Genomic DNA, 288,358 nt, shown 5'->3' with positions numbered 1-288,358 from the left:
TAAATGCAGCGAAACTGTATAAGTTGGCCGCTTTGGGGAAGAGGGCTGTACAGAGATAAACAACATATGTAGGTTTTGTATATTATTCATCACGTTATAAATTATAATGAAAGTAAAATTCCACACCTTAGTTAATTTAGAGATGCATAAAATAATAAAAGAAGTAAATACAAAGAAAAATTGCGCTGTAAAAATGAAAAATGAAAAATTAAGAATAATTGAATATGCTGACCTATAATCTTACCAGCAGAAAATGAAGATGATCTCTAAAAATTACTAAATACATTCAATAATGCAGCAATTAATAAAGAAGAGAAATCTGAAGATATTAACAGAAAAAACTAAAGCTATGACAGTTTCTATAGCATCCATAGGATGTAAATTACAAATCAAAGGGAAAATAATTTAACAAATTAGTAAGATAAAATATTTTTGGACAGGAACTAAATGATTACTGCATCACACAAAATAAAGTACAAAAGCAAGCAATAAAAGCTACTAGAATATCTGGATGATGTCTCAACAGCTTCATCTGAAAGAACATAAATAAAAAAAAAAAAAAAAAAACGAATGTACAAAGGAAGTCACACCAACTAACATACGTAGTAGAAACACGTGCAACGACTACAAAAATTAGACAAATTAATGAAACCACTCAGATGAAAGCATTAAGAAAAACTGAAGGTGTAACAACATTAAACAAAATCAGGAACTCAAAAAATAGGGAAAAAAATACAGCCAGACTGGATCCAAATACAGAAAGAAGAATAGAAAAATCATATAGTAAGAATACAGAATAACAGATGGGCAAAAAAAAGTAAAGAACTAGATAATACCAAGGGAAGGCGAAGCAGAAGAAGACCGAGACAGAAGAAGTAGTGGGTTGGTCTTGAAAACAACGGTATCACAAGCAACTAAGCTTAATGACGAAAGAAGAAAAAAGCAAAATTCAACCGCTAAGAGTTGCTAATGCAGAAATACCTTAATCATTGGTTACTAATTCTGAACATGTACAAGCCTAATATTACTACATGCTGGAGGAATATTAGATGCTGCACAATACTGTACATTTCTTGTACAATGATATAATCCAAAACGACTTCGTCACCGTACGTACGTACCAACCTGCTTGATGAAGTTATCTTCCGCTAATTCGATCTCTATTCCCATGGCTAAAATCGCTTTTGGTAGAGCAATTAGTGATCGCTGCTGGCGCAATCAAATCCTCAGCAATTCGTATCCTCCTTACTAGAATCACGCATCGGTTGTGCCGTCATCAATTTCCGTCTCGAGTGTCGGAAGACGAGCAACGTTACGCCTGCAAATCATCTTTAATCAGTTTATTATATTATGGACAGCAGAGCGTTAAGAATAGGTCTCTCAATTAGATGATGAGGCATTATTTAGCGTTTCTGTCGGCTAGATATCGTTTCTAGTTATCGATGTAGTGAATTATCCATGTCTTTAGACTGGCAAACCCCAATTCTGAACAGATCCGAAAATTACACTGAATTAATTGAAGTTTTCATCTGTGAATAGTGGATTAATAATAAATTATGCAAAGGCATTTGGTGGTCGTTTCTTTATTTGTATAATTAGAGTTTTGTCTGAAAGATAACGCTCAAACAGAGCGTTATCTTTCAGCGCCAATTTTTCAGCGCCGTGTTTTCAGCGCCCTTAGCAACTTTTGCAATTTTGAAGTTTTGATGGCATTACATTAAATAATCTAATGCCATCTAGCGAGCAGAAAGAGAATAAAGCATGCGAATATATTTTTATTATTAATGTCGAGAGAGAGAGGGAGACTTAATTCTCACGTGAACAGATTACACGAGTCTATTAAACCATTGATTAAAATTAATTCCAAATGAAGTTATATTTAGATTCATAATATTTTATATCGCAACAATGATTTAGCTATTCTATTCAATACTTTAGCCCGTTATAAGTTATTGCTGCATTATTTTGTCAGGTTTCACAAATGGAATGATAAGTTTTTTTTAAAAAAAGTAAAACGTTACTATTCTCTTTTTAAAAAATATTAAAAGTCTATTTCCTTTTTTTAAAAGAAACATCGTTTAGCAAAATTTCAAAAATAAATGGTAATATTAAAAGTTATTAATAGTCACTGTAATTATGATATTTGAATTGCACAGCAGTGGTGTGTTCCAGCATTAACTAAGGGATCGATATCATCCGTCCAAGTTTCATGCGTTAATAATGTGTGCGTCAAACTTCAAACTCAATACTTAATGTAGTAAGCTAACTTACTACATTATTAGTGAAATGAATGCAAGTAAATAATATATAAACTCTGTGTTCTTTTATCTAACATGCGGTGAAAAATAAGTAGTATAGGTTAAGGATAATTGTTATGCATTAGGAATAATTTTTACACTGAATTTTTAGAGTAGTCATTTTTATATTTTTACATTTCCTGACATCATGTGGAGGTGGGAGAGTATTCTTCAAGTGCTTTAAATCCGGTAAAACAAACCAGCTGACTATGAGAATACACGCAATTAACATACAAATATAAATATCCATTTTAAGTAGTTTCCTCAAACAAGCTTTGCCTGGACTACTTACATATCACGGTGAGTGTAATAGGTAATACAGTACAACGTTAAACACTTTACGCATTACTAATTGATACATCTTAGTGATATACTTACGCCATCTATCGTTTTGACTACTCATTAACTGTAGCATGTTCGTCTGTTGCGAGATACGAAACATAGCATGTAAAACAACTATTTTAACGATTTTATTCGAGTATATTAAGCAAGTCTACAATATTTTGTGAAAAATCTGTAAATGGTAGTTGCCACCCAACGTACTTTTCAGATCCAAATAGCTTATGTAGGTCCCGTGTAATTCCTACTTTTTTTTTTTTAGCATCTCGATCTTAACGGATAAAGTTAAATGTCTTACACGTTTATACTCTTGCTGAAATTTAAAACTTGAAAATTGTAGTTAATTATTTATTTCTATTTATTTATTGTAAGTACATATCTTGTTTTTATTAGCTAAACTTATATTGAGAATTCGATATCTGACCATATGTAATTTATACGCATTTTTGCCAGGTACAGCACTCATTCAAAGGACTCGATCCTCTATTAAAGAAAAACCATACTATTCTCAACACCCAGCTGGACTCTAAAGGATTATTTACGCTGAGGATTTATGTGCAGACAAGTCAACAGTCTGAAATAAATATGTTCACACTTTACTTATATTTCGAATATTATACGTTGTTTCATGAGCTTTAACTACAACAAAACATTTTTTCTTATATTTTTCAAGAATTCGAAAATTCATGAAGTGGTGAAAATTTGGAAAGGGTTGATCATTTTTATTGATAAATGGCAGCGTTATTTTAAATTGGCGCGTCCCCATCATCCAATCAATAGTGGCAACACCTTTGGTTAGGACTTTTCAGCTAAAGGAGGATTGGTTGGTCTCATACAAAGGTCGAAGAGTTTTTCTTTCGGAATCTGAAGTTGCTCGATAATCTATACCCGCTTCTCCTGGTTCATAATCCCAGGTGCTTTGGAGCACACTAAAATAACCAACCAAGCTTCCTTACCAAATGGAAATACAATGAATGGAACATTATATTTTAGCTATAAATAATTTAGTTAAAATACAATTATGCAAATATGAGTTAACAAAACACTTTTGGAATTTCTTCCAGAGGTGGAAAAACTCTTCGGCTGTATCTCTTTTTCTGAATCTTCAACGTGTGTGTGTGTGTGTGTGTGTGTGTGTGTGTGTGTGTGTGTGTGTGTGTGTGTGTGTGTGTGTGTGTGTGTGTGTGTGTGTGTGTGTGTGTGTGTGTGTGTGTTACTTGGCAGATTCAAAAAACTTGCACGATACATAAAATAATTGACATACTTCATAGCTTATTTCATGTTTTTTTGTTTGTTTTGTTTTAAATAAACTGATGATTTTTTTATAAACTGATCCTCATCTTTCTCTGAAATACTCAATTGGATATTTGCAGCACATTTATCATAACTAACCTTTTTATTTTTAAATAATAATAAAAAAAATTACAAAACTCATTGCAAACAATTTTAGTTTTGATTTTTTTTCCCCAGAATGTCCGACGTCTGTACTTGTTTGCTAGTTTAGAGAAATACACTCACATCTCGTTTTATGATTTATTATTCTAGCCAATAGAACAAACCGTACCTTATTGGTTTTCATTTTTCAATGCGCTAAAAAAATAGCATTTTGTACTGGGAAGCAACGTGGAAGAAATGATGAAAGAGAATTTCTACAATTGAAAATTTGAGTGCGAACTCCAGTTCATGGAATGCATATTATCAAGTGGATTTACAGCGGATAACGTGATTTGGGAAAGAGACGGAATGATGTACGCATGCAAACGTGATCTGAGTGGAAAAAGTTCTCTCAAGAATTCCCAGCGCTACTTCCAAGTGAATGAATAACACCGTGTTGAATCAACCATCTTAAAGTCGGATTCCATGGAGAATATGAGAAATGTTTTCATACTTTTTTTGTTATAGGAATTGAATTTTGTCAACAGTCAAATCAGATATAACCGAAAACAATCACAATTTCGAGGAAGACAGAAAAACTAGTAAGACAGACATTCCGATTACAATGTGAAATAAATTATGTAATAACTTAATCAAAATAGATGAAAAGCGAAATAAATAATTTCAATAAATAAATAATTTCACCCTTAAAGTACAAGCTATTAGGAAAAAGAAAACCAGGACGTCCTCTTAAACGATTCAGATGACTTCTAAGGCCCGAACAGGCCAGGCTAGGCCTAAATCCTTGATATCATGATGATGAAATAATTTTAAAATTTTAATTGTATTTAGCGATTTAGTTTTTAAGCAACACCTTGGTTCTTCTCATTGTGTTCCAAATTTCCGAATTGTTTCAAAGAATACATTTGCGGACATTCATAGTGCATGTTAACAGTAATAAGTAATGCAGATGGCGCTAGCGTTCAGAGAGTTAAATAGTTCCACGACGCGATTTTATTTTTATTTTTATTTTTATTTTATGGGGGAGATAAATGTGGTTAAAAGTTGTGTATTTGACATTTCATGTTTCAGGTTTGTTTTAAAAAAAATAATTTTCAACCAAAAACTTTGTTTGTAGATTATTTAAACTCTTCCAATCAATTCTTGTTTTTATCGATTCATATAAACTTTCTATTAATAGGAAATTATAAGGATTTTAGGTTTGAAAGAAAGGGAATCACTATCTGAGAGAGGATGGCGTTGAAGAGATCCTGCAACAGATAGCAAGAAAAATTGCACATTTTGTGGTTTTGTGCAAGCGAGAATCAAATTGGTACCGAGTGCTTAATATCAGCAAAGGGCTGTTGGATAAAATATTCAATTATAACATTTTCATATTAGCCTCACGCTTATTAGAATGTATCTTACTCACAGGCATGGAATAGAACCGATATAACTACAACCTATACAACATATAACACTACTGTTCTATCTCCAGTCAAATGAGAACGTTCTTATCTTTACTACGATGGAGTAATACTACGTCTTGAACTGCTGTACTTGGGAAAACAACTTACTGTATGTCAAGAGACAAGCCACAGAAACTTCCGTAATTAAAGTCTCAAAATAGTTTGTCACTGATTTATTTCTGAATATGAGCGGAAATGTCAGACAGGATAACCTTGAACTAGCTAGAAGATTATCCTACCTGACATTTCCGCTCATTCTCAGAAATAAACCACTGATAAAGTATTCTAAGATTTAATTATGGAAGTGCCTGTGGGCTATTTCTTAACATACAGAAAGTTGTTTTCTCAAGTACAACAGTTCATGACTTTTTTTTTGGGGGGGGGGGGGTATTATACGCCAATAAATTATCATGATACCACATACTGGAAAATAACAGAAATTGGGGGGGGGGTTATAAATACATCCTTATATCATAGCCAAATGAAATGAAACTCAGAAATGTCGAAAATTAATCAAAGAGCTTATGAGAATACAACCTTCGGCGTCGGAACCGCCTTGGTTTACACTATTTAAAGGACACGAGCTCTACTCAGCAGCTCGTATATTTGCCTTTTATTCCCTTGGTTGCTGAGGATTGTATTCTCAATAAGTTTCTTTGATCTATTTTCGAAAGTTTCTAAATTTCGATTCATTTAGTTACGAAATAAGGATGGTGTGATAATATCCTCTATTTCTATTATTTCACATCGCTAAATGAAGACTTTTAGAACTCTTCTTCACTGGTCACTATACCGGAATATTTTTTTAATGTTTTAATGTGAATTTCATTAAAACATTAAACCTATCTTTTATTTAGCATCGTGGAATGGGCTAAGAATTAGATACTCTGGGAATTCTGTTCGACAAGCCAAACATACAACTTTTTTCAAGTCGCTTCCGTACTCAATTAAGCAGAGTGATAATCTCACACTAGGCGAACATATCATATCCATATCTATTTGAGGATTTGAACCTATAGACTACTAGTAGGAGAACGGCGAGGTATCCGTAGAGTTCATCGAAAAGGCAATTCATCGAAAGACAATTCGTCGCAAATGCAATTCATCGAAAAAACAGTTCACCGAAAATTTAAAATTTTCGAAAATGTTATGAGGAAATTGATCCATTTAGAACAAAACATGAACTCTGAATAAGGAGATTATAATGCTACTTTCATAGGGAAAAATTATAGAACAATATGGTTCTTATAGTCTTTCTTGTCCGATAACTGTTTCATGTCTGTTCATGGGACTGATTTGCCTGTTTTCGGAAGAAAAGCCCAGCCGTATCTATATTATGCCTGCTAACTTACCTTTAGCAGAACAGGACTGATAAAAATTATCCGTAAATGGGATCCAAATACCCAGGTCTTTCTAACTAAACGCCTTCGTTTTTACCGACTGAACTATGCGGGCTTCATTACTATTATTGTTGCTAGTAGTAATATGCGACTTCAATACAGCAATTATTATGGGATGAATTTTACTCAGATTCGCTATTTGAAACTTTTACAAGAAAATGTCGAACCGTTCCAGTTTTCAGTTCAGCTATATTCGGGGCGACAAAGAAATAATGTGTCCAAATTATGTATTACAAAAACTCTCTGACTTAAATGACTTGGTAGAAGTTGTGGTACAAGAAGCTGTCTGCACGGTTCAGTTTTTGTTCTAAATGGATTACTTTTACCATAAAATTATCGAAAATTTAAAATTTTCGGTGAATTGTTTTTAGATGAATTGCCTTTTCGATGAATTGTCTTTCGATGAATTCGCTTTTCGATGAATTTTCCTGTAACCGAACGGCGAAGTTGTTAATACTAGTCAAACAAGCTGAAAGTTGTGACAGCAAGGAAATAATTGAATGAAATTTTAATTGGATGTTTTAAAAGAAGAGCTCCAGATGAGGAATATTACTTAAAAAAGACGAATACATAATGACTACATCTAGTCATTTTTATTTACTATTATCTACAAAACAAAAAAAAAAAAACCTACCTACATCCATTAAGGGAACATCGGAGCAGAATTAGGCATAAAGAGATAACTAATCAATTTATCTTCTTAAAGGCCTGTTCTTATCAATGATCTGTTGGTCTCATGTTAGCATTAGGAGAATGTTTTAGTGCAATAAAGAGCTTAAGCATATAATTTGCATATCGGCCAACTTTCGAAACTTAAAAGATTAGCAGATAGCCTTATTTAGAAAGAAGAAAGTCTGGAGTTTGTAAGCCCGTCTTTACCAGCGTTTCCCAACACATCCTTAGCTAAAACGATAATTTTGAACCACTGAGTGCATATTTTCCTAATTTATCTCGACAGGCGCGGGACGGATACAACATTCGCTATCTTACTAATGCATTAAACAATTCTTCAAAATATTACGCAAAAAAGGTAACTTTGCCTATAGATTATAGGATGTGCTTGTGTTGATTTTTCGCCATAATCCAACCCAAAAAATGTTGTGAAAGCGGGAACTCTGCTCCAAACATGGAACTATTTTCAGTGCCACTTCACACCTCCATTAAGAAAGACAGTAGCCTCATTCGTCTCAACCTCATCGGTAGATAATAACAGTGTTGTCAGGAGTTGGAACTTCCTGAAGTACAAAAGAAATAGGTCTTCTTGGAGGGTACATAGGATTTCTTCGCGATCTCGAAGAGCTTATAATTAATCTGATAGTTACATGCATACCTCATCAATATCGAGAATAAACCATTACGACCAAGCAGTAATTGTTTTGTGACAAATCGAGAGGAAGCTAATGATTGCATAAGTGGAGGAAAGAATAATAATAAAACAAAACAAAACTGGGAGTTGTTACCCTGAATCAAAGATCTAGCACATATTAAAATCGTAATAGGCCTTTTAAATATAATGAAACTCAAAGATTTATGCATCAAATAAGTTATATTAGATTAAAATTCTGTTTAGATCCTCAGTTGAAGAACTCTTACGGTAAATACTTGCAGACTAAATGTACCTAACGAAATTGGCTCATCAATTTCAATTTCAGTAAACGTATGTCCTACAAAAAAAAAAAAGGGGGGGTCGCCCGCTTCAGATCTCAGTCGTAGTTAAAATTTAAATAATAATAATAAAAAAAAATTGTAATCAAGCAGTTGGAAACTTACTTTTTAAAACCACTTTATATATATTTTCGCACTCTCGCAATTTGTTCCTAATATTTTTTTGAAACTTCACTACTCGTAAGAATAAATAAACACTCTCTCTCTTTCTCTCAACTTCGGCATGCTATACAAACTACGCAATATAACAGACCGTGGCTTTGAGAGAAGTTCCAAACAAATATAAACGTTAAGATAAGAAGACATATACGTTACAAGAGAAAGTATCTTTAAGAAATGAAAGCATAAAAATTATTGAAAAAAATTGTTAAAATTTTTTTAATTTGTTAAAAATTTAAAAATTTGTTAATAATCTTACAGCGACGAATCTTGGAATAAACTGGTATTCTGAGGCATATACTCAAGGATATATCGATATCTGTCACTTTTTTTTTTATTTGACATATTGTAGTGCCATTTTAAATATTTTTTTAATATTTTTCTGGCAATAGTGTGGCGATATTGCGCTGGCTGGTATAAAATTAAAAACATGGCGACAGTCCGCGTTAGAGGAAGAACATACTCGTAGTACTGTATTGTGGAAGAAACGCTTATATCTGTTGTAGTCTGAAGAGTTTGTGATTAATAGCAATGCCTGTGTGTGATTTCGTCACTGTCAACAAGAAGACTCGGGAAAGTTACCGGGAGCTACGTCAGGACAATAAAAGGTGCTAGAACCTTCCTCAACGATAAAAGGGTTCTCGAACCAGATTGGAGAACTCGACATTTACCTTCTAATTAGGAAGTGTGAGAATCCGGTCTAAGACATACTCGTTTCAGGGAAGAAGAGTGCTTCTTCCTTAAAATTCGTTTTTTTTTTTTTTAATCGCTTTGCGCGATCCATCCGAAGAATCCGCCTAACCCATTAATAGACAATATACTATCGTACCCTTAGTCTGAAGTAATTACAACAAATTACAACAGTAATTACAACAAATTTAGCGATTTCCATTCGTTGTTCGTTGAATAGGGACCTTGCAAATGACGCAGTAAAATCAGCCGTTTGCCGACTTTGTTGGTAGCCAGCCACATTCTGCGATAGAGATATTGATAAATTCGTTGAATGATGGGACAAATGTCAACACGTTTTGTAGGTAATATTGAAAGATAGTTTAAGGATTTCTCTTTCATTTTTATCACTTATTCTGACATTTCATTCTCCAGAGAGAGAGAGAGAGAGAGTACATTGCTGCAATATGTCATCTTAGTACAGTGAACGGTAGAAGTTAAAATTTGCAAAGAAATAGGAAAGGGAATGCGTCTCACCAATTAAGTGTTCAAGTAAGGCGGAGAAATAGCCTCAGGCTGATATAATGCAGAACACGAGATGAGAAGCGTTACAGACATCGTCATAAGTAGTTAAACAAAGAGTAGAAGATCCTGCCAAAGACTCCGGCGCGTGTTAGCAGAGACTAGAACACCTAATTAAGAATTTTGTAAGAGAGGATGACCTGGAAAGGAGAAAATATTAAGTAAACATACTTTGCAAGCCATGTTGAGAGTAGCATCGCAAGAATTAGACAAATATGAAGCAAGATACTTCAGCGAGTAAGAATAAGATTTTACAATCAAAGGACTACGTAAAATGCTGTGCATACCGAAATTACCTTGGCAAACATCAGCCAAGTACGTGGTAGTCGAGCCACAGGGGGTTATACTCAAGGATCGATCGAAGAGTACAAATCCTCTTTCACAGTGTAAGTTCTACGACATAATAAAGAAAACAAAAGAAAGCAATTTCTCTTTGTAATCAAGGGATAAGGTAGAGAGTGCACTTTATTAGGAACTAATTAAAGTACTAGTTTATTAATGCGAACAATATGTAGATTAAGGTAGGTAGAAATGACGCTAACAAGATACATAAACTGTCCATCAACCATAATGAAAGCGGAAAATTATTAACAAGGAATTACTAGCTTAACATTCTGTTTTGAGTAATTCTAAATTGAGAGATTATGTTTTGTGTGTGTGTGTGTGTGTGTGTGTGTGTGTGTGTGTGTGTGTGTGTGTGTGTGTGTGTGTGTGTGTGTGTGTGTGTGTGTGTGTGTGTGTGAGTGAGAGAGAGAGATTTTGCTTTAACACTACATAATAGACGATGTTAAGTGCCAAAGAAAGTGAGGCCATGTAGACTATTTCAGTCCCTAAGCTATAGCAGAAACCAATGGTGCATAAGCAGTGAGGGGCTTGGTCTGAATTTGTCTTCTTTTCGCAATGCGATTACATTGCAGAAATAAGGCTTGGAAATAATAACTTCAGGCTCACTAATGTTGACAGATAATACAGTAGTATCAAGATCCGATTTTAGCAAAACGTACTTGACATGACTGTATTATTTGTGAACATTAGTGAGCCTGAAGCTAATAGAGTTAGCCTGCAAATGGTCGACGTGAGAGAGTCAATTGTTAGCCGAAAAGTGAAGTCAGCAGGTGCTACACTTCATAATCTGTTGTATATAAAATGATGTGTAGAATTTTGCTGTTATAAATAACCATGAAAGAGATCGAAACAACAATTAGGTATCACAGCATGTTATTCAGTAGTTTGATTTACTGATTATGATAAAAAAAAAGTAGAATTAGGATAATAATAATAATGATTACCGAAAACAATATACTTTCAATGAACTGCATAAATTAACACAATAAACAGTGTTATTTATGGAAAAAATAATCACTTTTCGCGAGTAATAAATTTTACAACAATAAGTAATAAGTAACGATTTTTTTGACTTTTTAAACATTTTCGGTAAGTTATGCAATAATGAACAGACTGCTTGGTGATAATATCAAAACCCACGAAATGTGATACACATATTTAAGGCGAGTGGCTGATGATTTAGATTACTTCAAGCAAACCCAAAGTTATCCGGCAAGTGCATTATGTCTGTAAATGAGATGTGTTCTAAAGCCAGGTCGTCTTATTGTCAGAAAAAATATAAACACTTTTCAGTGTTAAAACTCCTGATATCTATGTATGAGACTAATTTGTTTTCGGTTTAAAAGGCCTAATAAAGATTCGTTTCGTTCTAAATGGGATTAGCACCCTAGTCTTTCCAACGAAGGGTATGCATCATCATCATTTCCGACTTCGCTATGTAAGCGCTGATACATTCCCAAGTTTCATTTCCAACATCAGTTTAAGGATGGAGTTGGATGGAATGATGGTCTAGGAAAATCGTCTTATCTATTAAGTGCGCCTTCTGGGGGTGATTTGTCTGTTTCACGGAGGGATAGGAGACTAGGTTATAGCGAGAAAAACGATCTTATCTACGTATATGAGACCGTCTAATTTACCTTGAGATAGCTTAAAAGTTCATATATGATATGGACTTTTTCTTGAAATGTTCTATGCAGAAGCGTTCCAAGTAGAAATAATGATTCACTACATTTATAAGTAATAGTATTCTTAATGCGTATTTAGATTAGATAACTGTGAATTTACAAATTTTTTTCTGGGACCCTAAATTATAAATCTGATAGGTGGACCTTATTTTGCACTCTTCGGATAATAAAGTGCACTTCGTTATGGTATATGTTTTGTTTATTTAGTGATACATCTCTGAGATATACTTTAGGCGAATACTAAGAGGTTCCTCTCATTGTTGCTGCACATGCAAGCCTCCACAGCTGAGTCGGTGATGATCTTTCGTTGGAAGCCTAGGATTCGGGTCCCTTCTAGGATGTGATAAAACACTTATAAGCGTTTTTCTATTGTAATTTATCTGATCTCATATGTAAGTTGAAAGGTTTCCCCAATCAAACCACCCAGAATTACAACAAATTACAGCACAGCAAATTGTACAGATAGGACTAAACTTCCTAATTAATGCTAAGACTAATTATGATGGCATTAATTAGCTTTCCATAAAGCCAAAGTTGGCTACCACAGGCAATCAAATTTAACAAGTTAAAGAGAAGATGAGATTTCAGTATTTTAATATACACAGCTCTTCATTCAAATCAATAAAAAGCTAAAATTCAATGTTCTATATGTATAACATACTGAATTTTTATCTAAGTTGCTGACTATTTCTTCTGGCGATCACGTCTATTAAAACTTCCCTAGACGAGCCTAAAAATTACTATTTTCAGGATTGAATTAATTAGAAATAAGATAACACAAACTTACTTCATCACTTTGTCAAATTTGCATTCGTCCTTCACACGCCAAATTTTCCGAGACTGAGAGTATTGAAAGTTGGGTATACACGCATCCCAACTTTCATGACCTTTGGCATTATTTATCTTGGTATTGAATCACTTAAAACACAATCTCAGTTTGAGTGTATTATCTAGCAAAGCAAACACTATCCATGCTGGCAGAATAAATGCGACCGTTCATTTAGAATGTCGTATTATTTATTTTTTTTCTTTTCGCGCGCCTGTTTACCACCCTGGCAAAATAAATGACTGCTTTGTCCATATGATATATAAGACAGAATAATTATCTTCGGTTTACTCTTTGAGGGGAAAATTCCCTCGAAATTTCCTCTCAAACATTCCAGAATTAAATTGGCACCAGTAAGTTAAACTGTCACAAGATCAGTTATATTATCTTTCATGCAAGCATTCATTTAAATTTGTAATGTAATAATCTTCATGTTGGTGACAGCGTGGTTATCATTAAGCAAATAAAGAGAATAAAAAGACGAAAACGCAAGAAAGCGAAAATAAAAATACGCATATTGTATAATTAAACTTACTGCTAAAAGATTAAGAATTTAATCGCGGAATAAGTCATCGTCAGAAAAATATACTGTAAGATATATCTTTGAAAGCAATGAAATGTAAAATATATTCGTTTTCTCAGTGATAGGTAATCTCTTCAGAAAGAATAAAAAATACTTATGATAGCCTTGTTTTAATAATAATCACGCAGGTAAGTAAAATGTCACATAAAGATTACCGCATTTCTTTATTTGTCTATTTACTGACTGCAATATTTGCAGAGTATAAAAGGAATGCAGTTGCTGCATTTTTATGAAATTCTCAAACCTCGTACAAAAAAATCTGAGGCCGAAGTAATGTACAGTGTGTAGATTAAGGGTTAAATAAACTGGCGATTCTTATATCTAGGGAATAAAATGATCTTCATGCATGCTATATAAACAAAAGCATGGTGGCAGCCTCACTTAACTAATTAGATTACAATAATATCTCTAAGAAATGTGACGCTCTTAAGCAGGAACTTTATAGTAGTGAGAACTCTAAAATACTGGGATGAACTTCTCCATTAGGGGAAAGCTTTTATTTCATGGTTTTTCGACATATTTCAGTTGTCAAGATCATCATTTTCTGCCTTTGATTACAGATATCGTTAGAGAAAATAATTTGAATGTTGAGATACGTGTGAATTTGAAATCCTTTGATTTTACGAAAACATATTGTACAAACACATTCCGGTGAATGGAATGAAAACGGAATAAAACATTCATTTTACGTATGTATTATTTCACACTTAGGCGATAAAATTCACTGTAAACCAAATAAATTTTATCGCATAGTGTGAGACAAGCTTAAACATACACAGTAAATACTGTATACGGCTTGAGAATATTTCATGCTTTTTTAAAGATTGTTTTTGAACAATCTTTTAAAAAAAGCACACACACACACACACACACACACACACACACACACACACACACACACACACACACACACACACACACACACACACACACAATATGAAAATGGGCATGGTAATATCCTAAGAGAACATTATCATAGCTAATTACTGGAATTAGAGAGAACGAAGTGCTGCAGAACCTGCACATATTAAAACTGTTTATAATCTTCGTACAGTTAGGTATGTTAATCATTCATTGTAAAGACAGTATGAATAATTTTCTGCTCATTTACTGGATTAAAAATTGTACCAGTTGTCTCATTAACATAAATTTAATTAGCTCAAACGACATTGCTTCTGACAATATCCATTTTTGAGCATAAAAGGAACAAAGTCAGCTTAGGTTTTTTCGGTGTCTTTCAAGATGTCTGAGGTCACACTAAGTGGTGCTAATATTTCTTACTCCCCTCTGTTTATAAAATTGAAAATGAAGATAAAAAAACTAAAATAAGAAGATAACTTTGATGCTGAAAGTTAGGCATAAGTTCGACCAAATATAAATGCTGAACAAGTGCAACCGTGAAGAAGAAATAAACACTGAACTTTGCAGAAATAGCAGCAAATAAAATCTAAACACAATTATTCCATTAAATGATGAGTATTTAGTATAGAAAGGAAGGTTTCAAAACCGGAAAAAAAAACGGCTTTTCTGTTAGATTTTTATTGTCAATTCAAACGTAATGAACAGAGAACTTTTTTAACTCACCATACTGAGTTTTCTTTTTCATATTTATAACACGTGGCATGCCAGAAATACCAGCGAAAGATTTCCCGTTTTTTTTTTTATTTATTATTATTATTTTTTTAATATTGCTGTCTGCTCGCTGATATTAAAAGTAGCGGAAGACTTCCGCTATTACACGAGATGTTCAATAATCTAGAGGTTTTTGTTTCATCGTCAGTAAAAACTTTTTCTTTTACTTTCTCAAAAGTCGATAATCTCATGACAAAGGATTTTGTCGTTATTACAGGAAGATAAAAATGTTATCAAATATTCTAAAATCATTAAACAAAAACCAAACGAAAATCGACAAGCTGAAAGAATACAATGAAACTGAACGGAAATACTACCTGCTTACGAAACCACTAGTAAAACGGAAGCATTGGGTAGTGTTTTCGCAAAGTAAAAAAAAAAAATTATAAAAATATTATGCTAATTTAGATAAAAAAACTAATAACAGTCAATAAATTAATATAAGATTCTGTAATATGCTGATAACATATTTGATAAAAAATTCTAATAAAGATGTTTCGTTAGAAAAAAAATAAAAATAAGTATATTCTCAGGAAATTAATTATTTCTCAAGAAATTAATTATTTCTCAAGAAATTAATTTGCCTAAGTAGTCTATCATAGGTTCAGCCTTACTTTCTACTCCTGTAATCGCCTTCGTAGAACAAAAGCACTTAAGCAATTGTAAAGACATTTGCTCTCGTTGCAAATTAAATGAATGTTCATGAAAATTCTCTTTCAAAGTGTAGCGTGTTTCGACTGAAGATAGAGACGACCATTGCAGATGAAATATTTATTTCGCCTTCTACATGAAATACGAGTAAAGCAATCTTCTTCCAATGAAAGCATAATATGAGTAACCGCTAAAATAATACTAGACAATCCATTTTTGCTCTCAACTGCCATTCAGAGGATTTATTATACAAGCTTTGCTGATTAATATTCAATGACAGGAAATGTTTCTCTTGGTGACGAAACACAGTTCTGTTGAATTTTCCGTGGCCTTCATTTTCACTTTGTGTGCTTCATCGAACATTAATGATCTTATTAATCATTTCTGTGCACTGAAGTCCATAAAACTTTAGTACTTTTTTTTTTTTTTTTGCTTCACCTGCTCTTACCACAGAAGAAAGAAAATAAACCTTTTTACTGAAGTATAATTCTATAATACTAGCTTTTTGGTGCACGCTAAAATATCGTTTATAGTTTTTTTTTTAAATTCAAACAGTATTTGAATTGTAAATATCATACTGTAATAGTCTGCATCTTGTCTGTTTACTGACCTTGCGTATTGGCAATGAAACATACACTGATTATATTTTCCATAAGCAGTCCGCTGATGCCATGTTTCCATGGCAACATTACATAAGGAATCATTACGACGCATCCGCTCAACTGCAGATATGTGGGATAATTCTATCCACGAAAGCAAAAATAAAAAAGAAAGTATCAAGCATTAATCAAGATGTGCAGTTATTTCAACTTTTTTATTTTTTATTTTACTGGTAAAGCAATAAGAAAAATGACTTCCATTCAGGTATAGTTTCGTTAGTGATATAACAATATAACTAAAACAGCACTTTTATAGTCTGAACTATAAAAGACTATAAAGATATAGTCTTTTATAGTTTTTAATCCTTAAAGGTTAATATGTCGAAGTCGCTGTTTCTTAATAAGTGAAAGCTAGAAAATATATTTTAACGAGGAAATTATTTTAAAAAAAAGTTGGAGAAAATTTTAAGCAGGAATATAATTCAAACATCGCTCGTTCTCGCTCTTTCTTTCCTTCCGTTTTTCCATATGAAAACTAAAATTCGCGAAGTATATTGCAAGGAATAACTAAATACAACACAGTACAATGTTTATTTAGTGCTGCTGAACGATGTAAAAGCAAGTATTAATATTTTATACAAAACTGCCTGAGGACTAGCGATGGGCAGCTGAGTGTTCTTTGAGTGTATTTATATATTTGATATTCTTTCAAGATTTTTGCTTTAACTTTTTCTTGCTTATTTGCTTTCTCTTCATAGTCTGTCGGAGGCGTACTTGAGTGCGTTTCACAGGAATGAGGACAATTCCTTCCTGTCAGCAGTCTACTTACGAGTACTCCAGTAACTCACAGCATTCTTCTTGACCTCTAAACAATCTGTATGCAGTAAGAAGCAAGAAACGCTTCAGAAGGACAAAAGAATAGAAAACGAATACATTTTATTACATTTCGTTAGTTTGGAAGTAATACTTCCAAACTAACGAAAAAGTACATAATTTTGGATTGCGAATACGGACGTAAACTATTTCATTTCATTCCGAGTTAATTACTGGAATTTCATTTTAGCCTACACTACTTTAAATTTTTATAGTAAGTTGTTTCCGCACGTAACGTTTTGGATGCTAAATACTTTCTGAACTATAAATTGTATTCCCAAGAATACAGTTCATGGTCCAGAGACAATGTATAAAATTGTTCCAAATTGCTCCAGCTGTTTCAGACCTTCAATAAACAGGGTGGTAGTCTCAGACCGGGCAATGAAATCCATCTCCCACTTAAAGACAATATCACAAACACCCATGCCCACAAGGATTAGATCCCGTACCCTGTTGGTTGGAGAGTAAAAACGCTAACTCATCTGACAACACAATGCCGACAAATAACTAATTTTAATTAATAATCCATCTTGATTACCAAATGAAGAGGAAGCGAAAATTAACGAAAACAGTCCGAGGTTCGTACAAGTAAACGAATAGTAAAGAATACCATACTGGTTTCAAAATAACTAATATTTCGCACCTTTCCTTGATGAGCTTATCCTGAAGACATGCACATGATAACTGATAGAAGGAGAGGGCCAAAATTGTGTGCGGTGTAAAATTTTAATGCCTGTTCTTCATGCTAATCAATATACTATTAAATTAACAGATAGAGTTATGTCAATCTGATGAACTATTCAGACTAAACAAAAATAAACTCAATCTTAATGAAATAACTAATCAAACTCTTAACCAACCTAAACAAACTGTTTTAATTGTTGCTAAACCAATATTGCGAAACAGGTATTCAGCCACTACCTATTTTTGAATAAAATATACTTATGTATATTCCTGTAGTCCACATAACCTATACTTTTGTACAATAGAAGCAAATATAACCGTTAATTGAAGGGTTGAAGAGGTGTAACAGCTGTTGCTTTTTCTTCTGAAATGAAAGACGAAAGGATATGAACATTTCTGTATAACGTCATGCTTCTTTATGGCAGTCGTACAAAACAGTTTCATGTTGTTGAAAGCACCATGAATCTGTTTTGAAAATGATGTGGAAATAGTGACTAGCTTGTACAGATTCCCGATCGCAATTCAACAAAATATTTTTTTGGGGATGAATCGGAACGCCAGGCTAGTGCGTCAAACAACAACAATACTATAGCCTAATCGTTATGCTGAAGGAGAAACAAACTAGTGGAGAGCGTGACGAGAAAACGTCAGATAGACTGCTGATCATGTTGATGGAAGAACAGTCCAAAATACCTGAGTCGTATTATATTATCGCAGACTAGTGTAGATTATGCCCGGAAGAGGTGAAAGCCTGATAACAGCCGAAAGTGGGTCTATACGTCATTGTGTTTAGGTTTCCCAAACGTAGTGCTATTCTAATACTTATTTCAATGTTATGTATTTTACTCTACTCTGTTTGTCTATAGGCAGTCATGTACGCAATATTACAGTTTTCAATTGAGAACTGGATTTGGTTTTGCATTAGATTTGTAGAAAGTTTCATTGGAATTCGAAACATGAATTTATTTTGGATTAGCTGGAGAGTAGCTTACGATCTAATTCTTTTGAACTAAATATACGCTTTCAATGCTAATCGCATCACCTTAATGGGGCTATAATGTATTTTTAACAGAAATAAATCATTGCATGAAAGAAAAAGAAATAATAATTTCGTTTTATTATGAATTTATAAAAGACTTACTTTTATTTAAAGATTATTAAACTTAACAGGTTTATGTACAAATGTAAAAACAGATGGACACACAGTGGCTACTGAAGACACTATTCTAAATGAACTTTCTCAGTACATATATAAAAAGGCCGTGCACTGCTATCAAGAGGATATCGGTGTAATGAAATGTGTTATAATATGGAGTGACCGCGAAGAACCCGAATGAACTGGAAAGAGAGAAGGAGAGAGAGAGAGTATATCTGAAACCGTTTCGTCTACTCTGGTGACCACGTGTGACGATGCCTCGAGTATACTCACAGCGATGTGATGAACAAAAAAAAAAAAATCGATGTCATGCATGTAGTCAGAAACAGATAATCGATAAAAGCGACAAGCCAAGGACTGATAGGATCGCTAAGTCCAGTAGATTTGTAACAATTGATCATATTGACGCTTACATGTACGAAATGCTAGAAAATGTATCTCAGCGCACTCTTCTGAATGGGATATAAGTCAAACACTCTACCAAATAGGGAGAATCATAGAAGACGTCCATTAAGATTGTCATGCCCGTAGAAACACATTGAACACTAGAAGAGCGGAGAGAGGAAAGGAGAGGAGAGGAAGGAAGAAGAGAGGTTGCGTGGATCGATGAATTTCTAGAAATCTCGGTTGCTGCTATTTCATGCGGCCCAATCTTGGTCACACCGGTGGAGAGATGGTTTTTAGAAATGTTTTGTGATATTCTTTAGGATCCAGTGGAGAAATGGCAGAATAGAGAAGCTTACCTGAATGGGTTTGCGCGTGGTCGACAATTACAGTTGTCAACTATGCACACCCATTCATGTGATGAATAGAACACTTTCAAACAAGATGACTCTCCATGTCATGGAACATGTGTCGTCCAGAAATGGTTACAGAAACACGACACCTTAATGGAATTATTTTCCCCCTCAAGTCATTCAATGGCAATCCTAATGAGCACCTTTAGGATCTTTTTCCTGACAAATACCCACTGCCAGCAAAACTGACAACTACAGGAATTCATAATGGAGTATGTGAATATGATGAAACGCTCCAGACTGATAGACTATTCAGGGAAGTACATGGACTCATTGTTTGCTCTGGAGTATCGAGGCTTTTCCACGGTGGTTTTCACCATGGTATCAAGTGGTCGGCTCTACTGAAATGCCTACTCATTATATACAAGAGAAATAAGCATGGAAAAGATTTGACCCATGATAAAAAGGTGTGTTTCATAATAGCATTCTTGTATGAACAGGCTATTCTTTATCGCAAATTTTTAACCTGGAGACATTTTGACTTATGCAGCGTAATGTAACTCTTTTTCTATGTAATTTAAGTCGCCGAAATGTAGCCATATAGTCGTATGGCTCTTACTTTATTAATTACTTTCACTTACCAAAAATACATTTCTCTGACATTGGATTTCTTTAGTATTGCATGGAAGTTTTTCCTCTCTTAAGGTCTCTGCCTGGTCTCTGAAGAGAACCAACAAGTTCGAAACAACTGTCAGACCAGTGAAACCTTATCAAATGCACTAATAAAAGCCGAACATACGGACGCTTGCGCAGCGGTTGTGTTCTTTTAAGTAATACAAGCTAAGGCAACTCGGATACCGAGGATTGTATTCTCGTAAGCTCTCTGGTCAATTTTACGAAACTTGCATAGTTTCTGCAAACATTGAGCTTTGAAATGATACCGGATCTTTAATATCTATTGTTTCTATGTAATACGAAATGAATCCGTATGGCTCTTACTTTATTAATTATTTATCGTCATGTGTAACATATAACTGTAATAGTTCCAAATAATTTTTGCACAATATCACTGAGCTTTCATTTGTAATTTGTTTTCCAAATATCGGATCGCAATCCTGTTTACAAATAAACTATTCATTAGACAGAACATTACAAAACAGCAGTCCAACTGCATACTTGTTGTAGTTTCAACGCAATGACCGCCTCGTTACATATGCTTACTTTTAGCGTTTATCTCTTTTACACAATTGTTCGTATGTCTAATAATATTTGAAACGATTATGTACATTTACATAATTGCACAGCGGGATATTAAAACAGACGCGGTTATTGGAAGGAAACAAATTAACGTAAACAGTAAAGTATTTACATAAACTTCGGCTACTCATCTATCACATAACATAAAACTTTTGATTCATGAACACTGCTTGGAAAGAAGTCAACAGAGACTCTCTATGGGCAATGTGCATCGTGTCATGTAACTAGTCACGTGTTTGTAACCGGCATAAATTGGAGGAATATGATGTACTCAAATCAGTGCAGCTATGTCTGGGTGAAACGGCTGCGAGAAGGGAACGAGACGGAGTTTGAAAGAGGCGTTGTGATAGGAGGCCATGTTGCAGGCCTATCAGTTCCGCAAGTTGTTGACAAATTGGGTCATCCCAACTCAACAATCAATGATACCATACGGAGATGAAAGCGTACGGAGTCCACTGCAAGTGCTTTTCGTAGTGGAGACGACCCGCCACACTCATCGAACTTAACCGTAGAGTGCTGTGAAGAATAATATGTAAAAACAGCCATTCGTCGGCAGACACGCTGAACGTAGAGTTCCTGGCATCGACTGGAACACAAATCTGCACAAAAACATACAGAACCAGGGCTCACAACATGGGTTTCCATGATAGGAGCACAATATGCAAGCCACGCATAATACAAACCAACATGCACGTCGTATTCAGTGGTGCAAAGAGCGTGTACAGTGGGAAGTGGAAGCTTTGAAAGCTGTGTTATGAATCGATGAATCATGCTAAACGTTCTACTGAGCAGATGGACGTGGATGTGGCGGATGCCAGAAGAGCACCCCTTACCAGAGTGCGTAACACCAAACTATGAAATTTGGAGGTGGTTGTGTGATGGTATGGTCCTGTTTTTCTCGGAGCTCGGAGTTCAACAAACGTTGAACTCCGAGCGGTATCTGAACATTCTGGATAATGCAACGCTTCCTACTTTGTGGCGCGTCTACGGAACGGATGATTGTCTCTTTCAGCAAGACAATGCACCGGCTTTACGCACTTACAGCAACAGCCTTATGTGTCATCAGACTGTTGCTGTAACTGCGTGGTTTGTGGACAAGAACTCCACCACATTTGACAGGTCTCCACTGATCCCTGATCTCAATCAAACCTTATTGGTTATTTTGTGAAAGTACTAAGTACTTTCACAAAATAACCAATAAGGAAATATAACAAAAGCAAAAATCGCTGCTTGGTTTTTCGCGACTTTTATATAGAATTTGAGAAGAAATGGGTGTCTTATCTGATCTGAGTTTGGTTTTTACTTATTAATAGAATGAATATTTACAATTTTATTTGTTTAATAAAATTCTTTCCTAACACTTTCCTAACGCCTCATGAGGTGTTTACTGATTACACAGGTGACCCTAAGCCTCAATAGTTCTAGATAAAATTTAAAATGATATTCATCACAAATTATTCTGCAGATAAATAATTAGTGCTCATCTATACTTTGTTCATCTATTTTTAAGAGAGAGAGAGAGAGAGAGAGAGAGAGAGAGAGAGATCAGAACTTTATTCAACGCCTTCCTAACGCCTACATTGCACCCAATTTAATATAGTAGTAATTGTCTTCACTGATCGCTTGTTCCTGTTAGTTTTCTCCTTCAGCAAACTCTCTGAGCTCTACAGTAGAACCGCTTCTCTGGCAATGCGTCCATAATTCTCTCGATACGGATGATTGTATGCGGGAATATTACCTCTAACTTAGCCTATCGCAGACATCTTTGCTTAATTGGGTTTCGAGAAACACCAAGTCCCATCGGCGACTGCAGAACTTCTGCAATTGCACACGTAATGGAAATGGAGGGAGGGAGGGAAATTGATATACAAGCATGCGCAAAAGACAAAATTGGATAATGCAAGAGCGTAATAATCACAATGATTCCCTATGGTACATATGAAGCCCATTATTTTTATTTAAGTCATATACTGTTTGCCAACACTTTTTTTTCTGTCTGCTTTGCCATTTTTATGACACTATTTTATTTAAAAATCTCCTAACTTATTCAAGAAATTCAATAGAGTATGAGATCTTTCTTAAATAAAGAAAACGTTTTTTCAAGAGCAAAACACAATTAAAAACGATATATTTCGTTTTTAATTCTCTTTCCTTTATGTAATTCAATTAATATCGCTTCAGGGAAGTTTTCGACTGTTTAATCCTTCACATTAATCTTGAACACCTTTCCGATTAGTGCTGAGAGAAGGCAATTCAATGTAAGGCACTTTTAATCACGAACTCATTTGTTTATCGATTTTGTCACTTGCAGCTAAAGCATCCACAACTGTCCGTGAGCTCATTATTATCCAGAATTGGCTCAGTAAGTGTCATGCTTTTCTTCTTATTACGTACACGAAAGTATTAAATTAAATTCTTGAGTCGGTAGCTATTTAAATCGAATAATTCCCGTTTCTTGAGGAGTGCCATTTCTATAGTGATAAGTGGCTTCATTTCAAGAACTTCAAATGCATTGGAATGCTCCCTTTTATTTCCAATTTTAAAAATATGAAAGGGAGTTGAGATGATGAATATATAATTTTAGAAGTAACGTAAACAGTAATCCGTTAAACTACTGGAATAGAAGCACACTACACAATATTACGAAAGGGAAATATCATTACTAATTTTTATATTTATTAGAAGAATTAAAAGTCAATATCCGAAGCGACATCTATTGTGAAGATTTTGAATATTCAACTTATAAATGAAATAATCTCTTAGAGTATTTGCAATTGCATATAATGATTCAAAAACGAACAAACAAACAACACATTACTTATTTTTTTTAAACGGGTTATGAGAGAGAGAGAGAGAGAGAGAGAGAGAGAGAGAGAGCACGAAAATATTGCTTACAAAAGCAACTCTTGTAATTGTCGTTATGATATCCATCCCTTCACCTGCAAGGGACAAAAGAAAATGAACCCATTTTAATGCGAGCTGAAAGTCAATTTGTTTGAACTACTTCGAATGCAAACATATCATTTTAATAGCCTCTTAGATAACAATCGAGAAAAGGAGTCTAATAACAACAACAAAAAAGGACATCGTTAACCGATGCCCTCCAGGAGATTCCTGAGAATAACGGAACAGAAGCGTTTGTTTTTCACAGCATCATCTTTCTAGCTTTGCCAATACTTGTCTTAATTAGTGGCATGCATCGTCTTTAAGGAACAGGAACGTTTCGAGATAACAACGTATTCGAACTTACCTGATAAATGGTTCGTGTATTTTTCTCGTTAACATGCAGTCAACTATTATTCCACCAAAGCGGCCGACGCTAACGCGTAATTAATAAGTCCTAACAAAAACTTTTTGATTCACATTAGTAATCCATGATTCATGGGTTAAGCAATGAGCAATGACATAACGTTATATCAATACGAAACAATTCCAAAATTGAAGTCTTCTAGTTTGTAAAATTACTGAAGCTTTTAAATTGATTTTTTGTATAAAAAATGCAAAGAAACTTGTTGAATCAAATACAATGGCTAGACAAGAATGAAGAGAATGGGATTCTGTGAGACTTCTCTGCTATGATTTCCGATAGAGATTCCACCAGAATGTACAAGTCGTTTCGAAATGTATGCGTGTTCGTTTGGTAAAGCTGCAGCTGCATAACAGATATGGTTACACTAACATTATTTCGATATCTTGCATATCATGAGATGCTATCAGTACGATTATGGTTCAGAAACAAGAGAAAGAAAAAGGCATGAATCTTATCATTCTCCGCACCATCTTATGGACATACATCAGTAACGACATTATGAAAGCCTTTAATACGACAGTGGATTTTATTTCTTCATCAGATACTATACGTCCATTATTGAATAAATAGCATCAGATGAAAAAGGATACAGATTGCGATTATCATGTATATAGAATCTCCTCTCAGAACCAGCGCTAGGGTCTTTGTGGCCCGCATGCAATTTCTATCTAAGCGCCCCTGTAACGATCCAATTATAAAAATTTAAATTATTTGAAATTTCTTAAATAAATTTTGACAGAACAGCCACACGTTGGTTCGCTAAATGTAACGAACCGGGGGGGGGTGACTAGGCAGGATAATCGTTAAAAACTTGAATATTCAAAAAATTCTCAAACGTTAAAACAAATTTTGATAAAGCCACTTCACTTTAATCGTTGAATATAATGACACAGGGATTATAGCCTTCTCACCGACCCGAATCGCTAACAAAATTAAATTGAATTTTAATTAAAGTTAAAATTTATTTGAACTAAAGTTTAAAAAATTCTTGCATTTTACAAGTTATTAAGAATTTAGTAACTTGTAAAAATTTTTTAATAATTTTTATAAGTGGAACTATATTTTAGGAAAATAAAAGAAACTCAAGATAGATGAGAAAATAAGAAAAGAATTCGGAAATAATTAGAACATTTAATATAAGTATTCAAAAAATAACATCTTTACAGAAAAACACAAAATAAATTAAATTACATAAATATACTTGAAATGTTTTAAATTAAAATTTTAGGGTTTTTGATTGCATATTCATAAAATTAGAAATAATGGTCTTAACGTCTAATTCCGCACATATATCATTTTCAATAGCTATTAACGCCAAACTAACAAGCCTTTTTTGTGCCATACTTGTTCTTAAGTAGGTTTTAATCAATTTCAACTTGGAAAAGGAATGTTCACCGCTCGCTACACTAACAGGTAAGGTTAATAGCAGTGCTTTTTTTCTAGAAAAAAAGGTGCCGGAACTCACATATTGTTAAGCTTTTTATTAAAGAAAATGATATTCAAATCTTAATTTAAATGAAATATAAAGCAGCTGTTGCTGTCACGGAGTTGCATAATGAATTAAATATGATTTATCTTCGGTATTTTTTTATTTTAGACATTTCAATTCCAATTGAAGTTGAAACTTTGTTTCAATTCCAAGAGTTCTAACTTTTCTGCAAGGCGTACAGCCAAGTTTCTTTTTGCAAATATACATCCATCCATTTTTCGAGCAAAAATCATTTTTTTTAATCTAATATCCAGCAATTCGGCCAGTCATTTTCAGTTTGGCCTTGCTCCTCAAGATTAGCTTGCGATGATTCGGAAACATCAGCTGGCACCATTATTTCCATATTTTTTGACGTCGTGTCTGTTATTATTCTGGACTTTTTATTAATGGGACCGGTGGTTGAGAAGTAATTGGAAATATTTTTCATTTTCAAACTTGGGGTCAGACGTTTACACTAAAAATTAAAAAAGAATGCTAAAATGATATGAAAATAATGACGTTAAATTTACTTCAAATTCAATAAAGATATTTTTTAGATAAGTGTTTTACAAAATCTTTCAGATGTTGTCAATCACACGTCCATACAGCCATAAACATAGATGCTAATGGCGTGCGCATGCATGCATGCATGCCATTAGTAACACGCATGCGCACGTGTTATGTATGCGCGAACATTATTTCAAAAATGACTTTTGAAAAATTGAAAAAACTGTAAAAAAAATAGGCGCCGGAACGCCGTTCCAGTGCGTTACGCCAGAAAAAAAGCACTGGTTAATAGTATTCTTAAAGCAATTGAAAATTTGGGGAAAGATAAATTATTGGACACAATAAAATTAAGAATATCGAAAGGGTTTTGAATATTTAAATTATCCTTCTGAAAAATATCCTGGAAAGTACATAACTCGTCATGTAGTTCTATTGCATTTACATCTTTATTGTCGCCGTCCTTCAAGAGAATCTCTAAATCGTCACAATTTTTTCGTAAATGTTCGTTATTAATTTGTAGTAATCTATATAAGAAATTGATATCATAATATGTTTTTAGTTGTTCAAAACGTTCTATTAACGAACACGTTGTAACGTCTAGAAGTGTATAACACACATTCACTCTAAATTTATCTTCTGGCGATTGTGGCGTTTCGTCATGATGCTCATAGTCAAATTGTCGTGTCTTCTTTCGTCGTCCAACTTCCGTACCAGTTTTAAATTCTTGTTCTCCATCCACCTCTTTACTCAGTTCTTTTGCCGTTTTTAGAACCTTCTTTAAAATTTGTATCTGATCGATACAAATTTTACTCTTGTAAGAATATTTTTAAGTTTTCGATAGATTCTAAAGCAAGTGTAATGTTCATATTTTTGTCTTGAAGCATTTTACTCACAGGGTTTATTCTGTTAAGTAAATCATGCCAAGTTATAAGAGAACAAATAAATTTGTAGTCCTTTATTTTAGCAGATAATGTTTGTGCTTCATGCTGAGTTTCTTTATTAAAATTTTCATTATTTAAAATTTCAAAGAGTGCATCGTAAATTTCTCCTAATTGATATCGTAGAGGGCGGATTGCATTAATTTTACTTTCCCATCGCGTTTCTGATGGCTGTTTCAATGTTAATTTTTTACGAACTTTAAAAGGATTGCCCAACGTTTGTAAGAGAATGAAAATAAATTGTATATTTATTGAATAATTGCAAAGAAACTAATTGCATCTGCATTCACTTTGGCTGCATCGTTAATGATTATATTTAGAGTATGAGCAGCACATGGCACGTAAACAGCTCGAGGAGTTTTGTTCAAAAGCAAATTTTGGAGCCCATATTTTTCCCCTTTCGTATTTACTCGATTGTCATACCCTTGACCTCGCATGTCTTCAATGGGAATGTTCCAGTCTTCCAGTTGTTCCATTATTGTTGCACATAAACCACGTCCTGTGGAATCTGATTGATATATCTGCAAAACCTAAAAAGTTTCCCTGATCTTGACAATTCCATTGTCACAGGAAACAAAGCGAATAATAATGGTCATTTGTTCTGTTTTACTTGCATCAGGTGTGCAGTCTAAAATTATGGAATAATATCTAGATTTTCGAATTGATAATAAAATTGTATCCCTGATTGCGTTACTTAAAGTTTCCAATATTTCATTTTGACTGTCTTTACTCAAATAGTGTACTCAATTATTTCGTTGTATGGCCATTTCAACATGATTTTCCATAACGGGATCAAACTTCGCAAACAGTTCGACTAATTTTAAAAAATTGCCGTTATTCCTTTCATATAATTTATCAGATGATCCACAAAAATATAAATTTTGGCTACCAAGGAATTTTATAATTTCAATCAAGCGTTCCAAAACACTCGTCCAATGTTTCTTTTCCATTTCATACATGCTTTGAGTCTGGCAATCAATAGTAGTTTTGTTTTTTAAATTTTTATCAAGTTCCTTCCATTTTAAGAAATTTTTCATGTGAGGTAAACTAGTCTCATGCCTGTGCAAAGTTGTACTTACATTTCTCCAATCGTTATAACCTTCTACAAGACTACTTGATTCAGTAGGTGTAAAAAGTTTGCAACAAAAGCAAAAAACAGAATTTAAAGTTTCGAAATAAATGAGCCATCTTCTTGGCATGAGCTCCCCGTTTTCCATTATAATGTGTCGCCAAATTTACAACCACATGTATCTCCGGGATATATTATATTTTTCTTTTGAACAGGCCCCATTTCAATTAAAAAAACTCCTAATTTTTCATCAATATTTCCCCATTCACCTGGATCTTCTAAATTTACAGAGACTAACAATGTGTTAGTTTCCTGGTCAACTACATCTAAATTTTCTCTTAACTGTTTTTCACTTAAATCATGCATCTTGTTATCTTGTTCAATTGTTGCAATAGTACTTTCATGCAAACTGGATGATGTGTACGGTTCTTCAACTCTGATTTCTGATGTATCGAGTTGGTTACAATCTGCATCAGAATATTTTAATATTTTAACAAATTTATTAAGAGCCCCAGTTTGTTTCTTAATATCTGTTTCTTCCGCAGCATGACGCTTACGATTTTATGAACTTTTTATAACTTTTTTTAAAATTTTTGATTCCATTTCTATTTTATACCCACAAGAAATTATTACACAACACGACACAGAGACGAAATAATAGTCCGCACTGCGCTACTATCAGTAGCTTACTGAGATGCTTACCATATGACTGATTAACTAGCAACAAATGTTTTGTACGAAAATTCGTTTCTGCGCATAAAAACCGTTCACCGTTTCACTTTAGATAGACAGCAGTAGACACAACATTCTGCAGGCAAGCATTTAGCCTGCTCTCGCTGCAAAATTGTAAACAGCCGGCTGATCAATGAGGCGGCAATATATAATTTTTTTAAATTTTTTATTCGGTGTATCTGGCCTTATTTATTTTAATATTGATCATTCTAAGAATTTTTTATTTTTATGATAAAAATTTTGTTTCTTAAAAATGAACTTATGAACCGTTCCCCGGGGGAGGCACCCCCTTCGTAGCGACGCCCACATGCACTGCATGCTGTGCATGTCCGCTTCGCCGGCCCTGTCTCCTCTCATAGTGTTTTTTTTTTTTTTGCATAATCATTTAAGTATGATATTATATGATGTACAAATCTAATAGCATTTAGCTTTAGCTAATTGTTTTCGAAGTTTTGTGAGTTTTGGCTTATTCTATACATATGCACTAGTGTTATGTATTTAGTAATAGTCAAAACGTTATCTACATTCTTTGATTCTTATTAAGGGTGTACATTTAGGAAGCGCAAGAATTTCATTGACAGGTGTAAAATTTCTATTCGGTTTATTAAAATTCTGAAAGGGCTTAAAAAGTATCATGTTTTTTTTTTTACTATACCATAACTAAGGGTTTATAACATTCTTCGGAAGGATTCACATAAAGATACTGCGAAAGAGGAAAAAAAATAATTAACACAGCGGATTTTATTTTCACGTGTTTGATTTAACAATGCTAGAATCTTCGGCAATTACAAATACTACATTATGTGTCATCTCCAAGCGACTCCGAAAGTAATGCCTCCATTGTGATAGCGTCCCACCCAAAAGAGATATGTCAGTAAAATTCAAAAACGTTTGAAGTTGCCACTTTATTTTTGCAATATTTTTCTTGTGCAAATGAAGGTGAGGTAGCCGGTCTCATACCGAGCACACACCATTTGCACAATTTCTTTTGACTTTAAACAGTGAGTATTTTATAGGACAAAGTTAACTGGTTGAACGGCCAATTCTCCTTCTTTTGAAGTGTAACTTCTAGATGGAGTTTTAATATTTTAACCGAAGTTTTACTAGATAAATAAATAAAAATTACTAAATTACTTCATTTTCGGTACAGTACCATTGATTGTATTACTTATTTAGTGTTTTTTTGTTTCATTGCTTCACTTTTTAACTAATGCAATCGCACAATTCTATAGTTTTCTTCATTTAAGGCTTCTTCTGGTATTAGCAATCAACACGTATACTATTAGTTAGTACTTTTTTAAATTGAACTGTCAGATTTTGCTAAATTAAATACTCCAATTTAACCTATATTTATTATAGGTTTATTTGTAGTTTCCTTAGAGATAGTTACTAAACATGACGTGTCTGTAGCACAGTTGTAAGGACGACAAGGATGTTTGCCCTTCACTTGCAAAGACATGTTGGAATCCCGATTAGAACACGAAAAATTTATAGACTTGAATAGCTGAGGATGAGTTAACTGGTCTGTCATGGAAGTGGAAGGGTTACGTACTGCAGACGAAGGATTTTAATCCTTCAAAGTAGACAAACTGGTACAGAACATACGCAGTTTACATAATATATTTATTGTGTTTATAGCCTCAGTTGCTCGTTCATATTCTAAACTAAGAATGTGGGTTACTAAGTTGCCGGTAAATTCCTATCACCTTAAAGTCGACAATACATCTATAGGTGAGTAGGTGACAGCAAGCGTTAAGAACACAGACAAACATATCTATGGATTACATAGCTTTAAAACCTATTTAATAACAGTTTTACATTTACGATGAGTGATGACACGAATGAAAAGAATTACAGCGTTCGCTGAATTAATTATACATCTCAAATACGACAATAGGTAAAGGAATACGCCTCGTTCACGGACCATAACACTGGCTAAATTATATTTTCAGTTATAATTAGATTTCTTGAATGATCGAGTATGACACAAAGCTATTACGTGTGATAGATTACGAAATGGACGAACCGTAGATGCTCTTTCTATCTCTCACAATATCTCTCCTAATGTATCTTCGGAAACTGGTGTAAACATTAATCCTCAAAAGAAAGAGAAATAAATTAAAACGTTTTTTGTTGTTCAATCCAAAATTACCATACAGAATTACATCTATGTAAACGTCAGCTGAATTGAAAACGATCATCCATCTTTATGGACATGAAACTTGAGAAATTTCTCATTCTTTTGGGAAAGACACGGAGATCATTACACAGAATGGATATTCTTCACTATCTCTGTTACAGAGGTATTCCTTAGCGTCGATTATTCGATTAAAGTTTCGTTATAATTTTACTACCATCATTTTGCGATCTATAAGCAACGTTCAAATATTTTACAAGTTTTTATATTTTCGGATGTTTTTAGTTACGTTTCATTTTATAAATCGTATTTAACGCAATTATATTTAATTTTAACTGTAGTCGATTTGGGATTTATATTTCCAACTTGTTATCTTCATCTGATTTTTGCGAGCTAAATCTTATTTTAACAACTTAACTATAAATTAAGGAGACTACAGATTTATAAATTAGACAAAAATGCTTATGAATTGTGAATTCGTCTATTATGGCTAATTTGTCCTCAGAAACTAACGGTCAATTTCCTCTAAGGAAGGGACACCTTTCTTTGAATTTTAATATTCTTCTTTTCTTTTAACAAATTTAACAGATCTTAAATTCCAGATTTCATTAAATTTTATCTGGAGCTGAGTTACTCAATTGTAACATATCGAAATTGCTTTGTTCATTTTGCAGTTGAAAATGGCCTTTTAAATTCAAATAGAAATACTTCGAAAAATTTTAGCAGAAATTCTAAATATAAACTGTCATTAAATTTTTTTTCAGCAAGAGATCAGTTGTTCTTAAGGGAAGATACATAAAAGGAATCTACTAACTGTTTGCACATTTTTTGAAAAGCGACTAAAATTAATAGTCTTTTATCTTTTCTTTTTATTTAAATTGCTTTCTCGCTTATTTGTTTACTTTCATTAAATTAATGTACACCAATTTTATATTTGCAACCAACTCTTGAGTCTCCTTAGATGAATTACAATTCACTTTAATATCCTTCCTTTCATTTTTTTAGTTTCCTGTTTTCATCTTTTGTTTCTAGCATTTTAGAGTTTTATGAGGTTATTGGCTATTGTTTAATAACAAAAAATATTGTTGTGATAATGCATAATCTGCTATAGGTTTTCATCAGGGTAAAGCTATTGCACTTGCATTCATTACCCTTAAGCACGAAGTGTGTGATTAAAAAAAAATCATGATTAGGAACATTAGTAATGCGGAATCGTAAGCGGTTTAGCTAAAGCAAACGCAGAAACATAAGAAAAATCGGCTGCGTATGAAAAAAAAATCAATGGTTTAAGGAGAAAAGTAGTGGAGAGAAGGGATATCCGTTATTGTAATTCTAGCATTAACTGCAAACCGCTCTTATTTACATTTGAAATAGAGAAATAATTTAACCATCTTAGAGTCATTACTATTTTTTTTTTAATATTACTTTTAAAATGGCATCATTTATTTTATAATCTTCAGAATATGGTGCTGCGGGTATTATTTGGTGCGATTACTTCGGTAGAAAACAAAGATTTGTCTGGCAATTTGAAAGACAAAATTTCATTACATTTATTTTAATTATTTATTTATTTTAAATTTGTATCATGACATGAAAGAGCGAGAAGGAAGCTGTGTAAATTTTTGTGCAAGATGGGAGAAGTTATCCAAAAGTTCTAATTGGATATTTGTTTTCGATTTATGGTTGAGACTAAGACTTTGAAGCCAGTGCTATAAATTATAACTGCGTATGTCTGAAAATTGAGTGTTATTCTTCTGTCCAGTTTGACTGATTCACGGGATGAAAAACAAAAAGCTCTGAAAAAAAAAGGTATGATGTCATCTGAAGTGACACAAAATGCTTCCCAAGTAAGTATTGAATAATCCATGTTTTTATCTTATTCATTTCATCTACTCCAAAATTATGAGTATACATTCGCAGCGCAGTATGAAGAACGGTCTACCCTTTGCTTGGAAAGACCCACTTTCACATCCTCTCTAAGAACGGGAGGAATAGTGATAAGAGCTTTTAAGCTGAGTTAGCTAATCCTAAGGATGTAAGGGTTTCCCTCTGTCTCCCGAAAAGTCAGATTATAACTTTGGCAAAACAAGCTAGACATACGCATCTATATATAGAATAGACTAAAGAGATAGAGTTAAATCGCTCTGTTATTACTAAAGAAGTCATGTTATTTGACTGTTATTAGACCTTTAGGCTTAATACCTAAAGGAAGATGCAATTGTGAATTTAAGTAAACATCAAGCGTGGTCTTTTTTTTTTGTTGTTGTTTTGGTTTTTTTAACCACAGCGAAACAGAAAGTGAACAAATAAGTGCTGTAAAGTGGAGAGGGAGGCGGTGGTTAGAACATTTGGGATCTAAAACTATCAAGCTTAATGCCGTTTTGATGTTATTCAGTAAGACAAACCAAACAATTTAAAATGAAAAATGACAGACGAAGAGCCTTTACTACGATTTGGATTGCCAGAGGAAGGCAGAGAAAGAAGTGGGGAGATAAGGTCATAGAAATAGCTGGAAACAAATGAATGCGGATGGCCTGTGAAGAAGTAGAGAAATGTAGAAGAAGACTTTGCTCAGCAGCGTGATTCTACAGGGTGACATCATCATCATAATCCCTGGTGACATCTTTTACTTGACAGCTTCATGACTTCATGGGTAAGGCATAGCGAGAGCTCTGTTAGAAATGAGTTTATTCTGAAATTCATTGAAATTTAGTTCATCCAGAAAGCGCATGTAAACGATAACGACTGCATCATATGGGTTAAAACAGCTTTTCATTAGTACGTACATAATGAATATGATATTTTTCATTATAATTAAATCTAGGCTTCGCGCTAAATACACGAAAATCACAAATTTACTTCTGCTACTAAGAGTAGCCATCAATGTCAGACAATCATGTTGAAGTATGGTATATTACGTGTGGACTGTCCAGTTCTTTTAAGAAGGACACAGACGGAGAAACTAGTAGACTGATCATGATTTAAATTATAAATCTCAATGCAATTGTGCATAGTCTTAAAGATCAAGGTTAACAGAATGTATTTATTAGATTTTACTCATTTTAGCCATAATTATTGAGGGATTTGATTATCCGATGGCTATGTGAAGCGTTTACGTTCTGTTATAAATATTTTATCCGAACCACTCAGTTCAGATTGATGTCGTAAACTATTTTTTTACCTCTTCAGAGATCAATTCAGGAAAAGAAAAAACGAACTCGCCTGAACGCTGCATTTGTTTCACAAAATCTATTACGATGATGTTACAATGAGCAACTTCCCTTCTCTTTCATGTTCTTTAACTACTAATAAAGTTCAAAAGGTTTTTTCCTTCATTTTTTTCTAGCTAGAAGGAAAACTTTAACATTGCAGTTAATTTAGTTCGGCAAGGAAGCAATTGAGAGTTGGAGAAAATAAATTGAAAGAAAACTTTTTTATAGGATTCACAAAGGGCTGACATGAAACGAGAGATATCTATTTTATAAATTAGACTTTAACTTACTCATGCAATCTTTTATAAGGCGATTTATACTAAAAATTTACTAATTTGTTTTCAAAAGTAGCAACACTTAAATATTAATATCAAAAATATTTCATCATGAACTGCAGGTATTCATTTACTACATTAACAAAGCTTTATGTAAAACACACTAATTTTTTTAAACATTTACAAGGCTTCATATATTGGGAAATAAGTGCATTTTCTCTGGATTATAGAAAATATTTTATCCATCATACAGTATAAATGTGTTGTTATAATTAATATAAAACAGGTTGAAGTTAATGCAAGATAAAAAAATAGAAACAAAATAATTTGCTATCGCGCGTATATAATATAACGATCACATTTCATCGTATGATATACTACTAAAACAGCAGTTAATTAGGAGGATAAACCGAACACGATATTTTAGAGGCATTTCTTCAACACTGAGGTTATTTTTGAATAAAGGGGCGAAGTATTGTTATAGATATCGCTGCAGTAGGATGTCATATCCGATTTTGAATAGCGGCTGTCTTCAATTTAAGTTTATCAGATCGTTCGATAGGAGGTAAATCTTTCAAGCTCTTATATGCGGAAAGAAACTTCAGCAAGGTCGTAATCCTCTCACAGTCTTGTTTAGAGAAAAGCAGCCAAGTTTCTACCCTAGTAAGTAGATTGGATTCCTTTATACTCATTCTTGTTAAGGTGTGGAAATAAGAGTGCAGCTTATATATTTCCAAGTAGAGAAAGTCACAGTGTATATATCTGCGTGCAAAAAATTATGTGGACACTCAGTTTTTATCGAATACTGAATATCACTGACAGACCACCTGTGATAGCAAGAATATACACTGAGATTTGTGTAACTCGAAACGGGAAGTACAGTTCATCGAATTTAAGCGAAGTCTTATAAGCTTGTTATCAAATGCAGCAAAATTAAAGCATCCGATATGAAAGCATGGATGGCGTCATTAAAGATGGAAACACAATAGAGAAATAAATCTCCAAAGAATCAGTGAAGACTACATATGTTGATGGAAAGGGATACGAGAAATGTTCAAAAGGGTTGTATATTCTCCCTTGTGGATTACGTATTCAGATTTTCTCCACCAGAAATTTAGACCATTCACAGATGTAGAAGTTTCTGACAGAATATTATGTACAGAATTCCGCATCTTCGCTATCCTAAATAACCTAATAAAACCTGATAAAATCATTAGTTTGCTTGTAATAGTTTGAGTTATAAACCTCTGAATTTTAGATCTTCATTCCTGTAAATTATCATCACTATCATATTGCTTTATCATACTGCTTTAGAAGAAGGTGGTCACAATGGGAATATTTTAACGCTCATATCTACGTAGTCATCGTAGCATAATCGTAAATTTTCTTTTATATCTCGTTCTTCAACTATCTTCGTATTTCTCTCACGTTCTATTTGTCACACCGCATATTGGAAATTTCCGATGGAAGTCTGCTTTCATCGTATCACTTGCAGTCACTGCTTCGAAATGAGGTGACTGCAGGTCTCGTCACTGCAGTCAATCTTGTGCCTTTGCCGTTTCGCTCCCATAAATCAATATCGGGAAGCCCATCCTTCACCCCTAAGCAGGCCTGCTAAGATCCCACCATGATTCGGCTGATTCTGGCTTGTCATCTATATTCAAAATAACACTGCTGTTGATATGTTTGAGATAGGTGCCATTTAATTTCATTTTACTATGAGTGTTCTCTCTCTCTCTCTCTCTCTCTCTCTCTCTTTCTCTCTATCTCAAATATAATTATTTTCGTTTCCCCAGCGTTGATTCCAAAATTCTTCGATGAAATCTCCGAACAAGCGTAAAGCCAATATAATTTGCACACATTTATATGAGAATTAAATAACCGTAGCATCATGAGCCTTTATCTTTCTAAACATGCTGATTTGAAACGCCTGAAATTCTGAGTCGCACTTGTTGCCATATAATACCTTTCAACAAATATTCCATAAGAAACTACAACTGGACTATCCATTCGCCTACCCTTTTCCAAGCATGAAACTGTAGCACATTTTTTTTTTTGTTAAGTGATAGTAATTTTCATTGTTTGTATTAGGATTTGTTCGCACATCCTAAGAAGTACTTTCAGTTAACGATATGACACTTCTTTGCTACTGAATTTCCTACTCTTTCACTTTTCTTTTATAAAAGAAAAAATACACACTACTCCAGTTCTAGAGAATCAGTCTCTTTTATATTTAATAATAATCCCTTCCATTCCCCATACACACATGAACATCTTTGATATCCTTGTAAGAAGGTTTTCTATTCTTTTAGTTCTGATATCGCATTTGCTCCTACTTTCATATTCATTCTACTCACTGTTATTTATTCCACTTCTCTCTCTCTCTCTCTATTTCTCAACATTTAGATGGTCTTATTTTATTATAATAAATCTTCTTTTCATTCGACCCCATAAACTTCTCATTTTTCATCATCAAAACTCCTTATTATCAAATTTCATTTTTTTCTCTCTCTCCCTCTCTTCTGTGTGTGTGTGTGTGTGTGTGTGTGTGTGTGTGTGTGTGTGTGTGTGTGTGTGTGTGTGTGTGTGTGTGTGTGTGTGTGTGTGTGTTTCTCTGTGTTGTGTTGCGAGAGAGAGAGAGAGAGAGAGAGAGAAGGAACAGTCACATACAATTCAATTAACATACGCATCCTTATTATAGTGAGGATGCTAATAGGAATGCTTCTTTTCTTTTTTATTTCTTGTTTTCTTTAATGAATATTCCCCCCCCTGTTGCTTAGCACTTATAATCAAAATAACAGATGTTCTTCGGTTGGAAAACTCTGGGTTTGAATTCCTAATAGGAAGCTAAGCACCTTCATAAAGGTATTGCAAATAAAGCAACTTGCCAGTCTTCTACAGAGATGCCATGATAGAACTCGAGTATCTGATATGCATAATAGACGTGGCCCATAGTTTTAGGTCGAAGATATAATATTAAACAACCACAATCTATGCTGCTTCTGATACTTATTTCAAAATTTATATTTCTCCCGAATAAGGATAATGACACTCCGTCCTGCAGCAAGCATATCAACTATTAATTCTCTTTCGATTTCGACTTTCAGTGTAATATTTAGAGCAATCTCCAGGGCCACGAAATGTTTGCATTCGACTGGAAGGACCTAGTTGCGAATCCCGTGTAACACGCGAGGAATCTTGATAGGGATTTCAGATGAAGGTCAGTTAGCCGGTATTATACAGATAAAGAGGTGGAGTGTTTCTCCTGAAAACGTAGGTTGCTGCTCCTGCAAGACACACGCACCTGAAAAGAGCATCCGAATTAAGAGATATAACTGGCCTTAGATGTTTGGATTATAATTCCCACCAAGATCAGCTTGTAACCTACACAGTTCGCTCTTTCTTCAGTCTTTCATGCTATCTCAGGAGAGTAGCTTTACCAACGTGGTTACTGAGTGGTTAGCTTATCCGCTCTTCAACCAAAGGGCGAATCCCATCGTGAGTATGGATGTTTTGTGAACGTTCTTAGGTGGTCCATCTAAGATGAACTTCATCGCCTACCTGTGAGACCGCTGCGACACTCTCATTATTGGAGACTCGAAAGGACTTGAAAAAGTTCAATATTTAGTCTATAGAGCAGGATTTATCGGATTATTCAACCATTAGCACATCTACAATAATAATAATAACAGCAATGCATTATGGGCTAATAGCCTTTCGTTTCAGTGAGATTCACATCAAACAAACTGGTGAGGAATGGACTGGGAAAGTCTATCTTTCCCAGTCCATTACTCACCAGTTGCTAATAATGCCATCTCTTTCTCATTCTGTAACTTCATTTATTTATTTAAGAGCAGTACGTAAAGTTTTAAGTCTTGTAGGACAGCAGTACGGGAACAGGCCAAGGATTAGATAATCTTGTTTTTCTCTCTAGACACCAAGCATGGAATTTCGTTTAAGCCATTTCAAACTTCAAAAAAGCAGTGGTCTCGAGATGGCTGTCTCCAGAGGATGAAAATAATCTGCCATCTAATTTTATTTATCTACATAAACGAAGAAACCTTATTATTTGTAACTATATCTGATCTCTTTTCCTATCTGCATTACACTGTTCTTTTACACCATCACTTTTATTTATAACTCATATATTTTTTATGTTTCTTCTTAATTTCCTTAATATCTATATTCATTCACATTTCCTTGTTTCTAAATAGAGCTATCTTCACCATCAGTTGGCAAAAATATTCTGCAGAGTTAAATACAGGTGTGTACAAAACGAATGAACGAACTCCACTAATGCAGCCATCTGTGAGCTCTCCACAACTATGGCTTTATGCTGAAATGCTTGTTTTATAATTTTTTTAAAGAAAATGCCTTCGCATACTATGCCAAAGTTATCTTATAATTAAAGAAAGTAGTATATTGTTACCTTAGCGAACTCGCAAAACCACCATCTTTGTTTTTCAAATTCAATTTGTGAATGAAAATTCGAGTCACAGTAGACCTAATGTGATTAATGCTATCGCTTTAATATAAGATAAACTATTTATATGAGAAACTGACTATGGTGTATTTATATTTATAAATGTTGAGGTGTAGTACAGTCTAACGCAGGGGTTCCCAACCTTTTTTGTTTCCTAAAGCACATTTTAAAATACCGGCATCATCTATTTTTTCAAGCAAATTTTTTGAATTCTTTTGTTAAATGAATACATACAAAGTTTACATTATAATCAAATGTTTTATTACTTAAAAGTTTACATTATATAAAAATTTAAATATATATATGTAAGTTAGTGTGATCTTTGGTATTGCATCTCATTGGCCAGTGCTTCATAATTAGGAGAATATGATGATATTCCAGTTCTTAAACAATCATCAAGATGCTCATCAGTGAGTCGTGATCTATATTTTGATTTTATGATATTCATGGTTAAAAACAGTCCGCGTTCATTATCCGTCATTGAAAAGAGTCCGCGCGGTTAGCCTAGTGGCTATGCACTTCGCAACCATATGCCTGGGGAAGGAGTGTCCTAGGTTCGATTCCCGTCGGTGATGTGAGGAGCTGAAGGATCTTCCTCAGCCATAGCCAAGTTAGCCAGTCTTAGGCGTGGACAGCAGGGTTTTTCCCCCAGTTTATTCTGGGGTTTTTCATCCCGCAAAGCAGGCAAACTGGCCTTGAGAACTTAACACTACAGGCCATAGGATACACCGGGGCATGGGGCTGACCACCTTATCCTGTAAACGGAGTGAGGTCCGATGATCAATGGACTCTCGACACTGCAAGGTAAAAGAGGGTATAAAGAAGATGAGATGAGATGGTTGAAAACAATGATTCGCTAAGGTATGTGGAACCTAAAAATGATTTTATCTTGTACGCTGCTCTTTTTAAGAATGGAAACGTTTTTTCTATCCACTAGATTCCAAAAGTTTTCATCTGTTATATGGGATTTTAGCGTAATGTCATTCTGAAGATCCAAAATTTCTACCTCCAGTTCTTCAGCATTTACTAGAACAAGCTTTGCAATGCATGCAGCTATTTCCATTATATTTACTTGGCAAGTAAAAGGATTGATAAAAAAAAAGGAGATCATTGGCTCGATGATAGTAAATTCCTGAAATCTCTTTTCAAACTGTTCTTTAAGCACTTGAAGATGTTTAACATCTTCGAGTGCTGATTGATTTCTAACAAACGTTAGATTATGTCAGCAATACAAGATTTGCAATTGTCAAATAACACCTTCACAAGAAGAATACATGTAATTTCAACGGACATACAAACTCAGTTAAAAAGTGACTTGGAAATATGTAACTGGTTCTCTTTACAATTTGACGAGTCAACAGATGTATCAGACACAGCACAGTTAGCAGTTATGGTGAGAATGGTATTTAGTAACTTCGCTGTAAAAGAAGATCTACTAAAAATATTACCCATGAAAGGACAAACAACAGGTAAATATATCACAACAAACAAACAAACACAATTATCTTTAAAATTAACGAAACAATATGTTTCCTCCCAGTCAGTGTTAAAATTATAGGATTGATAAAATTCGTTGTCTTTTACTTGATTCACTCATTTCAGGATTAAAAATCAAAATATTTCAAAAATTGAAGTACAGGGCACCGTTAAAATTATACGCATATAACTAGCAACGGATAATGAACAACTTCGAATGCGCGTCTACTTTACATTGTATGCGTTTAATACTCGTCATGTGTCATTAACTCATGCGTCATATAGCATGCCATGAATTGTTGCGTGATGTGCACGTGATTATTTCAAACTATACGGCACACGGTTGAACAGCGGCGGGCACACACAAATTGGTCGACGGGAGCCATGGTACCCGCGAGCAAAAGGTTGGGAAGGCCTGGTCTAACGGAACATACAGCTTGAAAAGCTAAATTCTGTTTACAACGATGGCTGGGTTTTATATCATTCTGCATTACTAATTTCGGTTTAATTATATGGACTTTAAGTCTAATTAGACATAATTATTCGCGGCTCAAGTTTTCAAGAAATTAAGATACAAAATAGTTACTATTTTTCTAAATTAATTTTTAAGACTCATACTTTTCAAAACGTATTTACGTGCTTTGAATACAGCGAAAGTTAATATCTTTTTTTATTGAATAAAATTGTATGCAATGCGGATATTTTTTTAAAAAAAAATATTTTAATCGATATTAACTCGAGAGTTAATCTAGTTGTTTATATATTTATAATGCGAGATATGTTTGCGAGGATCAAAATAGCAATTAAAACCATATTTCATTATAAGCAGTGTTTCGAAGTATTATATACAACGTACTGAACTCGAAATTAGATATATTAATTCATATTGCTCTTTCTTGAAAGAAAGCATGGATTGACATAGATATTTATTGTTTTTTAAATATTTTTTTTTTTTTTTTGTACTTTTAAGTCGTTTTGGCAGGTCAGGAAACCCTGCTTTAGAGAACCAACATGGATTTTTTTCAACACTTCCAATAAGCAAGGAAGTGGTCTCACATCGGGTAATGAAATTCATCTTCTACCTACAGACAGCCACAAACATCCATATTCACGGCGAGATTCAAACTCGCTGTTTGTTGGTTGGAGAACGGATACAATAACTACTTAAACAATCAGGCTGGCAATTTTGAACCACCTTTTTGCAAGTGTAAATTATAAGTTAAAATAAAAAAATAAAAGTATAGCAAAATGACTATAAGTCAATTAAGGGAATAAGGAAAAGAGCTAAGTCTAGTAATTACATTGTATTGTTTGTTTTACACGACTGTTTTAGTGACCTTTTCGGTTCTTTTTATGTTGAAATTATCAAGCAATTGGAATACGGAAAGCAATCCGAACAATCAAGCTACGAAATAAAAAAAATTTGAAGTCTAAATAAAGCGAGCTAAAGTTGGAGATAGAATGACTGTTTTCTGTAATTTAATTTTTTCTAGTATAATTTTAGAAACTGTCATTTTGTTTTCATGATGAAAATATACAAATCCCCATTTACAATGTTTAATTTGTCATCGCTCTAGGAAAGTCAGGACATAACAACGGTATTAGCAACAAAAAGTGTAAGAAAATTAATTCCGAGTGGGAAAAACAGCACCGCATAAAAAACAGATGCTAGCAAAACAAGCGCTTCAGTTAAAAAATAATCAAAAAAGAATTGCAGAGCCAACGTTCTCTACAACAAATCACACTGTTCCGCAAGAGATAAGAATGCAATCAAACTGTCTTTTAGTTTATTTTTTTTTAATTATTTTTTTCTTTTTCTTTAAGTTACATTCTTCAGAATTGTCAATAATTTGTATGTTGTAAAGGGAGATTACGTTGACTTGTTTCAGGATGAAAGTTTATGAATGTTAAATTTAGAGATCTGTCTATCATAGCGGAAATAACGTTAAAAAGTTCGAGAAGGCTGGGTAAGAGTGAATTAATAATCTGCTCACAAAAATAAGAATGAAACACTATGGCCAGGTGAGCATTAAGAAATTAATATGAAATGCAAAGCATAATGCAGGCTTTCATATTCTTTTTTTCTCATTTCTGAAACTGAATAGCAAGAGTCATTTGATGAAGAAACATGGTTTCTTTCATTATGCATGAAAACAGAAAGAATCAGATCAAAACAGTTTAGCGAAGTGACAGCTTGGTGCAATTCAAATAGATTGCAGGAAAGTCCCTGTAGAGAGAATACACCTGAATCCTAAGCCGTATTATATTTCTTTTCTCATGTGTAATAGAATTTTTTATGATTATTAAAATGTAATGAGTTAAAAGTCATACATTAAGAAAGGTTTCTCTAATTAAGTCCCTCTGTAGCGCAGAACGAAGGAGCATTGCCTTTCGAGTGGAAAAGACTTGAACTCGATTCTCGTCATGACAAGTGGAATCTTTATATGGAATTTTCAAATGAATATAAGTTAGCCGATCTCCTAAGGGGTTAGCAGAGATTTTTCTCCGGAAAATTTGTTTTTTCATCCCTCAAACAGGCTAATCGGTTAGAGGAACACACCCAGTTAAGAGATGAAATACTATTAGTTGGCTGCAGAATAGCACAGTATGTAGATGGTGGATTATGCAGTGTATTACTGAAAAATGAATGGTGCGGTGTGAAACTCACACCGCATTATGTAGTGGGGACGACGGATTGTGTGGTGTAGCCACAACGAGTCCTCCAAGGACTCATCGCGGGAGGAAAATTTACACAACGCATTTCACCGTTATGCAATAATAATAAACCGTGCATTCATTGTAATATGCTCTGTCTCTCTCTCTCTCTCTCTCCGCAGTTCTTTGGGTCTGTGCTCGTTCAGTGTAATCTACTACTCCTCACAGTATATGATACATATAATTAACAAACTAAATTATTTTAATATATATAGATTGAAATCTCTCTCTCTCTCTCTCTCTCTCTCTACATATTATGCTAAACTTTTTTTTTGTTAAAAATGTATTACTAGTGCTAAAAATGCAGTATCAGCAATTCTGCTCAGTGTACGAAATGTCAATTGTGAATAAGAGTAAAAGTAACATTATTTTGAAAGTACAACTGCTCCATAACATAAAAAAACAACAATTAAAATAACGTCAAAATCATTGGCATATATGTAATCTTCAAGAAGCAAAGCATCTTGTAGCCGAATGGTTGATACATTTTGTATTACATTAGAACGAAATATTAAACGAAATAACATTCAGGTTTATAAGAATACAACATTTCATGACCAAATTGTCGTTTTTTTTTGTTTCCACAGTATTCCTTGGATCTTGTGCCTCTATTACAGTATCAAAATAGCAAGCTGGAAAACGAATTTTTATTTTTACTTAATTACGTCTTTCATCTTGCTATGCGAGTATCTCCAGTCGGTATCAACCCCTTTAACTGGAAAAACCTAGGTTTGAATCCAATCTAGTAAGGGAAGAACCTTTCTTGCAAAGAGAAAGATTCTTCCCGTGAGTTAGATTCTCATGATGTGTGACAGAGTTTTTAATCCAAAACAGGCAAAGAATGTGCATAATTAATAGACACTATACTGGCCTCATATTTGCTTCGGCTAATTCAAAAGAACCCAAGCTAATCCTATTTTCGTCTTCATCAAATACCATTACCATCAATTATCAATGAGATTAAGTTCAGTCTCTTACTAGGCTATGAGAGAGCCGTATAATTTTTTGAACGTGTAGGTATCAAAATCTTTCGTTAATCTCAATTTCACTCTGAATGTTCCCTTTTCCCATTTTAAAAGGAACATATTTTTTAGATTTTTTTTAACCCGAAACAGGTATGCACACAGTTCGCTCACCTTTCAGTTCATTTGCCACGGCCTTACGATTTTATCGTGATAATGGCTTCAAGCATCCTCTGCTTCTTTATAGATAGTCTATTCCTTTCACTTCCAGGTTTCTTCTTCACCCTCACCTGTCCTACGTTTTTCCTTCAAGTGACGCGATACCGTTAAATGATGGCAATCCAATTTTTTTTTACTGTGTCTCGCAGTGCACATCCTTTACCAGGAAGAGCAAGATAATGATAAGCAAGTGGACGATAATGTTAACAGCTGCAGGCTTTATACTCTTCAATGATGTATTTTAAGAATGCAATACCATATGTACACTATGTTGGAATAAGTAATGGGGCAGTAGTATATTTCAGAAAAAACTAAATAACAAAATTTCGGATGTTATCATACTTTCCACATATATCGGCATATTCTTCGCCAATTTCTTATAATAGTAATCAGGTATTTTTCATTCCTCTTCTTTTATCATGATCACTAGTATATATACTCTGTTGGCAATACTGGCGTAGACAGACTTTCTATTTAGTGCATTTCCATTTTGTCAGGTTCAGATAGGATTCAAATCATTGTTTCTCGAAGTATGTCGAAATAAATTGCAGTATGACAGGGAAAAAGAAGCACAATTCTGTTCCGCATTCAAAGATCCGAATCCATATCAGTAGAAATGGTTTCAGATAATTACAAATTTTATCACCAAACTTCACAGTTATTATGATCCACTCGGAAATGAAGCATTTCCCGGGTATTCACCACAGCAAATTCTCTAGTGCGTTATGGATCATGTTTTTTATCGATACAGTATGGTATGTTCTGTTGATTTCATGACTGATGCTTGGATTATGTGCAGCAGACCTTCCTTAGAAATGGAATGACAACTGTGCATTTCTTTCTTATTGTCTTGCTAATAATAATCTGAACCATTCTAGTGTTTGAACGTGTGGTTCATAGTTGTCACATCGGGCTACAAAGATTTTTTTGCCATTCTTTCGAGCCCTCCCAGAAGATAAGTAAAGGATAGTAGTGTTAATCTTCTGGGTCTTCCTCTCCGTTTTTTTTTTTTTTTTTTTTTTTTTTTGGCTGAAGAAGTAGCCTTACGTTTTCACTGGCGGATAATTTTTACCTTTCTTTGAATTTAGTTAATGCAGCCTTTTATCTATTACAAATGGATAACCTACTGATATGGCAACCTAGAATAACACCTATTTCAAACTGTAAGTTCCTCTCCATCAGTCGCTGATATTATGCTGATGTACAGTTGAGTGCACTGTACACCCTGTTTACTTTATGTAGCAGTATAGTCCACATCTGACCACAAGAATATGCCTATTATTACACTTCATTTAAAATAGGAAAGGGTCTGATGATTTATTTTCGACAGTGTATTATGCAGTCAGCTGTTATTGAATCGCATTCGCGTTAGCTGTTGGGATATATCTAAATATATTGATTCCAATAAAAGCGAAATAGATACATTTTATGTGTGTTGTGTGTTATCATCACGACTGTAACACGGCGATGGCAATGGGGAATATGCTATTTGAATTTCTCAATTGTTCTATCGTTTCCAATTATCATACAATGCCACTCTTTTGTGACATCGGTAGTCAAGTAGATCATTGTTTTTTCGATATCACACAGGAATTCGTATGAATATTTTTTTACCAAACATAATGCTGAATTTTAAAAATTCTAAAAAAAAATGAAGTCCTGCTAGTTAATAGCAGGAAAGAAATTTAAAATTACATTTATATGTGACTATCTTTATTCCTAAATATGAACGACTTCGGAAGAAAAAATTCGCAAACATAATTGCAAATTTTATAAAAGCATTCACTTCCTTTGTTCCCTTCTTTAAACGCAGTGGAATGCGTCACCTGTCAAGCATGTAGTGTATGTGCGTGAGAGAGAGAGAGAGAGAGAGACGATTCAGATTTTTATTCCAGACAAGATAGACTACACCACTGTACCATATTTAAGAGTTCAGTCAATAGAATTTGCAACCTACAAAAGCATAAAAATCTAACCGGAGATCTCTTTCGCGCTGCTGTGTGTAGTTGTACGCAATTTTCATTTACGACATGAAAAAGAAAATTGCAATCGTGAAAAGTAACTCGAGATTTAATCCTCTCCTTCTTTTTTTTTTTTTTACTACGGAGCGCCCTTTAGTTTTTTTTTATGCCGATTCAGTGGCTTTATCTCGATTCTGTATTCGACGACATTTCCACATTTGCCATTCAATTGTAATATTTCCTTATGATATTGTGAGTTCTTCAATTTGGAAAGTATGAATGATGTGATGTTTTTTTATTATTTTTTTATTTTATATTTTTTTAAGATTACAGAATGCGTTCCTTTTGGCATACTATATAACAGCTTCTCAACAGGCGGAGAACTTATCAAGAGAAGAAGAGTTTAGTTAAAAAGAACCATGTTCAATATTATAATAATATATTTAGAAAACTAAAAACAAAACAAAAAAAAACTATATTTCTCTCTCTCTCTCTCTTTCTATTGTATACTATACCGTATACGGAGTCCAAAATACCGAAGATTGTGATAATAAAGTAGTTGTACTACTTACATGGACACTATTTACACTATTTCAACTAATCTATTACACTAGTTACACTATTTCAAGGAAACATAACTGAGATCAAAATAAATCTACTCTTTCATTCAACTGATTTGATGAGATATTTCATTCATTTTGAAAACATATATAAAGTTATATGAATAAATGAGTTTCAAGAAGATGTGAGATTTATATATTTACAGAAGGGAGGGATATGGATTAAAATAATAAAGATCTGAGGGATGGTCATGATATCGTATCATTTTGTCTGACAATCGAATATAACCTAATACACACGTGTTACATGTCTCAATTTTTCAGTAAACAAATTCACAAATGGCTCTGCCGGGAGCTCTTTAATCACACATCTCTGGCAGTGATGTGTGATTAAAACATTTAGAATAATCGCAAAGTAATGCAACAAGTAATGTAATGTAATATAATGTAATACAGCATCGATGCAGTATCTCTGTGAACTGGTGTGTGTGTGTGTGTGTGTGTGTTCTAAGGCCGGCTTGTCCGTTATTGAGAAAAATTCGCCTTATAAAATCTTTCACTTACAGGTAAGGCAGACTAACTTAGGTTAGCATTAATTGAAAAACAAAATATAGGAAAATTCTCTGCTACAGTAAAGAATGTTCATCAACGTTTCTTTTCTATGCAAGCGAATGGTCAAACCACCTAGCTACGGAGAAATCAGGAAAAAAGTATCCAAGATACTCTTTAGTTGAAAGGACTTGAGCTGGAATTTCCACTAGGATGAGAAAGGTTTATTTATTTCTGCCGAGTTTCAACGTGGCCATACCAGCCTTGAAGATGATCCACGTCAAGGACGTCCAAAAAGTGTAACAGCACCAGAAATTATTGATCAAGTGCACGATATGGTACTGGATGACCAGCGAGTCAAACTGCGTGAAATTGCTGAGACTATAGGCATTTCAAAAGAACGTGTAGGATATATTTTGCATGAAGGATTTGCAAATGAAAAAGAATGAAAAAGCTTTGCGCAAGATGGGTGCCGCGCTTACTCGCAGCGGATCAAAAACGCTGGCATGAAAATCTCTGAACAGTGCTTGGAGCGTTTTATCAAGAATAAAACTGATTTTGTGCGTCGATTTATTACTATGGATGAGACTTGGATTCGCCATTACACACCAGAATTCGAACAGTAGTTAAAACAGTGGACAGAAGCCGGTTATTCAGCGGCCAAAGAAGACAAATTCGGTTCCATCAGCAGGAAAGGTCATGGCATCGGTGTTTTGGGACGCTAAAGGCATTTTGTTTATTAATTGTCTTGAAAAGGGTAAAACAATAACCGAGGAATATTATTCCGATCTTTTAACCAGACTAGATGAAAGCATTCGTGAGAAAATACCCGGTTTGCAGAAGAAAAAAAATCATCTTTCATCAGGGCAATGCACCTGTCCACAAAGGTATTTTGGCAATGGGAAAAATTAAGGGATCTGCACTATGAATTGTTGGAACATCCACCCTATTTCCCAGATTTGGCTCCCTCTGACTTATCTCTTCCCACAACTAAAACTCTTCCTCGCTGGTCAGCATTTTTCTTCGAATCAAGAGGTGATTGCGGCTGTAGAGGGGTATTTTACAGATCTTACTGAGAACCACTACAGGGATGGGATAATGGCGCTGGAGCATCGCTGGAATAAATGTATTAGTCTTAAGGGAGATTATGTTGAAAAATAAAATTAATTTTTAAATTATAAATTCGTTTTTTCAGACCACCCTTGTATATATATATATATATATATATATATATATTTATAGCAACGATCATGTACGAATAGTTTAGTAAAGCACGAATCTCAGTTGGTGTAGAAACTCTGCCAGAAGCGAGGATTAAACAACATGAATATGATTGCACTCTAATAACTGTTTCATGGTAACTTAGAGCATTCACTTTAAAATTAGAAAACGCTGCAGAAGAATCGAAAACTGAAGTAAACGAGTTTTTATTAGTTGCTCCAGGAAAGCGTGCATATTGTTGCAAACCATGAACATAATTGGTAATAAATGTAAAGTTTTAATGGGCAAAAAGGGTATTTATTTAAGTGCAGGTCTTTGATCATTTGCATCATCTATAACGATGTGCAGAGTATTATCAACTTAAAGATTGGCAAGGAACACGTTAGAAGTATACCTGTTTTTGTGAAGTTTCAAATTATTGTTAAAGCATGAAGAATAGAAGTATTAACACATCGACCAACTGAGAAGAGAATGGTGAATATAAAATGCTAAAAAAAGAAATTATGACCCTCTCTAGATATCTTTAGAAGGGCAGTCATAATTTCTTCAGTAAATTCAGATCATAATTAAAAAGTAAACAAAACATACAAGAAGTGGCTAAAATGTTGCATAAATGTAATGTGTTTACTTAGAGAAAGCAAGGATTGCCCAAGCAAACCATTTTTATCAGGCTCACCAGTGACTCGTTTATTAAATAGAAATAAAAAGATTAAAAGATCGACACACCTGTAATTTATTATCAAAATGCCAATTTATCCACAGTGTTTTTCAATCGGAAGATTGAGAACCGATGCAAAATGGGAAATTCTGAAACAATAGTCACCCAAACTGTTAGTCGAAATCCATAAAAATGAAATGTGTATTCGATTTTTATTTCATCATTAGTCTTTGTATCAAGTGCCGGAGTGCCTAAGTGCCGGCACGTATCGATTGGAAAAACATAGGATTGGCATTCCCTTTATGATGCAATGAAGGAAATTTTAAAAGGGCATTATAATTATAAGGTAGGATAACCTGCTGATACAAAAATAACAATTGTTTTTTACCTTCCATAAGCTCAAGTTTGACCTCTTCTCCCATCCAAAACCAAAACAAAGCCGAATGCTAAGCGTATAACGTAATTGACATATAATGCGCTCATAACGTGTGGCCTCTGCAGCCTCGACATGATCCACTTTAACTTATTAGCATCTTTAACTCGTATTAATATATAAGAAAGAGGAAAATAATTTTTGACAATGTTTCAAATATGAAATAATCATAGTTAGTGTTACATTTCTCAATTTTCCTTTATTATTAGTTTGGCGAATCTTTTCAAACATAAAAATATTTATATTAAATGCATTTTGCATTTTTCCCTTGGTAGTCATAAAATTTGCTTAAACGTTTTGGAGTGAATGGCAGTAATTTGCAATGAACGAAGGAGATGAAGCTGGAACTGACAGGCTTTTGTAACAAGTATCAGCAAAAGTAACTCTTCTGAGTAGAACATGCTGGTATTAAATATCCATAAATGAATCGATTTTAATATTTTTTTCAATAAATTCTACTGATGTTAGAAGGAGGCAAATATAATCGTGCATATTTAGTAGAAGTCCGCGCGGTTAAACGAGTGGCTATGCGCTTCGCAACCATATGCCTGGGGAAGGAGTGTCCTAGGTTCGATTCCCGTCGCCGACGTGAGGAGCTTAAGGATCTTTCTCAGACATAACCGGTCTTGGGGGTGGACAACAGGTTTTTCTCCTCAGTTTATCTGGGATTTTTCCTCCCGCAAGCAGGCAAACCGGCCCCATCACACGCAGCTACAGTCATAGAATATACCGGGAGGCATAGGGGTATCTACCTTATCCTCGGGACGGGTACGGCTTAGAAGGGCTAAAGATAGAACCGTAACAGGCCAGTAGGCTTAATACCTGAAGGGAAGAAGAAGAAGAAGAAGAAGAAGAAGAATATTTATTAGGAATGAAAACGTTCATCACGAACCAAAATCATAATACAATGATGAATGAGAAATTAAGAAATATTTAGCATCCTTTAATATAAACTTAGAAACGAATCTCTTTGCGCTTCCTTCCTTAACACGGAATCGTGAAATTCCCTTTTCAAACTATCGCAACAACTAACTTTTTGAGTTGGGTTGTTTAGAAATGACAGTACAGTACTGTACAGTACAGTACATTATAGTGTGAATGCAAACAGCAACTTTCCAATGGGCTGTCACTCTGGGAAATATCAACCCAAATTAAGAGACGTTGATTTAATTGAATGTCTCATAGCATTTCGAGATTAGTTCCTAAACAACCTGACTTTAAGAAAGACCACTGAGTATTTATACTGGTCACAGCGAAATCTCGAAAATTAATAATAAAGCTGAGAAAATTAAGCCAGGCATAAGGACGCACAGGGGACAGGAGTTAAAAACGGAACTTGTAGTGTGCTTGAAGTTTATTCTTAACACCTAATTTCTGTTGTATGTGAACAAAAATAGTATATTTAGAACAATAAATAATTATATTTTTTTATCAATACACGTCCTTTATGTAATAAATAAGGCATTCTTCTTTCTGCATTGTAGATTTATACATCGGAAGTCTACAAATTCCACGAAAGACTGACTACTAAAATGAACAGCTTTTCTTGTATTGTCATTGTAGAATAAAAACGAATAAATCAGAAATAATATTGAACAAAAATCACTTGAAATAAGTCAGTTAAATGGACTGTATGGCGCTGAAAGTTAAAATTCATAGCAAACTGCATGTTTTCAATGATAAGGCTTCATGAGACCCGAGTGTGTGAGATGCCTGGAATAGATTATCAGCTGAATTAAGTACTGAAATACCTTTAAGATAATATGCAGCCAAAACACTCGAGTCTCATGTAGCATGATCATTGCAAATGTGTGGTTTGCGATGAATTTTAATGTTCACTGTAATTCACAGCAACATGGACCGTTTAAATATTCCAAGTGACTTTTTTTTCAGTCTCACTGGCTTGCTTGTCTTGTGGACACAAAAAACCAAACACGCTTTTTTTTCTACCCCAGCGACGAGTAGTCTCACTTCTGAAGTAATAAATACACTATTGGTTTTAAATGTTCCCTTGGAAAATTAATTGTAAACCCCGTGAACGCAACTTCACACTAACCTTCCTGTCTATTGTTTATTAAGTAACACTCTTTAAGAAAAGTATCTTACTATCGCGAAAACAATTCAAGTGCTGTATATTTTAAGTAGATTTTATAATCAGTTTAGTTTTATGCTTATTTAAAACTCTTGCTACTTCTCTCTTTATTGCAAGAAATATCTACGGCACTTCCGCTTACTTTTGATAACAGTTAGATCTCTAAATGTGGAGATCTGAGTGTTATCTCTCTCTTTACCAAGGTATTTTGGTAAAGAGAGAGATAACTCTTTTTGGGCTATCTGATTTCTCTACTCTTTTCTGGCACAAACAGATTTCAGCCGAAACTTCTTAAGGACAAAGATGGCGAAGTGTTTTCCTTCCAGAAACACCAGTTTTTCATCACTGAAAATCGGTTCGTCTGATCGGCAAACCGGCCAGACGAACACGCACGCAACAGGCATAACATCGGGGGGGGCGTATATTCAGAGTGTGCTAGGTGTGTGGTGCACACCTACGGAACAGCAATATCACCGATATTATATTTTTTGCATTTATTCCTGCTAACAATCCTAATTGTTTAGCAGGAATAAATACAAAAATCCTAACAGTTTCCCAGCTTCGCGTGATTCCTAAAATCAAACACATTATACTAATGCTTCACGAAGAGACCACTTTTCGACGAGTAAATATTACATCACATCCGCATTAATAGCCTGGGTGTGCAGTCACAAATATGGACACCTTTGAGCCCTTTAAACAGACGTGCAGATGAGGCAGCGTGTCAAATTCTTAGCGTTCCATGTTTTAAACCACCCTGAAAGCGAGACAGGGTGTGCGCTGAGACAAATGTACCCAGAAATCATTGATTGGTTATGTGTCAACCAATCCAATTGAACGTTGTCACGAGTTGCTGTTTTTGTTTTCGGAGTTTCATCCTGTTTTGCGTGCGTGAACTGAGGTATTTAGGTCACCGATATAGACAAGTTTTTAATATATGCTTTTCTATAACTCTTTTGCCCATATTTACGATGGTAAACAGAGTTGACGGTAGACTGAACGTCCTGTTTTCTGCAGAACTTTTGCAGATTGCATGATTGCAGAAAAATAGGAGATAATGTAAAGATAAGATGTGGAGGAAAGATTTTAGAAGACGTGGGTAGATTTCAATATTTAGGTAGCTGGATCTCAGAGAAAGGAACTTCAGAGTTGGACATTAGAAATTGAATAGGCAAAGCTAAATCAGCATTTATGGAAATGAGGAGAATTTTAATAAACAAGAGTATTAAAATAGGTGTTAGAGTTGGAATAGTTAAAGCAACAGTTTGGAGTATTGAAAGTTATGGAAGTGAGTCATGGACACTCAGAAAGAGAGATATGGAAATAATTAATGCATTGGAAATGTAGAGTTATAGAAAGATGGAAAAGATTAGCTATACAGAGAGAATATCAAATCAAGAAGTTTTAAGAAGAGTTGGGATGGAAAGATCACTGCTCAAAAATATTATGCAAAGAAAGAAAGACCAGATTTGCAGGACAACTTCTGAGAGATTCTTCGGGACACCTGACAAGAACTATATTACAAGGGAAAGTTGAGGGGATGAGAAGACGTGGAAGACCAACTAGAGAGTGGTTCAATGACATCGTGAAATAGAATGGTTTAAGAATGACGGAGGCGACAGACAGAGAGAAATGGAGAAGAGCTGTTCATCCGCTGCAGCCCTCTTGCCAGAGGATGCTACCGGACGACGACGACGACGATGATTGTAGTCAAAGGAATAAGCCTCGTCCTCCTCTTCCAAATTTCCACCTTTGAGTAATACAAATATACCAACCTAATATATCATTCTCCTCCATTATTGTTTTCTAGTACATCTTAAAACAAACACATTTTCCCCATTCTACGCAAATTTATCATTAATTGATACATTTATTAATTTATCAATTAATTGACACAATTAATAAATAAAAGTATTCAAATCCTGCAATTAATTGCATTGGACCAATTAAGATGAGCGCTGATGCGCTATGCATTCTTAAAGCTATCAACATCGATAAAATACAATCATACGGTCAAATTGACGTGAATTTTGTAGCACCTGTAGCAAATAAAGCCTATGTAGGGCATGTTGCCTAGGTTACACGACAGCACACCCAACCAAAATGGGCATGCGACGCCACTGCACAACACACTGGCCTATTAGTCTCAGTTGCTTCGTTCACAGTTCCAAAAAAGAACGACAGTTTCTTCACAGAAGTATCATACTTCACTTGGCATTGCCGTGGTATTTGGGTCGGAAAGAGCTGAGTTCAAATCCAGGTCTTACTTTATAAGCGTTGCAAAGTAAGGTTTCCAACTCTTATAAGATCCTTTGTACCCCATCTCGGAAGCGAGGAACCTTTATCAGAGGATTTTCAACTGCTGGGGAGTTAATATGTCTCATACGGAGATGGAAGGACTTTTATTCTACAAAACAAGCGAATATAGAGGAACATACATAATTAAGAGATGTGGTATATATACTGGACTGACCGCTTTAGTTCTTTTGGCTTCAAAATAGATTCAGCTACCTTTAAAAAACTAGGCGTACATGTTCACTCCAAACACAGCTTCTCACTACTATAAGTGCTTACACTATATAAATCCCAAATCCGCCGAACATTGGAATATTGGTTTCACATATGAGTTTGATAAAAAAAAGAGGAAAAAAGTTTTTAATACTCTAAATCTATTTTATTTTTGTTAGGGTAACTGCAGGTTGCCATTCGACCTTCACACGCTCCAACAATTGATGGTGGCCAGTGACAGGTGGCTTTCACAGGTGTATGCGACGCTCAAGAATATCCCACATCACTTCAGTCGGATTCAAATTGGGATTCTGGGCTGGCCAAGGCAACAGACTAATGCCAACTTTTGTGAACCACCTTTGTGTTGTACGCACAGCATGGCATGGCGCATTGTCCGCTGGAAGAAACAATCAGTTGCATTCCCATAGAACTCTGCCACAGCCCCAGGAAGATAATTAGCCAGCACCTCCTAGTACCTAGAGGCATTGAGTCTCGTGCCCACACCATATATGAGCCCCACACTTGCAGAACAGAGGATAGTACATTATATCTAGGGGTGTCCGGATACTTTTGGAAGGGTAGTGTGTGTGTATATATATATACACACTGACTCGTTATTTTTTATTTATTTAAAAAGCTTTTTTTTTTGAAATCTTAGGAATGGAGATAGTTCGAATTAATGTTAGAAAAAAAATTAAAGGTGGTTAGTCCTGAATTATTAAATAACTTTATTATTTTATTAAATCGATGTCGGTGAAGCGCATTGTGCTGTTCATATAGTGTCCTCCTACCAAGAACTTTCAATTTCAGAGAGCCAACATTCACTTAAGAATGAAGATATTTAATGAAAGAATCCTGACATAAATAACTTTCAACGTTGCATTTTATGAATCTAAGAAGCACCTCATGTACAGGCGCTTAATTTAATTTTATTTATTTACTTATTTACGATGGAAATGAAATGTGAAATTTAGTATGCGCATAGTAGATCGCAAAAATAAATAAGAAATATTAGAAAAGCAGGTGAGCAACATGCACGCTATTTCTTTTTTAAGCATGTTCAGTTGAAATTCTAATCTAAAATCCACAACAGTCATATTTTTTAGGCAACTCAATACTAACCAGCAAAATGCAATATAGCGCTCGCAGATATCAGCAAGTTTCCATGGGATCAAAAAGTGTCAAAGAAGGCCAGAAGAGTGTATTCTGTGAGAAGTCACAAATTTACTTAAAAGCGAACGAAAATTTGCACCATTTCTCACAAAATCGAATTCTTACAGCATTACTGGCTCAGTCACTTTCCCCCATGTTGGGATTGACCATTATATGTATTTCCCAATCCCTTTTTAGATATTTTCACTTTTCCTTCATTTTTTTACAGGCTTCACTATAACGGAAGCAAAAATTAAAAATACCAATAGGGTTGCTTTAGTTATAGTGATGCATACCAGGGGGGATTCCATAATGAACACGGAAGTAGTCAAAAATCAAAGTATTTTCTTAGATGCTTTGTCAGAAATATTTCTTAAATAAATAAACTTATTAAAAACAATGACACACAACATTAATATAATCTAAACGAAATTAAAACTAATCTATGGAATTAATTAAAATGATATCTTAAGTTAATTTTGAATAAAGCGAAATAAACAGACTGAATAGCCAGTATTTCTTCATGTGTGTGTATTTCTTCTGTAAACTTTCCTAGCGAATAAAGGGAAATTTAAATCATACTTGCGTGCATGTGATCAATCATCTGCAGATTTTTTTTTTTACGTTCCATGAATATAAAATGAGATTTGATCAATATTCCTTCTTAAAGAACAGGGACGTCAAGCTAAGTTGCAACTAGCGTCAAGGAAGGGCAACATAAAAGACGTCTCCTGTCACAGAGTGGATGAGCATGGAAGCGTAATATATTTTTAGCATTTTTTTTCTTCAGATACTGCAGTATATTTGTTAGTTGGAGAATTAGGGATTTACCATACAAATTGGATTTTATTTTTTTCCTCTTCACTCACTCCGTTAATGTATTGTGTTGTTTAAAGAAAAATGATGACATCTTATTTACCCTTTAAAAGACTTAGAGATGGATGATAAATTTATGTCGTACATTCTGTTGGAGCAAGGAATCTCCGGGCTGTGATCTCTCCTAAAACCCTACCTGATTTGAAAAGTTGTCTGGATTGACCTTGAAAATTTACAAGTAATAAATGTGATTATGGTGCATGTGTGCAGTTGCCTAATACTTTTAGAAAACAGAATCTGACGATACCATTCCCATCTTCCCTTTCGTGTTAGTCTCGCTAGCCTGTCACGGCCAAGTAACTTAGCACCTTAAAAATCTTATACTGCATACAATGGGGAGGTTAATCCTATTTTCGTTGCCTTTTATGTTGGTAAATTGCGTGTATTCGTCTGACCAGTTTTCCTGTTTTGCGGTACGAAAAATCGAGTTTCTGTGTTTTTTTTCATCCCGCAAAATAAATCTTCTACTTGAGGGGGATTCATGTCATCTCTTATTTGCCATTCTAAATGAAGTATTAGATCGACTCAAAAATATATATATAAAAGCACTAGCACTACTACTACAGGCAGAAATAAAGGGATGGAAATGGCTGTTGGGTGAACTTCTGCATACAAGGTTAGATGATCAACTGCTTGGATATAGTACTGCCGTAAAGAAGGCATACTCATTTCTCGTTAAATTACAGTTAGAAAGAAAAAATCTATTAGGAAGCGGCAAACTTCTATAAAATAGACTGTGATATGATTTCAGAATTAGAATAAAATAAAAAGAAATTCAACAATAATTCACAGTTGGAGCACAGGACTGTGTTTGAGGTGAAATCACTGCAGTATGCTTGTACATATCAAAAATGTTTTTCAGTTAGTGAAACCGATGGCATCGCTAGGTGGCAGCAATGTTTTCGGTAAGAAGCCAGATAATTTGTTCATACCTATGCAAATTAAGAGGGAGTCTTCGTTATTAATCATTACGCAATTAGAGGTGGATATATTACCTTCTCAAAGGTTTCTTTCCCAAAGGTAACAGATGAGATAGAAAAATTTTCAGTTACTATGCAGAAAAATTAGTTTATTGAAAGAATAACAATTTCTTTAGGTCCGTCTGGCAGCAGAATTAATAAAATCTCGTTGCTGTAGTAACGACATCGATATTAAAAACGGGGAGGTGTTAAATATGCATACGTAAACTGACAGTTGAGATTATTAAAGAAATTGTTATGGGGAAAGAGAAAGAGCTGCATCCAGACCTATTTGTTTCCTCCGCATAGGTCATTCTAAGTAAGAAGAAAAGACAAAGTAAATAAGTCGACGTTTGAAGATTGATTGAGGAGAAGTTTCTTAGTAGCTTGGAATTTATTAACTGTGAATGTTACTACAGTAACGTCTTTCATGATAAAAACTTACATGTAAGACTGGTTTGGTTTTCACTTTTATATAATACTCGTAACATGATTAGAAGCTCTGAGTCCATGTCCTTGATCTGGTACTTCTCAGGTTAGGCTGGAGTTTTATAAACATCACTAAAATGAACACAATTACTTAATATTTCACTGTACAATTAATTTCTTCTTTTCCATTGCGTTTCCAGTCTGAAAGTTAAGTGCTCCGTTTTTTTTTATTTAACTTAAATTATAACAAAATTAAATTAAATATAGAAAGAAGAAGAAAATAACGAAAAGAAACCAGACACAAATATCAAAAAGAAAACTAAGAAATAAATGATATTAAAAAATTGAAAAGCAAATGAGTTCTGTTCAAGAAAAATAAAGAAAAGGAAACGAAATCAAAGAAGGAAATTAGACATTGTGAATTCTTAATTTAGTCACAATACACGGATTTCTAAAATGCTGGGAAAAAGTACAGTTCTGCACCACGTTTTACAAATGAGTGAAGTCACGTGCGACTCAACACTCAATGTTATTTCCGATATCGAATTCCTCTTTAATTCCATTAGTTGAGGTACTGGAACGTGTAGCCAGTTGGAAATTAACAGTGGAACAAAGAGGCAAGACGAGTGAACACGAAGTTCCTCGAAACTCAGTTAACAATTTATCGGCTGTCTTTTTCGGTTGCCTTGACCGTTTGGAGAAAGGATAAGTTTGACTGACGACAACTAGTCCTGGGAGAGGGTCACTGGAGAAAGCGTAATCACATTTTGTGGCAAAGCGGTGCTTGGCACTTTCAGCTTACGGGGGTCTAATAGAGAACGTTCTTCAGAAATGGGAGTTAATTCCCATTGCTTTGCTGGAAACATGGACTTCTGAGGAGAAGGAGGAAGGAGGACAGCTACACTGGAACTGGCTTCGTCTGTCACAGAGAGTCGATGAGCTTTCGGAACATTTTTCTTTGACGCCACCTGGTGTGATGCAGCCATAACCTGAAGGAGATAGTTAACAGTTTAATTCAGGTTTCTGTGATGAAACACCGAAACCAATTAGTTCACAGAAATAAACATGACGTGCGTTTTCCATTTATAGCATATTCTGAAGAATCTCGAAATAAGGATTATTGTAGAATGAAAGCAGCTGGACAACAAACATTGCAACAAGAATTGTTAATGCTAAAGGAAAGTATCAAAAACAAAGTATTTACATGCATAAATTGAAACATTTATCAGGCAAATATAACACATACACACTAGGAACATTAATAAAGTAGAGAAAATGTTTCAAAAAAGCAGGAAAGTATAGCCAAAACACACTGATGAATCAATCAGGCAGACAGACACGCTAGGTATACGAATTAAGCACAGACATGCTGAGTTATTTATTATAAAATAACTGTAGGAATTAATGAAACTATATGCGTTTAATTAAGCAAAGTGCAAATTTATGGATGTGAGAAAAAGAAGATAAAGCTTTCTTCAAGTCAATATACGAGAAACCAAATATTGTAACTTATACGATCTGATCGGATCATAATATTAGAGTGCGTTGTTGTCACTGTCATAATTTATCCGCTTCGGTTTTCCATGAGACTGAGTAAAAAAAAAAAAGTATTACGAGAAGTAAGTAAGAGAAGATCAGAGATCTGTCTAAGAAGGACTAGGAAAGCTTTCCGGCCGTAAAAGAAAGGTCAACACATCATTAGGGTATACAGACGATGGTTTCATTGTTGATATAGGCAGTCTGGGAACTAACCATAGGAAAAAGGAAGCGATGCCAATTACTTAAAATGTTTCGGTCCGAATATCAAGGAATTTGTTATTACAAGCACATTTTCAGCACATTCTGAAGAATCTCGAAACTATAGTTCATTAAGATTTACCATTACTTATTCTCTCTCTCTCTCTCTCTCTTCTCTGGCTCTTTAATATATTCAGTTTAATACTGGAATTTATTTGTTCGTTAAAATAATGTTAAAACTTAATGTTACAAATTACACTGAACAACAATTACATTAATAAGAATTCCTAGGCACAAAATGCAGTTCAGTACTGACAAAGAAATTGCGTGATATCATTGAACAACTGCGTCATCAACGTGCAGACAAGTCATGCTTTAAATTTTGTAAAAAAATAAATAAATAAAATATAAAAATATATAAAGAAAATAAATAATAATAGGTTCGTTTAAGAAATTTATTCTCATAATTCAAGTTTTCGCAAATGCAGTTTCATTAATATGACTTCCATTTGATTAACTTACACTTCCGAAATACTGATCATCAAACGGGATTTCTTATAAATAGATTTATTAGTAAAATGCAGCATGCATATTGACTTTTTAAACTACTGGAAATCACCAACATCGTCTTTCGATTAAGCGGATAATTACCTTACGACCGCATAGAGGATTTTTCGATTTTTCACTTTCGATGAAACTTAATTGGAGAGTTTAACGTCCAGATGCCGTTATGCCTCGGAGTATTATCTTAATTTTTAAATCTTATTTACCATTTGATTATCTTAAATTAGCGATGGACTTTCGAACAATTACACAGTACACAGACATTCCTATTATAAATAAACATGCTATATTAATCACTTAAAACAGCCGAACAAATTCTATTACTTACTTGTATCTGTTGGCGTGTGCTAACCATCCTCCCAAGTCTGTAATCCTGATACTGAGACAGTACACATAGTAAGCAGTATACCTGAAGAAAAGTAAGGCGAAAAGAAGTTGTAACATAATAAGTTGTGAAATAGTCTAATTTAAGTGCTGACACTGCATTCAGTTATCTTTAAAGATCAAACGGTGAGATTTATTTATTTTTCAGAATTGTAGATTGTATCACAGTGATTAAAACATATGGAATAAACCATAAACTGAAAAATAGTTTATTTGTAATTATCTTAAGAGAATTTCATGCATACATGGATTTATAAATTTGTATTACTTATGGACAGACGTATATATATGATATGTGCACATAGTAATTTTTTTTTTTATTTTGAAAAATAATGTATACTTGGGATTTTGATCTTATTTTATAAATATAACACTTAAGTTAGGTACTAATTTATGAAAAACTACATTTTGATTCTCTAGTATCTATAAAAAATTAAATACACGGAGTTAGCTGTGCATTAGGAACCCCCCCCCCCTCCAATTTACATATTCGATAAAGAAGTACCACGTAATATCAACGTCACGTGTGGCTACTATAAATGGGCACACTTATCCTCTACACATAATCAGTAAACGTCTGCCAGTAATTGGGAAACGTGGTGATGTAAGCCAGTTTGACTGCGGGAAGATAGCTGAGGCCCGGAGGGCATGTGCCAGTATTTCGGAAAAGCCGCACTTGTTGGTTGCGCCCGTACTACTGTATCAAGGGTGTACCAGGACTGGATTAACCATGAACAAACATCCAGCAGAAGGGGCTCACATTGGTCAGCCACGAGTGGTTGATCCTAGAGATGAGCGTCGGGTGTCACGACTAGCATCTCAGCAACGACGTGCAACAGTCACACAGCTCACCCACCAGTATCACAGCAGGGCAATTCGACCCATTTCCACATGCACCAATGTGACGTACCTTGCTTTACCTGGGGCTCCACAGCCGGAGACCAACAAGGGTACGCATTATCACGGACAGGCATCGCAAACAAAGCCGGTGGAGGTGGTGTTATGGTCTGGGGAGATTTTTCATAGCAAGCCCTGGTTCCGTTGGTTATCATTCCCACAAACACCGAATGGTGGTGGATGCTACAGGGACCTGTTAGCCGACCATCTCCATTCCTACTGCAGGATGTCTACGCAGGCACAGTACCATCTTTTAGCAGGACAACGTACCTTGTCATCGGGCTCGTACAACTACTGAGTGGTTGGTATGAATTGCATGGCAACGAATTTGCTGCATTGCCTTGGCCCCAAACTCCCCTGATTGTAACCTATTGAATTGAACATGTGTGGGATATGTTAGAATGGGGAGCGAGAAAACTACTGATTCTCCTCCACGAAATGAGTCTGAACTGACGGAGTTTCTGCAGCGGTCATGGGTCGAGTTTCGCATGGAGGATGTTCGACACCTTGTGGAATCTGTTGGTAGGCATCTGCGGGCCATGAATGCAGAGAGTTGGACCAACGCGTTATTAGTTAAATGTTCCTACTGCAAAGTTAACTCAGTGTATATACAAATGCACTGCTGCAATGTGTGAACAGGATTCCGAGTTAAATTATATAACAATCCCCTCCATATCCTCGCTGCAAATTCCGAGATATTTTTTGTGATGCCCTGCATAAATATCGAAAATCATCATTCATTTTTTCCATCTGTTTATCCTTTCTTAAAGGAGTGAAGCAAGTAATGACGACAGTTAGGATAAGAATTTATTGACTTGATGTTTTTGATTTAAGAATTATCATTGTCACTATTACTAGTGGTAATTTTTCCATCAAGGATGATTTTCTTTTCATAGTGGGCTTGTCGCTCTCAAAATAACTTCTAATTACAAATTACAGTAAAATCATTGCTGCCCAATGGTTGCTCCATCAGTCAATGTTTTGTGGCGAATACCAAGCCAGAGGACGAGGTCCAGCACGAACTCAATCTGGTCATGTATTTTAAATAATCGGTGTTTGTTGTCATGAATACTTCAATTGTACTTAAAAGTTGTGTTCAGAAGTAATATCCATTCTGTATCGTTTCTACACTCTTCAGTAGTCAGCAGGAATCTATTCAGCCAAGTTTTTTAAAAAAACGTGATAAAAATCTACCGAATCTATTGTCGAACCACCTGCTCATGGCCCTCGCTTCAGTCATGTTCTCACTTTACCCCGTTAAAATGATGAAGAAAGTTATCACAGTTAACTTCTTCACTATTCATTGCTCGCTAGTTAATCAGTGATCACTAATCACCAATATGAATTCTACAAGACCTCCTAGTATATATCACACATTTCTGAACACATGCAATGGAAAGGTTTGGAAAACCTATGCTGTTGATCAACAGTTGCACCACAGTCTTTGAACCCTTCTGATCTACCTTCTGACATTTACCATCCTTCTGATCTAACGGAATGACACCCTTCTGATCTAACGGAATGACACCCTTCTGATCTACCTTCTTCTCTGTAACCTAGTAGCTAAGTCTTTGCATTAGGTCTGACACAAATATATCAAATAAATAGCCTTTCCAGCCCCTGTAAAAAAACTTGGAATCATTTTCTGTCCTGCACTAATTTTTACCCCCCCCCTGATCTTTCAGTGGCTAAGAGATCTTCTCTCCCTCCGAAGGAAATTTACACTTGGCCTTTGGCGTATGCACAGATGATACAAGGTAGTATCTAAATTTCATTATTTATTTTCATTTTATCGTGTGTAGTTTTCTCAGCTGTTCGAACCGAAAAACTTAAAATTAATCAGTTTCATCAAAGGAAGTGATTATTTGTCTCGAGATGGGCTGTTAACGATTTAACAGTGTCATGCGGAACTGACAAGTGTTTTATTCTATAAAACTGTAATGAGAAAATGAGAGCTTGGTAAACATAACAGTAATGCGGTGTTAATTTTCTCAACGATAATCCAAACTGTCCATCCAACTATCGTAGTACTGATGTTGATGGATTGAGGGAACAAAATGGATTTCCTCGGTTACGGAATAAATCGAAGAGTAAACGCAGAACATAGTTTATAGGTGTTAGCTAGGAAAAAACTAGATCTAAATCCTGAAATTTTTCTTGGTGCATTAGAACATACTAAAGCTTAAATTAATTAAACACAACATTCGTGTCAATAAATATTTAAAGAAGAAGAAGAATTTCAGTGTGCTACTCTTCTATTTAAATTATTGGTACTATGAGTACTGAACGCCTCAAGAGGATTAAAACTCTAGAGGTCTCCAGAGAGCCACATGAGTTTAATGTTACTGTAGTAAATCTCCTGATTCTTCACCTGCTCACAATGGTAGTGTATTTACAAGTATTTTATAAGCGGTATTGAACATACTGTGAAAATCCGTGTATTTTTCTTATATATACAATTTTATGATTTTCATAAGCCAAAAAAAATTTACGATTTTAGAAAATTCTTTTGGTTGTTTTAAATGAAGAATATCATTCATTCATTCTTTCATGTACTTACATTTAGGGCGCAGATGAGGACGTCAGTTACAAAAAATACCGCAAGAAAGGGATCAGTTATCTAAAAGAAATATAAAATAAAATATATTAAACACCGATTAAAAGTAAATGCATTTAACTCTCTCTCTCTCTATGCATGTGTGAGTGAGTGAAAGAGAGAGAGAGAGAGAGAGAGAGAGAGAGAGAGAGAGAGAGAGAGAGAGAGAGAGAGAGAGAGCATGTTTTACACCGTAAAAGGGAACAATAGGCCACATCTTTTATTTATTCTACACCAGAATTTCGGGAGACTTCTTTAGAAGAGTCATTAAGGAGATCACTAGCACATAAGCGTTAATGAAAGTATTACTTGACAGAGAGCGTGGAGTTATCCATTCTCTGTGCACGTTGTTATTCTTAAGATCATGTCCTGCTATCTACTACAGTACCTGTATCATTGATGAATAACAATTCCGGCACCTTAGAAATGGAATTTATATTAATTACACATTTCGAAGTAAGTGCGTGTTAACTGTTTATGTGGAATCCCCTTTCCCCTCTCTCTCTAGCCACCTAACAGCATGTAATAGCGGGAATTCCAGTAGTACTTGATGCTTGGATGCATTATGATAAGGCATTAACCTTTAAGTACAAAAGATCCGATCATGTTTATCATTTGCTTTTTTTTTTAAGTTTAGGCATGACAGGTCACAGTCACCTCAAACCTCGTAAATGCTTAAGAATATTAATTTGTTAGCCTCGTTGGATGAGAGAAAAATACTCCACTTTACAATACCTTCAAGACGTATATTGGAATGCTACTATGGTATAGACGTTTGTAAATGCCGTAATGTCCAATTGGTTGGAAAGACTGGGTTCGAATCCTGTCTAGGACGCAAAGAACTTTTATCAGGACTTTTCAGTTGAAGGTGGGATAGTCAATCTCAGATGAAAGTGACAGGGTTTTTATGCCCGTAAACTCGAATTTTTTTTTTATCTCCAAAGAAATAGGCAATCTGGGTAGAGAAACAGGCGCCATTTACAAACACCATTATGTGATCTCATAGACTTAGGTGCTTCGGCCATAAATCCAAAACAAACAAACAAGCAAACAAACAAACAAACACACTTAATGATGTGCTTGTTAGAGGATGGAGTATTTTTTATTTTTCAGTGTGAGATCGCCAACAGCTTGCTTATTTGGAAGCTTGACGCGGCTTCAAAAGTGCCATTTATGGTAAATGATAGCAATTGGTTGTCAGATTATCTAACCATTAGTCTGCCCATGACACTAAAATGTACTAAGATTTACAACCATCCATGAGGGGACCCACATTTAAAACAAACAAACAAAAAAAACTACAAACTCTTCTTTTACATATAGTATTAAAGCACGGGAGGTTGTACAATCTAATGAAAGGATCAAAACTACACTCATTCCTTTGATTATATATTCACATTTTTCTCATTTAATTTCATATTACCTGTACTGGTACACACTTGGAAAAATGTCAACAGATACCATATCGTAAGAAACAAGCAATGAAGCCGATCTTAATAAGACGTAAGACCTTCTTTCGCAGCGAGGAATGAGCAATCCTACAGGGCATACTTTTCAAAAGCATACGAAAGCGTACAGGAATTCTTCCTGTAGGCATGAAATGAGATCCTGGATCGTTGTAGGGCGGACATCACTTGACCTCACTCGAAGCTTCAGTTCATCTCACAGATGTCAATAGGGTTGAGATCAGGACTCTGTTGAGGCCAGTCAAGTGTGGCAACGCTCATGTCCACAAACCACGCAGTTACTGCAGCACCAACCTTATGACAGGTGCATTATATTGCTAAGTTTAGTTCCACAAAAACGCCACAAATTAGGAAGCGTTGCATTGTCCAGAATGTTCAGATACTTCTCGAAGTTCAATGTCGTGGCACCACAAACAGAGATCCAAAGCTAAACCAGGAAAAACAAGCCCATACCATCACATCACCACCTCCGAATTTCATAGTTGGGGTTATGCACTCTGGTAAGAGACGTTCACTAGGCATTTGCCACACCCACACCCGTCCATCGGCTCGGTAGAGGGTGTAGGGTTATTCCTCGGTCCATAGCAGAGCTCTTCAAGCTTCCAAGTCCCACTGCACATGTTCTTTGCACTACTGAAGACGACGCTGCATGTTAGTCGGTTAATCTGGAGCTTGCATATTACGGCCCTACCATGAATATCCATGGGAGTCTCGGTGCTGATTGTTTTTGTGCAGATTGGTGCTTCAGTTGATGCTTGGAACTCTGCCTTCAACGCGTCGGCCGGCAAATGGCATTTTTGTTTAACATATTATTCTTCGGGTGACGTTCGGTTAGTGTAGTGAGTCGTCCACTGCGAGTAGCACTTGCTGAATTTGCCGAACAGATAGGCCCGCAACATTGCATTCTATCACAACGCATCTTTCCAACTACGATATTTTCCTTCTTACAGCCATTTCACCCAAACAAAGTTGCACTGATTTAGGAGCATCATATTCGTCCAATTTGTGTCGGCTACAAACATGTGACTTGTTAAATGACAAGATGCACCGTGCCATGGGGGCGTGCTTGATTTCTTTCCAAGCAGTGTATGAATTCCATATACGATTAATATCTTGTTCTTTGGATTTTTCTCTGTTAATCCACTATACGTGACGGACTATTACTCTAGAAATGGATATGGCAGCAAGTTTTTATCTCGTCTTTGATGTAACGGTGCACAGAAGTATTGGTCTATGAATTAGCTTCTTGCGTGAATAGCTGATTCTTTCTTGTTATTGATATCGGAATTTGTGTTCAATTCCGATATCAATGATTCCAAAATATAATAGAATCATGAATTGGTGTTCAATTCACGATTCTATTTTGGAATCATTTGGAATCTGAAATGTATTCTCTGATCGCTTTTCCTATAAGCGGGAAGAATCCATACGAAATAGCCTAACTTAACCGAAGAAAGCCCATAAAATGATTCTCCTCGTCATGATGAGAATAGAACTAAGGTCTTTTCCAGTCGATGGGTACAATGCCCTGTCGTTCTTCCACTGCGCCAAGCAGCCGTGAATATATGCACATGTAGAGTCGGTTTTTATTACAGTTGTAATTAGATGATCAGCATGAAAAATTACTGGATTATGGTAAATTATAAATTTGTTATTTGCTGGTGAAAGCTACATGATCCGTAGATGAAAATGATATTCCACCTGAGAAAACCGTGTTGTAATTGTTTTAAGAAAACCAGATAAATCTGAAACCAGTACTAGTTTCAAGTACTCGCTACAAATTTTAAATTCGAAATACAGTTCCAAAACTTAAGGAATGCTTAATCACAAATTGTCAGGAAGAACAGAATAGAAAATAACTTATATACATATTCAGGAGGATATAATTTTCCTATTCTCTAAGCCAGGAAACATACATCTAATGTAGGCAGTTGTTTTGACTGATCAAAGAAAGGGATTCGATGGTGCATCATTAAGAATTCATATGTTTTTGCCTGATTTGGTGATTTAATTCCAAGAAAATGTGAATCTACTAAGTAGAGAATAAAAATTCAATCCATTAATGTAATAACCAGATTTTCATGCATGACTCAGTAAGTTAATTTATTATACTAGAATTGAAATGAAGTAAGAACCTATTTTGAGAGGACATGCCACACGCGAACGGACGTGAAACTAGGGCATGATATATTGTATGGGTAAGGAGCATAGTAGCAATTGCTCATTGAGTATGTATCAGTGCAAATATAAAAATCTAGATATCCCTTAAGAAAGGTATTTATCCTCTCTACCGAGAGTCAATACCAAAAAAGCATTTGTCCTTCGACTGATTGGAAGGGTTTTCCTCTGGGACTGTTTTTGTGCTCTGAAGATGCGAGATAGAATATCAGCGAAATATTAGCAAGTTAATAAATAGTTTTCTTATAAGTCTGTGTTCTCATCTATACAGTTAAAATTAATTAATATTTATGTACTTTTGCAACATTCTCAATCAATTTTAGAGACATTCATAGATAAAATCTGTACAGATTAACACATTTATACATTTTAGATCCCTTGCTTTCGAATTTTTCAGTACTACTTTTGTTTTCTTTCTGAGGCCTGTTTTTTTTCTCTCATATTGCATTTTCTAGTCCAGGCACGGTCAGTACTTGAGTTTCAGATTCTTGCGATCGAATCATCATATATCTTTAAGAAGCCAAACTGTTAGCTTCAGCTTCGTAATCATAGTCGAATGGAGCTAATTGGTCTCACAAGATGAGCTTTAATTACCTTACTGGAAGAGTTTATAGGCAATACATGTGTTTTACCAGCTGCTGGACAGTGATACGGGACTTTTTTTTTTATTGTATATTCGCAACTCTTCTCTGCATAATACAAAACCCATGAGATGGAATTTCCAATGAATTTTAAGGAAACATTCCGCACGCATAAAACTGCGTAGCATTTCCAAATGTTGATTCCATGTTATATTTAAGCAATATGAAAAATTAAGTGGTATTATTTTATGCCTCGAATTGCTCACCATTCTGATTTTTTTAATGGTAAGAGACAAGTGTCTGGTGAATGTTTTCAACAGGCGAAAAAAACAATATCCATCATAAAGGTTTAAATAATGATACCATGAATTGGTAGACATAGGAGTCTCACATCACTGTCCGAAGCTGTCAGGGAGCTGTAAGCCAAAATAGTGAGACCGGATAACCATTAAGACAAACAGAACCATTCCAGGTTCTGCCGACCATCACAGCTTCAAAGTTTTCATCTTGCACTCCATATTCAATCTACTTCTTTATTTCCTTTAAAATGAAATATATTAACAGGAATTTTCTTTAAGTATTACAGAAGATAATCAGATTCACAGCTTCACTTACTCCGTTGATGTTACATGAAGGATAGGTTTACTACTTTTAATTAAAATAAATTAAACCATTTCATTATTTAATTACAGACCATATTCAACCATAGCAGATTTTCAAGGCGGTTATCGATTTTCTATCTCCGTGGAATATCACCTAGATGTCATAGGTATATAATCGCATAGGGTCTTATTCCATATGCACTGGAGGAGGATGATATACAGTAGAAAGTATACAAGTATGGTATCTATACTGTAGGTAACCATGAAATAAAATTACACTTAAAAGTTGTTCAAATGTGTCGATAGACTTACAAATAAACCTATTTTGTTAGCGTAATTAATTATTAATATACTTTGTATTTCAATATATACGGAGGGGACAGGATTATTCATCTCGCAAAATACTGGCAAACCAGCAAATGTATGCAATTAGCAAGGATAAATACTCCACAGTTTAGTTGCTTCGCTCTAATTGAAAAACAACAATAACAGCTTTCCATTTCATCTACTTTGGTTGATTCTGTCCGTAATCCTCCTATGCATTGTAAAACATGCTGTTTTTCCGAGAAGATTGATTTATTATTATTATTATTTGACACCTCCAGTGAGTCCGAAGACTCATTGAGGGAGAGTGTGCCAACAGCATTGAACGAATGGTCCCCTTCCATATTTTGGAATTGGATTCTCTCTCTCTCTCTCTCTCTCTCTCATTATCAATATTGCCAAATATTTATTTCGATTTACATATAGTTATAAACAGCATATATTATTATTATTATTATTATTATTTAAAGAAGGAAAAATATGACTTTTTGGATTTTGCATTCATATTTCTAAGAGAAAAAGGAAGTGTCAAGCTCATTCTCTCAGCTGACCATTTCAGCTGTCATGTTAACCTAATTACTATCTAACGTTAAACACACAAACACTAGAACTCACAGCATCTCTGATGAGGCAGAAAGACAAGATGACATCAGCAAATGTTGTTATGGAAATTGCTCCGATCCAAGGTAGCAGAAGCAGCCGGTTATCCTGCAAATTCAATAAATTTATTTGTCACGTGATATGTACAGCTACTGAAGAAGAAGGGATGGAGTAAAGGAGATGAGAAAAACAAGAGAAAATGATATTAAAGGAAGAACATCAGTAAGCTATGTAGAACATTTAATTACGCGTAAGAGAGTCATGTCAAGTTCACTGGGTTTACTGAGAAATGCAATTAAGTCTGACAAACATGATTAGGTAAAAGCAGCATACGGTAAAGTCACATACATGGAGTCATCGAAATAACTCGAATAATGGGAAGGCCAATAAACCTTTCCGAAGACATGTAGGTTCATTCTTATGCAAAACAGTTCTTCAGAGGAACATAAAAATGTGCCTTTTAACGTCATGAGGCTGAAAATGGATTTAGTAAAGCAGGAAACGTGCACTAAATCGTAGGAGAGAGTTATCACTGAAAGACTTTTTTTTTTTTTCATTTATTTATTAGTAATCCTACTTAGTGGAACTTGAGACATTTACAGCACTTCTTTGAAGGAAGGAAAGATTCATGCACCATATGGAATCTTAGCCATTTCGTCGAAAAGAAGATGCAGAAGGATTAATTACACCATATTACTTCCCATTACTCCTGTGGCGTTCTCTGTTTATGATCAGAACTTAGTTTAATGCACGACGCTCTTAGACAGGCGCAAATCTCCTCCAAAACGTAATGTTCTGCAGGTCTAAACACACCGTTGATGTCAAAATACGGAGCTCGGATGCTTAGTTTTGCACTAAACCGAAATTTAACTTGTCCAGTGTGCTTTCTATCCATTTTCGGGATTAGCGCTCGACTGCCATTACTAGACGACATTATCTCCAGGCTTCAGTTGTTCCATGTGAATTGTGCGCATGCTCATTTGTTCCGATTAGAGTAACAGAAAACGCAACTCGGTAAATTAGGTATCTAAAAGCTGCATAAGTCCAAGTGGCACTCAACTGACTGCGATAATAATGGCAACGAGAACTTGCAGATACCGGCTAAACAACTAGATTATCAAGCACGTCTTTGAAATAGCAGTTAAATCAGTGGTCCCTGATGATTCTATGGTTCTATGGATTCCAATATTTAAAGGCCATGCAGCACCTTATGATAACGGCAAATTTTTTATTTTTTGTAAGAAAGAAACAGCAACCTCAATTTGGTTCTGCACTTTTTGTATTGATTTGTGTACAATATAAACAAATTCAAAATTTCATAACTTTTTTCTTGCTGTTAATAATTTTTTTTTCTATTTTTTCTACTGTCAACTTATCTATGACATTATTATTGACTGAACAATCATTTGCTAGTGACTACTATAAAATGTTCAAATTGATAGTTATTACATCTAAATATTTTAGAGAAACTGATATGTTTTATATTTTAAAAATTAGATTAGCAGAAAATTAAAAATAATATCCTGTACGCAGGCATTCTGTATGTCTAGCTGTTGTCGAAAGGAAACAAACCGAGGTTGTCAAACCTAGGAAGCAATCAGAAAGGAAAGAAGGCCTTGGGGGAATAAGAAAGTAAAATAAGGAATGCAATGCTGGATTGTCTTTATATTCTGCATTCTACACATACTGCTTCGATGTTATTAAAATTAACTGGAATAAACTTCATGTTTAGCAAAATTCACTCATATTACCAAGCCGGCTTCATTTTCATAAGGACAGTATTTAATAAATTTAGTTTTGACTAAATTTATTACATTTAGTGAAATTTTTTCCCCCATTACTTACGCGAATAATTGATATAAAGCTCGTTAATGCAGAAACTATTATTATTGAAAAGTCTTTGCTAGATGCCGTTTTAACAGCGAGCATATACATATATATATATTTGTAGTTGTTCTCTCCTTTATATTTTAAGCTGATGAATTTATTTTCATGAAATCTGACGAAACTGTTCTTTGCTGAACTATATTTCCCGAGTTCCAATTTTTGGTACAGAATTTATGAAAAATGAGCCTAAATACTTCGACTTGAAGTAAACTTATTAAAAGAAATAGTAATAAATATCCTATATTAGTTTATACTAATAAGAGGCAAACAAGATATCCTTCCTTTTTCACAGACTCATTTCAATAACTTTCCAGTGAACGCTCTACTTATGCATTACACCTTTCCTTCAGGTATTTTTTATAAGCGCACCTCCGCAGTTGGCCATAACGAATCTTCTAACTTTCTTTCACAAAGCTAGGTAAGATCACAAACCTCTGCTGGTCAACATCCATTATACTGTTCAACTTGAGACTTATTTAACTTCTCACTACCCTCCTCTTTCATTCTATCTATGGTCTTTAAAAGACCATAGATAGATAGATAGATAGATAGATAGAATGAAAGTTTGTCTATAATAAAATGATAGATAGAATGAAAGATTTGTCTATAATAAAATCATAGATAGAATGAAAGATCTATCTATAATAGAATGATAGATAGAATGAAAGATCTCACATCATTTTTCTGCAGCACTGCAATTTCCAAAGCTGTTCATGAAACTTATCAACCGATTCCTCCTTTTTCGCTAAACCAGTTGCGCACACAAGCCATTGTGTTATAGCTTTATGATCATTCGTGTGTGGTTATATATATATAAGATTTTTTTACCTTGGGAGTAATGTATATTAGGGTTACCAAGTAATTTTATAAACTTGGTTATTTTACTCCTAATCCCAAGTAAGCAAACTGTTAAGTTTGCGCCTGAAACGTAGTTCAAGTCTAAAGGTAGTGCAACACCAGGGCAACTCATTGTAAAGGTGGTAAAGCTCTGATCACTATTCTTAGTATTTTCCATAATGTGAAGCACATCTCACTAAGAGATGTATACTGCAATACATTATGGGTCGGGTCACTACCCAGACCGGTTTCAACCTTTTTTTGAGGTCTCCTCAGTGAGTAGCTAGACCCTAAATACCAAGGTTTTAGTAATACAGAGCCTTATCAACTTTACCTATACAAGTTGCTACAAGGTGTTTTTATTTTTAATAATCTCTGGAGGAGATATAGATGTAAATAAGATTTTTTTTATTCCCAAGGTAAAAAAATCTTATTTACATCTATATCTCATCCAGAGATTCTTATTCAAAATAAAAACACCTTTTAGCAACTTGCATAGTAAAGTTGAAAAGGCTCTGTATTACTATAACCTTGGTATTTAGGGTCTAGCTACTCACTGAAGAGACCTCAAAAAAGGTTGAAACCGGTCTGGGTAGTGACCCCACCCATAATGTATTGCAGTATACATCTCTTAGTGAGATGTGCTTTACATTATGAAAAATACTAAGAATAGTGATCAGCGCTTTACCCACCTTTACAATGAGTTGCCCTGGTGTTGTACCATCTTTAGACTTGAACTATGTTTCAGGCGCAAACTTAATTGTTTGCTTACTTGGGATTAGGAGTTAAATAACCAAGCTTATAAAATTACTTGGTAACCCTAATATACAGTATATCCCCAAGTTAAAAAAAATTATTACATTACATATATATATATATATATATGTATGAAAAAAAAATATATATATATGAAAAAATTACAAAGTATCGCGATTTGCAAGTCGAAGTTGAACGAATCTGGTAAAAGAAAACGAAAGTTGTTCCGATAATAATAGGTGCTTTAGGCGCCATCCCTAAAACATTGAAAAAACATCTAGAAGCACTCGAGTTAGATGGATTAAAAATTGGGCAGCTGCAAAAGGCCGCTTTGTTCGGCACAGCATTCATTTTTAGAAATTATTTCCACAACTCATAGGCGCTTGGATAGGGCTCGAATTAGTGGAATATAACCAGCCTTTTACTCAAGACTGAGGAAGCAAATCAAGCTTTGATGAAATAAATGAAAATTTCGCTGCAGATATAAAAGTTTCGTGAGCCATCCAAGGGTGATGAAAGTGTGAATCTTCGCCATCAATTGACTTGGTACTTAACGAATCAATTCAACTACTCATAAGCCCATACAGTTGTCTTTTAACAGGAGTTTAACAGCTGTATATATTGTCTCTTCACTGTTACCAGAAACGTTATAGAATTCCCCAACCCCATCCCCGAATATCTGCGATTCTCTGGTGAGAACCAAATTTGAAACATCTGTTGGCCAATGAAACTGTTAATAAGGACCACTAACAAAAGGCAATTATACAACGATTAGTTTTTCAGTTAATAATGAGCCTTTTTGCTTTAATGGAATAACGTAAACAGTGAATAATATTTCGCCAAAACAACTATTAATAATAAGTGTATGTTAACAACATTGTTTTTACATGTAGCACGTTAAAGTTTAGGGTGTTCCATTTAGGAAGAATACATTTTTCTTTCGTGATATCTAAAAGTAATTGATAACAGAGAAAAAAAATTACATTGAACTTCATCATTAATTAACATCGAGCGAGAGTGTTTTTCAATAAGTGGGCTCATTCAGATTGCAGGGTTTAGCCGTTTAGCCTCTCGAGACTTGTTATGAACGAAAGACTGCAATATTGTTCGGTTGTTTACAAACTAAAGATAATTAGTACTCAATGAATTTATAACTAGGTCACATATCATGATGTTTCAGGCTTTTCGATCTTTAATTTGAAATCACTAACCAGGAGAAACGTAGCTGTTAGTAACCACCGCTATCAAGATTTTTTAGTAGTGAGATTGAAGAGGTCTTATAACGCGTGTGTGTGTGTGTGTGTGTGTGTGTGTGCGTGTGTGCGCGCGCATGCAGGCACACACACACACACACACACACACACACACACACACACACACACACACACACACACACACACACACACACACACACACACACACACACACACACACACACACACACAATGTTGTGGAGAAGTAAAAGAGAAAACCTGCAATGTGAAGAAGAGACATCAACGGTTCACTGCTCGTCATCTGATGCATACGGCAAGCAATAAAAGAATAAATGAAATGTCGTACGGACGTATCTCAGCAAAGTTCTTATGTTTTATTAAATTCGGATGATTTACTTTATTAAAAAAAAAAAAAAAAAAACGTCGTGAAATAATTTAGAAGGCAGCATTGAAATTTCCCCAAAGAAAAAGTTTTTCTGTCTCAAGTTGCTCCATCTTATCTTTTTCGGATTTTTTAAATAAAACTTTTAGTCATTATAGAATTTGTACATAGCAATAATTATTTAACATGCAAAGATCTGCATGTTAAATAATTATTGCTATATACAAACTCACTTTATTGCATTACTCTAAGGTAAGTAAATTATAGCATAGCTATGTCAGTATCGTTTTTTATATTTATTTATTCATTCGCCTTTGGCGTGTGCCGTATTGATTTCCTCAATGCATTAAATGTACAAAGCTGTTATTCTACAAACAACTAGAGAGGTTGTTTAATTTTTTTGTACCCGTCTCTACTTTCTGAAAATTTAACTAGATACTCGGATGATGTTTTTGTAGGATGTTCTAATCAATAAGGTTAAAACACCTTATGGTAACTTGTTCTGGTAAAATACTTATAAGCTCTGTATTACTAAATCTTGGTATTTCTAGCATGGCTCCCACTGATGAGACCTCAATAAAGGTCGAAACCGGTCTGGGTAGTGGCCCCTTGCCTTTAATACAAAACATCATACATCCCCTTCTTGGAGATGTGTTTTGGCATTAAGGGTAAATATTAAGATTAGTGATCAGAGCTTATGCCACCTTTACCACGAGTTGCCTTGGTCTTGCACTACCTGTAGAATCAGCTAGACTTGCATCACTTGCAGGCGCAAACTTGACTTGTTTGTCTGTTTGCTTGCTTGGGAAATAGAGTAAAACCAGGTTTAAAATTGCTTGGTATTTTTAACAAATATAATATATATATAATATATATATAGCACGCCACTCTCACAGAAAGTGTCCTGAGGGGATCGACTAGACGACAGACTAACATCCATAGGCGGATGCCAGGTTCCACATGATCCCACAAATGTTCCATGAGATTCAAATCAGGAAAATTAGGCTGTGATGGGGGACAGGAAATGCTCTTCGAACCATTCTTGCACGATGCGATCTTTGTGACAAGGGGCGTAATCCTGCTGGAAGTGTGTGTATGTGTGTGTGTGTGTGTGTGTGTTTGTGTGTTTGTGTGTGTGTGTGTGTGTGTGTGTGTGTGTGTGTGTGTGTGTGTGTGTGTGTATCCATTGTCACTATGGCAATACCCGATCCGAAGTAATCTCCAGGTAAGAATTAGTAGTTGACATGTGTTCAATGGGAATGAAGAAACCCAGTTATGTTCACAAGAACAATCCCCATACCAGGATACCACTACCAATGGCCACTTTCTGACCACCTGTGCAACCTGGTTACAGCTATTCACTTGCGCGGATGCGAATGTCGATCCGTCCGTTTAGCATAATGGAGCAGAAACTTTGAGACAAGGAGATACTCTGCCAGTCAACCATTGTCAAGTTAGGGAGCTCCCGTTCCTATTGCAGGCAGAGTTATCGAAGTCTTAGAAATAGGAAACTTGTGCACATGCACAAGTTTCCTATGCATGTTTAGGAGTGTCCCAGTTTAAATGCCATTGTCTCTTTTCTCACGGATTCTTAGGGCATTGTAGATGTATATTTATCAATAAATACAGGGTGTTCGGGATAAATTTGACAGTTTCGTAAGGAAAAAGAAAATCTTCTTTGTATCTATTAAATTTAATGAATTGACAAAAAAACATTACAGGCAGAGTTAATTACAATACTATCAACAAGATTTACTCAAAATAACCACCATTAGCATCGATCACAGCTTCAATTCTGCTTCGGAACCTCGAACAAGCTGATGCTACAGTCTCCCTGGGAAGGGCCGCAAAAACTGTTTTAATTTTATCCATTAACTGGGCTTTTGTATTACTGGAAGTGCGATTGGGGTCTTTTTCAACTGCGCCCCATACAAAATAATCCATGGGGTTAAGGTCTGGGGAGTTTGGAGGCCAAACATTTGGACTGGTGAAGTCGTAGAAATTTTCAGACAACCATTTTTGACTTTTCCCAGAGGTGTGGCAAGGGGCCGAATCCTGCTGCCATACATACGGCCTACCATTGGCTACCCTTGTTATCCAGGGCTTGACTACAGTTAGCAACTCCACGAACAAAGCCCGAATTCCAATGCCAGGGTTCTTCAACACCTGTTCCTGCAGATTTGCGAGGAATTCTGCTGTACGAACGCAATCAGATCGTCTGCTAGGGATCTTTCTTCTTGCTACATCCTCGTAGTCACCATTGCAAGTCTCTAGTTCATGCCTGATTGTTTTTACTGTATTCATGGAGCATTGGGCAGCAGTCGTAATATCCTTATTTTGATGGCGGGCACGAATCATCATGATACAAGTTATTCTCTTCCATGATTCAGGTGGGTTCCAGCTATCCATCCTTTCTGACATCTTGTATATGAATGAAGAAGGGGCCAAACTTTTAAATGAAGAGAAGTGTGTGTTAATACATGTAACTTACGGAAAAATATAATTAATTATAAATATGTCAAATTTATCCCGAACACCCTGTATATGTTGCACAGAAGACAAGAAATTTGCACATACCTTTTTCTGGGTGTTGTGGCTCTTCTTCTTTCGCGTTGTCCAAACTACTGTGTGTGTGTGGGGGGGGGGAGAGATTTTGGCAAGTGGGAGAATTGAAATAACAAATGCAAAAAACCCGGTTTTTTTGAATAACATATATATATATATATATATTATAAGGTATGGGCGGAGCGTTTTTTATACATTTATATGAGGTGGAAAAGGGTGAAAGGGGTTGAAAACAGCAACTGATTTTTGGAGGGGGGAAAGGGGGTTGACGGGATGCGGTCCGTTTCGACTATTCGTGGTCGTCGTCTGAACACATGGAAGTGGATGCTATGTCAGGTCGGGTAGGTGCTTCTGCTTTTGAAGTGTTTGTGTTATCGCCTATTGGTCGGAGTTGTGACCTCAATTTTATGTTGTGTAGCTTCCAAACCTCGGAGATTATGTAGGGCCTGTGTACGTTGATAGAGTTCGCGTCACACTTTATGGCTATTGTTTCCGATATTCTAAGCATTGTTTCATTGTCTTGTCTGTCTACTATGATGGCCTTGTCGATCTGCGGGGTATGTTTTGGTTCAAAGGCGTGGACAGCTATTTCCGTTTTTCCTGTGCTTTGTATTCGATTTTTCTTTTTCGATCTTGCGTTTTTTAGTATTTAAATATTCTGGAATAGGGATGTTACAATCGCGGAAGTGTTCTTGTAGTCTTGCCCATAAAGACCTGATGGTGGAACCTGTGTAGGTGTTATCACAGTCTTTTTGGGAGGGAAATTTATAGACTCCGTTATATTGTTCAAATATTTATTTTTGTGTCTGAGATTTAGTGGGTTTTAGGAGATTTGCCAATTGTTGGTTTGTGGTGAATACCAGTTTGTAGTCAGTATGTTTGAAGATGTATTTGTAGGCTTTGTATGTGTTTTGGGTGTATGGTAGTTTGATAATTTTTTGTGTAGGGAAGTTTATTTTGGTACTTGGGTTGTTTTGGCAGTCTTGTTTGCGTAATTTATTAGTTGTATAGGATAGTTGCGATTTTCGAAGATCTGTGTTAGTTTTTTTTATTTCTGCGTTTAGATTACTCTGATTGGTTGAAAATTTGTATGCATTTATGAATTGTGATAAGATGACAGATTTTATAACGGAATATGGATGGTATGAGTGGAAATGGAGGTAGTATAAATGTGAGGGTTTGTGGTATACTTTTGTGACTATTTTGTTGTGTGTTCTGGTTAGTGTCAAGTTTAAGAAATTGATGGATTTGTTCTGTTCGGTTTCTATGGTGAATTTTAGTCTGTTGCTGTAACTGTTTAGAGACGCTTTTAAGGTGGTGATGTGTGTAGGATTTCCAATGCACAGAATATCGTCCACGTATCTGCCATAAAATGTGATGCGGGGGGGGGGGGGAAGGGTGGAGTAGGAGTGATTCTATGTGTGCTAGGAATAATTCCGCTAGTTGTCCGCTATTGTTTTGGCTCATGGGGAGTCCGAAGATTTGAATGTACATGTTGTTGTTGAACGTGAAGACGTTTGCTGAGATTGTTAGTTTTATTAGGTTAATAATGTCATTGGGCGTTAGTTTAGTACGAGAGTGTAGGGTGTGATCTTCTGTGAGTAGTGTGTGTGTGTGTGTGTACGATGTCTAAAGTTCTGGGGACATCCACGTTGGTGTATAAAGAGGCTGCATCCAATGAAGTGAGGATATCATCTTGGGATAGGGGTAGGTTTTTTATTTTCATGAAAAGATCGTCCGAGTTTTTTATCATGAAGTTAGATGCTGTAATTAATGGTTTGAGAAGTTTCACTACGAATTTCGATAAAGCAGCTGTAGTGGTGTTTTTGTAGGCGACTATTGGCCTCATCGGGTAACCGTCTTTGTGGGTTTTTATTTGTCCGAACATACGAGGGGTGCGTGTGGTTGTGTTTTTCATTGTGATTTTCTCTATTTTGTCTTCATTTCTTAGGGTGTGTAGGGTACTGTTGATTTGTTTAATGAGGTCGGGGGTGGGGTCAGTTTGGTTTTTTTGGTAGGTGTGTTGGTTGGATAAGATGGCTGTTATTTTGTTGTGGTAATCGGTTAGGTTTGTGATGACTACTGTATCCCCTTTGTCAGTTTTATTGATAATAATGTTCGGATTCCTTTTTAGCGATAATAGACATCCTCACTTCATTGGATGCAGCCTCTTTATATACCAATGTGGATGTCCCCAGAACTTTAGACATCGTACACACACTACTCACAGAAGACCACACCCTACACTCTCGTACTAAACTAATGCCCAATGACATTATTAACCTAATAAAACTAACAATCTCAGCAAACTTCTTCAAGTTCAACAACAACATGTACATTCAAATCTTCGGACTCCCCATGAGCCAAAACAATAGCGGACAACTAGCGGAATTATTCCTAGCACACATAGAATCACTCCTACTCCACCCTTCCCCCCCGCATCACATTTTATGGCAGATACGTGGACGATATTCTGTGCATTGGAAATCCTACACACATCACCACCTTAAAAGCGTCTCTAAACAGTTACAGCAACAGACTAAAATTCACCATAGAAACCGAACAGAACAAATCCATCAATTTCTTAAACTTGACACTAACCAGAACACATAACAAAATAGCCACAAAAGTATACCACAAACCCTCACATATATACTACCTCCATTTCCACTCATACCATCCATGTTCCGTTAAAAAATCTGTCTTCTTATCACAATTCATAAATGCGTACACATTTTCAACCAATCAGAGTAATCTAAACGCAGAAATAAAAAAAAAACTAACACAGATCTTCGAAAATCGCAACTATCCTACAACTAATAAATTACGCAAACAAGACTGCCAAAACAACCCAAGTACCAAAATAAACTTCCCTACACAAAAAATTATCAAACTACCATACACCAAAAACACATACAAAGCCTACAAATACATCTTCAAACATACTGACTACAAACTGGTATTCACCACAAACCAACAATTGGCAAATCTCCTAAAACCCACTAAATCTCAGACACAAAAATAAATATTTGAACAATACAACGGAGTCTATAAATTTCCCTCCCAAAAAGACTGTGATAACACCTACACAGGTTCCACCATCAGGTCTTTATGGGCAAGACTACAAGAACACTTCCGCGATTGTAACATCCCTATTCCAGAATATTTAAATACTAAAAAACGCAAGATCGAAAAAGAAAAATCGAATACAAAGCACAGGAAAAACGGAAATAGCTGTCCACGCCCTTGAACCAAAACATACCCCGCAGATCGACAAGGCCATCATAGTAGACAGACAAGACAATGAAACAATGCTTAGAATATCGGAAACAATAGCCATAAAGTGTGACGCGAACTCTATCAACGTACACAGGCCCTACATAATCTCCGAGGTTTGGAAGCTACACAACATAAAATTGAGGTCACAACCCCGACCAATAGGCGATAACACAAACACTTCAAAAGCAGAAGCACCTACCCGACCTGACATAGCATCCACTTCCATGTGTTCAGACGACGACCACGAGTAGTCGAAACGGACCGCATCCCGTCAACCCCCTTTCCCCCCTCCAAAAATCAGTTGCTGTTTTCAACCCCTTTCACCCTTTTCCACCTCATAGAAATGTATAAAAAACACTCCGCCCATCCCTTATAATATATATATATATACAGTATATATATATATATATATATATATATATATATATATGTTATTCATAAAAACCCGGGTTTTTTGCATTTGTTATTTCAATTCTCCCACTTGCCAAAATCTCTCCCCCCCCACACACACACAGTAGTTTGGACAACGCGAAAGAAGAAGAGCCACAACACCCAGAAAAAGGTATGTGCAAATTTCTTGTCCTCTATGCAACATATATTTATTGATAAATATACATCCAAAATGCTCTAAGAATCCGTGAGAAAAGAGCCAATGGTATTTAAACTGGGACACTCCTAAACAGAAGCAGGCAAATAGCCGTAAATATAATAGTTTGTTAAGAGGAGTAACATGGGATTTTTCCCAGAAATAATATCCACAAGTTTCCTATTTCTAAGACTCGTCCAGAAGAGCATCCATTGTATGCTCGGACACATTTCTCTGATTAGCCCTGGTTATATTCTGCTTTTAAGTGAGGTTAAGTTAGTCCTTCTCTGGCTCGGACGGCATGTGCTAACCGAAACTGACCTCAACTGTCAACATTGATGGTCTCCCTTTTCTGGCTCGTTCAGTGGACGTCTGCCATTTTTGGACCATTCCCACGACACATTCATTAACAGCCCTAGAACAGTCCACAGTGCTGGCAGTTGCTAAGATGCTGGCACCTGCCATCCTCTCACAACCATCGTTCCCCATTCAATGTCATTCCCTTTTCCAATTGACTGGCTTTGTACTCACGTACTGATACGTGTGATTCGTGTAGTCTATATATATGTATTCTCCGTTGTGTTGCGTCATATCTTTGTGTTGTAGGTCGCATCCATTCGCGGCAACAGGGTGGTCGTAATGTTTGGGCTCACAAACGTATTTTATTACACATAATTTTCTACTGGTGCTCTGCAACTCAATTTAGCGTGCGCGTGTGTGCGTGCGTGAGTGTGTGCGCGCGCGCGAAAGAGTCATATATCATTTTACACCAACAGTGAATCACTATGATCTAGTCATTATCTAGACATTTGATGCTAGGCGTAGAAGATAAATCACCAACGAGCATAACAAAAGGAACTTGCAAAATATCCAGGGAATAGGCACTGTTCCCTGAATACACATTATGTTATATGCATTAGCTCGATCTTACTGAAACAGCTTTTAAAACTAAGATCCAAACTATCTTTAAGCCTGATATATGATATACTGGAAATAATTATAAATTTGAAATAAATTTTGAGATAAATGTGAACGTCAATGACCATCTTTAGGAGACTTTTTTTTCAATTAAGCAAGGTATACGAATGAAATTTTGTTTAAAAGACAGCTATTGAAATACTCTTAAACCGCTCGTTATTCCAAAGTCATAAATACTACTGATTGAGAAACACTAAAGGATTATGGCATCATATACTTTAACAGCAACACACAAACGACGTCTCAATCTTACCTATTTAGTATTCATGTCCCGATGTTAGCGATAAAACCATCGCATAAATTTGATACTTCTTAATTTTGTTAGGAGTAGCACCAAGTCACTGATGCATGCTCATACACATCGCTGTAATGTTAAGTCATTTGTTTTAATTACACTACCAAAAATCTGCACTTTTACATTAAAGTACTTAAGAAAACTTATAGTGTCTGTTTCATTAAACATCGAAGAGTTAATGTTGCAGTTAAATTACATAAAACATGCTCACGTTTTGAAACAGAAAAGGAAAGTTGAATATTAGTATGTGAGAAAGGCGAATTTACCTTCCACAGACCGATTAGAAGAAGGCTGGCAGAGGTGACACATAGAGCTGACAGGATTACCATCACCAGACAGATACCCAGGAGAACTGGAAAAGCCAATAACGTATTCTAAGTAAGTAAATGACAGATAAATTAACTCTTGCAGCTGTGTACTATTTGCTTATAAATATTGTTAACGTTAATGGACTCTAACGAATATGTAATTATCAATGATGAAATATTGTTTACAAATTTTTATCGTTTCGCAAATGCTTAGAAACATAGACTGCAAGATTCAAAGTCAACATTTCCATCACCAGGTCTATGTGAGTTTGCTCAGTGCATAACAATGGTTGCTATGATACGAGTAGAGGCATTTCTCCTTTCCACGCACACTTTATGGAGCTGTTTTGTAGTATACATCTCTGGGTAACGTTTACTAAGCTACAGCTCATTGTTGGCAACTTTTGGCCTTTCCGTCTTTCATCTCGGTGGCAAGTGTTGACGCCTTCCGCACTTTTAAAGCGAAAGGTCGCTCTTACACTCACGTTGCATACTACCTGTACTTGCATTTCTCGCCATGATTTAGTAAAGAGAGGCACAATAAAAGTACTTCTCTGAACGCTGCGCGCGCGCACCCACTAGGTTCTTTTTATCTTCACGCTATTTCGTATTTCAACTCATGTATCCTCTTCATCAATCCTTTATATAGGCTAAAGCTTTCTAGTAGTTCTTGATCTGATTCACACAGTAAGTTCCTTTATCAGAGTTCTGAGTCGACTAGTTTTGTTAGATGTTTCGTCTGACCAGGTGAAGCATGCGTAAACTGAATAGCAATAAACAAAGAACACCTTTCAAATATTTGCCGGGTGTATACATTGAGTCACTACTTTTCCTGTACAAAGAAAAATAGCGACACAGAATGAACAAATAACATGCTCCTCAACATGCTTTAATCTTCTTATCCTTATCCTCATTATTATTATTATTATTATTATATAATATATATATAAATATTATAGCGAGAATGAAAATTAGAGCAATTCCTGTTTCTCTCCCCCCCCACGCACACACACACACACAAACCTATGACAAAGCCCCCCTCTCAAAAAACCATCACTACAAGAACACAAAGAAACAAACATGCCATGTCTAAATCCAAACGAAACAAAATCCATGGATAACAGACAACACACTAACAGACATACAAAGAAAAGATGCCCTATAGAAACAACTTAAGAAATCGCCGAACAATATCGCTTTAAAAGCTGAATACAAAAGAAAACGGAATATCCTAACAACACAGATTAGAATGGCAAAAAGAAACTATTACAGCAAGAAATTAACAACATCTCAGAATGATAAAGGAAACCTGGTACCTGATTAATGAAATGCTGGACAATATACACAGAACCACTGCCTCAGAAACAATAAAACACAGCTTTGCCTGCGACCCCAAATCCTTCAAACAGTTGGCAAACAACTTTAATCAGCATTTCGTGAACTCTGTCCAAAAGCTACAAGAAACAACCTTTCCTCACACAAACGAACATTCTCCACTAGGTTCACGAGCAACCCAGTCGATGTGGTTTCCCACAGTAACAAAAGAACTATCACTGGCAATTCAACAAATTAACCCTAACAAAGGACCGGGGATAGACGGAATCAGACCAAAAGACATCAAGAAACACTCAACCAACCTACTTCCAGTTATACAAAAACTGTTAAATAAAATCTTCGAAACGGGACACATACCTGAAACACTGAAGACTGCATTAATTACACCCATACACAAACAGGGAAAAAGAAACATTATAAGTAATTACAAACCCATCGCCACGCTGTCTGCAATCAACCAAATCATGGAGCGCATCGTGCATCAGAATCTCTCCACATATGTTGAAAAATTTCAAATCATACCCAAAACACAGTATGGCTTTCAAAAAAATAAAGGAACAGCAACACTCCTAGAAGATTTCACAGATCTAATAAATGCCGCATTGGATAAAAACAGAATAACATTAGTGGTATTCATTGACCTAACAAAAGCATTTGACACACTAACACACAAAACCTTGTTAACGAAACTAACCCATATCGGAATTGGAGGTCGTCTACTCCAGTGGTTTAAAGCATACACGAAAAACAGAAAGCACATCACACGTATAGGATCAGCATACAGCAAAGAGGTACATGTAACCTGTGGAGTACCGCAAGGAGCTGTCCTATCCCCTATTCTATTTAACATACACACACACGACATAAGCCAACTCCCCCTAAAAAGTAAAATCTTCCAGTACGCAGACGACACGGCCATAGTATCCATTCACAAAAATGCAAATATCGCTTACACAAATATGCAACACGACATCAATCAAATCACTAACTGGTTAACCGAAAACGGCATATATATAAACCCTGGAAAAACAAAGCTAATGGTATTCAAAAACCCCCAAACCTTGCCCATAGAAACTAAATATCTCACTATCCGACATTCATCCTCCTATACACAAAGCGCAGAACCTAAAATCACAACCATCACACAGGTGAAAACAACACGCTATCTCTGACTTCACTTCGATGCTGATCAAAGTTGGAATAGCCATACAAATTACCTACATGCCAAGCTTAGGATAATAGCAAGCAAACTATACAGATTAAAAGACATTGCCCCAACCCACATAAAAATACTAATCTATAAAGCATTATGTGAAAACATTTTAAGATATGCAATCATCATACGCATTCTGCGCAGACTACAGACTTAACAGGCTACAATGGTTGCAAGATAAAATGGTAAAACTGATATTCTGGGAACAACCCATTCTTATGCAGGAAGCACGGACAAAACACAAAATATTTAAGGTGAAACACTTATGCCACTACACAGTCATGTTAAAACATTACTACAGCCCAACATATAGAGTAACCAGAACAACATATCAAATAACAAGACCACAGTCAACAAACTACATAACATATAAATACAACAATCACTACGGCAAAGCCACCCGAGAGCTGAAACAAGCGCTATATAAATATTACAGCGAGAATGAAAATTAGAGCAATTCCTGTTTCTCTCCCCCCCTCCACACACACACACACACACACACACACACACACACACACACACACACACACACACACACACACACACACACACACACACACCTATCAAACCTATGACAAAGCCCCTCTCAAAAAACCATCACTACAAGAACACAAAGAAACAAACATGCCATGTCTAAATCCAACCCTATCTGCACAAAAAAAAGTTAAACTGTAATAGCAGTTGAAGTCTTCCAAGCACGTACCAACAAACAGTAAAATCAACACCTGACTTGTGACCAGTATAGGAACATAACCAAGAAACCACCACCATCTATCATCTATTATCTTCCTCAGATAAGCTCTGCTAAACTTCGAGGAAGAAAATTATTAACTTGCAAGTATCTGTTATCCACAATTGTAATGTGTTATAAATATTATATATATATATAATTATTACAGCATCTATGTATGCAATTTATCTGACACATAAAAAAAATAATAAAATAAATAAATAAATTATTATTATTATTATTATTATGTATATTCTACATTCAAAAATTCTGTATAATCTTTATTGTAAATATTAGAAGAACATGTGTTGTAAATACAAAATACAGAGGCAAAAAGTATTTTTGAAAATTTTAATTGAAATCCAATGTAGAAAATGTAGCACTTTGTGCTGAATTCTGTAAAACTATAAGTTGCAATGTCACTCAAGATGTTTATTGTACGTGTAAATATTTTAACAGATCGATAAAAAATATAAATAAAAATTATTATTATTATTATTAACATTACTATTATTCACTTAGCACTTCATATTGAATTCTTCGAACAGAACAGAAAACAGAAATTGCAATGTGTTAACTGCATAAATGAAAATAACCTGAATGATATTAATCTCTCTGTCAATTGTATATTTATAAAAAAACAGAAATACATTTATCATTGTACGTTAAATCCCTATAATGAACAACAAAAAAAATATTTGTATATAAATTAGTAATATGTATGTGATGATGATGATAATGATGATAGTTTTATATCGTATTATGCATATAACTTATATGTATTTATATGCACATATGTGCACATGTATATACTGTAAATGGTGTGCATGAATTATAGTTTGAATGACATTTCAAAAATTAACATGATTATTATGTAAACTGCAATATGCAATAACATTATTTACTTTGCGCAGTTGTGAGTCCGCACGGTTAGCTTAGTGGCTTTGCGCTTCGCAACCATATGCTTGAGGAAGGAGTGTCCCAGGTCCGATTCCAGTCGAAGACGTGAGGAACTTCCTCAGGCATAGCCAAGTTAGGCGGTTTTGGGCGCGGGCAGTAGGGTTTTTTCGGACAGTTTATCCGGCGTTTTTCATCCCGCAAGCAGGCAAACTGGCTCCGGGAACTTCTACAGCCAAAAAATATACCCCGCCCCCCCCACACACAGCGGCAGACTAGGCGACAGGTCGGTTGGGAGTGGTACTAACAAGTAGTCGCATCTAAGTAACACGCAGACCCTGCATAAGAAGAGGGAATAACGCGCAGTGAAAGAAGACTTTGCGCAGTTGTGAACTATTAACTGTAAATTGGTGTTAAAATTATTATTAAAAATGAAAAATACTCTTTTATCAATGGCAAATTCTGCAAATTATAACGATTTTAATTGTGATGTGTACTGAACAATTTATAAGAAAAGCTGTAATGCCTAAAATTTAGTATATGCATGTAATTTATTCCACAGATAAAACTGTAAAAAATATCCCTGTTATTTTATTTTTGAAAATAAATTAGGGAAAGTCGTCAACTATTGATGATGTTATTCAATTTGCATTAGGTGTTCTGAAAATGAAATCGCAGTGATGCATTTTTAGTAGGTGCTTTTCCCAACATTGAGTATGTGCCATCCTTTCGCCAGTCTGTACACTATTGTACTAAACACAAGTAATAACTTGACTCTAGATGGATGGACTTGAGTGAAATTTGATATCTTGAATTTTTAAACGAAAAGTAAGATATCTCAGAGCTGTCGAGTCATTTCAATTTTAGTTTAAGTTAGACTCATTTACAGTACAAAAATCACTCAAAATGACTGAAAATGACACAGAAGCATATTATAAGAAAAGATAACAAATAGATCGAGAGTATATTATTACTTAAGCCACGAACGACTCTGGGTTATTTGTTCTGATAATGAAAGCAAATCACTATACAAGAATGTTATTTGGTGCACAGACATAACCAGACATACCGCAAAATGCAGCAGTGCGGAGAAAGGAGTGGATTCCAAAGAATGTGCTCAGGGTTGTTAAGAAAACTACAAAATGGGCCATCGAAAGAGTTCACTCAAAGGTTCCAATGAAAGTTTACTACAGGAGGAAGAAAGAAATATCGTATTTACTCTACTGGGTTTTACAATTGAAATGATTACGAGATTGATCAGTTAGACAACTTCGTTGAGGAAGGAGTGTCCCAGGTCTGATTCCAATCGAAGACGTGAGGAATTTCCTCAGGCATAGCCAAGTTAGTTAGGTAGCATTTCATAACAATAATGACTACTGTAAATAGGAGGTGTGGAATTGGCAAGTGATAGCATGTATACAGCGTGTGATTCTTGTTTACCGGATAAATCTGTTAACAAGGCTCTTGCTTCGACATTACAAAGAATATGTGTCATTTCAGTAGGCACGCTAGGAAACGAAATCGAACTATATGGCAGTTTTATTTCCATTTCGTTTCCTGCACTTTATATACAAGAATATAAAGGAAGTTGAACCGCGTATTGTGGGATGACTGAAAAATAACAAAGTCCATCTAGCGAAACTGTTTTATTTTTGTCAATTGCAAGTATTTTTCAGACCCAGAACAAAGATTCTTTTAAGGATTCTTTGAAGTTATTTCCATACTTGTTTTACGAATGTTTTTATCTCTCATTTGATTTGATATCATTTCAGACTTCCGTTGTTACTTTTATAGACTAGCTTTTCGGTGAGTGATATTAAAATGATCTCTAAAGCATTCCTCAACATCAAAACAATTTTATTTCCGAAGGTCGTTGAACAAAAGAAGCAATTTTGTTATCAAACTTCTAGTCTAACTAGGTATATTTTATTTTCTAGATAAGTTAACATATAAATGTAGCTAGAAAATATTACATTAATGCTCGAATAGAAAGACCTCGAAAAGCATGGTTATATTGTATAGAAAGACATCATTTCTAACTTGGTTTGTCTGGGACGACCCATTAATTCTCTTCTTATTACAACATAAAATGCTTCTGTCATTCTGCACTGTTATATGTGTGAAATTTCTGTACACAAGGCTGTTCCTGTGCGGCAACATCAAAAGAATAAACTAACATTTTAAAGCCATTGCTGTCTACGTTAAGAGAATAATCCATTTGGTGGTATAGAAACTCGTATCTCCAATATGAAATATGAAGTAGTTACAGTTCTTCCTATTGTAAAGCAAATGAGGTAAGAATCTCATGTTTGCATGATAAGTTTTCCCCAATAAATCTTTACTCTAATCGTCATACTTGACTGAGAGAATTCATAGACCATTGGATAACCTGACCCCAAACATAATTCCTAAAGGATGAATGTTTGGTAGTTGCAACCAATAAAAGTACTAGTGTGGCTGGCAATATATCACGCTTGTTATGGCAGTAGTGATAGTTTCCTCAGCTGCTTTATCTCAGACACACTAAGTAATTTAATCCATTGAATGATCGACCGAGAATGCGTGCTACTTTCGATTTTCTCTCAGCGTTGTAAATACTTTGATGACCAATAATACACACGCACGCAACTGCTTTCGCCAGAGACGTGCCAAAATCCAATAAATCAACAACCACGAATTGTGTAAACTGGAATTTGAGAAAATACCAACAATAAAGCATCCTATTTAGCGAAACTCCGTGGATTGTGGTCTTTGTAGAATATACACCTAGTATGAGAAAGACTATTACCATATCAACAATGTAGTGCATTTTTATCTGTCTAGAAATCAACTCCATGTCTTTATAAAGTGCTGCAACTTAACTATTAATCGCCATACGAGTGTTTCCACTCACCTGAATTTCCTACTACAGTGCTTACATGGAATGAACCTGCAATTAAGAGAATGGAGTAGAACACCTGAAACAGACAATAGTTTTAGAATGCGATTTAAGAACAAAGAAGGGTTACTACCATTCATACGTACATACATACCTACATATACTAATAAATATATAATACAGTTCACTTTGATGTTGTTTTAACTTGTTTTTACTTACCTGACTTTTTCTTGCAAATCTACTTAAACACTTACGCCATCTGTATGCGATGGTTTCTGTGGTTTAGCAGTTCATAAGAAAGATTCCAGTAACTGGACCACATGTTTATTAAGCTAAATGACAATAAAAAAACAAACCCGCCAAGTTTCGTAAGTCGGTTGATTTACATCTTCAGGGGTCAAAGGTAACTAAAAGTTTAAACACAAGAAATGAGAAATTACTCAAAATAATTCATTATATACAGTTGTGGCCGTCTAACTGTTATTAAATTGAATATCCGAATGTAGATTCAGTGCAATGCTAAGTTTGAACAATGCTGGATGCTCTCACGTTCTGTTGTTCACGTTCACATTCTCCCAAATCTGACTTGGGCATATTTTTTATCAATGCTGACCAAACTTGGTGTAGAATTAGGCCCTGGCTTTTGTTGCATTGCGTTGGAATTCTAAGCATGTTTGCAGCTTCCTTAAATTTCCTTATGTAACAATTTTTTTCAATGTAAGACATGTTTGTTTTTTGCCAGAATACATTATGGCCGGTGGAAGTTGTATGATATGCTAGGCCTGACTTGTGTTCTCTTCTTTTTTGTACGTCTTTTTGGTGTTCATTCATGCAAATTTCCCCTGATTTTCCCGTCTGGCCTACATAGCAGATGCCACAGGAACAATGAATTTTATATACACCTAGATTTTTTAAAGGGTGATGTGGAGATTTTGAGGTGGGGGATGTAGAAATCATAAAATTTCTTCCAGCGGTAGAAAAGCCACTTTGATGTTATGTTTGTTTAGTAATTTGGCCATTTTCTCTGTAACATTCTTGATGTATAGAAGCGTGATTGCGTACTTGAAATCTTGCTTTTGTGAGATGCTTGTAGGAGGTGCGTTGAGGATTCTTTTTATTGTCTTAGCTTCATAACCATTGTTTTTGAGGATCTGTGTTAAATATTGAAATTCTTCATTTCTCTGTTTTTCTGTGCTGGAAATATTATAAACTCTATTTCTCAAGGTTTTAATTAAACCTATTTTTTGCGAAGGATGGTGGTGTGAGGCCACATTAAGAAATCTTCCTGTGTTAGTGGGTTTTTATAGATGGAGAAGGATAATTTATTATCTTTTTCATTCACGTCTATTAGGATATCAAGAAAGGGAAGTTTTTTATTTTCTTCTTGTTCCAAAGTAAATTTTATGTTGTTGTGTATATTATTCAGGTAATCTTTGAAAGCAGTTAGTTCCTCTGGTTTTCCTGGCCATATGATGAAAATATCGTCTACATAGCGAAGCCAAATTTTCGGTTTTTTATGATAATTGTTTAAAGCATTATTTTCAAAATTTTCCATATATAGGTTTGCTAAAGCCGGGGAGAGGGGGGAGTCCATAGCCAGTCCTTCTTTTTGTTCCCAAAATTTATTTTGATATATGAAAAAAGTATTTTTTATGCAGTATTTATAAAGTTCTACTACGGCCGGAGGAAAGAGGTCCTCAAAGAGATTTTCACTGTTTCATCTCTAGGAACATTTGTAAACAGGTTAATTACATCCAAACTTGCTAAGATGTCTGAAGGTCCTATGCATATATCCTTTACCTTCTCAATAAAATGTGCACTGTTCTTAATGAAAGATGTTGTTTTTCCTATGTGTGTGCAAAATCATATTGGTGAAGATGTTTTGCCAGATTCGAGGTCGATTTGAAAAAATGGTCGATTTTCCAGATTTGAAAATAATGCTTCAAACAATTATCATAAAAGACAAAAAATTTGGCTACGCTATGTAGACGATATTTTCATCATATGGCCAGGAAAACCAGAGGAACTAACTGCTTTCAAAGATTACCTGAATAATATACACAACAACATAAAATTTACTTTGGAACAAGAAGAAAATAAAAAACTTCCCTTTCTTGATATCCTAATAGAAGTGAATGAAAAAGATAATAAATTATCCTTCTCCATCTATAGAAACCCACTAACACAGGAAGATTTCTTAATGCGGCCTCACACCACCATCCCTCGCAAAAAATAGGTTTAATTAAAACCTTGAGGGACAGAGCTTATAATATTTCCAGCAGACAAAAACAGAGAAATGAAGAATTTCAATATTTAACACAGATCCTCAAAAAAAAAATGGTCATGAAGCTAAGACAATAAAAAGAATCCTCAACACACCTCCTACAACCATCTCACAAAAGTAAGATTTCAAGAACGCAATCACGCTTCCATACATCAAGAATGTTACAGACAAAATGGCCAAATTACTAAACAAACATAACATCAAAGTGTTATGTTTGTAGAAATCTTGAAAAAATTTCAAGATTTCTACATCCCTCACCTCAAAATCTCCACATCATCCTTTAAAAAAACCAGGTGTATATAAAATTCATTGTTCTTGTGGCATCTGCTATGTAGGCCAGACGGGAAAATCAGGGGAAATTCGCACGAACGAACACCAAAAAGACGTACAAAAAAGAAGAGAACACAAATCAGGCCTAGCATATCATACAACTTCCACCGGCCATAATGTATTCTGGCAAAAAACAAACATGTCTTACATTGAAAAAAATTGTTACATAAGGAAATTTAAGGAAGCTGCAAACATGCTTAGAATTCCAACGCAATGCAACAAAAGTCAGGGCCTAATTCTACACCAAGTTTGGTCAGCATTGATAAAAAATATGCCCAAGTCAGATTTGGGAGAATGTGAACGTGAACAACAGAACGTGACAGCATCCAGCATTGTTCAAACTTAGCGTTGCGCTGAATCTACATTCGGATATTCAATTTAATAACAGTTAGACGGCCACAACTGTATATAATGAATTATTTTGAGTAATTTATAATTTCTTGTGTTAAAATTTTAGTTACCATTGACCCCTGAAGATGTAAGTCAAACGACTTACGAAACTTGGCGGGTTTGTTTTTATTGTCATTTAGTTTAATAAAAATGTGGTCCAATTACCGGAATCTTTCTTATGAACTTACGCCATCTGTTGAGCTGTAGAATCAATATTAAGTGGAAAATTCAAAGGAATGCTACTACAGGATGTTAAAGAAAGTAATGATTTATTGCGTATTTATTGCAACTTTAGATAAGAAGACAGCGAGTTTTATAGCTACTCATTAGATGCTATTATGCCTCCGTGGCCAATTAGGCTTAATGCAAATAACTTATAATTAGTAGGGCTTATCTATTAACTATAACAATGAAAAAGAGTTCACTTACCCCTACCTGCCTCCTTGTAATCATAATCAACCGGTTCTTTGTATATGGCGTCAGAGGGATGTCAAACAAAGAAAAGGCTAACCAACTAATGATGTCGAAGAAGCTGAAACTAAGGCTTTGGACTCCATGGTAATCACATTGCCCCAAGTAATTGTTCGATGCAGTGACAGCTTATCAAATGAAGCTGATTAATTATGCTTATGAATAGGACCTTGAGTGATACCGTGGCAGAAAGATGATTATCAAGCTACCGTGGAAGTTAATTGTTCACACAGTAAAAATATTGGAAAAGTAAGGATTCACAATTAATACAGTCACCAAACCGATGTCATTCTTTTGTCATCGGTTATCGGTCAATGACCGTTTTAAATGCTGGGTGCCAATACCGCACGCGTTCTCAGTTACTAAAAACAGTGAATGGAAAAAGACTGTCATATTTATAAGTACATCGAATGATGAAAAGAAAAAAAAATCAGAAAGGAACAGCTTTTTTGGACGAGTACTCTCACTTTGGCTTATTATTCGAACTATCGTTAACTGAGAAAAGTGCATGACACTCCAGCGAATAATTACACCTGTTCAATTTCAAAAGAAATCGTAAATAAGAATTCATTTTCTTTTACAAGTGATTAATGTTTGTGGCTTTTAATCCCATTAAGCGGTAGCTTTATGGGATTAAAATACAATACAAATAAACAAAACAATACAAATAAAATACAATGTAAATAACATTGTATTTCCGTTGTAAATTCTTTCCATTTCTTATAATAATTATTCGAAAGATCTAATTAGTTTCGTATTTAACTGTTCCATAGCAGAAGTGTGCATTAGGTTGTATGACCGAATAATCATCGTCTTGGTTTTGAACAGAATCGGAAAACAGAATTACATGTAAAAATTGGAAAATGTATAACTAATTTCCAAATACAAATATAATATATAACAGTATATATCTAATAATATTATATATATATATATATATATATATATATATATATATATATATATATATATATATATATATACATATATCTAATATTGAAGATTGAGAAGTCTTCTTAAATGGAGGTGCCAGGGATTTTCTACGGACAGCTTCTCGCTTGAGAGTACGAAATTGATAAAACCACCCACAGGACGCCTTCATTGTGTCAATTGTCTCCACACTAATCGAGCTAACCACAATTCCAGCAGCTGCACTGTCATAAGAAATTTTCTAGGGCCTTTAAACTTCGACAATAAGTTAGTCAAGCCTACAATTGTGAAAGAATTCTCTCTTTCCAATTTGACAGTTAACACATTGAAAAAGGCAATGGGAAAGAAATCCATTATCTCCGTTCAGAAAGAGAGAGAGAGAGCTTTAGAGTCAGGCCACGGTTCTTGAAGTACTGCTATTATTCTCAAAGAAATCGATAATAATAGCAACAGTAATAACAATAATAGTCCGAGTAGGTGATGGAACATGCAATTTAAGTGTCAGCACTATGGATGTGGAATGTCGTCAAGTTGTGACAGTGAAGCAACTATCGATACGAATTTGTATTGTGAAAGTATTCTGACACAGCTGATATGAAGGCGTGGAAATTTTTCTCAAATCTCATTCCAGGATGCGAATTAAATATTGTCTGGCTGAAATCTGTAGAAGTTCGTCCCATTTACTTCTTTGCGAGCCCAATTCCTTTTGTGATATTTTTCGTACGGACACTTGGAAACTTTTCTTTGATCATAAATCTGCGAGAACATACGAATGTGAAAATATCATTTATAAATCAAAGATTATTTCGGACATCTCGGCGATAATTTGATGAACTAATCCGATTCTTAATCTACAAGGAGAATGAAAATAACTGATGTTATGTATGTATTTCGTACAACAGTCGTTTTTTTTTTTATTTCCCCACGAAAGGTCTTAAACATAAACATATAGTACATTAATAACATGGACGGACTAAAAGACTTTTTAAATTTTATTATTTTTGTATTTTTATTTTTTAAATAATCCGGAAATCGAGTTCTAGAGACCAAACATGAAGCTTTTTCAAGCCACTTCAGGCCTTAATAACGTGGGACGGTGGTGTCACACCGGACGATGAAATTCATCACGCACAATAAGGCATTCACAAACAGCCATGTCCATGAGTGGCTGAAATCTAACTTATAGTCTGTACATTACATTAAGCAATCGGGCAATCAGGATTTTGTTAGATACTGTTTGTGCATCATGACCGTAAACTGTGATGCGCAGAAATAGAATGGTTTAACATTTCTCACAGTACTTAAAAGTGTTAACGAACGGTTGTCTGTCAAAACTGTTTTACTACAGTTTTGACAGACAACCGTTACCTCTAGTATAGATAATCATACTCTGCTCCAGAAACGAAAGAGAAGTTTTTTCTAGCCAATTTAGGCCTTCAATGAGTAGGGCGTTGGTCATACAGGGCGATAAAACTACTTAAAAACTTGTTTAAAAAAAAAACATTAATTGATTTCTTTGTTAAGTTATTATGGCAAAGTTTAAATCATCGGATGCCACTAATTAGGATATATAGGATTTTAGATGATTTGCGAATTATTCTTTGGATTTTCTTTTTCTTGTCGTTTTCTGATAAAAGATAAATCGGAAATCTACTATTGAGGCTCGTTAACACAAAATTATGACGCAGATTAAATGACTCTTCTGGGATGCCATTGCTAATCGTGTCTTGTGATCTGTGACAAATGCTAACATTGGCATTAACAATGAGTTGCTTAGCAATGAACTACTGCTTAGCAAGTCATATTACTTAGCAATTACAAGTAATATGACAAATTCGAACGGTGCCTAGGATATATACATGTCATTCTGCATCACTCACAAATATATTTAAGGAGATATCATTTTGAAGTACAATTTTAAAATAGAGCTAGAAGTTGCCTTTACCACTGTGAGTTTCACATTCTTATGACTTTTTCCTTCCAAAAACTTCGAGTTTTTATTCCAGAAAAAGATTAAAATTGGTAGAAGTGCATATTCAATCAACAGACATCGATCTCCAAGCTTTAATGATCTCGTCTGAAATTCTAACCAATCTCAAATTCGCCTTATCTTACAATACTGTTTCCGATATTAAGATTGCCAGACAAAAAACTCTTCCCTTTCTCAAAAAATCCATGGTTCTGTTATTTCGAAGATAGTAACATGCGTAATCGATGATCTCCGTCCTATTGACTCACTACGGTGTCTGAGATGACTTGTTCCCTATTTGTGCATTTTCAGTAAGTACCATCGAACACTGCTCATTTGATTTGGTATCCTTAATTTCGTCTTCCACTTTCTTCAACACTAGATGGTTAATAATTACGAGAATCAATTATTATTACCAATCAGCTAAACTTCCTTACCAAACCGCTTTTTGCACTTGTAGTTCATCTTTTCAGCTCGTTCCTGAACAAGAAACATTCCAATTTCAGTTTTTCTAAAGATTACAATTTTTTTTATTTTCCCCTCACGGGCAGCACATCGCACTCTTTTGACTCAAACTTTTGGGAAATCGGTTAGCGGTTATCTCCATTGTTGTCATCGCATTCAGTTAGAGCAGCATTTCTCAACCTTTCTAAGCCCAAGGACCAGTAAAATGACTAAAACAATTCTACGGACCACTAAGTTACGGAGGCACTTTTTTGGCGTTTAGGAAATCTGCCATACTGTCTATAAAACAGCAACTGAGTGATGAAATAGACTTCGACAATGTCATCGACGATTTTGCGAACAGAAAAGCAAGAAAAATAATTTTTGAATGTTGGAATTAAAATTTTACTTCAATTTTTAATTTATTTCCCTATACGTCGTTTTGACTTTTTGTAATTTTTTTTAAAAACCTATGTAGGAATTACCAACATTTCGGAAAAACTGTGCCATTTATAACATAATAAATATAAAAGCATTTTTGAATACATATGGAAACCTAATTAATTAAATTGGAAGTAAACGATTAAAAGTGTATCATCATTGAACAAAGTTTTAATTTTTATTAAACGAATAATAATATGATATAATTATGTTACTACTTACTTTTAATGAGATGGTTTAGCTTCAAGCCCTTGCAGAGTTGCTGGATATGTGGCTCAATATTGGTCAACTTCAGTCGAAGGCCGGCACGCACACACACACACACACACACACACTCTAAGACGATTTCTGTGTTTTGTTTTTATTTGAAGGAGCGATGAAAATCCTTTCGCACAAAGATAGGTTGTAGAAAACTGCATAATGCTTTTTAATGCTTCTTCAGATAATTCGGGAAATTCATTTCTCACTGAAGGCGAGATCCAAAATCGAGCCGAACCAAGATCATGGAATTGCATTTTAAGTCCACGGTCACTTCAAAGCTCAATTAACTATTCTTTTTTCGATAACGAAAGGTCGTTCTCGTGACTGCAGGCCTGAAATGAATTGCGAACCCACAGAAATTTCAATTTCTTATAAAAGTTATTCGGAAAATGTTTCAAAATTCCGTTTCGGATTTTTGAGGTGGTCACAAACTTTTTCCAGAACTCAGAATCAACAAAAATATCATTTTCCACTAAAACGTATTCCAATGTTGGAAAAGATGCAAGCTGTCTGTCTTTTACCTAATTAATCCATAAAACCAGTTTTTTCTCGAATGCCTTTATTTTGTCGTAGGCATCAAGAACAGTTAAAGAATTTCCCTGAAGGGAGAGATTTAGTTCATTTAATTTCGAAAAAGTGGCTGAAAGATAGAATAGTGTTGATAGCAATGCTTCGTCAACAAGGAGTGATGCAAAATTAAAATTACGTTCATTTACAAATAATAAAACTTCGTGCCTTAATTTAAATAACCTTGTTAGTACTTTGCCCTTGGAAAGCCATCGAATTTCAGAATGAAGCAAAAGTTGTATATATTCACTGCTCATTTCATCACCGAATACTGAAAATAACCTGTTATTTAACGGCCAAGCTTTAATAAAATTAACTAGTTTTACAGTAGTATAGCACTGTTTTAAATTCTGGTGCAATTTCTTTGGCGGCTAACGCTTCCCTATATATGAAACAATGTACCCAATTCATATCCGGAGCTACTTCTTTGACCCTAAACAACCCCACTATGCCTGCCTGTAAGGGCACGAGCTCCATCCGAACAGAAGCCTATACATTTTTCCCACTGGGTGTATTATGTAATTATTGAGAGTGTGAAATATTTCTTCCACAGTTGTTCGGGATGGCAAAGTTCTACAAAACAGAATATCATCAGGAATGTTGTTATCATGCGCATATCTTACGTAGCATATTAACTGCGCATCATTTGTAACATCAGTAGTCTCGTCTATTTGTAATGCATAAGGCTCTTCTTAACTCTTTCGATTAACTGAGATTCTATGTCATCTGCCATATCATTAATTCTGGGACCGACAGTGTCATTTGAAAGACGAATCAGATCAACATGTTTTAGTAACTTGTTGCCAAACATAGTTTTTACCACATCTTTTATAGCTAGAAGAAGCAAATTTTCCACGATATAATGAGGTTTCCCTGTTTTGGCTATGGGCAAACTTAAGAGATAGGATGCTTCCAGTGCCTTGCTATTAATGGAACCATGTCCGAAACTATATCTTTCCCATGATTTAATATCCTTAAGCGTCGCTGAAAAAATTCAATTGGCTTATTTTTTACATCACAATGTTCAGTTTCTAAATGTAGCCGGAGTCTCGCAGGTTTCATGTACTCGTTCGACAACACTTCATAACACAAAACACATTTGAGGTTTCTGTTCACTTTCATCTCCACACCAAGTAAACTCGAATGGCAAATATGAACTGTTATATTTCCTACTGTATTTTTTCTTTGAACTGCTTGTTTCTTCTACTTTAATAGTATCAGATTTACTCGCTGTTACAACACGTGTATCACAATTAGGGTTAGCATCACCTGTTTCATTTGCTCTTCTTTTCAAAGTCCTAGTTCTAAGCCAATTTTCCATTAGTAAAAAACGTTTCCAAAAATATATATAAATATATAAATACTGGGGTTAACTCACGACACACTTTGTCCAAGTATCAATTAGCAATTCTGAAGATATACTGAGCCTTGGTTGAAGGAGGGAAACCTTCAACAATAAAAATCAATAAACAATAAGCAATTGGTTGAAATGTGGATAACACATGTTCACTTCAAATCTGACAAAGCAGCAAGGAAAGGCGGAAGCAATAAAACTATATTTTGTTCACTTCGTCCCTCTTTTATTATTCGTCATTCAGTGGCAGAATGACGAATAATAAAAGAGGGGTGAAGTGTCCTTTTATTGTTTCGCCTTTGAACATTCTCACGCTATTTGTTGGTTTTTTTGTCTCCATTTGATTTCAATAATTTTTACTTACTTATTCAATTTTAATTTGTTTTGTTTGGATAATTAAAATATATATTTATTTAATTAACTTAAGTCTCCCTGTAGACCACCTGTGGTCCGCGGACCACAGGTTCAGAAACACTGAGTGAGAGCATTTTCCCAGTCAGCGTGGCAGACGAAAGACAAACCCAAATTTGGTTGGGGGTGGGATAACCCAGAAAAAAGTTCCTGTAGCGGGTGAATATAATGTTTTACATATGCTGATTTAACATCACAGATCAACATAAGAAAGGATTAAAATTTATACTTATTCAAGATAAATATTAATGAGCTCCTTTTCTTTGTTTACTCAGGCTAACTACCCTGCAAGTATATTATGGATTATATAATTTTAAATAGGAAATAAATTTACAAGTGTAATTTATTTCAACTAGATTTACTTCACCTTGAAATATTTAAAAATACAATATAAAACAGAAAGGATCAGGCAGAAGGAATATGTGTAATGGTAAGTGCAATACATTGTACATATTGTATTTAATGCAATATATTGTGCGTTTGAAGAATAAAATAATAATTAAGATCATTTCGAAACAAGACGCATGAAATGGAGGAAGTGAGTGCCGTTCAAATTTAAACAAATAGGAAAAAATGTGTCAGTTACATTGTCGTACTATAATATGAGGAACACATATCAGATGCAATTTCCTTATTACTGTTATGCATATAATAAACCGAAAACAACCGACTATGGAGTCGAGTCAAATACATTTTTTTGCTTAATTCTTTGGTAGCTTCCTTCAGGAAGGGGGGGGGGGCTCTCGAGATGCAAACATTGGGCTACGAATTTCTAGGATGAGAGGAACATTTAGAATTTTCAACTCAAAACGAATTAGCCATCTTGTACGAAGGTAGGAGGATTTTCCTTCCATTAAAACTCGAGTTTTTTTTTTTTTTAATCTTAAGCCAGAAAAATAGAAAATCTGGGCGGAAATTTTTCGCATTTAACATACAGAATACATTTATTTCATAGCTTTAGATACCAGTAAGCAGGAAAAAAACAACAGTCGCTTTCTGACAATGTGAAACAGAATTCAAACATTAAATAAATTCAGTATTTCTGGTGAATTAATATTCCTATTACAAAAATACCATCAACACAGTCTCTAGGGCCCGATTGGGCCCACTCGAGTCCCGTGCTACGTGATGAGGAGAGATATTCAAAATTTAATAAAAATTCGAGAAGGGTTTGTGAAGAAAAGGCAAGAACATTTTCATTATACAGATTTTTTATTTTTTATTTTTTTGTAAAAGTACACTCATGAGCGAAAACATTGGGACTACTAACCTAGTAGTGTTTTAAGTTTCCTTTGAGATAACCGTTTGCATTGAAGGAAAGTCTTATGAGGTATTTCGACCAACCAGACAGAACTACGTTCCGGAAGTCAGAGATCGAGTGAAGCACTGACGTTGACAGGAGGATGCTGCGTTCCATAATCCTAGAAATGTTTGATGAGATTCAAATCAGGAGAATTAGGCTGCAGAGAAACACACGGAATGCTTGGATATGCTATTCGAAGCACACTTGCACAATGCGTGCAGCCTTGTGATAGGAAGTCTGGTTGGCCGGAAATAAGCTGGGTGGTTATAATGTTTTGGCTGATGAGTGTATAATCAGAAAACTTATTAAGTTTTAATAATGTTTAACAGCATATATTTCCGATATACCTAATTATCTTAAATTACAAGCCCACTAAACTGATCGCAATTTGGTGGCATTTGTTACGACCCAACATCAGTATATTTCCAGAAATATGACACAAACTTTAGTCTGTCCTAAGGTAAGATTATCTCTTCTGAAAATGCCGTTGATAAAGTGGCACAACAGATCTGAAATGTGATTTTTTTGTTTTTTCGTTTGATATCTGAAACGTTTCTTGTAGTATCAAGTTCAAGACGCTGAGAAATGGCAATAGTATTTCATTCTGAAATTAGAGAAGCTCTTTTGTTGTCCTAAGTACACTGCTAAGATTGGAAAACATTAATAAGTTTCACAACGCTAACAGTGCCATAAAGGATGCTTTAGTGAATATGTTTTGTAAAGTTAATGAAAATTCGTCTGCTGATTGAATTCCTTCTCACAAAGAAACCATTCTTATCATATTTACAGCTGTCTAATTTGTAAGTGTGTGTGTGTGCGCCTTGCGAAATTTATTGTTTACTTTTATCATACTATTCACAGTTTAATAAACAACTCAACCGAAAACTTCACTTTTAAATATTGGGTATTAATTGCACTCTTTACATCAAGTGTAAATACAATTTTTGAAAATACAGTATATTAATGAAGCATTTCAAAAGGACTGATTTATTCAATTTAATAGCACATTCATTCAGAGAAGATTCTGCAAAGCATTCACTACCGAATTCCACTCCATTTTCACGAGACAATTTTGTCTTTCTTTGCACACAAAGGCCGTCTTTCACAAGTTCCTCCATATACAGAGACACACTTCACTAGCATGAATAATATATTCTGTTGCTATAGAGATAAGGCATTCAGTGAAGCTCCTGATTCTGATTTAGGAAGCTTACATAAATATTAATAAATGCAACATATGGCAAAAAGGAAGAATAAAATAACAAGTATATATGGAATGCGAGCGAGCTATAAATATATATATTGCGCATGTGTGTGTGTGTGAAAGCACTTAGAAACTTAAGTTATATACATAAAACGCGAAGGAGAGAGAGAGAGAGAGAGATTGGAATGGTTGATGAGAGTACATCAGTTATTTAGGTTGCTTTATGAGAAAAGGTTCCTATAACTAAACGATTTTAATCTTCTGCAATGTTTCTACAGCAGAAACAATTACAACAATGTATGAACATTTTCCAGTACAAAACTCAATCATTTAAGACAAGACTAGGTAAGATAATTCAATTTATTCAAAGCTGACAGCAAGTCACCGCCAATTACCATGCTAGAGTAGAATAAACAACAGACAGAATCGTTGCTATGGAAACGCTTATTTAAGCATTTAGTTTGCAACTTTTTTGCAAAGAAGTTTGTGTATAACAGAATTATTTAAGTTTGCAGAAGAGCAAGAGAACGCAAAATTTGAATCAAACCGTCGAGTGGTATGAGCCCTCAATTTAAGGCTTTATATACCAGTAAACCAATCTTTCATCTATCTGATTTTTAAAGATAATACTGGAAGATCAGTTCCATCATCTTATCTCACATTATCACACGACAAGATGAGAGTACATGTTCCTTTTTCATTTCGTTTGCTTAGTTATTTTCTTTGGATATTCAGAACCACTATTGAACTTCCAAAGATTTCATCCATCCACCTACCCCTCCTTCCCTCTTTTCCTTTTGCATCACATACTGATACCGCTTATTTTTTGAACGCTCATAAAACACACACACACACACACACACACACACACACACACACACACATGTGAAGAACACGTGGGAACCGCTCACAGATCAATAATTCACTCGAAATGAGTCCGCAGATGTCAAAGATGATTGATGAATTATATTTACTCTGCACTTCTTATAGCACTTCATAAAGGACGGCGACAAGCTGGGCCTAGCCACACAAAACCGGCACGGAACTCAAACATCGGATGACATGATCTTCGTAATTTCACTACGGGCGGAATCCCATTAAAACTTGGGAAAGTTCTGCATTATTTAAATCAAGGGAGGTTCAGATTAAGTTGCTGTGAAAATGTCAAGGACCTGAAAGACCACCTGCTTCCAGTTAAATGCCTTGAGAGAGTCTTCCGTATTCCATTACAGCACAGAGAGGAAGACGCTGTTGATGTACTGTGCTCTCATCAGATTGCAGGCGTTTTCAACTTATAGTCAATAAAGTGTATACGGCTATTTTTAATAGCTACACATATTTAATGCAGACTGAAATTAAAAGTTTTTTTTCCCAATATTCACAAGTTATTAAATGCAAAAAATAAAGTGACGCTATTTTGGAGAGCCTTCATTTCATGAAACTAAACATTCTCTAATGACCTTAAATTTGGTTTTTTAAATATTCGAGACAGCAGTGAATAACTTACGACACAGTTGCTAAACGGAGACAAACTTGATTTCGAGAGAAAAGTTAAAAAAATACGTTAACGATGACAGTAGGAGTTTTTCATATCCGTAAATTTTTCATGCTTCAGGCGATTTGCTCTAAAGCAACTGCCGTAATCACCTACAAGAATTATTTTTTATTTATATAAGAACAAAAAAAACAACGTCTTGTTTTTAAAAAACCATAATTACTTTGTCAAAATATTTGCGACTTACTTAAAAATATAAGGCATTAATAATTAAACTTCCAATATTGTCGTAGTGTTAACAATGTTGATACTGGATTAGTAATTTTGTTATTTATTATTTTTAAAGATAAGGTAATTATTGTGAGAATCATCAATTACGAATTGGTGGATTTTTCACCTTTGGATAAACTGTTTTGCGAAATTTTAGTAAGCCAGTTTACTACAGTTATTTGAGCATTGCATCTTCATTATGCGAAGCGACTGATCATAATGTATACGTTTCTCTTAGCATTTCCTGATTTTGATTACTGCTTTCCTAGATTTTCTCTGCAGTTTAAATGACTTCTGTTTAGCAATTACACTACTGCCGATGATAACAAATTTGCTCTTGTGGTGTGAATATTCGTTCGGTTATTATGAAAGACATCTGATTTATATTATTAGTAAATGTAGCAAATTGGTAAAAATTACTTTTAGCACTCTTCCTGATTGTGTTGGTTATATGTTAAGAAGTCGTCACGCTGAAAACAGTTCATCTTTTGTGGGCGTTCGAACTTAAATACTTAAAACTAGGCAGATGCATCCATCTTTAATTTTCTCCTTCTTGCGTGCTCAGTCTCGCGATTCTGGGAACCGTTTTGCTCCTGTGTGAGGTGATATATAATATAGATTTTATACTGTATATACTGAATACAGAATTACATTGACAAAACAATAGGCAATTTGGAGATATAAGCAATTACACTGTCAAGAACAAACAGGGGATCAATAAGCTGTTACCAAATCATCTCTGCCATCACAAATAACGCCTGGTGTTCTTGACAACGTAATTTACTTGTTTACCTGTTCAGATACTTGTTGACTTTGTTTAACGCATGGTGAATAGAATGTTCAGGTTATTCAAAATGTGACGACATCATCGCTGGGTTTCAAAAAAAATCTTTACACACATGCCCTGAAGATTTCCTATTTAATTTATGAGTAGCAAAGCTCAATCCTCATACCCAATAGATCGAAAATGCTTCCGGCCAATGGTAAAAATATAAAAAGAGAATTTTCATTCCACTAAGACGATTCCTGAAATTAAAAATTCAATGTAGTAAAAATATCGCCAGGGAACAATTTTGGCATCTTGTTTCTAATGTTAATTAGTTCTGATAAAGATTTCCTCACTCTGGAGATCTCTAGAAAGGTGAGAGCCTATGAACACATAGTCAGATACCCTAATTCAGCCATGCAAGTAAAATAAATAAAGAAGTGACTCAGTAACATGTAAATAAAAATCACGAAGCTAAGGGCAGTGAAACGTCAGACTGTCGAGAGCGACTTCGGAATCTTTTTAGTGAAAAAATATGCAGCTGGAGAGATACTTAAGCGAAATCTTTATAGGGGAAATTACGCCGAAAAGCAGCCTACTTGGTTTTGTGGATAAAACACCCACTATCCAATCTAATGGATGTGGGTTTGGGAATGTTCTTAACAGACAGATGAATTTCATCGCCCGGTGTGAGACCAGCAGTTTGCTTACTACACGCTTCTCTTTGTGAAAAATGCGTTTGATTTGCTTCTTTAAAATAATCTGATCTTATACAAGATTCAAACAATGTTTTTCCATTTTTTTTTCTTGATTAAAAAGTTGTGTTCTTAATAAATCCGCCAAAACGCGAGGAACTGAACTTTTTCAACTGAAAGTAAGTTGATTACAGAGAGGTAGCATTTTTTTTTCTTTTGCAATTTATTTACAGACAAAGGCATGCGAGTTACCCAACGGAAATCCTGCTAACGGCGTGTAAGGTATAATTGGTGTTTGATCAGAAGTCATCTTTCTCATAAAGTTGTTGGATGCAATCACGAATTATAGTCTGTAAATGGTCTCTCTTTTCTCGCCGATATATTTGACGAAGATAAATATATTGGAGAGAAACGAGAGACCCTTTACAGACTATAATTTGTTTATCATTTTTATGCCAATCGTACTTCGCAAAAGGACGGTACATTACTACCTCGCATAGGCTGAGGTTAGATCATTTAGGAATTCTGTTCTATAAACTATTTTTGAAACTTTTTCAAGCTAATTCATTTCTTCAATGAGGGATTCATACTGAACAACAGAAATCATCACAGAACTAAACACACTAGCAAATATTCATAGGAGGGATTCCAGCCAATGGACAGTTGGCTAGAAAACGGAGATGTGGTGAAACAGACAGGCACGTTCTTCGTTGTTTTAATTCTGCTTTAATTCTCAACACCCGAAACTCTGTAAATGTTGGAAACGTGCCAGAATTCATTGTTTAGCGTTTTTGCACGTACATTTCTGGAAGTTAAAATCATAGTCAAAAATTCTAAAAATATTTACAGACAAAGGCATCTGAGTTACACAACGGAAATCCTGCTAACGGCGTGTAAGGTATAATTGGTGTTTGATCAGAAGTCAACTTTTTCATAAAGTTGTTGGAGGCAATCACAAAGAATAACTTTTATCTGTTTTCTAATATACAAATATCTTTCTCATCGAAGATCTCAAACGTAATAATTGTATTAATACACTGTATACATTTACAAAAGTCATACAGGAAAACAACAAAAATAATAAATAAATAAATTTACAAAGTGATTCATCAGTTTTCCTCTTAACGTATGAGCAAAGAGTGCAATTTTCTTTTTTAGTCTGTCTTTCTGCCAACATTCGATAATCAAATCAAGTGCAGCAACTTTGTAAAATCTCCTCATGCTCGACAGCAGAAATACGAGCTGACATTCAAGCGAAGAATATGTTCAGCATCACGAAAGTTTGCTTTATTTATGTAAGGAATTTGTGCCATTTTATTCGCATTCTTGATGGGAATTCCGCCAGCGGCTGCACATTAAAATGTCTTACATTTTAATGTGCAGTTAAAATGTGATAAAATGGGATGAAAACATTCTGCCAAAGGATGATAGAGTTATATTTAAGCGAATATTTGTATTATATATATTTGAAATTCTATGCAGAAATTATTTTACGCACAAATAAAATAAAATTAATTCAAATTAATTTTATTTTATTTTTTAAGGATTGTGACATGCTTCTGTGGTGATGATGTATGTCATATTTTGTTGTTGTTGTTGTTGCATGCAATTGGATTTTGATCATCTTCTAATTAGCTACCTTATCTATATACAAACAGCATTACTTTCTTTTCTATGAACAATTAGCAGTGTTTGATATTATTTCCAGGCCACCCGTGTACTCATTAAACTTCACTATGGATATAAACTTGCCTATAATACATTATTCCTACAGAACAGGAATTCCTTATGGTGAGAAATTCCCTCTAATAGATATCTGCTTACGCCTTGTATTTCCCAAAGGAGTAGGCGACGCCATTTAATCCTAACTTCTGAAAACTGGGAGAGGGGAAGTTCCCTTCCAGTGGAGATTCCCACTTATATTAATAAGTGGCACATGGAAAAGAGATTGTGATAATGACTGCAGACATATTCGTGGTCCCTAGTCGTAACACTATATATTACTGTCTGAAATAGTGTGAGTTCTTTGGTCCATTTTCTTGCAGGATTAAATAAAAAAAAAGAATTTCCTGGAGGAAAAACCGAGTTTTCGGAAGAAAAATCCTACATTTTCGTGCCAGAGATCGAATAACTTGGGAACCGGTCGAAGAAAAGGTTAATAAAAGTTCTTTTAGTCGGCGACAAGAAGAATAAGCCCAAAACAGTCATTTCGACAGGGCTATCCTAGCTTTCCAATAGATACATATACCAATAATTTTTTTTTTAATTTTTCGATGGAAAGCAGCTATCAAAAAAGTAGTCATCAGTACTTCCCGATTCGAGTTTTCCAGACAGTATGATGTCTACCGAAATTTTGAATAATTGTTTGGAATACAAAATTAATTGAAAATGAAATTTTTCCTATAGGAACTTGTGAAGAAATGACTTAACAGTATGAAAGCGGCAAAGTTTACTATACATCTTAAGAGAGCTCATTTTATTTGATGAATAGTGACATAAATCAACACGACATATGGAGTATCCAAGCTAGAAATACTTGAAATTCTCTAAATGTAGTGTTAAGATAATGAGCGAAATAGTCTTAGCACCTTCATCGAAGTTTCCCGTTCAACTGAAATTACCCTTGCATGGAGGAAGGATTGACATAAGTTACAACAATCTTATTCGCATTTCTGAAGATTAGAAGCTCAGTGGAATTTCTCGCCAAATGGCATTGCTCTCGTGATAAATGGTGAGATATGCGTCTGGTAATTTACATTTATCATAATTGTTCTCCACGAACACATAATCCCGAGATCGTACACATATTACAATTCCTCCAATGTATTTCGAACGACATTTCATCACCATCTGGCTTTCACTAGGGGAACTCGAGGATTACATCGGTAGTATAAACGGCAGCCTGTCGTTATATGATCTAGATTTATGGTTGGAAAGTGCCGATGGCAGCTCTGTTATACGGTAATAGAAATATTAGAAAAGTTTTGGGAATATTTAAACTGCTTGAGATCGTCTGACAAAATTAAATATCCATTATAATATCGCACTTCGCATTCTTCATATCGAATGCAAATATTGAAGTCAAACGTTCGAAGTGGGGAAATAGAATGAAATTCATTCGTCACAAAGTCACTTCATATTCAGAACGAACAGAGAAAAATTTGTGCAGATAAATGCAAAAGAGTTCTGGAAATAAATATAAAAACAAAATAAGAGATATTCTGAAAAACAAAAGCAGAAAGAAAACAACCGCTATGCAATATTTGTTGACTTACACTAATTTGCAAAATTTCACGTGCTATTGGCAGACGTACACAGAAATTAAAAAGAAAAAAAACAACTGAAGAAACACATTAAACAATATTTTAAACAACGTGTTCCATTAAACACAAAGGGATATCTTTCAGTTATTTAAGCTGACTTGTCTTTATTCTGGAATAGAATATAAACATTTCATAAAAGTTATCTTGCATAAAACATGAGCAAGATCGTTAAGCATGTATGAACTAGTACAGACACTTTTTTATTCTGAAAAGTGCACACTGATAACTAGTTATCATAACTGATAATTATAATAATTAAGTATAAATTAAAATTTAGATAACTAAAGAAAAAGATCCAACAGTTACCAGAAAGTTGGCTACAGTGTCTGCTGGGTTATGGGTTTCCTTTCTCCAACTGACTTGATGGGTGTCGACAAATTTTGCTATGGATGATCTATACTACACTGCCCACCTAAGGTAACATTTAAGTTTAAAATGGACAGTACGAGCGTCCTTTTTAAAGGGATTTAAATTTACATATAATGACTCAGATTATCAAAAACCCTTCTCCAGTTGCTGACAAAGCAACATGATAGAGTGAATAATATCACACATCTGACTGCCAACTTCTGCTGTTGCAGTAGGAAACATTCAGTTTCCGCTATTTATTACCGATTAACGGCAAATAACTTAAACAATAACTTTTAATGATGATACAAAAGAATTTTACTTAAGTATAAAGAGCTAATAAGCTTCATTTCGGCAATGAAAACATTACTTAAATTAAGGGGATATTAAATCCCACATAGTTTTAAAACCGAATAAGAAACTCAAAGATAGGAATCAGAGAGTTTCTTGCAGAATATAGGAAACTATAAAGTATCGGCGAACACTAGCGTTAGCCAATGCATGTGATCCTAGTACATAGTACAATACTGGGCAGCTCGTTGCAAAGGTGGAGGAAGAAGTTCAGATCGCTATTCTTAGGTATTTTCCATAATGTAAAAACCCATTTCCTAGGAAATGTATGCTGTTATTACATTATGGAGGGAGGTCACTACCCAGACCGGTTTCAGCCTTTTTTGAGGCTTCATCCGTGAGTAGCTTTGGTATTAGGTCTAGCTACTCACTGATGAAGCCTCAAAAAAGGCTGAAACCGGTCTGGGTAGTGACCTCCCTCCATAATGTAATAACAGCATACATTTCCTAGGAAATGGGTTTTTACATTATGGAAAATACCTAAGAATAGCGATCTGAATTCTTCCTCCACCTTTGCAACGAGCTGCCCAGTATTGTACTATGTACTAGGATCACTTGCATTGGCTAACGCTAGTGTTCGCCGATACTTTATAGTTTACTATATTCGGCAAGAAACTCTCTGATTCCTATCTTTGAGTTTCTTATTCGGTTTTTTAAAACTATGTGGGATTTAATATCCCCTTAATTTAAGCAATACAAAAGAATATTTTTATCTTACTCTTAAGAGAGAAAGTTATATTTTAATTTTGAAAATCAGTTTGAACAAATCCACACATTTTCTAGACAAAACAGCACACAATAATTACATGCATTGTTATCCAAGTCTTATCCAACTCACTGTAATACAGTACTGTAGGTTTATAATCTTTCATGAGTCAGATGCATATAAAAATAAATACAGACAACTTCGTTTTAAATTACAAATAGTGTAGAGTATTGTATTCAATTTAAAATATGAATCTATTTGAAAAATCAAATATTTCCGATGCAATTGAGAAAGATGACGAAACGACGCGAAACTCAAATGCGTGAAAAGAAATTATGCGAGAGATAACACTAGAAAATGTAAACAAAAAAAACAGAACTTAATAATGAAATTAACGAACGTAAGATGCTGAAGCTGATCGTTGAATAGAAGAAAACTCAGAAGAAAAAAGAAAACAGGAAAAAGGGATAATCATGAAGTTAGAAGCTGACTGTAAAACTATTAATAGCCATTAATAAATATGAAAACAATAAGTGTTAAGGATTAAGGCTAATTTGAACATTATACTAGCTACTATTAGGCAAGGATAGACTCTCCTAATTTATATCTGAAAATTATGATGCTGGTTTGTCTGTTTTGCAGATCTGAAGTTTCAGGAAAGAGAAATCTTATCAAGTCTGTCCGAGACAGCTAATTTAGATTCAATTAAAAGACAAACGTTTCTCCCGTATCTAATGGGAGTTGAACATAGGTGTTTCTAACAAAAACCCATCACCCATGTCTGTCCACTTAAAACAATATTAAGAAAGGCATTACTCATATTATTGATCACATTCGATAAGAAAAAGAAATAATCGTATTGATGCTAATTTAAAATAATAACATAAATGAAAACGCAGGTAATACAATACTTATTATAATATATATAAATTATAAATACAACTCTATATTTACAGTTAAGACAACATACACTGCATGCTAATTAGCATGAATTTTTTTATTAGAATATTTGTAGACGTAATTAGAGATACAGATGCAATATTGCCCTTTTCAAGATCTTAGCGATTAGACAAGAATACCAAATTGCAAACTTAAATAGTACACCGCTAAATACTAAAAATAGCCGTTGTGTAATATTTTGGTAACTCGGTTCTTAACAGTTCATATGTTAAACTGTTCTTGAGAATTTTATATGGCTCGTAAAGACTTGAAATCTTGACTCACACTTTTTATTCCCATTATTTTATGTGTGTGAAGAAATGGAAAATATTTATCCGATGAACAACTACAATCACCCCAGTTTCTACAGTTTCTAGAGACGTTTTATGGATTTAAAAGGCATAATTATGAATAAGACTCTCTACTGACTAATTTTCAGGACATCATATGAAAAAAAATTGCAGAAATTTGTTTTATCAGAGATGTAGCTAGGCTTATTCCCTGTTCTCTTAATTCGAACGCCGTAAGCAATTTTCTATGTCTGAATACCCTTACACAAATGCTAAAGTTTTGAAATATATCTTGAAAAAAATGGAAAAAAGACTAGACTCGCGGTATTATGAAACTTCAAATATCATAAAGATTAACATTAAATATACATTTGGAAGAATTTTTTAAAATATTTGCTTTGTGGTTAGCTAGTTACTTCCTGTGCCATAAGTTCAAAAGGTCAAACGTCCCAAATAATTTTCCATGGCTGTAAGATGGAATCGACTTCTGTTTCACTGCCTAATGCACTTTTTTAGAAAACGTTCTAAGAATACATGTGAGCAGAGGAGAATCAGAGAATTGTTCTATTGTGAGTCCATGTTGTGCTCTACAGTTTTGAGTATGGATTCAAATAAAAAGTCGACTTTCACTGGAAATCATGGGCAGGAAGGGAAACTGAACTATAAATAAACTTCGTCTGCTATTAAGGTAATGAATTTGAAAAAAAAATCATACCTAAGAAACGCGAAAAAATAAATTAGTATAATAAATATTCATATATCATGTTCTCTTAATTTTTTATACATGCATAAAATAAATATTATGCATCGGTAAAAGAAAAGTAAAGGCTATAAAAAGTTTCATCAGTGCGCAGACTCGATTTATACGCCACAGTAGCAATAATATTTAAATAAACTTCTAATTAAATAATGTTAAGTGAGACTCTCTCGAATGACTAACGAAAGATCCGTTCAGCCTTAAAAATGTCATTACTTGAAGAGTTTTCCGAACAAGCAATTCTAGTCGTAAGAACGTAGATTGCATAAAGTTGCTTCTCTAATAACAGCAGAATTTGCTAGCGTACGAATATTCCATCTGTTTCAAGATTAATATTGATCCACATGTGATTTCTCATGTCATGTCTGTTTCAAAGCTGTTAAACTAAGAAGATTATGCGCAACGGAGATTTTCGCATATCGATTTCAGAGAACACTTGGAATGGGTTTATCTTAGAAATCATTAGAGAAACAGCTGGGTTGGTAAGGAAATACTTATAGGACTGGAAAAGAGTTTTGCTAATAGAATTATAAAACTCGGAAAGATATTAAAGAATGGGGTTTCTACAAGTCATGTTTAGGATCTTTCGAAATATACAAACTGCTGAAGAAGAAAAGAGATCTTTTTTTATACATATTTACTAAGTAATTTAACAGAGAACGTATTTAAAAAAATATATCTGGAAAATGTCGGTATGATATACATGTAAACCATTTTCATATTTTATGTACACATTTGCCGGTCCAGTTGTTTAAGTAGACATCGTCTTCATTTTACAACTAACAGGCTGTTGGTTGGTATCTCAAACGGGATGGATGTTTATGAAATAGTTGATGAATTTCATAAATGTACTGAAATAGTGGATGAATTTCATCATCCAAAATAAGACCACTACTATTCTTATTGCGAATTGGAAGCGGTTTGGAAAACAAATCCATGTAGCGTCTATAAAGCAAAGTTTTAGATGACCTTCAGAATAAGGTTGATTTTCTGTGCATTAATATGTAGTGAAAGTCAATCCTTTGTGAGTGGAATTCACATATAAATAATAACATTCATTAGTCGTAGTACAATATTAATTCAGTGATGCACAAAATACAAGGAACGTACGTACTTCCAGTCATTCTTTTATTTATTTTTTACAGGATTTGTTTTGTTTTATGGACTACGAAAATGTTAAACATACAAATAACAGTAACGGAAACAAATTTATAACCGTGACATTTGGCGCAATAGTTTCGTCGCATGCTCTCTCTCTAAATTTCCAGATCCTCCCTTGGGCATTCCCAACGCTTCCGCTATGTGCTATTTGAGAAGGTGCCAAGAACACCTGTTGATCATTTGAATATGCAGATATTCATTGCAATTTCTTTACTTTGAAGTATAGATTAGAAGGCAGAAGACCCTCAATTTGCTTTCGGAAAAAGCAGTAGCTTACTGCATTAATCGAAAACAGGATGTGAGTTTAATGGATTCGGAATAAAATCTTTCCAGCCAAAGGGCATCTTCATTACCAACGAAAATACCCTTTTGTTGAAACTAAAAGGTAAGTTACAAAATGGCTCATATTTTTAATAACCTGTTGTAAACATTTTCCTCCTCTTAGTGCCTGCTTTAATTTTTTAAAAAACATAAATGAATTAAGCCAAATAATTAAAAACATAATCAAGTAGATTTTTCTAAAAATCTAAACGAAAAACATATCTTTTTAGTTAAGTAACGGACACGTGCAATAACTGTGTATCATAAGCAAAACAATGCAATGTAATTGATACCATCACTTTAAAATAAAGTCGATAATGTGATACGAGATAACACTCGCTGATTAAAATTACTTGAGGCTAATTGGCATCTTTTAACGAGTGTGTCACTCGGCTGCTGAATGACGTTAAATATTATCCTTATAGACAGCTTTATAGATGATCTCTTAAAATAAAGGATTTCCATGGATGCTTAAATCGTAAAGATCTCGACTATATTGAGGGAGACTGTTCAAAAGATAGCAGTATGCTGGAATCATTTCTAGCGGTTTCTGGAGAAGGGCATTCATTCTCCGTCACAAGCAGGTCTCCGTAGATCAGTCGGTATCAACGCTTCTGTTAGAAAAATCTGGATTCGAATCCAGTCTAAGTTTCAAAGAATCTATATAAGGAATTTTCACCTGAAGGTAAGTTAAGTCTCAGGGGAGGTGATTTTTCCTCATAAAAAATGTTTTTCACCAAACAGGCAAACTTGCCAGGAGAACTTACCCAATCAAGAGCCGTAACGCGCTAATCTCAAAGCTCGAGTTGCTTCAAAGCAATCCGAGACATGTTTTGCCTTGGTTGAGATTCCCTTCACAAGGGTTCTATGAAGGGATCTTAGTGTAAATCTCTGCACAAGGGTTTTACACATGCATTCTTAATCGAATAGTTAATTAGCTACTCAGTGCATTACTGCAGAGAGTAAGAAGTTACAGAACTCCTCACCATTCTCAAAACAAAACAATAGTCAATAAAATGGCAACGTGTTTTAAGAAGAAAATCAGTAACTGACTGAAATGTATTACGATAATTACAACTAAACAATGCACATTTGCAATTATTCTTCCTTCTGCATGGTTTAGAAAAACGAATACGTCCAAAAAAGTGTGGGAATTTTATGAATCTTATTCCGTAATGTTGATATTAGGAAATTACAAAATAATAAACATTTCTGGAACCCAAATATGAATACAGCCTCATCAGGACCAGTGCTATCTACACTAAGAGCACTCGCATCATTCGTTGTGAATGTAGCTACAGGTTACCACTACAGAATACTGAGGACTGCATTTATTCAGCCCTTGATGTGCCCTGTAATCCAAGAGCAGCTGGACTTCTTCCTTGATTAGAAATGTTTTCTCTTCTGAGCCGATAATAATCATATACACAGACTGTCAGTGAAATATGAGAAATTAGTGCATTCTTTTCGAAAAAAAGTGTCCTTTGTAGATAAGTGGGAGTAACCCACTTATCTTCAGAGCACTTAATGAGCTTCAATGAATTAGTCCTAGAAGTCCCTGCGAAAGAATATTGTTCTATTGGTAGTATCAAGAATAGATGATTTCTTTAATTTATATATATATATAAGCCGCAGCCTAGGATATAAACATATCGTAGTCACAACGGTTTTAGTAATAGTGATTATTGCTATCAAAACCAGAGCTGAATATAAATCTTATTATTTGAATTCTCGTTTTTCTTTTTTTTTTTTAACCAAGTAACTCATGAAGTGTGCATCGTTTGAGAAAATTATAGTTTTAAACGCATTGCTTCATCTTAAGCGTATGTTTTCACAGTAAGAGAAACCTGCCCTTTGCTAACCTGGGTTAATTACTCAGTAGTGTCGTGCATTTGGAACGCCCGCATAACACGTCTATCCCACCTGGTAAACGTTTCGCAAGAGGTGGGATGTGGGCAGTCATTATGTTTCCTGTTGGAACGTAGTTTCGTGATGCAAGCATCCTTTGTTCAATCTCATTAACAACAGTGAGCGCATTACCATTAATTCATGCCACAGAAAATTAACCGAACTGCTGACTATGTAAGTGTCACTATTACATGCAAACAGATCACGTATTTAATGCGGGATTAATTAACCAGACCATCCCCCTTATCACCACATGCATTCAACATATTGAGTTGAATTTTGGTTCATAATTAAAGCCTTTGTGCATAAATATAAATAGCAAGCTGGCGTTCTTTGTCGCTTTAGAAACCCTTTCTAAGAATGTATTCTTGTCAAACTAATATAAAAATATAACTTTCATGAAGTATAACAGAAATGTTCATTTTTAACATGATCAATAATATTAATAGGAAAAATACACAGTCATTAATTAAATATGAATTTGTATAGTTTGACATTAACTGGGTGACTACATGATCCAACAGGAAATTATTTATTGCTACTGAAATGATCATGTGTAACTATACTGTTGGCGAAAATAAATTACTAATCTCCTTTATCATCCCATCTAGTGTATTGGCAACGTGTAGAGCACACTATTCATGAAGTTTATAGTCTACTATTATTACTTAGAATATTATGCTGAACATTGCCGGGATTAGAGAACCTCGTCAAAGGTCCTCCCAAGACATTCTCTAAGAATTTTATTCTTCGCAGATTAATAAAATAGTATAGCATTTCGAAGAACTGGTAAAAATCGTTATTTATATTTAAAACGATACAAAATAATCATCGCAGAGATTTTTTCGGTTAGTAACAACCGTCGAACTTCACTTTAAAGAAAATTTAAAAATCTTAAAAGCAAGGTATAAATCTTAAAAGCAAGAAAACAAAATGTATGCTCCAGCAAACATGTTTTGCTGGAGCACAGTCGCACTGCGACAACCAGTCCGATGAGGTCAATCCGGAGTGCCGGTCTCTCTCTTTCTCTCTGTCTCTCATGTCTTGGATGGACTCTTTTGCACACGTTCCACACTTGTGGTCATTCTTAAATAAACGAGTGGGGGAGATCGACTTGAGGGGGGGGGGAATTCATTTTCTCATTTAAAGGCTTAAGTCATTTGAAGACACATCTCTGCATAATATTTTCATTTCTTAGTCAGTAGCACAGGAGACTGGCCACGTGCAAAAACAAAATAAAACACGAAAACCGCAGTAAGAAATCTCTATATAAGCTCTAATTAAAAGACATGGAAATGCCAAAATAGATGCTTGAGTTTCCCACACCCGATCAGTCCATATAGTCCCATTTGGGATTAGTGGACTGATCAGATCGTTATATTGTTGATTATATGGTTGGTTACAAAATAACAAAGCAGATGGTTGCTTTTTCCATTACTTAAAAAACATAATGGGAAAGGAAGCAAACTGAGATGACAGTTTTATGGCAATCACAGTATGAATGTACTATAGGTTTACAAAAAAAAAAAAAAAAAAAAAAAACTTTCGTGGATGGGAGCGACATATAAAAATATACCAAGACAATAGAAGCACGGATAAAGGAAACAATAATCTAAATTAATTCTGGGCAAATGGGCAAATCTGATTGCGATTTGAAGTATCATCGGAGCTAGAAGATCTTGACTATCAAGAATAATCTTTTTTACTGATGTCCTTTTGACAGAATCAGAAGTCAGTCTCACTTTGTTTTTCGCATGGTAGGATATTTTTTATGTTATTTCCACCGATGAATCATCTATAGCACATTTCAGTACTCCCAGAGGGCAAAGAGATAGATCAGAAATCTTCCTCTAGAGATCAAATATGAAACTTTTTCCATGACACTTTATGCCTGCAATATGCCTCGATGGTAGTCTCCCATCGAGCGATGAAAATTATCCGCCACCTGAAGATATTCAAACACATCAATACCACAGCAGGATTTGAATCCATTTGTTTTGAGAACAGAAACGTTGTCCATACGATAAACCAGGTTGGCGATGGAGCGAGGAAATATTTCAAAGTTTCTTCCAATGCTAAAAGCACTTTCGTGATGCAGTTTTTGGTAATTACTAAATGCTTCATATGAATAACGCATTTTATTTAAGTCAAGCAATTGTATCAAATCTTTTGTCTCTCCTGATTTTTACTTCGCGGAAGAAAAAACAAAAAAAAGTAAAAATCGTGATACTGGATCATGATTGGAGTGAGTATATAGGCACGTTATCAGGAAGTTTCCAATTATCAGATATCTGAATTTTAATTTTATGATTCACTGCTTGATACACTGCAGAAATGCTTTCAAATTTTCAAATACAAATTTTGATTAATGGTTGGCTCTTACGAAAGGGGCTCAGAATGTATAAAGCCTTCCTGTTAAGGTAATATAACAAACCTTTGATTTTATTGGGTACATTTATCCATCTTTATCTTAACAACACAAAAACCTTTACTTGATGTGATGCATCATCACCAAATGCTTTTATGCATAAATGCACGCGTTTTTGTTGTTGCCTTAAGATTTGAACAAAACTTAATACCCGCACGTTGCTTCTGATTCACAGATATTGTAAAATGCAATTGTAGAATCTCACAAGATGCGGCTCTTGTTCACATGATCGATATATTTTCTTGATATGTCCTAGCGAATGAGTAGAGTAGTTTACCCAATAAGCGAGTCATGAAGTTTTTTTTTAAAACATCTCGTTATTATATATATAACAGCGCAAAGAGCAGAAAACTTAATAAACACATAAAAGACTTCAAAAAAAATTCATATATTTAGATATCTAGGAGAAGGGCTGTTCGTTCCAGGTGTGAATGCCAGTCTAGTCCACGCATTACTGGCTTGCAGCTGTTGCGTGAGGCGGATTTTCTAACAAGAGAATTTTGGATAGTAGCGCAAAACTTTGCACTCACTGCGGTATTATTATCGGCATTATATCCTCATCTTGAAACTACCTGTCTTGTGGTGCTTTCACGTTGTCTATCCCTTGACAACTTTTCTCTGCTGTTAACAGCTACTGCACGGCAAATAGTGCCCATGGCTTACCTTCCAGGTTCTTCTGACGCAGTAAAGCGAAAGACATTTTGCTCCCGTTATTGCAAGTGCTTCAACATCTCCCCTATATCAGACAGAAGACGATCAATATGCAAATTATTTCACAGTACTACATTTCCTCCTCGGCAGTTTCCATAATCATGGAAAAGCAGAAAAGCAGTTTAAAAGAAATTACTCCCACTTTGCTGTATTCGTAGACTCAGCGAAGTTTTATTGCCATAATATATATCTTTAATGAAAATGGGTTTTTCATGTGAATTATTCAGCATTTTATTGAAGTAAAAATAAATAAATATTCTATATTACTTAAAGTGTTTTTGAAAAATAGGTAAACAGAAAAATCATTTTGTCTATATGCCAGTCCGTACGTATATGACAACTCTCCTCTATCTGAACAGCTTTTAAATCTGGTATTTAGTATCTCTACTAATTTTGTTTTAGTATCTCAGTTTGGGTTCTAATTGGTTAATTTTTAGTGATAAAGTTTGCCAAATGTATCGAAGGGGGTGCAAGTTCCGACGTAGGCATGGGTTTTGTGATTGTCTTTAGGTGGGAAATGATCGTCATCGTCCGGTGTGAGAACACCTCCCCGCTTGTTGGAGGCCTGAAGTGACATGAAAAATCTTCTACGTTTGATAGCGTAGAGGAGTTTCTGGACACTGTAAAATCAATAAATATACAAATAATTATAAAACTAATTTATAAAATTAATGAAAATAGAAAAAATCTTAGGTCACCTACTGTAGGTATGTATAGGTTTCAACAATCTTTCATGGGTGGGAGCTGCATTGAAAAAAAAAATGTTTGCAGTACCTACGTTAAAAGCGGTTTTGCTTGTGATGCTGCATGTTGTTATTATACGGAATGAAAAGCGGACCATTGTATTATTTCCTGAGATAATTTTCATACTCTTTGTTCACTTTCGATCACTAAGTGAATTGAAATTTCTGTTAATTAGATACACTTCCAATATCAGCTAGGATCATTTGGTCCGCTAATGGAACTGCCACGTGTCATGTTCTGTTGATGTGTGTGTGTGTGTGTGTGAGAGAGAGAGAGAGAGAGAAATAACATTCATCGATTTCCAGAAAACTAATAACATGACCTTAAAAGCGGGCGATCCTTTCAGATATCAAAGTAATATGCAAGTATCAAAAGCATCTTATTTTTGAATTCCATCAGTTACCAATACACGTATCGCGCATTCCTTTTCCCGTGATTTGTTTTCTTGTAAATTCGATCTGTTACTTTAAAACAACAGCAGTAAAGTAATATGATTTCACAAAATCTAAAAAGAGACAGAGATCTCTTAAATCTTCTGAGTTATTTAACTAGATTAAACAAAGTAAAGCGCAGTCGAAAAAAAACAACAACAACAACAACAACAACAACAACTCATCATTTAGACTTCAGTGCTCTCAAATAACCAATAAAACGTTTATTCCTATCGTGACCAGCACGCTGTGATATCTATTTACGATAAAAGGAATTGATGTCATCTTAAAAATGAAAGCGAAGATCTAGAAATCAGATAAATGATTTTTATAGATTCAAGCATTATTTATTACCTCAATGATTCAGTGATGTATTAGCTTTTCATATTTATAATAATATAATTATACTTGATTATCAAATATAATTTTTTCTAAGTTTAATTCACTAAAATACCTCTGAAGATTTTTCTTATAAATAAATCGTGTGTTTCCCCTTAAAAACAATAAGCAGGAGGAAACAGTAGATTATAATATTTTGACAAAAAATCTCCCCAAAATATACATATTCAATCGGAAAACAAACAGAAAATGTAATCTAACAACATGCATTAGTTATTTATTTTCTGAAATACAGGATTCCACAAATCTAGGTATATTTTTCAAACCAAATTACTGAGAGTAACGATATTCACCAGCTCAGAAAGATTTGCGCGCATGCGCATCCTGCTGATTTACTGTTGTATTTCATCTTCAGGAATGTGTTCCCAAAATTTCTAAGAAATGTTAAATGTCGATTAATAGGCTGGATTTCTCATTTACTGGATTTCTTCATCCATTCACATGGAGTTTATTTTCAAAGCACCGAGAAGCAGTAAAGTTCACTCTTTGCTGCTTCTAGGTAGATTTCCATAAGCATCATTTCATTCGTCTGAGGACAAATTCCACTGCTGTCCGTAGAACCAGTTATAATATGAGTTATAATCTCTGCTTTTCATTCTTAGTTAGTTTCAAATTCACTGTAATAACTCTTCTTCATTCATCTGTGCTCTGTGAAGAAAGTTCGTTTCAGGCACATTTCCAAGAACAAAAACTCTATTTCTTGGAAATTTCAAGAAAAGAAGATGTACAATATGTCACTTTCCATATGTAAATGCAAAAGATTTACGCTCAAACATAGCACAGCTGTCTCAAGAAATTGTGAGGATTTTCCTGTTTTGTTGAATATAAGAGGGCTCTTCGAAGTCTAGCATTCCAGTATCTTCAAATCACAATGCGGGACTTCGGAGTAATCTCTTAATGGTCAAACCTGAAAGCAGGGAAAGATTCAAAAATTGACCTATATAGTGTTATCTGTGTTGACGCCGTCCTTGAATACGCTCATGAGGATATAATCTATGGCTAGTCCATCTTTGAGAAAAAAATAGTTTTGTGGAGCCGATGTAATTAAGAAAGTCATTTATTCTAGCTTATGGAAACTACGGAATAAGTCAGCTGTTGACAGCCATTCATTTTTCTGCGGCACGATTATCAGACATCGCCATGAAGTCACATGAAGATATTTTAGCTTTCAACTAACAGAGATTTCACATATATGAATTAAGCTATCTTTCCCCATTAATTTCGTAATAATGGGTGAGTTACAGAACATATATATTAGCTTACATCGTGGAAACTTTTCACTCTAATAGAATGTTCAGCTTTGCTATTTCATTTCTTTGCGTTTAAGACATTCCACAGTAAGGCTTAATTTAAAATATTACTTTCAGAGGCAAGCACAACGTTCCCAAATGGCGCCCTAATTACTGTTTAGACTTTGCACATTATTGTTCCACAAAAAGTAATACCATACACGAACACACACACACACACACACATAGTGTTTCATCACTCTTTCCCCAAGTGAGTTTAAGGATAACTATTAAGGACAAACTTCGGTGTATCGGCTTTTATATCCACATCGGAATAATTGACCTGTTTAGAGGAAAAATTGCTTCCAACATTAAGCGAATTTCTAAAAGGAGGTCACATGTATGATGACAAGTATATAAACCAAGACGTTATTAAAGTTCGTTCAGCAATGCGAGGTAAACACGTTAAGATCTTGGTAATATGAAAGCGTGATAAATTAGGTTTTACATCCACCAGGAGCAATATTCCCTGAGTTTTAACAAGCATAACAAAGTATGATTTTTTTTTACTCGAAGAGTTGCGCAATTTTCACTTCGTACATCTAGTTTTACAGTTTTTAATATATATTGTACATTGGAGGCTGCTTTATACTTCAAATTAAAACCCTTATGCATTCTGAAAAGAATGTTCTCATTCATGTGTAAATTGAGTGATAAAGAATTCAGCGTCTACATAATCGCTGCTGGATTAGTTGCTTCGAAACACACTGAAGCATAATATGGGATGATCGGAGCATGAAATGTTCATTTATTTGGTACGCTATGGATATAAAAATATAATAATGTAAACGCATGCGGATAGATAATCACGTGATCAAGTTGCTGATCTGTGATATATGAAAAAGTCTTAAGATTATGCAATGAGAATAGCATTGAACATAACCTCTTATGAAAACTTCTTGTAGTGTCCTGTTCAAAATTACTGTTTTTATTAATTTATTTATTCGTTGTATTTATCTTGGGATAATCAACTTTCAATTTAATTTTTTCCCCTTTAACTTCTAAGGCGCATTAAAACAACTAAAAGTTTCAATTAAAGCGCTTTATAAATGTGTGTGTGTGTGTGGTGAGAATGTTGCAACATAAAAAAGGAGCTGTGCTTATGAATATGACTCTGATCTGGTTTGTTCAAACCAGATCAGAGTTTAATATCGAATTAATCATATCATTAGAATATCATATATTACAGAGTTAAGGCTACCGTTTTCACACATTACTCCATAATAATCTTCACCCTGCTACTATATGAAGGCAATTGATATCATTAACCAGCACGACGTTTATAATATACACGTTCTGTAATACACTAATACATTCCAGAGTTCACCATGTTGATTTACGAAAACAGCATATGCAGTTTTAAAATAAAAAAAGGAAAGGAAAACGCCATGTTGATATACGTATTGGAATAACATGGATTTTTAATGCACATACATTGTGCGTTATGCGAAAACGATATCTGAGGAAAAAAAAGTAATTCTAAAATTCACCACCAGGGACGTTGTTAACACCAAATTCATGAAATTTGCATATCAGTCAACTCAGCCAGTAGCAGGAGGGTTTAAGAAGATGGACACCGGATTTTTCCCTTCATTTTAGTGAATACCGTCCACAATGATAGCACTAACCTTTCCCCAACTATGCTCATGAAGCTGTCTTACCTAAACAGTTGAAATGGTGTTGCTGCACTCGGCGAATTTCGTCGCCTGAACAAATGTCAACAAGGTCCACTATCTCCATGTGCTCTACGACGATTGATTAATTGTTTTGAAGAAAAGGCATCATTGAGAGTTACACCTGGAAGAGGCCGCAGACCAATCAGTTCACAACAAATGAATGAAGTTGCTACTGCAGTTATGAAGCAGGCCATAAATCAAAGCGTTGGTTCCTGCAGTGCACGTGCTGTATAAAGACACATGAATGTGCCTCATACAACTGTCTGGAAAATTCTACCGAAGATTCTGCATTTCTACCTATTCAAGATAACCCTGGCACTGGAGTTGCGCCCGCAGGACTTTGACAGAAGACTGACTTTCGCTTTAACATTACTTGCTCGAGGGGAGTTGGATGCTGCGTAGCCGTGGATGATTTTGCGTGGAGATAAGGCTCATTTTCACCTGAACTGAGCTGTGAATACTCCCAATTGCCGAGCATGGGCTATTCAAAACCCGCATGCAGTTCAACAAATTCCTTTCCATTCACTCATAGTTACCGTCTGGTGCGGGTTTACAGCTCGGTTTATCATTGGACCTGTCTCGATTAGATGGTCAAAGTTTAAAGTCTGTCACTGGTCACCGTTCAGTAGGTTTAGAATATTAGTAACAGTTACCATCCTTTCTCAGCGTATTAATGTCTTAATCCCCACCCCCTCAGGTTCATTCGTCCTTGCTGCTTGTGCCTTATAGAGCATGCTTTCCATTCTATAGTATTTACAAATAGAGTATCTAGCTGTTAGAAACAAATGTGGACAAAATCATTTAGTTAGTTTTTTGTAATATGTACGATATTAGAATAGTATAGTATAGAATAAATTTGGGATTTTCAGTAGGTATTTTTTATGTGCATCCTAACCACAAAAACTTAGTACCCTAGTGTATTTTAGAACTATGAGGGGGATATGTATTGGATAATCTGTAAACACCGCCTCAGGAAACCAAACATGGAACTGTTTCAAGAGACTCAGGAGTCATAAGCAGAGTAGTAGCTTTTCATCTAAAAAACTGGATAACATTTACAGACTGCAGTGAGCTTCTGTTATTGAGACCACATGTTTGTAGATAAATAACGAGTTTAATAAAACTAAACAAATATAACCCTACAAGTTTTGTAAGTTTGACGACTTACGTCAGTAAGACTTACGAAACTTGTAGTGCACGATATGTACCAATTGTGAAGTTCTAATAACATCTAATATGTGTAACTGACATATTTTTGTCCACATTTTGCTAATACCCCTGACGATGTAAGTCTGACGACTTACAGAACTTACAGGGCTATATCTGTTTGGTTTTTTTTATTAAGCTCGTTATTTATCTACAAAATGTGGTCTCAATACCGGAAACTTTCTACAGAACTGCTAAACCACAGAAACTTACGTATTCAACAATTACAGACTTCCATACCACAAACAGAATATATATATATATATATATATATGTGTATATATATATATATGTATATATATATATATATGTATATATATATGTAGTAAGTTTTTTACCTTGGGTATGATATATGGTAAAGATACCAAGTTATTTTAAATATAAACCTGGTTTTATTTACTCCATTTCCCAAGTAAGCAAACAGACACGTTTGCGCCTGCAAGTGTTGCAAGTCTAGCTGATCCTGTACGTAGTGCAAGACCAAGGCAACTCGTGGTAAAGGTAGCATAAGCTCTGATCACTATTCTTAATATTTACCCTTAATGCAAAGCACAACTCCTGGAGGAGATGTATGATGCTATGTATTAAAGGCAAGGGGCCACTACCCAGACCGGTTTCGACCTTTATTGAGGTCTCATCAGTGGGAGCCAGGCTAAGAGATACATTTAAGTAATACAGAGCTTATAAATATTTTACCAACACAAGTTACCATAAGGTGCTTTGACCTTTACCACGAGTTGCCTTGGTCTTGCACTACATACAGCATCAGCTAGACTTGCAACACTTGCAGGCGCAAACTTGTCTGTTTGCTTACTTGGGAAATGGAGTAAATAAAACCAAGTTTATATTAAAATAACTTGGTATCTTTAACATATATTATACCCAAGGTAAAAAACTTACTACATCTATCTCTCATCCTGAGATTTTTATTTAATAAGGTCAAAGCAACTTATGGTAACTTGTGTTGGTAAAATATTTATAAGCTCTGTATTACTTAAACCTTAGTATTTCTTAGCCTGGCTCCCTCTGATGAGACCAATAAAAGTCGAAACCGGTCTGGGTAGTGGCCCCCTTGCCTTTAATGCATAGCATCATACATCTCCTCCTGGAGATATGCTTTGCATTAAGGGTAAATATTAAGATTAGTGATCAGATCTTATTCTACTTTTACCATGAGTTGCCTTGATCTTGCACTACGTGCAGGGTCAGCTAGACTTGCAACACTTGCAGGCGCAAACTTGTCTGTTTGCTTACTTGGGAAATGGAGTAAATAAAACCAGGTTTATATTTAAAATAACTTGGTATCTTTAACATATATATATATATATTTTTTTTTTAATTTTTTTATTATAAATTTTCTATGTTTAATTTAACGATTACTTAAATTAGTAAAAATTCATTTTCATGGTGGATACGTAAATTTTTTACTCCTTATCGTTATGTAATATTCCCATATCCTTTGCGACATAGGGCACTTACGGATGTGTGGAATGAAATAAAAATATGGTTTATAATAAAAACAAAAAAAATGTAATTACGTTTGCAGCTGAATTCTCGGGAGATTATCAAAGAGAAGAATGCAATTAAGGCTTTCTAATTAGCTACCAAGTTATCTGTGGTTTTTCTTATTTAAAGATGTTTTCCATTATTATTTCATCAGTATTTCATGCTAATTTACCGGCAATGAAAACTTTTTGATTAGCATTTTTTTCCCCAGTATGTTTATCTCGTTTTTTCCAATCCACATGACTGCTGCGAAGAAAAACCAAATTAACTTCCTAGATGAAATGGAAATATTACCCCTATTTCAGGACTTAATGATTACATTTCGTGATGGATATTTTTATTCAGAATACTAAAGCTACATTTCGGTTTACCAATTTATTCAAGCAGTTATGAGAAGCGTTCATTCAATCAGTGCAATTTCTCAAAAGACACATACAGTGAACATTTTACTAGGTGAAAAACAAATAATTCGCAATCTTATTAATAGTACAGGGTAACTCCTGAATGAAATAAGTGTAGTTTTTTTTCTTTTTCAGATGGTGTATATCACCACGATACTGTTCCGTAATACATAACATGTTGATTATATTGAGAAAAATATTCGTATATCCGCCTCGACATATAAATGTTGCACCTCAGTATATGACATGCAACAGTGATGTGGCAATGCTTCGACCACAAAATGGGATTCGAATCCATATGCTGTGGATTCGAATCCCACTTTGAGCACAGATTTATGAATGCCATGTTTACTGGAGGCATAAACGCTGCTCGAGGAAGTTCCATGTTTCGTCTCTAGATCAGAATTTCCAGATTGGTTTACACTTAGCCTACCTACGGTAATAATACTAATAATGTACTATTGGCTAACGGTTTGGTGAGTGGAATTCAAAAGATTCCTCATATGGAACAAGACTGTTTGAAATCATAATATACCGTTAATCTCATAAAAATAGCATACATACAGATCGAAATTAATGAAAGCTTTTACACACCTACAAATAGATGGCAAAGATTTAAAGATCATCCGTGCTGTTCTTAATATTTCCTCACAGAGACTATGGAAAATCATTGGATATCACTGACATAACATCAATGATATCCGATGGTCACTGACATCTCTGTAGTGCAGTTGGAAGCTTCGCGGCCGTTCGGTTCGAAAATCTGCATTCGAATCTGGTGAAGGATGCAAGAAACATTAGGGGTTTGCAACTGAAGGCGAATTAGCCGGTCTTATACGAATTAAGTTGGATTCCGCCTTCTCTCCCCCCCCTACATAAAACATATACAGCCAGAGAGCACACGATTGACAAATATTTATGAAAAAAAATTCCTATAAAGATGCATTGGAAAATATATTAAAAACTATGAAAAGATAATTAACAGCTCAATTGTAAACAAAAAACACTGTAGAGACAATGGTATTTAGTGTAAACATTAGGCCCAATAAGTTACTGTAAAATGTGATGAAATGATGCCACAGTTAACAAAGCATTAATTAAATTATAGTAAACCAAATGATAATTAAAGACCATCGTAAATAAGCATTAAACGAATCACTCAAAGTGTAACGAGAAAATTATAAATTATGTAAACAGCAATCCATATTCCGATAGGAATTGAAGCCAAGGCTTTTAAAGTAAAGTAGCTGTTTACAGTTCACTGATTACTAGATCGAATACTGTTTCTCAGAGTGTTTACCACATTTAATTCTTTAAGTGTGTGTTAATGGATGAATGAATGAGAAGAGAAGATAAATGTCTCAGACTATGGCTTCTATTTTCACTCTCACTGGTTATCATATAGGTAAGAATATCTGTGATTAGTCATCAGAGCTATTCTTGACCACTTGCTGCGAAACTACACCATCTCCTTCTTCCCGGTAAACAACCTTTATGGTAATATCTGTACATGTGCATGGATAAAGCCTTAAACGAATACCAGCACTCAGTACACTTCAATAACTACTGTAATATGCATTTAATTTTATTTATTATAACATGAGTTTTGAAAGGTGCATCTCATCCATTAACGCCATAGGTAGAAGACCAGAGTTAGATAATCCAAGAAACTATATATGAAGTACTGAACTTTCTTTTCAAGACATTTCCGCTCTCCAATAGGTAGCATGATGGTCTCGAAGCGGTCGATGAACAACAACATCTACCATCATAAGACATTTACAAACATCCCTGCCACGGTGAGATTCGAAACCAAGGTCCGTAGGGGCCAGTCATCTTCATATGACAAACGGTCAGTGCTCATACGTTCCAAACTTCAACATTTTTCATAACCAGCGCCAAAACACTGAACACCTTACTATTCTCCAGTGGATGGTCTCGATACCTGAGAAAAATTTTATATCAAATAAATCATTTCTCATAAGTTATTCGTTACTTCTCTATACATTTATTCTAGTCGCTCTCCATCAGATCAATCTTGCTTATTTAATTACTTATTTCCATCTTTAATTTGTCAAATTCATTTCATTTTTATTTTTTATCTTTGCTAATACTCAGATCTCCAAGCAAAACTAAATTTCTCTTTGGGTTGTATTACACTTCAAAATTTAAATAAAGAAACTGATCTATTATTCAATGACTTTGAAACTAGAATTATCCTGGTAAGCTAATCGATTTTGTCATACAATATGGGCACTCGAATTCAATAAGAAATATAATAAAAAACCACTCTGTGAAAAATCATTAAGCTAGTATATTAAAACACCTGTAAGCTATAATACGTATACAAACTTACCGAAGATCCTCTTATTGTATAAGAATCGCACAAGAGCTACAAACAACAGTATGAGAAAATTGTTAACATACTATCAACATAGGCAGTGGTGAGCTATAAAGGGCTCGCGGGGGCTCGCGCGAGCCCTTTGTTAAATTTTTCTCAAATTTGCGAGTCCCTTGTTCTTCTTGTTTAATAATCTTGTAGAACTAGAAAATACCACCGCAGAATGTATACATGCTACTATAACTGCTACTTTAAGTTCTTACGAATTTTCTGATAACTATTTAAAACATTACCTCATTGCATTTTAGTCTGATGGAGCTAGTGTAATGTTAGGAAACAAATCAGGTGTTGCAATCAAACTTCTACAAAAATTTCCCAACATTGTGATTTAGCATTGTGTAGCTCATCGTCTACACTTAGCATTAGACGATTCGATAAAAAAATATTAAAGAAATAAATCATTTTGAAAAATTTATGGATAAATTATATGCTATTTATCATCAATCACCAAAAAATCAACGAGAATTAAATACGATTGCAAAAGACCTTGGTATCGAAATTTTAAAGATCGGCCGTGTGTTTGGACCACGATGGGCAGCTTGCAGTTTACGAACGGCTCTTGCTGTGTGGAGAAATTATCCAGTTTTATGCGAACATTTTGCATCAAACGATTAATATAAGGGCTTTTTAAACCGACTTCTGAATTTGGAATTTTTAAAAGATCTAGCATTAATGATTGATATCCTACAAGAATTATCATATCTTTCAGAAGCTCTACAAAGTCGCAATATAAGTATTATAAGGGCTAAGTTAGCCCCTTTTTTTTTGCTCGACGATGCGAGCCCTTTGTTAAAATTTCCATAGCTCACCACTTAACATAACAATATTGAATATACACTTGATTGTAAAGAAAATTGTAATACCCCCGATTCTGAAAGTATTACAGTTTCCTATTTTACCTGAATAGGAATGTAATATTCTTTCCACTACAAGAAAGTAAAACAGATTTTTTCCGTCAATATGCAAATGAAAGTGCACGTTCCAGTTTCAGAATGCACTGGATATTAGAGGAGTTAACAGAGAAGTTTATTCTCAGAGGCTATGGCTATAAAAACTAATCCAACTTCTATAAATATTTGAAAGCCATGGACAAAGTAAATATACATGATCTGAAAGGTTTCTAAAGAGTTTCAATTAATTTGTCACTCGGAGGAGAATTTGAAAATAATTTTTGAAATTCTTCTCCCAGTGGTGCAAATTTCAGATCTTTATGCCGTGCTGGGAGATTTAAAGGAATTTCAAGGACAGCCACTAGAAGTGCAATTGCACTTAGAAAAATGACGAATCTATTTCAGAAAGCGTTTTGTATACTCCACTCGAAAGAGTCGGACCAAATTAAAATTAAAAACTCTTTCGAAATTAAAAAATTAAAACCGACTCTTCCGAAATTAAAAAATTAAAACCGATTCTTCCGAAGAAATTAAGGCTACGTGACCAGTGCACTGTCTTAATTATATTAACTGCATTAATTACATCTTTGGCCGGTTTGCGGGATGCAGAACTCTGCGAACTCTGTATACAGTCAACTAAGTCAGGTCCTTATAAAGTTTCTAGTGTACTAGAAAGGATTTGAACCCTTGTCGTGCCAGTCGAAAAGAAAATATCGCAACGTCCTCGGTTGAATACTTGTGCTATGATATCCGATACTGAACAATAATATGACCGTTTCTTAGCAAAATAACGTAACGTAACAATCAAAATTTTGTAAATTTGGTTAGTGCCGTAACTATAAAAGAAACGTAGTTGTTTATCAACAATAATGTGCGCCGCAAGGGTTATATTTACACAATGTCATAACATTCCTAAATTTATCAGTTGCCTTCATTGATGAATCTGTTAACCTTCCCTTTCGATTTATTCTTTTAAGGTAATAGCGCTATTCTGCCAGGTAGGAATGAAAATTTGTTTGTTTTTTAATTGTACGATTAAACTTTAGTCTATTAAACTGTTCAAATTCTTCCAATAGTGAAAGTTTTTTAATTTTTTATTGTGTGCATTTAGTATTCTGTAAATGAATTTTTTTTTTTAAACGGCTCAGATGTATTTTGCCAGCAACCTGTAAGTATCTAAATCAATTTTTCTAATTTGTTTGGATACTTCATGCACTCATTTCATTTTTAACGTCAGAAGTAAGCTCATCATAAACATCAATAGTTTGCCATTAAATCATATGTAATGACAAGTAAAAAAATTATTTCAAATATTAATGAAATAAAATTGTACGGTTTAATAGTACTCTTGTATAGTGACACCGTTAATTGTCAAAATTTTGCCTAAAACATTTATGGGTGTTAATGAGTAGACAAAATTTTGTTTTTCTTAATTAATCATTCAAAATAGTCTGAGTTAAACCAATTCAAATAGTATCAGATTTTAAATTATGATAGCGATCCTAAATACTAAATACCATTAAAATAAACAAGCAATGAGTTCGAATCTCACTGTGGCATGGATAGTTTGTCATTGTCTTTAGGTACTATATAAATTTCATTTCTAGAGGGAGATGAAATTATAAATTTCATCTTCCTTTACCTCTGCAAAATTACCACGATACTGGGGATCTGAAGTAGGATGAAAAAGCTCCATGATTGTTCTCCAGAGCAGGATTCCAAAATTTCAAACTCTTAGCGTGTCCAAGCTACTTACACGCGAGATGTTTCCAACTTATTTTTGGTACAATTCACATAAACAAAAAACCTCATTCAACCAAGCGAGAACTTATTATCATCTCGAACCACTTTGCTACCTTTGAGTCATGCTCTTCCAATTATAGTGAAAGGGATCCATTTCTTAAAAAAATAAATAAAGAAAGAATTTCTACCAGCTTCTATAGTTTGGAACACCACGCCTCCTACATTTACACCATTTCAAATACACTTAGCTCTGTTTTACTGGCATTTCCCATGAAAAGGAAAATTCCTGGGAATAATTATCGCAGCCATGCTACTTGTAAAGATTATCTATTTTCTAATAATGTTTTCCTCATTAGAAAGGGAAAAGCCCACTCTAACTTGCGCATATTCTACATTCTTATCCAAAACGTCTCTGCAACTATATTTTCATAAAATAACCATTTGTGCATTCGCCTTCATTTATTTGTTATTCATATCCATAACAAATGAAGATGATTCACAAGAATGGAAATACGGAACTTGTTACTAACAGAAATGCGATATTAGTATCCACATTTATTATGCATAAAGAAGCAAATTTTACATGTACATTATATCGGCATATGCCTTGCAACCAAAAGGCAACAGCGGTGCAACAAAATGAACAGCGGTTAGGACATAACCCGGTAAAGTCAGCTAATGGAACAAATCCAAACTCAAGATCATCGGCATTCAAGATAGGCGCCATGAAGTAAGAAGAATCAACAGAAAATAAAAAAGTGCAACTGATAGAAAAACACAAAAGTACTACGTCGTAATAAAATGCTGTTACTAAAACAAGGAAGAGATAAAAAGATATGAGAGTGCTCTAAATAAGAACTACAAGATGCTATATTCAGACAATAATGATCACGAAAGGGAAGGAAGAACTATAATATCCAACACAAACACGAATATAATCTTCTTGAACGGCAAGCAGTTTCAAACAGTTATGTGGGCAAACTTCTAAATGGAGAATTGGACAGCGAGACTAATTTGTAACTATGGTTCCACAGAAGGTTCTGCTAAGGAAGAAGTGGAGGAATTATTCGAGTCATTAGAGAAGGCAGCCGACATAAAAACGAAAAGCTGGTCCTTGTTGAAGCTGTTGGTTCAAGTCACATGACTAGTCACATGACATTAGAAACTGATCACCATTAAGTTCTGAGCAGAGATAAAAATGAATTTAATATTGATAAGAAAAATATGTACAACATTTTTAAAAAGAATTAAAGTTGAACAGCTTTCAGAGCTGAACTGTAGTCTCAAATATGCAAACATTATTCAGTCAAAATATGAAATTGCAAACAACAGTAGAAGCTTGGAATCGCAGTGGCAGACTATGAAGCAAACACAAATCGATTCAGTCAGAGATGTTAGAGGTGAAATTGTCTGCAAGAAAAGAAAAAAAAATACAACTCCATGGCGGATTACACAAAGTTAAAGAAGCAGTCAATATAATATAGAAATGCTTATATAAAGAAAAAATTTCAGAAAGAGCCTTTAAAGATGCAGTTATGGAAAAGAATAAAGCATATCGAAAGTGTCTATCAACTTGGTCAGCTAGTGTTCTAAAGGAATACAGAGGAAAATGTAAAACAGCGAACTTATGTGTAAAAAAGATAAATAAAAGTCATGGGAAAAAAACTGATGGAATACAGAAGATATTTTCGAAGGAAATTTGATAAAGTATATTATTAGGTAAGGAATACTGAAATTCTGCTCTATGTACCAAACTAGAAACTGCAAGGGTTCTTTACTAAAAATATTTATATATAAAAAGAGTTAAATTAATAGAAAGAGGGATGGTAAATCCCTTTATGTTTTCATAAAGGGATTTACCATCCCCCTTTCTATTAACAATTTCGCCGGTAAAATAGCCTTTTGGCTTATTAAATTAAGAGTTCAATTAATTTATTAGTTTTCTATTTTTTCATATTATAAACATGTCACAAAGAGCAATGAGGGAACAAAATATCTCATGATGGGTTATTATTGCAAAGCATAAATATGTCCCATTTCTTTCTATCTTGTTTAAATGCTTAAACGCTGGAAGTTTTTTTCTTTACCTCGAGAAAACTTACATCAAGTTGCAATCTTGCGTGCGAAGACCATGCATTACTTTCCTAAAAATAAACATGCTGCTGTTTAGAAAAAAAGTTTACTTTTATCAAGCATATTGCTTTTATCACACGCATGCACACAGTGTGTGTGTGTGTGTGTGTGTGTGTGTGTGTGTGTGTGTGTGTGTGTGTGTGTGTGTGTGTGTGTGTGTGTGTGTGTGTGAGAGTGAAGATTTAATTTGTCCGCACTTTCCTTAGATCCATTAAAACTCCGACCCAAGATTTAGGCTGGTAAAAACAGTTTTGCGTCTCTTATCTATAGTTATGAAATAAAAAAAAAAACACTTTCCAACTTGTAGTTGCATTTTTAATCTAAAAGCATTACCACCAACATTTTTTTACAAGAAAAAGTCTCTAGTTGTTTCTTGTTTCACTTGAAACACCGGCATTATGGAAATCGATCCATATGACGAGATGAATATTGCACACGCAAATAAGAATCTGTTTTCTATTTACTCACGGTATCTTGTGTCCAGGATTTGGTGAATCATTTGCGTAATGTAAAATAACATTCGTAAAGTTAAATATATATATATATATATATTTCCCCCCCCAGTATTCGAGAAAGTATTCTTATGTCAACGTGTTGCAAATCAGTAACATAACTTCCCTCTTGAAAGTTATGTATTGTTGTAGGAACAAAATGATAATATTTTCCATACAATAAAGAGATTTTTCAAAATACATATACATATATGAATGAGTTGAATATCGTTTCGTTATATTTCACGGTTCCAAATTTATTAACATGCAATACTGTTTGGGATATTATTGAAGAAAACCATTTATTAGGAGATCATAAAAAAAGAAAAGAAAAAAAAGATGGAATTAAAAATGTGATAACAATGAGTGAAAGGAAGACAATTTAGCAGAGTGCAATATCGACTACTTTTGTTGGCTTTACATATCGACATAGGCGAAAATATATTTGCATATGAAACATATATTGCATTTCAAAAAAAAATATATATATATATTGATACAAGTAATGTGATGATATGAGTAATAACATCTGAAAAAATGTTACAAATGGCATTAAAGACTGCATTAAGGCAACGCAAAAACTGTAGTGTAATGCTCAAACCGTAATGGAGGCTCAATGCAGCATCAAGTGCATTTGCTATTACAGTGCACGTTGAAGCGGCGATTCAGAAAGCAACTGTAAATGACATTTGCTCTCTCTCCTTGTTACCGAAGAAACTTACTCTGCTACTCGCAGTCATATTTCGCAAACACGTACTTACAGTAATAACAATTCCCAAACTCTGTTTTATCACAGCGAATATTTTGTTCTACAAGTATACACATCGATGTTTAGTGAACATCAGCAACCACCATAGCCACGTATTTCTACACTGGAAGAGATTTGACATTTAAACCGATTGCATTATAAACTAGATTCCATTTAATGTGACTATGGACGAGAATCAGACATGTTGATAGGAATAACATCAATTTGCTTGTGGGTTCTAACTGATGCACAGTTCAGGAATATTCAAAAAGCTGAGCTGTTAAAATCTTATAATAAATGTCAACAGTAATGGCAAGATAAAATGAAAATCTTATAAAAAGGGAATGAACTATGATCTGAAACGAATACGTAAGTTGTAGAAAATGTAAATGTTGACGAACATGAAGCCATCTTTAAAATCGAGTAGGAATCCTTTTATGTATTGTTAGAAGATACAAGCTGAATAGTTTCAGTGTTAATGCACATATTAAAGTTAATCGGCAGTAAGCTAAATTCACCAAAAGCGGAAACTCTGAAAGGACAAATAAAAACGAAACAAATTCAGTGGTTTCTAGATGTTGACGCAGAAATAGGATTCGTAAAGACTTAGGAGTTTTCAAACTTTTCATGTGACTGCGGGGCAAATATTCTCTAAGTCACTTTTCTGTCCGATGTCTCTTCCTTTAAATCGATTTTTCGAGTGAGAAACACAGGACAAAGGAGAGCTTTAAGATACAACTGCAATTCGATCTGTTGTCTTTTATACTTCAGATATTTGTTTCCAGAAAGAAATGTTATATCTCACTTGCACGGCGCGCCCGGATGGTAAGGACAACCATCTTTTGGAAGCTTAGGAAAAAGTTGTGATTCTCTATATGTACAACACACACACACACATACACACACAGACACAGACACACACACACAAACACACACACATACAATGGTGAAGATCGACTGAGAGATTTAGTAATCTCTTATACATTTTTTTTTGTTAGTCGAGTAACTGTGTCTGTTCAAACTGTGTGGCATATCTTACTGATTTTCTAGGCTTACAAGAAAAACCACACACTTATTACAAATGGGAACTACGGAATTTAGTACTTTATTAAATCTGGATTTCCTGAGTTAATACTCTAATGGAGAAGAATATTCTTCTCATTGGTGAATACTAAAAGTATTATTGAGGGGTTCAGGATAATTTTTATATTATAAAATGTTCTTTCTGCGTATTTCAGCAAAGACAAAATATAAAAGATTCGTTAAGTTCAATTTCCAAATTAAAGTTGTATACCGGATTTGAAAAAAAGAACAATTCCTTTATTCAAATATCTTTCGTACCTTTTCTGGCGAGATAAAATCTATTCCGCGATAACATTCCTGCATAATATATTCATAGATCAGTCTGAGAAGCCGACAACACAGCAATAGATAATGCAGGATGCCATAATACAACACAATTTTACGAAACACGAATAGCGCGCTGCATCCGCTGATTTATTTATTTATTTTTCTTCTCGTGTTGTCTTGCTCAAGAAAACTATTATCATCTTATTTGTGTTGAAGCTGTCTCATGCACAGACAGAATAAAGGCAATATATTCAGCAGCAACATTTATTTAAAGTAGTCAAATAAAGTTCAGTCATAAACAGAACTGCCATTAATTAAAGAGTACCTGTAAGTTTGTGCTGGGAGTGCGTGTCAACTAAAGATTTAATTTTAGGTAACAGCGTAGACAGCAATCAAATACATCTCTCATCCCAATGAACTTGACACGTCTGATCCACAAGTCATTTTACTTCATTTGCAAATAAATGCAGAACTTCGACGTAATTCACACAGGGATTTATTAATTGGAATTGCTTTGCCAATAAAATAAAACTCAATTATTGGATTGTGTCCAGGTTGTTTCTATTTCAATCGCATCACTGTACATCATAAATATTATTACATTACATCCAGCCAAAGAGAAGTTATGCAAATATAATTTCAATATATATATATATATATATATTAAATTTTTGTGAGCGTCTGTAGCACAATCAGTAACTACAATGGTTATAAACAACTGGGTTCGAATTCCGTCTGGGATTCGAAGGATATCTTTACAAGGGATGTTCAAATGAAGGTGAATTAGCCAGTTCCAATAAAGAGGAGAAAGAAGAAGTATTTTTAATTCCTCCAAATATGACCTACTGGCCTTAAAAATTAGATGCTTCGGTGTAATTCACAACAACACAAGCAGTTTTTTTGTGGTTTTGCAATTACTCCAATCCAAACCAAATTTGGATTACCTTGGACAAATTTTTGTAATAATTCCAAATGCCAAATCAAATTTCAATAAAACCTTTACACGCAGAGGAGAGATGGTCAGATAGACAAAAATAATCTAATAAGTTTTGTGAAATACGTCTCGAACGAACAGTCTTTTGATAATAACCCTCGCTGAGTTCAAGATGACTATTAGAGCATGAAACCAGAAAGTGTTGATTCACTGTACTGCTGAACATCAAAGGCATTTCCAATGACCGTAACGACACTTGTTACTAAATAATCAGTCGTTACAGACAATATTTAGTTAGGTAAACTGTATTAAACCAACTAAGAATATGAGGTGAGTGTGTCTATAAATTACATGTGTTCTTCGGCCGTTTGCGCTCTGCAGGTAGGAAAATCCTGCCAATGCTGTATGATATGGGCTAATCCATATATAGATGTTTCTCTCGTATTACGAACGGAAATCGAACCTAGATTTTTCTAGAAAAAAAGGACGTCTTTCTAAGAACTTAGGTTAGGAATTGTTCTGGATTCAATAGCACTTGTAAAGCGAGGTACGAGTAAAGTAAGGCACCTTCGCGATCCGCACTCGAGTGATTAAACGTCGTTATTATTATTATTAATCAGTGAAGATTATTCACAAATATCTTCCCTGACTTTAAAGACATAGGCTACATCATTTCAGCGTTCAAGTGTTGATTCACGTATCCGCGAAGATATCTTCGTTGATCCTTATTTTCTCTGCTTCTCCAAAGTCTCAGTGGAGAACAGCTGCAATACTGAGCGACGCCTCAGTCAACTGATATTTTAGGTTTTTTTCCTGAAATATTAATATTCATTCTGCGATATTATCGAAATAACAATCTTTAAGTGCTGCAATTGTTCGATTGCTAGGATAACATTACTAATTCTGATGCATGTAGGATAATAGTGTATCACTTCATTTCCTGTTAGCAGTTCGAACGATTCGTATGCAACCATGAAATGCGAACAATAAGAAAATTATAGATATATATTTATTTCAGGAGAATTCTAATAATAAAAAAGGTTTTGTTTTGCTTGTTCCAGAGCGTTTCTAGTAATATCTAAGAATTTAAACTCGAAATATTGTAATTATATGCATATTAAGAAACACTGTCCGAAAGTTACTTAAATGCATCCCAATCAACGAAGAAAGTTAACAACTGGATTCCTTGGGATCAATCAGAACTGTTACAGCAGTAAGGTATTTAAAAATAAATCTCATCAGATGTATCAAAAATAGTTTGTGTTTCAATAAGCTTTGCTGATGGCATTGTCCAATATCCTTTCCCAGTCTACTGCCAGTTACTCTAATTTAATTTGCAAATTAAATTATTCTTGAATAAGTATCCCACACTGCACTGTTTTTAATCTGAAAGGAACGAGGCAGTAATAAATCAGGAATTGACTATCATTAACAAACTGTATAGAATTCTTGTGAATTTATTACCAGATAATTTGAAAATAAGACAATGAGAATGAGACAGAACTCGAAAATATATCTAAGTATAGAAACTATATATGAGAATTAATGTTTAGTTGCTTTCTACATATGTGTGATACTGAATGAGATCAGTCTGTTCTAATCTTTTACAGTAATAGTTAGAAATTTATCATATAAAGTGGATTCCATCTCTCTCTCTCTCTCTCTCTTGTCTCGCTTCTGTAACGTAGTCGGTGGCTGCAATAGTTTTTGTGGGGAGAAAAGAAAGTTCTAGTTGTACGAGAAGAAATTTATAAGGTCTTAAAAGGAAGGTGAGTGAGCAGCCGAGGGGAAATTGCAATCAAAGTCATGACAAATGCCATGGTTTTAAGTGCGATTGTCCGTCGGCTGCTTAATTGCTTAAACTTAAGCGCATTAAATGCTTTGTACATAATACCAATTAGTAGCAATTCTCTGTTTCTGGGCTCTTCAAAATGTCTGAGTGAACAACAACACTCTCATTTTGAATGCTTACATATAACTTCCTGTAAAAAATAATATCCTCACTCTCTCTTTCGCTGCTTATAATAAAATCTGTTTATTATCAACATTTAGAGATGTGGGGTGCCATACTTCTGCGTTTCCATGGTAAGAGTAGGTACTACGTGCGTAGAATAATAATCAATGCATATTTTCACTGCCATTCGAAAGATGTCAATAAAGCATAGTATTATTTACACCTAAAGTGCAAGAAGAAGTGACAAGCTAAGTGCGTTGAAGGGTTGACATTTAGTGTGATATATGTTCCAAAAGATGGGAAACGATATCAAGACTTTTAATATATTGGTATGCGTGTGTGTGATATGCGCTGAAAGGTTTGATCTCAAAAATAAATGTTTATTATTATTATTATGATTATTATTATTATTATTACACAGCAGGGGAGAATTCTCCATGCTTGCTGCTCAAGCTCATTAATTGAGAAAGAAGTAATATTTATTTGTTAATAAATGCATGCATTTATAAGCATTCCATTTAGGCTTTTGTTTTTGTAGTAGACAGAAGACGTCTTAAGCTTGCGCGGCAATAATTGAACTTTGTGTTGTGTATCGAAGGCCGATGCTTGCTCGTCTAGTCAAAGCTACTTTGGCTTGCTCGGTTGTAGGAGCTTCCAGGCCCTCGCAGCAGCAACACTGTGATTTCATTTTATGAAATCACAGCGCTGAAATGGCTATGCGCGTGAAAATGGCTATGCGCGAGAAATGACTATGCGTGAAATGGCTATGCGCGCGCATAGCCATTTCACGTCGTCTCACTCTGTTGCTTAAACACAGGCTATATGCAGCCAACGTAGCTCTAACAAGTGAGCTTCAGCCAGCGTTCAACAAGTGTGCGTGTTGCTTGGGAAAATGATGTTACAACCAACTTTTTATGACGATGTTATTGACCAGTTCATAAAGAAGAACCATAGGGTAGAATTTGTATTCAAGTAGCTAAATTGAAAAAGATAGAATATAATTTGTAAAATAATGTTGTATTTGTATGATTAAATCTACATAAATTTCTAAATATATAGTTTTAAATGGTCAGTAATTCATTATTCCGCTAATCAGACTTCAGTCACACCTCTCACTCCCTGAAAGATAACAAGAGCAAGCGAGAATTTCAAGACCAGCATTTGCCCTCTACACAGAGGGCGCTGTGTAGGCAGATGAATAAACGCACGCTGTTATCGCTGCTCCCATTTTTATACGTTTAAACTAGTTTTAATTCATGTTTTTAATTGGAAAGTGCTGCTATTTAATTCTACTAGTCATGCTGAAGACAGGGACGTTTAAATCATCAAAATCGGCTAAATAATATCTCAATTTTGTGTGCTGAAAGTCATAGAGCGAATTGCTGTCACCAACCAAAAAATATCAAAGGACGTCGCCATTTTAAAAGTCGCACTCCAGTCGCTAAAGGGAAGAAAGTCCAAAGGTCACCGAGACAGCAAAGGTCAAGCACAATGAGCTGTAACAAGTGCAATAGGCCATTAAGCAACGAAGGGGACGGGATGTATTGTTCTGGATGTGGAAGAAGACAACACTATCAATGCTCTGGGATCTCAGAAAGCACGTGGAAAGCAAAAGGAGCCGCGAAACGGACCGAATGGCGCTGTTTACAATGCCGTGAGAAAATGAAGAACAAAGAGCAGACACCAAAGAAAAGCAATATGCACATCAAAGTAAGTCCCTTCCTGATACTAAAATTACAGACAACTTTGATTCATTCAAACGTATGGTTAAAGATTTGCTAAATACACACATGGAACAAATTAACAAAAAATTCGAGGAGTATGAACATTACATACAGTACGATAACATGACGGTTGAAGAAATGTTAGGAACCTTGCGAGAAATAAAGACAAAATTAACGATAGCGATAGAAAGGCAAGAAACACTCAAGCGCGAAAATGAAGAATTAAAGAAAGAGGTAAACACACTCAAATGGAGCACATGCTACAAAAAATAAAGAAAAAAAAGACTTCAAATTGAGGGAATCCCAAAAGAAAGACAGAAGATTTAAGCAACATAGTGTAACTGATCGGCAGCAAAATTGACATTCAAGTCGCAATCACAGACATCGCCTCTATTAACCAAGTCCCAAAAAAACAAAGAGAGAGAGAGAGACCGCCACCAATCATCGCGCGTTTTACCAGCAGAAGTCTGAGAGACTCTATTCTTGCAGTAAGCAAGAAAATAAGGCCGACAACATCGATCCTAACTGACTCCCAACACCAATCTATATATCTGAACACTGGACTTCATAGTTTAAAAATCTTTTATACCAAGCAAGGAAGACAAAAACAGATAAAAACTACAAGTTCCCGTGGAGTAAGGATTCACAGATATTTATGAGAAAGAATGAAAACACTCGAGGTTATATAATTGCAAGAGAATCCGACCTACAGAGCCTACTAATATAAAACACTAACTCTTCACATCCTTAAGAACAAGATTAGAAATCACTTAAAAACTATATAATAGAGATCTCAAATATAGGCGAACATATCCAGTCAGACAATATAAACTTCAAGGTGTTTTACTCTTTGAAGAAATGGTCAGAAAACATTTCCACCAATACCGACTTCACTATCATACACAAACATAAGAAGTATAAAAAACACTGGCTTACATTGATAACACTGCTCAACTACACTTGACAAACATAGATGCGCTAATACTGACCGAAATTGCAATAAACGACACAGTAATTTATTTACAAATACAACATTAATAATTACCAAACCTACAACTTATGTAGACAAAACAAAAGGGGAGGTGGCATCATGCCATTTATCAAAGAAAATACAATGTAAACTAAAAACCGAACTCATTTCGAAAATGCGGAAACACTAATTTTGGAAAACGCAAATAACAACAAACATAGTATCAAATACACAATAAATATAATATACAGACCCCCAGATAAATAATCCACTCAGCTTTCTGCATGAGTTAGAAGAATGGCTAAGCGACATCGAACCCCGTACAACACATAGCCTCATCCTAATAGGAGACATTAATATAAATACTCTTGACCACGCTTCTTCAACCACTAATACATACCTTGATATACTAAGTCAGTACAACATAAACCTACCATTAACTCCCCAACAAGAGAAGAAATACTCAACATTTCACTAACACAATCATGAATTGATCATATCAACCTACGGGCTCCCATCCATACATATACATCATCAGTAATTAACGTCAAAATTGCCGATCACTACTTTGTCTCAACTTCGTTTTATTACGTTACTTACCCCCCGCCCCTCCCACCACCACCACAAAAGTCGACAAAACTCGATCATATTAAAGAGCATCGTCGACAAACTTGTAAAAAAAATACAGACTGGAATTGCTTACTTAAAATAAATGATCCTGTAATATTATATAAGAATTTCCAACTAGAGTTCACAGAAACATACAAAACAACAACAAAGTCTACACAAACGAGTCGACAAACAGATAATAATCCAAGGATAAATGGCGACTATGAAAAACTATGAAATCAACTAACAACAAAAATTTGTAGGGCAAGAAGACACTACTAATTCCAAAAATTCAAGGAATATAACTACAACATGAAGCAAACACTGGCTACACGAATTAGTAACTCGAAAAAAAAATTTCAGCAGACGATTTTATTGCAAAAGTTTCGGTCAGGATAAAAACCAAGAGGAACTAGCAGACTCATTCAACCATATCTTCACAAACAATATCACGCAACTCAAAAAACACAATCTACCAACGATCAACAAAAAATTACCGACACAAAGTCAACAAAATAGTATGTATTTTTCCACCTGTATCAAAACAGGAACTGAAAGAAGCACTTTTACAGCTAAAACCAAAGACCACTCTAGGAATAGACAAAATAAGGCTCACTGACCTTTTAACACACGTTGAACAAATAAATCCAATACTTTTGAGACTAGTGAACATAACATTCGACACTGGCATTATTCCACAACAACTAAAAACTGGAATAATTATGCCAGTTTATAAACATGGTAAAAGAAACGATACTCAGAACTACAGACCAATAGCTACTCTACAGGTCATTTCAAAAATTCTAGAAAAAATAACACACACCAGACTACAGGCAGAACTATTTACAGAAATACAACATCATCTCACAAAACCAATACGGCTTTCAGAAAACAAAAAGCACCATCTCTTAATAGAAACATCGCCGACGCAATAAACAAAGCTCTCGATAAACACAAGTACGCCGTCCTTATACTGCTTGACTTAAGCAGAGCAATTGATCATGACATACTACTCACCAAACTACACTCAATAGGTATAAGAGGAACGCTGTATACCTGGTTCAGGAACTGTCTCTCAAACAGAACACAAGTAACAAAAATAGGTACATGTGACAGTCCGGGTATACAAATAAAGCAGGTGTCCCTCAAAGCGCCATATTATCACCCACTCTATTCAACATACACATTAACGATGTTCATAACCTGGCCATAAGAAGTCAAATATTTCAGCACGCAGAAGACATCTCACTACTAGCAATCCACACAGACATCAACAGGGATCTCTCCGAAGCACAACAAGACCTAAATGAAATCACAACATACTTTTACCAAAACGCAATTGTAATCAACGGCACCAAAACACAGATGTTAATAATACACAACCAGAGAATCATGCTCCCCGCACCACTGTCACATACCGCTTCATTAACAATAAAAAACCTGCCAATGTCCCGAAATCAAACCTATAACACATGCAAAATACCTTGGTCTTTACATAGATTGCTACCTTAAATGGACAAAAACACATAGAATACCTACATACGAAACTCCGCATCATCGCAGCAAAACTTTTCCAAGTAAAAGACATTATTCCATATAACATAAAAAAATCCTATATCACGGTATCTGCGAATCCCTACTCAGATATGGTATAATAGTCTATGCAAACACATCAAACAACCACCTAACAAAATTAGAAATATTACTTAGGAAAATTGTGTCAATAGTGATTTGGACACCTTATACACTACAGCGAATATCCGACCAGCACCTGGCTATACACAGAATCCTGAGCATTACAAATCTGAAACACTACATATTATTACTAAGGAGTTACTTCAACATCACCCATAGAAACAACAGAGACATATCGTATAACACGACCCACAACGACTCTCTACATCCCTACACCCTTCAACAACTCATACTATTCTTTTGTAAGATCACAGATACCCACGCTACTCAACAACTAACTAAGAAACTTAAAACACATAGACAACTACAAAACATTAAAACACGAACTCTGGAAAATATACCAACAAAGTTAATATACTATTAACACTAATATACACATCACAAATCACCAGCATCCAATGCCTTCATCCCATACATAAACAGTAACAACAACATAAATAATGAAGGCTAATCCCACTCTCTTCATAAAAGCTAACCCCAAGCTTCGAAGTAGGTGGGATTAATTCGCCTCATTCAACTACATGTAATCCTCATAATCATTCTATTTATCATCATACAGAGTATGATGATAAATAGAATGTTATTACAGTTTAAAAAAAATATTATTATTATTATTATTATTATTATTATGTGAGATCTCCAGAAACTCAAGGACTCATCGAGGAAGGCTATGCATCACCCAAACCAGGTCCCATTTTCAAATGGCTTACAAGTAATATCCTAACGTTTAAATCTTTTAGCAAGAGACAATACCAGTTACAGTTTCTTCCAAAACACAACGGGGGGGGGGGGGGTTGTTTCTATTTTTACATCCGAAAGCCGTTTCTAAACGGCTTTCTTAGGACAACTATTTTAAAAGAGAATTAAATTATGAGAATTATCTTATTTGCATTATTATCAGCTTGTCATACAACCCAAGGATGGACTACAACAGAGATTAAATCAATCAATCATGGTGTGTTACAACTGGATACCAGGATTATCTGGTATTATCCAGTTGTAACACTCTTATTAAGATTTAGCGATCGAAATAAACAAAATGTAATTGCTGCTTCTTTATCAGAAGGCATATTCAAACTCAAGTCGTGTAATATATTATGCATTTGTGTTTTCAATCGGTTTTTTTCCAAGGCGTAAATATCTAGGGGTTATATTATAAAAGAAGATAAACATTACTGTAGCACAGTACCTTATGATAAATTTCATGAAACATTAAAATTAACGAACAATGTATATTAGATCATTAGTTCTGCTACAAATTCTCTCAGCTGGGCCAGTTCGGAAGAAGGAAAAATGTCTCGCAGACCTACAATTTTAGTTCGATATTAAAATAAAAAAATATTATTATTATTATTTTAATTCTGAAAGTTGTAAGCACATTCTCCAAATCTCCTAACCTATGAACTTTTGTCACTGAATTTTGACCCTATCTCATGATCAAATAATCCATTCAATTCTTGTTCTTTTGACACGGATTGAGTCTCCTGTTTGTTTATTTTAGGCAATTTAATGCAGCCGGTTGTCATTTCGCTAAGAGTCTAAGGCATCGGTTCCCAACCGATGGTACGCGTACCCCCGGGGATACGTGCTGGGCAATTCAGGGGTACACGAAAAAAATCAGTAATGGCGGAAAAACAAGTGAAGTAAACAAAATGCAAAACGTTAGTTATGGAACAATAAATGTTAAGTTTGACTAACCGCTATTTTAAAAACAAGAGGTACAATTTATAGAAATGGGGTACATTTAAAAGGGGTACACAAGTGAAAAAAGATTTGGGAAGCACTGTTCTAAGAGAAATTATTTTATGTCTGCAGATATGTGTGTTCACGGGGACGGTTTGCATGTTTGCAGGTTAAAAATCTGCAGGTTAATTCACCTTCAGTTGAAAAGCCCTGATAAAGCTTCTTCGTGTCCTAGACGGGAATCGAACCTAGGTCTTTCCAATCAAACAGACTTTGTGTATACCGACTGAACTACGGAGGGTCTTGTGTGGGCAATAGTACATTGAAAAACGTCTCTTTATTATCAATGTGTTTAATCTGGTTGCTTAGTTTTGTTTTGTTTTTTTTCACTAAAGGAGGAAGCTACGGTGTTTAACCTCTGCAACTCGACTGGAGAATATATTATTAGATACATATAATGCTAGTCAGGATTCGGAACGTAAAATAGTGAGAGTTATCCGCTGTATTCTTCGGACCTTTCACCTGGCATGGCGTAGACAGTGCATTCAACACCCTTGGTCGGAGAGACTGCGAAAAACCAAACCGGTAGTTTTCAAACTATTTGGATTGAAAGAGTGCTATATAGTCCATATGAAGAAAAAAATCTCTGAATTGTGTTTGTAGATGCTATGGTTGTAGTTGTTGTAATTGTGGATGGCTGTGATTGTGGATGGCCTAGTTGGCCGAGTGGTTATAACGCGTACCCACCCTCCAACCAACAGGTCACGGGTTCGAATCCCACAACGGGCATAGACTTTTGTGAATGTCTTTAAATGGAAGATGAATTTCATCTTCCATTTAAAGACATCGGTCCCGCTTATTGGAGACCTACTAGTAATGTGCTTGCAAAAGTTCCATGTTTGGTCTCTAGAGCGGTGTTTCCGGATTAAGTAAAATAAATAAACATTTATATAAAATTGCTAAAAAAAATGAAAAAAAAATCCTGAGCCTACGTAGGGTACAAATGTACTATAGGTTTACTAATAACCTTTATTGAGTTGGAGCTACACAAAAAAAAAGCCTTTTTTTTTGCTTAATTTCCAGCGCTTAGGATGCTAAATGAAGAACTTAAAAATCAACAACATATTAATAGGCATCGTTTTGGTTTCTTTATAATTTTTTCTGTGAGATTTTTAGTAATTTTGTAAATTATGACTCTTAGAAATTTAACAGAACGAAGGCCTGCAAGTGAAACCAATATTTCAGTACAAAATAAAGAAAGCTTAAAATCACTCACAATGTTATTTAATTCGATATTAAACAGGGATACTGAACCTAGGTACAATGGGTTTGCTAAATTACCAAGTCCACCGAGTACAGTTAATGTATATAATCATAAAATAAAGCTTATTAATGTTTCAGGAATATTGTTATGAGCATTTTTTTTTCTCTGTAGGCTGTATAGTGAAGAGAAGTTTTGTTAGGTTATACGCTCTTTAGTACAGTTTCTTTATCAAGAGATGTTGAATGCAGTTTTGTTTCGTGGAGAAACATTTGATAACATATATTTATTCGTTTAAGCAAATAATTATTTTCCAGATTTACATGTGAAAAAAAAAATTAAAAAAATTGAATGAGTACGTTAATGGGCAGTTTTCTCATTTATTCTCCCATTATTTGACCTGTCATCATTGCTCATATCGAATTACATGTATACTTAAAGCTATTGTAGTTTTTATTATTTATTATCCCTTTTATGTGCTACGTTATTTTTATTTCTTTATTTTTTTATTGGCCTCTGCAATTAAGATTACGAGAAGAGCATTTATGTCCTAATTGCATGTGTCCCCCCCCCCCTCCGGCCTCTTGTGTTTGAGAGATCAAAAACCAGTACGTCCTAGTTTGTAAACTGATGCTGACTGCTCGCAGCATGGTTTTCACAACAGAGAGAGAGAGAGAGAGAGAGAGAGAGAGATGGATCTATGGTTGCTAAGCTTGGTGTGTACTGGTAGGAGATGGAATTACTCATACTTCGAATTCTTCGCTACTGCACTACATATACGCTTTTCTGCGCTATCTTGATATACTGCACGTTTGTTTAATATAGCTAGTCCGCCTAAAGACTTACAATACACAGGCACCATGGGTGATATTTTGAATGAATTTAAATCCTATTCGATGGAAATTCCTGATGCTAATATTTCATTGTGCATGATGACGGTGAGAACGATAAACGAACAGGATGAGTGGTTAGTGAAATGATTTGAAGCTTTGTAAATTCATGATGACTGGTTACAACACGGATATGACAAATTTAAAATTTCAAAGGTGGGAAGAGAGAGAGAGAGAGAGAGAGAGAGAGAGAGACTGGGGATACTGTTGTTGGTAAACTCAGATGCATCTTGTCATAAAAGTATGGTTACAATAGACACAGAGCGTTTGTGGCTAGCTTGCTGATATTTTTCTAAGTACCGTATATGCAATGGAACAATGGCATTTAAGGCGCATCCGGATTCTGTTTGCTACCGCAGTGGGTTGTAATATGAACAGAAATTCAAAAAATTCATTAATTTAGAAAGAATATTAATTTATTACTTAAAATAAGCACTTCTGTATCATCGCCAATACCAATGTGTTTGGAAAGAGTTCGAATTCTAAGAAGGACGTAAAGAACATACTCTAGCCTTTTCAGTAGAAATTGAGTTAGTCCGTCTCCAGTGGTGGTTGTTTTTTCTAATGGATGAAGCACAGATTTTTCTTCTGATCGCAAACAAACCCAGTTGTTCGCCATAATATATTCTCGTCACAGATTAAGGCTGCCTTAAAGTTAATTTCAATTAATTAATCTAATCTTAAAAAATTAGTGTGTAAAAGTACCAACAACCAGATAAGCTCTGTTCGTAGCGCAGCTGAGAACTAAATATTTTATGATATTTTATTTAAATATATATGAAAACCAATTTCTACATATTATTAATCAAAAATACAATTGTTGAAATACGATATATAATGATGCAGCTTTATTTATTTATTTATTTTTTAAAATGATGGCCATTCAAATATTTAGCATTTTATTTATTTATTTTTTGCTTTCGGTTGAGTTTTTGATCACAAACAAGCCAGAAAAACATGCAAAATTTATTGACATAATACGTTAGCCTTAGAATTTTGCTGCTTCGGTTTTGATTGATGAGAAATCGAAGATTCTGGGAGGAGGGGGGGGGGCACTCTTATACTACTCTACGAGACCAGCTAACTCATCTTCAGTTTAAATCCCCTTAAATTAAAGGTTTTTGGCACCCTAGAAAGGATTTGATCTCAAGTCTTTTCATTCAAAGGGGATTGTTAATGCAGACTGAGCTAGGGAGACTATCCGAATTTCTCATAGCACAGATCTGCAATCTCAGTCTGATACTGGCTAATTCACCTTCATCTGAAAGCTCTTAGTGCACGAAGAGCGCAAAAATACTGCCTACCTGATTTTTTTCCAGACGAAAACCTGGAGTTGGCCGGGTCGGGTTTGACTGTGTTAGCTTGAGTTTTTTTTTTCTTCCAAAAGAATATTTACGTTACGTTCGTAAGATTATAGTTTCTTGACAAATTTTAGAGGATTTTTGAAATAAAAATCCCACACAAAAACATTCATATTAGAAGTTGAAAAGAAAGGAAGGAACTTTATGACATTCTTCTGAATAACTGTGAATGCTAATCATTGGGAAATAAAGAAGTGAACAACTAATTTTGTGAAATCAGCAGCTGCTGCACCACACACATCCCAATAAGTGTATACAATTACATTACTAAATGCATTGGACACAAACATCTGAGTGGAATATGTAACGAAGGGTATGGAGATCAGAATTTAAAGTACCAACGTAGAGTGTTACAAGATTTACTAGCTTCAGAACTGCATATTATATTGAATAAACAGCAGAGTATACTGTTGTGCAGAAACGTGGATGGGAGGGATCTGTAATAAATGAGTAAAGATCACCGCAAGGGGGGAAGAACAGGTTATAGAACATCTCAAAAACTTTCGTTGCAAGCTTCGAATGAAAGAAACATATTTGATGGATGTTTAGGGAGCTATATTTCGCTCTTGACGTAACAGTAAAACACTTATTTTTAATTTGAAAATATTAAAGTGGTGCAAAGTATATGAAAAAACGTAACTGACAGTATAAATTAAGAGAGAGATTACTTCATTAGAAGCAGAAAGTATCATGACTGTTGCACTAATTTATGGCTGGCTTACTTCGACAGAATGAAAAATGAAACGAAAAAAAAAAAGAATTTTATTCGCTTTTTTTTACAGTTAAGAGTAAGAAATGCATCAACATTCATTGGCAATTATCGGATATTTTAGATAGATTAGTTCTTGGTTTGGATACCATCAGTGTTTACAAATAGTAGATGACCATCCTTATATGAATGATGGCTATCAAAACTGACGGAAAATTCGTTTCCGCTGCTATGTCACATCCAGTAACAAAGGAAACTGCTGTCATAAGAGCTTCGTACAAAATTTATTTCGAAAAAGTAATTCTCACCTGAGAATCGCCAATATGCACATTTAGCAGAGAGGAAGATGAATGACTTCATTTAGTATCACAACATCCCCCCACCCCCACCACTTTCTTTCCTCGGCGCACTTTTGATGAGCGAATGTTTCCTTGAAAAACCTCTGAATTTATTGAAATAACCTGACCGGTCTATCTGCATTCGTGTAATGTTTTGCTCTTTCCTCCCACGAAGAACCACATGCGAGGACAAATGGCTAAACTATAATTTCTACAACATAAATGTAATATTTTTAATATTCAGCGGAGAATAGATGATACTGTAGTTAAAATAAAAATGAAAATAAGCTTTTGTGTTCTTTTGTGATGCTAGTCTTAATATTCCAACTTTTTTCCCATTTACGTTTGAAATCAGTTGTCTGTTTATAAATAATTTAGCTAAACAGAAAAAAATAGACATACCTATAAAATGGTGAAATTTCCTGCTTAACGCAAAGAATAAACTGAATGAGATAGAGAGATTTCGGATTGCCTACCTTCTCAGAAATGCATGGATCTTTGACTGTATTACTATTGATTTTCGGGAATAATACTTGCGGGTAAGTTTGGAAGCAGGTGGAGTCGACTGTGGAATGAGTGAGAAAGTTGTTTATATTCCAGGAAACATCTTGTTAATGAAATTTTGAAATTAGTGAGCTTTGTATTAGCATATGATTGACATGAAGATTGAGCACGGGTTAAAACAAACTGAATGTATAATATTTGCTTTTTGTATTAGATGTAAATGAAATAGCCTTGCAGAAACATCTATGCAATTGTTAAAATGCTTTGTATTTTTAACTTAATAGAGTATTAAGATTTATTAATATGAAATATTTAATTTAATATTTTCTAATTCTAATGCTGTAAAAGTATTTCACAATTTTAATAGTTTAAAACTAAATACGGTAAAACTGCAGTATAATGTTCTAAATGAACAATGACTTCGTCTTCTTCTGAGGTTTACATAAAACTGCTTCTACCATTATTTAAATTAAGGGGATATTAAATCCCACATTGTTTTAAAACCGAATAAGTTCTTTTCGCTATACACTTTGGTATTAATTTGGTCTAGCTACTCACTGATGAAGCCTTCACTGATGAAGGTCTGGGTAGTGACCTCCTACCATAATGTAATAACAGCATACATTTCCTAGGAAATGTGTTTTTACATTATGGAAAATACCTAAGAATAGCGATCAGAACTTTACCGCCTTTGCTGCGAGTTGTCCGGTATTGTACTACGTACTAGGGTCACTGCATTAGCTCACGCTAGTGATCGCCGATACTTTTATAGTTTACTATATTCGGCATGAAACTCTCTGATTTCAATCTTTGAGTTTCTTATTCGGTTTTAAAACAATGTGGGATTTAATATCCCCTTAATTTAAATAATGTTTATATCGCCGAAATGAAGCCTATTGGCTCTTTATATTTAAGTAAAATGCTTCTACCATTCTTGTAAATATACGCCGATCGCACTCAGCCACGCGCGGGAAGACATTGTCGAATAGAGAACAGCCACGCGCGGGAAGACATTGTCGAATAGAGAACAGCCACGCGCCTAGCTGTGAAGCTAGATATGTTTGACCCATCATAGCCAGCTGTTAACGTTTTCCGTTTATTGTTTCTTTTCTTGTAGTGTACTGTGCTTTATTTTAAAATCTGTGGTTATAAATACGTTTTATGATGAAAATGAGTATTTAAGCATTTATTTTTTATGTGTTGGTTCATATAGACAATAAATCTGCGTGTGCGTGTCACTGTTCGTTCGCCATCAAAAGGCAAAATCAAATCTCATCTGGACAATAATCGTTGTATCTATAAGCTGCTAATCAGCGTATGTTACGGTAAGTGTTGTATCTAATATCGTCACCTTACAAGCAAATGCACTAAGTCAAAAATTGCAAGTTCGAATTTAATTGTTAACTTTTATTTCAAAAAGTTTTTTTTTTTTGAACTTTTACTTTTATTTTCAGGTGACGATATGTTCTTTGTATCCCTTGTCTTAGTGTTGTACAATTTATAATAATACCGTATTTTGCGTATCTTTTTTTTTTTTTATAGAGTGAATTTTTTTACCGTGTGACAAAATGGGTCCCAAAAAGAAAGCTAGTGAGGGGAAAAAATACAGAAAAATTTTTTCTATTGAACAGAAGAAAGAAATAATAGCAAAACATTATGAAGGTGTGAAAGTTATGCAGTTAGCCTGAATATATGAAACCAGTCATTCTACAATATCAACCGTTTGGGCTAAGAAAGAAGAACTTATGGTAGCTAAGGTTGCTAAGGGAAGTTCAAGGTTGAACGTCAGAGGGCTTCTTTTTGAGCAAATGGAAAATCTATTACTAATTTAGATCAAAGAAAGAGAAATTGCGGGCGATACTACATCTTAAAATGCAATCTGTCAGAAAGCTAAACAGATTTATCAAGATTTGAAAAAGAAGACTTCGGGATCAAGTTCTGAGGTAGATGATGATGATGATTTTAAAGGTAGCAGAGGTTGGTTCGACAACTTTAAAAAAATAACAGGAATTCATAGTGTGGTCAGACACGGAGAGGTAGCTAGTGCTGTCAAAGCAGCAGCAGATAAATCTGTCAATAGCTTTACAAGAATTATAAAAAAAAGGAGAATACCTACCTCAACAAATCTTCAATTGTGATGAGACTGGGTTATTTTGGAAGAAAATGCCCAACAGAACATTTATTACAAAAGAAGAAAAAACACTTCCTGGGCATAAACCAATGAATGATAGGTTACATTGCTTTTAGTAGCAAATGCAAGTGGAGACTGCCAGGTAAAACTAATATTAATCTACCACTCACAGAATCCCCGAGCATTCAAAAAGTTCAATGTCTCTAAATCCAATCTCGGTGTTTTGTGGAAGTCTAACAGCAAAGCCCGGGTTACAAGAATAGAATTTAGAGACTGGATTCGCTAAGTGTTTGGACCAATTGTCAAAGTCTATCTTGTGCAAAACAATCTGCCTCTAAAAGCCATTTTAACCTTGGATAACGCACCTGGTCATCCAATAGGAATTAGATTTTATCAAGGTGACTTTTCTTCCTCCCAAGACTATATCTCTGATTCAACCTATGGATCAGCTGATAATTGCAAATTTTAAAAAACTTTACACAAGGGCACTTTTTACCAGGTGCTTTGAAATGTATGAGGCTACCAACATAACTCTGAGAAAATTTTGGAAGGAAGAATTCAACATTGTCATAGCAATTAGGCTATTTGTAAAGGCTTGGCAAGAAGTAACAAGGAAATGTCTCAAAGCAGCATGGAGGAAATTATGTCCTTCCTTTGGTAATGAAGAAACTTCAGATGAAGGACACAAATTGGTAAAGGATATTGTGGCAACTGCTCATGATCTTAACTTGGAAGTAGAGGAAGAAGATGTTGAAGAATTATTGGAGATGCATGACCGAGAACTGACTACTGACGAGCTAAAAAAACTTTTCAAGCAGCAATGTGAAGAGAAGTAAATGGAAATTTCATCTGAAGATGAGGATGGAGAGACAGAACAAATTACGACTGCTGAAATCAAAAATGTTTTGGCAAAGTGGAAGGAAGTTCAAAATGTTGCTATGAAATGGAATCCAAACAAATCTGAGGTTATCAGAACTGCAGATCTATTTAATGATAAGTCAATGCAGTTTTTCAGAAACATTTTAAAAAAGAGGCAGAAGTAAAAAACCCTAGACATTTTACAGGTCCATTTGTCAAAAAACTCCGAAGTGAGCCCAATTGTCCTTCTGGTGAAAATTGAGAATTAAAAACTGTTTTAATGAACAATTCATTTTATTAATGTTAATTTTTTTGTAGCAAATACATATACTGTATATTAAATAAATGATATTTACCATATTTTTATGACATTTTAAATGAGCTTTATTTGCATTTTTAATATGTACTATGGTTGTGGGGAAGAGCCGGAACAAATTAATCGATTTTCAATTAAATATTATGGGGAATCGCGCCTTGGATAACGACGGTAATCCTGGAACGGATTACCGTGGTTAACCAAGGCACCACTGTATTTGTATTTCTTGTTGGACAGACAGTCTGGTGTGTTTTGTTGTTAGTTTTACAAAGAAATGGAAGCACCACATGCAAAGGTTTTTCGGAGAAAGTTATGCCACATTAACGTTTTTTACACTAATAACTTAATCTCAAATGCATTAAAGTACGGAATGCTTTTCTTAAATATTATTGAAATACAAGATTGCTAGAAAGAAATTTTATTAAAAAATAAATAATAAAGAGTTAAATCTGCTAACGTCTTTTCATTTGCAAAGAGAGTAGGCGGCATGTTTTTGAGTGTCCTGACATTTCAGAAATCGGTGTGTGCAACCTGTTTCTACCACTCACTATCGTCAAAGTTGAATTCATTCACAGGACCTGCTAGATAATAGGCGATGATACCAATTCCAACTAGTATTTGGGATCGCTTTTGCTGAGTTTCGAGAATATAAACCCGAGTATCTTCAAGGAAAAAAAACTACTTACTTCATCGAAGATCATCTATATCTGGAATTTGATGAAAGTTTTTTCACTTTATACTTTAAATTAAATATGTCGAGAAATTATATTCTTGGTTCAATCCTTTATCCAAGTGTAAGCAAACAAAGTCTGAAGTAACTTCCTGTCTAAAGGTTGAAACTGGTCTAGGTAGTGACCCTTCCCATAATGCATAGCATTATGCATGTTCATAAGGATATGTGCTTTGTATTATGGTATACTAAGGCAAGTTGTGAAATCGTTAGCCTCTATATACAAGTAGCCCAGTCGTGAAGCTACTTCACGCGCAGACATTGTTTGCTTACATTTGGATAAAAGGTTAAACCAAGAATATAATTTCTTGGCATTTTTAATTTATATATCTGGAATTTGTAAAAAAGAGCTTAGGAAAAGTTCCTTTAGTATCTGAGTGGAAGTAAACTAGAAACACTTTCTTCTGCATATTTAGACGTGGAAGTTATTAAAATAAAATACAGGCACGAAAACAATTTTACGCCTCCTTTCTTATGATGGACCAATAACTTGAAGTTTAAGTTTAAGCAATTCACTCTTTTCGATCACATTCAATTCTCTACCTTTTTTTGAGCTTTTTTTTTTCTTTCAGACATCTTTTTAGTAACTTTATAGCCAGGATATCACCTTGTACTAATCATCTTAATAAGCAGTAAAATTTACATTAGATGAAATTATAGAAATTAAATTAATCAGCACTAGTTATATTGAAGTTATAATACAAAAACGCAAGAGGTTAATTACACCTTGTCACTGTTTTTCCTAAATCGATAGCTATATGATATAGAAGTGGTCAACAGCAGGCCCGCGGGCACATGTGGCCTAACGTGATTTTGTGCGGCCAGCAGCAGGATAAAAACTATATTAAATTATATGTATTATCAATTTAGCTATTAGTTTCGACCGCAGATTTTCTGATTGATATACTAGTTATATTCATTATTTCTGATGAGAGAAGCAATTTATATTCTCGAATGATAAATGCAAGTAAACACAGGAAAGGTATTTAATTAACCAAATATTTCGGTATGGAAATAGCAGACCATCTTCAGTGGTATTACAAGAAGTTTTAAAAAATACAAGCTAGAATACTAACAATAGATCGTTAAAAATAGAACACGCCGCGTGATGTTATATTACTAAGTATTAAGTATAAAACGGAACATTTTGAAGTAGAGACATGATTGAAAAAAAAATAAAAATAATGAGTAATCTTGATTAGATTTTCCCATATTTTTGATATAGATATACAGTCATTACGATTCAGGTTGGGAGGATGGAGTAAGGCCTCCACGCTTTCCTTGAACAAACGTTCGAACCTAGAACGGGATCTATGTAAGAGGCGAGTCCTGGACCAAAAGATGCTGTGGTCAGTTTCAATCCCGTGTTGAGTCAATCCAGACTTTTCAGGTTTGTTGTGAAGAATGGAGGATTAATGTTCTTGGATTCTTTTTTCAATAGAACGTCCAGTCTGTCCAAAATAGGAAAGATCACAGTTGCAAGGAATTTGATAAACTCCAGGAAGAGATAAAGTTGAGCGTTTGTCTTTAGGAGACGGAAAATGAAAAGACAATTTGTTAATAGGTTAAATCATATTTCTTTAAAATTCTGGAGATATAAGGAATAGGCACTCGACGTATTGAAACTTTGTTGTTTTGTGGAGGATTATAAGAATTGAGAAGACGTTGAGTACTTTTTTTTAGAAAAGCCATTGAGTTTCATGTGTTGCTGGATAGTAGAAAGTTCTTTCTGTAGATAATCAAAAGTAGAACAATTAGTTTTGGCTCTTCTGATGAGGCATTTTATAATTCCTGTTTTTTGACAAGGATGATGGGCTGATTCTTTAAGAATATAACGACCTGTGAACGTTGGTTTCCTGTATACTGTAGTTGTAAGAATATTTGAAGGTGACCGGATGAGGAGAACGTCTAAAAAGATAACTGGTTGTTTTCTTCTATTTCCATAGTAAACTTTATACGATGATGCAAGGCACTAATACTGTTTAAAAAAGAAGGTAAAGAGTTTTTGCTGTGAGGCCAAATAGTAAAGATGTCATCTATATATCTTACCCAAAAGAATGGTTGAGGGAAAATAGATGAGAAGAGGCCTTTTTCTAAATGTTCCAAATAAAAGTTGGCTAAAGCAGGAGAAAGAGGACTTCCCATGGCCATTCCTTCTACTTGGCTGTAAAATGTATTTTGACATACGAAATATCCAGAATGTATTACGAAATCGAATAGTTTTATAATGTCTTGAGAAAAGATGTCAGCAAATAATTTTAAAGTTTCCTTGAGAGGTACATTGGTATATAAAGATTCTATATCAAAGCTAACCATAAGATCTGTAGGTTGTAATGAGACATTTTTTAATTTTTCTAAGAAATCTGAGGAGTTTTTTTAAAAAAGAATTAGATTTGCCAATGTAAGATTTCAATAATTTCAATAGAGGCCTCACAACAAAAACTGTTTACTTTCTTTTTTAAACAGTATTAATTCCTTTCATTATCGTATAAAGTTTACTATGGAAATCAGTTATCTTTTTAGATGTTCTCCTCATCCGGTCACTCACCTTCAAATATTCTTACAACTACAGTATACAGGAAACCAACGTTCACAGGTCGTTATATTCTTAAAGAATCAGCCCATCATCCGTGTCAAAAAACAGGAATTATAAAATGCCTCATCAGAAGAGCCAAAACTAATTGTTCTACTTTTGATTATCTACAGAAAGAACTTTCTACTGTCCAACAACACATGAAACTCAATGGCTTTTCTAAAAAAAGTACTCAACGTCTTCTCAATTCTTATAATCCTCCACAAAACAACAAAGTTTCAATACGTCGAGTGCCTATTCCTTATGTCTCCGGTATTTCAGAACCTATCACAAGAATTTTAAAGAAATATGATTTAACCTATTAACAAATTGTCTTTTCATTTTCCGTCTCCTAAAGACAAACGCTCAACTTTATCTCTTCCTGGAGTTTATCAAATTCCTTGCAACTGTGATCTTTCCTATTTTGGACAGACTGGACGTGCTCTTGAAAAAAAGAATCCAAGAACATCAATCCTCCATTCTTCACAACAAACCTGAAAAGTCTGGATTGACTCAACACGGGATTGAAACTGACCACAGCATCTTTTGGTCCAGGACTCGCCTCTTACATAGATCCCGTTCTAGGTTCGAACGTTTGTTCAAGGAAAGCGTGGAGGCCTTACTCCATCGTCCCAACCTGAATCGTAATGACTGTATATCTATATCAAAAATATGGGAAAATCTAATCACGATTACTCATTATTTTTATTTTTTTTCAATCATGTCTCTACTTCAAAATGTTCCGTTTTATACTTAATACTTAGTGATATAACATCACGCGGCGTGTTCTATTTTTAACGATCTATTGTTAGTATACTAGCTTGTATTTTTTAAAACTGTTCTTGTAATACCACTAAAGATGGTCTGCTATTTCCATACCGAAATATTTGGTAATTAAATATCTTTCTTGTGTTTACGTGCATTTATCATTCAGTCTTATGTCATAAGTATCCTTAAAACAGCAAATTTATATTCTCAACACGGAATCAAAATTTCTTTAGAAAGATTACTCAATTTATAAAACCTACTGCTTCTCTGTGCGAGTTGTAGTAGTGGGAGTGGTAGATTTCTATGCGCTCCAGAGTAACGCATCATTGAAAGTCACTTACTCTTTTCTGGTTACAGTGATCAGTTTCAGAGACTCAGTTTCACAGTTAATAGTGTTTTTGTTGAGGTTTGTGTCCCCTGGTGTCAGTTACTTCAGCCTTTGTGTACTATGAGTAAGAAACGTAAGATCTGTGAAGAAAACTGGTCATTTCAGGAGAAATGGGAAAATGAATTTCTCTTTATAAACAATAACGACAACAAACCACAGTGCCTTGTGTGTTTGCAACTGTTGTCAAGTATACGCATAAGGAATATAACCTCAAACGCCACTACATACAGCACCATGCCGCTAAATACAGCAATCCCTCGATTAGTGCGTCTAATGCGTTCTTTAAAACAGGTACATTAATCGAAAATGCACTAATCGAATATAGTAACCTATGGGAAAAATGTATAATTGGTTCCTCAGATTTCTTTTTTGACCCTTAAGTTTTGTTTTTTTTTAATAAAAGAATTAGAGTATGTCTTAGGGCCTAGTTAAAGGAAAACCTGAAGCTGAAGCTGAAAACCAAAACATGAAGCTGAAAGACAACAAGAGATATTCAGAAAATACATTTATTATTCTGCTTATTAACACAGAATTGAACTAGGGTAGTTTGGCGGTCATTCTGTTTTCTTTTTTTTTCATACAACTGACGGTATGGCGCTATTGCCTCTTCTGCAAATTTTACTGGTTCTCTCTTCACCAAGGTCGGTCTCTAAGAATTGCTGTTTAAAAACTTCGATTGTACGAAAACTATTTTCAAATTGTTTCTGTGAAACCTCTTTGGGCTTGTTAGTGATTAAATTTTCTTCATATTCTTCAGGATCTTCCCGCTATGCATCTAAATTTAACAGGTCGGAATCACTCAACTTCTCAGAATGAGATTTAATTAACTTAGATTCATTTGAAAAGCCTCCAAAATCATTTTCACAATGTGGGAGAACGTGCATGTGCTTCCTAACGACTCGCATATTGCTAGCAATAATTTCATTCGACTTTGCGACTTTATAACCGGGCTGAGATGTCTCTGATTTGGCTAGAAAAGTCTTGGAAGGCATTCGCTTCCAAAAAAGGCTGGTTTCATCGATATTAAATATTTGTATCACAATAGTCCCCTTCTTACACAATTTTCTTCAAAATCTGTTGATATCTCCTTATCTGCACTTGCAGCTTCGTCTGTGATTAGAACATTATGTAGGCTATTTCTCTTTTTGAAACGCTCAAATCACCCAGCACTAGCGTGGAATTCTTTTACTTTTCCATCATTGATAGCTCTTTCTTTCAAGGTTGCAAATAGGTTTAATGTTTTTTATTTAATAAGGCCAGGGTTTAGCAGGATCCGTTTTTGGTTACAATCTTCGATCCATGTAAAAAAAAGGTCTCTCTAATTCAATCATTATAATACTTTGATTTCGAGTGCATGCATGATGAACTTGAAGCAGCCTTACCTTTCTATTTGTATTCAGCAGTTGATTCACCCATTTTTGTGTTCTTGTCCTATCTTTGCTATGGACTGGCCTCATTCATTTTTCTTTATTATTTCAAGTTTTTCTTCCAATAAGATTACTTTTCGAATCATTTTCACACTTCTATATTTGCTTACTAATTCTTTTACTCATGATTAAAGGCTAGGAAAATAATTTAAAATAAAAAAGTAAGGCGTTTGCACTCTACGGCGCTTGACCGCACGAAGAAAGGATTTGGTGGTTCAAATCTAGTCGCCGACTAGAGGAAATGTTTCTAAGCCTTTTTTCGACCGGTTCCCGAGTTAGGTGATCTCTGGCACGGGCTAGCGGGTTTTTTCTCCCGGAAACTCGGGTTTTTCGTCCCGTAAACTCAAGAAAATCGACCGTCGAACCTATACTATTTTCAGACATTAAAAATATTGTGTTAGGGAACACGAGATGGCGGCACTAGCTTGCCGCCTTCTTTACTGCGTGCCGATGAATCAGTGATAGCTTTGGGCCAGCTATCTCTCTGATTGGCTACCAGTGGAGATTGAACTGGCCACTCAGTCTCCAAAAGTTACATAGGGTAAACGGCCCCGCCTACTCCCTATACGGAACAAATAGGCTGATTTTTTTTTATGAAAGTAAGGAAAACAATTGTACGAGATATGATCAGCAAAATGCTTTGTAAAGCAGACGACATAAATTTTGGCCGTAAATTTGGAACATAGTGTACATGGAAATAGTGTAGTATGCCATTAAAAATAACTTTGTAAAATGTTTCAAATCGGTAACTAAATTATTTCATCATCGTGAAATAATTTTCTAAAATAGTTAGCCATAAAAAATGTATAGATCGAATATTTTTTAAATCTGTAACATTTATTTTTAAGATGTATATAGGCGCACTAATCGAATTTGGGTCTCGAAAAAAATGACGCACTAATCGAAAACGCACTAATCGGGGGCGCATTAATCGAGGGATTACTGTACCAAGAATACGTTGGACAAGTACGTTAAAATTGTACGTAATAATTTGAAAAGAAAGGTTAGTGCTCAGAAATCTATTTTTACTAAACCAACATCAATACAAAAAACTCACTCTTGGCATCGTTTGTTGTAAGCGCAGAGATAACAAAAGCAAAAAAAAAATCATTATCTGATAGTGAATTTGTAAAACACTGTTCTGTGAAAATGGTACATGCATTTGGGGAAGATAAAATTGCCATTGAGTTTGAAAGCGTCCCACTATCAAAACAAACTGTAACAAAAAGAGTCGAGGAAATAGGTTCTCACATATTAAATAAATTAAAAAGTGTTATTACGGATTCAGCTTACTTCTCATTGGCTCTGGATGAATCAACTGCCATAGCAGATACAGCTCAACTTCTGATTTTCATTCGAACTGTTTCCAAAGACTTTGTTATTAATGAAGAGCTACTAGCATTAGAGTCATTGCATAACACAGCCAAAGGTCAAGACATTTATGATGCAGTTATGAAGGTTGTAAATAGTACTGGTGCCATCAACAATCTCACAGCTATTGTGACAGATGGCACCAAATCAGTGTGTGGTACTCAAATAGGCTTAGATGACTTACTAAGGAAGGCTGGAATTAATTGCCCTGTAGTGCACTGCAATATACATCAGGAGGTTCTGTGTGGTAAAATTCTGGAGATAGAGGATGTTATGAAAACTGTAATGAAGTGCGTGAACCTAATTAAGGGCGGAAATCGGGCTTTGACACACCGCAAGTTTCTTTCTTTTCTAACAGAAATGGAGGCAGAATATGACGATTTAGTGTTGCACACAGAAGTACGTTGGATAGGAAGAGGGAACTGTTTGAAACGGATTTTTGCTTTGAGAAAGGAAATAAAACAGTTTTTTTAGAGGAACACCAGAAGACAAACGAAGAACTAGTCACAAAACTATCTGATCCTCATTTTAACAGCTTACTCGCCTTTCTAACAGACATCACACACCACATGAATGAATTTCAGATTTAGTTAGACACCTAGATGGGTTCAAAAGTCGACTGAAGATTTTTAAATTCACCCTAGTCAGAGGAAACCTGATACATTTCCCTTCCTGCAGGGAGTTGATGGAGGAGAGTCATGACATTGACTTTAGTTTTCTGTGCCAATGTTAGACCAACTTTTGGAGCAATTCAGTAAGCGATTTTCTGACTTCAGTGACATGCGGCCACAACTGACATTGTTTAACAACCCAATGAAATGCGACATTTCAGAGCAGCATGACACTATTCAACTGGAGTTGTGTGACCTTCAAAGCGACCCCTTTTTCCAGTCAAGGGTGGAGATAGGCATTGACTTTTGGAAACTGGTACCAAGAGAAAAATATCCCTGCATTGAGTGATTTCAGCTTGAGAATTGCATCTATGTTTGTGAATGCATCTATACATATGTGAATGCACTTTCTCAACTATGAGGGTGGTTAAATCGTCACAAGAAGCCGAATGATTAATAACCACCTTCAGGATTTGTTAAGAATATCGTCATCATCGTTGAAAATCGACTTTTATGAACTTGCTGCAGCACATGAACGCCCACAGCGTTCTCATTAAGTTGTGTTACATGTAAAAAAACCAGAAATATGTAATTAAATTTAATTTAAGAACTTATATTTAAATCAATCAAGTATTTTATATTTTTCTCCCAATAGTAAAATGATTTAACAAATATAGTAATTCAATACATATAACTATTGCCTTGAAAAAATGGAGAGTTTACTTTTATTTAAGTTCTGTCCAAAAGTGTGCGGCCCGTGACGCTACCACTCATCATATATATTGGCCCTCGTATAGAATGAAGTTGGCCACGTCTGATGTAGATCATTAACGTTATGCTCGTATATTGCTACTAAATTTAACGTGAAGCTCGTTAGGCGACAACAATAAAAACAGTCAAACGGAACTGAAAACCATAAAAGAAGAGTGAAAAGTTTGCATCGCTGGAAACGTAAATTTAAAATATATACTGATCGTTTATCGAAACACTGATTTCTCTAATATTTCACTGAAAATTGTAACACAAACAGATAAAGCAAATGGAAGATATATTCAGATCGTAAGATGGATAAGGAGAAATTCAATTAAATTTCTACTGGTGAATGACCTTGCGGTATCGTGCCCTAGAATATGAAGAATAGCAAGAGAGGATTACGCAGCAAGATAGAAGAATGGGTTTACTTGTAGAAGGATGCAACACAAAGGGCTGTAAAAGCCTAGTGATTTTCAGAGTTTTATAAGAGTAGTAGGAGATATGTAAAGAAACCACTCAATATTCACAAGACATGAAGCAAGTATTACTAGTTAAATTTATTACTTCAACACATATTCTACAATGAATGCTACATCAGTTTTAGGTTTACACATTTTTTTCACAGTGTCTAAACTCTGTTGAATTTATTTTGTTCGTTCATATGCACATAATAATTTTAATATTAGTGAACGCATTTTATTGCGTCTTTGATATTCTCGAAGCCTTCGAAAGTGTATGTAGTCATCACAACTGTGGTTTAAATCCAATCATTTCTGTGACAAAAGTATGCAAAACAGGAAAACCTATTTTTGTGTGAAATAAAATACAAATCCACCAAGTTTCAAACTACTATACCAAATTCAAATGTGAGATATTTTTCTAATGATTCTCTCCAATAATTTCGATATTTATTTAAACAATCCAGGAACCTAAACCAAATTGATACTTTTTCAAGCCGCTTCAGATTTCAAATAAGTATGGGATAATCTCTCTCACACAGTGAGCAGTGAAAATCATCTACCACCCAAAGATATTTACAGAACTTCATGCCACAGTTGAAATTAAACCCAGAAGCATTTGGTTGGAGAGTGGAGACAATATTCACTCAGCCAACACCTGATCGACGTAACCGTGGAAGTTTCCAACTGAAATGGTTTTGCTAACGTAATCTTAGTAGAAAAGGATATAAGAAAAATATGTTCTTTTATATGAATTGTGATATAAAATCAGCTATTTTCTTCGCTCAGCTTAGGTATAATTCCGCAGAGAAGCACCTTCGTAGCGAGCACGAAGCGACACAACACTTCTGCCCACCAGACCTACATTGGAACCTGTCAAGGATCTGAAGAGGGGTTTCAGCTGAAAGCGAGTTAGATGGTCTATTGTAGAGTTCGCAGCATTTTTCCCTCCTGAAATTGAGATGTTATATCTGACAATACAATTAAAACAGCTGATGAATAAAGAAAAATTAACAAACATAAAACACTGGTCTCATAGTCTTGCTAAGGCTATGTGGCCTTACTTTGATTATAATTTCAATCAAACGCAACTAATTATTGAAAATTAGCATCTGTGATGCCAACATTCATTCACGGAAGAAATAATTAATCTCTTTAATTAATTTTACTTTCTCTTTATTCATCTCTGTTATTTGATCTGTTAAGATCAGAAATAGGGAAGTATTACTCGCAATTTTTTTCAACTCCCAGTCCCAGAGAAGAGGAAGGAACATTATCATTTAATATTACCATGAGATGTATTCTGTCTATTTGTTACTGTTGCAATTCGTTTACTGCAGTAAAAATAGGGGGGTAGATGAAATAGGCAAATCAACATTGTATCGACTACAAGTTAAACATGTAAATATTGAATCAAAATAGGCTAATATATTTAAAGCATTCTAAATATTAGTTTTAGTACAAAGTAATTCAAGCACGGATGTCATTTAAATTTTAGAAGCTATCTTCCTGCCGTCCTTTAAAAATGTAATGAAGTAGTGTTTAAATATTAAATTAGCTTAATGTTTCTATTTCCATACATCCTATTTCCATACATCTATTTCCATACAATATATATATATATATATATATATATATATATATATATATATATATATATATCAGGAGTAGAATTACTTCTTGTTTTATCCCATTTAATCGGGAATGTCTTTGTACTGGAGCATTTTCTCCTGCTGTCAAAAGAAAGACGTTATTGAACTTCAGGTCCCTCAGCTCCACTTTGTAGATAGTGGACTGTCATTCTGGTAATGCCATGTGATGTCTGGGCTGCTTCCTACAACTGTCACGTGACTGACACTAGCTTAGAAGTCACAGTGCTGGACAGCAAAAAACGGAGAACACAAAATAGCTCACACAGGATAAAAAAAGGACGTGATGGAAAACGGCGGCACTTTATCTCATGTCCGTGGAAAGTCGTCGCTCAAGTGTAAGCAAAAGTGACGTTTTTGGCATTCCCTTTTGAGGGTTAGAAGAGCGAAAATCAGGTTAACTGAGTTACTGCCAGTGTGTTGGTTAGATCAACCGATGTATCCAAAACCTACAATGACACAACAGACATAACTGAGTTCGATTTTACAAAATGTTTAGTTTTGCTCCCTTTAGTGTCAGAAAATAAGATTAGTTGTTAGGAAGAAATCACAGTACGTGGATAATTAAGAGACATTCAGCAGCATTCTTACAATAGAGAATTCGCAACAGAATATTTGAGACTAACAACGCATCACCAGCATTTCTCTTAATCAAACTTTTTTTTTATCTTTCTTTCTTTCTTTCATCTTTTCTATATAGGCGTGGAGATAGTATAGTCCGTGAACACATCAAAACGTAAATATTTTCGTTGCATTGAGTTAGTGCTGGAAAAATTATCAATCCGTGGAAAACAGTTTATTTTATTTTATTTTATTTTTTGCAGAAAATAGAACAGGCCAAAGAGAATGTGCATTGTCCGACATGACAAACTATGAAGACAAAAATAGCCAACTTTTTATTCTCAAAAATTAAGCTTATTAGAATCTAACTTACTCTCCCGCAGTACCGATATATTAGGCCTAATAAATAATAGGAAACGGTTGGGATCTTTTTTTTTTTTTCACAATTTTTTTTTGAATATCTTTCACAATAATTATTTCATAATTATGAAATAAATTATTATCATCAAATAATAATAATAATAATAATAATAATAATAATAATAATAATAATTCTGATTTGATAATATTATCAAACGATGATTATCAAATATCGAAAAAATTATTTGATAATTATTTTATATTAAATTAAAATCATTATAATTGAATTTCATTTTCTGATCCTCTTTATCCTTCTATATCTGTGATTCACGCAAAAAATTATTGAAAAATATATATTTTCTTTTTTAGGTGACCTTCACTAACGAAAAGCTGTTTACAGATACTTTATTAACATTATCTAATATATGAGTTATATAATTCGGAAATCCTGCTCTAGAGAACAAACATGGAACCTTTATAAGCCAAATTAGGCCTTCATTGAGAAAAGCGGTGGTCTTACACCTCCTTTCTCTGAGAGACTTGGATTTTTGATTGAAAAAAAAAAACATACATTATATTGGCCACATAACTTTGTTTTCTTCTGCCAAAATCAGAACTAATTAAATTCAAATATAATTCTCAGTAACTTGTATCAAGTAATTCGATCAGTAACTCGAAATAAGTCAGTTATTAAAGACAAATAAACCTTCCATTCAGTTGACTTATATAGCGTAAAGCAATGTAGTTCTTATAATTAAAGATATATGCGTAATTATTCCAATTATTTTTATATTTTCTCTTATCCAGCATAGAAATAAAGTAAATAACTGTACCAATCTATAACAGAGGGAAAAGGTTGGTTTAAAGTTAGTCAAAATAATGATTTTTTTTTTTAATCTGTATCTTTTGCGAAGGCAACATGACATGCCACAATGCATTGCACCGCAGCGCAAGCTTGCCTGCTTGCACGCACGCACGCACGCGCGCGCGCACACACACACACACACACACACACACACACGCATGCACGCACGCACGCAGGACTAATAACTAATGTTTCCCTGCTTACAAAATATGATCAATAATTCGAGTAGCATTGTGACCACAGATTAAAAGTAATCTCTTAATGCTAAACAAAATTCAACTTTTTTTTAAAACTTAAACTAAATGTTTTACAATCAACTACGTGTAGTTAAATAATAACTCTATTTTCAATACAATAAATATACTTTATCGACTACTGAGATTTATATTTGCTTTTCGATTCAGTAGATGGAGACGCTTCAGTCTTATCATTATAATCAAGGACCCTGGACATGGACTATTCTATTGATAAAATAGACAGTGCAATATACTCTGCTAACTCGTTGTTCACTTGAAACAGCGAGCCAGAGCTATAATAGACTTATGGTGTGATCTAGCGCAAACAAAGGAAGTGACCAATAAATAGAGTCCTATGTTCACTTCCAGAGACATAGCACCCTATTTTTGTCTACGATCGTTACTGAAATTGCCTTCTAAGCATATTTTAAACTTTTATTGCCAAAATAAGGACAGACGTACAGTGATGTTCGTATTTATTTTGATTCATTTATCTAAAACGTTTGGTTCAGCACAAAAAAAATAGTGTATGGCATCCCATATTATTTAGATAGCTTAAAACTTTGATTGGTTTTCTTCTGTATAACAAAAGGGCTAACATTGCATAATGAACAATTTCAGACGCATCAGAGAATTCAGATGGAACAGCCGGACCCCGTTGTTTGATTAGGCTAAGATATTTATGCTGACCTAGTTTCTCACAATATTACGCCTTAGTAATCTAGAACTGAAAGTTTTTTTTTTTGGGGGGGGGGGCTCTAAACAAAACTAAAATTTTCCTCTCTGTTCAGTGTTTCAATCGGACCTGAGCTATGGCTGCCATTTTACCTCTGAAGGAATCCCAAGGTCAAACGACTGTTAATTTTTTATAAGTTTTATACATACGCATATGAATTTGAATGTATCTGGAAGTTTTCCAAGCTCTGCAAATATATTCAAAATAGCCTTGAAATGTATTCAGATTGTTTTGCTGGTTTTCAAGGATGGGAAAAGAACACAAGAAAACCGGAATCATATTTATGTGTATACTATAATTTTTTTAGAATTGTCCAACTGGTTCTGTGTTTAATCTTATAATGTATTATCACTTACTCAGGTTCCGCGTCGTGACTAACAGTGTAGAAAAACCACCCTTGAAGAGTTTTAATGATTAAAAAAAAATACATCCCACATTGTAAGAGAATTATAGATAAAATGGCAGAGATGGATCACTTCGTCGATGTTGCTAATCGAGTAAAATTACAGTTTCCGAGAGCAGTCATGTGTTTCATATTCCTCATTACTATAATGACTATAAATATTATAGTGATGGAAGTATATAACTTGACAAGTTGACTTTAAAAGTCGATTGAATTTTTAATTTAATAGCATGAATGAATAACGGATAAATTATTTTTGCAAGAAATAAATTACAGTCTTTCATGCGTAGTTACACAATATAATTAACAGTCAGCTTGTCATTAAACTTCATTGAAAGTCAGTTTACTCAAAAAGAAGAGATTGAAGGTTTAATATGTGCTGAAAGAAAGAATATAAAAAAAAGAGGTTTATATGCAACTGACGTTTAATTAAAAGCTATTTATTTATGCGTATTATCACGTATTTATTTATGCCTTTCAAACTATGTCACTATCAAAAGTTAACAAACTATGTCACTATCAAAAGTTAACCCTGTATCATGAACTATGAAATACCTGATATGTTCAGTTCTTCGATTTTACTGTTCTAAATCCCATACTGACAGCATTTCATACTTTGATTCATTTCTGTTTTATTTTCTGTCGGAAAAAGAGTGAAAATCGGCCATGTGTAATATCAGTTTAACGAAAGGATGACAAGATGAAGTCTGTAAAAAATCTCAGATTTTTCTAAAACACATTTAAAACAGTTTTTTTATACTTAAGGGTAAATTACAAAGATTGTCTCTACACTAACGGATCAGTTAGCACATTCATTCTGCAAATGTTTTTAATTTAGGTACAGAACTATTCAAGATATTAGAAATCCTCTATATTATATCAACTGGTAAACGTTGCATTCCCGAGATTAGTGTATCCAACAGGATGCTGTAGAAGGGGATACGATTACTTACTAATACACGTGCCATTATGAGCATAAGATGGATCAAAACAAAGCTAATAAATAGCTGACAGATCTTAATTTACAACCCCGAACCTAGCGATGGTTTCCTTGCAATCGAACGTTATAAAATGACACTACTTAACGAGAGGAGATGATGATACTTAGTTGCTTTATAAAGGATGCCTCCAACAAAATAAATACTGTATGCGTTCCTACGGCAACCATTGTTCCGTGGTTAGTGTAATTTACTAGCAGCGATGTTATTAACATGTTCAGCATTTGTCTCGACAGCACTCCGGGACCAGGTAAAGAGCATCGTTAACTTTAATTAATGGTGCATTTTCCTCATTAAAGGCACGAACACAAAGGCAACGTACACCAACTCAAAAGACGGTGACATCAAACGAAGTTTTAACGTTAGTCAGACTGATTTGGTGTCCAGCAAATGACATTTCTACAGGTCAGAACGTGCGCCGTTCCAATTACCAGAAACAGAGCACTTCTTGCTCACCATCTTACCTGCGCGACACGAGAACTCCAATGGTTGCTTCATGGATTTCCTCTCCATTTGTTCCGGAAATGTGATTTGGTACTCGGGAAGCATTTCTTGTAACTTATGGCAGAAAAATCTCTAAGAAGATGGAAACTCACTTATGAGAAAGAAGTAGAAACTTTTCTTTTACTTTTTTGTCCATTCTTTTTATTATTTTAGAACTTTTACTGCGGAGTATTACACCGCAATGTTAGGTACGCTATTTCATGTGCAGGAAAGCACAAAAATAGAAAGAGAGAGAGAGAGAGAGAGAGAGAGAGAGAGAGAGAGAGAGAGAGAGAGAGAGAGAGAGAGAGAGAGAGAGAGAAAAGCAAGCGAAACCACTGCTAATTAATTATAAAAGTGATTAATACGAATCTGAAACTGTAGTACATAACATAATATAACACTGAAGTAACTCGTTCATGAGTTATTTCAGTGTTATGTTATGCATTACAGTTCAGATTCGTATTAATCATGTAACCTCTAAGTTATAGCAATAGTGAAATTATTAGTAAGATGTAAATGAAATTAAAAAGATATATAGGAAGTTACAGAAAATCTAACATTCCTTGACGGCTTAAATCATTTCATAATTATAAAGTATTTTTATGTACTCCCCCTCCTCCTCCTCAGGAAAGGTTGTAAATCTATAGTACATTTGTAACATCTATGAATTTATTCTTTCCCCCCATTTTATTCATTTTATATATTTTATTTATTTATTTATTTTATACATAGTACGGATAACCTGCTCTTGATGCCAAACATGGAACTTTTCCAAACCTCCTTCAGGTCTCCAAGAAAAGAGACAGCTGTATCACACCGGGAGATGAAATTCATCTCCTGCCTAATGGCAGTAACAAGCATTAATGGTCACGGCAGTTTCGAACTTTTATAATATAAAAGTGTTTTGTGTTTTTATTAAATATATTATTTCTTTGAATATACCTAATAATAATATTCATATGGGGTTCCTCTCATTTCTCTCCCGTCCCTTTGGGGGGGGGGGGTAAAGGTTGAATCCTGATGAGGGATTAAGTATATATATATATATATATATATGACTGTAGATCCGGGTGTCTGTTAACGGGGGCCGGCTTTCCTGTTCTGAGAGACGAAAAACCCGAATGAAAAAAACTCGGAAACCCGAAAAACTCTCTAACTCCGTATGAGACCGGCTAACTCACTTTTAGTCGAAATGAATATACTGTACCTGATGAACTAATAAATATACCTGACAAAGAATGAAGGAGTAACGTTTATATCTTTAAACAGAACGTAAATTGAATGTGTACAAAAATTACGTCAATAAACACAGTAAAATTGTAAGATTAGTTGATATAATAAACAGTGAGGGAGAATAAATACGTGCAACAAATGTTATGACATACAAGGCAAAGAGCGCAGCAAATTACAGGAAATGATTAATTAATTATTCAGATGGTGTCCTGCTTAATTAATTAAGCTGTTCTTACACCTTCCTGTTGTCGAAACTCAGTGATCCATCAATGTGTTTATAATACTAAGTTTAATTCATGTTGTCAAGGTTTTACACATCTGGAAACCAAAGGCGAAGAGTTGTTGTTCACAATTCTGTCACAAGAATTAATATTAAAACAACGTAACGTCGAATGTTAACATAATCCACTTATTTTTCCCTTTATAACTTAAAATTCTGAATATTGCGTCTATTTTAATCTTTCAAAATCAAAACCGTTTTACAAAACAAGAAATCTATTCTTCTGTAAGAGTTTATCTGAAATGCCCTAAGGCCTATTAAAGAAACTGCTCACCCACACATTGCATCCCCTTTTGGAAGGTTATCGAGTTTTCTTTTGTTTTATTTTTTAAAACATGAAACTTCTAAATATTGACTGAATTATCCATTTTGCATATGAGGTAATAATGAGTATAACTAAAAGAGTTTCTTACTTCGTTGATTTGTATCTTGTAGATAGTTACACACAAAATATGCGGCCTTATATTATAAAAAATATCTGCTGGGGATGTAAGACGACTCAGCCCAGAAGAATCAAGTTGCTGCAGTCAGCGTCACTATTCAGACTTGCCAATGTCACTACACAGAGTAACCTAGTATTGAACAGAGAGTGGGTGTCGCTAATTCATTACGGGAAAAGCATAACAACTATCGAATCAATTAGCTATATGAAATCTTAATAATCAACTGCATACAAGGCACCTAATATTCAAATTACAAGAAATATACTAAAGTTTTTAAAGAGAGAGAGAGAGAGAGAGATGAAGCCACTGTAAATTAACCAATTCAGGAAACTAAGATAGAAAACACACATTCAAAATAATAAAAAAAGGTGATTAGTTAAACGTTTTTGTTTCAGCACAATGTTACGAAGTCTTCAACCATGAAAATTACTGGTGGCTAGTCTTATTGTTAAGACAAGCCACCAATTAATAGATCAAAACAAGAAAGCACAGTATACGACATATAGGGCAGAGTGAAAAATGCATCGCATTTAATAATATGAGAAACAAAATCACTCTGAAAATTCATATGCCACCAACCTTGGACACTGTATGGATAACGTCTCTGCAGTGCAATCAGCAAAGTATCGATTCCAATCCTATTACGGATCCTATTACATTAATCATTGTGAAAGTTTTCTGATGATATATGAATAACATTACTAATTGCATTCTATCTTGATAATCGGAGGCATTGCTAGTAATCCGGATTAAAGAGATAACAAATTCTCAGGTGAGTTTTTGTGTTTTGCAGGAAGACAAACCTCGCCACATTCGTATGAGACTAATTAAATCACTTTTGGTTCAGAAGCTGTTATAATAGCTCTTAATTTGCTAGACGAGATTCGAACCGGACCTTTCCAAACCGAAAGCGTTTTCGTTACCGAGGTGTTGATTGCTGAAGGCAAGACTTAGATTGAAAACAAAACAAAACAAAATAAATTTCGTGTTTCCGATAATCTACTAATCTCACAGGTCAAAAGTGTTCGAAATGGATTGAATTTACCACATTACTAGAACTAAATACAGGACTATTTATATTACATAAGTAACTACTCTGGGTTGAAGCTTACTTTGCAAAATATTTTCGAGCATCTGAGCGCATTATACGATTTCTTAGCAACGATATTTACATAGTTCTCAAAGATGCACCACGCCATTAAAAGGAATATAAGAAATATCCATTGTTTTGTATATAACAAAGGACAAACACAATTTTAGCTACCAAACAGACAAACTTTGTTTAGCATTTGTTTAGCATTAGTATCTGGTCGAGAAATCGTCATGTCAGAAAATTCCTACTTGCCGACCTCATGATAATGCAGTCACAGATCTACCTAGAACGATGTTTAAACTCTTGGAAAGCTCAAGGATTATTTAATAAGAGATGAGAGGAAACAAGTATGTAGCTGGTTATTCTAATCCAGGTTCTGGTCTTCCTACATGGAAGTCTCATTGTATCAGTAGTCCGGTCATGATAGGCGGAAGAAATATCACAAAACTGGAAAATCAAAGTTATTTATAAGTCGTTGCGATTATTTATGTGATGAAATATATAGTAATGCAGTAATATAGTAATAATATATAGTAATCCTTGAATTGTAACATCATTCTTTATCTAAGTTGTACGCTTTCGGCTTAACTGCAAAATACAGTTTGAATTGCATAACTGCTGTCGATTTATATGCAGTATAAATTTATATGCAGTATAAATGCGTTAATACCAAGGTTGTCTGCAAAAAGACAACCTCGATTTCTGGGAGGAAAATCCCGTCACTTTCACATGTGATCGATTATCTTACTTTACAGTTGAAAAGCCTTACAAAGTTTTTCGCTTCTCAGACAAGATACGATTCCAGAGGTTGAATTCAGACTCGATCTGTATTTGGTTAGATTGCACCTCAGAAGAAGGCAGCAGATTTTTTTTCTTCTGAAAATTTGAGTTGTTTCCTCCGGTCAGATTTTTCCTTTTTAGAGGCGGATGAACACTGTCACAAATGTTTATTATATTTGTCGCAAATGACAAATATAATAAACATAAATGTGATTCGTTTCAAGCGGGTTCGCAAGAAGGCTTGAGCACCTATTTTAATCACTTTGTCGTTCCGCATTATAACGCTAAGCTTGCAGCTTTGGCTAGACGGATTTTGGTGAAATTCGAACCTGATATTTTTAATAAGCATTATCAAGGTTAAACGTATAAACGTTTATGTTGTTTGCGCAACTGAAAGCATAAATACATCAGAATTAATAGATGAATGCCATTACAAAGAAAATGCTATTTATTTATCCTTTCATTCAGTTATGCATATGACTTACTTAATCTTGAATCTCCTGTTGATGCCTGAATGGGAAATCATATGGTGCGTAAACTTTTATTATAAAAGAAATAAAATGAAAAGTTTCTTATTATAATTTTAGGGTTATAAAGGTACAAGAAAGCTGAAAATTTATGAGATATATTTGCTGAAAGAGAGAGAGAGAGAGAGAGAGAGAGAGAGAGAAAGTATTTATTTATTTATATTTTATTTTGGAGCTGTTTTATTCCATATCGGCAGGAAGAAAACGCATAAAAAGAAGCAGGTGTTAATAAGCTATTCTTTGGAAAAAATGAAATAAAAATAAAATTATATATATATATTTATTTAATTTAATTCGGTTTCAGACTAGGGTTTGCATTAATGAAACATGAATGACTGGTTTCTTTGGAAGTGGATTCAGAGAGTTTCCTCATTTCCTCTTCTCTTAACAAAATGAATAGATTATGCATTCTGCATCGCTACTTTTAATATTTCTTAAAAAAGAAAGATGTTACTTCTTAAAAGCTACTTTTTTTTTAAGATGACCTGTATGGAGAAAGCATCGTGTCAGAGAAACGGGTTTCTGGGTTAGGTGTGATACGTTTACTTATGGCCGAACAGATACCCAGATATCCTCGTTTGGAGGCCTGAAGTCGCTTGCAAAAGCAAAAAATAAAAGAATAAATTAAATAAAAAAAAATCCATATTTGTTCTCTGCAGCAAGATTTCCGGATTATTTAGCCGGCCCACGGTAGTAATACTAATGTAGATTATATAAACTAGTATTGGATTTTAGACATATTGGGGCCCTTCATGTGAGGCTACATATGTAGTCTTACAAACCTGTGTGAGTTGAATTCACATAAAATACAGGTAATTTCTATTCTGGGACTAGTTTTTAGATTAGTTATTTATTGATGTTTATCTGGTTCATCAAATTGATGGGGTATTAATACAAATTATATTATATTACAATATAGATAATATTAGTCGTCTAAGTAAAATCATTATATGATAAGATCAATTAAGTGAATACGGGGAATGCATTCATTTCTAATTCTGGATAAATAAAAAAAATACAATGTTGACTAAAGAATATAGCATCAATGAAAAATGATACTGTCTAGTTTGGGTGACATCCTTTATCATTTCGAAGTTTTCAAGCCAACAATTTTAATTAAACTAAGATTTTTAAATAAAAAGCTTATTTATTTTATTTAATTCTGTTTCAGAGTAGGGTTTGCATTAATGAAATATGAATGACCGGTTTCTTTGGAAGTGGATTCAAAGAGTTTCCTCGTTTCCTCCTCTCTTAACAAAATGAATAGATTATAACTTCGTTATGCAAAAATGAATTTGCTAAGAACACGAAAACATTCGCTGTAATCAGTAATCATGTTTAAAACACGAATATTTGTACCAATATTTCTAGAGTAGACACCCCCCCCCTCTCTGTATGCATTAGGGAAAACTGTTATATATAAATATATTGAAAGCAAAATAGACTATCCACAGCGATAATACGGAACTAACTTTTTATGCTACTCTATCTTGCTTTCAGTTTATAAGTTTGGGATTACTCTTGTTGAAAAATAAACCAGGCAAGTTGGAATTTTTTTTTCTTTAAAAATCAATATAAATGACGAGCAGTACACAGAAATGAACCGAAGTTGTGTAAGCCACGAATCACCTGATAAACTAGAAAAGAAAAAAATTGCTCAGTGATGGACTAGAACTTTATAGTGAACAGGCATCCTTGGAATTTTTATAGCAGACAAGATGTTTCTTCAGCACATCAATTTTTGCTGTTAACTTTTTTTTTTCGCAACAAATATTGCTGCTGTGTTTATTGATTTTAGTAATTACAGTGACGAACTAGAGAACATTTCCAAGTCCTCAAGTAGCGAATTAGCATGCGGTAATAATGATTCGAAATCTCAAAGCTCCGAAGCGAAATATAATGAAGTAAATTAATTTCATCAGAAATCATCACGTTTTGCTATAGAAAAGCGACAAAAGTAACACACACACACACACACACACACACACACACACACACACACACACACACACACACACACACACACACACACACACACACACACACACACACACACACACACACACACACACACACACACAGTTGGAAGATGATTTCATAAATCAGTTACCTATAATCATCGTTTAGTATCGTATCTATAAAATACATATTTAACTAAACTAGTATATACTACAGTTCTACAGTTAATACATCTAAATATATACAAATATGGATTTCTTGTTGGCTGGTCAGCTGATAATTCTTTAATATATTTTTAAGCTTTTGTACAATTTTACATAAGCAGTCACGGAATTTAATTCCATAATTTGGCTGCAACACATTTCATGGATTATCGTAGATTTTATCGCTTTCCTTGCCATTGTGTATGACGGATACCTATACTCCAGCAAATAGATAAATAGTCTACAATATCTGGCAGTCAGACAATCCTACGAGATCTCCTGACTATTTGATTACATCGCATTTACCCAAAATGTCAAATCAAATGAGTAAGTAGCTCAGGCTCTTTATGGAACCAGCAGACGCGGCAACTCGGACCTTCAGCCTGTATTTGCCAGTTAAATATTGAAAGCATCAACTGGCCTAAATGGCAGTGTTTTTCAAAAATACTAAAAAAATGAAATAGACGTAGTTGTTATCCAGGAGACGCGCATTGATAAGGAACAGGCTTTTCAGAAAAGGGATAAAATTCCAGGGTATGATCTAGTGGACGCAACATCCACCAAGTACATGGTGTGGCCACATATGTTCAGAGCAAGACTGATAATGTCAGCCACGTATCAACGTTAACCCAAGGAAATATTCATACTGTGACTGTAAAAATAGGGGAAATCACAGTTATCAATGTATACAAACCTCCAAGTGTGGTAGGGCCAACACATGTGTTAGAGACTCAAGCCCACCCTTCAATTTATATAAGAGACTTTAACAGCCACCATGAAATTTGGAAATATAGGACTAATGAATTGAATGGTGAATCTCTTGTCGACTGGGCTGAAGATAATAATTATCATTTGATCTTTGACGCAAAAGATAGGGGCACCTTTAAGTCTGCTACCGGGGACCAAGAATACAATCCAGATCTGTGTTTTGTTTCCAAGAGTATTAACGCCGAACCTTTGATTTCTAAAAGAAAATTCTTAAAGGATTTCCTCCATAGTCAACATTGGCCTGTGTTCATCGAAGTGAGGGCTGCAACTACCGCTGATATCCTCCTTTCCTCGCCCTCCTTGGCACGTCGGCAAAGCAAATTGGAATGCCTTTGCTGAAGATCTGGACAAATGTTTCGGTTGGATACCACCCATAGCAAGGAATTATAGTAGATCTGTAAATGCAGTTAAATGCAGTGAGACCCTTTATCAAGAATTTTAGGATAGTGGAGAACAAGAAATTGCATAGGAATTATTGCATGGCCTCAATGATGCTCGTCGACTCAAGTGGACAGAGACTGTTGAGTCTCCGGATTTTAAGCACTCTAGCCGCAGAGCATGGGGTCTGCTACGAAAACTGGGAGAAATTTAACCGATAGGACGCCAGAAAGCCAAACTGTCTCCTAATCAAGTTGCAAAGCGAATATTATCATTGTCAAGAGCACCCCGGAATAATAGCCATGATACTCGGGTTAAAAGAGATCTTGATAAATTAAAAGAGACGCGCAATCAAGAATCTTGTTATTCTTTCCCCTTTTTTGTTACAGAAGTGACGGATGCATTGGAGGAAATGAAGCCAAGTTTGGTGGAATGCACCCTGAGTTTCTACGCCACTGTGGTAAATATGCGTGTTTCTGGCTATCAAAGTTTTACTCTGATATTTTACAGATTGACTGGACATTTACCTTCAGAGTTTAAAAGATTAAAAGTAATAGCTATTTTGAAGCCAGGTAAACCAAATGAAGAGGTAGTGAGTTATCGACGAATTGCTCTGTTAAGCACGTGTCTCATATTATTGGAGAGACGTTTACTGAACAGAATAGGCCCAAACCCAAAAAAACTGGAACATATGCAGGATTCAGACCAAATAGAAGCACTATAGACCAGCTCCTATATTTGAATGCCTATATAGAAGTAGGAGTTCAGCAGCGCCTTAAGACTTCAGTTGCTTTTATAGACCTCACTGCTGCCTATGATACGGTTTGGAGGCAGGATCTCATTTGTAAATTACTTAAAGTCACACGATGCAAAACAACAACTGCGCTTATCAATAATGTGCTCAGTAATAGGTCATTCCAGATTGTTTTGGGAACCAAAATAAGTGGAAGCAAATTGTTGAATAATGGGCTGCGCCAGTATTCTGTCCTCTCTCCGATGTTATTTAGCTTATATATATCGCCGACATGCCAGACACCATATCCAGAAAATGTGGATATGCATATGATTGGGCTCTGGCAACAAGTAGTGGCTCAACAGAAACTACAGAGACAACACTGACGACTGACCTGGACTCTCTTGGTAAATATTTCAGGAATTGGCGTCTTCAACCGAATACCAACAAGTCTGAGACCTGCTGCTGCTTCCACCTTAATAATAAACTTGCTAACAGAAAACTTCAGGTTTACCTAAATGGACACCTTCTTCGACATAATAATACACCAAAGTACTTGGGAATAACTATTGACAGGCCTCTGACATTCATTTGAAAACCACCTCATGAACACATCTGCTAAAATCAAGACTCGCAATATATAATTCATAAATTGACTGGAACATCTTGGCGAGCCTCTGCGACGACGCTTAGATGCTCAGCTCTTGGCCTTGTATTCTCCACCGCCGAATACGGAGCTCCAGTGTGGATCAACAGCACGCACGCGCGCGCGCGCGCACACACACACACACACACGGCACACACACACACACACACACACACACACACACACACACACACACACACACACACACACACACACACACACACACACACACACACACACATCATCTGGATGACAAACAGCTCAATAATACTATGCGTCTTATTTCAGGGATAATCAACAGTACTCCCATAGAATGGTTCCCTATTTTAAGCCATATTCCTCCTCCACCGTTGAGAAGAACCAATGCCTTATGCAGGGAGTACAGAAAGATCCAGCAAAATCCCCATCTCCTAGTGCATAGAGACTCTTCAAATTTAATAAATAGATTGAAATTGAGATATCCTCCTGTTGGTACTGCTATAAGACTGGTAGTGGACAATTTTGACGTCAATCAAGAGTGAAGACGCTAATGGGAGGTTTTTGCAGATCCAGACCTGTAGAACTTTCATGCATTGAAGAACAACCACCTGGATATGACCTTCCAAACTTGGGTTACACTATCGACTAATTATTAACCGACGGTCCATGTGCAGACTTTTTTTTTACAAGTGTTAGAAAATTCGTTCTCCACAATGTGACTGTGGAAGTGAGAAGCAGACCATTCGCCATATTTCCCACTGAGAGCATACGAAGGAGAGGAACAAGATTTCCTAGTTCCAACACTTGCGATATTGACTGGATTAATAACTTAGATATAAACTTGTAATATCTGATTGATAGAAGAATTTTAATTTTCGTATTGTAATTTTTTACTGGTGTTGTTTGTATATTTATTTGTTTGTGTTATACAGATAAATTTAGAGATGCTGAGTTTAGATTTTTATATATATAAATATATGTCTATTTATATTTTAGTTATATACATATGTTAGAAATGCTATTAACATTGTATATGTTTCTTTTTCTTGAGATGTAATAGCCATATGATAAATAAATAAATAAATACTGCAGCACATGATGCTGATCCACTATATCATACTTTGACTGTGGAGAATATTTACTGTTTTTATTTAAGATTAATCCATGAAAACAGTTTTCTATGAATATGATAGGTATTGTTTTGGGTTAAGACATTAGAATCTCTCAGACACAGATCTTTGTGTTTTGTTATCGTGCTACAATTACAGAATGTACACGAAGTTTAAATTTTCGTGTTATAAATAGGAGTAGATCCTGAGATAAGAGCAAGGTTACTAAACGTTTTTTTTTTTTTTTTAAAACAGGCCCATTAGTTGATACTTGATACTACATAACCTTTTCATTTAGAATATATATATATATTCTATATATATATATATATATATACACACACACACACACACACACGAGGAGGGGGGGTTTAGAAATTCCTGATAAACACCTAGAACAAAAATGATATTAAAGCGATTGATATAACCACAAGAAAGAACATACGAGGATATAAGAACATAAAAACATAAGTTACCTTCATAACTCTACTACTAGTATGTTCTTTCTTTTGGTTATATCAGTTGCTTTAATATCATTTTTGTTCTAGGTGTTTATCAGGACTTTCCAGAAAACCACTAATGCTCAAAACACACGGCAATGCTGCTGTGCGGGGGGGGGGGGAGGCAAGGGAGAGAGAGAGAGAGAGAGAGAGAGAGAGGAGTTAGAATTGTTGTATATGTTGGGGAAATCTGTATGAGAAACACTGTTCAGAAGAATAGAAGTATACAGAATGAAGGAAGTAGATAAGAAGTTGGTTCAATGAGTCTGAAGCTGAAAAAGTATATGAATGTTGAAAAGCAGCTACCAGTTTAGAGGGGAGTTAAGAAATCGTGGCTGCCAGCTCCGTGGATCAGCGTCCATGGAAATACCTACAGAAAAGGCATAACCCGACATGAAAGCGATCAGAGGGAGAAAGAAGGGTCATGTATTAAGCGAATTTCTCTTCTCAATACTTCTTAGTATGAGATTGATTAACTCACTTCCAGTTGAAAAACAAGTTTATCAACTGAAGGCGAATGATCCATTATCACATGTATACGGAAGAGCGTTTTTTATCCCACAAAACTCATAAACTGAAAAATACATATTTTAAGAAAGCATATTAGGTAGACAGCGACCAAACTATCAGGATATTAATTAGGTTTCTATGAAGACAAATTAATAAGCATGACAGATCACAGAGCCAACACATTAAGGGAGAGAGATGAGATGAAATAATAAGAGATAAAAATCGAACTCACAATTTTCTTATGTCCAGATGCTGAGTTTTATGTAACAGAAACATAGATGTGCTTAACGTTTTGAACTTGCATTATAGTTATATAAATATGTTCCACATACTTTAATAAATATTAATAAGAAAATATGCCAGTCATCTGCTCATTAGATAAGCAAGTTTACCGATTAAGAAAACATGGTTTTCGTGTGGAAAACATCGAAGTGCTACATTTATAAAACAACACTGAAAAAGATTTCTCGAAAATAATACTTTTTATATGACTCCTACACACGAAGCTTTATAAACCTATAGTACATTGGAACCGTGAGCAGACTAAGTTTTTTTTTTCATTTAGATAAGTAATTTTAGAATATTACAAGACTGTTGATATTTGAAGCAACTGCAATCAGGTTGCAACACGAAGAAGTCGGGATCAGCTCAGTGTTGCTCTAACTCATTGTATTATTCTAAACCTTTCATAATTCAAGGCTTTGAATTAGATTATATAGTCTACTGTCAGTAAAAATACATGGGCTTTTTATGAAATGACATTATTAAGTTTTATAGTTCGCATGGCAATAAACGTATATGCTTAGGAGCAGTGTCTTTCATCAAGTCATCTACAATGTTAGAGAATAATTCCATTAAAGCATCCTAAAGTTATGACCCATAAATAACTATATTTAGTGGAAATTCAAAAATGTTCCAATTAAAATGGTTCTTTATTTTAGAAACAGAAGATATTATTATCAATATTCAAAAAGGAAAAAAAAACAAAAAGAAAGAAGACTTACATTGACAAATTCCAGATAACATTCAGCCAAAAATTTGACTTTTTATTTAGAAAATATAAGGGAAAGGAAATAATAAAAAGTAAAATACTTTCAAAAATAGCGTTGTCATTAAAATACATAATAAATATTGAACAGATGGAATTGCATTACCAAATTCCCAATAATGAAAAGCAGGTAACAAACAAACAAACAAAACAAAATAGTAGTACTAATCTCTTACTTTGCTAAAAGACTAAATAATGTAATTGTTACTATAAAGAGGTGATAAAGCACTGCAAGAATATTTTCCTACCACTTAGTTTCAAGATTTTTATTTGGATTTAGACATTAAATATAAAGTCGCTTCAGGACGAAAATTCACAGTATAGTGCTGGCTATGAATGTTGATGAAATTTCATTTCGGAGATCTTTCAAAATTACGTTCATTAAATTAAATTTCGAATTCCATTGAGAAATATGATCTATCACTTTATATAAAACCATTTCTCACATTTACCGTTTCACCTGTTATTAAAAAGAGCAATTCATCTCAAGCCATCATAAAATCAATTAAGAGAGAACATAGTTGAAAATAAACGATTCCCGTTTACACTCAGAAAGTAGCATTCAATTCCAATGCTACTTTCGCGTTTAGCGTTCCAAAAATTTGCCTTAAATTTATACAATCATTTTTAAGCAAAGGAGTAGTGCGTAGTTTTTAATGTGAATGATGCACGCTATCTCATATGAAATGTTGTTTTGGAACAAGCAAAGAGAAGGCTTATTATTACCAAAACCTACACAATCTTCTAAGATAATCAAAGGTCTCCCACCACTTAGACTGCTCCTAATCAACAGCATTTGGACCACTTAATGTGGCGCATTGCACGCTCGATGTTCACAATTGATTTCACTGCATGAAATTTTAATTCATAAATTGAAAAATTCCTGCTGCTTCCGTATGAGAGCCTCTACCTTCAGTTGAAAATGTCCTTTTATTTGGTATGTTCCTCACGTCAGCAACGAGAAATAGAGGATGTTAAAGGTCGATCTTTATTTCATAGCGGAATAAATATAGAAACTTTGACAGTTTTGAAAAGTTGACTAGAGAGTTTATGAGAATACAATCCAACGCATCGGAGTTGACTTAGCTTGCACGAATTAAAAGATACGAGCGTTGTCCTTTGCAGAATTCAGGTATATTTTTAACCATAGGATTTCGCGTCATCTATCCGACTTCACAATGGAGCTGCACAGTGTAGCTTCGCATTATTGGTTGAAGAGGTTTCCTTCAGTTTTAACAACAAATAATATCAAATGACTGCCATAATTTGTAGATCAAGAGTGTTTTTTAAACGCGGTACTGTAGCGAGTCACTAAGTATTCCTATTACAAGAATCATTACAAGAATCTAAGAGTTAGATAATCTGGAAATATTGATATATATATTTATTTCACCCTCCACACACAAACATTTGAAATCAGTGTTTCTATGAGTGCATTAATTGTAGATGTAATTTCCCTGAATTAAACTAAAAATTAATAAAAATAATTCAAACTCATAGCTTTCAGTACCCATTACACTCTGATCGCAATGTATTTCTAAAATACACGTGTCTGTTCGCATAATCTAATTATTTTTGAAAAGTGTAGTTCATATTTTATGCGTATTTGTTTTATTTTTTTATTTTTTATTTTTTACTGGTAGACACCACTTAATTGCATGTGACAGACTTTTCAAAATAAGGATCTCTCTCTCTCTCTCTCTCTCTCTCTTTCTCTCATTCTTGCATATGCCAGTTGGTTTTTCCCCCCCCCCCCCTTACTATCTAATAACCCTTAAATGGAATTCCAGAGAGCTTTCCCAACTGACATTTTCCATTATCGTGAATGAGTATGTGAAAAAAAAAAAAGTTGATACCTTTTTTGTACCAGCCAGAAAACTGGACCCTCCGGGGTATGTTCTCTTCGCTGTTGGTTTTAACCACTTATTGAATCCATTAACATATCCATGAAAATAATGAAATTAAATTAAAAAAGAAGTAACTGCTCATTTGCGGAACTCCTTTCTGTTTTTTTTTCTTCTACATGTGTGTTATGGAAGTGAATGGTATTCTAAAATTTGAAGAATAGTGACTTACAAAACAAACTCCTTTGATTCCAAGGAGTTTTGTAAGTCTTTCGAAGCTTTCGAAAGACCTGTATTTGACTTGACTTACACTGTAAGTCAAGTCAAATACAGGTTCAAATCAGCCTCAGAAATAGATTCAAATGGCGATTCGAAGTAGTTTTCAAATCCCGAATCAAATAATACATGTATTTTCTTTAGCGTAGAACTTTTTACGCTGAAATGAAATAATCTCGTAATTTAAAAAAAATAATAATAATAATAAACTCTTTTGAAGTAGATGCCGCACTGTGTGCCTACGATAAGCAACTTATTCAAGGAACGCCACAAGAAGAAATTAGATACAGTTCTACAGTCACAGAATATCAGAAAAATCAATGGTACTCAAAACATTTGGACTGCACAAAACCACTTACACACCAATCATATGTCTGTGTAAAAATGCAGTAAAAGGCTGAAAGGTCAACAATAATAAAACTGAAGTATGATAAAATAAAATAAATGGCGACTTAAAACTAAACGACAACAGTTTTGAAGAAGAACCTAAAACGTTCGTTGTATATCAATACTCCGACTCATATAATAAACAAAAAAGCACAGATCTCTTCAGTTTCATAGAAACCAAACTACTACATATATGGAAATCAAAATTCAACAACGTAGATACCAAAATCGATCTTTACAAAACCACCAGTAAAGCCATATTTACATATTGTTCCAAGACATGGAACATCACTACTCAACTTTCAATTAACATTTTTCATATATTTTGGATAACATACCTTCGAGCAGTATTAGGATATATACTGCTCGGAAAGAAGTCAACGGACACCCCATGATCAAGGCGCATCGTTCCATGTAACGAGTCACGTGTTTGTAGCAGATATAAATTGTAGGAATACGATATACCCGATATTAGGATTGACCTGCTGGTATCCATTGTAAATTGCTAAAGTGTCCGGACAATTATTGGTAGATAGTGTATTTTTGTGTGCTTCCATATTCATAACTGTAAGATATGAAAAAACTATCACTGATTAACACTGCAGTATTAAGTACCCATCTTAATACTGCAGAAATTTGATATAAGAAAGTTGTATCTTGCATAAGTGAACTATCGGTCTATGTATAAGTTGTAAATATGGACAAAAAGCTTAAATAATTCAATGAGATAAACTTTTATAGAATGATATTAGAATACAACAGCCTTACTGCGGAAGCCATATATTCCCCTCTTATCAGTGTTTTTGATTAAAAGAATCAAATGAACCAAATGAAAAAATAAAGAGAATTAAGATTCAATATAATATCCTTTTAACAGAATTTTTAGCCAACTGAATTCTTTTGAGCATTTTGTCAATTTTTGTGCCTTTATCATCAGCTGTTTCAGAAGAGGTCTTGTTTGAATATGGAAAAATGGTATACTAACTAATTCCAGGAAACTGTACATAGCACACGGGGGTACATAGCACGCGGAGGTACATAGCACGCGGGTACATACATAACTCCATACATGAGTTGTGCTATGTACCCGCGTGAGCCAACAACTTACAATGATATTACATTAATGGTTCTTCCCTCCACCTTTTTTAACCCTTTAAATCTAACTTATAGGATTAGATGCGCACAATACAGAGCAGTAGTGGCCAATTTCCTTTCATGCAATTTTTACTGCCTATGTCGACAGTTAAATAATATCCATCAAAATCTCCGGCTTCCCTTCGGAATACTTTTTACGCTTATCTCGGAAGACAAAATTTTTACGAATATTACTTTCTCTGCTATCGGCCATCAAATATTACTATTTCCATCGAACATCGTAAAACCCGACTATACTCCTATCTTCTTCCCTCTGAACAGTAGGATATGAAATATTCAAAACGGAATCGAACTATCTAGTTGGTTGGTTGTCTAGTTTTGCTGTTCAGAGTTATCCTGAGGTAGCAGAAGTCGTGAAGCACCACTGTGTTATTCTTTCAGTGGTATGTTTTCAGACAGATTCACATGTTCTGCAAAAGATCGGATAATGCAGACTAATGTGAAGTCCTTCTGTGCAGACAGAATTTGAACATTGATCTCTTTCCCAAGCGAGTGATACTTGAAGAAACCATAACTTGGGACATCAATTGAACTAGAAAGCAATATTAAGTAAACTCGATTAAGTTCAATAGTATTGCCGGGACAATAATGTGCCGCCTGTTGGCCTCATTTGGCCAGCAGGGTGTTTCCGAGCTGCATGTAATTATATCAACTGTGCATAGTAAAATAGCCCCTCCAAATATTGATATTTAATAAACATTAAATTAACATTTTCAGTGATTTATTTTTCACTAGTCTAAAAACGGAATGAGTGGACAAAATTTTTCATTTTATGTATGGCGAGGAGAAGATGAGAGGTCAGGTCATCCATGGAAATTGAGAAATTAATGCGCTCAAGAAAGAGATGATAGCTAGATTTTTCTCTCATGGGCGCGTGATTGAAATGGCTTGCCTTTGGAGGTGGTGAGCGCAGGTGGTAAATTCGCGAAAAGTACAATTGAACTTTTTTTTTTTTGAAGGAAAGAGGTATCTCGTAATAATAATTACTATAATTGCTGGAAAATGATTCATGCACTGAGTTTTTCTATAAAGCCATTTTGTTGTGAAACTCGAGCTGCTGCCCAGTGAAAACAGAATATTAATTATGGATATAATTCATATTTTGGTCTTGTTTTTATATAATAAAAATAGGTTAATATGTAGTAGGATTTTCTTTACCTTCAAAAACATTACCGCCATAAACTTTACCTTCAACGTTAAAGTATTTTTTCAATACTGTTAAAATTAATGTTTATTTATTTTTTCAAAAAATTGATTTACTTTTAATATGTTGTGTACAAATCTGTTATAAATCGTCAATATAAAAGCCATGCTATCTCAATTTATAATTTTTTTTTCTATAGGTACTTCTGGTTTGTTATATTAACATCATTGGACGACTGCTGATAAATAAATGTCTATTAACTCAGGTATGGCCAACTTGCAAATCCTAGAGTCTCAGTGTGACTAATCGACAGAAAAGTTGCCAATTCCAGGTCTAGAGCAGTGTCCACATTTGAATCAAGCACCAAAGAATCTCTCTGACGAACGCAGTGTCGGAAGAACGCAGTTCCTAATTATTTACATCAGACAACTGCTGTAAATAACTATTTATGTTGTACTGTATTCATTTGCAGTCCAACTTTAACGTCACTGAATAAGCATTTTTCTGTATCTCTATAGCAGTGTTTCCCAACCTTTTTGATGTCGCGGGCCCCCTCTAGCGAACGTTAATATGTCGCATACTCCCTGTAGCGAATGTTAATTCACCGCAGCCCCCATAAAATCCAAAATGAAAATTTTTTATATTTTACATATCATAAAGATGAAGTAATAAATTACAATTATTTTACAACGCCAAATGTATCATTTATGACAATACAATACTGTTATAAATGGAGATATTCGGAAGAATATGAACATATCAATTAGGCCAGGTGTGAGCAACATAAGATAAAGTTTAATGAAAATAAACTATCCCGCGGATCCCCTTTGAATTACTCGCGGACCCCTGGGGATCCGCTGACCACAGATTGGGAAACACTGCTCTATAGGATTACACGTTGTAATTATTTAAGAACAATGTCAGCTAGGTTTCTTCTATTCTATAAATACTAATTCACGTTGGAAATATCGAATGTGAATTAGATAATTTTATGTTTATTTTAAAAAAAACAGCGGGATGGCAAGGTTTAGAAATTTTTATCGCATGCTTATCTTTACTGTTGAACTCAATGGCCTGTCACAACTAAATAACTTGACTTCACATAAATCTAATTAATGCATGAGCGAGTAGTTAATCATATTTACAAGTTCGCTGTTCATTCACTTGAGGGTTTTTTTTTTTTTTTGGTCTAGGCAATGAAAAAATGAAAACAGAAGAAGAAGAAAAACTCTGTTACCACCGTATGAGACCGCATAACACAGCTTAATCTGGTAAATCCTATAAATATTCTTCCTCCTTCTCAAAAACGGGCTTCCAATCCATATATTTTCAGTCAAAGGACAGCTGCACTCCCAACTGCGCTACGGAAGCGCATTAAAATGTGTATGCTTATGTTTATTCCAATTCCAAAATTTTAAACAAAAGTTATCCACTATGTCAGTGGTTCCCAACCTTTTTCCACTTGTGTACCCTTTTAAACTCATTTCTATAAATTGTACTCCTTGTTTTTAAAATAGCTCATTTTAAATACTCATATTTATTGTTCCATAACTAACGTTTTGCATTTTGTTTACTTTACTTTACTTGTTTTTCCGCCATTACTGATTATTTTTCGTGTATCCCTGAACGGCCCAGCACGTACCCCCGGGGGTACGCATACCACCGGTTGGGAACCGATGCACGCGAACTTTCGATGTTGTCTCAATCGGTACATTAAAACATTAGTTTTTAATAGGGATTTATTCTTATTGCATTACTCAATTAAATGGAATACAATTATTTTATGATTATTTGGGTATGCATGCGCCAAATACGAAATATAATTTTTATTTTGCTGAAACTGTAGATTTATATAAAGGAATAATCCGATGAGAATAAGTTTATAATTTCTAAAAGTGATTACGGTGAATCAATGCTATGAAATAATTAGTAAAATATTTATATTCACGTTTTCTATTCGCTGTCGTACAGAGCAATTTGAGGTTTCTCTAATAATCACCTAAAACATTTAAAAGTAGTCATTCTATATATTGATTTTTAACATGCTGCCCAATAAGATGTCATCAACATATAACAAAATGAGTAATATTAAGAATGCTAAAAAGAAATAAGAATAATAACTGAAGATTTCTTAATAATAACTGCAGAACAGGAGAATCTAAACTCTGCAACTCATTTCTTCGCGGTAATACTCTTCAAGCGAAAGATTTCATAATGAAAAGTACTTTCCCAAACTCTCGAGTGCCATTTTGAGAAAGGAATAAGAACGAAGAGATCTAAGGGATGAAGAAGGGCTGCGGTTACAAAATATTGCCATCCAGCAGTGCACTAATCATTACTGTGGACTGTGAGTCAAAATGGCTTTAGAAAGGTTATCGAATGGGATTTTATTAGATCGTGGAGTGTTCCCCGGCGTCATTTTCTCATACATGTATTTGGATAAAAAAAAATTCAGCAGTCACATTATCGAATGTGACTACTGAGATTAAAAGATTTAAAAATCTAAATAAAATAAATCGATTTGAAAATTATCACTAAATTAAGATATTTGCAGGAAAATAAAAATCATATTATTGAACTGCTAATATTTACAGCGGTATCCTTTTATATTGATGAGATTCAGAATTCGCAGAACATTTTACCGAACACAAATCACAGATAAACAAACCATACTTTCCAATCCGAACATTATTTATGGAAGGCTAAACGTCACTTTGAAAGGAAGCAAAGATGGAAACGGAGGATATAACAAAAACTGCGTGTCGCAAACGCTTGACTAGTCAAGGGCGACATACAGAGTCGTGGATGCAATCGTATTGTTCTGGTAGGAAGCTAAAGACGTCTATTGATAACATCTACTTGTTCAGCGTTCGCTATTTTTTTGTAGACATGGCCCTAAGTGTGAAAATAAAGAGCAAAATTATTCGTGAGATATCTATATGGAATCAGTTGGAAACTAAAATCCTATAAATCTTAGCTCTCGTCTCGTCAATAAATCCCTTTTACTTTTGTTTGGTTTTGTTTTCCATTTGTATACTGCTCTTATCAATGCAATTATCAATTTATTTTACTTGAACATTATCGAAATTGAATGCTAAGTATAGTTCTAGGTTTTAATTCTCTGGCTGCAAAGTTCAGCCTGTAGCACAATATTTAAATAAGCTGCATTCCACGAAGTAAACACAATTATTGGGCTACCGCTGTTTTCTTTAGCCTATAGTGCCATCTACCGGTTACTATGCTAGGATATCTAATTTGCTTCGACCATAATTATCTTCATCCTCATATGCGGAAAGTGGGCAAACAGTTTCTTAGTATTCGGCTGGCAATTTCAGTTTTACTGGTACTAACTATTCGTGAAAAAGGCACACTTTATTTCTTTATTTCAAATATTAAAATATGGCGAAAAATTATTTATATAATTACAGGCATCTGTAATATTAAATAAACCTTAGGCTAGCATCATTCAGAAATACTACTGGTTTGCTCTATAATCTTAGATCAGATCTCATCTAATCCATAGGTTCTCCATACATGAATGCAATGTAGCGAGACTTTTAGCCACCGAAAATATAAAACATTATCAACTACTGGATTAATAAAAAGAATTAACATTTTTCTAAAAGCCTCTGTGCACAAGAAATCAAAATTCTGTGTTATATAAGTCATCATCGATTTGAGAATTTCCAGAAGTTTGGGAAAACAAGTCTCTTACCATAATTGCTAATCTTAATCCAAAATGTTATTAAAGTCCATAAAGAATTTCAATAAACGAATGCAAAGGTGCGAAGCCTTCTTTGATATTTTTGTCAACATATGGGAAAGTAGGTTTTCAAGTTGTTGTTAAAACAAAAAAAGCATCGAAGTCGTTCATTACTACAGTACCAAGATTTTCTTTACGAAGACTTTCCAACAATAGATGAATATTGTTTAAGAATATACTGGACCAAAATGACAAATTTGACCAATGATATCTGCAGTATTTACCTTGTAACCTGTGATCAGAACCAGGGAGATGAGAATCTTTTTCCACTGGTTAATCTGTTTTCTGTGGCAGCACAGTTGAAACGTACAGATTATTGATCAGAATCAGATGTGTAGATTAGAAACAGGATTCTGAGATTTCTGTAGTTGTGTTGAATTTCTTCTTGATTCCTTCTTATCTAAATTTAGTAAGTTAGATTATAAACGTGAAAGGAAAGTGAGGGAATCATCTATCTTTTCATCTGAAACGAAAGCAATATGCGTAAATATCTTACGATATTTACACAATAACAAAGCAAGCGTCTCTATAGCGCAGTCAAGAGGGAGATCTGATAATATTTGCTTTTGGTTGGAAATACTCAAGTAAGAAGCTTAAGGACGTGAGGAAACTTTATTTGACTTTTCAACTGAGAGTGAGTTAATCGAATTTATATCAGGAGATAGTAGTTTAATTACATTAAATAGGCGCCCACCATCCATCCATCCATCCATCAAACCAGAGAAAACCTGCAATTAACAGACATAATACATTGGCTCATAGCCTTAGTTGCCTTGCAATGATTCCAAGCCAAAAAAAAGCCGTGTTCATTGTGGATGAAAGTATGATGGTCAAGAGAAATGACTGAGAAAACGAATTGCATAGTTATACGGGAAAATACCATATAGGTAATTGTTTCCAAGATGACAGTAAAACAGCATTTTAACTTGGCTGCAATGGTATTGCCGTTATTATATTTGCAGAGGTTAGCACTGTCCTCTTTTATTTAAGAACTTAGTCAAGGTGATAACAGCATGGAAACGTAAAAGTTAATTTTTACATATTTCTGTATTTCTATTCATCAATGCTCTTAATTAATTATATATCGTAAATTATCGTCAATATGTTGTATTAGTAAACGTTTCGTAGCAATATTTCTGTGAAATTCGACGTTCCCATTGTATTCAAACGGATCATTAATATTTTCGTATGTTATTATTATATTATTTATTTATTTATTCACATAACTGATGCACAGTTAAAACAAGGTATCATTTAAACAGCAGTCTGACTGGTGATACAGAACAATTCAGATTCTACACAAGAATCTAAAAATAGTCTGTCAGGTAGCGTCGTAAAATATAGACTGTTCCAAGTAATGCTGTTTTTTGTAGCTGATATGGGGTCACTTCGTTGAATGTTTACATTCAACGAAGTGAATGTAAACATTCAACGATGTATAATATATAAATGATTACTGTAAATAGTAGGATAGCTTCTTTGAAACTGCACCAAGTGCACCGATAACTATTGGGATAACTTTGGTGTGTTTAAGCCATAGCCGGCCAACTTCGATTGCCAGATCCAGTTCTTTGTTGTTAATGTTGTTATCACTGGGAACTGCGATATTAATGATCCAAACCTGTCGATGTTCGATAATTGTGATGTCAGGACCAATGTGTTCCAAATGCCGATCAGTTTGTATTCTCAAGTCCCAGAGAATTTTTGCTGTTTCATTTTACAGTACTGTCTCGAATTTATGCTGCCACCAGTTATCAGAAGTAGGAAAGCCATTTTTTGCATACCTGCCAATGGATTAGTTTGGCCATTTGATCATGGCGGTATTTATAGTCAGTTTAAGTTATCTTGCTGCAGGCACTGATTAGATGTTTAACAGTCACATCTTTCTGATCGCATAATCTACATTTGCTGTTATTATTGATGTTCAAAACTTTTGCTTTCATTGCATTAGTTTGTAATTCCTGTTCTTTAGCTGCTAGAATAAATCAGTCTGTTTTTTTTTTCATTATTATGTTTTCTTTATTATTATTATTATTATTATTATTATTATTATTATTATTTTGAATTACGGCCGAAGTAAATAAGACTATGAGGGCTAGTGTTTCATATATGTAACTGTGTCCGTTCTTCTGGGTGGAATTTTCATCCTTCGTTGGTCGGGGAGATGAAAAACCTAAGTTCCCGGTATGAAAATCTGTGTCACGTTCATATAAGCTTGGTTAACTCACTTCAATTGAAAAGCCTCGTACAAAATTTCGTATTCTTACGAAGTGTTTCAATCCAGATCACTCATCTGATCTACGAAGGAAGGAACCTATAATGAAAAACAAAAACAAACAAACAAAAAAAAAAAAAAACTAGTAATAGTACAGGATCAAAATTTCGCAGTTCCTCACGTTTGTGTTTCTTGATTTTATGCTCATAGTCCAATGAGGAACATAGAAAGATAGATCTAACTTTCTTTACTCTGTATAATTGTTTTATTTATTGTATTTCATCTTTCAAATAAACCAAAATACCGGCTGGAAGCCAACTTCACCTGAAATGCGAACCACCCCACCCTCCCTTTCTACCTCACATCCCTCACCTCCAAAGAATCTCACATGGTATTATGTTGTCTTCAAAATAAGAATAGATATCAACATTCTTTTTTTTAAACAGATTCTTCTTCATCATAGTCACTTTTATTTACATAGTTGTGTAAACCAGAGGTGGTGGCATAAGGATCAAAGCTAGATAAACTGCGAGGAGACCTCCAGATAGACTTAAAGGGAATGAGGAGAACCGACGGACTAAAAACCGAAACTTTGGTGGACTCAGAAGAAAACATTGATTGATTTTGCAAGGATGCACACGGATCCGTTGTTTACAAGGAAATAAAAGTCAGAACCCCATGGTTGATTTATGAAATAAAGAAGCAATCATGGAAAAGAAGAAATGATATCGATAGTTCATCAGAATGTGGCCCGAGAGAATACAGAGAAAATGTGAAAAAGAGAAATAATCTGTAAAAGTATCTAAACCAGAGAAGATTTTGATTAAATATCTGAAAGGGTGGCAAAATGTTCTGGAGGCTATTGAAAAGCTTAAACATGGAGGAAAGAATACTGTTCAAGGAATCAGAGAGAATAAAGGTGAAAACTGAAGATATTTTACATATCTTTAGTAATTATTTTGAAAGATCGTTAAATAAAAGAAGTGAAAGAATGTTGGAAAAATATTCAAGCAGAATGCAATCAGGGATGCAAACAATCTTGAACATATGCCGACGATATTTGATTAGAAATGCTCACTCAAATACGGAGTTCTGCATAATTCAAAAGTATGGTTAGAAGTTCTAATCTGGATGATTGGAGTAAAACTTTAATAATACCCATCTATAAAAGAGAGAAATAAAACAGAATATAAGAATTCCAGAGAATTTCCCTACTGAGTATTCCAGATAAGATTTACTAAAGTACATTTGAAAGTAGCTAAGAAAAATCGAGGAAGAGAAACTTGGAAAAGAATCTGTTCAAAACGCTACATTTATATGGTGTAAAATGGACATTACAACAAGTAATACATAACTTATATTTAAGTTGTAAATCAGAAGTTAGAACTGATCACGGACATATACACCGCTTAGGAATTTGATGGTAATGATGACGGCATAATGAGGAGGATTACGTAAATCAAATCTATATTAAGAATTTTCTGTCCTGATTAAAAATCTATGTCTAAGCCAGCAATAATAGATACATTAATAATGTTCGATTGTGGTTTGATAACATTCGCTGTGTTTTAAGAATGCAAGAAAAGAGAGAGAGAGAGAGAGAGATCACCAATTTTGTATATGCTCGTAAATGCGGAAATACAACATTAACTCTCTTGACACTTTTGAGTACTATAAGTCTTCCAAACACTGGCTCACTGGCTGAAGTGTGTGAGTCTTTCTTAGTCTCCGGAACTTCTTGATGCTTTCTGACAACAGAGTGATCATTCCCTGTCAGAACAAACGACCTATGCGTGTCTGAATGAGAGTGATAAATGGACCCTGACTTCATAACCCCCTTAAAGGAATGCTTAGCAGAAGATCGATGGTCAGTAATAGGGCCACAAGGAACAAACACATGCTTCGGAGTGCCGCAAAGTACACTATAGTTCCTTCATCTTAGAGATTTTTGCTTTGTTCCTTAGATAAACACTGATATATTTCTATCGGGGAGGATGCACATAACGTTTGAGGCGTCATAAGCATTTAGTTTGCTTTGCAGTTTAATCGTTAATACGGTTTCCTTGTAATTAATAATTATATAGATGTACATAAACGTGCTTGTGCTACTCCCACTTATCTCTTCCTTTGTAATATTAGTTGGTAATGAAAGTTAATTATGGTGGCAAAGATTTGAAAGCCATAAATTTTTTAATTGAGTCAGCTGCTGATGTAATTATAGCCCATGTAGGCAAGATATTATAATGAATGATTCTATAAACGTTAATTATTTTAGCTTTGAAGTATCCAAACAGTAAATATCAAACGATGAAAACCACGATACAATTTCCAGTATTAAAATATTCTTTTAAGAAAGCTTTAAGGCTCGAAAAGAAAGAGAAGTAAAAAAATAAAAGAAACTAACCATAATGCGCTTTTAATTAATTAGCACCTATCAAACAATTTTAACACCTCACCACACTGTTGTGGTGAAATCAGTAGGAAACACCTCTTGGTTATCAAATTCTGTTTACGAATGCGAGTCAGGAAGCAGAAAAACTTTTTTTGGCCATTCCAAAGCGATTATTGACGAATATGTCTTTTCAGTTTATCTCATAAACAGCAATGTTAGTCAAGTAGTCACAATTCCAGAATAGGTGATGTTAATTTCGTTTTAGAATTAATTATTAGTCATCAGTACACAAATATGAAGCCAGGAAGCTAAAATACAGTATGGTCGAATGAAAATAATGCGTTCAGCATAGTATGCCTCAGACCACTATTTACCCCAGTCGTTTCCTTAGTATAAGATTATCCCCCCTCCCAAATTTCAACTCTTCTATTTCTTCAAAAAAAGCGCAAATAATCTGATTACATGAGTTTTGCCAAAGTTTTTGACAAGTTTTAATAAAATTTCCTTCTCAATATTTCTATGAAAGGCTTCTGAACTAAATGCAACCCTTATATCATTTACATTTTATTACATTACGCAGTTTCTTTGTTTATCTGTCACCAATATTTGATAATGTATTTCCCCATTTCTGAGAGACTTGAACAACATCTTAAAGCAGTCAAATACTGCAGCTGTCCATATAGCCGTAGCATTATTGACGCACACAATGATTATCATATTGTCCATTAGGAATTCTATGACATTCCTATTCTACCCCATTTCCGGCTGAGTACACTATTATTTTTCCATGAACAACTTCTTTATGTTGTATGCGTGATAATACCCCAAAACATCTGTCAAACGTTTTCCAGATCAGACAATTCTTTCGAATTGGATTCTCACTGGAGGCACAGATAAAAATCATAGAATACCTTTTATCGTCCATGTTAAAAATGAAATATGCATGCGTATATATGCAGTAATAATAACTATACTTTTTGAAGGAGACAATCAATTATTTTCGAAGAAAGAAAAAATACGATTTTTTCACTAAGGAAAGCAACAGGGTTTATACTGTGAATTCCATATTACGTCAGTGTACAGTAAAAATTCATAATAATGATAATGAAAAAAAACTTTTCTGATTCTCAGCAAAGTTCTTTTAATATATCTCAACAGAAACTGTTGCGTTTCTATTATAAAAACCGTTAATGAAGTGGATGCCAGCGAATTCTTTTTGAAAAATTAACTAGCATCTTTTCATTAAAAATACACACCTTAAATATGGTAAAACCCCAAACGCACAATCCATCACCATTTAAAAGTAAGATGAGATGATAGGTACACACTCGGATGCAGTTAATAGCGGCCAAATCGTGTAATAACCAGATCTCAAGCTTCATCTAGAATCGGATTCATGTTAGTATAAGCGATTTCGTTTAAAATCACTCCAAGAATCAATTTAATCAATTTAATCCTGGCAGGTTACTCCTGGGACACCCTATATATTCATACGTTTTTTGTTTTTTTTTTTGCGCTTGGATTGGAAAAATCTAGGTTAGAATTTAATCTAGATGGCAAACATTTATTAGGGCATTTCAACTGAAGAGGAAATTAGCTGGTATCAAAGGAAGCATTAGAGTCCAGGAACCCTAGTTTATCACCCCACAAAACAGACTTGTTGTTTTTTTGGAATTATGGATGAAACAACTATGGCTATGAGAATGGTATATTATATATTTCTTAATTCATTGTGTTATATTGACCGGTTTTCTTATTTTCGGAATGAAAAACCTGAGTTTCCCGAGGTGGGGGTGGGGAACCTTCCGCCTCTGCATGAGTAGGTCTACTTCACTTTAAAAAAATTCTTCGAAAAGAGTTTAGATCCTAGTTCGAATTCTAGACGTGATTCGAAACTAGCCAACCAAAGGCCATCATAGCATGATGGCCTTTGGTTGGCCATCATAGATAACTACCGAGGAACCGGAGCTAAAAAAAAGGAAAGAAAATGCAAACCGTTTGTTTCTTCGAACGCAAGTCCACCGGTTTATACGTACTAAGCTTTAATTACCATCGAATATCTCATATGATATAAAGCAGTTTTATGAGATGAAAGAAAAGGTTTCTAATGTCAATTAAACATTAATGAATAATGCATATAGGGAGCGTTTATGGATAATGGCTGAAAAACAAACGATATCGTCTAACGTCACATTTATGAGAAATGGATACCGAGCTTAGAAATAATTGTTGCAAAGTAGCTAAAAGAGATCGCTAAAGTACATACTTCTTAACAGCGGTAGCGCAGCATAATATTTAGGAAACATGAGATGAATCAACAATTGCTTTGTAATAAGAAGATCCAAGCTTTCATTTAATAAGCAGGAAGTCACTATTGGTTTCTGGTCTAACTTAAATAATGTTTCACAATCTAAACTGTAACGTAATCTGCGAACGTGATGGCACTTATTGATCAAAGTGAAACATTGACTGCATGCAACTTGAGTAATGTGCATAACTCTACAGAAATATAAATATATATACAGAAATTTAGCTTGGTTGGTTGTAAATACCACCGAATCAACTAAGGCTATAAGGTCATTATCGGTCTCACAGCCTTGGTTGAATGAGCGGGAATTGCAACCTTTTGTCTTCCAAATCAAGCTTTCGAAATATAAATATAAATTATAAATTTATATTTCTACAGAGTTTTATGAACTTGTGTTACTTAAGATAATACAAGTTCATACAAGTCTGAAAGTGAAATGTTTCACTTTAGTCGATAAATGCCATCGCGTGTTTTTGAAACATCATCTGAGCAAGCCCAGAAACCAATAGTCTTACGGTTTGTTAAATAAAATTGTTACATAAAAGCCTAGTGAAATAATATGTGGGTTGATTCTGTTCAATCCATTAGATGACGGGATATTTGATCTTCGTATAACAACAAAGCAATTTTTGAATCATATCATGTTTCCTAAATATCGTACAGTATCTAAATAACAACGACCGTTGTTAAGTACAATTTTAGCTACTATTACAACGGTTAATGTTATTTCTAAGCTTAGCATTCTCTTCTCATAACATACGATACCGCTTGTTTTCAGTCATTATCCATAAACACTGAAATCAAAGATTAATTAAGAACAATCTTTCTAATAACATTAGAAACTATTTTCTTCCATCTCATAAAATTGTTTTGTGCAATGTCAGATTTTCGATGGAAAGCGGATCTACATATTTGTACATTATGTACAAACCGTTGCACGCTCATTCGAACAGCCTTTTTTTAATTTCTTTTTCAAAACTGTTATTTTTTTTAGAATTACAACTAAACCAATAAGGCTATGAAACCTGTGTATTAAGTCTATTAATTGCAAGAATTCTAATGACGGTTTGTATGTTGTAAGACGGAAAAAACTCAAGTTTCCAGGGGGGGGGGGATTCTGTAACTTCCGTATGAGACTGGTTAACTCACTTGGAAACTCCTTATGTAGGGTTCGAACCTCGGTATTTCCAACCAAAGAGAATTGTTGGTACTGACTGAGTAATATAGGCACTTTCAAAAACATCAAATATTTTATTAATGTTGTTACAGTATTCCCTACAATACTATACAATACAACAGTGTTTATTCTTGATGGATAGGATGTATGCTTCCATGTTTTTATGGAAACAGTAAAGGATGTCCTACCCATCTATAAAAAGTGTCTTATTACATAAATAACATAATGTGGTAAAATAAATAAGTTCATGAGCATCTGTAGAAACACTAATTATTATACCATCTAATACGTGGTATGGTGTATGCCACATGCTTTTAATTCTGCAGTACGTGGCAGAATACATATAAAATAAATTCAATAATATTCTCTTGAAATTACCACCACCTGAGATTTCCATAGGATGAGATATATTTACGAAAAATATTTTTCAGAAACTTCAGAATTTATTAATGTTCAACTGACCACATATACACACGATGAGAGTTGTCAGACATGTAAGTAGACTTTCGCAATGCTATTCTAAGGTAAGAACGAATTTAAGGTGTGATCAAAAAAATATTTATGTCAAGTAAAGATTTAGCATCAGTCTTTCTAAATTGACTCAATACGGTTATGTGAATAGATCCCAGAATATAGATCTACCGTAAAACAGTACAGCAAATGTATATTTTGGTGTTAGTAGGCGGTCGATGCATTCGGCCAAAGATGAAATGTTATTGCCAGTAGGCGCAAAGCATTCATTCTGGAGTGGAGCTTAGCTATGCAAACTGCGACTCTCAGGTCTCACGAGACCCATGACAGCGATGTTTGTGGTTCGTGTGAGCTTACAATTCGAAGCTCTAGTTTTCTATGATATATTTTGTTTCTTCTTACGTGTCTAGTATTCTAGTGAATATATGTGAAGGTACGTACGTTTCAGACAGAAGGTGAAAGAATGCACACAGAAAGCTTAAACGTGAAAGAAATACTTAATGTCCTTAGCTGTGCCTTCCATGCAAAGAAAAATGATGCTATCTGTTTAGTAGTTTCTGATTGATGCATGGAGCTTTTCTCAAAGCTGAAACCATACAAAGAAGCTTCTTCCTTTAGTGGAAATAATTTGAAAAGGACGAACGTCATAACATCATTCTTAAGACGTACGGTTGGGCCAATATAGCGACATCAATTCATCCACTGCTTCGAATGTGATACAATCATAATTTTGGTTTTGCATTAAATATATCTTATTTTGCCTTGAAATCAAAAAATTGTTATATTATAGTAATTAGAGACAACTTTTTTTTGTACAGTAATTCCGTAATATCCATGTGGGCATAAAGACGGAGACGTTTTTGTTTACAGTTTGATAGCCTCTCCAGATTTATAACTGCCTAAGCCAGAATTCGCGGGCTAAACGCAAGCATAAACGATGTGCATCATTACCATTTTCGGACACCTAGACTTTATCATTAGTTTATAACTGAACTTTACTCGGAAGCCACATGAGCCAATTTTCACCTCGATTATGATGCATATTTCTGTCCATCAAGGATGTTACATGTGCATTCGCCAGATCCAACATCTGATGCTTGAGGTTGCCAAACTGAAAAACTCACTTTTTTTTTTAATCTTCTCTAGCTCACACTTTGATTGCAACACTTTGTGGCATCAATGTCTCTATCGCACTTCTCTTGCTGTCCAAATTTTGTCATGCAATTCGATCTCTGAATATTTATCTCTTTATCTCCGAAGATTGATGTTCGGCACTCCAACAGCCTAAACAGAAAGTCATCTTACTTTGAAATATTAAGGAAATATCCTATTTAAAAGACATTTCTTTCTCAGTTCCACTGACCGAGCTGAACGAAATGCTGATGTATTTAATATTAGTAATGATACGACACAAATTTTCCGTTTATCCTTCAGAATATCATTGTTAATTGCTTTTTAATTCATGTGATTCATACAGCTGCTCTAACTGAATAGCTAAACTAATTCTTGTCATTGCCATTCTACTCAACACTTCTTCCCAAGCCCAAGCCTGTATGATGTGCTAAGGCTGTGCAAAAAAAATTTCTGCATACCAAAAGTGTCTCGAAATGCAAATTCTAACGTTAATATCTGCGATATGCCTTCACCCATATAGCAGCAAATACAAAAAAGCAAATCGAAATATAATTGCCAAAGGACCCAGCTACAAAAGATCACTCTTCCTCAAACAACAGTCGTACCACTGGCAACTGGCACAGATAACCGAATAGTTGACCAAGGCAAATTGCATATTAACTTATACTGTGCTAAAACAGCTTACCACATTCTTCTGGTATTTCGTCACAAAGATATCAGAAAAATCCTGAATAACTTTGATACCAAACTTTTCTGATCCTGATGATATTTCCCTCTCCAGTTGTGCTTAAAAGCCGATTAACAATATTTCATAGTTAATCATAATCGTTCCCATGTACTCATCTCAGTTCTTTCGTTCAGTAGGTGTTGATGAGACCCTTTGTTTAGAGATCTGGGTTAGAATCCATCCCGTTTAGGATGTGTAGATCCTTGATAAGGAATTTCAATTTTCACAAGGAAGCTCGGTTTTTCATGGCACGAAACAGACCCACCGGTCAAAGGAAAGCATCAAAGAGACATAATACACCGACTTCGTAGCCTTAGTTGCTTCGGTCTGTCGAAAGTCTAAACCCAAATAGCAAGTAATTTCGAAATAGGAGTACGCCAGCTCCTCAGCGTGGAGGCTCACCAATTAATAAATGATCACCAATATCGATTCTGTGATCTTTCCACCGTCCACAGGCAGGATCTCCCAGTCAACTTTACCCACTTGTGGATATAAACCACAGAAAGGGATGAATTAACTAATGTGATCGTTCTGATTATTTCTCTAGTATTAAATAAGATTTTAGTATAGAGGCTTAATTAGCAAAGTGCTATTTTATGAACTGGATTCCGCTTTGAAACTGGATCGCTACTTTCCTTTTGGTTAGTTCACTACGTAATGATGGATGACTTCTCTCTCAACACTGCCAAAATTTATTCGGGCTGCATTCATAGTCTTCCCCTATAGATAGCCGGTCCTTTCTTACTGACATCAAATACTATACAGCGTTTTTGTTGATGTACTTCATCTTCTTCATTGACAAAACCTTGTTATACTTGAACATTCCAAGCTTCAACATTTTCCCCTTTGTTATTCTCCAGGAATGAAAACAACCTTATGAACTTTAATGAAATTAAAATACAGTAAGTCTCTATTCCTTATCTATACTGCTGATAACCCTACATAACTATATACAATGTTAGAGTATCGTTCTTACAATTGGGGTAATATACTAAAAATCTCCCAGAAAGTCTGATGATGTCTAAAAAAGGCAATATGTTAACACATGATCGCTATTTCTATTTCTCGCCGACTCGATTCAATCACTTTGGCATGTGGACTTTCTGTTTTTGTTTATGCCTTTCTATAGGTATTTTCATGGGTTACGTCGTTTGTTCTCAAGCTCATTGGATTCGATCTATGTTTAGTCAGCAGTAACAACGCATCCTAGGATGCTACATTCCTCATGATATCAGTTAGAAAGGAAATTGCAGAGGTACAAACAGTTGTTCCCAAAAACTCATCTTACTCAAAATTTCAGGAAGTGCCGTCAGAAGGAGGATATGAATAATACGCAGCTGTCTGTCACTTCATCCATATTGACTCACTTTCTGTCAAAAATAAATGCGACGCATTTGTGGTGTCCTCATCGGTTGATGACATGAATAGACATCCTGATAGTTCGTAACACTTGTATGGCGATTTTTTACGTATGTGAATTCACAAGCATGCGTATTCACTACCCACTGTAAAACATTGTCATTATACTTTTCTGCTACCATTCCGTTGAATTTCTACAATAGATATTTCTTTAGTCTACGAAAATCGAATCCCATTACCGTTGTTTTTCTTTACTATGTGTGGTCTGCACAGTGGTAACCTAAGTGTACTCAGCACAGAAATGATTCAGAAAGCCAGGAATTAGTCAAAGTAAAAACTTCACTTAAAAACAGTGTGAGGATTGGTATTTACGAGTTCGTTCCCATACAGTGACATCAAACAAACCAAAAAATAATTAAAACATACCGGATGATCGATATGTTATCCTCCTCCATCTTTTCGGATTTGCAATTACGAAATCTCGGCACACATTCCTAAAATTAGTTTATACCATGAAATAAAATAATAAAGATATGATTTGCAAACAATAATAAAAAGAAGCGCATTTCGTAATCGTATTGATAATGACACCATTTAATATCCGAACAATTGAATTAGAGCCATTTTTGTCATATTGTGCAGTAAGCATAATTTCATTTTAACACGGTTCAAACAAAACAACAATTTTTATAATAATAAATCACCAAATTTCATTACATTCAAATCAAGTCAGGAAGGAATTATTATTATTATGCTCATTATTATTAATATCATTTCGAAGTATTTTAGCAAAAACAATCCAATTATGTCGGGAATAACGAATAATAATTATTATTATATTGTTTCTAGTCATTTTGTCAATAACTATACGAAATGCGCTTCTTTTTATTATTGTTGAAGTGAAACTATTTAGAGTGGAATTTTTCATACATAGGAACTATTATTCTATTTTATTCAAGAAAAAAAAACTACATCGAGGAGCGATACTTGTGGAAAAATTCAGCACGTGTGTCAACACTTATAGCATTTATAAGCTAGCCACTAAGTAAATCAGCCGGTCTGATTAGACAAATGGATAGCCTCTATCCAACCAGCACGAATACCATAGTGTCGAAGATGTTCGAATATCTTTAAGTGGTGGATGAATTTTATCGATGTGAGACCACTAGTTTAGTTATTAGAGACCCGTGACTTGAAAAAAGCCATGTTTGTTCAACAGACTAAGGCTTCCAGATCATCTGCTCCCTATCCCCCCCCCCACTCTTAAGCGACGCACAGTATTAAATGTAGTATAAGTTTACAATAATTTTTTAGAAACTTCACACACACATAAAAATTCCACATTTCACTTAATTACACCTAGTCACCGAGGAATTATTAATAAATCAATTTTTATTATTTTGTCAGTGAACGTCCTGATTGAAGTTAATTAAACATTTTGTGCACATACTAAATCATACTAAATCCCAACTTTATTTTCCACATACACAAAGAGTGAAGTTATTGCAATATGTAATTTCGACACATTTTTCTCCTTTGTGCAGCTGTAGATGGTTCGAATGAAGCAAAAAGTTTGGATTGCTCATCAAAAGTTTGTACATATTTCAAATACTCAATTCCAGTAATATTCGTCCAGCCAGAGTCCAGGAAAAACTTGAGTACATACGCATGTATGTACCTAAGGCATTCTGTGAAATACACCCAAAGTAAAAGCTGTGCGTATCCTTTGTCGAGGAGCCTTAAATATTTAACTCCAAATGATGGAAATATCTGGTCATAAAACGGAATATCATTAGAAATGTCAGGAAGTTTTCAAATTCCATTTAAATCGTCTACTGTTTCAAAGAACCGCTGCTTTTGCTAGCACATTGAAACTTTACTCATCTAAGAATTATCTGATGTACTCTATAAAAATACACGTGATCCATACATGCTAACTAATATTTAATTTGAAAGAGAAAGCTTTATTCTGATATTTTATAAATTTAATGTGCGATAAAAAAAATTCAAATTTAACGTATCCGAAAGTGTAGTCATCTCATAATTTCAAGATTTCCATGAAATTCGTGAAGTCCACTACACAGAATATCTCGAAAAAAGGTTGATTAAATAAAATGTAAACTAAATTTTCAAAGAAAGCAAGCAGAATTCTGAAATGTATACAGATGTATGTAAATAGAGATGTATGGATACATGTAAATATATGGAGATTGGTCTTAAAGTTTTATTTGTGGAATAAATCAAAAGAAAAGTCTAAATATATTCTGCATTGAAAATTAAAATCAATACTATATTTTATTTTATTTTTATTTTTTTGGATCTAAACAACTATAAATGTTTAGTCTCCTTTCTGCCTCTTCGTTTATCAGAAGGCAACGAATTTAAAAAAGAAAGAATGAAAAGGTGAACACACTGAAGCACATACAAAAAAAGTTGTATTTCTTCAACTTGAAGAAATAAGAAATAAGAAATTTCTTCAACTTGAAGAAACTCAGTCATTGAAACAACGACTGAGTTTCTTTAATCATTTTGCTATTGCAAAGGCGTAAATCCTTCTAAACATATTTGGAGTTTTGACTGAGATTTCCATTTATCTATTTAGAAACTCTAAGACAGGTAAGTAAAGTGGTCCAATCCCAAATTTCATAAAACCTGTAGATGAAAATTGGTGAAATCAAGCGATGTATAATACATAAAGTTGACCTAAACACAGCGAGAAGAACAATTCAATAACTATTCATATAATTAAAAACAATACTAATTTTATGGCTATTTTTCCTATTTTTATATATAAAAAAATAATACTTTTTATTTTTATATAGAAAAAAAAGCTAATCTTCGAAAGTAATGATTGCCATCATAAAAAATACAATATATATATATATATATAGGAAAATCGTTCAACAGTCGAAAGGAAGCTGAGATAGATATGCTCGCTGAACTAAAGAAAAGACCGAAGAATTAAAAAAAAAAGAAGACAAATAAGATAAAGGTTTGGTGAATCAATAAAACACTGAACAGAACGTAAGGAAACTATGGCATGACGCTCACGTGCTTAGAAGAGGAAAAATAAAAAAAAAATATTGCAATCACGATCGCGCACAAAATTACTTTTCCTTCCCAGATGACAAGTTGTAAGGAGCATGAGAATTTATGTTCAAAATTAAACTACCGAGATCTGTTTGTATAAAGTTTTTGCCACCCATTAACTAAACTATTGTTCTTTTTTTGTCACGATAGAAATTCGTTTATTTTATTTTTTATTTTTTTTTGTAAATCACCAAACTTCTATACAGCGCAGTCGAAAGAACTATACATGTCATTCGATTGGAAAAAATCTGAATCCAAATGATGTCCAGAACACAACGAACATTTATAAAGATTTTTCAACAGGAGATTAGTTAGTCTCACGCGAATGTAGAAATATATTTTTCCTCTTGGTAATCCATATTCCTTCTCATCTCCTACCCGAAACCTACAAGCATAATGCTATTGAAATGGGATAAACTGTTCTATCAAAATTAGCAAACGTTTGTTCTAAGAAAATTAGGCTTATCAAAATCCAAGTTATCTAGGCCATGGCTAAGGCTCAATGGCCATATAACATGTATTAGGCCATTGAGCGTAATACATGTTATACGCTGAGGTGACCTACTATTCCGTAGGTCATACTACTACTAGATGAAACAGAGAAACGTTTCATCTAGTAGTGGAAACATGCCAGAAACGTTTGGCAAACATTTCTGGCATGTGTAATTTTATTCATCGATTTCTTAGTGCGTCAAACTCAATTATAATAAGAAATATGAATGCAGTAGAAACCATTGTCTGATTGCAATCTTAAAACATTTTACTATGTATGGATCTAATTTAATGAATCAAAGAATATTAAACACCTCCTGGAACAATCTGACATAGAGAAGCGAAGTACCATACTGCAAAATTAAGCAGCTCAAGAGTTTAGGTGTGTGTGTGTGTGTTCAATGAAGGCTATGAGACTCAACAAAATTTTTTATAACGACTCAAACAGCTAATCAAAACAATTTTACTTAGAAATCGAACAAAAATTGCAATTACGCCGCTGCTAATATTCTAATTAGATATATTGATTTATATTAATAAATAAACTTCCCTTCTGTACGGTAGTCTTTGCGAAAGGAGCAGTCGCGTATTTTATTTACACAGCAAGGATAAATTATTATCTATCCTTCATATTTATCTTCTATATTATTTTATTTTTTATATATATAATTAATATTATTTAATTAAGACTTTAATCATCATTATAACACTAATTACGGGTATAGACCATATTGGTATTTTTCTCCTTCATATGATATTTCACATCCAAGATAACTGAAAGTAATTATCTGTTCTATTATTTTATTATTAATAACCATTTTACTTCTAACTGGAGTTTTTCCACAAAATGGCATTGTTTTAGTTTTATCTATGGAAATTTCCATTCCAAACTATTCTACTACAATGTTTAAATTATATATTGCTCTTTGTAAATTGTCTTCCTTATCTGATATTATTACCTGATCATCTTCAAATAATAGTGTATTTATTTTGTTATTCCGTGAAATTTCTATACCTTGATTGTTTAAGGTGTTCCACTATATTAATGTAAATATTGAAAAGTGTTGGAGACAGAGGGCATCCCCGTCTTACTCCTTGGTTTATAGATTATTTTTCAGACAACTTTTCATTTATTTTTATTTTTATTTCATTATCTTTGTATATATTCAATATTGCATGTAATAAAATATTAGTAATATTTATTCTTTGTAATATATCAAACAGTATATATTTTTTTACTCTATCAAATGTTTTTTCGTAATCTATAAACAAAAGATGAGTTTCCAAATTAAATTCTCTTCTTTTTTCTATAAGTAGTTTTAAACAGAAAGCTGCATCCATTGTAGTCCTTTTCTTTCGTCCTTTTCTAAATCCATTTTGACATTCTAATAATATTTTTTCACTGTACAGTTTTATTTTTTCATTAAGTTCTGCTATATTTTGTAGCATGTATTCAATAAAGTAATACCTCTGTAGTTAGCGGTTTTGGTTTATCCCCTTTTTTAAATATAGGCATTACTATACTTGTATTCCATTCTATTGGTATTTGTCCATTTGTATATATTTTATTTAAACATTTTAGTAATCTATGATGAAATGTTTTTCTAGCAAATTTATACAGTTCGGAGTTTATCCCATCTTCTCCTGCTGATTTGCCATTTTTTATTTTATTTAGGTCGTCCTTTAATTCTTTTATTGTTATCATATCATTTAAGATATTTTGTAAGTTTCTGGTGTAATTATTTTCGATGCCAGTATTATCCGTCCAAAGATCTATAATACTTTAATTATTAAATAAATTCCGTATATATAGCGTTTCCCCTTTTTACAGTATTCTCTACGGTACCATTTCGTCCCCCCCCCCCCCAATTTTATCCGGGCTCCGGAACCGGCATAGGCTGACGAATCAGACCTATGGCTGGGTCAGTATTCCTGACGGTTTGCGGGATGAAAAACACCAGATAAACTGGCGGAAAAAACGCTGCTCTACACGCCCAAGACTGGCTAACTTGGCTGTGGCTGATCCTTGAGCTCCTCACGTCGTTGGCGGGAATCGAGCCTAGGACACTCCTTCCCCAGGCATATGGTTGCGAAGCGCAAAGCCACTAAGCTAATTGCGCGGACACTTTAATTATTATTATTACTGAAATGAATAGGATTTATAATATCCCTCTTCCTATTAATTCTATCAAAAAGTTTTATGAAGAATATTAATATTAATATTAATATTAATATTAATATATATTTTGTGTGTATACATTTCTGTTAACACATATTTTGTCCCCTAGCTGATTTGCCTAGTTGAGGGATGAAAAACTCGAGTTTCGGGTGGGAAACCCTTCCACTTCCGTATGAGACTGGCTAACTGACATTCCACTGAAAAATTCTAATAAAGATTAAATCCCAGGTCTTTCTAAACAAAAGATTTCGTCAAAAGCGAAATCACAGAAGCTTTATATATTTTTTCAGTATCTACGATAATAATTCGAATTTATGTTAGGTACACAATTTAGATTAATCAGTATCGTATCGCAGCATTTGAGCATGAATAACACAAGCGCCACCATTTAAAAAAGTGCAAGATAACCCCATTTCTTGATTAAAAATTCACTTTGGTGACAAACAGACTTCCAGCAGTTTCTATTTATGAGTTACAAAATTTCTCTCTCTGTTTCTCTTTCACTCTCTCTCTCTCTCTCTCTCTCTCTCTTTCACCCCCCCCCCCCCCACACACACAAAGTAGGCGAACTTGTCAGATCAAAAATACGAAACAGGAAATATCACCTTATAAATACATCGAAGAATGCATTATTTATATTGATTGCGGGAAATTCTGTTTTCTGCGTCCAGACACAATCCTATATTTCATCTAAAACTTCACAATATAGTTAAGAACTAAAATTACAAAAAAACCAATCACAATATTGCAAGCATTTAGTGACGAAAGGAAGGACGTGCATAACTCTTACCATTAGGTGATGTTAAAACGATAGGGTGGCCTAAAATGACTTCTAATTCTTGTAGTTAATCTGCTAATTTCAGCATTCTCAATTAAGTAGCTGCAACTTTAACACAAACGTGTTCAGCATCCAAAACCATGCTTAGCAACCTCTTTGTGTTAATGATACTTTTAATATTTGTAACTTAAAAAAAGTGATTTGATACACACTTAACCCATTATTTCCACTTTTGCTTTCATTTTATTCAGAGGATTTCTCCTATTTGTACTCTCTATATAGGAATATATATTTCTATGATAGTGCTAGGTGAACAGTAATACGGGGAGGATCTCGAAAAGCAATTGTTTTGGCGAATTCACATTACAACACGAGACGATGGAGGAGGAGTAAGCACAAACTCACCAATCCTGATATATGGCATCATAAAGGAAATATATAACAAGCGACAGCACAAAGAATAGCTAACCTTTTTCTAACGTTATAGCAGTTATATCGATACGCATGCTTTTCTGCTACTTCGTCATATTAATTCCGATATAAACATCTAATAAGTGCACATTTTCAAATTTCTGACAAAAAAGTCACTTCTCACAGCAGTTGCCATTCTAAATATTTTAATACATTACATTATTCTTACATTTCGGGAGTCACAGTGGAAATACCTTCCAAACTACAAGTATATAATCTACAAAAGCCATTAAACACACGCACGCACACACACACACACACACACACAGAAAGAAAGTCAAACACAATAAAGATAAATATTTCTTCTTCACGCAATCTTCCTGTTCTTCTCTTATTCTTTGGTTTCCAACTATAGACTTATTTTATTATTCTATCTTCACTTCTTCTTTCTACGTGTTCATTCCATTTTATTCTTCGGGTGCTACCCAATTGTTTATTGGTTGTATTTCACACTGTTTTCTTATATCCGTATTTTTTATTTTATCTAATCTAGTTTTATTTACTATTTTTCTTAATATATTCATTTCATCTGTGTTTAACATGGTCTTATTCCTGAATTATATGTCATAATAGGCCTGATTACTACTTTATAAATTCTGGTTTTTGTCTCTATTCTAAGATGTTTATTTTTTCATATTATTTCGTTCAGCATCCTGATATTCTTGCAGCTGTTGCAACTTCTTGTTCTCTGACTTCTAGATGTGGCCTTCCTTCCCAGTTCAGCTGTATACCTAAACAGTTGTAATTCGTTATTTGTTCCATAATAGTACTTTCCAATTCTAATTTGCATCTTTGTGGTTCTTGTGATATCGCCATACATTTTGTTTTAGTTTTTGTTATCTTCATATTATAGACTTTTGCTGCTTTATTAAATGTATGTAATAATATTTGTATCTGAGTTTCATTTTCTGCAATTAATATTACATCATCTGCATAACGCATAGTTCTTATTATTCTACTGTTTATTTGCAATCCTGTATTTTGTAATTTATTACCTTTTTGTATTTATTTCATCCATTATTATATTGAATATTGTTGGACTTAAAGAGTCTCCTTGTATAATGCCATTACTAATTCGTATCGCTTTACTTATTTTTCCTTGTGTTTTTATTATACAGCTATTATTAGCATATATTTATTTAATTATTTGTATTATGTTTTCGGTTACTTTTCTTCTCTGCTATATTTCTATTGCATCTTGAATTAATATTCTGTCAAATGCTTTTTCAAGGTCTATAAAGCATATAAATAGTTTCTCATTGTACTCTATTGTTTTCTCGATCATTGTCTGATTATGAATATTGCATCTGTACATGATCTATCTTCTCTGAAACCTTGTTGTTCATCTAATAGATTAATTTTCTTTGTTATTTTATTATTTAGGATTCTTGTTTGTACTTTTAGTGAGGTATTTAATAAATTTATCCCTCTATAATTTTCTGCTTTTTTTTAATCTCCTTTTTTTAAATACTGGTATTGTTACACTTTTCTTCCATTCTACCGGTATCTTTTTTGCATTTATTATTTGGTTGTATAGTATATTTAAACTCTGAATTATAATTTCTTTACCATTTTTTAATAATTCATTATTGATATTATCTAGACCTGGTGATTTTCTATTTTTCAATTTTTTAATTGCATTTTCAATTTCTGTTATTTCAATTATCGTTTCTATTTTATTTATTTCTTCTTCTTAGTTTGTTTATTTACCTAGTTCAACTTTTGTTTCAACAATTTGGTTATAAAGGTTTTTAAATTAATTTTCTAAATCCTCTATTTCTACTTTTAATATTGGGATATATTCTGCTTCTTCCTTCTTTTGTGTATTAATAATCTCCACATTTGTTTCTGTATACCATAGAAATCATGTTCAAGTTCTTTTGTATATGATTCCCAAAATTGATTTTTGCTTTCTATTTTTTTTTTATTAACTTTATTTCTTATTTCTTAAATCAAATACAAAAAAGTAAAATATCACAAACAGGACTGCAGATCGCTAATTTTGAATAAACAGGCGTTACAAATTGAGACGTATACAGGTTTACGCATCAACCTAAGACCACATACAGGAAGAAATAAAAAACTTGATAAACTACTAAATAGTAGCGACACATTTATTTATAATTTTCATGGGTGATTTTAATGTTAATATAGGTAAAAGCGACTCAGGTCTAAGCAATTATAAAATATGGAATGTGCCAAAGAAATGAAAATGTAGAAATATTGATATAATTTGTTGAAAGTACACGACTCCACATAATGAATACCTTCTTCATAAAAAAAGGAGTAGATGGAAATGGACACGGAGAAGCACAAGTGAAGAGGTATTTAATGGAATTAATATATTTTAATGAACGTCAGCGCGGTTAGCCTAGTGGCTTTGCGCTTCGCAACCATATGCCTGGGGAAGGAGTGTCCCAGGTCCGATTCCCGTCGTAGACGTGAGGAACTTGAGGATCTTCCTCAAGCATAGCCAAGTTAGCCGGTCTTGGGCGCGGGCAGTAGGGTTTTTTCACGCCAGTTTATCTGGCGTTTTTCATCCCGCAAGCAGGCAAACCGGCCCTGTGAACATACGCTTCTACAGCCAAGAATATATCCACCCCCCAGGGAAGACTAGGCGACAGATCGGTTGGGAGTGGTACTAACAAGTAGTCGCATCTAAGTAACACGCGGACCCTGCATAGGAAGTGGGAATAACGCGTACTGAAAGAAGAAGAATATATTTTAATGAATACAAAAATATACTCTTCAAGGCACAGATAGAGATAAGACTGTTACACTAAATTGAAAAAAATAAAAACAAAATGATCTTCGAAAAAAAAAGATAAGAGAAATGTAAATAGATATAAATAAATAGAGAAATTTGTGAATATTGACATGAAGATTTAGAAAAAATTACAAACAATAATTTTTTCTGCGAGAGAGAAGTGGGATTAATTATAATGTGAGATTAATTATATGTATCTTATGACCGTAAATCCGTATGTGTTCAATGGGCCCGTTTACCTGCTCTGAAGGACGAAAAACACGAGTTGCCGGGTTTTTCGTCTTTCTATCCCCGTACAAAATAACTAGAGACTATTACCTTGTTCTCCTGATCCAATCACTCTTGGAAAACAGAGGCCTTTTTGTGGACCTGGGAGGGGGAATAGGAAGAGCCTTTGCATCCCCTAAAAATGACCTCCCCCAGGGAAGTGTGTTATTACCATTACTTTTCAACATTTACACCAATGATCTCCCCATCTTTACAGGAACTAAAAATTTTATCTATGCTAATGACCTTGGCATAGCTACTCAATCAAAAAATTTCAAGTCAATTGAAACTACTCTATCACTTGCCTTAAATAGTCTAACCACATATTATAGCAGCAATCAAATAAAACCAAACCCCTTGAAAACCCAGACTGGCCTTTTCCACCTTAACAATAAGGAAGCCAACAGGAAACTACATTTTTATTGGGAAGGCTCTGATTTGGAACATTTCTGGAACCCAACCTACCTCGATGTGACTCTCGATCGCACCCTTTCATATAAAACAACATAGAAAAAACGAACGCAAAAGTGAATGCAAGAAACAACATACTAAGAAAGCTTCCCTCCTCCAAATAGGGTACAGACCCTAGCACAATGAGATCTTCTGCCTTGGCCCTTTGCTATTCTTCTGTTGAATATGCTTGCTCGGTATGGACCAGATCCTACCATGCTGAAAAACTTGACCTAGCATTGAATGAAGGCTTCCGCATAATTACAGGGTGCCTGAAATCAACACCACTAAGACACCTATATACTTTGGCTGGTATTGCGCCCCACTTCAATTCGAAGATCTGCATTCTCAACTGACGAAAAGAAGTAGACAAATGAATGATGAAGTCCCCCACTATTCGGCCAGACCACAGTGCCTCAAAGCCTAAGATCCCGACATAGCTTCCTAGCAACTGTTGAACCACCTAAAATCCTCCAGAGACAAGACTTCAACAATGGCTTACACTATACCCTGAGAATAATACTGGTATTCCAACAGCCGAACATCTTCCACGTGGAGCCCACTGGAACTGGAATACTTGAAAAAAGTCCCACCAGACTTCGAACAACATGACGCTACAAACAAAACCTCATCAAATGGGGCTACCTCAATGGACCAGATAATTGTGAGTGTGGGACAACCCAGTCTATGGAAGAACACCTTCTTTCTTGTCCCTCTCTTCAATCACCTTGCATAAAAGAGGACCTGATATCATGCACAGAAAGAGCAGTTGATTGCGCAAGATACTGGAGGAATATCTAACCATATTTATTGTATATAACTTATGTATAGTTTCTTTCTTCATATTTTACTTATTATTCCCTGTATAATTCACCTATCATATTTAAGCTGTTCTCATTTGTAATGTATCCTAATTTGTTGTAAATAATGTTGTAGCACTTACTACTGTACCACTTGTGTTTGGATAGGAAATAAATAATCCCCGTATGAGACCGGCTAACTCACCTTTAGTCGAAAGAGATTCAAGGACGGGAATCGAATCCAGGTCTTTCCAACCAAAGGGTTTCGTCTATACCGACTGAGCTATGGAGGCTTCCCATAAAGATAAAAACAGTACTGAAAGACGAAGAAGAGAACTTCAAAGGTAGCAACTTTCTATGCCAATTTATATGATTACTCCAGAACTTAGATCAATATAGAAGCAAAAATGTAACATTACAAATGGAGGATGAAGAAATATCCCCTGATATTTTCAAAGTAGATCAATATGCAATGAGAAGCATGAATAATGGAAAGCAGATGAAAATGAGATACATGAGATACAGATAGAAGTTTTGAAAATAGGCGGTGAACTAGTCGTCAAGATGCTAAGTAAAATATATAGAAAGATAATGCCGAAAGAGTTGAAACAATGATATCTACATTATTATTTTTAAACCGGGAGGCACAAGATGCCCAGCCAGCCTTCACTCAACAACATATAAATGTTTTACAAAAATCATTACCAACAGAAGAGGAAATATATGAAACTTGCTTGTTTCAGATAGCATTACGGATTACTGAAATCACAAATGGATATCAGTAACCTTTAGGTGCAGTTTATATCTGAATGTTGGCTCTAAAAATTTTCTAAAAATTGAAAACTATGTATAAAAATCTATAAAATCACGGAAGAATATGAATTCCTCATTAAAAAGGAAAGTTAAATAAAGGGATATCATTTCAATTAAGCTATTTACGGCAGCTCTAGAATAAATATTTAAAGATCTCGAACGAGTGCGCTTTGAAATTACGGACGAAGCAACTGCAGCTACAAGACAAGTATATTATGTACACTGCTTTAAGAGAAGTCAACGGACAATTCAGTGAGAGGAGCGCACAGCCATGGCGCCCAATTCAATGAGATGTGTGATCTCCTTTCGCTGCGATGAGTCCAGCAATCCTATGGAGCATACTTTCCACAAGAGCACAATAGCAATCAATTCTTCCTGTAGCCATGTAATGAGGCCCTGGACCAGGGTTTCCCAAACTTTTTTTCCGTGGCCCGGTTATTTTAATACTTCATCTTCGTGACCCACTAAAATTTTTATGGCCAATAGGTAAAATAAAACAGATTTGAATGTTCATAGAGTTTTCATTTATTATTATTATAATAAAGAAGCATTTGCTCTTACAAAAATATAAAGAAATTAAACTAAAGCCAAGTAATTTATTAATGAGAAGTGCGATGCTGTTGTTTGTTAACTGAAACTTCAGGTTTAGAGGAAAAGATGATAACTTTATTCTTAAATACGGTTCGACTTCCAATTGGTTTCTATATTTATTTGTTGTTTTATTACCCATTTATCCATCGTTAAATGGGTTGTTGAGGCTGCCCGGTTGCCGCCGCGCAGCCTCGCCATTAGTTGAGCTACTTTAATACAAACAAAGAGACTGTGAAATGGCGACGCGGACGGAGCGCGTTTTTCATTTCTATTAATTAAATTATTTATTAATTAGTCCCGTTTAAATGCTATTTACTTGTATTTTAGAGTTTTGTGAAAAAACGAAAACCCCAAAACGAATCACCTAGGTTTTCGAGAGTTTTTTTAGGCGACCCGGCATTTAGCTTTCGTGACCCGGTGCCAGGTCGTGACCTACCATTTGGGAAATGCTGCCCTAGACTGTTGTGGGGCGGACGCCTCTTGACCTCACCCAGCGCTCCAGTTCAACTCACAGATGTTCAATAGGGTTGAGATCAGGGTTCTGTGGAGGACAGTCAAGTGTGGTGACATTCATGTCTACAAATCACGTAGTTACAGCAACAGCTTTATAACATGGTGCATTGTCTTGCTGAAAGATTCAATGGTCAATTCCGTAGAAACGCCACAAAGCAGCATTGCATTTTCCAGAATGTTCAGATAGCTCTCAGAATTCAATGTTCGTGGCACCACAGAGGCCTGAGGTCAAGCCAGGAAAATCAGGATCATATGATCACACCGCCACCTCAGAATTTCATAGTTGGAGTTACACTCTCTGGTAAGAGAGTTCACAGGGCATCACCCGGTCATCTGCTCTGTAGAGGGTGTAATGTGATTCGTCTCTCCATAACACAGTTTTTCATTCCACTATATAAGCTCTTTGTGCCGGTGAAGACGACGCTGCATGTTGGTTCAGGTAATGTAGGGCTTGCATATTGTGCTCGTACCATGGAAACACATTTTGTGAACCTCGGTTTTGAATGTTTTTATGCAGATTCGTGTTAATTGTGTCGGCCAACGAATGGCGGTCTTTACATATTATCCTTCGAAGCACTTACCCTCAAGTTCGGCAAGTGTGGTGAGTCCTTCACTGCGGGTAGTACTTACAGTTGACTCCCTGTGCTTCCATCTCAGTATGGTATCGTTACTTGCGATGGCCCAATTTGTTAACAATTTGTCAAACAGACGGGTTTGCAAAATGGAATCCTATCACAAAACATCTTTTAAACTCCGTCAGTTCCCTTCTCGCGGCCATTTCATCCGGACACAGTTGCACTCTCTTGGGAGCATCATATTCCTCCAGTTTATACCGGATACAAAACACGTGACTAGTTGCAAGGCACGATGCACCTTGCAAGGTTGACTTCTTTCCAAGCAGTGTATGCCAATACATATGTTCTTTTGGATGATCAGCCTGTTTTTTCAGAAGGAATAATAAGAGTTTTTGTAACGTAAATCCTTTTAACACTGCATGAAACAGGCTGACTCAACTTTAGATGAAAAAAATATCCTTATAAAGATTCTTCCCTTTCTAGATAGGAATCACGCACGACTGTAGTTGATTTAGCCCGAAACGAATTAAATGTATTAAGCGAAAAGACATGATTAAATGTAAACAAAGTCAAAACAAAAACAATTGATAATACATACATAAAAAACTAAGAGAAATGGAAAACCAGGATAGTGATAGAATTATTTCCTATATTTACTTAGGACGACAGATTACAGCATGGAGGATGGAAGGAAGAAGTTATAGGTAGAATTCAACTTAAATGGGTAGCCTCTTTGGTAAAAATCATGAAATATTGAAAGAGTATATATCATCCTTTCTTCAAAGAAAAATATTAGATGGATACAAAAACTCCCGATCATGGCAATTTTTATGTCACTCCCACCCACGAAAGCTTGAGGACTAATAGTATAGTTAGCCTACCGTGGGCGTTCTAATGGGTTTTTTCTTATATGGAAGGGAAGCATGGATTTTGACACAAAAATTTGACCGACAAATCCAGAGAAAAATTGAGTCACTGCTGTTATGATTATTATGATTCAAGATAGAAAGCGAAATACTTAGGTTAAAGCTCAGAGCAAGGTGAGACAATGCAAAAGTTTTTAAAAGATGCAAATGGCAATGGATAAGTGACTATGCAAGAATTCTTCTTCCACTTTAAAGCCTAGCTGCTTGTAGTTTCGTTGTTTTCAAGAAATCATCCCACCATCTTATCCTCAATCTTCCTCTGCTTCTCTTTCCCTTTTCTATCTAGTTCTTTACTTTCTTTTCCCATATGTTATTCTGCATTCTTTCTATATTATATTTCCACTCATCATTCCGTTTTTGGATCCAAGCATTTACTGGTTGTATTTTACAATTTTCTTTTTTTTTTAATCTCTTCTTTTTTTCTCATCTTTTTCTCAATTTGTGAGTTCTGATTTTTTTTTTTAATGTTACACCTTCTGATTTTCTTAATGCTTTCATCCGAGTGGTTTCATTAATTTGTCTAACTTTCGTAGTCGTTGCACGTGTTTCTACTACATATGTCAATACTGGTTTAACTGCTCCTTTGTACATTCTTATTTTTGTTTTTTTACTTATGTTCTTCCAGATGAAGCTGTTGAGACATCATCCAGATAGATATTCTACTAGGCTTTTATTGCTTGTTCTTGTATTTCATTTTGTGTGATACTGGAATTATTTAGTTCTATTAGTAAATATTTTATCTTACTTAACTTGTTCAATTGTTTTCCCTTTGATTTGTAATTTACATCTTATGGGTTCTCTAACAGTGAGGCTTTTAGTATTTTTTTTTCTGTTGATATCTTATTGAATGTATTTAGTAATATTTGTAGATCATCTTTTTTTCTGATAGAAAGATTATATCATTCTATGGATTCTTACGTTTTAATTTTTAATTTACACTGCACACTTTTCCATCGTGTCTACTTCTTTTATTATTATTAAACCATCACTAAATTAAATAAAGCGGATTAGGTCTACCTTATTAATGAATCACTTTGTCTAATTCCTTTGGTTGTTTTAATTACTTCAGACTGTCTTTGTTTTGTATTTATTCTATAACTGTTATCTGCTTATACATTCTTAATTAGAAGATATAATTTGATTAAAATGTATAATTAGAATGTATAATACATTCTATGAAATGCTCTAGTTAAATCAACAAATCACATGTAAAGAGATTTATTGTATTGTAATGATTTCTCTATTATTTGTTTCAATATAAATATTACATCTATTATTGATGAATTTTTTCCAAATTTATATTGCTCATCAGTAATTCGATCAAATTATTTATTATTTATTACTGTAAAAAATAACATTTGAAAACGGACAAAGATCATATGTGAATGGTACCCCAGAGATGAAAAGAGAATTACAGAAAATACCAAAGAGGCATTTGAGGATGAGATTAAAGTGGTGGCTGGAACTCAGTGCTGAAGAAGAGCTCAGAAAGAATGTGGGAGAGACCTCGTCCGCTGGACGAGGTCTCTCCCACATTCTTTCACTGTATGTTATCTTGAGTAGTAGTAGTAGTAGTAGTAGTATTTATATTATTATTATTATTATTATTATTATTATTATTATTATTATTATTATTATTATATATGTATCCCTACACCCTTCAACAACCCCTACTGTTCTTTTGTGAGATCACATCAGATACCCACGCAACTCAACAACCTACCAAGAAATTTAAAACACACAGATAACTACAGAACATTAAAGCACGAACTCTGGAAAATATACCAACAAAGTTAATATACCATTAACACTAATATTCACATCACAAATCACCAGCATCCAATGCCTACATCCCATTCATAAACAGTAACAACAACATAAATAGTGAAGGCTAAATCCCACTCTCTTCATAAAAGCTAACCCAAGCTTCGAAGTAGGTGGGATTAACTCGCCTCACTCATCTACATGTAATCTTTATAATCAAAGAATGCAGATTATGTAACAAAACAGTCAGTAAAGTATATAACAATAAAGAAGGTACTGAAGATACTGATTATTATGTGATAACATCATTAATATAATATTATTATGTAACACGAAAAAATAATGTAATAAATTATTCTTATTATTAAAAAAGTATGTAAATAATGAGTTTACATTGCATGTTTGTGAGAATCAGGAAATATAATATTTTAATTGCATACGTGTAAATATTGGTGTATAATCAAACTTTCTCAAGCTATGAAAAAAAAAACCCAGTAAACTAAAACATATAATATTATATAACTTGTGTAACTCTGAACTATATATTTGTAAATTATTACTATGATTATTATTTTAAAAAATAGCAAAAAAAAAACTATGTTAGCATCATTATTATTGAAATCTCATTATATGTAGCACTTAGTGCTGACTTTGTAAAATAACATACTGAAAGTTACTCAAGATGATCATTGCATATATGTAAATATTTGAGAGATCAATAAAAAAAAAGTATGCATACGAACGGGCGCACGGTAATATCGCTGCTCCCGTTTTTCATAGTTTTAAAGTGGTTCAAACTCCTGTTTTAATTTGAAAGTGTTCCAGGTAACCCTACTTGTCACGCCGAAAACAATGATATAAAATTCACCGAAATAGGCTAAGAAGAAACCAAATTTTGAAGTGCTGAGAAGTGAACAGAGAGGACCGCGGTCAACAAAGAGCGAAGAACAAAGGACGTCGCCATCTTTACAATCACACTACAGTTGCTCAAAGGAAGAGAGGTGAGTCATGAAGTGTATTAAATGCCTGGAGGATTTATCGTCCGACGAAAATAATATAACCTGTACGAAATACAGTAGGATTTTACACTTGAAATGTGCCGGATTTTCAGAAACATGGCAACGTAAATCCAATGCAATACGAGAGGAATGGAAGTGTGTACTCTGCAGGAAGTACAAAGAAACGCACCTAAGGCAGTCACCTACAACGCAGCCGATTATACAGGAGGCAAAATCAGACGACGAACTGAACAGACAAAAAATGGTGGGTGAGTACTATAATTTCAACACTTTAAATATACTAATAGAAAACGGTGTAGAGACTATAAAAGCTCCTTGAACTCCTTGACAAACAGAACGAACAAATAACAAACAAATCTAGCGAATATGAAGATTTTATCAGTGGTAGAAGTGTTGCAAACGGTAAAAGACATTAAAATCAGCATTAATGCACTAAATGACAGGTAACACAATTTGATGAAAGAGACATCCGAATTCCATCAAGAACTTAATTCTCTAAAACTACAATACGAATGTTTAAATCAGCAACAACATAAAGAAGACTTGTCATAAATGGTCTTCCTGAAACTGCATCTACAGAAAAATTCATACATGTAGTTTTAAAATTAGGCCATGCAATTGATATCCCCCCTACAGCTTAACGACATTCAGACCGTAAATTGGATTCCTAGGAAGAGCAAAAAACAAGGCTTGCCATGACCTGCACCAGTCATAGTTCATCTTACAAGCAAGTCCACAAGAGGCAATCTCATAAAGGCCAGCAGACAGAAAAAAACCAGTTGCCAAGGATTTAAACGCATTGCAAGACAATACACCAATCTTCCTATCCGAATATTTAATACCATTCAACCATAATCTGTTGTACCAAGCAAGAAAAGCAAAAACAGAAACAAATTACCAATTTTTGTGGATCAGGGATGCCAAGATATTCTTGAGAAAGTTACAAACTTCAAAGCCGATACAAATTAAATGCTCAGAAGACATAGAAAGGCTGACACAGTGAAAAGTCTCCAAATTAGTTCAAAAAGAAGACCACAATAACAATGAATGTGAACCATCAAGACAGACGAAATAACACCAGAATATATCGCCAATTTCACTTTGATCAGACCTTTCAGATCATTCGTTTGACCTCTCAAACATCAGCCTACTTCCAACACAGGAATCAAATCAATAAAAAATAACTAACCAATGTCATCCTCAGATAAGCTCATTAGAAACCTTCGAGGATGCAAGCTGAGACATTACATCTCAACCGAGATCAACAGAAAGGGAAAAAATATTTATTACATTGAAGTGCTGTAGTTACAGTGCTAAAATACATTAAAAGAAAAAATTGTAAACTATATATAACTTATTGTTATACTATAAGTGCTGTTAAAAATGTAATCTTATTCAATTGTAAACTATAAATTACCATCTATAGTAACTATTATTAACACATTATACAAAAAACGGAAAATGTGTATGAAATTCACTGTTAAAAAAACTAGAACAGCATGTTTTGTAAATGCATAATATGCAATCATAATTTTAATAATAAAAAGCATTGAATTTAAAATAAATATTAAGAGAGACCTCCAGGGAGTCAGGGACTAATCGAGGAGGCCACATACTACACGCACCAGCTATCATACTGGTTCTTGAATTCATTCACACTGCCTGCACACACGCACGCACGCACGCACACACACACGCACGCACGCGCACACACACACACACACACACACACACACACACACACACACACACACACACACACACACACACAATGGCAATCCATTCCAATCACGTACCACCCTCTGAGAGAAAAATCTAGCCTCACCCCTTTTTAGTGGCATTCATTCTCAGCTTCCAAGGATTTATCGTGTCCTTTCCTCATCCTCCATAAAATGAAACATTTCACCAACTGAAACCTGTATGACCCTTTCAGAAGTTTGTAGGTCTCAATCATATCACCCCTCTTTCTTATGTTTGCTAGTGTCTGCAGTCTACAAATTCTCAATCTGTCTTCATAATTAGTATCCCACAATCGTGATATCATTTTAACACTCGCCTTTTCACTCTCTCTCTCTACTGTATTAGAATCACACAGAAACCAGGAGGCCAGACCTGGCAACACTAGGAGTATATAAAACATACTAAATATATTATAATTAAAAATATAGCAGTATTTCATAAATTCTAGTGTCCTTCGCATGTGGTAAATAAACCGTTATTTAAAAAATTGTATTATGTCACCACTCATTAAACGACTACTATATATTTCTAAAATTTGGTAAGTGTAGTTTGTGCTAATGATATCTTAAACAGACATGCGCTGAAGTTATTTTTGAAACTTTGGAAAAAGGTTATTTGTCAGACAAAACTTGTAGATGGGAAGCGTCAGAAATAGGTACAATGTATGTCTGCTTTTTGCTTACATTATTATGAAAGCTTTTACTCCTGATGGACACGATCAGATTTCTACAGGAACTGTTTATCAAGGAAGGAGGATGTGATCTCCAGGAAAGAACAGAAAGTATGTGTAGCACACTTATATAAAAATACCAAATGCTATCAGTATGTCTGTTTTTTGTTTACTTATTATGAAAGTTTTTACTCCTCAAGGGAACGATCAAATTTATACCGGAATTGTTTATCAAGGAAGGAGTTATGATCTCCAGGAAGACCAGAAAGTATGTGTAGCACACTTATATAAATATACCAAGTGCTATTAGCTGTAGAACTATTATGCATTAAAACGCAGATTTATAAAAATGACTAAAATCACTCCAAGGGATACATATCACAGGGAAATTATTCATTTACTTACAAATTCAGAGTATCATACACTTATCCATTTGCCTAACAAAAAACAAGATTTATATGTTCACGTGATATCTTGGAAAAGAATGATACATCATTTTCTTCTCCCACATAGATGGACGGAGTTTCTCCAAAACAATGTGCATTACAGGAATTCTGTCACTAATCTTGCTGTTTCCATGCCATCTCAGCAGGGAGATGGCGCCAAGACATTAGTCTGACACTGAACAAAAAAAGAAAAAGTCGTAATATTCCAATATCTGCTTCCGTGTTACCCGCTTTCTGCCGAAACCACCTTTTTTTCTCTTCATCTTCGACAGAGCATTGAAGCACTAGCTAAAGGAACAGATTATTATCGATGATGAGAGTGGCATTCTCTTCAAGGCTACAATAGAGTTCATTCATGCGCAATTGGAATTTCATCCCCCCCGCCTCTGCATTGCTCTTCTTAAAACCAGTAAGAAACAGAACGAAAAACAAATCATGCCACTATTGCAGCTGACCGTCTTTCTCACCGTCAACTCGTTACTGATTCTGTTGCTCTACTGGTATTCTAGTCATATTTGCTGACACGCATCTCTTTTTTGACCCTCATCATACCACCCTATGAGCTCTTTCAGCAATTTCCTCTTTTCTATATGAATTCTTTGGCTGATTTACTAAAGAGGAGCAGAGAAAATATGACTGGTGTTTTGTGAATAAAGCATCCATTGTCAAATATCTTTGTCTGTCTTGTCATGAGCGTTCTGCTCAAAGAGTAAAAATGCATTTCGCATACTACCTTTGCAGCTTCCTTCGCCAATTTCTTCTTTACCTTATTTGCTTATTTTTGTACATTTAATTTTGTATTTATGTAAAATCTTAATATAAAATAAAGATGTAGAAAAGAATTTTAAAATATTTTAAAAGAAGTAATGATTTCGTCATCATCACATTCTGATCAGTACCTCTCCAAAGGAGTGAGGAATTTCATGATAGTGATATATTATTCAGTTTACAATGTTACCAGCTTCCTACCAACAATTTATTGAAGACTTTAATTGCAAAAATGAAAACAAAAATGAACAGATAAATATTATCTTAAGTTGTGTTGTATATACGAGTATAGGCTTTTGTGCGAATCCATCAATAAAGATTGTACATCAAGAATCTGTAGTCTAAGTGGTAGATAATCCGTAAAAGTTCACAAAAACAAATCATTTCACCTCTCTTCATGAACCGATTCACCAAGTATATGTAGCCCTATATGAAGTTATCAAGCTATGTAACTGCATAAAAGTACTATGTATATGCATTTAGGGAACTGCATATCTCAGTCAGTAAAGACGAAGCTCTTTGGCTGGAAAGACCTGGGTTAGAATCCCCTCTAGAAAGCAAAGAACGTTATCCATATTTTTATCCATATTCCAGGATAAGAATACTTATCCTAGAGTTATGATAACGAACTCCAAGGACACTTGGAAGGGCGTGGGCGCAAAGCGCCTTTTAGAGCCACAGATGAGATGCACTTAGGCTAACTTTATCAGCATACTCGACTTCTATCTTAAATTTCATTCTTTTGTAGCTTGCCAGTAAAATGTTTTATTAGAAGTGCTATAAAGAATTAGGCTATTACTGCTGTGCACCGTTTTCCCATTTAGTATCCATTATATTAATAAAAATATTCAGTAGTACGGCATGTGTGAGAAACTGATTTATGTTATGGATATGATAAAGTATAGAGAACTGAAGTTATGCCAGATATTTTACAATAGAAGTAGTCGTGATTCCAGTTGACAAAGTCAACAAACATTCCATTTTGAGATTTTGATCCATGTTTTATTTTCTTGGTTGTGTTCCTAAACTTCTGAAATAAGAAATAAAAAAATAAAGAAAGAGCCTTAGAGAGCTGCATCTTGGTAATTAGAATATCTTAAAAGAATAATAAAATATTAATTTCTCACCTAGTAGGCATGCGCTTCTCTAATGCAGTCGGCGACAACATCGGCATCCTCTACAGTTTGTACACATAGCAAACTATTGAGAGAGAGGATGACCTCGCTTTATATTACCAAATATAGGTCTATAAGAAACTTACTGAACCGTTAACAACCCACGTAGTCAAATATGCAAAACAGGAAAGAGTGAATTATGAAGTAGGAAATTCAGTTTGCCTTCTTGGTGACAAGTTGATATATTTTTATTATTCACTTTGGAGATAATTTACTCACCAAGATATAGTCTTCTAAGGTTCTTTGTTTTAAATAATTTTTTAAAATATTGTGTTGATTTCGCAAGCACGTGCTACGAAACTTTCAACGTGAGATAATGCAGGGTTTCTGGCTGTCTATCTCGACTGTGACACAAACAACAAGTTCAAAATAATGTCTCCAGGCCAGGCCAATGGAATTCAAAATCAGAATTCTGTTGCGAATATACGGCTGTACCTGCATCATCTCTTTTAAGAAAAAAAATTACCGACCACATTATCTTGAATATTGTCTAAGCTCCAGCTCTCAAACTCTTTATAAGTTTCTCAGTGCAAATATCATTTGGTCTGCTTGGTGAGAAATGAATACTTTATTACCTTTCTTTTAAAATAACAGGCGCATATTATCATAGGTAAAGCAGTGCGTATCTTGATGATCCGCAGAAGATAATTGCGCATTGCATGAGGCAATATTTAAAGTCCAAACTTTTATGAACCACAGAAATAACTGCATACTGCTGCAGTATTTAAATATGCTGTAATATTTAAATTTTAAATATTGCAGCAAAATCATTAAATATTGCGCTATGTAGCGGTATAAATGCAGCGGTACTAAAAAACGTATCACAGCACAGCCGTTGTATATGTGTTTATGAAATTACATCAGCACATAGAAAGAAGACTGAACTTTATTTTTGCAGCACACTGGCAAGTACTATGTATGTGAAATTTCACATTTACTGTAGTTTCTAGTTTTTAATAGTTCTTATTAACCTTAATGTGAAAAACGTCGGACCAACAGCGATCGACCCATTTGTTGCAAATAATGAAGAAAAAAAACAAAGATTATGCTTTTGTTTAAAGAATGCAAGGATGGTGAAGATGGTCTGATATATATATATATATATATATATATATATATATATATATATATATATATATATATATATATATATATATATCAGACCATCTTCACCCATGTTATTTGTCCGAACACGACTGTTATTTGAAGTTATGGAACATTCTAGGTTTGTTAATAACATAAAAATCAGTGTACAGATAGTAGGAAGCAGTATTTCATTGTATTAGTTGAATACAGGTGGCATGGCAACACGACGTGAACTCAGTGACTTCGAGAGAGAGGTGTCATAGTAAGCTGTCACATTGGTGGCATGTCCACACGTGCCACTGCCGCTCATTCAAAATCAACAGTTTGCGATGTCATCAACAAATTAAGACGTACGAGCTTCACTAGTGCAGGGAAAACACCCAAGGCGGTCGCCGAAAATGACTTCCTCCAGGGACAGAGAGAGTGAAAACGGGTGGCATGCAAAAACCAGCTACAATCGACACAGGTCATCCATAATGAGTTCCAGAGCGCCAATAACATCATGGTGAGCATGCTGTAAGAAAAGAACTTCATTTACTGGGTTTCCACGGAAGAGAAGCGGAACACAAGCCGAACATCACAACAACGAACACGGCACATCCTCCCTGGTGCAAAGAGCGTGTGAAATGGACAAATGATCAGTAGTAAATGGTACTCTGGAGCGATGAATCAAGGTTCACCTGTTTCCATGATGATGGCAGGGTGTGGGTGGAGAAGCAACTTGGTGAACGCTTGTTACTACTGTGTGTTGTACCCACAGTAAAGTTCGGTGGTGGAGGAGTAATGGTGTGGGGTGTATTCAGCTGGTTTGGAGGTAGGAACCACTGGTCGTGGTCCGTGGTTCCATTAAGGCAGCTCAGTACCTTGATATTCTGGATAATCAGGTGCTGCCTACACTGTGGAGATTTTATGGAATGGATCCGTGTTACTATTAAGACGACAATGCCCCATGCCACAAAGCTGCAGTTGTTATGGAATGGTATGAAGAGATCGGTGTTAAACAACTGCCTTAGCATGCGCAGAGTTCTGACCTCAACCCCGTCGAACACGTGTGGAAGAACTGGAGCGGCGATTGAGAATCATAGCGGTACGTTCTCGATCTGTCGCTGAACCCAGTGCTGAGGGGGAAATGGAGACAAATTCCACCTATTGTCTGTCGCACATTGGTGGAAAGCCTCTCTCAAATAGGTGCAGATCAAAGCCAAATATAGGGGGGTGGTAGTAAGTTTCTCAATATTGAAATTGAGTCATTATGACACCACGATGTTATTGAGTAAACATAAACAGCATGAAATATTTTCGTTCAACATCAGAATGATCACACCCGTCCAGTGACTGCGTGCACGCACGCTCACACACACTTAAATCGCAGTCCTAAACCGTATATATAATGCAATATAACATAGTACTAATGATTCTTTCGGACTATTACACCAGAAGAACTGAAACGAAAAATAATAGAAAAATTATTGCTCTATTCTTTGTTTTCAAAGTATATATTATGAGGTGAGTACTTATTCAACCAATCACCCCCCCACCACCACCACCACACACACACACACACACACGCACCTCTCTGGGGCTATGAGCCAGTGTGGTGTATTTTACCCTCCAGCGGTTTATCTGCTTTTCAGGATGAAAAACAAACACTGCTGCTATCTCCATATTAGCCTGGGGAACTTTCTCTCAGTTACAAAGCCCTTATAGAGATTCCCCACTTCCTAGATGAAATTCGAACCAGCAACATTTTTACTCTCAAAAACTTATGTGTTTCTTCTCGTAGAGCACGTAAACTGGCAAAAAAAAAAAAAAAACACAAAAACACCACCACTTAGTCTACAGAAAACAGACTAACTGGGTGAAAGTAGGGTATTTTTATGTTTCCGCCCCACCCCACCCCCGGCAGAGGCAGATGTACGCACCTAATTTTTTTGATGATATTACAACAACAAACGCCGTATATAATTTGGTATTTTGGTATTGTTAATGGTTAGGGAAGCCCTCCAGAATTGGGATATTTTGCTAACCATTATTCTCCCCGATTACTAAGCTTACAATTTGTTGCTGTTATGTATCGTCCAATCGTTTCTGAGACTCTTGATGATATTGTGAACAAAGGCTCTTCATCTCATTCGGTCTCTTATCATTTCTTTCAGCAGATGTAATTTCGAGTTAGTAGGCTCATTTATATTGTCCATCTAACACTATCGAGGTTTCCTCTCTTTCTCATGCTCTCAATCTTCTCCGACACAACTGCCTTTTCTAATGATTCATTTTCTCGCATAATATGTCCAAAGTAAATTAACTTCTGTTTAGCAATCATTGACCCCAAGAAAATGTCTCTATATATTCTCTAAAGCCTTATTAGTAATTTTTATGGTCTATGGGATTCTTAATAGTTTCCTCCCAGTCCATAATTGAAATGAACCAATTCGCTTAATGATCCAGCTTTCACACTCATAGATCATTACTGGAAATGCCATTGCTTTAACAATTCTCTTTCAACAGGTTTAACATAGTTTGTTGTTCCCATGGCTATTCTTTTAATCTCATTTTCATATTAACCATTATTTATTATTCTGGACCCCAGCAAACCATAACTTTCAACCACCTCTATTTTATTTTAATAATAAAAGCATCAAAATTTCCAGGCGCCCTCACTTTGGTTTTGCTAATGTTTAAATTAAGCCTGGCGTTCATGCTTTCTCTCTCTCTAAAACAACAGAATCACCCACTCCAGATCTTCCTTAGTTTCCGCTGTGAAGCTTAGTTTCCGTTGTATCATCTGCATATTTTAAATGTGTTTATTTTTCCGCCACCAATCTTAATTCCTGTTGGGTCTTTGTCTAAGTCAGCCGTTTTCATAATATCTACTCTTAAAATAATAAGCCTTTTTTTGTAACGTTTTTGTGTCACGTTTTTTTTGTCAAGTTATTTGAAACGTTTTGAAACTCAGGCGCTATCCTGAGTGTCGATTCTTGAAAATTCGAGTCATCAGAATTCAAGGAGAATTGGCCTACCAGTCCGCAACTCGGGAGGTGGGCGCCATAGGCACCAGGGGTGGAGACCCCCCCCCTTTCGAGTTTTCAAAATTCTGGAGAACCGGCCTACCAGTCCGGAACTCGGGGAATTGGGCGCCGTAAGCGCCAGGGGGGGGGAGGCGGAACCCCCTTTTCGAGTCATCAGAATTCAAGGAGAAAGGGCCTACCAGTCCGGAACTCGGGGTGGGGGCGCCGTAGTATTCACTATAAATATTAAAAAGATATTCAGATACGGCAACATTATACAGCCCTGCCACATCCGTTTTCCAGTCGAATACTGTTTCTCCGAAGACGTCTTTTACTGAAGCTTCTTGGTTGTGATACAGTTCTCTAATCAAGAGAATTTAGATGCTCAAGTATTCTCATTGCTCTCATTAAATATGCACAACAGATTTCACAATCTGTTGTGCATATTTTCAGCTGCTCTCAGTAATTCCACTGACACTCCATCAGTACGAGCTTTTCCTTTTCGCAGCTATTTCATTGCCCATATCCTTTACTTTTCATTATACTGGATTAGGCAACAAATTTTCCTTAAATATTAATATGTTTCTTATACCAATTCTCTACACACTCTTTCCATGTTTTTTTTTTTTTTCATTTCTTCTTCCATCAAACTTTTTCCAGAATTACTTCTTACTACTCCTAATCTAGGGATGAACTTTCCTAGAGCTTCATTTATCTTTCTAAACAGATCTCTTTTTCTACCTGTAATTCTCTATTCCTTTTGTTTAGATATTTTTCTTCATCTTTCCTAGCATGTCTTTGGAAATCTGAACTCAATTGGCTAACTCTTTCACTGATGTTTCATTTTTTTTCTTTCTTCTATTTGAGTAGTTTCTTCTGACAGCCACCATTTATAATGTTTCTTTCTTTCTTTTTGTTTTGCTTAGATTCTTCCATGTTTCTTCTTGCTTCTTCTTTCACTACGCGTTATTCCTGCTTCCTACGCAGGGTTCGCATGTTACTTAGATGCGACTTCTTGTTAGTACCACTCCCAGCCGACCTGTCGCTGGGAGGGGATATATTTTTGGCTGTAGTAGCGTATGTTCACGGGGCCGGTTTGCCTGCTTGCGGCATGAAAACACCAGATAAACTGGCGAAAAAAACCCTACTGCCCGCCTCCAAGACCGGCTAACTTGGCTAAGGAAGATCCTCAAATTCCTCACGTCTTCGACGGGAATCGAACCTGGGACACTCCTTCCCCAGTCATACGGTTGCGAAGCGCAATGCCACTAGGCTAACTGCGCGGACCCTTCCATGTTTCTTCTATTCCTGTATATTTTGTTTCTTCCAACAGTTTTTCTAATTCTATTCTTGTTCTCTCCAAGCTTTCTAATTTCTATTTCTTTCCTATTTCTACTTTAAACGTTTCATTTATATTATTTAAATCAAAATAGTTCTTAATTTCAAAGTTTAGCTATCAATAATCCATGATCTGTTCCGCAATCTACACTAAGCAATGTTTCTTCTGCTTGGATAGCACTTCTCACCTTCTGTTGAGAAAAAAAAAAACCCCTACCTCTGTATGAGACCGGGTAACTCACTTTTAGTCGAAAGAAACCAGCTGAAGACTCTTCACGTCACTTACGGAATCGAACCCAGGTCTTTCCGACCAAAGGGATTCGTCTATACTGACTGAGTTACGGAGGCTCTCATCATACTGGAAAAACTTAATATTAAAGATTAACAGTAACCAATAAGAAGTTGTGTTCGTTCTTAACATTCCAAAAATAAACCCCAGGGCAACAAATACCAAGGTAGCTATAAAACATTAATAATCGATTTCTGAATATCTGGAAAATAAGCAACATGAAGCTATATTTACACTAAAGCATAAAAGACAAATCCCAGCTATTAGATTGACGCAGTAATAACACACCGGTTCGAGTAGCAAAGTAATGTTAATAACTTGCTGAAGAGGTTCAAGTAGCTACTCATTGTGTGTTATCGTATCCTTCTTTTCTCTTCGGAAGTTCGATCGCTACTTAGGATGCCGCTTCAGTGTTAAGAAACATCTACGAAATTCAGCAGAAATGATAGCATTATTTAAAACTTTGCATGGTAATTAAAGACTTTCTAATTAACGATCTCACATTTTTCCATAATCGATATATATAATACCTTCTATAAATTTTATTAATAGCACATAAATGAATTTAACGAGCTTATGGACACCAAGGCAAATACGACTCTCTCTCTCCCTCTTGGAGCTGACGAAACCGAATGAAAGGTTATTAGTTAAAAATATGCTTAAGATTGATTATAATGATATGCTGTTTAAGAACGTTAAATGAGGTAAAATAAAATACAACAAAATAATAAAATTTGACTGGGAATTTCATTATATCATAAAAATTTACTAGTACTTCGTATTTAAATTAATTACCTTTCTCTCTTAAGTTGATTTTCATGTTTTTGTTGTATGTTTATATGCATTTATTTTGAGTTTCGCTACATTCGGTATAAATTTCATGAAAATTTCGGAGCGAATTTGTCTAAATTATTTTTTCAGTTTCATATCGCGAGAGAGAGGGAGAGAGAGAGAGAGAGAGAGAGAGAAACATTCGTCCATTGAGGTAAGCTATTTTTTTTTTAAGTATTTAATTTTTATGTTCCCTTTCATTTCTTTCAAAATCTAAACTTATACGTGAGACGAGTTTGATTAGTTATATTATATTATAATTGTTAATACTTTTCCTTTTAAAATTAAAAATTAATATACAAGCATGCTTGATGCAGTTTATTACAACTTTCATCTCACTAGTGACACTTGATAAGAAATGCTTGTCTCAGCTTGATCTGAACTTCACCGTAATCTTTGGCATTTCATTTAATTTTGATATCAGATGACATCTCATAGAATAATACATACAAGATGTATACATTAATCTAGGGAATGAGAACAACATATAATTCATGTCAGCCAGTCTCTGTTAGAGAAGATGTAGTCAACTTTATTTCATTAAATGAGACTATTCCCAAGAATAAATATCGGCTGGGGGCAATATTGGCATTTCAAGATCATATCAAAATTTTGAAAATGCCAAATTAACTTTTAGGGTTTCATTACACTTATTTCTATTCACTTTATACGTTAGATAATAAAAAGAGAGGGAGAGAATTATTTTTATTTATTTATTTTTTCCGCTTGAGATATATTGGCCTTATAGGATGGATATAATCTTTTAACAGAGTTTTGTGTTATTGTATTATCTGGTAATGGCTTCCATTTCTCGAAATAGTTCTTCAAGACACATTAAGAGTCTAGAGACGTTGTCCATAACGTGCACTAAACGAAAATTACACTCGTTCAAACGTTCTCTTTTTTTCTTGAATCAATCTCTTCAACAGATCAAGCCAGCCTATTCTTTAATGCACCCTGATAGGAAAACATAAAGCGTAGTTGCTATATTTTATCCATATTGTGATTAACTGAAAACATATGTTACTTAAGTCCATATTTCCGGAGATCTCAAATTTCTATGAATTGTTTTCGATACTTTATAAGCCAATCTAATATTTTGTTTCTTTAATAACGTTAAGATAAGAGCAGACAGTTTCTACATGCACAAGTGAGTGCGTGAGTGAGAGAGAGAGAGAGAGAGAGAGAGAGAGAGAGAGAGAGAGAGAGAGAGAGAGAGACTGTCTATATTTGATATCAATATTGACCGAGAAAGTTCATAATCTGTGTAACTGATAATGTCATATTTTTGAAAAGGGGAGTTAAAGGATATTACATAGAGATAGAATAATGTGTGGGTAGATCTCTAAAGATATTCCTTCATGTTTTCATCAGAAAGATCGCGTAGGTTTTCAAAGTAACATCATTGGAATTCAAGGAACTTTTTAATTGCAGATTCAACATGCGGATTTCTTTGTTAATCTGAGGGATGGCCTGTACAACATGAATTTGGCTGCAGATTAAAGAAATTATTTATTGGAATGAAACCTAACGCAGTGAGTCAGGAAAATTACACAACTGTTGGAGGAATGGTAAGAATATGTAAAAGCTGCCTAACTGGACCAAGAAAGCTGTAGATGTAATTATACGAAAAAGCCATTAGATAACTTGTATGTCTATACATAAATGCCAGGAGAATAAGGAACAAAGGGATTCAGTACGTTGCCTTAGTGAATATGCTGTTGATGTCATAGTGAATGTGTTGTGACCTAAGACTGCTGGTACCTGGCTCTCAGAGTCAGATGTAGTAAATGGAATAGAGTGTAAACGGTATAATATTTTCAAGAACAGAAGAGATCAGAGTGGAAGGAGGTACTGTTAATATCAAATTATTTGAGTCCAGTTAGTATAGAAACTCAAACAAGCGATAATCTAACAATTTTCCAGGTAGCAGCGAGTTTGAGTCTAGCCAAAGTAAAGTGGAGTCCAATAGGATGAAACATTATAGAGGAGTGTTAAACACCTGGTCGTTAGTTGCTAGAGAAGATGAAATGCAAAGGCAAATTACCCTGATGGGTACTAACCAAGTAACCATTATAGATGACTTAAAGAACGTATTTTTTGAAGTAGGTTAAGTACTTGTTAAAATGCAAAATGTGAAAATCACGTACTTTTCCCCCTGTAAATAATAGTAAAATATGCAAGTATTTGAATTTTTTTGTTTATAATCATTTTATAAAATATTTTGTTTTTAAAATTAACACCTATTATTTTTAATTTTCACTGAACGTGCGAGACAAAAAACTAATACATTCTACTTTTTAATTCTAAGCTTAAAAAGCATAGACTCCATTGTTTTGATCCTGTCTACAAAATGCAATGTTTAATCGTTCATTGTAACTAACTACAATGACCGATGTAGTGCTTGAAGGGATGTGCTTCCATATAAGATAGACAATTAGATTGTTATGGGTTTTATAGAATTGCCGTCCTTAATTGCTTAAGGACGATACGCTACATAACAGTTCAGATGAGACAATAAAAGTACAAAAGGAAAACTACACACCCGGCCTTTTAAATGAGCCAGGTAGAAAAGTCGATTAAACGTGATAGGACAAACGCCATTTTATCGTCGATTTCACCTCATTCCATCTCCTTTCTTACGAATCTAGATAAAGAACACCAAGAAAATGCCCAAATAAACAATCGCGCAGTAAACGACTCGATTGGATATACACTGGCTATTAAATAAAATCTGGAGCAAAGATGCGAAAAAAAGCGCTTTAAAGTTAAATTTTGTAGTGTAAATACATTTTGAGATGAAACCATTGTTCCTCTCAGCTATAATTGCGAGTAGCATATTTTGAATTCAAGGTGCATAACAAAAATTACAAGCAACAGTAGACAAAACGCGGAAAAGAGTAGAAATATCAATAAATGCCAGGATAATAAGAGCGAAGGAGATGAAATTTGAAAACAATGGTGGAGGACGATAGAGCATCTAATAATAAGATATCGGCAAACACTACAGCAAACGAATTAGTAATTCCAAATCAGCTTTGCCATCATTCTTTTGAAAAGACGGAAGTTCGACTATGACAATCATAAAACAATTCAGCAGATGTAGACTTTCGGATGATGACAAGAGAACCATCATAAGGAAATAATATTATTGCGTTATTCGTGTGGGAAATACCAAGGTTAGCACGTTCACTGGATATTTCGTAAATTCTTGCAGAACTCCCATAGTAGAGTTCTTTCTATACAGCCGGACTCCATGGTAGAATGCAAGACGACTAAAATGTGGCATCTAATACAAAACACCTATCTGGGCAAACTGGAACTATTAAGAAAATGCTATGGAACAGTTAAACACATTATTTAGTTTTCATGTATAATCGTGTTTTAATGGCTAGAGAATTTTACTCACTTATCAGTGGCTAAGATCTGCTCACTGCAGTAATCTAAACGAAATTTCTAATTCCGTAGGCGTATATATTTTGTCTATTCCGCAATTCTTTGGATGTGAAACTGAATATCATTTTTCGAAGTACTGAGCAAAATATTAGCTGGCTAATTGGTTAAAACGCTTCTATTTTTAACGTCCTTATTATGACCAACAGTAGACGCATCATTAAGCATCGGAATAACCAAGCATTTTGTTTCAATATACAGTACTAGATATTGAAAACACTGGACTGGATTACCGAATACCTCTTTGAGTATACGTCTATGGGAAAAGCATAAAAGTTCCAGAGACCGAGAGAAACGAGATACGGTAGTATTGTATATGGATTCGATGGTAAGACTGGTACTTAATGAGAAAGTGACGAAAACATGTTTTCCAGGCGCGAAGATAAAGGATGTTAGTGATGTTGTAAGTATGCAGAAGAATGGAGCAAACAAGTTGATTGTATTGGCTGGCACAAATGATTTTCAGGTGAGGAATATGCAATGAGAGAAGATATGAGAGTTGTTAGAAAGCGAAAATGAAGAGAAAGAAAGTAAATACTGTGAGACTGCTGCCTCGGTATGACAAGACAGGACAGAACTTAGAACAAGGGCGATGATTGCCAATGAGTCAATGAGAAGATTGTGCAGTTTATTCATGTATGGAGGAAGGTTGATGGACGAAAGGACGTGTATGTGCCTGACGGACTGCATTTGAATGGTTTGGAGTTAAATGTTTGGAGAAGGTGTTGTTTAATGAGTGTGGTAGTGCAAAACCACTGAAAATAAAGATATTAGGGAAGATGAAATCTAGCATGTGTCTGGCCACCCCCTGTGATAAATGAACACGGGTAAAATAATAATTATGCAATGCCGAACTGGATTTCACAGTTGTCCAATTTAAATAGGCTGGTACAACCTATAATGCATTACAGGAGGGTAACTATACAGCAATATACATTACAGGAGGGTATACAGCATAATGTATACAGCAAATATACATTACAGGAGGGTAACTATGGGGTACAAAGGGACGTTGAAATGCATGTACATAAATGCAATAAGTATAAGGAATAAGGGTAAGGAATTTTGGGCATTGGTAAGCTCAACGTGGCCAAATATAGGAATCACTGAGACCTAGTTGACTGAAAATGATATAGTTACAGCGATAGAATGTAAATGGTATTGTATTTTAAGGGAGGAATGGAGAGAACAGGACAGGAGGGCGAGGTATTGCTGATGATAGCTGCAGAATTACAACCAGCCAAATTAGAAGTTAAAGGATATCACGTCTCAGGGAGATGGTTCATATGAAGCTGTCTGATGTGATATAGAGGCAAATAGGACAAAATACGTTATTGGGTGCTGTTATAGAGTAGAGAGTCCACAGGAAGATGTAGATGTCATGTATCGGAAGAGGATAAACCAAGTTGGAATTAAGTGGATGAGTAGGAATATAAAGCAAAAACTGCAAAAAAAAGAAACCATTGTGGAGGAAATATAAAGAAAAAATTATCAGCATACACTCATGAGCAGTATAAAGTGCAAGACAATCACAAATGCAGGATTCGAACTCGCACTCTAGTGGAAGAAAATCAGATACGCTAACCACTCGACTAATCAGCCAGGCACGGATATGGTAAGGAAGACCACATCAGACTATGAGAGAAAATTAGACAAACAGACCCAAGTAAACCCAAAATAGTTTTTTTTTTCGTTATTTAGCAAGTAAGAGGAAAAATGACTATGGTAGAATCACTTTAAACAATGCTCACTGTAAGGTGACTGAACCAAAAGAAATAGTTCAGTTGCTGAGTAATCATTTTGCAAAGGTGTATCATTCAGGTAGTGATTTTACAGTTGCTGATGTTACGGATGTTAGAGATGCATATCAACATTGAGGTAGATGAACAGATGTTCAGCATATTAAAAATATGAATGTGAACATAGCAGTGGGACTGGATGGCATATCAGTCAGTGTACTACGTCAATGTGCAAGAGAATTGGCATTGCCTCTGATGACGTTGTTGAATATAAGTCGCAGCTCTGGTAGGTTTCCAAGGGAGTGGAAAGAGGAAAAGATAGTACCATTGCATAAAGGTGGCTCCAAGAGAGAGAGAGAGAGAGAGAGAGAGAGAGAGAGCGGTAGCAAACTACAGACCATTTAATATATTGGAAAAGTTGGTGAAAGTTAAAATGCAACAGTGGGTGGATAGGGATGCAGTACTCTTTAGGGGAAAGATGGCTTTGTAAAGGGTAAGTCCTGTCTTAGTAACTTATTACATTTTATAATAAAGCGACAGCAGAATTAGATAAAGGTAATGGCTACATCATGATACTGCTAGATTTGCCAAGACATTTGACAGAATACCACATGGAAAACTATTACAAAAAAAACCCGGAGAGGATGGGAATGCATATGAGGCTATTAGCATGGATATGGGGGAGGTTGACGGACAGACACCAGAGGGTAGTATATGGAGTGGAATCTAGGAGAATGATGGTGACTAGTATAGTACCTCAGGGTTCGGTACTAATGCTACTCTTTAATTTGTATATCAATGACATAGGGAAAGATTTAAGAGGGGATATTCAGTTGTTTTCTGATGATGTAAAAGTGAGGAGAGGAATAGTTGATAAAAGTGATGTAGAACATCCGGCAGGATGATTTAAATAAACTGGCATTGTGAACAAAGGATAATGATTGTCAATTTAATGTTGTAAATTGTAAGGTTATACACTTCGGGTTGAAAGGGTTGCATATGATGTATCATACTGATGGTATTCGTTTGCAGGGAATTGATGAGGCTAGGGACTTGGGGATAATGGTGGACAAAGAGTTCACGTTCAGAGGACATATTGCAAGAGTTGGTAAATAGCTCAATGAATTAACTGGATGTTGAAAAGCACGCTAACAAGTACAGATAAGGAAGTTATTATCCTTCTTTATAAGGCTATGATTCGGCCACATCTTGAATACTGCACACAGACTTGGTCACTTGGGTTTCTTGGGGACCAAGAGGTGGTCGAAAAAATTCAGTGACGAATGACCAAGATGGTGGAAGGTCTGTGGAATACCAAACCTTCGACCTACCCTACGAGGATAGGTCGAAGGTTTGGGTTACAAAGTTTAGTTAATAGACGAAAAAGAGAGGACATGACAGAAACTTTTAAGATATTAAAGGAGTTTTATAAAATTGATGCAACTGAAAATGTTTAATTTATATAACAAATAGTCAGAGAAGTAGGGGTCATCCGTTGAAGCTGTGTAAGAGTGTGGTCAGTTGGGGGGTGTGCAGACCAGACTTTTTTTGCGTGGAGAGTGAGTTGAATGTATTGCCAGAATTGGTCGTGAGTTCCCTGACGGTGAATGGATACAAGGAGAAGTATGATAGGATTTGTGTGTACGCTGGTTGATTTGGGTCTTCCGCGAAGTCTCCGGTCTCCAGGAGATGCCATAAATAATAACATGAAGAATATAAAGTGCTCATAAGAAGCAGTGAATGCTTTGGACAAAGAAACATTTCCCATAGCGAAATCTATAACTATAAGATTTATCATCTTTCACTTAATTTTGTTTCAGTGAAAGAAAAACCTCAAAGAACTTTGAATCCTTTGGAAGCAGAAGCTGTTAATATGCAATTGTGCGCTTCATGACTGTCAGGTTTCAAATTATAATTTACCTTCCTAAACTTTCTTCAAACGTTCTTCCTAAACTTTTTTTACGCTCAACTTCATAAATTTTTTACAATTGTCGAAATGTTTTTCCTAATTATACTATAATCACAGTGTCAGTTCGAGCCGATCCATTATCATCGTCATAATTAACAAAATATTCACCAGTATTTTTTTTTGGTAATGCTTCTTCTCACGATCCATATTATCTAAATGCATCCTAGAAGTACTCAGCGATATTTAGATAGGATTCTGTTTACACCAACGCAAAGATAGATACTCACTCACACTATCATGACTCAGGTACTTTTGATGAATTGTGTCCCGATAAAAGTCGACAGCCATCAGATCAACAAATCACTTAGTGCCTAGTGAGGATATGCTGGAGATTTATTTTGAGGTGTCAGGAATAAATACTTTATTGCACACAGCACTGCATAAGTTGCATCTTTGCTGAGCGAATCAAACAAAATTCCACAGTAGCCTCTGTACCGTAACTCTCTCTCCCTATGGACCTTCACTGTGGGAATGCGGGCGTCCTGTTTTGACTCTTCAGGTAGTCATGTCACAGTGCCGCCATAAAGACACATTAATGTCGCTCTGAAGTGGGGGGATGTGTCTTTTGTCACTAAGCAGCGTTCGTAAATATTAGCTACCATTCGTATATCTCTTATCATACATACTCGTAATTATAATATAAATAATTTAACATTGGCACAACTTCTTTTTCGCTGAAGGTCCATACTTCGTTATTGTATATAATTAACCTTTGTAGGGAGGCTTTTTATCACTAAACATTTATGATAAGGAATCTTGAAGAACAAAACATGTTGCTCAGCGTGTTTCTGCCTCTGTACATTTTTGCGAACTATTTTCGTATGCTATTTCAAAAATAATATGGTTGGTTTATTCTAAAAGTATCCAGATTGAGGCCATTGTAGAACAACGCCAGATTCCCGGTTTAACCTCCTTAAAGCAGGTCCCATCTGCAGCAGTATTTGACTGGAAAGGGCTGGAATTATGAAGAGGAATCTATGGCTATGATGCCAATACATTATTGCGTATAGTCTCAAGCTTGCTTTGCGTGATGAAATGAGATTTTGGGAAGAAAAAAGAAACGCTTCCATCTTAGTGTGAAATGAATAACTTGTCTTCAAGTTCCCTTTCGTATTACACTGTAAACTGAATGGCAAAAGATGGCATAGTCCTTGCGACATTTGGCATTCGGTTGAATTGCGATACGGTGGCGTTTCCATTTGCAGAAGCATACTTTAAAATTTGTTCCCTTTTGAAATGTCCAGAATGTTTCTGTATAATTTCGCTTAACTAATCGAAATAAAATCTGCGACCTTTCAAAAATTCTACGTGTCTCGGGAACACAGTGAATAGTGAAATACAGCTAATATGGAAGCGTTAATATACGTATTTTGTTCAGTATCCAGCTCCTAAAAAAAAAAAAATGGAATTTCAAAATTCCAACTCCCATTATGTTGGATTTTCCGAATTGCATGAGGACGGGACGCTAGTCAAAACCTCATGTCATCGTTAGAAGAATCTATGCAATAGCGTGCTTTATAGAAAGATTTTATATAAAGCATGCTATTGCATAGATTCTTCTAATGATAAACTGAGGTTTTGATTGGCTTCCTGAAGCAATTCGGAAAAAATATCCAAGGCAATTTTGAAATGAATCTTGAAAGCTAGCCGACAATTCCAGATTCCTAAACTCCGCGCCATCGAACCGGATCCGGTCATGAGCATTCGGACTACCAACAGCACTCCGTAGTAGACTGCTCATATGGTTGCGATCTTCGCTTTATCAAAAAGAATTATTATTTACAATGAAAATCGAGTCTATTTTAAGAATGCGAACACACAAAAGTGATAAATCAACCCGGTGAAACAATGCTTCAGGATCTGATAACCGATCGGTTCGAGAACAGTGTTATGTTGTACGTTAGATGGTAACTTCGAGGGCTTAATATACTTTGGGTAGTTCCAAGAGGGTAAGCTATCACAGCAAAGGCTTTATTTTTAACAACTTGAGTGAATTCAATGCTGTCTTCCCGATCGTTACTTGCATTCCATTGACTCTGCAACAAGACAACGCCACGCTGCCCAGAGCAGTTCGGAATAAACTTCAGCAAGGAGCCAAACGGAGTTTCTTCCTCACTCAGATATATTCGAGACTTTGCGTCACCTGATTATCTGTAGTTCAAATTGATGATTCGTTTTCTGTACGGTCAGCTCTTTGTCAATATTGATGGAGTTTATATCAGACATTTTGTCTCCAAGGAAGAAGCCAGGTATTGTAGAACAGGCTACTTTTGGAGACATGGATGAAAAATAGAGACCAAGACTTTTAAGTTATTAATGCTTTTTCCATTTGCAGTTTTATAAAATAGAGCTTTAAAATATGCAAGGTCAAAATTCCAATTTGTTCATGTAAAATATAAATGAATAACGGAACTAACTCGTTAAAAGACATACCTCTATCTGCTATTTTTAATAAATGATAAGCTTCATTAGCTGTCTCTTGCAAATTTTAAACTGAAATCTAACTTAACTCATTACTCAGTACATTCACACGCGAAAATTGCCAAGAAATAAAACATGTTTAGTTTTACTGGTTCGCCATTGAAGACGACCAGTGCCCAAGACACCAACACAGCAATAAATGGCTATACTAACTCGTATAAAACTATCATAATAAAAGAGCACGAGGATGACGACATCGAAATGTGATGTAATCGGCGTATATTGATGAGTTCGAAGAGTAGTTGATTGGTTAAATTATCTTTTCTGTTCAGCTCTCTGTCTCTCGCGACGTGAGGAGTGCCTGTTATATGAAAACTTACGATATAACAAGAAGTTATATATAACAAGAAAAGAAAAGTAAACCTTTCGATGAATAAGATTTTAAATGGTAATGCGCCAAACTTGAATAAAATCTGAAAAGGAGCCATACAAATTGCTTTCATTATATATGGAAAAAAAATGACTGCTCGCGCAATCCTCTATCCTTATAAAACTATGGTCACGAAAGTAGATCTCAGTGAGCCTTTTTAAGATGCATCCATCGCGTCACTGAATAATTTCAAAAGCGATGTTATCCTGAGAACAAACGGGAAGGCGACGTCAGTCAAGCTGCGCAAAAGTAGGCTGATGCGTAATTATTAATCAGGAAGACGAAGCGAAGGAAAGGGCAGTGTGGGCAGCGGACAAGTTGCGTGCGGAGTACCTGAAACGTGAGCTTCCTATGTAGTCAGGAACGAGCAAAGTGATGTACTTTGAAAAGTCATCTTACACCGGCCTACGTTAGAGGAAAACGTAAACATGCCTTCATGACTATCATAGCTTTCAGTGGTGAAGAAGATCATTACAGACTCAGCTTAGAACTAATCAATTATTAAATTGCATTAAAATCTGTCAAATTGTTTAGGTACTGGCAACACCAATGGATGGACATACAAAAGAAAACAGGTGAATACAGCGAATATTACGCTTAGCTTTGTTCAGCTGAAAAAAAAATAATTGGTATGAAGATTTTAAAAAAAATTAACATAGAAAAAAAGCAATCTATCTCTGTTTCATCTACCACGTAGTGAAGAGTAACGCACTACTACTGGAGGGACGCAAAATGATATAAAACGAAAGCAGATTTAAAAAAATAATAAAATAAAAGAAAATATCAAAGTTTTTATATGGCTAGTCTAGCTCATAGTAAACACAAACATGAATGGTCTTTTCATTTTGCACATGGCATGGATCAGCTGTGTAAACTGTTCTATTGTTGTTGTTGTTGATTCGGATTATCAAGAGTCAAAATAAAAGATTTCATCTTTTCATCTCTATTGACAGTTCTTTTCTGATAAATAATGTTTCTTCGGTGCTTATAGTAACAAAATGTTAAAAGAGGCACAGCCAATTTTTTTCGTCTTCTCCGAATGTTTTTTTCGGATGGAATCATTCTTTTAAAACAAGAGCATAAAGGTTTTTATACATTAGTGGGTGCTATACGAGAAAAACTTAAAAAACACAAAAGGAACAAAATTTACCACAGAGGATGAAATCATACCTGCAGCTGAGGAATGGTTTGTGCAACAAGGGAAAGACCTTTTCTCAGAGGATTGCAAATGATGCAGCAGCATTGTAACAAGTGCATAACACTTCGTGGGGAATATTTAGAATAATGTGCAAGTTACATGGTTCTACCCGAATTCCTTCATGGCAATTATTACACCTTTTCAGCACACCCTCGTATTTTAAGTCTGATTTATTTACTGAAATTTTGGTTCTGGACTGGTATAATGAAAGGAGAAGAACAAAAATTATTTTATTGTACTTCAAAGTAGCAAGTAAGACAAAATCAGAGACAAACTACAAGTTCCTGTGGACTAAGAATTCACAGATATTTATGAGAAAGAATGAAAACACTCCAGTATACATAATTACAAGTGAATCCGACTTACACAGACTACCAATATAAAACACTAACTTTTCACATCCTTAAGAACAAGATTAGAAATCACTTAAAACTATATAATGGAGACCTCAAACATAGGCGCACATATCCATTCAGAAAACATAAACTTCAAGCTCTTTGACTGTTTAAAGAAATGGTCAGACAACATTTCCACCAATACCAACTTCACTATCGTACACACAAGCATAAGAGGTATAAAAAAACACTGCCTTCCATTGATAACACAGCTCAATTATACCATGATAAACATAGATGCGCCAATATTGACCGAAGTTGCAATAAACGACACAGAAATTTACGCATACAATATAAATAATTACCAAATCTACAACTTATGCAGACCAAAAAAAAGAGGAGGTGGCATTGTGGCATTTATCAAAGAAAAACAAACTCATTTCGAACATGCGGAAACACTAATTTTGGAAATCACAAATAGCCACAATAGTATCAAATACACAATAAACACAATATACAGACCTCCAGATAATAATCCGCTCAGCTTTCTTCACGAGTTAGAAACATGGCTAAGCGGCATCGAACCAAGTACAACACACAGGCTCATCCTAATAGGAGACATTAACATAAATACTCTTGACCAGGCTTCTTCAACCACTAACACATATCTTGATATACTAAGTCAGTACAACATAAACCCTACCATTTACTCCCCAAGAGAAGAAATACTCAATAACTCACTAACACAAACATGCATTGATCATATCAACATACGGGCTCCTATCCATACATATACATCATCAGTAATTAACGTCAAAATTGCTGATCACTACTTTGTCTCAACTTCGTTTTATTACGTTACCTACCCCCCCTCCCATCACCACAAAAGTCGACAAAACTCGATCATAATAAAGAATATTGTCGATGACCATGTAAAAAATACAGACTGGAATAACCTACTTAAAATAAATGATCCTGTAACATTATACGAGAATTTTCAACTAAAGGTCACAGAAATATACAAAAAACCAACAAAGCCTACACAAACGAGGCAACAAACAGACAACAATCCATGGATAAATGACGATTTACTAAATAATATTACTGTAAAAGAAAATCTATGGAAAAAACTTCAAAAGTCACCGAGTAACACACATTTACAAACCTTATACAAAAACACAAGAAATAAACTAACAACAAAAATTCGTAGGGGAAAAAAGACGCTACTACTTCCAAAAATTCATGGAATATAACGACAACATTAAGCAAACATGGGCTACACTCAACAAATTAGTAACTCGAAAAAAAAGAAAACTTCAGCACAAGAATTTATTGCAAAAAGCTTCAGTCAGGACACAAATCAAGAGGAACTAGCAGACTTATTCAACCATGCTTTCACAAACAATATCACACAACTCAAAAAAAGGGCAAACTACCAACGATCAACAAAAAACTACCGACACAAAGTCAACAACAGCCAATGTATTTTCCACCCGTAACAAAACAGGAACTGGAAGAAGCACTCCTATAACTAAAACTAAAGACCACTCCAGGAATAGACAAAATAAGACTCACAGACCTTAAAACACACTTTGAACAAATAAATCCAATACTTTTGAAACTCGTGAACATAATATTCGAGACAGGCATTATTCCACAACAACTAAAAACTGCAGTAATTACGCCAATATACAAACACGGCAAAAGAAACGATACTCAGAACTACAGACCAATAGCTACACTACCAGTCATCTCAAAAATTCTAGAAAAAACAATACACACCAGACTACAGAACTATTTACAGAAGTACAACATCATCTCTTAGAACCAATACGGCTTTCAGAAAAAAAAGTACCATCACTTTATTAGAAGACATCGCCGACACAATAAACAAAGCCCTCGACAAAAACGAATACGCCGTCCTTATACTGCTGGACCTAACCAAAGCATTTGATACACTTGAACATGACATACTACTCACCAAACTATACTCAATAGGTATAAGAGGAACACTGCATACATGGTTCAAGAACTATCTCTCAAACAGAATACAAGTAACAAAAATAGGTACATGTCACAGTCGGAGTATACAAATAAAACACGGTGTACCTCTAGGTGCCATATTATCACCCACTCTATTCAACATATATATTAACGATGTTCATAACATATCCATAAGAAGTCAAATATTTCGGTACGCAGATGATACTGCACTACTAGCAATCCACACAGACATCAACACGGCTCTCTGCAAAGCACAAAAAACCTAAATGAAATCACAACATACTTCCGCCAAAACGCAATTCTAATCAACGGCACCAAAATACAGATGTTGATAATACATAACCCAAGAATCATACGTCCCGCATCGCTATCGATACACTGTCATACATACCGCTGCATTAACAACAAAAATAGCTGCCAATGTTCCGAAATCAAACCTGTAACACATGCAAAATACTTCGGTCTCTATATAGATCCCCACCTTAAATGGACAAAACATATAGAATACCTACACGTCAAACTCCGGATCATCGCAGCAAAACTCTTCCAAGTTAAAGACATTATTCAATCCAATATAAAAAAAAACTCCTACATCACAGTATCTGCGAATTCCTACTCAGATACGGAATAAGTCTATGCAAACATATCAAATAGCCACCTAACAAAATTAGAAATATTACACAGGAAAATCGTGTCAACAGTGATCTGGACACCTTACACGCAACAACCAATATCCGGCAAACACATGGCGATACACAGAATTCTGAGCATTAAAAACCTGAAACACTATATGACATTAACAAGGAATTACTTCAACATGACCTATCGAAACAACAGAGACACATATCGTATAACACGACCTACAACAACTCTCTACATCCCTACACCCTTTAACAATTCATGCGGTTCTTTTATGAGATCACATCAGATATCCACGCCAAGACATTTAAACAACCTACCAAGAAATTTAAAACACATAGATAACTACAGAACATTAAAACACGAAGTCTGGAAAATATACCAACAAAGTTAATATACCATTAACACTAATATACACATCACAAATCACCAGCATCCAATGCCAACATTCCATACATAAACAGTAGCAACAACATAAATAGTGAAGCCTAAATCCCACTCTCTTCGCAAAAGCTAACCCAAGCTTCGAAGTAGGTAGGATTAACTCGCCTGACTCAACCACACGTAATCCTTATAACCAAAGAAGCAGATTATGCAATAAAAGAGTTAGCAAAGTATACAACAATAAAGAAGATACTGAATATACTGATTATTATGTGATAATATCATTAATATAATACTCTTATGTAACATGAAAAAATAATGTAATAAATTATTCTTATAATTAAAAAATTATATAAACAGAAAACAATTATTATACAAAACAATTCTGAATAATCTTCATTGTTAACATTAGAAGAACATGTGTCGTAAATACATAATATAGAGGCAAAAAATACTATTAAAATTTTAGTTGAAATCAATTTAGAAAATGCAGCACTTAGAGCTGAATTCTGTAAAATTATAAGTTCTAATGTCACTCAAGATGTCTATTGTATGTGTAAATATTTTAGCAATCAATAAATTACGATTACTATTAAAAATTATTATTATTATTATTATTATTATTATGTATTCAAAAATTCTATATACTCTTTATTGTTAATATTAGAAGAACATGTGTTGTAAATACATAATATAGAGGCAAAAAAGTATTATTAAAAATTTTAATTGAAATCCTATGTAGAAAATCCAGCACTTAGTGCTGAATTCTGTAAAATTATAAGTTGCAATGTCGCTCAAGATGTTTATTGTATGTGTAAATATTTTCGCAATCAATAAAAAATATTATCATTCTAAAAAAATTTTTTTTTTTAAATTTCGGAATAGTCGAAATGGTTTTATAGTTGTTATTGACCTATATGGCTATACTATTGCTACATTTTGCTCTAGGAAGCTGATATGAAATCAATAATGTGGACGTATAAAAAGATCATTGTGATTTCATCTCATCTTCTTGTTCTTGCTCTTGTTTTGAATTTTAATTTTCGAAACAACTAAGGTCATTGCATTATGTCTGCTAATTGCGTATGTTCCTTTGGCCGGTTTACATAACTTGTAGAGTTTTCCTTTCAGAAACTCGGTCTATCTCTTTATGAGAACGGCTAAGTTAGGAAAAGATAGCATGCATGAACTACTAGCAGTGAAGCATATTTGACTACAGCAGTCGTAATTGAACAGAAGTATGGGGACAACTTCTAGCTGTAGCCTTGAAATGGTTACAATGATCTTCAGTTGATTGACAATGCATTCGTATAATAAGAAGCGAGTGTTATCCCAAACAGGGTAATTGCCACTGGGATTCCTGTCTTGTCCAGGAATAAAATAACTTTTATAAGGTTTTTATCATCTGTAGGTGAATTAGACAGTCTCATACGGGGGCAGTAGGGTTTCCTTTCTGGAAAATTGGGTTTTTCGATACATACTTTAGGAAAAATATGAACCTCGCAAAATCTTCCAGATATATTTCACAAATATATCCCGTCGTAGTTACAAGCTTGATGTTCATTTCCGTACAAAGTTGTCAAACCACAACTTATTTTGCTAGCAGAGACTCAACTTTTCAGCTGCTTCATCCCAACTCATCTCACTCTCTCTCGAATGCAGCACTCCGTAAATTTGTGTTCTGAAAAGTAGCATTTATGATATATTTGCTCTAATAATGTGACGAGAGAGTGTCCAATTTAGAATGCTGTCTTTTTGATAATCGTTGGCTATACATCTCATTGCCTTATTCTATCCAATTCATTTATGAGCTCTAACGCTCTCCCAATGTCACCAACTAATCTGAATTTTTTTATTTCCTTTCTTTCTGAACTATTAATTGTATTAATTGTATTGAATATTACTCTCCCAAACTATCCCAAATATGTAATATTTGGGATAGTTTCCCTTAGAACTCCCTAAAATACTTGGCTCAATACATCGGAGAGCAGTTGCATTGGTTAACGATCCATATTTCTCCAGTTCGATTTAAAACACAGATATTTAGTTTCTGTTGGTTGTATTTTATACGGATATTTCCATGGTTACCACTAATCAAAACTAAATTCGCATCGGTGATGAAATTGCACTTCTTCCTCTAAATCTCTTAAAGCAGCCTGCAACGCATACTGAACACCTCTTCGAAGTTTATCTTTAAAACTCATTGAGCAAATTTTTATTCCTCTTCTTTTATTCCCTCTACTACTGTCCTGTTGTACAACATATCCTCCTGTGTATTTCATTACTCAGTCAGTGTTATCTAAACCATTATTACGAGTAAATGTTGGTTAAATCTTTCTCAAATGAATTTGCTATAAGGAACAATCAACGCTAGTGAATACTTCCTTGATAATTTCGCTTGGCATAGATACAGAACAAAATGCGGTATCACAGAAACTAAATGTTCTGTTACACAAAATTGATGCAAAATATTTATCCAGATTTCTGGATCCGTATGTTTGAGGCATTTGGGATGTAAACACTCAACTAATGTAATAGCAACGACCAATATAAAAACAGTTTAAATTATTATTTTTTTGGCCTTATCTTGAGCCTCGCCTTTTGCTTTCATAGTATTATTGGTAAATATTTACAACGCCAAATTTCAGTACAGTTCTTCGATTAGTATGATTACTATGATCTACTATCTCAACTGGAACATATCTTTAACGATACTGTACCTTATGGAGAAAGAGTAAGGTGAAAATACGATATTTTTACGATATGAGGATGGAAGACATCCAAAGTAATATAAATAATTGTTGTTTTCTTTTTTAATTTTATAAAGTTTTAATTTTTGGAGTAGAAATGCAGTGCCTTAATCATGTTTTATTTTTAAAATATTTTTAAAAATACTGAATATATGCAGTATATTTTTGATGTATCTATGTAGGTCTCACCGGAATTCATAGCACCCATACATCGATTTTGTTATTCTAAAAGAAATCAATAGATAACAATAAGTAAATATAACTTAGAAGGTCTAATCGAAACGGTTTAGTTTCAAGTATATCGAGATTCACGTATAGAGGCACACTGCCCCATCAGCACCAGTCAACGTTTATGAGCCATTGTATCTGCATTAATTAAGAAACGTTTAAGGTTTTTGTCACTTTCAGCCGCTATTAGTTTCATTCAGTACTATTTGCACTAGGTGGACAAATAAGATCATTGTCTTCTTCATTATTCATTATTCTGACAGTGCTTTGTAGATAGTGAAAAAGATTTGTCAATTTTCTAGGTTAAAATGGACATTTCGAAACTTTATCAAAAAAGAAAAAAAATAATAATCGAATGGTTTGGAGCATTCAGCAGATTTAAACCCTATTGATTTATATGTCACAGGCGAACAGGTTCGGGAACTCGAGATAAAAGAAAGGCAGAAGAACTGAAAGTACCATATTTCACATGTTAGATTGATGGCTGTAAAGCTCTTTCACCACGACAACTCACATTCATTCAGAAGGCTTCCGAATAATCTTCGGATATCAAATTCTAGCATTCACGCATATATAAATCAAACATACTAAGAATAATTCAATAGGCATTATCTGAAATACATTTATGTTCTTAAGAAAAGTTTCAATTATTTACAATCTAAATAACTTACAAATGATTACTTAAATATCATTTTAAAGCATTTACATAATTAATTTCTAATGAATATAATAACTTCAAATATTGCAGTACAGTACTTGGTTAACTAAACTGTTTATATCAAGAACCATCTGGAGCGAAATCCATTGAGTAATGCAACAAAAACTGAATACAACACAAACTTTTTCCTGATAGTAAAAGAAGAATTTCACTCAGAGGAATGAGGTTGACGTATTGTAAAATTGTGCAGCATCGTGCAACATTCTGCATACTGAAACAGCAGCTGCAAAACATATTCGTAAGTTATAATCGAGTATAAACTGCCAGAAGTAACTGCAGGAACAGTAATAAAATGGCTCTCTTTAGCAGAACGTGAATCGTGACGCTACACTTAGAGAATGGCAATAATGCAATGACGGCGTTTCGAGAATACTGGCGTCGAAAGCACCTGTGATGTACAGTGACACAATCTGTTGCTGCAGGGAACATGATAGCAGACTTAAGGCAACTTAAGATGTCTTACAAATAAACCAGGAAGAGAAAGAAAACCTGTGTCTTAGCAATGCTTCTAGAACTTTTTCAACTTCTTTAAGAGCCGTAGTTGGAAACACTGATGCAAAGCCGTTTCAAGACAATGAAATCCGTACACCACATTATGTATAGTATTCCCAGTATTCTTTCCCGAATGTTTCATTTTTAAATATCAAATTATTTTCAAATCATATCTTTTAAAAATAACGTAAACATTCAATTGACAAAAAAAAAAAAAAATCCGTATTTTAAAAACGACAAAGGTAAACACAAACTACTGTAAACGAAATTACATTGGTTTTAGAATTCTTTAATCCTTCGTAGCATTTATCTTTTTTCCCTTCTCTCCTTTTTAAGTATAAAAAGGACAATAGACTTGAATGCGTCTGCGATGTTTTAGCCGGCTAAAACTTGCATATTGTTTCAGAACTGGGCAATATCGAGAATTTCTCTGCAGTACCCAGTTACCATTCGAACTTTGAGATACAAATAAATCGTTGCCATTTAATAGAACATTCGCTAGACTGAATGGCTGAGTGAATAACGTACTTGTTATCCACTTAACCAATACGAGAATTTGAATATTTGAATTCAATGAGCATATGGATCTTTCGTGAATGTCTTTAGGTGATAGTTGAATTTCAACTACCATCTAAAGTGTTACTTGAAATTCACTACTAACCGGTGGGAAACTAATCCTGCTTATTGGAGGCCTGAAGCGGCTTGAATAAGTTTAATGTTTGGTCTTTACAGCACGGTTTCTTGTCTGTATCTCTTAGTCCATTCACTATAGTTGTAACGATTTTTGTGTGAATACCGTCTACAAGAGATATTATCAACCAATCGTTTTGTTTTCTCATCTGCTGTGCTTAAATAGCACTTTAGACCGCAAATGAGAGTGGATAATCGTATTCCCCCCCCCTGTTCTAGAAACGAACACCATATTTTACAAGCCAATTTATGCCACCACGAAGTAGAGTGACAGTCTCCTATTTAATGAATCTCACAAACATTCATGTCACTGCCTGCGGTTGAAGAGCGGATAATCTATACGCTCGGCTGTATCTAATAGTATGTTTAACCATGTTTAACATTTAACCATAAAAAATAAAAAGAGGAAGAAAAGTAAAACAAAATGGCAATGCTTATTTGATGTTGGATATTAATAGCAGCACTTCAAATATTGAGGAAGCAGATTAGCATTTCAGCATAGTATCCACAAGAATCGATGTATTGGATAAGAGGTTAAAGTAGTAGCAAAGTGCCAAGAAAAACGAATCAACACAGATCACTAGACGAAATGATTTGTGTTGATTCGGTTTTTTTTTCTCATTAGACGAAATGTCCGACCGGTTAGCCTAGTGGCTGTGCGCTTCGCAACCATATAACTGGGGAAGGAGTGTCCCAGGTTCGATTCCCGTCGAAGACGTGAGGAATTTGAGGATCTTCCTTAGCCAAGTTAGCCGGTCTTGGGCGCGGGTAGTATGTTTTGTTCCGCCAGTTTATCTGGAGTTTTTCATCCCGCAAGCAGGCAAACCGTCCCCGTGAACACACACGGATCTACAGCCATAAATACTTAACCCCCATGAGGAGGATCAACTAGCCCCAATAGGGACGGGGAGAAAAAAGGAGGAAACTCCATACGAATAAATAAATAAATTAAACGAAATGATCCTACTGACAGTAAGTGTGTTACAGAACAAACCCTTCTTAAAAAATTAAGCTAAAGGCTATATTCTAATGATTTTTATTCTACATTTTTCTCCTGTTAAATAGAACGTGCAATTTCAATATACTAAGTTAATTTTTCTAATAGTTTGTAATCCGTAACAGCCGAAAGATAAGTAGAGCTAAACTAACTGATCAAAAATATCGAGAATTTCGATATTTGTGATCTGGATGCCCCCTTCGTAGTAGTGGATATGCCTATATAATGTATATCACAACCATGGCTCATACAAGTATAAACAGAAGCACATGTCTTACAATATTCATAGACAAACAATAACAGTAAAATTGACGTACTAGAGGTCAGTGATTTTCTACGTGACACCTTCAGAGGACGCCACCTTTGCATCAACCCGTTTCGGGAAATTTCTACTCTGCTACCTCCGATCAACTAGAAGTGATGTTACTGTGAAATGGAAATATCTAGGAACAACGACAGTACAATGGCGACTTGGTAGGTCACATAAAATCACAGAGCAGGACTATAGAGTGATAAAGCGTGTGGCGCGAAAAAATTGTCTCTCCTCGGTTGAAGCACTCGCTACTGATTTCCGATATGTCTCTGCAAGCAACACCAGCACCACAGCTGTTCGTCGGGGGCTGAAGCTGAACAGATTTCCAATTGCCACATAGCCACACAAAAGCGTGAATCAGCAAGAGAAACTCCAAGCATCGGGTGAAATGCCGTAACTCTCATCGCCATTGCATCATGGAGAAGTGGAAAGTAACACGTTCTGTGGAGTAATAAATCACGCTGCATCATCTGGAAGTCCAATGGAGGAGTGTGAGTTTGGAGGATTCAAAGAGAATGCTATCTGCCCGAATGCGTTGTGAGAAATGTGAAGTTTGGTAGCGGAGGCGTCATGGTCTGGGGCGTCTTTCATGGTTCGGGCTAGCTCTCCCAGTTCCAGTGATGGGGGGGGGGGAAACTTAACGATGCGGCCTGTAATGACATTCTAGATAACTCCGTGTTTCTACTTAATGACAACAGTTCGGTGAAGACTCTTCCTGTAGCAACACAACAACGCCCCCGTCTACAATATTAGAATGAAAGTTAGTAAGAGCAGGCGTCAGCGTATTTTTTGATCAGTTAGTGCAGGGCTATCCAACCTTAGGTGTAATCCGAGGGCAGCATAACAATGCGTATCTAGTAATTTGATGAGCAGCAGCGACACAACCTCGAAAGCTGAACAAACGAACAACACTAATTGCACACTAATCGCGCTCACGTTCCCCGTGAGCGCCCGGAGCATGCGCGTTGGAACAAAACAGAGTAAGAACGTTTCTTTGACACATATAATATTTGAAAAATATGTGATTATATAGTGATGTAAAAACGCCAAATAAAATTATCAACATCGAGATTATCGATTAGTGATAGAATTAAAATATCTAATACGCATTCAAATCAAATTGTCATTTTATTTTTTCGCTCGTGAAAATCAAAACCCACAGGCGGGCTGCACAAAATCGCACCGCGGGAAGTGTTTCGGACAGCCCTAAATTAGTGTATAGCTTTGCTTCGATTTTATGGCATTTTACCAACTGATCAAAATGTGAAAGTGAGAGTTCGAGTTCACTGATGCATTTGTGTTCCGAGCAATGATACTAAGCATGAAAATATTCATATCTTTATTAGTTCAAGCTTCTTTCACTGCTGATATTTTTGGGCCTTCGGATCCAAGAAACCATTTCGACTGTTTGCAGAATTTATTTTTCTTTCTTTTCATTTCTTATCTCCCTCCCCCTTTGTACTGAAAGTAAGTCCGGTGGCTGAACATTCACATATCTCCTGAATTATAATATGTAAACTATATAACATATGATCATAAATGAATAACCAGGTAGAAGATAAGTAATAGGATTGTAACTGACGTTGAGATATAGTCAAGGAAATATGCAATAATATTTAGCTGATTGATTAATGAAGCTCTCTCATAGGAGTAGTCTGACACACTGATCTATCATTTCCATAACATTTGTGATTCATCGTGTTCACATATATATACAATACCTGGCAGGCATTAATAATGTCAGCTAGCAATACATTAGTACTCTCATTTTGACAGTTCCAACTCTGAGAGCGAAAATAGATTAGAACTACTACATGCAACAGAATACAGTAATATATATATATATATATATATATATATATATATATATATATACTTTTACTCACAAACAAACAAGCCGACAAAATACTTCTCTACAATGCAATCAGAACAAATATATGTATGCTGCTGATGAGATGGCGAAGTATTTATGCGTTTAGGAAGAAAATCGTATTAATGACATAAACTAATGATTTATAAATTAAGAATAAACGAATGCGCAGTTATTAAAATGCTCTTGGTGAAAGTATGTAGTGTGCTCGTTAAATATCGAGACTTTCTTGTTTCTGTTTTGCTGGAGCACTGTAAATAGAATAGAACCAAAAAGTATATCGTTTTAACCGTTAGAGTATGCGCGTTCCAACAAGAACATGCGCACTGCGATAGTATAGCATTGCGAGGCACAAACACCATCTACTCTCGTAGATGGTGTTTGTGCCTCGTGTCAAAAATTCGACAATAGAACAATGAGCAATAAAATGGTTGACCAAGACTGTGCCATCTTAGAGAGATCGCCTCTGGTGACGATTCCTGGTGCTTCCAATACGACTCAGAAACAAACAAAAAAAAAAGCAAAGTGTGGAATGGCAATCACCGACGTCTCCAGGACAGCAAACAGTTCGACTGCAAGTTTCAATTCACAACCATTCTGATTGTTTTCTTTGACATTCTCGCAATTGTTGATTTTCCTGAGGGAAAATAGTTAACACCAGTCAGTGTTAATGACTGGTGTTTTATGACACTATCTCGTGCCATAAAACTTCTAAATCATCACATCAGACGAATGAATGGTGGTGGTGGTGGTGGTGGGGGTCACTACCGGTATTTCGAAAATGTGTAGGAATGCTACTGTATTGAATTAAAGGGGGGTTTATACTGAAAATAAATAAATGAGTATTCTTCTAACTTCTCCTTGTTTTTATACGAAATCTTGTATCGTTATTTTACTAGCACACTGTATATTCGGAGAGGATGAAAGGGCTTAAATGTTTTATGAAGATCATACTCTTTCAAAAAGAACATCCATACTTCAGCCCCGAGGAAGTCTGAAAAAAAAACAAAAACTGGGTTCATGCTATCGAAGCTCTGATTGTCAGTTTGAAATCAAAATGGATTAGCAGGTTTCTTCTATGCAAGCAGTAGGTTTTTCCCATCTAGAAATCAGGTTTCTTATCCTGCAAAACATTCAAACTTAAAAAGAAATGCACTCTATAAGATACAGCAGAGCGGATCGACATCGGCGGATCGGATTGTTCTCGTCTATGGGGAATGACAATTCCTTAAGTATGTCTTTAGTAAGCAGGAACTCAGAAGCATTATTTGGTAAACAACAACAAGAAATCCATCAAAAAGTGAATTCCGCATGAAAGAAGACGTGTTTTTGATATTAAAACGCGCAGTTTTGTTCTGACCGATATCAAATGGAACAGAAGCTGACAAAGTATATCCTGCCGAACAGATATTACGGATAGAAATCACAGGTCCAATATACCCAATACACGTCGTGCACTGTAATAATCCTGTCTGAAGTACACATGCTGGAAACTTCTAGTTTTTTGGAAATGTTGAACTTACTTTAAATTGAATTCAATAAATATGCTGAACTGTACTTTCCGTGGAAGTATACCTGCTTCATTCCAAGTAATAGATTAATTTTCCTGGTAAACAATCTTGATTTACCTTCGTTTCGGCATAATTTGCTGACTTCAAGGAGTTCAATGGTTTTTGTCCAACTAGCGAGCGGAAATACAGTACCTTATAATGATAATCATAAACTACACTAGTGTCCAAAAGCTAAGGACGAACTACATTTATACCTGTATATGAAAAAACTTTCATGACTACAGCCAAATGGAAATAAATTTATTGACAGAATATTAATAAATTATATTACACAAAATGGGTTATAAATTTCGTACAATTTAAATTAAATTGCAATACGTTTTTGACAAAAGTTACAATTTTCCTAAAGGACATAGTTAAGGAATTAATGTACAATGCTTACAGAAAAATATGCGCAGAGACATTTTAGTATGGAATTTTTCTCCCCACCGGCGAATTGCAATGAAGCTCTCGCAACTTCGTACCATACGTAAGCACCAAGTGGGCCTCCTTAGTCTGAAGGAGGTCCACTCCTCCTTCAGAGAAAGGAGGCCTCGCTTGTTTTCCACAGGGGAATTTCGAGCAATGCGTTTCCCTATTGCGTCTCAAACGTGTTCTATGGGTATAAATCTGGGGAGCTTGCTGGCCATTCGATTAGATTAATATCCTCAGTCTCCAGCAGTATTCATTCCAAGTGATGTGGCATTGTCATCCATAAAAATTACTTCTTCGCCTACAGCACCACAGAACAATCGAACACCACGTTGAAGAACTTCGTTACAATATCGTTCACCAGTGTCATAGTCCCTTTTTCCAGCACTTGTAGTTCGGTGCGTCCATTACGCATAATGTGTTTCCCACACCGTGACTCCACCACCGCCGATCTATCCCTTTCAAGAGCATTCTCGTAATGGTAAGCAGTACCATTTTTACGCCAGATCAAATGTCGTCTAAAATCGGAGGAAAGACTAAAATGACTCTCATCTGTAAAGCGTACATTAGCCCATTGGTGTCGTATCCAATATCTATGGATACAACACTATTGAAAACGTGCTCTATGGTAAGTAGATAAAGGGACGCACACAATAGGCCTTCGGACCTGCTTGTCGCAGATATCTTGTCGCAGTTTGTCGAGATATCCGCGTACCTGTGCGTGAATGTAGTCGACTTGCAAGCTGACCTGCTTTGGTGCGTCGATTACGTTTTGCTGTTAATAACCAAAAGCCTCTCTTCATACTCCGTGGTACCTCTTATTAAACGTCTGGAACACATTCCATTGGTTTGAAACGCTGTCCTGTGCCTGGTTATAATGCTATGTGAGATTCCATGCTCTGTGGTAATATCAATAATTCTGCGGCCTTCTTCAAGCTTTCCAATAATTCTTACCAGGTGAAATGATCTAGATTATCTTGAGACATTACAAGACATCCAGGTTTGCAATTTTTTCCCTTCATGAAAAGAACTTCCTTCAAATACAATTCGCTTAGCGCAGCCTTTTGCCTTTTATCCTGTTGAGTGCTACCACGTGATCCCTTTGAGCGCGATTCAGAAATTTGAAAGTGTACCCGATTTCTACTCTAAATTGTCCGTTATACAAATTGGCATAAGCTGATTCGTTTGAATTTGCAGTTGTAATCTTCAGAAATAGTGTTCGTCCTTTGGTTTTGGACACAGTTTAGAAACGCAAACTCAGAACAGGTATATAGTTTTGAACTGTTTTATAACGCATTAGCAAACTTCTATCGATTCATTTGGTCACTTGTTTTATATCAAGTGTTACGTGCAGTGAACTCCATACCAAGTACTTAAAATATCTGATTGCTCTTATCACAAGAATCACTACGACCTAAATTCCACCTGCTGTAATCATTCCAGTTCTAATTTGTTGATCTTCCCCCTTTCTAAGAGATATATTCAACAGAACACGAAAACTTTTAAGCGAAAAATCAAGTTAAGGAAAAAATTAAAGTACTTTCAAAATAGCCCAAAACGTCCAAAATATTTTATTATTTTTTTCATCCTATTCTGTATATAGATCTATAGGTCGCTTCGTGTAATTATGTCCAAATTTTAATACAGTTATTTCTTAGTGGATTATGCTCTCATAAGGATTTTAGTCAATCGGTCATAATCGTGTGTGGTTGTGGGAGGTGAATTTCGAAAGCAATTTTATATATCGCAACACTCAACCAGACTTCGAATTAAATTTGAAATACAGCTGCTTCCAATAAAGCACTTGAGGTTCTCTGAAAAATTCAGACAAGTCCGACCGAAACGGAATGCGAAATTATATGAAGGAAGCACTCATCTCTTTGATAAACATCTTCACAAGGCGCATAGTTCGATTTTTTTCCTGGAATGTTTCACGAATTTCATCTAAAAATAAGTGATATGGCATACAGACATAAATGTAAAAAGTTTGAGTCATATTATTATTATTATTATTATTATTATTATTATTATTACGTGACATCTCCAAAGTGTAAGAGAAATCATCATAGAAGGGCACTTGTTATCACCCCCCCCACACACACACAATCTACACTAGTTAATCCTACATTTCACACTACGCCGTATACTGTCACTAACAGTATTTTTTATGTTAATTGCGTGTGTAATCTGGTCGATTTGCTTATATGCGAGGAGAAAAACTCGATTGTCGGGTAGGGGAACTTGTTACATCCGGATGAGATCTGCCAATTTGAAAAAGTTTATATACCTATACTTCAAAACATGATGGGAATGAAACTCAGGTATTTTAATCAAAAGGAGCAAATGCCCCGATCTTCTTCCAGTTGTGTTACGGAGATAAACGCTTGGCTGCAGTCAGAAGCAGATAAACTATTTTAATTCAGAGATCTGCCTACAGAGAAATATGGCCTTTTAGTGTACCAAATACAACCCAGCATATACACTCATGAGCCAAATAGTATGACCATCAGCCAAATTGTACATTGGCAGGAAAATGGCCGTTGGTGACGGCCATTTTCCTGCCAATTCTCCTGATCTGAATTCCAGCAAACATTGATGCGATCGTGTGGAATATAGCATACGCCAGTCTATTTTTGAAATAATCAGAAATTAAGGCAACTACAAACATAAAAACAGTTGAGAGCAGATAAATAAAGGAAATCCTTTTCATTTCTACTTTAAGCTTTACAAGTAGAAAATGAACCCTTTTCCTAGTCAAGCAGGGCAGTTGTTTTAATTATTTGGTTTTATTTTTTGAAAGTGACTTCTACCCACTAAATGATGAAACTTATATTAGCCTCGTCAGTAGGTTAAGAGATGTTAGGACAGTAAATTTAAGCTTCTTGCAAATACAAAAAGTAATTGTCGTGTAGGATTAATATTATGTAAATACAGAGAAAGAGAGAGAGAGAGAGAGAGAGAGAATAATCTAGATCGTCTGATATAGTATGCATGTAATCTTGACTGTGCGTAATCCATTACATGCAGCGTGTGTGTATTGGTTACTAATGTTAGTAGTGGGATATCAACCACTGATGGACAACTACTTTAAGCTCGAGGCAACTACAATGGTTAAGTAATCCTATAATCCCATAATCCTGTTAATAATGAACTGGAGACAGATGATTGATCTGTTTTCTATTAATAGCTAAAGGAGAATGTCAGTCTTCTCTTCATAAAGAATCCAGGATCCTCCTGATGGAAGTCAGTTTTATCTCAAGAAATCCTCATTCCCCATTCATACTATGTGTACATATCACATAGGTTATATCTGCATTCGTTTCTTGAACGTAGAAGAGAGTAGCAGCTTAGGTGTTTCCAGAATGGCCCAAGGGCTGATTTTTTAATGTGTATATATATCGCATGCGTAAATAACTTAATTGATTTGTGCTGTTCATTCTTCTGTAAACAAACAAATCCGTTCAGGCTGGATGCATTTTATTGAAGGAAACCTTTTTAGTTATACTTTAAGCTTTACAAGTAGAAAATGAACTTTAGTTTTATTTCAAGTTTTGTGGTAAAAAAATCCCGAATCATAGTTTGCTTCACGGACTAATAATAAGGATCAAAGAGTTAAAATATTGCCTGAGCAGAATTTAATGAGATTTAGTATTTACAGTCCCTACTATTCCATCTTGGCTTAAATCATTTTAATACATTAAAGGGCAATTTCGAAGTAACATAAAGCGATAACACCGCATAGGCTGGACGCCATTTGGTGAAATTTGGTATTTAAGATCTGATCTAACGTGCGTTTTCAATATTGGCATGCATTTTTAGTGAAAAAGTTAAGCAAAATTTCCCAAACTGGGATGATTGCACTATCCATTCGGCCACCTGGAGAGTGTGTAGCGTCTCTGTCCAACAGATTGTGGATTTGATTCCCACTGGCATGGACATTCGTGACAGTTTAGGTGGAAAGATAATTTTTATCGGACGTATTAGACCTCCACCATCCTGCATATTAAAGGCCTAGAGTGGATTGAAAAATACCACGTTTGTTCTCTAGATTCAACGTTTCCGATTATATCGCATTAACCCTTAAGCATCGAGTACTAAATGCGCTGCAGGCTTTTAACCTTTTATGAATGAGATGACAAAATATACTAACTTACGTGTTAGACATGAAGTATGAACAACACACAAACCAACAGAACTCTTGTTTTAACTGTGCGAAAATGAATGATGTCACTACCTGAATGTATAGTGACACCATTGTCACTCAGTGCTAAAAATGGTTCTTTGCAATAATCTGCAATAATTTCCATTTGTTATTTCGGTATGTCTGATCTACTTTTTTTATGTTCTTAAAAATAGTGTTGTAATAAATTACCAAATGATTCATCTTATTATAAATGGGTACATTAAAAACACCGATAATCAAAAGTGATTGTCAAGATTAATGTAGTAGTTACTGTTAAAACTACGTAGAAGACGAAGTCAATATAGTATATTGACTTCGTCATCTTATATAACAATAAAATACCTATGCACCGTCACATGAGAATATTAAATAATATTGCTAGTTAATAGGTATGTACAAAAGGTTATTGATCCTTGCTGATCATCACTTCCACCTCTTATCAAGAAACAAGTTTTTGTTGTTATTCTTGAATCTACAGCTAATGCGGTCACGCAATGGATTTATCGCAGCGCAAGCCAGCCCTAACCAATTAGTCTACGAAATGGGATCACTCAGTACGGAGCCAAGAAGAATAATTGCAATATTTTTATATGAGAGGAAGCTGTGGGTTAAATTTAAGTAACACCGGGATATACACCCAGGAATTACCATCCTGCTCGTCTTTTTTCTTACAGTCATGTCGAAGATATCCCTTGATTCCAGAGGTGATGCAGGGAAATTATATTTTTTTATCGACTCTGGATTCCAGGAAACTCATCGAACTAAAATATATATCAGTTGTAAATTGTGAAAGTTAGTTACAACGAACTGAACTCATCGTATTCATTTAAAAACAGAGTACTGCCAAATAGATCTTCGTTAGAAAGGCTTAAAAAGGATTGTACAGAGTATACATGGTTATACTCTTGGTATTCTCATGTACTGAGGTATACTCTCATGCACACACATACTCTAAGGGAGTAGGTGTCCTCCCTCGATGAGTCCTCGGACTCCTTGGAGGTGTCACGAAATAATAATAATAATAATAAATGTTCCTTACGAATGTCATTTATATATTTGAAATGCTACACGTATAAAACTCCGTTAAATTTCCATGTGCAACAGGATATTTCAACAGTTTCAAATTCGGCAATTAATGACCAAACAATATTCATAAAATTCTCGATGATATCATTAAACGAAATTTAAATATGGAAATAATTTTCGCATTTCGCAAAATAAACATCTCCCATCATGGTTTACGGTATCTAATTTCGTATTCTATTGGAAGAAGTTTGTATATCGGATACAATTCACAAAAGCATTTCCTTTATTGTAAGCTCTTTTCGTATTTCATAGATGTCTTTGATATTTATCTCGAAAGCTATTAATCTCAAAGAAAAATAACAGAGAATCGCTTAGGATAAAATTTCAGTTATCAGTGCAACATGTAATATACAGCAACTCATTGCCCAACAATCAATATGGTCGATCGATTGCAGTTAAGCAATTCGGATGTCAGTAAATTTGTTCTTTCGTAAACCCAAGTATCTACATTCAACTGTATTTATCGTACTCAAATTGCAGCTGAAGAACAAATAATGGAATTAGAATTCATTTGAAGCGATTTAAACATAAATAAAGGGATACGAAAGAGAACCGTTTCGAAGAGAAATATTTAAGTTTTAAGTTAGTTAAAATAGTGTTTTGATTTTAGCCAGAATTTTTTTTTTTTCAATTTCGCTCTAGTATATAAATAACATTTGCTTTCAGTTAGGTTTTAATATGAGTTGTCATAACATTTGTGGCGAGTCCTTCTTCGACAAAGAATAAATTACACAACTCACTATAAAACTAAGCGAACTCTTGATCGGTAAAAATGACATCGCCTCGAATCAGACGTTACCAGCGCGCAAAATCAACGACCATTCGCTTCTACTAGTAACCTACACGCTTGTCAACACCAGCGTGTACACATTCTAGAGAAATCTGGAATGTTGTGCACATTTCAGATTTCACATTCCATTTTGTACAGCAATCTGTGAAACGATTGCAGTAGTAATATTCAAAGCGCTGCTTATGGGTTCACAGTGCATATGAGAACAACAAACACAAAGAAAATGATAAGTAATTAAATAAGTCAAGACATAAGTAACATAGAAAATGCGAGAATCATTAATATCATAAACTTTTATATGAGGAAGATTATTAATAATGCGGCAAATGATTCAGAGACAAACGCTGCATTAAAAGACAAATCATGAAAAATAAAGAATGTCAACTTCACAACTGCACAACAGAAATCGGGATGTCTTTTGTAGTTAAGTCTACTTGAAAATAAAAGGAGACAATATAAGCAGAAAAATGTATTAAAATAAGGACGCATGGAAAGGAAGAGAATAACGGAGTTTTAAATTTCGAAAATTGAAAATATGTACATTTTTTATTGAATCCGACCCAGGAGATATTGTAAAATTCTAGCACATTAATATTAATACCAAGGGTAGGCTAAGGATTAGATGAGCTATCTTACAGACCAAACAACGAACCTCACGCTATGCGTAAACAGAATAATGGTCTCATATCAGACGATGATTTTCATCTACAATCTAAAGACGCGCAAAAAAATCTATCCCGACGGCGAGATTCAAACCCACAATCAGACACTGGGAGAGCGGTACGTTATCCACTTACTACCCAGCCGATCAAAAAAAAAAAAAAAAACATATGATCAAATCTCGTTTATTTTAAAATGTATGAAGCATACCGTATTTTTATTTTAAACCCTGAAAATTTCACCATTATCAAAGTGAAAATATTGAAGATTGATGTTTTATAGTGTATCGATACATTGTAATTGAGATTGAATACTCTGCACAAAATACAATTTTACGTTAGAATTTTAAGTTTCTGTCGTTTTGCAGTAAACAATGAAATTAGTTGGTAAAATGGATGCTACTCATTTGGCTGCCCGAATGGTTAAATCATATACGAGAAAAATATGAAAAACTGGAAAATTCAATTTCATTAACTGAATATGTTTATCTGAAAAATTTATCTAATATTTCAAATATTAGGTAAATTAGGCTACTAGCACTCACTTATCCTCCCGCCATAATAATGCATACTCGTAATGATAGCTAGGAGTAGCTACCTTGTATCACTTGAGTATCTTCAAATTTATCTAATATTTCAAATATTAGGTAAATTAGGCTACTAGCACTCACTTATCCTCCCGCCATAATAATGCATACTCGTAATGATAGCTAGGAGTAGCTACCTTGTATCACTTGAGTATCTTCAAATTTATCTAATATTTCAAATATTAGGTAAATTAGGCTACTAGCACTCACTTATCCTCCCGCCATAATAATGCATACTCGTAATGATAGCTAGGAGTAGCTACCTTGTATCACTTGAGTATCTTCACAATCAAAATTCTGGCGGTGCCAGTGAGGATATATCTCATGACCAATCAAACAGAAATGTCACTGAGCTTGCAAATAGCGAAGTTGACAATTGCAATATAATTGTAATTGCCAACGTCGTAGTTCATATAATACCGTGGATAGGCACAGGATTAGATATTCTTGCTCTAGAGACCAAACATGGATTTTTTTTCAAGCCATTTCAAGGCTAATAAATGGGGCGGTGGTTTCTCACCAGATGAAGATAATCGTCCACAACCTAAAGACAATATACTGGTCACAGTTAGAATTGAATCCTCCCCCTCCTAGCCTGTATGGTGAACGGAGACGTTATCCGCTAGACCAACCAAACCACTATGCTCGTAAGTATATAAGTTTATTGTATTTATGATTTGAAAATTGTATTCACTTGATTTTGTAAATTTTGGTTTAGTTATTGTTCATACTTTGGGCAGCGGGGCTCCGGGACTGTTTGGGATGCGCTGAGAGGCGTAAGAGGTTTTGCAGCCTAGTATTTCCCATATTAACCGTATTGACCCATACGGTAGTTCATGCCATATGCAACACTTCTGGAGCTAAGGCATAACTGTGTTGTGTAAGAGCTCAGTCTCGTCCTCCATTCAGAAATCTGGATAAAGGAATATATAGGCCGAGGTGTTTCCATTAATGGGTCCCCCCCTCCCCCAGGAGAAGCAATGCGACTTGATCACTGGATTGATCATGGTCAATGCCTTAAAGTTGTAGGATTACCTTCAGTGGATGCCGCCAGTTAGTTGTACAATATATCAAATATCTAAGAGAACTAACTCGTACCAGTCAAACAGCTGAATGAAATAAAGCGAGGTTTCAGATTTCAAAAGTTAGTATGTTCGGAACCATTGCAAAAGAGCAAACAACCTCGTCACCAAACTATTACCATGCTTTCCGGATAGAATTCTATTGATGCCACATATAGCTGTTCACCGGCAGTGGCGACCTCTTGTGAATATTTTTCTTTTCCTCCATAGAAACAGGAGATAGATATTCAGCAGTAATTAGCCGCTTACAGAAAAAGTCATTATTCATTAAATGTAAATCTGAGGACGCGAGTTGCTTTCTTGCATGGTATGAAGTGATCGATTCGATTAAACTGTGAAAGTCTATAAGTTCACAATTCCTGACAAATTCTGTTGCAAAGCACCGTGGAATGGAAATCTATGTACTCTTGGAGAAAAATGGTAATCTTGGCAGTTGTTAATCTGCCTAAAGTAGATACAAATTTTATTAGTCGGCATTTATACTATTTTAATATTATATAATACCAGCATAAATCCTAATTTGTTCGTTGTGTCTTTAATATATGCTTTATACAAATACCAAATCTTCACTTTATGTATTATGCTAGTCTGTGAAGTCGGTGGGTGGGAACCAAGTAAAAAAAATGACCAGCATAGATCAATTTATCAGTAAACCTATAGCACATTTGTACCATCGGCTAGCTAAGGATTTTCTCAAATTTATATATATATATATATATATATATATATATATATATATTTATTTATTTATTTTATTTATTTATTTTTTTGTATTTTTTTATTTATTTTTACATAGTCCGGAAACCCTGCTCTAGAGACCCAACATATTTCAAGCCAGCAATAAGCGGGGCGGTGGTCTAACATCAGGCGATGAAATTCATTTCTCTCCCTAAAAGACAATCAAAAGCATCGATGCCCACGGCTGGATTCGAACCCGCAGCCTGTTAATTGGAGAGTGGGTATGCTAACCACTCGGCCAACCAGGGCGGAAATTCTAAGCGATTCACTCTTGAATCGCAGAGAATATTTGCGAAACCTCTCAGATCTTTTGAAGCATGCGGCCAAATGCAGCTTTGGATTTGGAACTGTTTAAAACCAATATAAGAAATTAAGGTATTAAGGCTCTCAGTTGAGTGCGTCCATCTTATTTTCCTGATATGCAGAAGGGAAAACCCTTGCCAACTCTGTCTGCGACAGACTAATTAAACTTAAGTAGACATCACCTGGACGTTTTATGCTTTCCATTCCAGGGATTTGCCACGTACAGACTGCATACTTTTCTATGAGACCGCATGACCAAATATTCTAGGCAAAATAGTTTATTATCCTTCATTTCGTTTCTTGTAATAACATCAATAACTTGACAATTCCAAGAAATCTTTCAATCATTGAGGACGCTTAAGTCTTATAATGTAGTATCAGCTTCGTATGCACGTTGAACAGTTAGTATTCTTTTCTACTTATTTCACTTCGGTTAGTTTAACTGATCGTTTTATTGCCTTCTGTGCTTTAAAAGGTAATTGAAAGATAATCAAATAGAGTGAACTACGTGACCGAACTGAATAAGATATAAACACGGAATCCAGCTACAACTATCAGTTGAGGTGTGTGCGCGCTAATCGATGGTGTTGCTACATATCACTGTTACTGAGTCTCACTTATATCACGTTCTTTCTGTCCAAAGCATTCGCATTTTGTACAAAAACAATAACAACATCTCTATATGATTTTCTTTTATTCCGCGAAATTATTAGTAGATTAGATACAATAAGAGATCCATTATGTGGTCATAAAATTTCCAAAGATTCAGAGAAAAAAAATCTGAATTGCCATAATGGGGATAGGGGAGAAAGCTACTCCCTCGGTATCAAAAGTAGTTAATCCAACTGTGCTTTAAAAATTCAGAAGTTCATGTACTTGATAAATTTAAACCTCTCATGACATTAGCAGAATTTCTGATCTTTTCATTTCTTGTATGATTAACCTGCGTTCGTGTTCTTTAAGGATGAAAAATGTCTGAATTTTTACAAATAACGAATGAATTGTAAGGTTAAATTTATTAAGTATTTGACCATTGAAACATCTGTATAACTGTAAAGAACTAACCATGATAAGAAATGGAAACGTTTACTCATCCGACAGATGATCTCATGTAGCGATAATTGCAACTTTCTCTGTGTTTCTCATAAGATGTTTTCAAGTTATAAGGTGAGCCGCAAGCCTGAATGTGGAACGAAACTTACGCTACAATGAATAGCCAACGCATTAACGCGAGAAAGTCCTGAAAACAACACAAAGCTTACAAATTACAGTACTACTCTTACCTCATTATTTTCGCTTGCATGACGGCGTCATGCACAAAACACCCAAAGAAAGTCAAATAAAGACGCAAACATTTTACAGTTCTTTGAAATATTTTGTATAGCACGTAATTCTCAAAAACAATCAGCAGAAAACAAGACAAAAACACATTTCGAATTTATGCTAAAATATGAACAAAATGACGAGACAATCGGTTGTCTGAAAGGATTAAATTACATTTCATATCCAATTTTAGATGCTACGATCAACTAAGAATTTATTCAGTTTTTACTTGAAACACTAAGCCGTAAAATAAAATTATTACTTGCAACCTTGACGTGATACTGCATTCGTAACAGTAAACTAATAAAACGTAAGATGCTGCATTTTTTAATATAATTTGTTCATTTTTAGGGTTACACTATCAGATAGCATGGTTTCAAACTTATTGGTTTTTTTTAGTGGTAGATGATTTGCTATATTAGCAACTTGCAAGTCGCAAGATATAATCAAGCATGAGCTTTTGCCGTAATGGAGATTATTATGGATCCAGTCATATTTTATAACCAAATATAGAATAAATTTCAAGTTTCGAACATTTACCAGAGAACACGTGAGATACATAACCTTCAAGTTTACGTTTTCTTTCTATATTTGGCTAAAATATTGCTGGATCAAAAATATCTTACATTTTAATATTTGTTTATGCTAAATTTAAGCCTATTGTCTCAATACATTCAATAAATGTATACATATATTGTTATTTTTAGAGAAGTCTTTCTGGCAACCATACGTAGTTTGGTATAATTATAAGAGATGAAGTGTGGTACAAATTAGCTTTTATGCACTGCATATTCCGTGGTTGTTTAACGAATTGCAAAATCCTTATAAATGTCAAAACAATCAATCAACACAGATTCATTGTTGTCTGTGCCAGCCTGTTGGCCGGATGGATACACTGTCCATTCGATCAATGTGGATTCAAATCCAGCTGTAACATGAATGTTTGTGAATCTTTAGGGTGGAAGACGTTTGTTGTCGCTTGTCTTCGATAACCCTACTTATTGAAGACCTGAAGCAGCTTGAAAAAAAAATGTTATGTTTGATCTCTAGAACAGAATTTCGGATTATCTAACTTATCCACTAAAATTCAAGATAATTTAGCAATCTTTCGTAGATAAATGTGATTTACATAAAATAATTAAGACGATCATGCATATGAGGATGTGCTTTGAATATTTCTTGCCACTACCAATCCCGTTTACTAACTCAGTGACGAGCATAAAACTTCCATCAGTATTATTATGTTAGTATAACGAACACTAACTTGACTCGCCATTTAGGCAAACAGCGCATATTCTTCACTTCGGCTACTTTTTCATACCGATCGTTACAAAATCAAACTTTTAGCACACAAGAAGAGACTGGGGAACACAAAGAGTGCTACTTCAAAAAAAAAAAAAAAAAGTTTCCCCCTTGAGATGCAAGCAATTTAACAAGATTCCAAACACGAAACTTTGTCCGGTCCAGTTATCATAATACAGAAACGGAAGAACACACTGTAGTTTAAATGTGGGACCCATGTGAGTTACATCAACAGAAAAACTCGCTGCAGGCAGCAATACACCGCACATCCAAATGATATGCTCGAAGCACGTGACATACATTGGAACTCCTAGAGGAATCAGGCTAAGCAAGAAACGCGTGCAATCTACATAATTTATAAAAGACGGCTTGACTATTTTTTTCGGCAGTATACTAGGTTTCTTTCAAATTGAAGTGAAATGTTCGAAAATAACGAGCAGATTGGGGATTTTGCACGCGCTAAACAAAGCTACAAACATGAAGTGAGAGAAGGAAGTATTTAATGATATAAAATTACGTTTAGTGCTGTGTATTCAAAGAAGCCAAATATCTACTCTTGTTGTCATGAAGAATGAAGCAATATTGACTCCCAAAATTGAGATTAGGAACATCACACATTACCAGCATTGTAGTGGCAATTCACTTTTATTTTCAGGCATCTTGCAGCAAGAAACTTTAAGGTAATTAATAACCTTAACTACGAGTAAAATGCTGATGAAAATGGGCTAATAAATATCTGATGGTATTTTGTTATTCGTAACTGCATGTGTAATGAGAAAAGATAATCAAACACTGCAATTCATTTAAATAAGGCTTTAACCTTTTTACAAGTTCCGCATGTGGAAGTGTTTTTATTTTTCAAATAATCATAGGATTACTTCTTAAAATTTCTTGGAAGTTTTAAATATTCATGACGCGCTTCATCGAATATTCTGTGATGTCGACCTTAAATAATTAAAATAAAAAATAACAAAATGTATTTACTGTCGGCGCACTATGGATGGGTGATGCATACAAAACGATGGCATTAGCTTGTCTTGTTTAATTAGAATCTTGGTAGTTTAATGATCAGCTTAGTAAGGTTTCTTAGAATATTTACTGAACGAAGTACTCCTTCTGTTTCATACAAGCAGAATATCTGAATACAGTACCATTAATGTCTCGCTCTGCTAATTAAATGCATTCATTAAAGCATAAGAAAACGAATGTCAAAAAATTAGAAAACAGTTACCAGGTTCTGTCTGATAAACACTCCAAAGCAAAATAATATGCTCTGCGTATGTAAAGTACTTTATAATAAACAAAATATCGCTCAAATGTTATTTTAACTGTATATACCAAAAATAAACATCGAATAAATAAACAGGACTTTTAAAAGAGAGTCATGGTTGTTCACAAAACCATATCTTCACATTCTCGGCTAACATGTCAACATATGACAAATTGTGTGTGGAATGCATTCTTTCAGAAAGAAATGGGAAAACGTAAATGTTGTTAATATACTCCAATATTCCATTTTTGTTCCCATATGATAACAGAATATAACGAAATATGATAATTTGTTATACAAAGTGCTAGAAAGTTACCAGACTGCAGCGGAGAAGATTATCAAAGTAAACTTACTTCCTAATGTTCACTGTCGTTCTCGAAATTGTTCTGTTCAGCATGTATACAATAATTTCAATCTATCTATCTCTCGAAACAAGCAGAGCAATTTTCTTTGGAGACAGTGATCATTTCTCACTTAAAATTTTTAAGGAATCGATGGCTTCAAATATTTTGTCTCGGAGAAATCTCTTCAAGTTTAAGAATAGGAAGTTGTGGTGAGAATATAATAGATGTGGAATGCGTACAATACACTATGTGTACAGAAATTCCTGGACAAGAGAAGGCAAAATGAGCAAGCGTAGAGGAAATCGACTTTTATTCTGCTACTATTTCAGATATTCTTTCTTTCTTCTCGTTGCATCTTGTAGATGTCTTAAAACGAGAGTATATGATGCTAGTGATTAACTGAATATCCAACTGGATAATCAGCTTAATCGTATATTCTTCATCGAAACTCAATCAGCATGAATTTGGTATTCGAAAGAGTATTTCTGGATTGTTTGGTCTCAGGAAACCTGAGACGTACGAGATTATGATTCTGTCTTCTCAGTGATCTCCTTGATATGATTACTGCGTGGTTTCCAGAACGCAACATAACACAAAAACCACCGCTCCTTGTTTCTTGTGGTTTGTTGCACCATTTAAGGCACGCTTTCTCTTTATCCTGGATTGCCAAGGCGAACCATGTAGAAGCATAAAAAAAGCATATCGTCCAGCGGATCATAACAAGTAAGCAATACATAATGCAGCTGTAGTTCCGTGATACCATCCCAAAAGGTTTTTAAATCACACAGCAGTGTGATTTAAAAACCTTTAGGGATCCTGAAGCGATCACGCTTCATATGCTATATAATAGAAACTTAACATGCGAATTTAAAAGATTTCCGAAAGTCCTATGAACTAAAACATCTACTGGTATATGTAATCAAAGTAAGTACCTTTCGAAGTTGAACTTGCAATACTTTTATAATATAGAAATTTAATTCTAGTCACATGGAAATCTGTTATTTGATTAAAAACATATATCACTAGGTTGAAGTATATGAGTAAATAATATTTCTAAAGAAGATCACAATGCCAAGTTCGTAATCTGAACAAGCAGTTTTCGTCACAATAACAATATTATAACATCATGAATAACAAAAAAATTGAAACTTGGCCTATTCAATACTGTTATAATGTATATCTCAACCTTTCTTAGTTGGAAATGCTGTTAAAATAATCCTTTCCAATTCATATAACAAACCGATACGCTATCTGATCAAAAATATCCGGATGCCTGCTCACTTCAACTCCCATAGTAATATAAAAGCCATTAATATAGAGTTTTGTTGTTATAACAGGCTTCAGTCTTTTGGGACTCTGGTATATTGCTGCGGTAATTACGTTCCATTTTTCTCGACCTCATTAATTCTCTGTCTGCAAGAATGGTAATTACCTTCCATTCTTTTACATAGAGTGAGGTTGGTATACTGATGGAAGGCGATTGGGTGGCCGCAATCAGCGACCCCATTCAATCCACATATGTTCGATGGGGGTTCAAACTCATCTCATCAAGGCATTCCTGTACATTCCTCGTATTGTAGACAGATGCATTGTGATATTGATACAGGAAAGGGCTTTCACCAAACTATTGCTATAAAGTTGAAAGCAGAGTTGTCTAGAATGGCACAGACTGCAGCGTAAAGATTTCCCGTCGCTAGAATCGGGGTATCCAGCCCGAACCATTAAAAACAGCCCCAGACCATGATGCCTCTTCCACCAAACTTCACAATTAGCACAGCATATTCGGGCAAGTTGCGTTTTCATGTCATCGGCAAAACTTAGATCCGCCCTCGGAGTGTCAGATTGTGAAGCTGGTTCCCGACTTTGAGAATTCGTTTCCAGTGCTCCACGGTCCAATGGCAGCGAACTTTACACCACTCCATCCGACACTCAGTAGTGTCTTCCTTGTTGCTGTCAGGCTTTTGTGCCGCTGCGTGGCCATGGAAATCCACATTCTTGAGTTCCCGACAAACAGTTTTGGTGCTGGCGTTGCTTGCAGAGGAACTTCGGAACTGGAAAGCGAATGTTTTTATTTGAACCTTTCTTCGCAACCAAAAGATTCATCACTCGGCAGTCCCGCTCTATGATTTTATGTACAAGTCGCGATTGGGCTGTGATTGCTCCTAGGTGAATACCTAGGAGCAATCAGTGATACAGTGAATAATATCACTTACAGTTGATCGGGGAAGCTGTTGTATGGCAGAAATTTCCCGAACTGACTTGTTGCAAAGGTAGTTATCCTATGGTAGTGCTACGTCGAAAGTCACTAGACTTTTCAGGAAGGTCCATTTTACTGCTATACTGCAAGACAGTATAGCAGTAAATTGTGGTTGCGATATACAAGGTGTGTTCAAAAAAAGACCGAACTTTTGCTATAAAGACTTTATTGCCCATTTTACAAATTTTAAGCACTGTACACTTCTAAGTAGTCCCCTCTACTGGCGATACACCGTTCCCAACGTTTCTTCCATTATTGGAATGCTTTCTGGAACGCCCTTTCTGTGATGGCGAGCAGTTTTCTTATCGCATTTTCCTGAATTTCCTGATGTTTTGTCATATAACTACGGATGAGCATTGTCGTGCAACCCAAGTCTGGTTTTCCCACAATTCAGGCCTCTTCCTGCGCACAGCATCCCTCAAGTGGGCTGCTAAAACTTCCTGGTACAACTCATTGTTTACCATCTGACCACGTGGTACAAATTCATAATTCACAATTCATTTCCAATCAAAAAACACAACCAACATCACCTTGATCTTTGACAGACTCATCCGTGCTATTTTTGGTCGAGGAGACACCCTTTCCCACCCACTGCGACGAATGCATCTTGGTTTCAACATCATAGTCATAAACTTTTGTCTCATCTCCTGTTATCATGTTCTTAAAAATGTTCTTAATGAAAGCTCTCTCATTGTCACTTTTTCACTAATCCGACGAATAGCTTGTGCACATGCTCTCAGAAGATGTAACTCTACGACTAATGCTCATAGCAGAACGGGGAAAATGGCAGTTTGTTGTCAAAACCTGCCGTTAGGTTTGCTCAGTAGTCGCAGCGCACTCTCGGTGCTGGTTGGCGCGCTATTTAAAAAGATCGGTCTTTTTTTGAACACGCTTCGTGTGTAGCCATACCCATTACTACAAAAAGGATATCTCTGAGCATAGTATAAACACGTTTTTTTATCTTTCTTGAAAAGAGAAATATTTTTATTTCAAGAGTTGTTTTCAATGCAAACAATGCGTTTGGATTTTGACATGTATGGATTACAATACATGATTAGTCTACAATTAGGAGTATGAGTTAACTATGTAGACTAACGTTTAACGAAAATTAAATGTCGCATTAAATACGTATTTCTTTCCGATATGGCATCATGCATTGTAATCACAACATCACTTTAAATAATTTTTTGCCTAATACACAAATGTGTGTGGAGCTGCACATGCATTTCACAGGAGAAAAACTTAGCATCACTTCGGCATTCTATCTTCTACAATTGGAGCTGAAGGAAGATCATAATGTGCATATACTATATCAAAATTTGAGTCTTTGTAATGTCAATCCCTCGATCCAAGAAAGGTCGTAAACCTTTCTTGGTAATCCGGAACAGTCTGCTTCGGCTACACGGAAATGCTTAAGAGCGTTGCCCTTCGATAAGTAGGATGATAGTCTCACAAAGTGCGATGAAATTCATCTACCACCTTAAGCCATTTAAAAATGAACAGCAAGTGGTATTTGAATTATGAACTGAAGGTTGAAAATGTTATCGAGTTGAGATAGGTCCACATCACGCTGCTATCAAGTTGAACAAACATTTTACCTAACGTCGACACGCAAAATGAACAACTGTGTCTGGGCAGGGATTTAATAGAAATTAGACACTCGTTTCTGTCTGTCTGTTAAATAAATAATCACTTAACAACTGAATAGAACACGATTCCTAGGAATTCTCGACATTCATTAATTCTGTAAAGAATCAGAAACATCATAGCATTAAATCGCAGTGAACTTCTGCACAAAAACAAAATCAGAGCTAAGCAATCGAATAAATTCTGCGTAATTTAAGCGTGGTATTAAGTACTTCATTTGTATTTTCTCCCAGATGTGCTGACAACAAGTGATTTAAACCACAGCAACGAATTACAAGTACTGACTTGGGTGATGGCGTTTATCTTTAAATATCCTAGAATCGATACTGAATTGAATAACGGGCTGTAATTCCTTTCCTTTCCCCAGTAGTTGTTTGTTTGATTGTCTTTGAGATAATAAGATTTGTAGTCTCATTTATTCTTTCCGCTCTGTTCCCCCCCCTCGGACTGAAGGAGTAGTTGTGACCATGTGCAACAACAATGATTTCTCTCAAGAAACACAGCTATTCTACTTAGAGCAGATGTGGATGGAATCCACATCTGCACGAATTAATCCATGAATTTTTAGACATTAACTGTGAGACGTGATTTAATCATGTTTAAACATAATTAACAGGAAGGATAGCAACGAGAGTCGAGAAAAACGTTAAAACCAGCCTTTAAAAGCATACTATCAGAATCATAAGCGAACCTATTCTTACTGAGGCAGATGCACAGCAGTATACCAGTGGCAGTCGGCTCCATGGTATGTACAGAAACATATCGTGTGACTGTAAATATAAACCAAAAGCCTTCGCACTGGACCAACAGTCAAAAATCGGTACCGCAAAACTTTAATTATCATTATTTTCCAGATTATATTGTCGTTGCACTTCTTGTTCTTATGTGCGTTCTATTTGGAACACTAGAACCACGACAAACTCGCTCCTCTTGCTTATCCGAAGTCTGAAATCCGTAAAGGAATGCAAAATAATAACAAGAGGAAGAAGAGGAGAGTACAATACTTGAGAAAGATAGCATTGCTATCTTTCACAATTATTCATTCACTCATTCGTGTCTCTTGTTAATATGTCCAAGAGTTTTGTTTCTTCTTGGTTAATGCCGAGTACAGCGTTAACCGCTATATGTAGTATATATTAGTTATAATATTAACAATATTGTGCAGTAATAAAATAAGTCTTATAATTTTTTGATAATTTAATTGTGGTATATTTTTATATTAATCTAATTCACGTAAGGTATAAAGGATCAAGAGATAGGCAACTTAATAATCTTGCTCTAAAGAACAGATTATGGTCTCATAAGCAATATTGCACTGAACAATGAAATTCTCTTAATGCAGTTTTTTTGCACTAATTCATAGCACAGCGCTTAAATTTCAAAAAGGGATAAACACACGTTAGCGACGCATTCTTTCTACCCATGGCAAAAAACTGGAATCGATGAGAATTACCGCTGAGGACAGTGCTGTCATGATGAAGTGTATGTATGTATCAAATGTACGTGTTTTTTTTGGGTCAGTTTATTCGTTTTGTGGAAGTAAAAAAATAACGACTTTCTGGTAGAAAAATAGATGGAAACTCATCTTCGGCTAAAAATTTCTTATAAAGAAATGTAACTGTTCACTGCTCAAATGCAAAAAGCTTCCTAAACAGCATCCAAATACTGGTCGTACCAACCAAAGTGCATATACGTAATTTCAACATGTGGCAATCCATTACCTCTTTATTTAAAAAGTGCATCCCAAGAACACTCGCAAAAGATGCCACATCCTTTGCTATTCTGTTGGAAAGACGTGAGTTCAAATTCCTTCTACGACCAGAGGAATTTATAAGGTTTTCAAGTAGTGATCACTAAACATTATGTGCTGACACTAATTATTAAAAAAAATAAGTTGAATGTAGTTATAATTTATTTATTACTACTCCATGTTCCTGTTAAAAGAAATTTAAATACGCACTAATGGAAAACTTAATTCTTTTACATAATCATCCGGCATATAACAAATTATTAGATGTCATTCCAATATTATTCAAGTTTCGATAAATTCGTTATGAAAAATTGTCTCTGTTCATAACATCAAAATCTCATTTGGATAAATTTATTTATAAACAGCTTGCTGCTGTTAAAGGACGTCCAGATACATTATATATCATTAACTTGACAGAATCAATTTGACGATTCCGAAAAGTTACGTCTCGACTCAAATATTTTATTAGTTTGACTGATTTCTTATTCTACATAGTCGTATTAATTTAATTTAATTTTTTGAATGTTTTATGTGGTTACCACTAGGAAAGGTTTACTAAACCTATAGTGCATTTGTACAGTAGGTGGGTTGAGGATTTTCTTTCCATTTTTATCAATTTTATATATTTTTGTAAGTTTATATTTATTTTCACATAGTCCCGAAATACTTAGAGACCAAATATGAAACTTTTTCAGCCATTTCAGGCCTCCAATAAGCGGTGCGGTAGTAGTCTCACACAATGGGCGATGAAATTCATCTTCCACTTAAAGACAATAACATCCATGTCCACAGCGGGATTCGAATCGCGACCTGTTGGTAGGAGGTCGGGTACGCATTATTATTAGTTTAATGTGACAATGCATTAAACTACCCATAAAACTTTTTCGCAATTGGGAGTTTCGGAGTTCATCAATAAAAATTACTCATATTTTGTGCTTGAGTATTTAATAAGATATAACTAATGCAATCAGAGCCACCTTACACTTATTATACTATATTATGTTTTAACAGATATTAGGAACTACTCACAGAGTGATGCAAGTTCTTTATGTACATTCACAATTCGAAGTACAATTTTAGTTTCCACAAAGAGAAAAGTAAAATAAGTATTATTTTAAAATAATTAAAATATAACTCAATTAACAGCATGAAACGCTGATGTACAGTAAATACTTGACGCATTAATCAGAGAACGACACCTAGAAAAGATAAAGCATACAGTGAAACAGAGATTAAGTACGACGCCTAAAAATGATTAATTCAACTTATCAGCACGTGGCAAGCCTATCCCTAGTAGGCGATCTGGAGTTGTATACAAACCAGTGACATAAAAAGTCAGTCACTTACCAGGGTGTACACACCGCATGCAAAGCTTCCTGTCTTTACCGATTTCCAACAGCAGCAAGAGCTGAGCAGGGGCATCCTGGCACGTGTACACCACATAAAATCTTCCTCAGTTCTGCATCTGGGAAAGTGGGTGCGCTCCCGCGTTCTCGAGCGAACAGGTAGAGCGTAGTGACGGGTAAGTATAGTCAGAGAAGAAACCTCTCCTCACCATGGCAACCAGAGACTGCAGAGCTACTGTGACTGAGCTGTGCGCTGCGCAAGCTAAGTACCGCCACTTCCGCGCCAAAGCACACAATTGATCATGAAAAATCGTATGGGGTCCCAGAGTGGATGTGTGTGATCTCCAAAAACACGCTGGAGGGTAAATTTTTGCTTTGTTTGTCCAGAAAAAGTCAAAGGAGAAAAATGATTTTCTTTAAATGGATACGTGGGACTATCCTTTGTTTGGAAGGATATTCCATTCCATGATTATTTCCAACATTACTCTCTTGGTAAGAAATTACTAAATTATCTAATGCAAGCGTCTGGGTGTCTTGGAAAAAACAGATCAACATGTGAAATGTTGGAAATGAAATCTTTCACAACAGTGAGATGTACACAGAGCATCAATGTACTGCCATATATATTGTTAACAACACACTTTCGAAACTGCACTTCTGTTTTCAGAAACAGCAGAAGTTCAACAAAGTTATTTTAGAATAACATCACGTCTGTCTTGGGATCGTACAAGAATCGAGCAAAATATTTGGAAGAGGTTATCATTTTATATAAAAAAACTATATTTTTAATTTCAGGTAGGACTTATAATATTTCACAAATAACAATTTAAAGAAATAATAGTTTAGTTTTTTTTTTTTTGAACGTCTAGTTTAAAGTGTATGTGTGTGAGTCTGACTATGAGAGAAAAGAAAAGGAAGCAGACCTGCCTATTGCCTATCCTTTTTGTGCTCCGCACTAAAGACCGAGATCTATTTTCTGTAGTTATTCCCTGTGTTTTATGAATAATTCTTCTTCCCTCCAGCTCTCCAAACCAGCTACTTCTCTTTCTCTTTCTGTCATCATCTGCCAAGTTGGTTTAGGTCCTCCTCCTTTTCATTCCGAATCCATATCAAAACTACCAAATTGGAATTTCTCCTTTGTTCCTTTTCAACACACAGCCGATTCACTTCCATCTGCATTTTTTTTTATTTCACTGACAATACTTTTTCTGTTTATATAACTTATCATGCGTTATACGTTGTAGTCAAAATATTTTCATAAGCTATGCAAACGATTTGTTTCGAAAACTATTTAGTTTGATTTCCTGTTTCATTGTCAGCTTCGATATCTTCGATTCACACAACAAGGCTCTGAAAATTAGTATAGAAAATCATTATTTGGTTTTATTATGATAACCAATAAGTTCTGATTATTATTTAATTTTCTGAAAGCACTATCTGCTTTTGTCTATTTTTTCAGTAATATCCTCTCAGATTCGCCATCGGTATCTATAATTTCTTTCTCCCAAGTATGTAAAATTCTTAACTTCTTCTACTGTATGCTGGTCAATTTTAATTCCTTTCTGGCATTTGTTACTCATTTTAAGAATTTTTTGCTTTATTTATATTTATTTTACTATTCCAGCTTTTTCGGTTGTTCAACTTTTTTGATTTCTTCTGATTTTGCTTGTATATTAGTGTGTTTTGATGATATTAAGGCTGTTTCATTTGCAAGACCTACATCTTCTAACTGTGATGTGTTGCGAGATTCGATTTTATTCCTCCCCTTATATACTTGCAGCCTTTTTCATAATCTAATCAATGATTATGTTAAAGTGTAGTTCGGACATTACGCAATTCTGTCTTACACCAGTCCTTATCTCCAACCGCTTTCCTGGCGTGATTTGCTATGCAATAATACAGCTTTTATTTTATCTATTTATTTAATTTCTTTTATTATTTTCACATATTTATCAGCATTTCCATAGCTTTTAATAATTATCCATAATGTGCATACTGTCTCTGTCCATACTGTCAAAATCAATAAAACTACCTAAGTATAAGAAAGTTCTATATTCTATACTTTATATGATGTACAGTAGTACCTCCATCGGTTCTAAACCAACTTGCTTATGCCTTAATATATGGTATATTTCATTTTCAATCCTATTTATAAAACTTTTACATCAAATTTTCAGATAATGACAGTAGATTAAACACATTTCCAATAATTTCAAGTTTAGAGAGATCGCCTATCTTTGGGATTATGGTTATCATTGCTTCTTTCTGCCATCTAGGTATTTTCCTCTCTAGCACATTACAAACGAAACGCTAAAATAGTAATTAATAGTAGTAATAGAGCTAAAGTAATAATAGACGATAAAATAATCTAGAAAGTCAAGAAGTTTAATTATTTGGCTATAAATTAAGTTACAATTACGATTTGGAATTTCTAACAAAATTAACAAATTCTCCAAAGTAAATGAAATAATAAACAAAATATTAAGGACCGCAATAGTTGCAAAAATCAGACTAAGAATGTATAATATTTTATCAAAATCAACATTATTGTATGGCAATGAAGCATGGACAATAACAGAAAGAAATAAGAAAAGAATGAGAAAAACAGCAGGTTATAGATGACCAGATAAAAGGAAACATGAAGACAAACTGAGAGAACTAAACTAAACACCAATAACAGAAACCATACAAAAATGTAGAACCAAATAGAAAGAGCATCCAGAACGAATGGCATATGATAGAATACCCAAACAAATGATGAGCTACAAACCAAAAGATTGAAGAAACAGAGGTAGACCGATGAAACGCCAGGCCGAAACTGAAACATGAAATTCGGAATCATGACAGAGAGACAATACAATAGACAATAATTGCTAGAATTTTTTTCAGCTTAGAATAGTTACGAATTATTCGTTAAGAAATGAAAACTTATTTACCTTGTTAGTTTTATCTAAATCATTAGAAAATAAAGATCTTTTTACCTCATTAATTTTTCTATTCCTGAAATGATTATTTAGTTTGTCCATTACTTACTCTGTATCCACTAGCTTGAAAAAAGCAAGAAAAATAACTACGATCAACCGTTCACTACGCAGCCACACAGAAAGGACCGTGCTCACAGATAAAAATACGCGTTCACAATAGCAATAATATGAAATAACGCACTGTAATATCATATATATATTGAGTTCGAGCCTACACCGAGTGGAAAATATCTGGTTCGGAACAACAAATATTTTCTAATTTATTTATACGAAGCTGAATAAGTCTTCGTCAGGAGAAAGGGTCGTTTTTCCCCATTTCTGAGTTCCGTTAACCTACTCTGATTTTTTTATTAGAAGTATTACATGATGCTTAAAAACACTGTCATAAAATTTGCTGAGCATTTTACGAAACTTTCTCTCTCTCTCTCTCTTTTCATTTATTTTTTCTGTAGTCTACAAAATTTCCTTGCAGAATAACTAAGCTGCGGCCTGAATCAATATGAGAGATAGTTTGATATTTAGGAACAGCATAAAATTTATTGTATCCCATTGGATCAAATTTATAGATGACAGAAACTAAACGGCTAGGATATATGCACTTGTAGTGCACAGTATAGTAGTTCGTTACTTTAAGATAATCTCTGTTTCTAGCGTATATCAAAACTGTTATAATAGTCAGCATGGGACCAATAGTAAATATTTAATCTTAATCTTGGCAGTACCTGAGCAATTTATAAGCTTCCATGGTCATTTAACCATCTAATTGACCGAATATACTATACACACGAGAGCATTATATGCTAAGTATTATCCACATAGGTATGCAGAGGAGAAAATCGGTCTTGACGATTTTAGCCAAGAAAAGATCACTTGTAAATGAAATTAACAGCAATAGTAAAATAGGATGTTGTTTAGAATATTGCATTAAGAAAATTGTTCCAGAATTTTCAGAAATGCAATGCTGTACTGATTTTTATGTAATGATTTTTTAAATGTAATAGTCATAATCTGAGAATTCTAGCATAACAACGAGGTAAAATAATTCAAGTGTACTGATATTTTCTTGAGTACTGATTTGATGTGCTTGGGAATTTCTTCCTACGTTCAGCCTTATTTAGCCTTACCTAGGCTTGCGTGTTATACAAATATTTATATCAGTGTATAGCAGAGAGAACACCGGCTACTACTATAGCCACTATAGATTTAAGGTAATTCAAAACAGAATGTCATTGCTAATAAATTAAATATAGAACAACCGGATCTGATTTGAATAGTTTGGAAGAGAAGAGAAAATCAAACAAGAATTCAATTTTGGTTATATAAAAATAAATCACTGATGGTTTTTTAATGCCAGAGCTATACGAAGTAAGTCTGCTGCTTTTTCTTTAAGACAATACAATTATCACAATTTCTGAAACTGCAGGTTTACATTCTGTACCTTCTGATATCAGAACATTTGCTTCATTCTTTCTCTGATGTTTTTCTAAATATGTAAACTAAGACTAATTATCGAATTCTCTGAAACAGTTCAGGGAATACTCAGGGTATTTAGCAAGAAAAACCAAAATTCTGTCGAACTCATCTACACTTATCTGCTTTTATGCCTTATAATATTCTAAGTCTGTGGATCTGTGTGTGTTCACAGAACCGGTTTGTCAGTTTTGAGGGACGAAGAACCGTCTCGGAGAGAAAAAAACACTTCCACTTTCATATGAGACAGGTTATCTCACATTTAACTGACTAGATTCGAACTCTGCTCTTTCCAACCAAAGGGCTCCCTGGAAACCTACTGGGCCACGGCGGCTCTTACTACCATGACCGTTACTAATATTATTAAATATTTTTTTAAACAAAGCACAGTTATTCGTTTCATGCAGTTCACTACAGTTTGCTATTTTTAGAATCCACTAAACCAAATCGCTGTTTCACTCGGATTACCTACCACCATAAGATTTTATTTAGTAAAACCTCATTCAATCGCGTCAGTATTTGCAATAGTTACTGCACTCTCTTAGCATTAGTGCAGTTCATTTTTTTAGACAACATCAAGGCAAATTAACTGCACTAACGCATCCGAAGCCGAGATTCACCTATCATACAACTACAAAATCAGCTCATGCAAACCCAAAGAAGTCCGTTCTTAATTTCATTAGCTGGTTTTCTTTATCCGACAGGTGGCATTCTTCAAATTCCACATGTCAGATAAATGCTCTTATTCAATTTCAGCTATAGCCATTTTAATAAAGGTAGATTATATGAAATTTAAGTGATTTCATAAAGCCGCGTTGCTAGTGTGTTCTTTCGAGCAATTTTTCAGTTCTCATTACGTATACTTAATGGGCCAGATAGTGGTTCGAGCCAACAAAGTTGTATTAATCTGTACGGGTATGTTTACAGAGCATTGTAAAGTTCAATTTGTTATGTTGCTATTTTGTTACAGAATATTTAGAAAAGGCAGGGGATTTGTCTGCTCAATTTCTACTTTTAAAATGATTGATATTTTAACTTCTGAAAGGAGATGAATACGTCCCGTGTTATGTACGCTATGAAAAACATCAACAATATGTCATTCGTAAAATAAAACAAACGGTTTAGTTTCTTACAACTATAATCTAAGACAAACGTTTACAGTTTGCATTAAAAAAAAAAGAGATTTTACGAGCAATGTCATGAGTAGCGACTACACCGCCAAGGTTTTTATGTGTTCATAAAAATTACTGTCCTGGTTGAAATAGATTTCTTTGAGGCAGTGCGTGTGAATATCTAAACATCAACAGACGACACCACTTTCAGACTGGTCTGGTAGTCGTTTTATGATATTCTTAATGTCATAAAAAGATACTGGTGATACTATTCATTTCTCAACGGGTCTTTAAAATTCTTTACATGAGGTTCAGTGTTTTACCTCACTACTGGAGACTAGGTATTAGGTTTCTAGGATTTATTGCAGGCAGGAAAGTAAAATTGATGTACTATCAAGGGCAGCAAGGACTACTGTTTAAAGAAAACCATTTTCCACATAAAGAAAACTTATTCAGTTTTTAAAATTAATAATAAAAAATAGTTAGCTGAACATGAATGTATAAACATATGTAGCATAATCAAGGCAATAATCGCATTATAATTTCTTAATTCAAATCAAATAAACTGTCTAATTTTATGCAGCGAAATATATTGTTCTGTCAGCATTGTAAGTGGATTACTAGAGAATCTGCGAAACAAATTCAACTTTAATACACACTATATATTCAAATTTATGCACGACATATATAGCATCCAAATCACTTCACAGCAAAAGTTTCGCTTGAATTCAAATTTGAATAGTGGTAAAGCGAGTTTTTATATTAAAAAATGCAATTCCTTTAAGCATCACGTATTCAGTCGTTAATAACATAACAATGTTGATATCAGTCAAATATAAAAGCAACATTTTATAAAACACATAAGTCATTATCACATTTGTACTCACTGTTCAGTTGTCTCTCTGCATCTTCTTCTTCTTTCAAAGCTCACAGTTTCCGATATTTCTCGAAAGAATGTGGTGTAATTCCCCATATTTATTATTCTTGTGAACTTTGAGATTAACGTACTCAAAATTTCTCGCTCTGTTTTAATTGCTAAAAGACATTTAGATAAAATCAGTTGGAATAAATAATAAATGTCAAACAAGTAATAGCCAAACCATTATTATTAATATTATTATTATACTTTTAGGTTCCAAGAGAAACATTCGCCCGAAATATATGTATCCATTTCACTGGAAACGGAGAAAATTTACCACTGCAGACTCGTGGGAGTCAAATTCTCGTTATAATTCTTCCACAATGTTGGAACACGAAGTTCTTGAAATTTCGTTTCGGCCAGCAGGCAGACAAGACAAACTATGAAATTCTACACACATGATTATCCAACTCCTAAGGGAATAACTTACACCTGAGACTACTGGGAAATAATCCATGCTTCAGACACGATGCAATTGTTCCGTAGCGATGTGACCTGGTTGACAATTTGTATCCTTCATTATTTTGCTTATCTAAGAATCTGCACAGAACGCATGATAATGTATTGCTAACACACACACACACACACACACACACACACACACACACACACACACACACACACACACACACACACACACACACACACACACACACACACACGCACGCACGCACACACACACACACACACACACACACACATTATATATATATATATATATATATATATATATATATATATATATATATATATATATTGACAAGTATAAATCTATAATTTAAAATTTTTTGCTATTGCAATTATAACAGACGACAACTTTCTTTCTTTTTTTTTTTTTTTTTTCGTGCGGTTTTCACAAAGCTAATATTTTTGATAAATATTATTATGTGAATGTCAATTTGAGGCAGTGTATACCGGTTGATGCATTTCGGAAGTACAAATGACATCGAGTCAGTCTGATACCTAGTAAGAGTGAAGTGTAGTTCGGTGAAGAAAATTGCAAAGTGACGACAAAAATGACTACCTGGTTTGGTTGTTTGAATTAATTACGGCCAGATAAGACTACGGCGCTAATGTATTATTACATCTGTAAATCGCGAAAATTATTCTGGCCGGCTGAAAAATTCGAGTTTCCGGACCCCTTCCATCTCCGTATAAGACAGGCTAACTTATTCAATTGAAAAAAAAAAAAAAAACACCTTTATAAATGTTCTTTCGATACTGGTTTGCAAGTTACAGTATCTTTAAAAAATGTTTATTTTTTGAAAGTGTTGGTTGGTAACTGATAGAATAGAGCTGATATCATCCATTGCCAGCTTTATCCTAAACCAATCAATGCAGGGCAATATCCATTCCACACAAACGTGGATATGATGCATTGCACCTAAACCAGCCTGCATAATCGGTAACTCCTTTTGAGGTTAATGGATTCGCTGTGTCTCTTCAGGATGAGAAGCTTGCACGGCAAGAGTAACTTGAGGGAAGTTCCACAAGGATTAACGTCATCACTTTTTTCTTATCTCTGAACAATCATATAGACAACTGACAATTTCCAAATGAAGATTTATATAATACTATTATTATATTCGAAGAACGATAAGAATTTCAATGTAAATTTGATTTTAGGCAAACTTTATGAGACTCATTTTCAGTCCTAATTCAAGGACGAATGTCAGTAATCGGACCGTTTATTTTGACAAAACCATTCTAAACGATAATAATATAATTTCGCTCTCCTCAGATGAAATCTGATAGTCAGATTAGTCAGATCTCTAGTAATCTCTAATATTAAAATGACTGTTTGGCTCAAATTTAAATAAGGAAAACAAAAGTATCGATACAATTGTCCAACTACAAATATAATTGCACTCCAATTGTGCGCATAACTATTGTGATAACGAGTAGTCACTATACAAGAATGTAATTACACAATGCACTTGTTTCATGATTGCGACTATTCCCTTATTATACTAGTTTACATGACATCCCGAAATCCGTTCTTCCCGAAAAAACTTCGGGATGTCATGCTAAGAGGCTGGCTTCAGTTTCCCAATTTTGTAGCCGGCTGACATACACTACACTGAAAAAATTCTTTGTACGTTCCAGTGCTTAACAAACCATTTTTTTTTTCAAATCTTAATCCACCATTAAGACAACAGCGGAAATTACTGATCTCAGAAACGTGTATAGGTACGTTTCTGAATGTTGTTGAAGACACGAATTTTGGCTAATTTTTCTACAAAAGTGGCAGCCGGTACTTGTAGTGAAATGGGAATTGTCTGCAGATCATCTAATATTCTTACTCTTTCCCCTTATGTCCTGTAGGGTTTAGGTAGGAACTGTGTTGACCAGTCTAATCTTTTCCACCTCTTCAATCCAATTCGACATGTCTCTTTCAGTTTGATAACATCATGCTATGAGCGATGGCCGACCTATGAAGCCACTGCAATATTGCCTGCATGTATTATTCTGGCAGGTTTAGTTTGGCCATATTGTGTGATGAAAAACCCGTGTTTCCGACAGGAAAATCTTCTCCACTTGTGTATGAAGCGGGTTACTAATATAACATCATGTGCTGTCATGTTGTTACTCAATTCGTTGTTTCCATACGAAAACGGCCTAGAATACAATCTTTGTGTTCATTTTTTCGGATGTCGGATAAAGGATCTATAAGAGAATATCTTCAAAAATATAACATCACAACTATAACGACTAGCATATCCATACAAGTCAATATGATTTGACGGGAATTTATAGTGATTTGTCACTTAATACTGCGCAAGCAGAGAGCTCTATATTATGCATCTCATGCCATTGCGCAAGCACTGTTTCCGATGATTGACGTTTGACTAACGTTATGGAATAGAATAATTAATGTTTTGGTAGAAATTACTGATTGATAATTCATTAAGAGAATTCACTAATTTACGGAATGCATACATCTTTTCAGCATTCTTCAATAGCATTGCTCTCAGTTTATGTTTTCTGCGTGGTTGTTTTCTTTCGTTTTTTTCCAACCTGAACTTTTCATCGTTTTATGACGGCCACGGTTATTCTCAGTTGTGCTATAATTGCTCGAAGTTATATGTGATATGGTAATCTATGATGACACATTTTTGAAATTTTATGAACTCTAAATCGCATACTCCACGCATTTCCTGATCTCTGTATTATTACATGACGCCTCCATAGAATCTCAGTATCCAACGCGAGGGACTATCCGCCGTTACAACATTACCTCATTCACCTTCCAGTTAGGTTTTAGACTCAATAATCTGTCTGCTAAGGAACTTGGATTTCTATACCAAACTAATTAATGCTATGATATAGTTAATCTTATCGCAATAATCTGAAAGTTTTGTAAATTACATGTATTCTTAGGCCAGTTTAATTTGAGGAAAGGAAAAAAAAAAAAACTCTGCCTCGGCATAATATTAACCAACTCACCTTCGAGTGAAAAGGTTAAACAGCAAAAGAGTCTCTTATCATTTTACGAACATTAGAAATATAAGTTTAATCAGCAGCATTTGAACTTAAATCTTCCAAACCAAAATGCATTAATACCACGATTTCTTGATTATTTGTGGTGTTTTCATCTGTTCTCATCATAGCTATTGAGTTACCCAAAAATGGCATCATCAGTAATAAAATGAGAACAGATGAAAGCACACTGGAATCAAGGAATCGAAGTACTATTTTACGTTTTGTTCGAATGGGAATTCAGTAAAATTTGACATAGTTTGGTTTGGTTTAATACGCTATAATTCCAGTGTATGGCTTTTAATTCTATGCGTTCTTGTGCTCTTATATCAAAATGCAAGAGTAGGATTTTTTTTATTTGGTTATTAAATGCACTATACGCTTGTATTTGATATGTGCATTATATACTTGTAGTTAACAAGAAACTGTATTCTTGTTTTAATCCTCACCCAAGAGTAAGCAAACAAAGTTCTAGAGTAAAATATTCAAGTAGGTAGCCTAGTTTAACTTATTTTCGTTCTTCTTCATTTCTTTTTACTATTTACAATATTGCTCTTCACTGCCTTGAATATCACATTAGATAATCACTATACACAAATTCGAATTAACATATCCTCCAACTCTAACTAATTCTTTCTTAAAGTCACATAAATTCATCGCCACTGTAATTCACTGACGACAATTATTCCGCTATTTTCTATCCTATAAGCAAATAATGAATTTTATATATATATTTTTCTCACTTCTCATCTTTTATTTTGCCCTCCAGTAGAGCCTCGTTCAGCCACATACAAAAATCTTCGGTTGTGCGATCTTAAAAGTGCCGTTTCAGCTCCATATCTGGTTAACAGGTATTTCGGATCACTTTGATAACGAAAGTGGCAAACATCATCAACCTCTTTACTGTTGGGCCTGTTAAAACAAGAACAGAAACTGTCCAGATTCCCTTTTCAGTACAACTCCAACTTCACGCGCGTGCATGCGCGCGCGCAGCCACCCACCCACACGTATATACACACGCATATACTATTCCTATGAAGAACAGTCTAATATTCAGAGGATATGCCAATTCGCCTTTTGTCGTATTCAATAACTGATCCGATAGAAAGAAATTTTAAATAATTTCTGGACTTAATCATATTAAGACTTTTACTTAGACTGATTCGGTGACTACTCAACTTAATGAATGCTGCTGCATAATGAACAGATTACTGCGCTACACTTTCTCTATTTTATGTTTAAGGAAAGATTTTGTTCGTTTTTAAGTGGTTGTTGAAGAGAAACGACCGAAAACTTCCTGCACATTTCTCAAAAAAATCACTACGAAAAAAAAAGCTATTTACGAAAGCATTTCTTCTAAACAAAAATCGATTACGAAAAACAAAATAAAAACTGAGAAGAAACTCAGAAACTCAGCGTAGTACATTGATCTACTGTTTAAAATACGAAATAAGATTTGTGCAAATTTCAGACTTCTGAAGAAAATTCAACTTTCCAAGCGATTCGCTATAGAATGTTGTTGTTGTTGTTGTTGTGTTCGAAAGTGGGATTTTTTAACGCATGGCGTCACTTTCTGTTCACGTTTGCCATTGATAAAGAACTGTTTTCGTTCCGAAGTTTATTCTTTGGCTTGTTTTGCGTCCCGGAGTGCTCAAAGATAAATAATACTGTAAATTTGAATTTTGTTCCCTTTGAAAATTATCGAAATACAGTTTAAAGTTACTTGAACAGCTGTCAGAGGAAAGCGGCTTGTTTGCGTCTAGATTAAAGTAGCTGTTCAAAGTAGATGACTTCATTTCAAGGTATTGGTTTTTTTTTTTTAAATAATAAACGCAACTTTTTGATAATAGATATCAATATATTGATATCTATTATCAAAAATAGATAATATTTTAGATACCCAACAAGGCAGTCATTGCCTAATTAATCGGTAGCAGTTTTATTATCTCATACACAAAAGCAGGCAAATAGCAACTTTCTAACAATTGTCCTGCAACAACAGTGGCAATAGTCATATTGCTAAGCCATATTTAAATTTTCTGAAATAAAATGATGAAGAATTTGAAAGCAACAAATCCTTTGTTTAACAGTAAAATGCAATTACAAGTACGAAATATAAATATGGTATATGAATTTACGTAACAATAATATTTGATTAATATAGAAACAAGTGATTACGACAGACAAATGCATGTTACTAAGGAAATTATTCATTACCAATTACTTAGAA

At 34.8% G+C, this 288,358-nt stretch overlaps 1 protein-coding gene across 2 annotated transcripts; it reads right to left on the bottom strand.

Moving 5' to 3' along the window:
• Nucleotides 1-57,842: 57,842 nt before the first annotated feature.
• Nucleotides 57,843-276,300, bottom strand: LOC150104717 (uncharacterized). Of its 2 annotated transcripts, XM_090395894.1 has the most exons (7): nucleotides 276,165-276,300; nucleotides 89,968-90,031; nucleotides 82,858-82,943; nucleotides 69,828-69,920; nucleotides 64,026-64,085; nucleotides 60,513-60,593; nucleotides 57,843-58,872 (listed from the first exon to the last, which is right to left on the bottom strand). In XM_090395894.1, the coding sequence occupies exons 1-7, from the start codon at nucleotides 276,258-276,260 to the stop codon at nucleotides 58,609-58,611; spliced, it is 744 nt and encodes a 247-aa protein (XP_090252020.1). In that variant the 5' UTR covers nucleotides 276,261-276,300; the 3' UTR covers nucleotides 57,843-58,608. The 2 variants fall into 2 exon arrangements, with proteins under 2 accessions (XP_090252020.1, XP_090252021.1); XM_090395895.1 differs by lacking the exon at nucleotides 69,828-69,920.
• Between the last annotated feature and the right edge of the window lie 12,058 nt (nucleotides 276,301-288,358).

The sequence above is a fragment of the Typopeltis vanoorti genome, chromosome 7 (genome assembly GCF_054136105.1).
Source record: "Typopeltis vanoorti isolate ZY-2024b chromosome 7, IOZ_Tvanoo_1.0, whole genome shotgun sequence".
Lineage (NCBI taxonomy): Eukaryota > Metazoa > Arthropoda > Arachnida > Uropygi > Thelyphonidae > Typopeltis > Typopeltis vanoorti.
The sequence above is the reverse complement of the archived record's forward strand: the minus strand, read 5'-3'. Positions and strand labels throughout refer to the sequence as shown.

Bases quoted from the DNA above. Each gene is read 5' to 3' on its own strand.
- LOC150104717 (XM_090395894.1), bottom strand. From the start codon at position 276,260: ATGTGGTGTACACGTGCCAGGATGCCCCTGCTCAGCTCTTGCTGCTGT. The intron at 82,944-89,967 runs GTGAGTGGAAAC...TGGCTTTTCCAG, and splicing joins CACTGTAGTAGGAAATTCAG to TTCTCCTGGGTATCTGTCTG. The intron at 64,086-69,827 runs GTGAGTTCTAGT...TATTTCTTTTAG, and splicing joins TCTGCCTCATCAGAGATGCT to ATAACTGATCCCTTTCTTGC.